Genomic DNA, 270,651 nt, shown 5'->3' on the forward strand with positions numbered 1-270,651 from the left:
AAACATCGAGATTACGACACCATCTACAAGGGTTTTACTAAAACATGAAATGCTGCATTGATATTACATCCCTCAACTGTAACAATTAGTAGCAGTAATGTAATGGCACTGTCATATTACTAATAATTATATCCAAGCCTGAAGGAGGACTTTGTTAAAGGTTTCATTTTGTTTTTTGTAGTTTTCTTTACAAAGAAATGTCAAAGTGGTGTTTGTTTTTGTTTTTTTAAAAACTGAAAGTGGAAGTGCACAGGTATACCTCTGCATATTTGTACAGATGTCAATAGGAAAGGACGAGAGGGAAATGATGGAGGCTAAAGAAATAACAGTTCAAGCAGACAGAAGACAAAGATGGTGCAGTCGTCCTGGAAAAGCTCTCTGCTGTTAATTCCTTAACGTAGCTTTTATTCAGCTACAAAAACATCTGGTTAACTTGCTTAAGTTGAGCACTGCAACTTTAAATCCAAAACTCTGTCAGCTTGACTATAATCAACTAAAAACATGCTGCAGCTGCTTAAATCGCAACTCTCAACTATGTTGTTGCTTAATGGAGGATTTCTTTGAATCTTCAAGTTAGTAACTGTAAAGCTGTAAAGTATATTTTACTGTAAATATCACCTCGGGGTCATTTTTACTCCTTTTGTAACTGCAACTGTGGGTTTAAAATATATAAATATATATTTCAAAAAGATTTAAAGATGTTCTACAGTAGTGCAGGTGTCTTAATCTGTGCTACATCACAACAATCCCATACTGAGTAACAGCAGAGGCTTTCAGAGTGCACCATCTGAGCCCAGGTGTCTTTGTCCGACACCAGTGGCTTTGGACACTTTGTGTTGTCGTCCAGTCTGCCTGCTTGAGCTTTCCAGGTGAGAATCAGAGCTCTGCAACAGCAGCAGCTCTGTTAGCTTGTAGCTCACGCCAGCCTTAGCCATGAACATCAGTGGCTCTGGACCGAGCTATCGAGCTACAGCAAGCTGCTGAAATGCAAAGGCACTCTCTGCCCCGGAGCCTTGTCATGGCTGTTGTCTGTTGCCAGGAAACCAAACCGCACAAAGCACAGCAGGGGACTGATATACAGGCACACTGTGGGGAGGAAGGCTGATCAACCAGTCCACCCCAGACAGAGGAATGGAAGAAGGCGCTGATGAATAGGTTGATGGATTTAAGGGGGGGGAAGGGAGTTCGATCGTTACTAAGGAATAACCTGATCTGAGGAATAACAGAAGAAATGGGTTTTGGCTCCTGTGAGAAAATTCAAGGACGAGACCCTAATTGTTTCAAGTAGAGCTCTAAGTAATTAGACCGGCCTGACTAGATCAGCAAGGTTTCAAGGGACGCAAAAGAAACCGAAGAGAACGTGTTAACATAACAGAAAGTGATGCTGTGTGACATGATTACCATGTACAGCACTGAGCCAAGCACAGTGCTGCTGGGATTCCAGGCGAAATAAGGAGACTATAGGCAACAGCTGGTTTCATCAGTCTCTTCCAACCTCAGTGAGCCTGCAGTGACAAGCTGGATTTTCTTGGTGTCAGTTTACTTTCAGTTCCCTTTCTGCCATTCCTTTGGAAGACGGCTGTAATATCACATCAGGATTACTATTATTTTCGTGGCTATTAACACTTTCTTGTATACTGACAACAACTGGAACACTGTATAGATGTAAAGATGGTATTTCTTGCATTATGATGATGATTGAAACAAGGATGTACATATATTGTATCAATTAAAAAGACGATGCATTAAGCTTTTACATGCTGCAACTGCTTTCCCTCTACTGCTCAGGAGAACCGAAGCATGAAGAAACACTACAAACAAATAATCTGAGGTCAATTTTAGACTTAAAGTGATGTCAGTGTTGGGAATTACAGCCATGATTTTAGCTGTTGAAGGGACTTGCACATCCTTAGGCAGCAACGGATTGCATATCTTGTTGCCCTTGACAACCAAGTCTTTAGAGCTAGACCCAGACCATCATTCTTTTTGGAGGCACTGGCGAATAAATTGAACGAAACAGGTGTACATGTAACCTCATGCACACCTTGTAAAAGACATGAACATAAAATTTGGTGTTTTTTTTCTGCATTTCAATTTTGTGAAACAGAAGACAACCCTACCTCCAAAAGTGCCCACTTGAATTAGCACATACCAGTCTCTCTCACACACACACACACACACACACACACACACACACACACACACACACCCCCGTTTCTTGCAAAAGAGGGGAGGCCTTGCTCTCTTAAACTGCCGAACAATGAAAGAATGGAGGGGCAGATTTCCATAACACTGTCTGGCTCTGAACGGCCAATACTGACCTGGTGAGAAAAGCTTCACTCCCATCAGATGGGTAGAGTATATTCCAGTGAGAGGAAGAGCAAAATCCATTCATCTGAAAAATGAAAGGAAACAACAGAAATGTAAGAGCGATTTGGGAATCTGATGGTTATTCCACACGCCACTTTTGTTCCGGTTTAAAAAGTGACAAGTCTAATAATTAGCAGGGCAACGTGACATGACATTTTAAATTTGTAACAGGGGTTTAGCCTTTGTTTAAAATGTCACAAGGCGTATAGTTCTGCCAGATTCACTCAGTATGTTTAAAGGGTCTTAATTGCAGGATGGTATGAAAAGGGGGGGGGGTCTTGCTGTGGCTGCCAGACAAGGAAACTCGGTCAGTGTGCCTGGAAGCTGGTGAATGTGTGTGTGTTTCTGAAGTGTGTATGAGCATTTGTGGAATGTGTGTGTGTGTGTGTGTGTGTAAATGCAGGAGGCACAAACAATAGAAAAGGGTGAGTGGGCAAGCGAGTGAGCAGATAAAGGATAAAGCAGAGTGAGGGAGGAGCTGGATGCGCACAGCCAAGCAGAATTTGATCATCTAACTTGTTTCATGTGAATGCAGTCAGCAAAAGGTGAAGTTCATTACAATCTGAAAATAAAGTTTCACAATTCCTTTCCTGCAAGATTTTCTCTCCAGTCATTAAGGTCTTCCAAATGACGATGGTGCTTCATGTGATGTTTACCTCTAGTTACAGCATCAGCTTTAAGGATGCTAAAATGTAGGATGCAAATCTGCTCAAGGAATGAATTCCAGGTAAAAAAAAAAAAAAAAGTAAGAAAAGTGAATGGTGGGCTCAGCACACTTAATGTAAAAGCTTTATTTAGCTTTAAAATGTAAAAACAACAAATATAGGAGCAAATTTTTGGTAAAACAGTGAGTTATTGCCATTTCAGGTATACAGAAGCAAAACTAACATCCCAACAACCAATTTTATAAACCAATGAGAAACAAGCCATTTCGAAAACATAAAACTTCACCTTCACATTTTTGATCCTTATAAGATATAAGAACGGATCAGAAGAATGTCTATTTTTCTTTACTTTACAGTATGTAGACAGAGAGGGAGGAAAAAAAAAAAAAAAAAAAAAAAAAAGAACCGGCGCAATCCAGTCTCGGGCTCCTGCCGTTGCCCCCGGATACAGATGAAGTGAAAGCAAGGGGAGCTGCAACTGCCTGGTTTCCATAGCGATATGGATGCAGGACAAGTGAACAGCAAAGGAGAAATGTAGAGAGGGACTATGAGAAATGAGACCCAGTGAGCTCTAAAGGACTGGATAGCAGGGGAAGAAAAAGAGTACATATATATATATATATATATATATATATATATATATATATATATATATATATATATATATATATATATATATATATATATATACACACACACACATATATTTATATATACATACACATATATTTATATATACATACACATATATTTATATATATAATTTTTTTTCAATGAAAAATAGGTGTAACATATATAATAATATTAATAATAATTCATAATAATTAGAAATAGTTGTGGTAGTGGAGGAGGTGGTGACAATGAAGATGTTTCCTTAAGGAGTAGAAGACAATGGAGGGATATTAAGTTCAGACATGGATCCCCAAGACTTTCCACTGGAGACCGCCACCTTCAGGGGGACCTAGGAAACACACAGACAAAAGAAAAGATGCTGTGTGGATCAACAGGGACAGTAACCCATTCAATCTTCACATTGCTTATGTTATTGCCTGGCAGAAGATCCGCCACAAAGTAACTCATAATATTGTAATCACAACACTAGTATTTAAAATGGTAAAATTTATCTGTCTCGTTTCTGTCTGTGCACATTTCCATTAGTCTTGGTGTCATGGCAACATGAAAATCTTCCAACTTTGCATACATTCACATAAAGCATTAAAGGATTTAAGAATTGAATTATTTTAACATTTCTCTCACTTTCAGATGAACTCCTAGATGGTCGATATGCTGAAGGGACTCCATGGTGCTTCTCATCAGAGCTGTATGTTTGCAGCCACACATGTTGATGGAAACACAACAGAAATGATGGAGACGCCATAAAACGGGATTCATCGCAGTGTCTTTCAAAGTATTTATAATAGTTTTATAAAAATCATATTGGTGTCAAGCCACCACCACACATTTCTTTAATTCAGAAAACATTGATTTGTTGAAAAATATGCAAATATTAATGAAAATACAGAAAATAAAATGAAAAGATTTGTACAAGTCTGACATTATCTTAGACAAACTTCTTGTGATTTCTTTAAGTAGTCTTCTGGAACAGGTCTCAAGACTTCTTGAAGGACTTCCCAATGCTTTAAAGACACACTGCAGTAATTTTGCCATTTTGCCTGTCAACCTATCGACGGCTAATTTGGCATCCATCTTGCATCCTACCTGACCTGTTAGCTCTCTCCAACAAGCAAAAGACAATCATACGATGACTCTTGTTTAGTATCTTCTTGTGTTTTTTTGTCAAATCAGCGACGTTGCATGTTCATGCCAGTTCCTGATTCTACCGTGAAGCATCACATCCCAGATGGAAAACTTGTACAGTGTTGGTTTCTCAGCCTCGGGTCGCTGCTGGGTTGCAGCGGCTCTAGATATGCACATGATAGATGCCACTGTGTCACTTAACAAGTCTGGGACGTGGCTTTTTAAGGTCAAGAAGTTACAGAATGCATCTTTAATGAGGAGTTTTCAGTCTTTTTTTTTTTTTTTTGTTCTGTCAAGATGACAGAGGCGGCTTCAATACTGTTGATGTCCAGGCTGTGAGGAGCGTTCATCAACCTAAAGATGCTCAGTTCAGCTCTTGTGTCATTTGGCATTAAATCAGTATTGTCTTACTATTTTGTTTCCTTAAGAATGGCTTCTCAAACATCACTCTTCCATGGGGAACATCTCTGAAAAGGCTTCTGACAACATTCTGGATATTTGCAGCACATCAGTTTTTTTTGGGTTTCCACTTCTTTTGTCCTCTACTTGTCCAGTTTTTTACATATTTAAATGACACTCCACACCATGCTAAGATATAAGGTATGGTGCAAAATACGATTTCATGTCTTCCAGACTGTATGATCCTTGGCATTTTATCACAGACATGAATGAAGAAATGTGAAAGTGATATCTTTGCATTAGGCTTCTGGTAAGGAAGTGCATTCAGATTCAGTTTCAAACTAACTCTTTGAACAACACTAATTAATCTCCTGAAGTAGGTGGCTTTTAAATGGTTGAGTGATTCACAAGTCAGTGTCTAATAGCTTAGCAAACAAACAGCAGCAACAAAAGAAAACTTAATTGAAAATAGGTGTGTGAAAAAAGCTGAGTCCAGAAAAATTCAGGCAAATTATGGATTAAGATTCTTTACAAGATTACATGAAAGTCTGGTTTCTTGAAAGAGAAATATAAAGAAAAGAGGGGCGACTACATGCATTTATGTATCTTTGACATAATGGATGAAGTAAATTTACCTGCAAACTGTTCAACTTGGGAGTCTTCCACTTCATAAAGCAGCTCATCATGAAGCTGGGCTAGAAGTCTGCAGGCACATTAAGATAAATGTAAAACAGTTTGCTTCCATTAAAGAGTCACTGTAAAAAAAGTGCAGCTTTGTTTTATCTTCATCAGTGGATCACAGCGAATGATTCATCTCAGTCCTGTTTACTCTGTGCACTGCTCTCCTGACATACACGGCTAATAATAGTATATTGTGGCTCTTGCTTCATGTGTTTACTCTAGCTGAGAGTTTGGCAGCTGAATTCAACAAATTTAGTTGGCTGGTAAACCAGTGTGTGCTGCGGATGTGTTCTGGTACGAAAGACTCATTTAACCCATCGCCAGTATAAATTCAGAGATAAATAGTGTAAAGAGTTTGGGATCCATGTTATTAAAGTGGCTTCGTAGGTGGAGAATAAAGACAGAACATGGAGGTCATGGTGTGCATCCAACATCAAGTATTAGTGTTGCTACCTGGCCGAGAGTGAGCTGGAGGAGGACACCAGGTTAAAGATCCTAATCATGGCCATTTTACAGAGATCAGCAGCAGAACCTGTACTCACACATAAAATACACAAACACACACATCTTTTTGATCACAAAATCTAATAAAGGAGCTCCCATTTCTGTAAGTTTTTTTTACATTATACACTACCAGTCAAAAGTTTGGACACACTTTCCTATTAAATCCAATAAGAAACGGTGTCCAAATTTTTGACTGCTGCTGCATATTTCATAAAAATACCTTTAGCATGAAAACATTGCAAAATAAACAAAGATATATCAGTTTTATCTGAAAAACAAAGAATTAAACCTAAACTTTCTTATCAAACAATGAATATGGAGACTTATCTGGTTTTAGTATTTATTTTATGAACTCTAAACTAAACTATAGACTGATTTTATTTTAGAATTATTTTCAGAAAACAATTAGAATTACTTATTAACATATTAAAAGATGAGATAATGCTCCCAAAGAAAAGAACATTCGACCAATACTAAGACACGATGGTGGTTCAGTCATGCTGTAGGGCTGATTTGCTCCTGGAGACATCTCATGTAAGGCAGGAGGAGGTTTATGTCTGACCCAGTGTTACAAATCAATGTTTCAGGCAAATATTCTGGATCTTTCATAAAAACAGTAAAGCTGGATTTATACTCGCTTGGCCTCTGCATATTGTATGGATGCCACAACAAACAGAAGGTTATAGCGTTGTGCTGAAGCTTTTCCTCTGTGTGTTGACTGCACAAACTCAGCGAGAAGCTCCAGACATCTGGAGAAATGTAACCCCAAACCGATACTTCCATGCTGCCAGCAGAGCCGCATGTCAGGTTTTGACAAGGTGCGTGTATTAAGCCAACACATAGAACACAGCTGTGATGCCGTATAAGTCCAGCTAAACCTGATATACAGAAAAGAAAAGCAAAGATAAACTAAAATATGGACTTTTAAAAGGAGTTCAGCAATAATATTTGGCTCAAACCCCACAGAAACGACTTGTCCTTCTGCACTTAACTCTCTCATTCAGATGTATCTAAAAAGGGGGGTTTGAGGTATCTTTTTATATGATGTGTCTGTCTGTGTGTTTCCTTTAAGCGCTTTGAGTTACATATTTTATGTTGGAAAAGCGCTCTGGTAAATAAAGTTTGATTTGATTAGAAAACCCTTGGAAGAAGCCAAAATTTGCCCATTTTACTGTTGAAGAGAATGAGCACACACAAGTGGAAGAATGATCTAAATGATCAGCAGACAGCAAAACCTTTTAGATGCTACATGTTAGGAAACCATCACAGTCACAGAATGACTTTCCTGGACACTATTTGGATTTTTCTTTTTTCAATTTACAAGAATAACGATATTTCAAATTGCTGCTGTTCATAAGAACGTTGAATTGTGTTTTTTAGCCAAATAAATTCTTAGCTTACAATTTAGGGATGCCATTATTTCTGATCAGCACTGAAAGTGTCATTGAGCCTACCCTGCACAACAAAGTTGACAGCCTGCCTCTCAGCCTGCATGCGGACGCCCCAGTCTGGAGAGTTGATGTTGGGGAGGGTCCTCCGTCGCCCCATGATAGACAGCACATAGCCTGAACCAGAATACAAAATACTTAGGACGTTGTGATTAATGGTAATTTTTCTCTGAGTACACGGATTGTCGGATATCAAATCTAACCAAATCCAATTTTATTTATAAATGACTTTATACATATTAAAAACATAGCACAAAGTGCTTCACACATTTAAAAACACCCCACCACATACACACATACAGGTACACATTCACAGACTTTGTGAACACAACCTATAAAAACATAAAATCTGTAGAGAAAACAAAGTGTTGCAGAAAACAGAGGACCCCGGGTCAGGAAACACCATCTTAAGGGGTCGCCTGCACAAGGCCCTGCCGACAGCCTGAGGCTGGAACACTTACACTCAGACGGCCACATCGTGACAGGTCAGCAGGGGCCCAGCGATACACTGCCACAGACCCCCCAGACCAAAGAGATGCCCCCCATGAGACAATCTAGCCAGAACTAATAGCAGCCCCCCAGTGCAGGCGCCCCCACTGATGAACACTGGAGATATAGTATTAAAAAAAAAAAAAATACACAGGCTGAGAACATAAAAAATAAAATAAAATAAAATAAAATAAAATAAAATAAAATAAAATAAACACTAACCAGAACTAATAACAACCCCCAGTGCAGGTTGAAGAACACTGGAGATATAGTACATAAAAAACTACATAGGCTAAGAACATAAATAAAATAAAATAAACACTTATTAAAAAGCCAAATTATTTATGTAGGTCTTGAGTCTGTCTTTAAAAATACAGTGATGTGATCTAAGATTAAGGCATATTTTACTTTCACCGCAGAACTCATTCAGAACGAGATCAAAAGCAACAACGATGTGCCAGTTTTTTAAGTTTCTTCTGAAACTTGATGAGACTTCAGCAAAAAATTTCTTACAAAAATGATTTAACATACTGTGAATCACTAACCAAAGTAAAACTTTTGACGGATAAATATATGTAGAAAAGTGGAAGAGTTTGACCTTGATGTGTGTTTTTCATGCATAAAAGGACACAAAGAAAAATAATTTACATTAAAAAAAAATAGTCGGAGTCATAAAACCTCGGTACTTTAAGATTGCTTTTCTGAAGGTTTGACCTTTAATTGCCTCCAGCACCAGTCTACACATGGAAACCCTTCCCTTTCAGTCATCCACATCACACTAAACAAGACAGAGAGTGTGTTTTCAGGAAAAAGCAACTAGTTGACACAGCATTCTAGCTGGTTGCTATAAATGCACACAACAGTAACATAGTTTGACACACAAAAGCAAAAAGAAACACGCTCATATTAACAGTGGAGTCCCAAAACCCGCAACACGAGAATGTCTATTTCCTGAAACACACTTCATCACATGCAGATATCCAACACACACAAAAACACACACGCGCATACTCTCACATGGTCGACCAGTACATTCCATCAATTGGACAATGGAGCAGGCTTTACCACTAAATCCCTCTAGTATCCCTTACTATGAACTAAGCCAGCCAGGGCATGAAACCTGAATGACCCTCTTCCCAGAACACACACACACACACACACACACACACACACACACACACACACACACACACACACACACACACACACACACACACACACACACACACACAAAATCACGTACTCAGGCATCAATGCATAAGAAATGAGTGGACAACAGTAACAAATACAAACCCTCCACTCTTTGTGAGTTGACCTGGGACACATACATGTGACCTTCTCTGCAGGAACGTGATCCTGTTATGGGGCCCGGTGACAGTTACGTGTCATGTACATTGTGTCAGTGATAACACATCACGCTAACAGTGATCCAGTGTGCGGACAGGTATGGCCTTATGTTGTACTGGAATGTGTGTGTTTTCCACATCCACTAGGCTCTTGTTTTTTGTTCCTCAGTCAGTGAAATAATAGTGTGTAAGCAGCTCTTTTTATTTTCCGCCTGTTTTCATGGTCAGTCATTTGGAGAAAGCCGTAGTACATCTGATTGGAAACAGCGCTAACAAACAGGACTTGTTAACAAAAGCAAACAAATAACTCATTAGCATTTTGTTGCATTTGCACTTCAACAAAATTGTGTTGACCTTTTCCCACCCTCTTTTACAATCAATTACTATCTTCCTTGACAAAAGCCTCAACGCACTTTAATGCACCAAACTGAGTTTTAGAAATAATTTAATCACAGTTTAATGGACATGTGGATGCCAGTCAAACGCAGATTAAACCCCACCCACAAAGTTTTTAATAACAACTTCTTCGTTATTGGACATTTCTTTCTTATAGACATGTTTTTCAGTTTAAATCAGCCTCAGCAGACTTAGTCTACATTGTTTTTACGAGGTGTCAAACTGATTATATAGGAGCAACACTCATCAGGAATCTATTTCTCAGACTTGTCCCTCAACAAAAATGCTATAACACATTCATTGTTAGTGTCTTAAGTATAAAATAATACTAATAATTAATTTGGTGAAATTACTTTTATGCTTTTCTTTCTCATACTTGATGTGAAGTCCTTTGAACTGTCTTTGCACACGGATGTGAAATGCTGTGAATGAAAATGCTTTGCCTTGTTGAAGCTGCACCGCTGAACTTTCGCAGTTCATAAGTTTTCTGAGATGCAATAAAATCTTAAATCTGTAACTTTAAACTCGCTTTCAAACTTATAGGTATATATAGTGTGTAAGAATGATATAAATCTAGTGGTAAAGATTACTTAAAATGTCAAGCTCAGTTCTGAATGGACGGTGGCCATCAGTGACCAAAATTCTTCCAAACATGAACATATTTTTCCATATAAATACATATTTTTCTTCTTCAGGTAGATCCAGGGACCTCATGTGCAGCAATGACTGCACTACAGGTGACTACTTAAAAACTGTGTACATGGATAATGTCTTTTATGTTCCTTTTGAGGTGTTTCTTATCCAAAACTGTCCTCTAGCACCTATTAAACAAAGCAGGTACTGCAGTTTTAAAGCTCAGAGGGTTCTCGCTTCACACACAGTTTGTAAATTCAGAGACACCGTTGTAAACATGGCGCGTGCCATGCATGCAGACCCACAGCATATAGATATAAATGCCGGCTCTTTCTAAGAGAATAAAAATATAAAGTTATTTTAATAAAGTGAATACACACTGATAGAAATAGTTTTATAATGAAATATCAACGTTTTCTATCACCGACCTTTGATTTTGTTACACCTTTAAACAGGCACAAAATGTTCGTGTCCTTACAGGAAAAAAAACTTGACAGTATTTATAAATAGAAATACATTAAAATGTAATGCACAACACACTTAGGAGACAGGCAAAGAAAGACAAGTACATAAAGAACACAACAGGTTCTGGACGACCCCATAATGAGCAGATTAATTGGTGAGGAAATGGGAACTGGGGGATAAAATGAGCATCAGGCAAGCAAGGACGAGCTACTGCTAAGCTACACCAGGGAATTGTTGATCAGCAAAAAAGAAAAAAACTGCACACTTCACAGTCTTTCACTGCATCCAGAACTGTAATCTAAAACCCCTTTACACAAGGAGGAAACTATATGCAGACATGCCACTGAGTCTCTGAACACAAGCTCCTCTCAGACCACCAGGAAAACAACGGTCATGTGTTTTCTTGTCAGACGAGAATCTGAGCAGCAGAACTTTCTGTATACATGAGAGCAGAAACCATGAATGTCAAGGTGAGTAATATTTAGTTGAAAAGAGATATATCCTGCTATCTTACGCTCTAAGGCTACGTTCAGACTGCAGGGCTTGCTGCTCATATCGGATGTTTTTGTGAAATCCGAATTTTTTTGAAAGTCCGTTCACATTTCCGATCAAATGTGACTTGTATGTGATCTCCTGGATGAACCTCATGCGCACCAGAAGCTTCCCGCATGCGTAGAAGACACGGCGAGTGCAGTGAGCGTGCGTGTGACGTCTTTGTGTTTGCAGAAGTAAATATGGACGGCAGCAGAGCATTTGCTATTTTAAAGGTTTTGTCCAACCGTAAAAGTTAAATAAAAGTTAAAAGTTTTGTCCAACCGTAGCCACAACATTGTGAATGGGTTCATTTTAAGGAGACGTTTACAGAAGAGGAAAGTAAAAGTTTTGGTCAAGGACTTTTGTGGAGCTGTGGCAGCAACAACTGTAGGGAGAAACGTTTGGGTACGGAGTCGCAGTCAGGATTGGTGGGAGTGTGATGTGAGCGCATTTACCGATAAAGAGTTCATAAACACTGTTTGTCGTGTGTCAATGATACGTCCGTCGGATTAATGCGACCTGACCGTTCAGACTGAAGTTGCATGGAAAAAGATCAGATACATATCGGATTTAGGACCACATATCCAAGCAGCCTGGGTCGCATTCGAAAATATCAGATCTGTGTCGTTCAGACTGTGAAGAAAAGATCGATTATATGTCGCATAGGAACAAAAACATCGGATTTAAGTCACTTCAGCCTGTAGTGTGAATGTAGCCTTAGTTATTTTTTGACAATATAATACTTTATTCTTACAGTAGGGTGGCTTCACAGACACAGCAGGTGTGTGTTTGACTGACCTGCCTGAGGTCCAGCAGTCTCCTATTGAAAATTAAGGATCATGATCAGAAGATTAAGACAGAAGACTACTGAGAAGCTGAAATGATGTACTCCGATAGACTGGACACAGATTCCTCCTCATAACTGTTAGTATCCTCAATACTAAACACTAATAAACAATTAATACTAATACAAAAAAATTAAAAAGTACCATTTTTAGGGGAAATGTAACACAGTGGTGAAAACATCTCTTACCTAACTTTTTTTTTTTTCCAGCTGTGAGTGAAACAGGCTGGAAATAATTCCAGTTTTATTTGATCCTATTAAAAACACATTATAACAAATCGGGATTACTATTATTAATTTTTAATACCTTATAGCTCCTAACTTTTCTGTAAATGGATTTGCATATTGATAAGTGTTGAAAAACTGCCTGCTGCAGCTTTCAGAAGACTTGACTTGTTTTTATCTGCGATTCTCTGTAATCTAATGAAAGAAAAATCCTCTTTTTTGTCTTTGTTTCTGACATCCCTAAAAATGATGGCATTCATCCCGAGAGCCCAGATTAAATCTGTGTGATGTGAAAAATAACAGTTTAGGCTTTCCCAGAGTGGCGTCTTCATCTCATTTTAATATCAAAGACTTGGGGTGTCAAAAAGAGTGTAAATCATTAAAAAAGCAGCTGTGTTAAGAACTATTAAAATATTTGGCATTTTATCCAAATTTCCTTTATTTCCTCCATAGCCTTTCTTGTCTTTTTAAAACTCTCCGTTGTTACATTGTTCCACCCACATTATGACACATTGTTCACCTTTACGTTGCCCTTTGCAATATATTTTCACTAAAATATGGCAAAAGCTGAGTTTGCACTGTTCACCTTGTCTCTGCCAGCATCCTAAATATCACCGTTTCAGACTCAGTGCAGACCAAAAACAGAAGCCAGCGCAGCTATTGATCTATGCTTGCGGAGTCACCGCATCGCACCTGAGACATTAATCAGGTGTGAAACTGTACATCTTACCCAGCCAGAGTTGATTAAACAGGATGGTGTTATTGATCAGTTTAATGTCTGCGTTGGAATGAAGAGTGGGAAAGAAAAGAAACAACAGGAACAAGACCAGTGACTAGACTATCTTTTTTATCTTTATTTTTGGGAGGAACATAAAGACTGCTGGACAGAGACATTAAATGGGGCAGATTAACCCAAGTGCAGCTTTTTAGATGGGAGCATCACCATGGCGATGTGCTATGAGTTAAAGCTGATCGTTTAGTGCATCGTCTCTTTGTCCCTGAGAGGTAGGAAGCCTCTGTGATCTGCACAGAGCATTTTATTACAGCGCTTCGATTAGGGGAGGGAGAATGGAGACGTGATGAGCAAGGAGTGGGGTGTGTCGCTGGTGATAGGTTGCTGCGGGTGATGTAGTAGCTGTCCGTGTGTAACTGCAGGTTGTTGTTTGTTGTTGCGGCTGGAATGACAAACATGTACTGCTGAAGTACTGCTTGATGTTTGCAGCAAAACAAGGTCATTTTTCAACATTTCCTAAACAAGATAAAGTGACTGACGCCTGCTTTCCAAGCAGCTTTAAGCTCTAGAAGTATCAGAAGTTGTTCAATTTAATTAATTAATTTTATGAAGATTTACTTGGTTTTACAGAGAATTCAACTGAATTTTTTACTGGAACTATGAGAGTAAGAGGAGATAGAATAATATCAAGGTAAAACTTTTTACTGCAGTTCTCAGTGAATATTTGGAGGCGCTGTTTTGGTGCAATCTGACCTCATCCTGCTGCCTGTCCACATTTGGCTCATATACTGTGTGAAGTGGGGGTTAAAGTGCAGACTTTACAGTATTTTGTGTGAGCGTGTTCAAGTCTCAGGTGTGCTGTGTTGGCAGTTCAGCCCGAATATAAATAGTGTCCCGTCTGAGCCATCAGACCCTTCACATCCCACCCCCTTCAAGTATTGACCCATGGCAGTTTATCTCATTCCTGCCAATGCAAGCACATCTTCTTCATCTTCAGCTAAACACACGCCCCTACAAAGATGTGTGCTTGTGTGGAAGAAATTCAAAGTGTACAGTAGATGTCAAAAGTGCAGACCTCAAAGTAAACCATATAATGAACTCCTAACGTCCCCAAAATGAACTTTGACTTGTATAATAGGTTGTAATCATATTTATAATTCTAATAGTTACGTTCTTATCGTGACAGGGTCTCTAGAATACTGATTCCTTTACATTAGGCGTCGGTATGCAGCATTTTTTAGGAGAACATCGTAGGAATGTGAAAACATGCCGACCTTGTTTGTGGCTGTGTTGAATGGTTCTCTGGATGAAGGCGTGGACCTCTCTGTAGGTCTGAAGGAAAGTGTCCTGGAATTGGCTGGCCTGCTCAGCGCTCATCCCCAAGATCCCAGACAGGCGCTCACGACCTGCAGGGAGTGACATTTAACAGAAAAGAGGGGGTGGTATTAATATGCCATAGAGATAAAAGCCAGGAATTTTTATATTCTGTGTAACTTTGACATTTATATTTGCATTTTCAGATCCATTTAAAGCTCAAATCAATGATAATGGCCACATTAGAAAAGTCCTGGAAACTGGTATACACCTTTAGAAACATACACACAGGCGTGTCCTTGAACTGGTGGGTTGCTGGATTGATTCCCAACTTTGATCTGTTCTTTTCCAGTTGACTATTTATTTGATCCAGCAGCCACTCTGGTGGATTATTCCAGCTGGTGTTTCGATTCCATCTCCCCCAGGTCCTCATGTTGGTGTCCTTTTGCAAATTATTGAACCCAATACTGTCCTCTGATAAAAACATCTGCTAAATGAATTAAATACAAGGACATCCCATATAATCCCATCTGCTCACCGTTGGGTGTCCATGTTAACTCATTTTCTCAATACTTCAGTTTTTTTTTACACTTTCCTGTCTTGTGAGTAGAGATATGTTTCCCTGCTGCAACACCTGACTCAGTTTAATGGCTCAATGGCAGACTTGTGAAGAACTTGTCACAGATCCATTTAATTTGAATCAGGTGTGTTGCAGCATCAGTCAATCAATCTTTACCTTTAAAGCCCTTTTCATACAAAATATGTCATGAAAAGGGCTTCAAATTAAAAACATAATGAACCGACAAAAAAGACAAAAAACATTTTTAACCATCAAATCCACCAGCTCACCCACCCACAATCACACATACACACAAGCTGAATAAAAACACAACACTTTAAAAATAAAGATATTGTAAAAACAATAAACTAAAATTTAAATAACACAGGATCAAAAAAAAAAAAAAAATAGTCCAAAAATAATTATTCAAACGCTTTAGGTCTTGAGCTTTGCTAGAAGGCTGTAGGTGAGGATCATAAACACTGAAAGATGCTTTTCCAATTTCCCAGAAATATCCAGTACCTGCTGGTTAGTGGGCCTCAAGTACCAGGGTTGGAGATCACTGCTATAAGATATGGCCCATCCATTATGCAACAACACGCTTTATTAAATTAAACAATATAAAAAGACAATTCCCACAGAATAAAAAAAGAGAAAAATGAAATTTATCAATACTGGCTAACATTAGACATAAAAGACTAGATGAAGACTAAATGAGGAGCATGAAGGTAAAAGGGGAATGGACAAAGGACAGCCAGGACTAGAAGGCAGAAAAAAATAAAGAGAAAAAGCACAAAGCCAACAGAAGGAAGAGATGGAAGAGGATTAGATAAAAAGAATAAAGTGAAAATAAAAGCACAAAGACTTAATATGAGAGCATGTGCTCTCCTAGTATGAAAACAGCCTGTGGCAGCAGAACTGGAGGGTTAGTAAGTAAGTAACATTTATTTACAAAGAACCTTTCAAGATAAAAATCACAAAGTGCTTCACAGTAAAACGCAGCAAACAAATCAATGGGGTATTTTAAAAGGTGCCACATCCAAGGAGAGTGTGTCGTTGTGGTTTAGAGCTGCGTGAGTTGATGATAAATGGCCATCATTCAAAAATTGCCAACATGACACAAACATTCTGCCTCTGTTCTAAAATGTGTTTTTCTTCTTGTTTTATGGTCCTGCGATGGACTGGCGACCTGTCCAGGGTGTACTTTGCCTCTCGCCCAGTGATTGCTGGGATAGACTCCAACTTCCCAATGACCCTTAAATGGACTAAGTGGTTAAGAAAATGGCTGACTTGTTGTTTTATCAGAATATTAAAAAAAACAGCTCATTTTGTAGGAATTCATTTTATGCTTTTACTACCAGTCAGGGAGCCTAACATAATTTATCATATAGCTCTGACAAATGGGATTTGGAAACGCCATTCATGGACAATACTATGTTACTGGGGATCATCTTATGTTAAACAAATAATTCCCTGCATCGTAAAAAGCATGTCTGGACGGTGTGTTTGAGGGATAGTTGGGAGCTACTGGCTATATCATCTGGGGGGAACTGAATTAAGAATTCTTTTTATTAAATTACAGTGAGTATGCCAAATTAGATTATTTAAGAATCAATATATAGTGTATATAATATGTTTGCATTATGGAAAATGTATTTTAAAAATGAAAAATACTGTATTTTTTCATGACAATAGGCTTTGTTTTTGGTTAGTAAACTTCAAAACTGAGACAGAAGACATTTGAATGAGGTTAAATTGGCACATCTATACCAGTGTCGCCTTAAAAGCTCTTTCAGAACGGAGACAGGCTGTGCTCAAATGCAGTCTGCTGAGATTTATATACAAAGACCATGAAAGCAACAGGAATAAAGGATCATTTGAGTGCAACCTGTAGGTTTCTGTGTAGATGTAACAGCGAGTACTCGCTCTGGATATGCTGTGTGTTTGCATGTGTGAAAGCCCACATTCCTGCTGAATGAGGTCAGCACATGGAGTGAACTTTAACCTTCGCCACAAGCGCTTGCTGTGCCGCTCCTTTCGTTTCGCTGTCAATCTTTTCTCCTTTCAGTTTGCCCTCTCTAATCTTTTCACTGCTGCCATGCTCTGTTTTCTTCTTCTTTTTTTTTTGTGGGGTGGTGGATATCTGACCTTTTTTTTTCAGCCTTTTGTCCTTTTCTAAAATCCTCCTTACAGCCGATTTTAAATAAAAAAAACTGTTCATTTCTGAAAAACTCTCATATTTATGCCAATTTAGGTATTTCTAAAAGTCACTGGCTGACATGTCTGTTGAGTCAGATGTTAAAAATAAATACATACAATTAACTCGAAGATCCAGCTCCTGAATAAAAAAAAACTAAAACAAGGCATTTTTTAAAATGTAAGGTATTTAATTGTCCTTTAAAAAATTTTAAAAGAAAAAAGGAAAAAGAAAAACAAATTGGGGGATTATTTATTATGACTTGATATGTCAAAATGACGACAATGTAATTCTCTGTTTTCTGGTTATTTCAGAAGAAAAGTATGAGATGTGTTCATTGGGATTTTGTGCAAAGTTTTACCAAATAGTGCCAAATGTCTCAGACACTGTGTGTATCATTTAAGTCACACCGGGCTGTTAGGGGTTAATATCAATTTATTCCATGTTATACACTACGCCCCTGTGTCTAATCTCCTCTATGCCCTTTTATTGTCTTTCCAGCATTATTGTTTGACCCTCCTATTCGTTGACCTATTTGTAAACATATGTATGTCTATGGCGGTGCCGTGCCCCTCCTCCCTGGCCTGGTTGTCTTGTTGAAAAAGCTTCCCTCCGTATCTGGTAACCATAGCAACACATCCTTCCACGAAGAGCTGCCTGTGTGCGCTGATGAGGAGCTTCTCACATTCTTCGCCTCGTTTCTCTCCCAGCCAAACCTGCTCTTTAACTCGTTCCCTTTCCCCTACATTACTGCGTGACTTCTCCCTGCATGCATCTCAAGCTACCCCTCCTACGTGAAGAATTTTTTTACATGTGCCGAATTATTTACTATATTTGAGCTCTTTCGAGTTTCTCAGAGTTGTGTCCTTCTGTGTTGTGTGTGAGTGCAGCTGCTGGCACAAAACCTTCATCATCAGGCAGAGACAGCCTGAAAACTCTGACAAGAAGGAATCACATAAAGACAGCAGCAAAGGTTTATGCAGTTCATGAACTTCATGTTTAGTTTTTTCTCTTTAATTAGTTTATTTTATTAGTTTGCTTTGTTATAAGGCAGTGTTTTTTAACCACTGTGCCGTGAGAGATTATCAGGTGTGCCCTGAGAAATTACCCACTTTCACCTAATTAGTCTAAAAAGCAGCTCTGTGTTCATCCAAACAGGCAAACAGTGAAAGATAATAAAATTCCATCTTCTTGTGTTTATCTGATTTCTATGCAAGAAGCTTTGACAAGATGGACTTTATATTAATAATATGGAATTAAAAAAAAAAAACATTTTGGTTTGTGGTGTGCCTTGTGATTTTTCAGTGAGAAAAAGTGTGCCTTGGCTCAAAAAAGGTTGAAAATCATCGTCAACATTTTCTCCAGCATCGTCTATGAGTGCAGAGAAACACAACACAACGGCGCAGGCATGAGAGGGTTAATGATTCATACCCACTAACACATTTGAATCAAGTTAAACTGAAGAGTGAAGTCTTATGACAATTATAGAAGAGTTTGATAAGTGTCTTTTTTTTTGTTTTCAGGGTGAGCTAATTTTAAACACTAACAGAGTAAGTACTTGCATGTCGTGTGGTGCAATAAAAAAGAAATTCTGTGTAAGTTGATGATGAGCTACAGGCTCCCGACAATCAACCACTCTTCTTGTTTGTTACTCTCTTCTAATTTGTGCTTATCTTGTTGATTTCTGTGGTATTTATTGAAATGAGCTTGATTTGGATAAGCAGAGTGTAAAGATGCCAGCTGCAGAACTGATTTCCTCCTTGGGAGGACTTGTGCCACTTTGGTCATGTGTTTCTATATGCATAAAAGCCATGACATGCATATGAAAAAATAAAATGGGTCACACAGACAAGCTTTAATCATTAAGGGGCCACATAGGTGTATTATACATTTATAGTCTTCTCGCTCTTCATATTCTTCTTTTTTAGGTATTGTGTTTTGTCTTCATCCCTGCACTCACAGGAATCAGGACAACATAGTAAAACAGGAGAAGAAACTGTCCCAGAGGAAACTGCTGGGCATTTTTACAGAAAAAAAACCCTAAAATAGCTGAGAAAAATACTTCTCTGATGTGATCTCTCCATTCTTTATCCTTCTGCTCTCAGTGAAGGACTCTCTCTCTGAAGCAATGGTAATTTTCCATATTTTGAAGCAATGCATAATAAAAAAACGTGTCTAAGCTACGTTTAGGAGGCATTTTTATTGAAGCTGATGTATGTTTTCACTTACCTGCTCCATAAACAACAGCATACACAATGCGCTTGGCATGTTCTCTGTCCTCTGAGGTCACCTCACCAATACTTATCCTTTTCCTAAGTGACAGAAATAGTGAAATATGAGCACTTACAAAAAATGGTACATGCAGTAATAGTCAGTTTCAAAGTTAAAATGGATAAGGTATGCTTGCAAAATGGTATGAATCCACTCTTGCACATACTCTTTTGCACAGATATTTTCACAGATATATATTTTTTCCACTAATATTTAGATTTATATATTTTTACTGCATCTTTTTACTCTATTATTCTTTAGTCCTTGTACTTATCCAGTCTGTTTTGTTATGGCCATAAGAAATGCATCGTAATCTTGTTCTACAGTGCATCTATGATGTTGTGTTAAATGACAATAAACAAATCTGAATCTGAATCTAACACAAGGATGAAAACATTGGAGAAATCCTGACAAAAACATGGAGATAAAAAGTGAAATTTAAGACACAGAGCTTCACCTGAATTGAAATTTAAAGAGAAGGCGTACTAAGAAGAGAGGCAGAAGTAGTAAGGAACATGGACAGACAGACAGTTATGTAATATGACGTGTAGACAGCTGTAGTTTTGGGATCAGACAGGGTGAGATGATTCGTCTGCAAAGTAGCATTTTTCTGGAGGAGCTTAGGGAAAGCTGCCACTGCTTATCAGTGCTGATGAACCCCCCCCAAACAGGATCTGAAGCCCTGCAGTGCTAAATAACACAAGTTTTGCTTTGACTTAACAAAATCAAATTGCTGCTCTGCTGGTATTTTTTACACACACATATTGAATTAAATAATTAGTGCGCTCCAGAATTTATTATGTAATCTGTAACTTGTCTTCAGTACAGACAACAAAGCTTTGGTTGTTTTCCAAATCCAGGAGGAGTCCACCAATGATCCCCTTGATGACCACTCCACAGAGAGATAAAATAGAGGTGCTTGACTCGTCATTATTTTGGAGTACTCATTGATGACTCCTTCACTTTTCAGCCGCATGTTGAGATCCTGGATGTGAAGGAGGAGGAGAAGTTAAAGTTAAGTAAAGTTTTTATTTTATTTTAAATCGGTTCAGTTTTTTGTTTTAATGCAAAAATGCTGCCTAATGTGTTGTTGGGGGAAACAAAAGGTGATTGTAAGGAAAAGGGACTCAAGGCAGACGATTCTGGTAATCTCTCTACATTAATCTGGTTTACAAGTAAAATCAGAAAACAGCTTTTATCTTTAGTGTCCGGGTTTAGCCTCTTCAACAGCTTCACTCCTGTCTCTAGAGCCTGACATTCCCTAAAACGAGGGCCAAATCTTGAGATTTTCCATATTAAGGTTGGTACACGCACCATGGTCAGCTGTTTTATGTTACCTGTATTAGCGTCATCCATGTGTCTTTTTGTCTCTGCAGTGATTGGCTGGAGTGGCACCCTGGGATGGATAAAATGCTGAGAGTGGGCAGTGCCCAGCGGAGATCACCACCAACCCCAGCACTTTGCTTTCTGGTGACATTTGAGTTGGGAGTCTTCTACAGTCCACTTTTCGGTTTTGGTTCTTTGATTTGATCTTTTTGATTCAGGAAGCAGTGCAGGTCCTACGACCCACTGCGTAGCTTCTTTGGGACAGCTCTCCTCATTTGCTTATTTCAGCCGGGGCTCCCCTCTCCTTTGTTTTATTTAATAAACATACTTTTAAACGTTGTTGTTTGGCGGTGGTCTCTCATATATTTTTCAGTTCCTTTCTTTTGAGCCTTGTTTTGTTCAGTAACAAAAGTATTGATAGAATAAAAATATATTTTATACCAACAAGTCATCCACCATATGGTTACCAGATTTAACTGACCATCGTAACTCATTGGCTGCGTACTGAGAGCAGCTGTACTGCCAGTGTTTTGGAGCATTTCGGCTCATCTTTCAGGACCCACAGGATGGTGACTTCTGGGATTACAGATATAGAGGGCTGATTTGGCTGAGAGTGTGCATTGGGGTGTCTTCGAGGTGCACACTTAGAGCACATTCACTACACTCAGAGTGCATATTTTGAGGACATTTGGGTGCATGAAACTGGCCAAACCGGCTTTCCATATGCAGCAGGGCCGGATTAAAAGTGCACAGGTACCTGGGCTCAGAGTGTTCCAGGGGCCCCCTACCCCACTGCAACATTGTGAAAATTCTGAATGATACACTGTGAAATGAAATTTCTAACATCTCTCAGACAATGGTACCAATAGAAACACACTGGAAACTGTGGTGTATCTATCTGGCTTTCATATACATTTTGTTTTATGTCCAAACTGCTTGTGTTTTCCCTACCTGGGCCCCACATGGGCCCCAAGTAGGCATGGGCCCTTGGGCCTGTGCCCATAATGCCCATTGGATAATCCGGCCTTGATATACAGATACTATAAAAGTGCTAAAGACGTCTTTGACAGTGACATTAAAATTAAAAAATGTTGCGAACTAAAAACAATTTTGGCAAATTTTTTCATGACAGAAAAGCAGATATTGTGAAAAAAGCAAAATTTTAAATATTTTTCCATTCATTTAAGACATTAAAATTTCTAAACATATTACATAATTGACATGAGCCAGATTACATCCATTACTGGTTCAGTTTCAATTAATTTTCAGTTACTAGCCCAGTACTATACCCAATAAAAACCTGAATTAATCTCAACAGTCGCTGCAACTTTTCAGACTGTGCTGCATTACAGAAACCTTCTGCATAGAAATACTTCTGATCAATGTCTTAAAATGATCACCACTGTAGCTGCGTCCAAATTCTGGGTCTGCACATTTTGAAGTGTGCAGCCTGAATTGGGACACAGCTTGTATATCATACTTCCATGAGGTTTAATACAAACTCAAAGCAGTCGATACAACAATGTGAGTTGTACCCTTGAGTGGGATGGCCTGCTATGACCGGCCCAAGGAAAGCTTGTTGGTATGCTTTAACACAATACTTGGTTTACTGCCTACCGATTCTGTTTAGAGATGAGGTTTCTTCTTTCTTTTTCTGCTCACAAAATTTTTTTTTTATCTTTAAATGCCCACATGATCCTGAGAAGAAAGCTTTTGTTCATTATGTCCTTTCTGCGTGGAATATGTTGCACAAAAATGGAGATTGACGGATCTGATTTCATTCAACACTGAGAGTTTGAGGTTGAAACCACTGAACATAGTTTTTTCTTCAAGTATCCTTGTAAATTTGATTTCTTTTGTTTATTATTTATCTTTTAACTGTGCACTTTTTTTACTACTGTATGTGCTGCTTCCTACTTTGACCATGACTCCTTTGGAAAGAAGTTTAATGGCCTCAATGGGATTTTCCTGCTTAAACTTTTGTTTTTTATTTTCAGTTATATTTGTAGAAAATATTGTGCTATAGTCAATAATCGGCAACCTTGACAAGCTCCAGAGATTTTCCTCCATCTGGGTGGGGGAAAATCCATACTGGATTTTCATTGCCCCCTGCTGGGCAGTGATCCACTGGGAACTTGAAAAAACACCAGTTATTTGACAGGTAAATGACACTCGTTGACCCATTTTACTCATTAGTAGTAATGTTTACCTGATATGAGCCTGATTTTACCACTAACGGAGGACAACAAAGCAGATAATGTCTGGAATCTTTATCTTACTATTATGATTATTTGGCCTATGCTCTTTTCTTACAATTTAGAAGCAGCTGCTCTAACTAAAGTGAAGGAGCGACTGATGGGAGCACTAATGGAAGAATGATAACATTTAGGATGATTTAAGGAAATCTGAGCGACAGAAGAGGAGAAAGACAGAAAAGGAAAAAGAAAAACTATAAAAGAATGCAGCTAAATAAATAAAAAGAAACCATTGTAAATTAAAGGGGAGGGATAAGAAGAAGAACTGAAGCGGTATCATTTAGAAATAAACACAGAGTTCAGATAAAGAAACAAAGATGGAGTAATCCCAGTAGACCTGCAGTGACACCAGTTAACTGGTTTAAAGGTGAGCGAGAGATCATTACAGAGATCAGGGGTATCATTATTATAATCCACTTAACCAGTCAACCAGTGCAGCTAACCTGACTGAGATGGATGCCAGTACTGTCGGTATGACGTACAATCCAGATGAGGGGTCAAAATGATGACAGACTTGTATGGAAACAAGAAGCACATTGATAGCAAGAGGATGGAAAACACACACTTCAAAAGGAGGTTATAAAATGTAATCACCAAGGTGACCAGCCCAGAGGTATCCTGGCCAGGGAGAAGAAGCAGAGAAAGAGTTAGCCTGGTAGCCATGGCAACAAGATTATTAGTGGTTGAAGCCGGCCATTAAAAGAGAGAAAAACATGGGAGAAGACAAGAGAGGCCATGTGGGGCATCAACATTCACCTTGACAAGGAGATGAGAGGAAGGCTTGTGTGTGTGTCTGTGTAGTAGACCCACCACTGCGAGGCCAGCATGGTAAAGACGTCAGCCTGTGGGTTGGTAAAAATGCGGAGGAGCTCAGGGTCAGAGGACAGGTGAGCCAGCAGACGCAGCTCCACCTGGCAAAAGTCTGAATTAAAGACAAATATGTCCATCACTTCAGGAGACATAACTTGTAGTCATAACTACAGCTGGCCGAACACCTACGTTAGTTATAAAAAAAACCAACACTGCAGACTCTCAGCATCAGCAGTCAGAAAAGCTGTCATTTCACAAATAAATGTCATAACGGTAGAAAAAAATAAGACTTTGTAGTTTAGTTAAAAGAAAAAATAGTTGGACATCTTAGGAAAAAAGGCTTCTTCTTTTTCTGGGACATGTGAAGATCAACATCACTTTCATGTAAAAGCTTTCAGCACAGAAAGAAAGGATATAAAAACTTTGCACCAAGACTGACATTGTTTCAGGGGATAAAAAGGGCACAAACTGCAGTTTGCTATGATTTACCTGGTCCAGCACAATCGCTTTTCTTAATATTGCAAAATCAGTTCAGTTCAGTGTTTTAAAGCGAATCAACAATCCATCCAAACCTCTTGTCAGGTCCAGCATTATGTTAATTCATCAATAGTGAAGTTTAAAAATAAAGAATAAAACTTGAATAATCAGGAGGGGCCTTTTATCCATAAAGCTCCTCCTGGCAAAGCAAAAGTGTTTGGCACAACGCAGCAGCCAGACCACCGCTGTGTTCGCTACGATGCTGGAGAGGACAAGTGGGGAAAAAAGCAGATCAGTGGACCTTAAGCCTGACAGGATTATCTTAGAACAAGTCAGAACTACATGAATGTCTCGTAAACATGAAGACACTGATAACAACAAGGTTGTTAAAGTTACTAGATAGCGGTTAACGAAAAGGAGCTTTTTGTCAGGATGTGATGTTTTGTGTTGTCTTTAGTTCTGGTTTACTGTTTTATGTTGTAGTTTTCCCTGTTTTGTTCCCTCATGTTTGGTTTCTATTCATAGTTTTCATCTGGACATAATTAGCTGATGCATTTGTGTCATGGTTTTGTTTGTGTGTATATATACGGCTTGGTTTCTGTTCCTAGTCGCTGGGTCATTGTGTTAGTTCAGTTTATCCTACTGTGTCCTCTGCCTTTCAGTTCATAGATTAAAACCTCTTAGTTCTGCATCTCAGGCTGCTGTCTCCTGCATTTGGGTCCACACCTCTACCACCATTTATTACACTTTATTTTGTTGACCTAGCAATCAGTTCATGGACATTTCAAAAACATACTGTAATTAAGATATAAATAAATTTCTTGGGATGTACCAAAGTTAGTCATCCATTTAGAGGTTGAGTATGTAAGATTTTCAATATTTAAAAAACAAAACAAAACAAAACTACAAAAATAACTACAATCATAATTAGTTTTTTAAAACATGTAGGTTCCAGTCTGTCCATATTTGATGCGTTATTAAATTACAAGTTTAATTAATGACAAAGACCCTTCTTAAATGTTTGCCTACCAGTAAAAAAAGTGCTTTTTGTAATTTGTCATTAATTAAACTTGTAATTTAATAACGCATCAAATATGGACATGTTCAAAAAACTATCTAATTGTGATTGTAGTTATTTTATTAGTTAAATTTTTTTTTTAAATATTGAAAATCTTACATACTCCACCTTTAACAGTGTTGTTTCGATGTTGTCACAGCAGTGTGCAATTACAACCTGAAAGATTGCTCATCACGGTGCAAACTCTACCATAAAAAGACTGACAGAATATTTTTTAACATTACAAAAAGTTCTTAACCTTTTGCCAAGTACTTTAAATATTATGAAATCGGGTCATTAAAACACTGCTACATTAGTTTTCAGGTCCATAAAACACCTTGCTTCTGTTACAAACCCCCAGCTCGCCAGTGAAAAGGGGGAGAGGTTTGTTAGCATTAAACCCACAAATAAGATTTTTTTTAAATAAAAAGGTGTTTATTTGCAGGCATGAATGTTGTTGCCCGTGACAACCAGGCAGGAATAAAAAACCAAAACAAAATTGTAACAAGATTCACCTGCTACACGTCACACCTAACAACAAAAGGGTGACAAACTATTCACAACAAAACCAGTTATTTAAGATAGGTTACAAACACCCCTGTTGGGCTCAAATCCGTACCACACCACAAAACCACTTTCCATGCTAACAACCAAGGCAAAGTGAGGCAAACTGAGCAATCAACACTCAGCTGCCCTGAATGGTTGCCAGCCTGCTCCTTAAACAGGGCTGACAAGCTGGCTTAGCTGAAGATGATCACGAGGCAGCGAATCCTGGAAGGAGCAGTGCAGCCAGTAGTAGGGTGGAAACAAGGCAGTCAACCAATGGTCAAGTCGAGATCACACAGATTCGCATAACAGGTAATGGGACGTAACACTTATGACTAGTTTTAATTGCAGATTGAGATTTATTAGGCACATCCCTGAAGTTGTCATTGAACTGCAGCAGAACCGTGTTATCATGCGTTAGACCGCGTTACACGCCAGCACCTGGATATCAACACACTTTTAGTTTTTAATGCACCCCAAAAGTGATTCAACAATTACACCTAAGTGGACAGTATTGCAAGATGGAAGGAATAAAAGCGACGTAAACAATAGACAGGACAAAAGTCAGCATCTGACTGACTTTTACTGGTTGGAGAGAGCTTAGAGAGGAAACAGGGTGCAACACAGATGCCAAAATAGCCTTCTTTTGAGTGCCAAGTGTGACAATCTACCGAGATTCAGCAGTGCAGCTTCAGTAGGTGGATTAGACACAAAGTCTCCAAGGTAGCAAGATACTGCATCATTCACTTCATGTTTTACGACACTAAACTTGTTTAATTTTCCAAATTTGTGCAAGACTAGCACTGTTTGAGCACCTGGATGAGGTCATCCAGTAATCTTTGTAAGCACAAAGTACTCTCTGTGAATAACCAAAGATAACATTACTAAAACAGTTAAGTCAGAGTTCATTTGCTGCCTTTAAAATGTGTAATAGAGAAGAGAGTTTTTTTTTTCTTTTTTAAAGTATAAGCACTTAAATTAGCCAGGAGTTGCACATCTGGACTGACCAGGAGTATATTTATAGAGAGGAGGGTTGGGTAATTGCACAACAGTAAGGCTGCAGGACAGAAATAAAACAACTCAACATAAAAGCCAGACCAAATAGATTGAGAAATTTGCCAAAAGGCCCAGCATAGACTGAGGGATACCGAGAAGGATATAGAGGTGACAGAAAAACAAATGCAGATAAAACAGACAGAAAGTAACACCTCACAAGAAATTTAACACCACAATACCCATCAATTTACAAATTCACACAACTAGACAAGTCTGTTAACATAAATACAGACAGACACAGAGTAGACACACTCATATCTTTGTGTCAGGTGGCAGGATGTTAGGGCGACATGTCCTTTACTGTCAGGTCTACAGCTCTCTGTCAGTTTGGCAGATCTGAAGTGAAACATCTCTGAAGATGCAGCTGCACATGCAAACACATGCACACAGAACAAGTCAACACACTTGCACATGCACATCTACAAGTAACCTCAATATACTGCATCACTGCTTTTCCGCAGTCACAGTTCTTCCTCTGTTAGCTTTGAAAATCAAATTACTACCCACCTAATAAACAGAAAATGGACAGATTTTCACTCGAGATGAATCAACCAGCTGATGAAGATTGATGAGTGGGTGCATTGGATTGTAATGATGCATGTATTACTTCATTACATATTATTGAGGTAAAACTGAGTTTTCTGTGTTACAGAAGTAAAAAAAAAAAAAAAAGGTTTAGTTATGAAAAGTGGAAAAAAAAAACTCCAAAAGCTGGTCAGTAAAGCTGTACAGAGAATATTAACAAAGAACTGACCGAAGGTGAAGACTCCGGCAGGATGGAGGAAGATGAGAAAAAAGAAGCAGCACTTTTGGTTGTGCTGAGATGAGCGAGGGAGTTTCTAAAGATATCATCCCATTAATATTTTATGAGCTGCATCACACTTCCTCCAAGCATGGCTGGCAGCCTCAGAAACATATTGCTGACCAGGATGTGTGCATGTGTGTGAAACAGAATTAAATGAGAGTGAGAACTTTGGGGCTGATATTTTAAGAAAGGATATGTATGTGTAGTATGACACAGAAAGAACATCATGCAATTCTGTAATTGAGAAAAAGATATGTATGAAATCTGCCAGACCTGCTTCTAACTGAGAGTGGCTGTGATCAAATCTGTGCATTGATCTGTACAGGAATAACTCTGTTTTCATGCACAGGCTATGTCATGAATGAAAATGTGTAACGATATTCAGACAAATATCAAAGAAAACAAGCTAAAACATTGGTTAAAGACTATTTCTTTGAGTAAATAAAAAGAAGAAGTGGCAAAAGTGCTCTGGGTGATAGAAGCATATCGTAAAAAAGTTATTTTTCTTGTATTACAACATGAAATAGCTAATTAAAATGATCATTAATAGACTCAGCTACAGGGAAAATAATTTACTGCAGCCTTAATGACAAATATAAGTTGTTTCTTGTCATCAAATATGTTTGCTGAACATGAGTATAGCAGATTTTACCAAGATCAATGTTACATAACAAGAACTCTGTGCAGATTCCAGAAGTACAATCATTTTCTTAAGTACAATCTTCAGTAGATCCTTATTAAGCACATAGAACTTTAAAGGCTGAGGTCTTGCTCAAACTTTTTAAATCATCCCATGTGGATGGTTTTAAGCCTAGCAGCCCCTGCTGATGTAGTATATACTACAGCATTAAAGCTATAAATAAAGGCTTAGACGCCCAACTACAGCATCCTCACTGACAATTTAAAATGTCCCCTGTGGGCTGTGGTTGGCATTGTAAGGCTTCCAGGAAGAATGCATTGACAAGCAAATCTATACATACGCATTGAAAAGGTTTAAGAAAGTTCAAGTCTACCATGTCCCGTAGAAATATTCTCTACTTCAAACTAGTGAGATGTACAAGCTGACCCGCACCAAAGTTCAAAATAAAGTCAGAAAATGTTACAGAAAAAAAGACAGTTTTTTCTCAACCTTCACTTAAACACAAGGTAATACCAGTGTGAGACCATGTTGAAGACCATAAAGTTTATTCCTTGTAGTTAGAATCTAAAAATGCCCTAATAGGTGGGCTGGACGGTTTTTATAGGGACGTAGTGCAATTGTGGAGATGGTTCTCCGCCCAAATACGACTCCACGGGACGTTTGCTTGTGCCAGCTGAAACAACCTAAAGTATAACTACGTTAAAGGAATGCAGCCCTCTAGTGGTTGTGAAAGCAACTACATGTGATGGGGAAAAATGGTATCCATGAGCGTGACGGTCATACCAAGAAACAAATTCTACTCTAATCATGCTTGTTTTACAACTCTTACCAAGTGAGCGATGTGATGATTTAAACACACAGTTAGAAATAAACAAATGAGTTTGTATTGTTTGTTTACTGGGATAAACACGTGCAGACCGATGCGTACTGGCTAATGCACAGTTGGTTTAAAATGAGAAGTATGGTATTTACCTGTCAAAGCTGGTGATGGGCTATTACACAGTTATTACAAACAGGACTAAATGGATTTGTTTACATTTGATCACAAGTGGAATTGATTATGTCTGTAAATTGGACTGGAATTTAGGTACTACAAAACATTAGTTCCTTATGTCTTTTCTTAAGCTATTTTCCTTGTTATAAAACATCCTGTAGTGCTTGAAACTTGTAAGAACGTGGAAAAAAAAGGATTGAAATGCTAATGGAATCGGGCCACTCTTAGCTGTGATGTGGGTCTGCAGCACTGACACCATAAATGGCGAATAAACTTCCTATATGAAGTTCTTTGAAGTGTCACCTGATCCATTCTCATCATGTTGTTTTAACATGTGTTGCATTAGCATAACAAGTTGAAATACAAAATTGTGCTTTATCATCAAAGTTGATGATAAAAGAAGGAAACAAAAGGCACAAATGTGAAAGATGCAGTTACACGGTACTCAGATTAACCGCTATATCAATATGTTTATCCACACAAATCCCAATTAAAAGTAGATAAAACACAAATAAACATTGATCTAAAAGTTATTTAGCTCTTTAGACTGTTGAAAGTGGAGTCCTATCTGCATTTTGTGTCCTCATCTCTTCACACCCCACCTCATGACATTTTCCATTGGAAAAATAACTTCTCTAAAATGACATGCTGTCGTGACAACAGAGCACTTCATGTAACTGTTTTTAACATCTTAATTTACCTTCAACTTCATCTCAAATCATCCTACTTTGAGGTCTTTTGTTTAAAGCAACGTGCGTTTCAAGTAGCATTTGTAACAGCTGAGTTTAGGACTATTTGCAGCAAAACCCTGCTGAGTAGAGACAATATTCTGAGACACGACTCCTTGTCCTCTCTGTGTGTAAAACCACTGAATGTGTTCCTACTCATCTTTTCTATAGACTTCACCAAATCCAACTTGACTGAGTGTTGTAAGAGGTTTTCACAAGGGACTGAATCTTGCCTTTGTTCTCATTTTGGCTAGCTTCTCTTGTCCTCCCTCAGGGGCTCCCACACATCAGCAGACGACAGAAAATAACTGAGTTAACATTTAAGAGGAATAAACAAACACACGGCAGACACAAGGAGGCTGAATCAGGACACTGAGGATTTTTCAAATGTGCTACGTACAAGAATTTGTTTTATCTTAAATAAAAACTGACTTGATAGCCCCGATGGAGATTCCTCTGATGTTGATATCAACAAAAACTCTCCCAAGATGAAATCTACGTCAGGAAGGATAATGAAACGCAGACATTTAACAGATTTTGAAGTGTCTCCTGGTTTAAATTTTTTAAAGGACACTAGAAAGCAGTAGCAGTCAAAACACACAAACACACATACACACAATAGCTGATTCCATTTTGGGAAGGACATGAGAGGACATGCAGGGGGTAACTCTGCAAGAGCTCCTCAGGAGGGGTTGTTTCCATGACAACTCTGTGTCTGTGGTTACGAGTGTGTGCTTGTGCGGTGCTGGTACGCACATGTAACTCGCAGCTCATTGTGTGCATGTGGTATCCTCGCTCTTAGCCTGCCGCTGTCCTCCTGCTAACCCTGGTTTATCCATCTGGTTATGTAAGTGTACAACTCTGTCAGACCCAGCAGACACCCTCCATTCCCCAAAAAGCCCTTCCAGACTGACAGCGTCGCGCCACTGCTCTCTCTGCCTGCACAGCACAGACAAGCGCTACATCCTAAAGTGACCCTTTGATGCCAACTGAGGCCAAGTCTACATAAGAACTTGTTTCATGTGAACACATGTAAATTTAAAGAGAATAATGCGGCTTTGGCAAAACAACTGGTACAAAGTCTGCACAAAAAAGGGGGAAAAACACTAAAGAGAGAAATCATAGAGGCTTACTTAACCAGTCTCAGGTTCGACTCACATACACACATTTAATCTGGACAGCTGTTAGAACAGATGTTTGCACACTTTTCCTGCAAGGCTGCAGCATAAAAGCAGAATTAATGTTGTTTGTAGCTGCAGTGCGCTCTCTTAACGTTAACAAGCAGCTGGGTCAAGTGACTGATCTGACGTACTCAAGCGGTTAATTGCTGCTGAATAAAAATTTAAGTACAATAAAAATTGTTTTAATTGTTTAACTATATTTGACAACCGTTTGAACAATACCACAAGCCAACAACATATTAAAATAGTGTGAAAAATTCCATAATAATCTGCAAACATCAGGAAAATAAAAATGCTGAGAGAATAATATCAAACAAGTGAATAAAATATAACTGAATGTAAAACTTACTAAAATAAAGAACCTTAATGTCTTTGGAATAGTAATGTTTAGTATTTATATTTTTATGCATGCATACATTAACACGATTATACCTTGTTATTATTCATCACCTTACCTGCAGCAAGAAAAGTCCATCCCTCCTGAGGAATGAACATGGCTCGAGGATGAACTGTCACCACTTCCTCCTCCTTTCCTGTGGAGAACAGGCACAGATCCTTTCATACTCAGCTCATCAGGGCTCTCTGCACAGTAAAAACTAATTCAAAATACAGTGAGATGCATTTGAAATACAACAAGAGTACGTTAGAAAGGTCTTTTTACAAGGTTAGAATGAAAATAGTTTATTGGGTAAAAGATGGCGATAGGCTGCTTTTCAGAATTTGCCTCCAGGATCTGATGGAGGTCTCAAGGTCGGAAACACATTTCAGTGACTAAAAATATTATTTCCAAACTGTTAAAACCCAGTTCTCACCATTAACTACTTGTCTGTAAATTTGCTTATTTGTTACAGTTTACTACACATAAAAGACTAAAACAAATTTGTATATTTGAATTATTTACTCCCTTAGAGTAAAACTAAAAACACTTTGTAAGGTGTTTTATGAGCTTAAATGTCACGTGTTACAATATAATATAAACTGAGCAAATTATTTGGCAATTGCAAATGTCCATAAATATGTCATGCTCCATCACTTCTCAGTCCTGTTTATGATCCCAGATTTGGACCGTGGTAGAGAGGATTTAAATCACTTTGACCTTCTTTAAATAAGCATGGCAGCTCAGTTTCTAACTTTAGGATGTCTATCACAGCATATTAATAACAAATATATTACCCACACACAGAACAACATGGTGAATTACATCTAATGTTACATATGTGAGTATGTAAACAGTCCCATTCAGCAGATGGGAGACTGAAATGAGAAACAAAAACATACAAACACAATATTATCCCACTTAATGAAGGACAAAGTAATGCATCTGCATCACACTGAGAGCGGATCAGCCAATCAGAGGTCCTGGTCTGAAATGCTGACCTCAGTGCAGGAGAAATGATAACACCCATCACATCCCACATCAGCATTGATGAAAAAGCCTCCAAAGTAACACACACACAAACACAGACACATTGATGCTGAAATGTGGCTTAGTGTCCACGTACACACTTATACAAACTGGGACACTGCAATCAGTCCTAATTAGTGTCCCCACAGCTCACATCAAGACACAGAGTGATAACTGATAGGAGGCTGGCAGAGGGGTTGAAGAAGGGATACTGATGGAAGCTGGGGTGATACAGGGGATGCAGCAGGGCTGAGGAGGATTTGATGACAAGGAGCTCTGAGTCAGTGAGGAGTGGAGCCGCTGATGTTAGCACCTATGAATCAGTGGAGCAAGGAAGGAGAGAAAGAAAAACAGCACTGAAACAAAACAGGAAAGAAACAAAAAGCTAAATGTGGCCCCACTGGTTTCTTAAGCTGTAGGTCTGCTCATGCCAGCAGATGCACGGATAGATGGACAGATGGACTGACACATAAAGATGTTTTTCCTCTTATATTTGGGACCTTGCAGCAGACAGTAAAAGTGAGCATTAAAGCGATGCCTCCAGATGACAGATGATCCCTTAAACTGTGGAAAATCATTCTTAATCAGGAACTGCTGATCTGTCGGGCAGATCTGTGAAAGTACAGCCGGCTGTTTAGATGGTTGGGTGTGATATGAACCAACTATCCCAATAGTCAGGGATTTACTGTATCTTGGCTCAAACTGATTCATTTGGGTCTGATAGTTTGTATTTCCTCATTGTCCTTATTCTTCCTTCTAGTTTAAATAATTTACAACTAAAAATAATCTCATTTCAAATGACATTTTAATTAAATTCATCTATAAGGATGTGAATATTTAGGTTAAAAAATGTAAGATACAAATATAAATCAACATAAACCTTAAATTTCATATTATTATCATTTCAAACGGCATTTCTTTTAGGAATTTAAACTCTATTTACCTCTATTTTATTATACAATTATAAGGGGGGGAAAGAAAACAAGTAACATACAGCAAGGTCAAGGTAAGAAAAGTTATTTATTTTTCAGTAACATCCTTCATAACATCTTTTGTTCTCTGGATATGTGCTTTGAAATTACAAAAGGAGTCACTAAAGGAGTCTGAAACGCAGCTAAATCTAGCAACAAACATGATTGTTAATCAGCAGTGAGGTGAACTGAGGTGTGAGGTTCATTGCTGTGAGTGACGGGCAGGTTAGGCACGCGATTCGAGATGCGTGTTTCTGTTGTCATGTAACAAAGATCCAGGCTGCAAAACAGAAAACCAAACACCTGCCCCCCAAAAGAAAATGTTAGATAACTAAAACTCTTCCAAAGCAGAGATGAAACTACATTTCAAAGATGAGAAATGAGCCTTAATACTGGGGAAAAAACATCCAATGTAATGCTGCAGGATTCCTATTTGGGTCCATGTGGATAATGCTGTGTCAGAACTGAATTACTGGAAAAATTCTTCACATTAAAGTGAATAAGGATGACACTTGCAGAACCAAACTATGTGTGATGTACTCAGTGTTGCACAGGGAATCTCATGCTTTTTGTTAAATGTTTACATGCATGTTGCTCTCATAAACTCACCGGAGCACTTCCGTTGTGAGACTGAATATGCAAAGTTTTTTGTTGCAGCTGTTTTCGTTCATGCAGCACTTTTCTGTATTCACAGTTCGTGTTTTTATATGCAGCAGGGTTTTTTTTCTCCATTATGTTTTTGGATTTGCAGCGCTCTTCTATACACGCAGCGTTTCCCGCTTGCATTTCTATTCCTATATGCATCTGTTTTTCTTATGAAGCGCGTTTGCACCCGTCGGCCACCGTACATAATGAATAATATAACTCCGTTTATTAATGTTTATTAACCACACTATGACGCACAAAACCATGGGAATAGTTTTCATGACCATTACAAGTTATTTACTTGATTCACAATCAAAAGTCAGCTTATTGTTGCTGCTCTTTAAATAATCAGACTGCCTGCTTGTTTTTTCTACCTTTTAAGCTTTTGAGTCAGTATAAAAAATCCATTTCCTCAATGTGTTGGCATGGGTGTGGGAAAACCGGGACACTTATCCATTTATTTCAGCACTGCCCATCAGTGAGGATGTTTACTGGAATCTACTTTAAATAGAAAAAAATGACTTGGATGTACTTGGTTTGTCTTTTGGGAATGAGAGTCAGGAGTTTATATTCAACAACGTGTCATTGCTTTAGCCTATCTATCTGTGAAATTAATTATAATGATAAATTGGAAAATACACAAGCCAAATTGTTTTAATATTGATACTGGGTTAAAAGAATTTCTGGATTTATTGATGATGGAATGATCTGCATCTGTTCTATTAGATATGGATAATGGAGATAATGGACCTTGGATTTTTATATTATATTCGAAATATGAGACTTCGCAGTGAATGTGCAATGACTTTAATGTGATATTTGTTTCTCTTTTTTTGTAGTAATCTGTATATTTTATTATGTTGTTAAAATTGTAAATAAAAAAAAAAAAAATCTTGTGCAGATGATCACTTTGAACAACAGCTATTAAATATGAAGTTCATTCATTCATTTTTATACTGCTTAGTCCAGTTAGGGGTCTTGGGGAAGCTGGAGCCTATCCCAGCAGGCGAGGTAGGTTACACCCTGGACAGGTTGCCAGTCCATCACAGGTAAATATAAAATTGATTTCTAAATTTTATCTGATTATTTTTTTTCCTGAAGAGCTCATATAGTAACCTGCTACCATGGAAAATGTTTAGTTTACTTGAGATCACATGATAAATACAAAAAAAAATCCTCCTTCAAGGCTAATTTTAAGACTCATGACATGACTACTGGAGCGGATCAATAAACAAAACGTCATGGCACAACCATGTCAATACAGTTACAGCACCAGATAATATCTTTATCCAGGAAGCAAAAATGAAGTTGTATTAGCAGAGAAAACTAACACTTGCATTAGTCTTTACTGCTGGCTCGGGTCCATCACTGCATGCATGGATGCATCAAACTCCTCATGTCAGATGATCATAATGAACACAGCGACACAAGCTTTGTTTTGCTGACACAGATTAACCCCTCGAGCTTCTCTCAGTGTAATTACATAATTAACTGTGTGGAGTAACGTATCGTTGTAATAAAACTTGAAGCAGCAAAAGTGCAGTTTCAGCTCTCGCAATGCCAAAAGCAAATGTACCCTGCAACAAATAATGTGTAAACAAACAAGTAAACTATCCACTCTGGGAGATACACACACCTGCTGTGGGAAACGCCTTTGACACTTTGCAGTGTGTAGCCCTTTGCAGCTGTAGGATTTTATCATCATCATAAACTCCCTTTACTGGCTCCCTGCTCATCAGTTTTTGTATGCCTCAGGAGAGCGCTCCCCCAGGCACACACTTCGACATTCATCACCGTCTCATTCTCTGCTACTGTTTTGTGTGTTATTAAGTGTGTGAACGCCTTACCTTGGATGTACTGCTTCTTTCTGATTCGAAGTGGCTGCCTTGGCAGGGCCTGGAAGTTCTGGTTTGGAGGAAAAACAGTGTTTTATTAGCTCTGCAGAGGTGTCTCATTACACTGAGGAAGAAGGTCTTTTTGTACAGAAAAAAAAATCATTCTTCACGGTGGAAACTAATCTTGCTTGACAAAAGTGAGAAAGGTCAGTTGTAGAGATGCAGATGTTCACAGTTTGCTCATTTTACGGTGAAAAAAGGGAGTTGGAGATTCAGAAATGAATCTCCAACTCCCTTTTCGGTACTAGTTGGAGTGGAGATGAAGCGGCCTCTGACTGAATGCACTCTTTATGTAGAAAATGTTCAGCAATTGTCTTTAATATTAAAAAGCTTGCGCAACAAATAACTTATTCAGTAAAATCCAGGAGTTGTTCCCTGCAGAGACGGCTTTCTCAGACTTTATTCAGTTTCTTTGAGTCACCGATTGTGCTTTCCTCACCTGACTTACAGATGGTGAGAAATATTTTGCTGCAAAACCACTGAAGAACTAAAGTTTCCTCAACAAATAGAGGAATTGTCTTGTTCCTGTGGGCAGCTTCAGTGTTACATGTCCAGATGTCTGTTGTTTACAACCTCAAATTAAATAAAGTTAGGATGTTGTGTTAAATATACCGTAAACAAAAATAGAAGATATTTTTTAACCGATATTCAACTGATTATACTACAGAGACGAGATATTTCATGTTCAAAATAATAAACTTCTTTTTTTTTTTTTTTGTTGCAAATATTCACTTGTTTTGAAGTTGATGCACATGTAAAAATTATGAGCAACTTCTACATTTCATCTGCTGCTTTGCTTCGAAACGGTTAAGAAAAGCCAAACAGCGAGCTGTTTTCACATTACAGTCAGTGCGATACATCTTTAAAGCCACATGTCTTAAAATAGGAACAGCCCGATGTTCACTGGGCTTTTAGCCCACCCTGAATCGACCAAATAGGTAATCTAAGACTTTGCTGATATACATATACACACAAAATTACACATATGCAGTTTTTTTTTTTTACCACACAAGGAAAAACAAGAAAGGCTCACGTACACACAGTTTTATAGAAAGAAGAAGAAAGCAGGATAAGACTCAGCAGTTTCATTTTAATCCTCCTGTTAATCCTACTATATCCACCCTTTCACATACACAAGCAAGCACACACACACACACACACACACACACACACACACACACACACACACACACACACACACACAAGGATGTGATGGTAAAATGTTAAAGGTTATTTTGAAGGACAGTTAGGACACATTAATCTATGTGCACTCAGAAACACACACAGATGCACACGATATATTTTAACATGGACAGAGGAAGGCAAGGAACAGCCTATAGTATGCAGCACACACACATAAAAGCAAAGATGTGTTTCCCATCACGTTCTCAGTCCACACACGAGGTCTGACCCTTTAGTGGGTGTGCGATTTGAAGAGAAAATATCTCCTTGCTTCTACCAGTGATTCATTATTTACTAGAGGTAGAGGCAGAAAGGGAAGGAGGCGGCTTTGTGTGTGTGTGTGTGTGTGTGTGTGTGTGTGTGTGTGTGTGTGTGTGTGTGTGTGTGTGTGTGTGTGTGTAAGAGCAAGACTGCAGTGGAAGTGTAGACGGTGGAAAGACTACCTCAGGTATCAGACAGCAGTGATAAGCTCAGTTAAACCACACACACACTCACAATCAGATACTGAACTCCTTCAACCGAACACGACATCTGTGAGCTGAAGTGTGCATTCGAGGCAGAGTAAATGGGAAAACGTGCAAGTGATTAGAAATGTGAGTCTGCGGCATGGATGTGTAGCCCTCTGATGTGACAGGTAATTCACTGTGTCAGATGTGAGTACTCAGCTTTCCTATCATGTGCAGTGTTGCACAGTGAAGGCAGTGACAATCGATACAAACACTCTCACAGCACAGAAAATCCCCCATGCTAGATACTCATTAGCATTCGCTAAGATCAGTTTTTTTCCTTCCTTAATGATCATATTAAGAAAAACTCACTAACCCACCACCTTCTCAATACAGACGTGACAAACAAAAGATTAAATACGGCCCTGCAAATGATAAGTCTTGCTGTGATAAGTGGAAAACACATTAAGAAAGCAATTACCTTATTATCACTGACAGCTTTTGTCGATAATCACAAAGAAAATGTAAACAGTGTTCTGCTGAACGGTGACACACATGTTCAAAGATAAGAGCATGTGAAAGAAAGGCTGAGAGAAGACCATAAGACAATTAAACATAGAGACAACCAAAATAGGTTGTGGGATAAAGAGAAGATGAAAGACAGAAAGAAAAGGGGAGATCAAAGACTTAAACAGCAGACTACACCACGTCATCTCACTTTAGAGAGGATGGATGTCAGGTAAAAAGTCTGGGTCAGTTTTCTCTGCCGAATACCCCTACAAGAACTATCATATAGAAAGACATGTATGTATCTACTCCATCACTCTTCTCATTGCTGATCAATCCATGCAGAGTCTTCCAAAGACACACTCTAATACTGATTATTTCTTCTAAAGCACTTTGCTTGTTTGCAAGAGAAATCAAGCACTGACCCAAAACTCTTTTCATCAATGTTTTTCCAACCATGACTGTTTCGAATATGGTTTCCCCACATGGACATTGTGTTCACATTGCAGTTGTTATTATATATTATTCTTCAAAAATGGACTCCTCCTCCTCTGGTTTTGCTCCTTGCATGATCCAAGGCTTTTTTCTTACCTCCGCCAAGGAGGTTATGGTTTTACCAGTGTTTATCTGTTTTTCTTCAAGATAACTCAAAAAGTTATGGACGGATTTTATTGAAATTTTCAGTAGTTGTTGGAAATGTGAAAAAGAAGAACTCATTAAATTTTTGTGGTGATCTGGATCACCGTTTGGATCCATAAAATTTTTCAAAGGCCATGACGGAGGTTTGCGCTCTCCGAGTGCTATTCTACTTTGCAGCTTTTTCCACCAACGATTTTTTCTTTCTCGGCTGTTTAGCGGGAGGAGGCATAAAACCGAGCCGGGCCAGGGAAATACTTCCTGCATTTTTTCAGCCATGTTTGTGTTCCAAGTTTTTTCTTCACTACTTTGTATTTTCATCCCAACACGCTATTTATATGCGGGTTGTGGCTATCAGGTATGCGCTGCGGGGGGGGGAGCCAGGAGAAGAAGCTTACGAAATACAGGAAATGAACAACTTCAATTCGGCCCAAACGTTTTGATTGGTCAGAGTTTTTCACAGATTTACAGTAAACTTAGGGGTCTAACTATATTTCTTATTGGTCATGATTACAAAATGTACAGACTATCAGGATGAGGAACCACTTCACCCAGAGCAAAAAAAAAATGTCTCTCAGAAAGATTATCTACCCCAGCTTTAAGTCCGCATGCACTACAGATAAAGTCTTCAGCCCTGTTTGCATGTTTATATGATATTTGTATTACGTGTTACGGACATATTGGGAGCTAAGTCTTCTATGAAAGCTATGGTTCAGGAATCTGCAATGCAACGCTACATTACTCAGGAAAGTGAGGTAAGACACATGTCTAACTTAGAAGATCGGTATATATTATGCTTTGGCGGGGGGGCATGTCATCAGTCAAAACTTCTAGGGAACACAAATGACTTTTGAGGGACATTACTGCTTGAGTGGGACTTCAAACTTCAAAACAGTGCAACAAATATCAGCACAAAGCCAAAAACACGAAATTTTTATAACCTGTAGCGCTGGTACGAGTCACAGGATTGGCGTTCACATTAAAATACAATGACACACACAAATAAGCAGATGGATGCAAATGGAACCACATGAGCACAACAGGATGTGCGCCATTAAAAATGTCTGTTGTACTTTCACCGTTATGTCAAAGTGTGTGAGTTATACATGACTGACAACAACAGCTGCCTATTATCCTGCTTCAGGGGACAAAATATTCCTCGTCTCTCAGAACATGTTTGCCTCTCAATTCAGCCAAACACACCATTGTAAATTCTCATTTCTCCAGAGCTCAATCCCTTTGAATGGACTCTTTATTATGCAAATATGTCTGAGGGTTTGCCACCTGTCTGGCACAATGAGAAATTTTTGCTCTTTCCTTTATAACATTCTTCAGTTTTCTTTTTGTCCTAACAATTGCTTATGATGTCTGGATAACAAGCTGCAGCTGGCCTCTGCTGGTCCTTCACTGCCTCTCCGTGGACCCTGAAGAGCCCTAATAATTGTTAATGCAGCCAAAACATCTGTGAAAACTGCTTTTGAATTAGTTTATGTTGAAACATTCATGGTGGCTCGGTAAAAGCTCCTTCATTTACTGGTAAAGATCATAAAACAGTAACAATATTAATTCAGGGAGGGCAGGCTTATTTCCAGTGCACCCATAAGAGTGCAGGTCAGGTGTATCATAATTTGTGGCCCCGCTTAACCCAACCATATTCAATTATCATAGTCAATATGAAGTGATAGTGCAAAGGATGCCTCTAATGCTGAAAATCTTGGGATGACCTTCATCAAGTATGGTGGCCATCATATATAGTTTGAAATCCTAGAATTTTATTACTGTATTTGAATGGAGCACTATCACATCACCATTTATCTAATTGTCTAATGGTTTCATGAACATCTAACTAAAAAAAAAGTCTTCTAAAAATGATGTGAATTAACTTATTTCCTCTTGTAGGCATGTCCTTACACTGAACGTGTGCCACAGTACATCTCTTTCACGACTGTTTGCATGAAGGTTTAATTATTAAAAGTAAAATGATCCACTCTTCCATAAGAGTTTGAGTCTTACCCAGAGTTTGAGTACAAACTATATTAAAGGTGCACTGTAAATTTGTCCTGATCTTCCACCAATAGAAATCATGTCCACAGAGAGACGTTCCTGGAGTCTCAGAAGAACTATGCTATGTTAAACAGATGGGGATGATGGAGCAGTGTGATGGTGTAGGGGTAATTTAATCACATAGCACCACTTTAATGACTCATCATGCAACAAGCACACATGCAGATTCATATACTGTACATCTGTATTCACACTCACAAGCATGCATCTTTGAGTGTAACACCGCTAAATGATCTCCACTCACAATGCAACCACAAACACACCCACTTAAACCCATCTACTTAACACCGACAGGAAGCTCAAGAGATGCAGCAGAGTGTTCAAAGATAGGGGGCTTAGTGGTTTAAATCTCTGCAAGGTTACAGGGTTCATGTAACCCTCAGACTGCCTGCAATATACATGTTCTCATTGTGTTGACTAAAAAGTGCTTTTGTGTGTGTGAATGTGTGAGAATGTGGTGTGTTATAATGAGTTCTCTGTGGCGAGTAAAACACTAAGTACTGTATATGTAACCTATTTACCAAAGCCCAAAATATAGCACATCTATCAGCTGCGGAGCTGGTTTACAGAAAGGTAAATAATGGTCTATATGTTTTTTCAAATCATTAATTTAAAAAGTAATTTCTGAAATTTCATGTTTGCCTTTAACATAATTTTTGGGAAAACATTCAGAATGAGTAAAAAAGCTCCATAAACTCACTAATTAGGGCCGGACTTACAGTGTTACCGAGATCTGCTTGTAAAACTTCAGCTGATCAGCGCGAAATCATTTATAGATTCAGTAGTCTGACTGAAATATCACTAATTCACACCCTTAAATGCATAGACTTAGAGACATTTTCTGAAAACAAATAAATCCTGGATACAATATCAAGTCCATTGCTGTTGAACAAAATATCCACATGGACTTGTCTGGACCAGACCCGACACTAACATTTGATTTGGAGAAAGTTTTAGATATGTCTGTACACACAGGGTCATCACTGAACCGCTTGATAAACAATCAAGATGGCTGCCATTGATGTTGAATGGACTTGTTGATTTGACATTCACTATTGTGTCAGGAAAACAGTCCTGCAGAGTGTTTTTTGATCTATCATCACTACATCCCACAGCGTTCCCCTCAGATACAAGCCCTGCCTTGTTTTGCTGGAACAAGTCTGAATCACATCCACATTGCCAGTACATGTGCGCCAGACATTTCACATCCAAAAGACACCTTGATGAAGACGACCTAAACTTCATCAGATAGTTTGTCTTATTGTTGTTGTATATAAGAATGAATGAAAATATGAGCATGTCCTGAGGCTCATCCCACCTGCTGGTTCTGTGTTCACCCTATTCATGTTATCATCCTTTCCTCCATGGTGCAATATGCCGTGCATGGTTTACAACAGCACCCCTGGACGCAAAGGCTGCACTTTGGTGTCTAAAATGATGTCTGTGTTCAACCATATATAAAAAAAAGGTCTTCCTGTCTGTGTGTTTGGCTTTGCATGTGCAAAATAATAATATGTTTGACACTTTTCAACAGAAGATCTGACACACACACCACAGTTAAGTGCTTAGAACAGCCTTGAAAATGCTTTATGCAGAACATTTTATGACTAAACACGCAGCAATGTTCCCAGCTAGTAGTTTTGGCAACATCATAACAGCTTAATATAGCACCAAATACATTACAAACCAAAAAAATTTTCTTTTAGCTTTTGAATCATCAGCGTACCAAAGTACCATAACCAATGCACTGCTTAGTTCATGATGGATAACATAAACAAGCAAAACTAAAGAGAAAACCCCCCATTTCAGTTATAGAGAGTCTGAATCCTAGACTGAGAAAAAAAATATGGAAAAAGCAGCGAAAGGAAAGAAATGAATGAAGAAACAATTCTTCAACATACACCCAGAAATGAAAGAGTAGCAGGAGCATGGTTTTGCCTGTTTTCTCTGTTTACATAAGTAAGTGAGAGAATATGAAGCACTTGTGAGTGGCTTGAATGTACAAATCTTTTAAAGACAAGAGAAAAAAGAATTTTATTCAAGATGGGACTGCTGCAACTGAAAAACCAGGGTGTGTTATTTCCTCTCGATGCACCAACTAGTCAGGATATAAGTTGCCTTCTTCAGCTTCACTAAGCTACAGGTAAAAATATAAGGGAATGGCTGTGCCAAGAAAAGAGCCGAAGATTTGACAAAATGTGAAAAGACAGGAGATTTAGGAGTGAGAAGAACAAGGTGAAAGAAGACAAGAACGAAGCAATGAAAGAGGACAAAGAAAAACAAAAGAAAGGAATAACAAGTGAAACAATGACAGAAAAGACAGCTCACAGGCTGCAAATCATTTTGCATTTAGTAGATAAAATAGGCAGCAAAGAACAGCCCCACTGGCTGGCATGCCATAATTCAGGCGCCCCGCTGGTACTGCAGTCTGGCTTCACATCAGCTGAACTCACAGCAGATAAAAACTACACCCTCACAACACACCTCCTTTAAATATACGTGTGTGTTAACTGTACGTGTGTACAGAAAATTGACTGGTCGCACACCTTTTTACTTCACCACCCAACTACAGGATGCAGATTTTTAGTGTGATTTCAGTTAAATGAAGAAAAAGAAAATTCCTGGATGCTTACATATGTTTCTCATATTTGCGATCTAGTCCTTGTACACAGGAGTAATATCAGACTTGATATGATCTATACAGCTACAGAGTTAATCCCAATGAGTACCATACTCAGATCACATACTCATGATATTTTATGTTTGATTGTTGGTGAACTTAATGAAATGATAGAAAGCTACAATTATTGTGACCTTTATCATTTGTATTAGGGGTGGGAAAATCAAATAAAAAAATTAAAAATCTGGATTTTTTTTTGCTTCACAATTTTAAAATTGATTTTTTTTGTTAAACTTTTTTTTTCAATTTCAAATACATAAAATGAATCCACTAAATCATTTTTGTCATTTTTATTGATCTTTCTACTTGTTTTCTTGGGCATTATAGCAGCGGAGTGGTGGTCTGGCTACTGTGTTTTTTCCTAATTGAAATCAAGAAAAATGACGAACAAAAAAGTTTTGTACATTTTCTTTTTTGTTTTTAATCTACAAAAATCAGCAATATCAAAGAATTGTGAGAATCGCGATTTAAATTGAAACGACACCCAAAAAATCAGAATCGAATCGAATCGGAACAAAAGCATATCGTTACAGTCCTATTATGTATATTGTCACAATAAAAATAAAAAAAATCAACTGTTAGTTAAGCTTGAAAGTCAAGAAATGGATAAGCAGAAACAGTCAAACGATAAGAAGGTTTTCCATTTCAAGTGATCAGATTTAAGGCTTTTAGTTAAATGAAGACCTGCACACATGCAGAAAAGCTCGCTCGCACTGTGTTCAACATTAATCGGGCTCTGCTAGATGTGCTTTTGGAGCTGCTGTGTGATGTGAGCTGATGACTTCCAATCTGTTAAACTATCAACAATTTCCCCCTGGAAAGAAAATGCCTTTTTTTAATGAATCTTTCAGTATGGTTTTTTTTTAATCCTACAGTGACAAAGCTTGTCAGCAGTGAAGCTGTGTCTGTTTACAGCTTAATACACCAATAAATAAATTAATGCAACAGTGCTTTGTATTTTGCTGACTAACAACAATTTGGTTATTAGCATGTGAGCAGTTTTCTTTATATTAAGTAAAGATTTCTATTTATATGCATTCCTCTAGATTATTGGGCAACTTTTTTTTTTTGCATTAGACATGAGTGAGGAGACCTGGGGACAACTCGAGTATAGCTAGACGGGAACAACACGTATCAATGGCTACCAATTGGTACCAAGCTGCATATTTTGCAGGACATGAATCTGGTCTTAATCATTAATCACAAAGCTATCCCACAATGTAACAAATCAAACAATGAGCAAACAGATTCCAATTAGAGTTCAATAAACACATTCAAGACCAAACTGGTACTCTTATACTAACACAGCTACACGCAAACACACCCATACAAGCATTCAAGCATGCAAGCTTAATGGAACACTCAATCAATTCCCAGATCTGTGTTTCAGAAGAGGGAACACAGAGTTGCTACACTGCAGCAACCAATCGGTCACATAAGTCATTTAGCAGCAGCACAGTCAATTTAACATATACCTCACATTGCTCGCAAATCGGTAAGAGAGATTAGAAAAGTAACACTGTCTCCAAGGCTACGCAGAAATACTGTTTGTGTGTGTTTCAGCCAGTGTGGTACTTAGTGACAGAACAAATGGACCATGACAGCCGGGTGATGTTGAAATAAGCTATCGACCAACCCGATACTGAACGGGGTGGAATGGTGGGATATTATGACCAAGGTGACAGCTAGAGAAGAGATAAAGCATTGCTTCATTGTTGTCTGTTGATAAATGTGGTTTCCAGCACATTGTGCCTGGACATGTAATATCCTGAAAGATTAAAAAAGAAGTAAAAGTAGGGACAGCAATACTATTGTGTGTGAGGAAATATATTTTTATTATTGATTTAATTCAATTTGAATGTTACTGGTACTTATGTATAAAAACACTGAACTTTATGGGGGGAAAAAAAGAGAATAACACTCTCTTTTGGTCTGTATTTGTCTACAGACCTCAGGAAACTGATTTTATAACCACTTATGGTCCAAATGGTTTCATGTCTGAATTTGAAAGACAGCATCAGTGGTTCTTTAGTTTTCTGTATTTTAAATATATTTCAAGTGTTCATGAATGTGTAAGTCGTGTGAGTTGCAGATTCCCTCACAGTCTGTCTCTAGTCCTCCATGTTGAATGCTGGCTCATCCTGCTGCACTGTTCCTCGTTTCATACGACCTCAGATTCGTTACGTCACAACTTATCCTCTCGTCATTGTTGTTGAAATATCATTGCAATTCTTCTTCCCAGCTGCCTTTCAAGCTGCCCTTTCTTTAACCCTCCCTCTCATCGTGCTTGTCAGTGGCATCTCATACAGGGTCTGCATGAGCCATGTGCAAACTCAGACATGTCACCAGCAGACTCCAGACTCTGTGGGATCATTTGGGAATCACATGATGCATTATGGTCTAATCATTAAATATCTTTACATCACATCTCTATGGACTACAATTGTTGGATACTTGGATACTTGTTCCAAATGATCAATTCTTCTTGTGATTTTGTTTTTATCTAAATATAGGCTTGCTGTTTAGTTGCACCACCAGTGTTAAAATAATATTTAATGGATTGCATCAATGTCTCTCTATGGCGTATGTAATGAAAATCAAGTTTCCAGTACCTGATTCTGGATTTTCATACTGCACAGACAAACCTTCTGGGAAAAAAGCCTGTAGTACAATTAATCACAAATATATTTTAAAAAATATTTACTTTCTGACATTGTGCCTCACGTTCTCTTTGTGTAAATCCATGTAGATGTATGTAAGCTTCTACTCATAGAACTGTGATTTTTTTTTTTTTCCCTCGTGTCTTGTCGAGTATTAAGTAAGCAGAATGATGGTCTGGATCTGTGAATATTTAAGCAAGCTTTTTCCTTCGCTGTATAAAATCACTTCAACTCTGCACCGATTCTTTCAACCAGATATAATCCCAATTAACCAATAAGATATCATGATTTCAAGCCTGGTCTGGTGTCTTTCAGCATCACAGTATAGTGTTTAACTACTATGTGGTCACTTTTGTCAAAAGGTCTCATTAAAAACAAAGGAGATTAAACAAAAGAGGAAAGGAGAGGCAGATGAAAAAAGAAGAAAACCAGAAAGAAAATTATGTTACTGGTACTTTTTTTTTTTTATTAGTATATTAAAGGTCTGATGAGAAAAAATAACTGCACGTGGAAAGCAAAAAGCGGATTCTAAATTTGTTATAATAAAAAAAAAAGCATGTTTCCATGATGGGGCTGAGTTGTTTGTATGCTCATCCAAATCCTAATGGGCCCATTATGCATCCATTTATAGAAGACCTTTTATGTCTATCTGTGCAAAACTCAGGACCATCCAACATTGAAAAATTAAAACAAAAAAACAGTCACGGTGTTTTTCCTTATTCATCCAATTTTGACTAATAACGGGACTTTTTTTTTTTTTTGTCTAAGTACAGAATTTAGAGTGCTGCTCTATGTGTGAGTGAAAATAAACCTGAGAAAAGGTATTTATATGCCTAATTCAAACTAATACACACACTCAAGCTTTTTCTGGGTCCATTAAGGGTTGCAGGAATATACACGGGCATAAAACCAGAATGCTGAATGCAGAAACACAAAATTACCATAATGCTCACTCTGCTTCAGCACCATGGATAACTCCACTCAGCAAGGCAACCGTTGCCTGCAGAGGTCTGTTAATTTATCGCACACAGAAATATCACCAGCAAGGAAGGTTTTGTGGATGGAAAGCATGCTGTACTTACTGGGTGTTTTGCAGAGATTCTCCCAGTCACAGCGCTGGTCTGGTACCAGGTAGAGGAAATGTAGTTCTTATGTTTACAAAGTTGCACAGATCGGAAAAAGTTAAGAAAGAAAGAAATTGCATAGTTAGAAACACATTATCACACTCAACACATCACAGAAACAATATTTAGAAGGAAACAATACTTGAGTAACATGTGCTACGCTGATTTCAGTCCAACTCAATCAAAAAACAACATCTGCGATCCTTACTGGCATCATCACTCTGATTATGTTTCTGGACTGATTAGCACCAACACTGCCCTACCCAGCTTGAACAAGCTGTTTCAGGACTGTGGTTCCAGTTTTGTTAAAAAATAAAAAACCATGTAACTGCATTGTGTTCAAGGCTGATGGTAAATGATGACAATAAAATGTCTGGTTGCATCTAAACTGATTATTTTCACATTTTAAAATAAGGTAACAAATAAAAGAAAATAAGGTAACAAAAGTCATTGATATCTGATGGCTACTGGGAGATTACTGAACGCAGGCAAAAGATTCCTTGATGTTAAAGTTGTCTAAATCTCCAATTATACATCATTATTTTATGGGTATTCAATGAAAAAAAAACTGCATATTGCAGTGAACATTTAAATATAAATATCAGATGTTAGTTTGCATGTGGAAACACTGAGTCAAAGTCTCTAAAGCATGCCGAGGTGAGCAATATTTTGCATGATAAACCTTAGATTTATGTTTTTCTAACTCTTACACCACACTTTTGTTTTTACTGAAAACAAATACACACGTCCTTTGGAGTTAATCTTGCACAAACTAAACATACAAAGGGTAATGAGTAGAGTTAGCTGGGACTGCTGCCTGCACTGGTCAAAGACCACCAAATGAATCACCATCATCAGGAGCCAAACAGCCCTACAAACAGCTTTTGACAGACTTTGCAGAGCTGAGTAAGCACAGACTGACAAACAAAAGCTGCCAGTCCCATATACAAGGCTCGTACAAAGAGATCTCCTCTACTAAATGAATACAGTTGTGGCAGTAATAACGAAGCACTGCTTCATGTTTCATAGCTGCTTTATTAGAAGAAACTGAATATGAATATCGTGATTTTTTTGCTTCACAATTTCAAAATCGATATTTTTTTTTGTTAAAACATCTTTTTTTTTTTTTTAGTAAAAAAAATTATCCAATATAATTTTTTTTGTCATTTTTATTGTTTTTATTGATCTTTCTACTTGTCTTCTTGGGCATTATAGCAGCAGAATGATGGTCTGGCTACTGTGTTGTTTTTTCCTATTGAAATCAAGAATAATGTCTGGCAAAAAAAAAGTTTTGTACATTTTCTTTTCTGTTTTTGGTCTACAAAAATCAGCAATATCGAGAAATAGTGAGAATCCCAATTTAAATCGAATCAGTACCCAAAAAAGTCGGAACTGAATCGACTCAGGACGAAAGCATATCATCACAGCCCTAAAAGAAACCCGTACTGGTATAACCACTCTAAGTGTTGGTGTAGTCCAACACCAAGTGACTTTGGTTTATCATCAACCTGTGCTACAGAATGGCTGCAGAAAATCTAGAGCATCATTCTGCGGTTTCACTGGTACTACAGAAAATGTCACTGTAGTGATGGTCACCCACTGGCAAAACCTTTCCAGGTTAGCAGAGATTTTGTCTTATTGCATACAAATGTATGCAAAGATAAACAAATAAATAAATAATTAAATGCCTGTCCTAAAAGTGAAAAGCAAAGAAAAATGTGCAACCAGCAACAAGACAAAATGGAGATTTGACAGATCTTGTTAAAACAACTATGAGACTTCATACAGATCAAAATGTGGCTGAAAACAAGTTTACATCTTATGGCCGTCGGTGGCATAACAAGCTAGCTGTAAGCTTACCTTGCTCCTCATGCACGACAGAATCCCATCAACAAAAGTAGATTTGATTTTGTGAATCTGAGGGCAACAAAATGGACATTCATATTATCGTAAAGGTCAATCCTTAATGTCCTACAGCTGCTTGTTTTATTCATAAACTTCATTTAAGCCCAGAAAAGACAGAACTAAGTAATGATCCTCTTAAAGGAGACTGTTTACCAAATGTTTGATCTTCTGCTTAAGGTTTAAAGAGACAAAATAAGCAGCTAGGAGCTAACTGACCTGTCTGTACTCGAGGATGATCTTTGGTAGAGGGTGCAGGTCCTGCAGCTGCAGCAACTACAACAGAAACAGTATTTACTATAGTATTTGCAGCTTTTTCAGTAATAAAATGTGGTATTAATGCATAAGAATGAGGCGGTTGTCTTCTTTTAGTGCAGACTATACATTCAGCTGACATAACATGTTTGTGTGTTGCCGTGTGTGCCGTACTGCAGCTTCTGATGTTGACTGTTGTTGTTTGTTGATGGTCTTTGGAAGCTTCTTGTTCTCGCAGCGCTCGTGGAGACGTAGCTTCTCAAACAAAACCTTCAAACATTGTTTTTTCACAAATTCCCAACATTAAACCACAATAAGTGCACGCAGAGAAAACATAATGTGCTTACCATTGATTTTTCACACATTTTCTTTAAACAAAATTGCTGAGATCTTGTTGAGAGAGGTGTAGGAGCATAGAAATGCAGGTCCAGGCACAGTGCAGGGTACATACTGTTCGTAGCTGAGTGCTACTGGTCACCAGGAATATTTCTCCAGCTGCTTGGTGGGCCTCCTGCTCCAGCTGTTTTATTTTAGTCTGTCAAAGACATAATTACAATTAGTTTGCTCTTTTTACCCTGGAAGAACTGTGAATTCTAGTTGTTTACAATTCAGTCAGACAATCAATATCCTCCACCTGTCAGTGTTGCTATTTGCTGTGGGTTGTAACAAACAGAAATCCCAGTTCTACCATGAATATGACCAGAACTCATCTATTCATTCACATATGGTTACATTAAATGAAACTAATTTAAAATTATTATAAAATGTCAGCCGTTTATTGCTTAGCTACATGACAATAAGAAAACCTAGCTCCTGTAATGGTAAAGGAAGCATAAACATTATATTAACATAAATAATTTACGTGTTGTGACATTTTACTTCACACTGATGGCCCTATTTTTTTAAATATGCAATTCAAATAAATATTATTCTATTCACAATATTTGACTAAATCCTTTCTTTTACTTAGTTGGTATTGGGTCTTATATTTACAATATATATGAAGATACAAAGAGAGGTGTATTTATCCGGACTGTGCATATTTCCCCAGACACCAGACTGGGAGGGAATCCTGTAGTAAAACTCTGGATGTTAGTTATAGAGAATATCTGAAGCATGTGCAAGACAAAATTACCTGAAGTTATGCCTCTTTCCATGAGCAAAATGACCATGTTAAACATCCTACAGTACAATTTACTCACAAATTATGTGTATTAAGATCATACAAACAAACAAGTAACAAATGGCTCACCTGTCCACACGAGAGGCATTAAATTGTTACATCCTCCCCATAAAAAACAACCACAGTGAGACATTTTTTTTGTCTTATAAAACCTAGAAAGCCTGAGATAAATAAATGACTACTGTAGCAATACACACATGTATACAGAATAAACTTTGCTTGAAAGAAGCACAAAAACAGAGAAAGTAACGGAAAAATGAACAGAAGAAGAGAAACGTGTTAAATCCAGCTGAAGCATCAAATAAGTTGAGAGCTAAACAGAAAGCAGAAACAATAACAAAAACAAGAGGAACAAAATGGAGTCACGCAGGTAAGATGGGGTGAGAAATGAAGCGAGTTGTAACTGGGTGACAGATTTATGAATGTGGGAAGAAGGAAATGTGGATACAAGACATGAGAACAGCTTAAATGTGACGCTTTTGAAATAAGAACAAGCTCAGGCAAGATGTGAGAGAGTGATGGAAGCAAAATGAAATAGCAGCAGAAAGAGCAATGAAAGAAGCAGGTGGCAAACATGAAAAAAACTGAGGATGAGACAAATAAAAGCATGGAGGGAAATTGAGGTTAGCTGGTAGACATACAACCAAATTCCAAAATAAGTACTTTTTTCACTGTCTCACGTATCGCCCAGAGCAGGCTCCAGACTGGCTCATCAATAATGGATAAAAGCCCCTCAGTACAGCGTTTGTGAGGAATCTGCAGGCAATCGTTTGAATAGCTGCATTTCACACCATGTAAGATCACCATGCTGACTTTTTATGTTTAATCCTCATGCGCTACATCTTAACAAAAGCATTTCTAACGTGATCGGAAGCACATAAACAAAAAGAATGGACCTAGCTGAAATTTACAAATACTGTCTGGGAAGACTAAAGAGCATGCAAGCATGTTTGTGAGATGGAGCTTGACAGGAGGGACTCTCTGTTTGGTGTTCAGACAGGTGAACTAGACAGCTCAGACAAAAAGAAATCCAACGCGACAGAGTGGGGACATGCGTGACTGCTCTCACAGATATATTACAACAACATACACACACAACTTTAAAGCAGAAATGTAGTGCCTCAGTGCGTGTCTGTGTATTCACAGAGGGAAATGCAATGCTCTTTCCTGCAGCAAAAGCCTCTTCGTGGAGAAAAAAATTAAATAAAACCAGACTATTAGACATATTTATAGTAGCACAGCAAGACCAATGCTGGTGCTTCCGGGTGATGTAAGCAAGTTTTAGGGTGTGTTTGAGTCTGGGCTTTTAAAACAAACTATAGATGCGTGTGTGCACAAACATGATCCCTCTAAAATATAGACTCCACTCCAGAGTTAGTTTTTTATCTGCAGGTAAACAGGACATGCCTCTGGGGGAAATCCCCACACTGCATCAAGTAAATCCACCCAGAAAAAAACAAGACAAATTAAATTTTTCTTTCCTTCATCATTTTTTCCCCCTTTTCCCAGCCTGCTTCCGGTTACCTAAAATCCACCTACTTAGATTTTCTGGGCTTTGTTTTTGTTATGCAGCAGCTGTTTATTCCACCTTTTTTCCAGTAGGTGGACTCAAATTCAGACAGGTAGAAAGGATGCATTGCAAGTCAGAGCTGAGCCTCAACGTCTCAGAGAACACACAAAAAGCTCAGAGGACACTTTTCTATTAACTTCCGTAAAGAGATCAATTTTGTTCCATAGGACAATAATACATGTTTGACTAAGTTTACACTATGAGCAGCTGGAAAAATCTATTCTAAAAATGAACAACACAAACTGGATTAAGACAAGCTGGTCTGGAATAAATTTTACACTGAATTACTTTAGATGGTATTTAATCATGCAACTGACCAGTACATATTTGTGTATACTTCTTTTGATTCATCGTTATGTTCTCACTAAAGAATATCATTAATAACGAAGTACACATCCATAACTTGTGTACAGAAATTTATCCGCGTCACTGTGCCAGCAGTCACATCAAAGCTCTTGTCCTTAAGACAAATTGTGCTGCTCTGTTGCCAGCTTACCCCAAGCAGGTCTGACGTCCTCTTTAGTGCCTCTTTGTCCACATGGATGCGGTGGCTCTCCATGGCTGAAATAATGCACAAATATCTGTATCCACAAGAGCTGATGCTGTGAATCTGGGTTTATATATGATTACGACAGGTGCAGAAATGTGTTTGTGAAAAGAGAAGAGATCTCTAAAGTGAATGCATATAAGTTCTGGTAAAACAATATCGTCTCCAAGTCAAAACCTAAAGACACTCAACATACGGTTCAGCTGGATACTTTCTGAGTATCATTAGTAGAAAGGTATTCACCTGCCAGAACTGGTATCATGTTCAGCTCCATATCTGAGTACAGCCCCCACAAGCCCTGGCTCTGAACACAGACAATCAGTCAGGCAATCTTTTGGAGAGAAAATTGACTCAATAACATTGTGTGTGTGTGTGTGTGTGTGTGTGTGTGTGTGTGTGTGTGTGTGTGTGTGTATGTGTGTGTGTGTGTGTGTGTGTGTGTGTGTGTGTGTGTGTGTTTGTGTGAAAAGCATGATTTTAAAACTGTTTAAACTAATTTACGTGTAACTTTTGGGTAGCTGTATGTGTAAGACGTGATTTATATTGAATGAATGAATGACTGAACGAACAAATGAATGAATGAACTTTATTAATTACACAGTGGAGAAATTCTGTATAAATTGTATAAACTATTTTTTGTGCAACTTTGAGTACTTCCAAATGTGTGTTCAAATGCACACACAAATATTCTATCTATCTATCTGTCTGTCTGTCTGGTGCAATTATGTAACTTGTGAATACCCAAAGTAACGCACAAAACGGCTTATAAAGTTTACAGACCATGTCTTACTCATAAAAGTTCCCAAAGTTACACACAAATTACTGTACAGGTTGAAAATCATGAAATACACGTACACAATGATATTGAATCGATTTCTCTCCATACATTCTGAGTCTATTGTACAAACAGGGCAGGTGTGTGTTGGTGTGTTGTGCTTCTGCCAACCTGTAGTTTAGAGCTTAGGTTCATGTTAAGCTTGTAGAGCCAGTTGAGACCTGAAATGATCTGGGAAACCTGAAAGAGAAAGACACAGCAGTGCATATAGTGAGAAAGCAGAGTGGAATATCATCAAGCTCTTAGGATATATTAGGTATAGATTTACCTCATGAGTTAATGATTCTCACACAGACATTATCAAAATTATTAGCATAACTCCTCTTAATGACAGTTTTCACATAAATAAGCTACAACTAGCACATATAATTAGAATATATATTCAAAATAAGAATAGGAGCCCTAAACTAATATTTTTGTAATCCTGTTATACAATGTAATCTTTGCAATAAAATATTTTTTGTGGTACTTAATAAGAATTACACACTAGCTGCTGATCTGGCCCTCAGGTCTTGTGCAAGCTGCTCGACTTCATTTATTTTGTTAGATTAACTCTTTCAGCTCATCTTATCAGTGTTTAGTACAATAAAGAACCGTTTTTTTTCTCTCATCCCGTCTTGCTGCAAAAGATTTCAGGTGTACATGCTGCATTGTCCTGTTAGATATGGAGCCTCTGGTATGTTTTATTGCTTTAATAATCCTGTTAATTCAATTCTGCTCTTTAAAGAGTCAAGGCAGACTGAACCAGAGGCAGTAAAATAACTGCTGTATATATTAAGACTTCCTCACCGTTTCGTATTTAAATTTAAACTCTAGGTTTGTCTTTCTGTGCAAAAATCTCATGTAACCTGTTAATATGTAGCAAACCTGTTTAGATACGTCACATATTGTCATTACACATTGTCAATGATTTTGGTGGTGAGTTTGTATGTTTTTTTTGTGTGGATATGTTGGTTACAGTCATATAAGCCTTAAAAATCCAAATAACATGAGTTGTTGTGGACATAAGACTATATATGTATACAATGGTGGGTTTATACATTCATGTATATACTTAACCAGGTGCTTTGTTGTGTTTTTTTGTCAAAATCTACCACAGATTTAAACAATGTTATGATTAGAAAACATAAAAAAATTATAAATGTTTGAATAAATAAACTGCTTTCATACTTTACTCACCTTTTGTGCACCAGCTGCAGGAGCTGTAAAGGGTCTTTTGCAGTGTTTGTTAAGAAGCTCGTTAAAGCAAGATGAAGGATCTGCAGGATCCAGCAGCCACCCAGACACCTGTGGGTCCTGGATCTGACAGCCTGCCACTGCAGAATGTAAAAAGCTCTTTATAATGATGAACACTCAATACTGCAAATTATTTCATGCTAATACAAGAGTCTTAGTGAGCTTAATGGAGTTTGGAGTCAATGAGTGTGGGAATGGAAGTGTCCTTGATGAAACTTGCCAGATCTTTATCTACTGTACAGTACACCCTTCAAACATCAGTCACCCACAACTTTAAACCAGCTGCCTGTCACAATGCATCTCTGCCAAGCTATTAACACTGCTCTGATCTGCTGAGATGCAAAGAGGATCTCTAAGAATCTAACTTGTGTTTGTTGGGGAGATTCTGTAGATACTTATTTTTGCTAAGTCCCTTCTTCCTTTATTGCACGGTATAGTCTGGCAAGAAACAATATCTTACTGGATGAAGCAAATGCCATTACATACACCATCCCAGTCACTGCTTTCTTTCCAAACATTATCCTATGCCTGTCTCACCCTTCAGCTGACAAAGCACACACATTCAGCTATCTACAGCTGGCCACTTTTTTCCACAGCTCTTTGGTTTAAGTTCAAGTTGAACTTGAACTTCAAATCTGGGGGCTGCAAGGTGGAAAAGAAGGTCCCTGGTTTGGGATTGGTTTGGCCCCTTGGCTGGGGCGAGGTTTGGACAGTGGCCTTTCTGTATGGAGTTTGCATGTTCTCCCTGTGTATACGTGGGTTCTCTCTGGGTACTCTGGCCTCCTCCCACCATCTAAAGACATACATGTTAGGTTAATTGGTCACTCTACAATTCCCAGTGGAGTGTGTGTGTGTGTGTGTGTGTGTGTGTGTGTGTGTGTTAGTGGTTGTTTGTCTCCGTGTGGCCCTGCAATGGACTGGTGAGTTGTCCAGGGTGTACCCAGCCTTTCGCCCAAAGACTGCTGGGATAGGCTCCAGCTTCCCCGTGAACCTTCATTGGACTAAGCGGATAGGAAAATGAATGAATGAATAAAGGTGAAATCTGCTGGGTCCATGCTGGCCAGATTGCCACGGGCGAAGAGGTTTTCTTTTCAGCACTGTTGGTTCGTCTGTCTGTTTTACCTCGACAGATAATGGGCAGAATCTTTAGTGAAAGATCTAATTCAAGGTGACATTATGGTAGATGTTAAATATATGAACAGCTAACCCAGATTAGCTGTTAGAAAAAATGCCAATTTCTTCAGTAACTTCAAGAATATTATAGTCATTTGCTTAGTTTTGTGTCAAAAGCTGATCTTTGAGAGCTGCATGTTTTGGATGTTTCCTGCAGCAGCTCACCTGAATCCAAGTGCTGGGTCAACATGGCAGTGGTGTACACTGTCACTACCAACATGCAGCGTGGCGTAGCGGTTAGCACTGTGGTGTATTGGTTAGCACTGTGGTGTACTGGTTAGCACTGTGGTGTAGCGGTTAGCACTGTGGTATATTGGTTAGCACTGCGGTGTACTGGTTAGCACTGTGGCGTAGCGGTTAGCACTGTGGTGTACTGGTCAGCACTGTGGCGTAGCGGTTAGCACTGTGGTGTACTGGTTAGCACTGTGGTGTGTTGGTTAGCACTGTGGTGTACTGGTTAGCACTGTGGCGTAGCGGTTAGCACTGTGGTGTATTGGTTAGCACTGTGGTGTACTGGTTAGCACTGTGGTGTACTGGTTAGCACTGTGGTGTATTGGTTAGGACTGTGGTGTACTGGTTAGCACTGTGGTGTACTGGTTAGGACTGTGGTGTATTGGTTAGGACTGTGGCATAGCGGTTAGCACTGTGGTGTATTGGTTAGGACTGTGGTGTACTGGTCAGCACTGTGGTGTATTGGTTAGCACTGTGGTGTAATGGTTAGGACTGTGGCATAGCGGTTAGCACTGTGGTGTATTGGTTAGCACTGTGGTGTACTGGTTAGCACTGTGGCGTAGCGGTTAGCACTGTGGTGTATTGGTTAGCACTGTGGTGTACTGGTTAGCACTGTGGTGTATTGGTTAGCACTGTGGTGTAATGGTTAGGACTGTGGCATAGCGGTTAGCACTGTGGTGTATTGGTTAGGACTGTGGTGTACTGGTTAGCACTGTCGTGTATTGGTTAGCACTGTGGTGTACTGGTTAGCACTGTGGTGTACTGGTTAGCACTGTGGTGTACTGGTTAGCACTGTGATGTATTGGTTAGGACTGTGGTGTACTGGTTAGCACTGTGGTGTACTGGTTAGCACTGTGGTGTATTGGTTAGGACTGTGGTGTATTGGTTAGCACTGTGGTGTATTGGTTAGCACTGTGGTGTAGCGGTTGGCAGCCTTGCTGGTTTTAGCCTCAGCTGAGAGAAGTTCACATCTCTTGAATTTGCATGCTCCCTGTGTATGTGTAGGTTCTCTCAAGGTACTCTGGTTTCCTCCCACCGTCCAAAGACATGCGTTTTAGGCTTTTAACTGCTATGATTAATAGCTCACTTTAAGGTATGTTGGAGCAGGGAGACATATAAAATTGTGGCCCTCAAAGACTGGAGCAGGACACCCCTGCTCTAATGGTATGTTTCCAGAGTAATAGATTCTGGGATCTATCCTTATGATAGAAAGAAAAAGTGATATTAGCTTGGAGTATACTTAGTAAGTGGGTGGGCCGTGAGGCGTTTGAGAGTTTTTTTCTCAGGTTTTCCCATGTCTTAGCAGAGGCCTGCGTTTTCTGAGTGCTTCTATTTTTTTCTAAATAGTTTAATCCTCCCAACCAATATTTTACTGTTAGCAATTTTTGAGGTCCATGAAGACCCTACCAGACTAAATGGCAAAATTAAAATCACAGACTTGAAAGGGAAACCATGAAGTCTCTATTGATGTGAATGTGAAGGGAAACAAAGTCAGGAGGTAAAAACTAACATGAGTGGACATATTTCTCACTCAACACTCAACAGAAGAAAGACACTGAGCTACAAAATAAAAGAATTACAAAAGCTTGTGGTTGTGATTTAGAATACTCTAAGTATTACATCAACATAGAAAATGACCCTTTCCTTGACAAATGCTGAATTCAGTCATTTTAATCTGAAACAGAACTAAAAAAGAAAAACAAAAGCAGGAACAAATGTGTATGACTCCATATAGTTCCTTGTAAATGTGAAAATGCATTTAGCTCTATGAACCCTACCTTGTTTCCAGCTGAGGTCTTGTGTGTTTAATTGTAGAGCTGTACAAAGCAACTCCTTGGCTTTAAAGCAAACCACCAGCTGAGATCTTGACAATATCAGCAGAAACATATCTCTGTGAGGCACAGAAAATAAAGATCCACAATTCACAATACTCCTTTATCAGCATGAAAACCTATCATAACTTTGTCCACTCTGGGCTGGTTGGCAGGCTCTTCGTCATATTCCCAAACACATGAAGAAACAGACCTTGTAAAGAGCTCCTGGGTGTGGTGTGTTTGCTGCTGAACCCATGGGGGTGTGTGCTCTAGTTTTAAGTAGATCAGACTGTCATTTGGCAGGAGCGAGTCCTCAGGTGTGCTGCAAGATGGATCGCCCTTCATCAGTATGAACAGGCCACACACTTGTGGAGTGAGCTTCTATATGGAAGACCAAAGAGGTCAAAGTTAGAGCAAAGGGGCCACATATTTATAAAACAGCCAGAGACAAGAGTCCAGAGTTATCACTATATCATGCTGATGTGTGATGCACATTTTTTCTTTTTTTTTTTTGTTCTAACAGATTTTAATATCGAACAGATATAATGCAAAAGCTTAGTATTGGAGGATTTCCTAATTATAATATTATTTAGTGATAAATCCATTGCAGATTTATATAGAAGATTCTTCCTTGTTAGATTCAACTTAGTGATTGCCTTTTCCATTTTTTTTCGACAAATGGCTGCAGTAGAACGGTCCAGGAAACAAATCAGGGACTATTTGTGGATAGAAAATGAACATGAATAAATAAAATGTCAACAAATAACAAGTATGAAACTACCAAAGCAAAAGGAAATAAATATAGAAGATAAAAAGAGTGGCATTCAATCATAAATAAAATAAGGGCACCATGGTGTTATTTACATTTTTCTTCAGATTTTTATTTTTAACTTTGCTTCTTGAAGCCTCAAATAAAAAGTTATTCTTTCCTCAAAAAAGATTTCAAACACTATTTTGTTCAACTCCTCTATAGTTGGTCTGGTTTAAGCCTTTTTTGTCATGGCTTTTTTTGCTGCAATGCTCAAAAGCCCACACAAATATTTTACCCTTTTTACATATAAGTTCCTCTCAGTTCCTGTAAGCAAAACATTGTTTTTTAGAGCATATATATTTGATAATTCCGCATAAAAAAGTGCCCAGAAAGTTTATATGTTTTGACAGACCCAAAATGAATGAAAATAATTGGCTTTCTGTGAGACACATTCTCCAGCAGTGGGGTTTATGGACTGGAAATATAATTTTAAAAAAGTCTTCTGCCCAAATGCTCTCCATGAAATTGAATTGAAGTCATTAATCTAAACCCTGAGTTTTAAATTAATGATAGTTTTTGTGATTTGTGGGATGTTTTGTAGAATATTGTGCAATATGATTGAATTTAATAATAGTAATTTCTAGAGTACAGCCCGCTACTTTTTTCATATGATTTGAATCCCGCAGCTTAAACAACCATGCAGCTAATGTATGTATGTTTTACTGGGTAACCAATGATTTTGTTCATGCACACACCCTCCTCATTGGCTGATGCCAATTTCCTCTACTCATTTTTAAAACAACTTTGCCTTTCAGGTTGAAGTATGTGACTCGTAACAAAGTACAATAGCACTAAACCCCGTGTGATAGAGCTCTGCTTACCTTTTCAAGGTCCAACTGTGTTGTTCCATCTCGGTATACCATAGTTAACAGCAGCACCTTGGCTTTACCAGCTTCCTCCAGCATTTGCATCCTCTCTGCTGGACTTAGCTTTCCAGAATCCTTCACCCTAGTGTCTGAAGTTAGAGCTCCAGGCAGCCAGACAGTTTTGGACTGAATCTTCAGGTCAGTGGTGTTAATCATCTGGAAACCTTCATGATCATTTGTGGCTGGATCAGTCCTACGTTTGGCTGACATGCATTCACGTGGCTGGCTTTCTGGGATCTCTTTAGAAGGATCCTTTCCTGTTGCGTTGCACTGTTTTTCCACTTTGTTCTGCCAAATATGTTGACTTTTACTTTCATGGGGATGGATGCAAGTCAGAGATTCTTGTGCTGTAAGTACAGCTCTTTTCAACTCAGTCATTACTGACTTCTCCCCAGTCAGACATGCTGCTCCCCATATAGTTTGATTGACTTGGGGAAGGGGGTTTGCACGTTGTTGCTGTAATACATCATGCTTCCCTTTTTGCAGAAATGTTGGAGTCAGACGAGGATGATGTGATTGATTTTGAGAAAAAAACAGGTTCCTGTTTGGAGCTGCAGCATCTGACATGAAGTGTTGTGTTGAGGAGTCCCGTCCAGCAGCAACAATGCTTGCTGGGAGCAGCATCATGCTGGACTTAGTCCCTCCGCTGCTTCTATTAGTGCTCTACACCACATAGATGTGAACAGAGAAGAGAAAGAAATAAAGGAACAAAGGTTTGAAACAAGAATAGACTTAGCATGACTCACTCTGAAAACTCTGAAGGCACTTAAAAATATATTGTCACAGCTCCTGATACTATTATAGAAACTGTAAACACAGTGCTGCAATTAAGTTTATAAGAAAGATGTATAGACAGGAGAAAATATACAGTAGCTGCATACTTAAACTGGAAAAAAGATGGTGACTTTATTTGAATATTCTTCTTTATGCTTTAAGTTCAAATATGCTATCATTTGTAAAGGGAAAAAAAAAGACAAAATGACAAAAAAAAAGAGAGGAAAATGTATCTGAAAGTGAGCGCTGAAAGTGCTTTGTGCCAGATGAGAAAATAGACAGTAAATCTGACCAGTCTGACTCTGGACAGGGTCACAGACACACAGACATAGACACACTCAACAGTAACGCACAAATAAATGTATTTTTCTTAAAATGAGAAAAACAAATATTTTTGTTAATAGGTGCTCTCAATTATTCTTTTGTGTTTATGTAACATTCGTTTATTATTATGATCATTTTTCTGTGAAGGGAATTTTGTGTTCTGATTTGTTGATTGGAGGCCTGCTGGCCCAGGTGTGTGTGACCAGACTAATAAAAGACACTTACTCACAGCTGATTTCTCTATTGTGATGTGACTTCAGTCAAAAAGCAGTTGTCTACTGTGTGTCTTTGGACAATATCAGTGTCCTTTAAACTTAAGTCTAAACTGAACGTGGAACTGCTGCGTAGTTTCAACCTGCTAACACAATCGTTATTTCTTTGGTTAAATGAAAATAATCATTTAATGCCAAGTGGTGTAGGGTTTAATGTGCTTGTTTTATGGATTGCTAGTAAATTGCATAATTAGACCTTTAAAGGGGTCCTATTATGGTATTTGGAGTCTTCTGAGCTTTCTACAGTGTGACAGTGTTGAATCCTCATCAGACATGTGAACGGCACTGTTTTTTATCACCTAAACGCATGTTTGAGTTTGAGTCTGAGTTTCAGCACTCTCTCTGTTCGGTTTCCATGGCGACGAAAAAAAGCGTCGTTTTAGAGAGTTTTTTCTACTTGGAAATCCTTGTGACGTCCCGGGGGATAAGGTTCGGTGATTGGTTACCTTCTACTGGTTAACAAGGGCATGTACAAATACATCAGGCGGGTGGAAAACGTCAGATAAAGTTATTTTGAATGATGGCTGGTGAGTTTACCAAACAGAGACATCCTGCTGCATTCGTTGCTGTGGGTTGCTGTTTTCCACTTTGTTTTCAGGGTCTGATTCAGGTTCCAACATGTAGGGCTGTATGCTATGTGTTGACATTGTATTTTGTTTTATTATTGAGTTCATATTAGCCTAATCCTTCTGTTTATGAGATGTTACAATGATGGCGAAAGCAGTTGTGGTGCGCGCTCCCGATGTAGTGCAGTGGCAGCTGACCAATCAGTGGCAACTTATGGCGGTAGGCGGGGCTTAATGCGGAAGAGTCTCAATCCACTCATTTTGTCCACAGGCTGATCTGACAGCCTACGGAGAGGGTCGGTCTGAAGTAAATCAAGCCATTTGTGGCAATAACTCGATGAATTCCAGCCCTTCTGGTCTCAGAAATAAAAATAAATTAGCCTGAAAATGCACAGAATAGTTCCACTTTAAAAAGTCCAAACAAACTGTGAATATAACTTTTTTAAAAAAACATGAGTATAGTTCATTACTTAACTAATTAAAGCTGTTCAGGCTGTCATAGTTATTATCTCATAGCCAGTGAAATTTGGGAAATGTGCGAGCCGATCATGCAGAAGTGAAATATCTCTCTGTTACCTGTTAAAAACATGTTCATGTCCTCATTCAAAAACAATTGTGTGTTATTTTAATTTTAGACAAGAGATGTGTAGATGAGTGTTGTGAGGACTTTCTAAGGCAAATGTATTTATGTGCATCACTCTATAGGGCTGTCAGCAGAGGCTTTGGCTACAAAGGAATTCCTATGATTCAGCTCCCTGTGGAGAGTCCTCCTCATTTCCCTGTAAACACAACCCCTTTTCCTGCTGACAAAGTCATGAACTTCCCCAGGGTGCTGTGCTACAGGATATAGATAGAAAACCAAGGCAGGCCATGGCCCGTAGCCCAACGCTGGGTGCATGAAAGTGTGGGAAAGAAAATGAGGGGAGAGAAAGTTTGCTGCTGGTAGTAGAAGTAACAGGAAGTCCTGCATCTCTTTCTCTTCCCCTCCATCTTTCAGCCTCATCCTCTTTATTCCTCAGCTTCCATCTATCCATTTACCCCACCGCATCCTTTCCTCCCTTTGTAACGCTCATTCCTTTTCTACCAACACACATCAAGGACAACTTCATAAGAGTTGTCACTTGTCTGTGTGCTTCTAACCTTCCCACATCTCCTCATTTCACAAAAGCAAGATTAATTTGTAAGTAAGTAGAGACACAGAAGTCTAATCCTCATTTGAAAGCAGCAATTTAAATTTCAGGGCTTTGGGGTTTGTTACCATGACAGTTCAAAGTGCCTCCAGAAAGGGAGCAGAGGGAGACAGATCAAAACAGGGTTAAATAAAGACACATCAATACATCCCCATAAGAAGATTTGGAAAGGAACAAGTGAACTCAGCCAGTAGAATTTTATACAAAGTTTCAAAGTAGATTTCTCACTAAATGTTTCATCTAACTTCAGATTTTTTCCCATTTTCTCCTCACAACTTTTAAGACATTACACACCATATCAATTGTTATTATTTAGGGTTATGACTTTGCAATAAATGTCAGCATACATTGTATGGCTTCACATATACTCACTTGAACGTTAGCATGGTGTAGCTGCTTGCCAGGGAGACAGGGAGCTCTGAACCCTGACCGTCTTTCCCCGCACCCTTGGGACAAAGCTGGCATGACATTGCGCTCTCCATCTGAGACCTCTGCGGAAGACAAGGTATGAGCTTTTTTTTTGTATCTGATCATCACTTTCATGCGCATCCTAAATCAATAAACCCATTCTGTTATGTAAGCATGTTTGAGTAAGCATGTACACAAAGTGTGATACATCAGCATTGTGTGACAGGAGTAAGGTCAGCCAGCACTGTAAATCCTGCCTGAACAACACAACTTGAAACTTGCTTTTATGCGTCAGATGAGTTGCCTTTGTCTCTGCAATTGAGACTTTTTTTTAAAGCCTCAAAGTGATCATGAGCAACAATATTTTAGTCATTTTGCTTCAACACTGCCTTGTCATCACTGCCAAAACGCTGATGTAGGACTGGGCTTGAAACGCTTTAGCACCCTCTACAGCTCCACTGATCTTTTGGCATTCTTGCAATTATTATAAAACAGGAAAGCACAGATATCCTATTGCTTTGTCTTAAATGTACGCTGAAACAAAACTATGTTAATCTCAATCTTTATAGCAGTTTTCAGGCAAATCAAAGAACCTCCTAATTTAAACCTCAAAAATAAAGGAACCACAATTAAGTCTGTAGTCTATGAGTAACTATAAGCTCTTTCATTTTAGAAGAAGCAACATCATTGGGGGGGGGGGGGGGGGGGGGGGGGGTTATATATGGTGAGGAGAATTTTTTAACTTTACCCAATTTGAGCCAGAAAAATAGGGGAAATGGGATCTCTCTATTCAGAACCACAACAGCAGCTTCATATCAGCTCAAATATATTTAGGAAAGTATTTGGACAACCAGGTAAAAAGACCCTGCAGTAGTCTGGCTCTACATGGCATTAACCAGTTTGCATAGACCAGTTTCACAGCATCCCTTTGAGAATGAATGCTTCTTATTTTAATAGTATCAATGAAAAAAGGCCACTTTAGATTCATATTTTATATGTAGCTTAAATATTAAGTCCTGGACAAAAACAAAAAGGTTCTTCACAGCGGAAGTGGAACAACTCAAATACAATTTATGGTAGCAGAATAATATCTATATCTGGCAAAAGAAGGAAGGAAGAAAGAAAGACATGTAGTTTACTGTCAGGATTGTGGTTTCCTCTTTGAGTTTGTGAGAACATGCTAATAGCGCTTTCTGGTGGTGGAAAGTGTTACTGCATGTAATTTAATGCAGATAAAAAGTTATATGTATAATGACATTTACACTGTTTAATCATAATGTTTTTTAAATTTAAATACGACATGTCTGAATAAATGTAACACTGACTCACATGTGTCACTTTGAATCACCCTGTTGTTGAATTATAAATAAACTTGCCTTTCCTCATGTCAAGACTGTCACAATATATAACTTACCAGCAGATTTGATATTTTCCTTGTAGCCCAAAGGTGGCACAGCTGGCACTTTTCTCTCTTCTCTTTTCTTTCCAGACTCTGACTCTTCCTTATAGTTTGTCTCACACAGTCGCTTTTGTGGCTGGATGTTATTCTGAATGCCTTCATCAGCACCCATCTTTGCCTTTTGCGTTTCAGCTTCCACTGTGTTTTCCATTAAGAACACTCCTTCCAGGTTAAGAGTGTTGTCTTCCAGCACAAAGCTGATGGGTTCAAACTGCACCACTGGGCCCTCTCTGTGCTCCCTTACCATCTCAGTCCCTGTATAATCATTTGGCCATAAGCCACTGGGAAAAACACATTGCCTTTTTGTTCTGACCGTTTCAGACTCTGACTGCTGATAAAGTTTCCCTCCATCTTCTGTTCCATTAGTGGTCTCTACAGCAGAGTTGGACAGATGTTGCCTCCACCTTAATTGACCACCAAAGTCTTCTAATTTGCTTCTGGAGGTAGTCCAAGTAATGTGATCTGTTTGTTCAGTGCAGGCTGACACCAGGTGAGAAACTGCAGCAGGTTCCTGCTTATGAGAATTGGGCTGTTCTGTTGCGGGAGTCAGCTTCATTTCAGGACTTTCCACATCTGGGAATTTCTCAACAAGGAAGGATGGTCTTTTTCTTCCAGCAGAACTTTAAAGGAAGAAAGAAACTGGGAATGAACATACCAAATCTTTCACTGTGGCAAGGACAGATGAGCATCAACATAGGCTTAATGTCTAACTACCAATACAACTTGATTTTAATAATTAATCTAATATCTGCTCCTTCTTTTAGAAGACAAAAAAAGGCCATTATAATTTTCTCTGCCTCTTACTTTCTGCAGGTTGTGGCTTGATGCTCAGCACGCCTGTCCAGTATTTGGAGGGAGAGGTCATGCTTGTCTCTATAACAGAGAGATGCTTCTATCTCAGGAACCTCTCGCTGAGAGGATAACACAGCCTGGCTGGATGGGGAGGCAGGGGGCTCTGAGCACCTTCTGTGGGAATATGTCTGCAAGCACTGAGAAAAGGGCACAGTCTGAGAGGTCTGCCTTTGGAGTGATGACTCCCAGCAGGAGGACTGGGATGACAGGGAACAATCTGTTGTCTGTGAGTACTTATAGGAGGTCCAGGTCTGAGAGTATTGCTGGTTGTTGAGGGAGTTATGGTCAGCGGTGGAAATGGAGGACACCTGGGGCCTGGATCACATCAGAGAACAACTTATGTTACACGTACAGTTACTACATTTAAGATCACCCAGGCCAATTTTCTTATGTATCAATGTGATCCAAGTAAAAAAATGTCAAACTATAACAAAAAGATTTAAAATGTAACCCAATACCACCTTAATGGTACAACTTCATCAATGGGAAAAGTTTGTCCTTATAATGCAAAGAACTGTTTAGATCTTTTACTAACAATAATTCCGCCTACGATTAAAAAACGTCTTTGCATTTAACATTTCTCTACTTATCAGAAACACTGAACACAGAATACGTTTAGAAATTTCTTACAGCTGAACTTTGGACTATGAGGGCAATTTATGGCTGTTACTAAATAATCAAATAACTTTCCGCACCTAATGTTTGCTAAATGCAGCCAAGTTCTGTACTGCTGAGTCATAACCAGGTTACCCAACGGCTTGCTAAAGAGAAAGGCTCAGCTGGCGTTGGCGAAATTAGTATAGTCTATTTGAGAAGATTACAAACCAAACAGGTCTCCAATCAACTATACATTAAACACTTGATTATAATTTAACATCACTGCTGGGTTTTTTTGTGTGTGTGAATAAATCCTCTAGTTCATCTGACTTACCAGTGTGCATCTCTGCCTTTCCCTTCCACCTGACTCCTGCTGCTCAAAGCCCAAAACTCCCTCTTGCTGTCATTACACCTCTCCACTACTACATAACATCAGAAGAGACTTAAATCCATAAAAGATTTTTTAAAAATGACAGAGCACATTTGTCATCTATAGCAATATGCTTCTGTGATTCACTGTTGTCTGCGATTATCAAACTCCATAAAAGCCTAAATATTAAAAATAAAAAATAAACTTCCATCAGAAAAGTAAAAAAATGCCTGACAGGAACTTGTGGACAAGCACTAATATTAAAGGGGTTTTGGAATAGAAACACAAAATCCATCAAGTCCCTCTTTTCTTAATTTTCTTAAAGAAAAAAACACGACTTTAAAATCAAGTTTTCAGTGCTTCAACACTGACTTTGCCTGTGTGTACTGGAGAGTTGCTGGTTTGATCTGGCCTTGTCAAGACTCTGGGCTTGCAAAGCAGCCAGGACCTTCTGCGCTGCCTGGGACAGGGGGCCTGCATACAGCCTGTTGCTGGACTGCTCCATCTCCCTAACAGAGCGACTGTCTCTTGTGGATCTTTGATTCTTTTGCTATTAAAGACCTAAAAACAAGACAAAACAAAACAAAACAGCTGCTTTCAGTGACATACACCTGATTAAAATCAGCTTATAAAAACATTTATACAATAGTGTAGGGGGGAAAAATGCACAAGATTCAATTTTACTTTATTCACCAAATGACAGAAATAATAAGGAAACAATATTTTAGAACATCAATAGACCAAACAAAACAATATGGTTTACATAGATTTTTTACATAAAATATAGACATTAATGACTAAGCAATCAAAAACACCACTGTTCCTTGTCTTCAGAAGACTGCGTATCAGAAGGGATGGGAAGCTGAGGCAGCACTGGCTGCAAGAGCTCTTCATGTGTACTGTCAGGATTTACTGCTGCCCTCTCTTGGCCATTTTGCTTTCCAGATCTTCCACCATTTTCTGCAGCAGCCGAGCATCCAAGTGGAAGTAGATATACAATTCCCTCTCCTGCCTTAGAAGAGGATTGCGCTCTAGCTGAGAGCGCTTGGCTTTGACTTCTCCAAGAATTTCATGCATTAGTTGTTGCAGCTTCTGCAGGTGAGACTCTGCCTCCACAAGCTTCTGTGTCAGCTCCTGTAAAAAAATGATAGAAAAACAAAGCAAATATGTTAAACTTGAACTGCCTAAAGGAGCACTCTGATCACTAATAAAACATTAGAAATAAACTTCTCTCATTTTTTTTAAACATAATACATAAAAGTATGACATCAATGGATGAAAAACTTTCATTTGTGGTTGATAGCAAATGAATGCAGCTTCACATACTACAGAAAAGTTTAACTATATACAGCTTTTTAAATGAAAAAATACTGCACCAAAAAAAAATAAATAAAAACACCACCAGATATGTCTTCTCTTTAAGAAGGTGGCCTGTAGACAACAGCTGTGACTCAGCAGAATAAAATCTGATAGCAGGCGAGTAATGTATGCCAACAGACGTGATCACTCACAATCCACAGGTCATAAAGTGTGTAGAAAAACTGATTCAAAGAAATCCATTATGTATACTGTGTACAGAGGTTATCGGAGTTTCAGAGGGACATATAAAGACTTGTTTAAAGAGTTGGTCAAGATAGTAAATATCAATCTATTATCTTCAAGCCAGATTTAAGGCTGTCTGAGTTTTTTTTTTTTGCCATTTTCTAAAGAAGTGTGAAACAGAAGAAAAGAGCTGAGGTCCTACAAGACTTAGGATTTTAGATGAAGATTGTTTGAGAATCTGTTTCTTTTAGAAATATAGAAAATAGTGCAAGATATGTTTCTGTGCTAATAGTACCCAACATGTGGCCCATTTAACTGCTTAACACAAGACGAACGTGCAAAAGACAAACATTGTGCTCCCAGCTTCCCTCGCCAACAGTGACCAGTAATAAATAATTTAACGTTGGCTGACTCACATTAAGACTTGAATATATTCTGTATGGTTGTTCAAGAAGACTAAAAAGAAACAAACCCACCTGTGCATTGGGGCAAAGGAGCTCCGGGTCAGTAATGGCCGTTGGACATACCTGCGGCCTTAAGACCAGCTGCTGGAGCTCTGTGTACATGGCTCTGTGGAGTGCCTCGCAGTCACTATAAAGTCGTGCTGCGGTGTAGTGCTGCTCCCGAGAGGCACCGGCTAGTGAATCCCGGGTGGACTGGAGGTTGTTCGCCAGATCGCAGGCAGCCTGATTCAGAGTTTCAAACGTTCGAAAAGGCTCTGATCTACCGTGGTCTGAGTCATGGTCAAGAATCTGGAGCAGTCTGAGGAGAGTTTTCAGTATAACAATAAGCAGGAGTTCAAAGTAAGACTGTCTTCATTTATTTGAATGTACAGCATGTAGAGAACAGGAAATAGTGAGCATCACAGTATTGCAGAGGCTCAGAAATAGCCTTGATCTTGTAAAAATTCACATATCAGATTTAATCAACTCTCATTAATTTAAGATTAAAAAAAAAAAAAAAAAAATGGCAATCATGTAAAATATGTCCCTCTAATGAGTCATTCTAGTAAAACTGCTGTTAAGTTATGTCATTGGTATATAGTGAAAAACTTCAAACCTGCTGAACGCAGCATCCTTGGAGGTGATAATGGGGTTGGGCCTCGGGTTGATTGCTAGGTCTGGGTGTGCCAGAGACTCAATTCTTAGAATTGCTGCTTCACCTTCCGTCACCAGTCTGCCACCAACTTCTCTCAGCTGCTTCTGGCACATTTTCCATCTCCTCAACTCCATCTCCTGAGCTAGAAAGACCAGCTCGAAGGATGCTTTCTGACGGAGTAAGTAGTCACGTACCTGTGTGGAAAGACTCAGATTTCAATTTAGTTCATTACAGATGGTTTCCATTTCTAGTGGTTTACAGTATATATATAACAGTCCCATGCTTTTGTTGTCTGTATAATTCCTAAAATAAACATCTACTGACACATAAGGGTAAAACAAAAATAAGGGTATTTCTTTTTATTTATTTCTTTTCTCATTAAGAACAGACTGATTAGTAAACAACATGCATCATATTTAATAACTTTAGAGCAAGAAATGTTAATACTCAGTCGCCTGTCCCTGACCATTTACAAGTCAGTGAGAAATACACATGAAAATAAGTTTTCACCACAAATTTCATAGAAAAGGTCTCAGAGTGAAATTAGTGGTGTCAGTTACTAACCTGGTCCTGTTTGGAGGTGTAGTAGTCTTGCCTGGCCAGTTGTAGAGCCAGGTCTCCCCTCACAACTGGAACATTAAGCAGCCTGGCTGACTCCCTGAGGGCTGCTGGTACTGGTCCATGAAGCAGGGCTTCCAGTTCAGCCTCCACAGCCTGCAACTCCTTTTTGGACACAACTTTGCGAACATGCAGTGAAGAGGAAGTAGAAATGCTCTAGTAGAATTAGATAACATATATAAATTAGAGACTTGAAAAGGGAGTTGAGGCAGTAAAACACACACACACACACACACACACACACACACACACACACACACACACACACACACACACACACACACACACACACAAAGTATATGTTCATGTTACCTTATTATGACAAGCTTTTTCTGAGAGCCAGTCCAGTGCAGCCTTAACACTCTTCTCCTCTGCCACAGCCTGCATCAGCTGATGTTGAGCCACAATGTGCGACCACTGAAGTCTAGCCATCTCTGTTCTCCTACGCTCAATTGCACTGTCCTCCCTTTGTGTGCCCGCATGCCCATTCTTTTCCTCCTCTTCATTTTCACAAGAACTGAGATCAAGAACCTGGAAATGCTCAGAGCAGGATGTTTCAACAATGTCTGAAATGCCCTGGAAAAAATGCTTCTGTGTGAAGGCTGCAAGTGTTTTAGTGTTGAGCTCCTCTTGATGCAGGTAGGGATCCAAGGACAGCTGAGAGAGGAGGATAGTAGACGTCTGGGAAGCAGGGAGTTTTGACTGATTCACAGAGTCTCCTTTTTGCTTATTTTCTGGTTGGGCAAGATATGACTCAAGCTTGCACACCTCATCAATGAGATTTTGAAGCATTGTGTTGGTGTCAGCATTCTCAGCACTGATAGAAGCACTGGCCTCATTTAGCCTAAATGCAGCGCTGTCCAGCTCAGCGGTCAGTTTCAGGTCAACATCTGAACGTGATGTGGCTAAAACCTGCAATTTGTTGTAGCGTTGTTGCTTTAGTTCTTTCTCTTTACACAGTGCCTGCAGCTCTGTCTCCAAATCATCTAAGGTCAGACCGCTCTCTGAGGATGAGGGAAAAAAGGGTTCCAAAATGTTTGCACTGCTCCCATCTGCAGGTCCGAGGGTTTTGAGGACCTCAGTTAAGGCTGCTTCGTCCAGAATTGGTTTCCCAGACTTTTTTAGCTCCTGAAACGCAAGGGCCTCTTCGGTAGTGAGGACGTTGCTCCGGTTGAGGGTCCGGCAGACAAAGCGCAAGAAGTGCAGGTTCTCCGGTGAGCAATCAAACAGCCAATCGAACTCTGAGGCCTTCAGTAAAGATGCGCCTGGATACCCCAAACGCTCCAGGGCCTCCACAAACTGGGCACCGTTTAACATGTTTAATCTCTGTTCCCACCTCACAATGAACTAGTCTGTCATCCAGCAGCACAGGATAGATTAAGGAAGATTAGACAGAAAGTAAAAACAGTGAGAAAAATATGAGAAAACATAAGTATGATCTTTTGAGATTAGTTACATAGTAAGTAGGTGTCATGTTTCTTTTCAACCAGCCCCTCTAAGTAAAACTTAATTATAAATGCTGCAGTTGCATTGGTCAATAAAAAAAAATCTCCAGAATTAACTAATAAAACACCAAAACTAGAGAAAATGTGGTTTTATATTATCACAGATTTACACAACTAAATATCTATCAGCAGCAGTCGGTAAAGTAAGAAAACATCCACAAATTGGTCGAATTTTTGGTTGTAACTTTTATCTTAGAAAAGAAAACGGCAAATGTGCAAAATCGATCACATTTCATTCTGGTAAATTTCATCACATTTCAGACTGCAATTCAAAGGGAAATCATCTACTAACTAACTCCTGTGTTTAAAATGGGGTAATAAAGGGCATTTTACTACCAAAAACCTTCCTGTGTACTGACAACCCAAAGCATAAAAACCACAGAGAAAACATAACAGAACTACACAAGAACTTCTGACAAGATCTCTGTATCATTAGTGTAATCGCGAATTATATCAGAGTTTTCTGGATACATCAAAGCTGTAGTTAATTATTGGTGAATAAAACCAGCAAAAAAAAACTTTGTTTTGCTCTGACGCTAAAGATGGAGTAAAATAGTAATTAACTACCTGGTTTATACGCCATATTGAGCTTTTTCTGATTATTTTATTCTATAAATCAACAGGATCTTTAGAAATCCAATTAACTCAAATAATTTATGGAGACAATACTGATTACTCATTACAAGACAACGTTGATTTATATTATTTCAGCTTCATTCAATTAAGGAAAACTTTTCTGTTAAAGTTCCTAAGTTTCTTTTAAAACTGTCGGTTTTGTTGTTGTTGTCGTTTTTAACCAAACCTGACAGATGAATTCTTAGAGAGATATACGACTAAAAGACAAGATAAGTGGGCAGACTGTTTGCGTTTGACAACGTTGAAGGAGTCCAAGTTAGCAGCAATAATGCAAACAAATCTCTCACAACTAGCTCATTAGCTTTAGCTAACAGTTGTTGTCCCGTTAGCGGCTTGTAAATAAGGCAGGTAGCACGGTTAGGGTGCGTTTTAGTCGAAATACTGTATTCAAACACCACAATACTTACAATTTTATGACAAATGTCTGACAATCTCTTGGTAGCAATCTGTCCCAACCGGATATTTGCCCGCGCCAAACTTCCAAAATGAGCCTGCGTCACCGCGCCGCCTCACAGTAACGCTCTTGCCCATTCGTCCATTGCTGAATTACTCCTCCAACCAATCATAGTTTAGTATACTGATTTGTGTCCTTCCCTTTCTTCTGCTCTTCCTACAATTTCATATAAATCCATGCACGTCAATTCGTGCTGTTAGTGTAAACGCCTACAGTGTTTTTGTAAAGGCAAAAAGAAAAGTACTCCGGTAGGTCTGACACCAATGACTTTTTACTTTTAAATGTAGTTTTTTTGGTTTGTAATAGCTTGCAAATGTTATCTTTGCTTTAGTCTATATTTATGTTTCCTAAATATGTATAGTCGTATAGGTATGGCAAAGACAGTAATATGTCACGTTGTATTTTTATGCCAAAGATACTTAATTTATTGATATAGCTGTATGATTATATACTATACCACACTATATTGTACTATACTAATTTTATACATATACATATATACACATATGTACACACACACACACACACACACACACACACACACACACATATATATATATATATATATATATATATATATATATATATATATATATATATATATATATATATATACACATATACATATACACACACATTGATTATATATATATCACCATAATATATACATACATTATATGTATATATTATATACATATATATATTATATATTATATTATATGTGTGTATATATATATATATATATATATATATATATATATATATATATATATATATATATATATATATATATATATATATACATATATATACATACACACACACACAGAGTTGTGCTCATATGTATTACCCTTATTACCCTTTCATTAAAGGCTGAATTTACAACAGTCACTCAAAAAACTGGAGACTTAAAAAAGTAACAATAACTAAAAGTTTGCAAAAATATAATTTATTAATATAAGACAGTTTTTTCCATTTAATATTGTTGAAAAAAGAAAGAGAAAAAAAAAACAATTTGTTCCTGAACAAATTAGATCACTTTTCTTTTGAATAGTGAGACAAAATACCTGTCAACAGGTGCAGAAGTCTGACTGAGAGGAACAGAAAACACCTGACTAGCAGAAACATTAAATGATTGTTCAACAAAATATTAGTTTATGAGTGATGGAATATGTAATAAATGACCTTATATGTTTGCTTTTTAAAAACAATATTTCTATTGAACCAGAATTATAAAATATTTATTATTACTAGTCATTCATTCATTCATTTTCCGAACTGCTTATTCCAATTCAGGGTCGTGGGGAAGCTGGAGCATATCCCCGCCGGCTTTGGGCAACAGGCAGGGTACAGCTTGCCAGTCCATCGCAGGGCCACACACAGAGAGATGAACAACCACACTCATGCTCACACTCACTCCTAGGGGCAATTTAGAGTGACCAATTAACCTATCATGCATGTGTTTTTGGAAGGTGGGAGGAAGCTGGAGTACCTGGAGAGAACCCATGCATACACGGGGAGAACATGCAAACTCCACACAGAAAGGCCACTAACCAAACCAGCCAAGGATTGAACCAGTGACCTTCTTGCTGTGAGGCCACAGTGCTAACCACTGCGCCACCGTGCAGCCCTATTACTAGTCATCTTATTTTACAGGCAACTGTTTTTTCCCTTCTTTAATGAAAGGGTATGAATAAATATGAGCACAACTGTACATACATACACACACACACACACACACACACGTTATAACTATATATGATTGTTTTTTCATGCGTAGCCAATACATAATTTGTTTCTACGTATTTCTGTTGTGATAGCTGTATAACAACTTGAAGGCATATAACAAGTGATTTTCATCCGTTATAATTATTATATTTATAATTTTTTTTATTATTAGTAGTAGTAGTAGTAATATTAGTCACAGTAGTAGTTGCTGGTGTTGTTCTTGTAGTAGTAGTAGTGTCCAAATGAAATATGTAACTGTTATTGTTCAGGATTTTTTCCTCTTTTGTACCACCTTAATTTTCTTCACAGCAGTTTTTCCATCCATGCTGATGTCAGTGCACAATTTTAATGATGTGTAGTAGCAGTAGTGCCCATCTCATATGCCAGTCAGTTTCTGATTTAAGTAATGAAGATATTTGAATAGTTTCATACTGTAATAATTATATCATAAACTCAGTATGTCTTCTCGTCTCTCAAGCAAACCTGAATGGTTGTGTGGTGGTTAGCACTGCCACCCTATAGGAAGAAGATTGCTGGTTTGAATCTTGGCATATGGAGTGTGTCCCCATGTGTGTGTATGTTCTGATGATTTCCTCTTACAGTCCAAAAACATGCATGTATGATAGGTGTTTTATCATTTTTACTAGACACAACTATTTTTTGTTACTTGTGTATTTTTTTCCCATTATTTTTTCTTTCATTTCTTTCTAGGAAGCGCTTCATAGGCATCACATTATTCACAGCTCTGGGTGTGACACTGCTGTACCGTGTGTTCCTATCTATTCATTTACAGTTAACAGCTCTGCACTTTACAGCTAAATAATCATGGTCAAAGCCAAGTCATGGATCCTGGCCAAACATTTTGTTGGTCCCCCAAAGAATGCAGACTTCAAGCTCCAGGAGGAGGAGCTCTCGAAGCCCAAAGATGGAGGCAAGATATAATTTTATCCATAAGTCTTTTTTGTTTTGTTTGTTCTCAACTGTTAATTAACATGTAAACATTGTTTTCTTTCAGAGGTGGTTTTGGAAGCAATCTTTCTCAGTGTGGATCCATATATGAGGTTGGTGAAGTGTTTATACACTACAAAATCATTTTATAAGCTAAAAGTATATAGTGTGTATTTACAGTATATATACACACATCTGTATGTGTCATTAGGCCATTCAGCCAGCTTTACATGAAGGAGGGAGATGCGATGATTGGAACCCAAGTGGCAAAGTAAGTAAAGCAAGTGCACTTACACTCACGCACAGAAAGCTCATTTATCCTTTCCAAGGTGTTGTTTTGTAGAGTGACTTGTGTCAGATATTTTAACTAGAAATTTCTGCAAAAAACACCATCTTCTAAGGCATCAGTGTACACACGTGTTAGCTAAACTGCATTTATCAGGACCGATTTAATTAATTTTTAATCAAGGTCATTTCAGTCAGTCTAAAATGTTTTCAGTCATCAATCTCAAATGAGAGCTGAGGCCGCATTTCAAGTCATGTCATGTTATCTTTGTTTTGAACTCTGCTGCTGCTCCATGAACAACCTGCACATGCTCATATGCCGTGCTCTGCCAGGACTGATGGCCCAAGAAGATGATGGGGAGGAGAGGGTGCCCTGTATTTCCTGGTAGATCAAATCAAATCAAACTTTATTTCTTGAGCACTTTTCATGCCACGGGCAACACAAAGTGCTTTACAAGATAAAATCAAGTCATATGGATTAAAACAAACAGTGGATAAAAAGGCATTTAAAAATAATAGACACAAGCTCTTTCCACACACTCACACACACACACACACACACACACACGGACATAGAGCAAAGAACCCACCCACACACACCCACACACACCCCCCCACCCACATTCCCCAAAAAAACCATCATTCCCTGAATACTGTCTCTGTATTACTGTAATACTCTGTAATACTGTATTTCCTGGTAGATGGTGGTTACTGGAGTCCTGACTGGGATGGAGACATACTTTGGAGACCTTTGGTGATGTAGAGCAGAGGGTTTGTGATGGAAGAGATCTGGAACATGTATAAGAGTGTTCAGTCTTACTCGGAGGAATATTTATCCGCAAAGCTAATAGACAACTACGTAAAAGAAATTATTTTAAACTCATGTGTTTAGGTTTGAATTTTAGAGAACATATAAAGCACAACACAAAATCTGAAAGTAAAGTAGAGATCCTATAATACAAGAGTCTAAATTCACAACATGGTGTAAGTAGGTAGAGCAAGAGGGCCTGTCATTGTTCAGTCATGTTTTAGGCCTTTACTTGTGAGCCAAGAATCAGAGCACTTGAATGCACCTTATGTAGCATTGTCTTGCATAGATATGCTACAGGGTTATTCCTATAACCTTTCAGCACATTTTTTTCAGCCCTTTCATAACCTAAAAGAGTTACATCAATCTTATATACTGCTTGACATGTATTTCTTTTCAGATTATTATTTGAAATAGAATATTGTGCCCTTTGATTGCGCTTTTTGGTGTAACCCCTTCACAATACCTCCAGAATAAACCCTAATAAAACATAAGACTTCTCTGCTGGCCATAAAACTGATCCATAAAACTGGAAGGACTCCCAGTCCCCAATATTTGGCCAGTAGATCAAAAATGTGATGAGTACCATTCAGTTAGAAAAGATCAAGTTTACCGTTAAAGGAAGTGTTGAAAAATCCCCCCCTTCCTGGCAATCATTTATAAACTTGGTTGAGAATATATTAGCTGGTGAAACTGATTCATAATTGTGTAGTTGTTCATGTTTATCATCAAGTAATGCATTGATCTAAATGTGTGTAGTGTGTACAGTGATAATTTCTTTCTTTCACTGTCAAGATTTATGTGAGATCTGGTACCAAGGGGTGGGATGGGGTGGGAGTATTGTTATATGTTTGCATGTTTAATTGTCACAAATATGAAAAAAAATACTTTGATCTAAAAAAGAAATAGAGTATTATAATGTTCATGTATATATAAAATATGTTGGTAGATTAAAGGCATTCCTGCGGTTTGTGAGAACATTTTGGGCATTCCTGCAGCATTGCAGGAATACCAGGGCTTAAAAAGAGGATAATTATGGGGTTTCTCAAAATGGTGTCTTTATGATGCAGCCGCGGGTGCATCATCAGCTCCACTCTCGTTCCATCTGTCAATAAACGTATAAAACATCTATTTTCAGGTTCTGTGTTTTGCTTCAGCATCATATCTTTTTAACGGTAGTTGTGCCGCACACATTTTAATCTTGTTCATGTCTGTGCATTGACACCTTGCAGGTGTAGCGCGCTTTAAATCATCTCTTTGACACTGCAGACTGATGCAACAGATGTTGGGAAATTTTGAATAACACATTTCTTCTGTTTTCTTGTCTTTTGTACAGAGTTATCCAGAGTAAAAACACAGCATTTCCTGTTGGAAGCCACGTTGTGAGTAACTCTGGTTGGAGAAGCCACAGTGTCTCTGATGGGACGGACCTCATTCCCATCATTTCTGATTGGCCTCAGGATGTATCATTGTCTCTGGCTCTGGGATCCATCGGCATGCCAGGGTAAGATTATGTTGCAACGGAAACATTTCCAAGTTGTTCACATCTGGACTGAAGACACTTCAATGAAACTATCAGGAAAAGTGTGTTTTTGAAACCTGTTCTTTATTTTTCTCCTTTTCTGCAGACTGACAGCTCTGTATGGGATTGAGGAAGTTTTGGGATTGCAGAAAGGTGAGACCCTGCTGGTGAATGCTGCAGCTGGAGCAGTGGGATCTGTGGTGGGACAGATTGCCAAGATCAAGGGCTGTAAGGTGGTGGGCTCAGCAGGGTCTGATGCGAAGGTGGCGTACCTCAAAGAGCTGGGATTTGATGAGGCCTTCAACTATAAAACTGTCAGTTCTCTGGAGGAGGCACTGAGGAAAGCATCTCCTGATGGATATGACTGCTTCTTTGAAAATGTAAGCAGTGCTGTTGCAGATTGTTTTTAATAATATTTTCTTTTATTATTTTAAAGTGTAACCAAATGAGTCTCTGTCTTGGTTTAGGTTGGAGGTGTTTTTTCAAGTGTTGCTGTACAACAGATGAAGAACTTTGGGAGAATTGCTGTGTGTGGAAGCATCTCCACATACAATGATGGTACACCCCAAACAGGTGTGTTCTTCCACAGTACACACTGTCCTTATCTGTACTGATAGTCTTCCAGCAGGTATCCGTTTAACTTGATGCTCACTATAGCAGAATTAATCTCAATGCTTTTAACTCATAGTACTACTATACTTTAAAGCTCTAGAAAGCAGCATGATCTTATCAATTTTTTTTTAAGGGTGTGTATTGTTTTGTCTTTTTAAACATTTCTTTCGCCTAATCTCTTTATCAGGGTCATACCCACTGATCACCATAAACCTGAAGCAGCTTAAGGTGGAGGGTTTCATGCAAAGCAGGTGGGAACACAAACATCCCGAAAGCCTAAAGAGACTTATGGCATGGCTGAAAGAGGTAATAATCTTATTCTGACACCAGATAACATTGAGACTTTTTAAATTATTTCAGTAAACAAGAAAACTTCAGTGTTTTTCAATCTCAGTGTTTTTAATCTGATTTTATAAATTCTGTCTCTGCAGGGGAAGCTGCAGTATCGGGAGCACGTCACAAAGGGCTTTGAAAACATGCCAGCTGCTTTTATTGGGATGCTGCAGGGGGAAAACATCGGCAAGGCCATTGTAGCAGCCTGAAATGTTGCTAATAAATTACACTTTTAAACAACTCTTAAATGATGAACAGAGCTTATAATCACTATAATACAATCAATACATGCTATTTTCCTATAAAGTATCTTATCAATATATAATATTTTTCTAATCATAGCCACAATGTATTTGAAATTGAAGTGCCTCAGGGGTCTTTATTCATTTAAGAACATTTTATATTCAGTTTAAAGAAAAACTTTATGACTTACTGTGAAATAATTAGATTTGACATAGCGCTGTCTCTTAAATGCTTGAAACAGATAATTTGCTGTCTGAAACACTCGGTTTATGTGTACTGCAACAACATTCCTTGAACAGTTATTAATATTTATTTCTTTCCGTCTGTGATTGAAAAACATTTCATCAATGACATTATTTTTTAATCAATAAAACTAAGGCAACATTAGAACGGTGCTGAAGTTGTATGTGAGTGTATATTTGAATGAATCCCATTGAACAGTTCGTCTTGGAATAAAGATGTAAATGAGGAAACAAATTGTGTTTTCTGCTTTTACTGCATAAAATTGAAAATTAATTGAAAGTTGATTGATAAAAATTGATTGATTGATTGATTAACACAATTTGATCCAATGCCAGTCCTTAATGTTAAGCCTATAATATGGATATTCATGTTTAAAACATAGTTTCTGAGACCATATGCATTATTTTATTGTAAAAACTTGTCTGAAAATGGCATACAAAATCTGACATTTGTCTTCTGACCCCCAATACAATATTAATTAAATAATGCACTACAATAAATTTGGCACGTCAAACAGAATTTAACAAAATATATCAATCAATTTTTTTTGCTCATAAATGTTTTAAATTTAGCTAAAGAAACAAATTGAAAAATTGTGGATGCATAAATGCAAAAGTCCAACAAAGTAGCCTGTTTTTTTTTTGTTTTTGTTTTTTTTTGTTTTGTTTAGACTAAAACAAAGAAGTGTAATATTTAAAAGAGAATGTCAGGCTGCACAATGTAAAACTCATCACAACTGACTTTGTAAAAACAATAAATAAAAGAAATAAAATAGAATAAAATAAATTCCCATTTAAAAGTCTTTGTACAGTTTTGATAGGTCAGTTCTTTCCATACCGATAATGTGTGTGTGTGTATATATATATATATATATATATATATATATATATATATATATATATATATATATATATATATATATATATATATATATGTGTGTGTGTGTGTGTGTGTGTGTGTGTGTGTGTGTGTGTATCTCGGTAACTGTTTTGATATATATATATTTATATCAAAACAGTCACTGTGACGCTTAGTCAGTGTTGTCATATCACTGAGTTTTGCGTGGGGCGAAGTGCCAGCATTTTGTGTGAGGTTTGCTGTTCCTGTCTCGACTTCATTCAGACCAAAACGTCCTACGTCACACGCTTTGCTAAACTTTCAACCAATCACATTTAAGAATAGGCGCTTATGCCCCGCCCTCTTTCTCACACTTTCGCAGCGCGGTTGCCTGCTGGTGCCTGCTTATCCTTTCTTTGTGAGGCGAGAGACGACAGGCAAGGTAAATAAAAGACATTACGCACGATTTTAGCAGCCAGTACGAAGGTAAAAGATTAAGGCTGGCCATTTCTTATTGGTTTTTAATTGTAGCTTTGCACATTTTCTTATAAACGTGGATATCGACATCAAGAACAGTAAGACTTTATTGACTTGCTTTGATTTAAGAGGGAAGTATAAAGGAAAATATCAAGCCTTTAGTCTAGTCCTAGCTGGAAAACAAACAAAATAGCTCTTTCTGTTTTGTATACTCTACTGATTTGGGTAGATTTACGGTTTTTTTTTACATGTTTACATTCATTTAAAATGACTGCTTATTACACCAAATGGACCCTAAGCGAATGATAATGAAGAAAGTGATGTATACTTTAGAGTTTTCTCGCTCCAGAAGTCTATTTCATATGGCTGATATTAGTTTTCAACAGTTTTGACACCTTTTCTGTTTCATGACTGAGTTGTCTATAAACGGGAAGTCTTTATCTGTTTCTTGGTAGAGCATCTAAGAAAGTTTTTCACTAAACTGGGTGTGACAGAGATGTTCCAGATGTTCCTGTCTGTTTGTTGATAGCTAACAAACATATATTACTCACAGCTGCTACACAGAAACAATCATGGTCCAGGCAAAGTCGTGGATCCTGGCAAAGCACTTTGATGGCTTCCCAAAGGACAGTGACTTTAAGCTTGTGGTGGAGGAGCTCCCCGAGCCCAAAGATGGAGGCAAGATCAATTTATTTATTGTCTGGACATGGAATTAAATGGTGCATATTGGATCTTTTCAGAACTTACATAATTATTAAGCATTAAGCTTTTTAAACAAGTGCACATGTAAATGTTTTCCTTACAGAGGTGGTTTTGGAAGCGGTTTTTCTCAGCGTGGATCCATACATGAGGTGGGTGGAGAGGATTTAAATAGCCACTGCATTAAATGATTGTTATGAATCATTGCTTGAGCTGAACAGGTTGAGATTATCTGTTGTCTTCGCCAGGCCGTTCAGCAGGATCCGGATGAAAGAAGGAGACATCATGATTGGAACTCAAGTGGCGAGGTAAGGAAAACAAATTGTCAACAAGCACAATAACACACAGGTCTTTTATCCATCGTGCTGTACTGTGCAGCATGTTTTCTGTAAGAAAACACAGTCTGCACCTGCTGTCAATTACCAAACGCTTTGATTCCCAATGACTAAAGATCAACGGCGGGTCAAAACATTCCTGACTGAGTATTCAGACATGGAAATCTGTTTTCACTGAGAATGTTTTCGTCAAGTAAATTACTCAATAAACATACTTTAGAAAAAAACCTTGAAAAAAAACTGTTTGAAACCCATATGTTGTGTATTTTCTGCAATTTGGAGGCCGTCACAGTGTCCTGAAAAGCATGATCTGCCACGCATTTGTATCAGTCTGGGATGCTAAGCAACACAAACAGAACTGAGTACATGTTAACAAATGCACGGTTAGTTTCCGCTTTGCATGCGTCTGCTGTCTTCTTTGAGGTTAAATTTTCTGAGTAGAGATGCAGATTATATTGCAAGAAAAAATGACGGTCTCTTTTCCATATTGTGAAATCCAGACTCATTGAATTTGCAAGAATATTTTTGTGGGGGAAAAAAAAGTAACCCTCTGACTTGAGATAACTTCACCGTCTATACAGGCTTATTCCAGTATAGGATCACAGGAGACCAGCTGCTGTTAGCCTAGAGGCAGGCTAAACTGGTTAGGTCACCAGTCCATCACTGGGATAACACTGAGACAAACATCCTCTCTTAGGGAAGATGTGAATGGCAGGTGGAGAATCAAACCAGGGACCTTTTTGCATCACACCATCCTGGTGGTGTGGTTAAGACATGTTGATACAGGATGTGGTTTGGTTTATCTTTTTTCTGAGAAAACTCACTCCCAATATATGTGCACCTTCACTTATCAGCAAATGAACCAGTCTGGCACACACACCGTGTTCAGAGTTATTAGTGAAACTGTGACGATCATAATCAGACTTAGTGCAGACGTGGTTTTAAAAAGAAACACTGTCTCTAAACGAGAATCGTATGTTTCGGATCATCAGAAATATTTAGTGACTTTAATGTTGTGTTATTATATTTCATTTCATTATCACTATATAAACAGCAAGCATGTTGATGGCTTGTATGGCTCAGACTTGCTGGGTTTAATGGGTCTGTTTGCTGAGAACAGAACCTCAGCTATGTGAAAGCAGTGCAGCTCAACACAACTCCTACCATCGCCTTTCTTTCTTTCCTTTTTATTTATTTATTTGTTTGTTGAAATGTGTATTTTCTCTGCACCGCCTCTCCGTTTACTCTCTTCGTTTCTGGCAGGTAGATGCATCCACAGACAAAAAGCCGTAAGGGCCCTACAGTATCTGATTGGTTCAGCCTGGTGTCAGTGAAGAACAGACCCAAAGTGCTTCAGATCAACATGTTTTATGTGCTGGTGGTCAGGGAAGAAAGTCGTGTGCTTACTGTTGGCACAGGGACCATGGTGGGAAGAGGTGTAGGTTGGGCTGCTGACCTACTGAGTTTTATTAAACACACAGATCAATAAATAAAGTGTCAACCCAAAAAAAATTCATCAACTCACCAGGTAAATGCTTGTTATGCCAGATGATTGACCCGTTATGCGTACGTTTTTTTTTTTTTACCTCGGTGACGTCCCTTATGCATTGAAATCTTGACCCTCAGCACGCTTAAGGCAGCTTTGTACATTTCTGTCCGTCAGACAAGTCCAGCTGTACACGGATGATCCTGATATTAACTGTAACTCTGTTTATTTTTCACTTCCATTTTTATACAAATGCACATTACCCTCAACATATAAAAATCACAGCTAACAGACTTTGTTTAGTTTTTATGTGTTTGTTTTGTTTCTCGTGTTTTGAACAGAGTTATTCAAAGCAAAAACGCAGCATTTCCTGTTGGAAGCCACGCTGTGAGTCGTTGTGGTTGGAGAAGCCACGCCGTCTCTGATGGGACGGACCTTATTCCCATTATGCCTGACTGGCCACAAGATGTGTCATTGTCACTGGCTCTGGGAACTGTCGGCATGCCAGGGTATGTCTGTACAATACACAGTAAAATGGATACTTTTCATTTTTGTTGAAAGAAGGAAATAGTTGTGGGTTTTTTTTTTTAATGTATATTGAAGATGCTGTTATGAAAATATGTTCACAGTGAAGAAAATGAACAGGTTATTTGTCTTGTTGGTAATGTTTGGACAGGGAAACAGTTACGAGGAGTTTATATTAATTTCCAAGCTAACTGACATGCTTATGTCACTGAAACAAAAAGTCAGCTGTCGGTGTAAAATGATAGAGGGATAAGAAACATTCTTTAATGATTGAACTTTTCTAAAGGATGGGACCCCCCTTTCACTGAGTACAAATAAAATCAGTAATACGGATGTTTGATTCTGGTGAAAAGAAGGAAATGGTTTTTCTGAAGTGTTTTTGATAGAAGAAACTGTAGAATTGTCTTTTTTTTTTTGTTTTTTTTTTGTTACATAAAACAAACTTTTAAGGCTTCAGATATTTTCTCTCGACTCACTTTCCGGACACTGACATGTTTGTGTTACGGAAACATTTCCAGAAAGTTTGCATCATGAAAACAGTGTTTGTCTTTATTTTTCTCCTCTTCTGCAGACTGACGGCTCTGTATGGGATTGAGGAAGTTCTGGGATTGCAGAAAGGTGAGACCCTGCTGGTGAATGCTGCAGCTGGAGCAGTGGGATCTGTGGTGGGACAGATTGCCAAGATCAAGGGCTGTAAGGTGGTGGGCTCAGCAGGGTCTGATGCGAAGGTGGCGTACCTCAAAGAGCTGGGATTTGATGAGGCCTTCAACTATAAAACTGTCAGTTCTCTGGAGGAGGCACTGAGGAAAGCATCTCCTGATGGATATGACTGCTTCTTTGAAAATGTAAGCAGTGCTGTTTTAGATTTCACACAATTTTCTTTTATTATTTTAAAGTGTAACCGAAGTCTCTGTCTTGGTTTAGGTTGGAGGTGTTTTTTCAAGTGTTGCTTTACAACAGATGAAGAACTTTGGGAGAATTGCTGTGTGTGGAAGCATCTCCACATACAATGATGCTGCACCCCAGACAGGTGTGTTCTTGTGCTGTACACACTGTCCTCTTCTACAGTAATAGTCCTTTAGATCCTATTTTAACTTGTTGCTTGATTAAAACAAAGTGAAATACAATTAAAACTTTAAGAGTATTGACTTTTCATGTAATGTACTTTTATGTTTGTCACTAGAGGGCGCCACTGTATTGCTGAAGCTTCATAAGAGCTGTGCGGTAGACCATCATTTTATCATAAATTGTTGCCTATTTTCTCAGGACCATATCCACACTTGACCATGATCTTTAAGCAGCTTAAGATGGAGGGTTTCATGCAAAGCAGGTGGGAACACAAACATCCGGAAAGCCTAAAGAGACTGATGGCATGGCTGAAAGAGGTAATCTTATTATTCTGACACCAGATAACATTGAGACTTTTTCAGTATTTCAGTAAACAAGAAAACTTTTATTGTTTTTCAGCCTCAGTGTTGATAATCTGATTTTCTAAATTCTGTCTCTGCAGGGGAAACTGCAATATCGGGAGCACGTCACAAAGGGCTTTGAAAACATGCCAGCTGCTTTTATGGGGATGCTGCAAGGAGAAAACATCGGCAAGGCCATTGTAGCAGCCTGATATGTTGCTAGTAAATTACACTTTTAAACAACTCTTAAATGATTAACAGAGCAACATACTTGTTACCACTGTAAAATAATCATTTCAACATATCAGTGTGTGTTTAATCGAGTTGTTAATGGTAAACCTGAAGTAGTATCTGCACTGAGTCTTTGATAGTTTGTTTAGAAAACTATATGTTTTTCATTTGATTTCTTTGTATCTACATACTTTTCTTGTAGCATATGTTGTTTATCAATTTTTATACAGAAACTCAATATACTCATTGTTAAGGTGTCAAAACACAAGACTGTTACTAAATTACATGGCCTGTACCTGGATTTACAAGTGTGCACTTGTAAAATAAAATAATGATGCTTTATTGTAACTGTAAGCCTTTGTATGGACAAGAAAGGTTTTTCCTGCATCTTTAACCTTAAGTAGTAGGCTCTTATATATTTTAAAGTTGATGCAAACTTGTATAAAGAGAACAGGGAAGAAGTGCAGGATGTGAACTCTCATATGTCCAGAAGTGAGTCAATTCATTCAGTTATTCATTAAATAACAATGAAAACACTGTTTGATCAAGAGACAGATACACATTTAAATTTACGACCATGTTGTGGGTTTGAAAGGCAGCTCCATGTATACGTGTATGTTACAGCCAGGTGTGAGCCATAGTAACTGCTTAGCTTTACCTCTATGCGAAGAAAAGTTTATTAAACATTGCTTTTTATATGTTAGATATAGTAGTATCCACCACTGCGTTGTGTCATTATACATTGCGAAAAGGCATTTCTTAGACATAAAGCACATGAAGCTCTGATGTAATGATAGAGGTACTTCCTTTTGCCTCGCGCATATTGGGCGTTTTCTCGCGATATTACAACATTCATGACACGCGCCGACTCGGTCATTTACGGTAAACGAAGAATTTGTCAAGTCATTATGACTTGAAACACTTCCTACTAATTCCCATTAGTTACTAATCACCCAATTTTAGCCATGTGCCTGTCTTTAGGCCTAAGTTGGAAATAGCATCCAACCACGGGGTTAGTTGCAATATTTTTGTAGCCAGTAAGAGATAAGCCGTGATATTTTAGATGTTTAAATACCAGTAGCCTATAAAAGTGTTACCGGTGGAGAATAAATTAAAGTTTCTGGTTAACCTAAAATAAAATATAAAACACTATACGGATTAAATCCATGTGGAATGATGCTGTTGTAGCTCTAAATCTCTAAAATGTCCATTTTGGCACATCTGTTCTCCACATCCTTCCCTCGGGACGTCAGGGTTTAAAAGGTTAAGTTACAAAATGTTAACTTCCTTTTAAAAGTCAAATAGTTTTCTGTTAAAGAGAACAACAACAGTTCATAAGTTAACTATATTGTTTGTTTTACTCACCAATTTATTTTTGCACCTTTTTCTGAAACAGTTTGAAAACTATAGAGACTGGATACTAATAATTTACATGCTATTTACCCAACATTACGGTAGACTAATACAATTCAATTCAACTTTATTTATATAGTGTCAAATCACGACAATGCCATCTCAAGACGCTTTACAGACAGAAAAAACATAATGAAAGCCAATTTATAATAGCCTATAAGGAAATCAACAGATTGAGTTGGAGGGTCCAACTCAATCTCCCATCCTGAGCAAGCAACTGTATGCAAAGAATACATTGACATTTGTGTTAAATATATAACACATTTGTGTTAAATATCATAGTGTTGGTCATTTTTGCTGTTGTTACCGTTAAGAATAAACTAAATTATAGGTGAAAAATGTGGAGTTGTCATGAATTTAGAAAACGACGCGTTAACCTCAAGAAAGCACATTTAAAGCTTTCAAAGAGACAATGTAGTGCCTTGAGTCTGTTTAAAACTATTTTCCGTTTGTTAAATAAGAAAAGAAATTAAAAGTAAAGGGGGGGGGGGGGGGGGGGGGGGGGAAACAAATAAACGTATTAATTGACGTTTATTTTGGACATCCAGCTGCTCAAACTTCCGCCGTGGGTTTGGCTAACTTGACTCCGCCTTCATAAGCTGGTCAAGCGGTTACTGGAAGTAGGACATTGCCGAACTTGTAGGCTCTCCGTTTGTTCGACGACCGCACTCCTAAAACAGACTTAACCATGGTTCGCCAGGTGGAAAGTTTGGTAAGTTGATTTATGCTTATTCTCCAGGTTTTACTGTTCTTACTTTCAGTGTTTGTAACACGATGGTTGAGGCTTTCGGCTTTTTACCGGAGCAGGCGCGCGCGCGCGCCACTGCTCCCTCCCGCTCGTGACTCCTTTTGCTCAAGCACATTTTCTAGGTGTTCCTGTCTAGCTATATTTGTCTAAAGCCTAAACTAACCTCATGCTAACAACGTATATCCAGAATAAATCTAATCCACATCGCGTTTTTCTTAAGCTTGCGAGCATCTGATGTAAAATGTTGGTCGATGACTGTAACCACTACCACGCACGAGGTTGTTGGACTTTGCCGTGTTGTGGTCGGGCTGGCATCTGGCCGATGTTGAAATGCTAAGGAAATAATCAGTCGAGTCTGCCTGAGTTTTTTTTTTTGTTGTTGTTGTTGTTGTAAACACGGCCGTGGGTTGATCCGTGTTGTCTGTGCATATCGCGGGAACCGAAGCGGACCACGGAGCTACGTAGCGTTGTATGGAGTTTCACTGGAGGCCGGAGCTGCACTCTGCAGGGCTGTACATGGAAAGGTGGAGCCACTGGCAGACCTTACACATCTGATAACACAGGCTTTGCATGACGCTGATTGCGTTTTCTCTTTTTTTTTTATTTTAAAAATGCCATAACGAGGCCCATGTTGGGCAAGCTGTAAGCTAAAGGACAGCAAAACCTAAAGCAACAGTGTAATATAATTAGACTTGACGTCAATTATTCTAGTAACAGGAAATGTAATGTTATAACCCCCCAACCCCTTTTTTTCCTTTTAAAACAGGATGATTTCAATAATATCCTGAAGGAAGCGGGAGACAAGCTGGTAGTGGTGGACTTCACAGCTACCTGGTGTGGCCCCTGCAAACAGATCGCACCGGAGTTTGTTGTGAGTAAATGATTATATCAGTCTTTTTTTTTTTTTTTTTTTTTGGTCAAAACCAACTAGATTAATTTTGAAATTGGCTTAGAAGTACGACACCTTTTACCATTTCAAATAGTGCCTGTGAGGTGCAGAAGCACACTGAATTCACACCTACGGTGAAGATAACATCAAGGAGAAATTTAACAGGATGATGAGGACAAAAGATGTTTTAACTTAAACCTTTAAAAAACTTGAAATGTTTGAACGCACAGCAGCTGATTCCTGCACTTCTTCCAGACAAACACATCAGTTTCAAGATGAGGCCTGTTACTAGGGCAACCATTGTTGTTTGGCTGGTCTTACAGGAAATGCCTGCTTCAGTGGAAAATATGATTGTTCCTTATCACTTACTAAGATATTAGTAGACTGGTTGTGGCTGTCTGCCTACAACTTTTTTTTTTTTTTTTAATAAGCAGGAGTAGCTCTTTTCCTACTAATGTCACATACATCATCTGAGTTAATGCTCAATTTGACTCTTGCAGAGATTGTCAGAAGATCCGGCAAACAAGAATGTAGTTTTCCTGAAGGTGGATGTGGATGAAGCTGATGTAAGTCTATTTAAACAAATTGATTTATTTCATCCTAAGTGTGTAGAGAGCAGTAAGTTTACCCCAACTGCTGACAGCACAGATATCTGTCCTCGTTACAGAAGTGTACTGCTTGTCGAGGGATGTAAATGAACCCTGTTTTATGAGAGGAGAATGAAAGGAGTGTTCCTATATTTAATTATTTATTGGTAGCCATGACAGTAATGCTCAAAGCAATGTGAAACATTAATAAAATCAACTTCACCAGACCACAGATCTGCACTTGGCTCATCTAATGAGAAGCTAAATGGTCTCTGCTACTTCACAGCACAACCAGAGGAAAGCTCTAAGCCCCTTTTTATTTTTTTATTTATTTATCTAGTTTCTCAAAAGGGCTACATCTTTTGACAGAATGTGTAGTCAGTGCGTTGTAAAGTGTGCAGGGCACACAAACTGGAAGTTTCATGACTATAAACTCAATAAGCAAACTGCAGATGATCCCAGTGGAAAGTTCCAGTAACACTGACATCAGTAAGTCAAACCCTTTATTAAAATGTGGTTTGTTTTTTTTTTGTTTGTTTGTTTTTCCTTCTCCCCAAGGATGTGAGCAGCCATTGCAAAATTTCCTGCATGCCTACATTCCACTTCTACAAGAATGGACAGAAGGTAAGACCAAAGATTCCTCCTTCATTCTCACATCCAGCAGAAAGAGTTGTTTAATTTTAGTTACATTTCCTCTTCACTCTAGTTTAGTTTGCTGCCTGAAAGCATCTTCATTTCTTTTACTTTAGAATGATTTTTAGGAAGGAAACCTCCACATAATGGGGGGGGGGGGGGGCAGCTTTTAGCAGCTGTTTTTAAATAGTTGATTCAGTTTAATTTTACAAGAGTGTACCTCATGAGAAGGTGAGCAAACAGAACGTTTTGACACGCAGAGTAAGCAAGAGATTTATTACATGAAATGTTTGCGGTACACTATGTAATGTGCTCTGTATTACGTTGTTAATGCTCTCTGTCTCTCTTTCAGGTGCATGAGTTCTCTGGTGCCAACTTGAAAACGCTGACAGAAAAGATCTGTGAACTCAGATAGACTGACCAGTCCACACACACCCCAAACTTAAACTGTTATGCTTTTTCAAGATGCCTGAGAAACAATTCTTTCATTTCTTATGATAACATCAAGTCTTCTGTCCAGCCTGGCAATAATTTATTCCACTCATCATGTGCCGGTGATATGGTCCTGTTATTCAGTGTGCATTGTCTTAAAGGCAGTTTAATTCCAATCTGATGACCACTTTGTATGCTGTCTTGAGTAATGGCTGTACCTCCTAACGCTGTCTAACCAGGTGGATGTAATAAAAAGAGTAACTCACACTTTGTGTCATTCATTTTAAGTGCAAGAAACAGCATAATTTTAATTGAAGGGTTTTAAAAACACTATTCATAGCTCTCACTGATATTTTATGCTTTAATAAAAATGTGAAATAGTTTACACATATACATTGGACCATCACAAATAGTTTTTACACATCGTACAAGTATATAGCAGCAAATGTTTAATACTGTTGAGTCTCTATATGAAAAAATACAGCTTTATTTTACAAAATGGTTCTTGCTTTGCAGAGATGAGTGAATGGTTTACAAGTGTGTCAAGTTAAATATACAAGAATTCCCTTCATAAGATGAATCACATGGAGGCGAGTGGAACCTTTAGAAGTGGTAGTAGACTGATTTCCTCTTCCTGGAAGAAGAAGAAAATAAGTTGTGGTAAAATAAATGTACTGCTCATGTACATGATTTCTCCAGGTTAGACCTAAAACACTGAAAACAAACCAGGTAGAAGCTCTACCTGACTTGTCTGAAAGATGTGTGCTATGTAAAATTAACATGACTGTCCTTAAATGTTTGGAATAATCAGGATTTAGCAGATGGAATATAATAAATTTTGCTGTTCAAGAGTTAAATTGCTGAAAAGCTTATCATTTAGCTTTGCACACCGGGATGGAACAAAGTGAAAGAAATTCTGTTCTGAATTTCCTGCACGTTCTTGCTAAAAGTGAATAAATGACGTGCAGAGACCTTCCCGCTTGTGGTAATACAGTGTGACAAACTGAAAGTAAAAATGTAAACCTTGAACTCTATGTTGCATCTTTTTGCGTCGTTGTTTTTCCATTTACATCAAATCAAAAGTAACTGAGACAGTTCCAAGAGGCTTTTAAACGTGTACCTAAACCAGATCACTAAAAAGTATAAGCTCAACTGCTTTTAAAGCTAAATGCATGTGGTTGCAGTCTGGTGCCGTACTTTGCAAGGTGGCTTCAGGGAGGAGCATCAGTGGCTCCACATGGAAACATTTTCATATATTATTCTTTCATTATTAAAGAGATTTAAACTAAGTTGCATTACTAACCAGTTTTAAGTCCATTTGTTCCATTATAACCATTGTCTTGTACTGCAGATGAGCTCCAGGTCACTAACAAGCCAAAAGAGTTAAAACCTTCCAGTTTTCTGACACACTTTGGGAACACCTTACTGTCTAATTATATTTTTCCAGCACCAGAGGTATAAAAGCAGACAGACAAGACCACCACTGTGTCTACCTGTAGGTTGGACATCTATCTTTTTACAATTAATCTTCATTCTGCTGCCTACTAAAACTGGTGAATCTATATTAGACAAGAAATATCTTTCAGTGGTTGAGCTTTGAGTCTGTAAAGCCACACTTGGGTTCATGAGTAGCAGAACTGTGGTATTTTCCCACAATCTCTGACAACCTTAACTTTGCACTGATTCCTAATGTCACATCTCAGACAAATAACATTACCTGTTAAAAAAAGAGGTTTTAGATTAATTGACTATAGCCACGTAGCCTTGGGTTACTTTCATGCCTTTCTGATGCTGAGACAGCTTGCTAGTCTTCTGTGAAAATGAAACTGAAAGCCATCAGCTTATCTTTATCGCCATTATCTGCCATAAAGATGAGCTGATGGCATCATTCGGGTCTTGTGGACATGACTACTCTACTTTTTCTATTTGAGGATTTATTTTAAATTGAACTCATATTGGGTTTGTATTTTTCCATTTCTTCCCATTCACCTTAAACATTTTGTATAACTTTATGATGAAAACTTTGCTCACAACTCTGTTATTACACAGTTATACTTGCATAACAGTATCCTTGTATAACAGTATGCCCTGTTATATTTGTCTTCGGACATCTAATGAATATAAGGAAGCACAAGACTACAATACAAAAATATTAACATGATAATATTAACAGTCATAGGAAAATATACAAGAAAATTAGTCATTTTTACATTTTGTTAAAGGGCCGAATGAAGAGTTCAAGTAAAGAAATGTAACCTTTTTCTAAAATTTTTTTATTGGGTTGAGCTTTTAATGGTTAATTTTTTTTTGTGTTATTCTATTAACAAAAAAAAATCCTTATGAATATTATATATTTAAAATTTGGTTTTCAAAGTTAAAAAAAATTATCTGAGCAGCTCTGTAAAGGCAGCTATAAGTTGAATCCTAATTCAAAAACATTTGGTCAAATTCTTGCAGTTTTTAGGCATTGAAATGATCATATTTAAGTTAAAATATCTTTCAGGTGTTTCGGCGTGAGTGTTTGTACCATCACCTGGAGCAGTCGTGTCCACTCCAGCCTGGACTGCAGCTACATTTGTTCGGCCTGATGCATCTGCCTCCATTCAGACAAGGTGACGAACACACAGCTGTGTACAAACAAAACACAGCACGATAATCACTGCCATGGCTACGTTTAGTTTTCTCGCTATGAGAAAACACAGATAAGCTTGCAGTTGTGTCATCATCAGGTGCTGCATGAAATTTAATCTAATAAAGTAAAACAGAAAACGATACACATAAGCATAAATAAAGTCGTCAAATGATGCTGCATGATGATATAAAAAGTCTATGATACACTAAATACTCGCACCAGCAAGGAAACATGGATGACGTGTTGCATGGAGATGATCAGATCACTGATCACCTAGATAATTGGAACTCTGCTCATTCCGACACTGACCTAAATACATGAACTCACCAGCGTGACAGCGTGTGCCAGTCCACCCAGTGGGACATTTGCACTGGTAGGGAGCCACGCAGTGGCCTCCGTTCAGGCACGGCAGGATGCAGATGGCTGTTGTTAAAGGAGAGACGAGCGGAAATAATTAACAGCAATGGTTATGTCACTTTGTTGAGATCAAAACCGTTTAGAAACTAAGATACTTGTGATTGTAGAGAAAAAGTTGTCGTAAAAGATTTGATTTTATTGTTGCTTCAATTGATTTAGATCAAAATTAGTAATTCAAACATATTAGATTTTTATGACACAGAGGAAATTCATGGGCAATTCTGAAGTACACGACAATTTCTGTCAAATTCCGCCTGCCTCACAACCCTCAAACCTTGGAAAGCCTTTATTAAAAAAAAAAAAAAAAAAAGGTGCTAAAAATACTGGATAAAAAACATAAAACCACCATCATTGTCATGTTTTGGAAAAATATAAACTCAAAACATGATCAATTTAAAAACAACCTGTTTTAGACTCCCTTGTTCCTTCAGTGTTGAAAGATTTTATCAAACGTAAAGAAAACCCTGAAAGAACAACACGAGCCACCATCAGAGGAGATCTGATAATAAGCCTTTGGTAAGACGGTCCTGTCTGTCTCAGGTGGGATCTATGGAACGACCTGCCATTAACACTCAGAGAATGTTAACATATAATCATTATAAGACTCAATTAAAAGACCAGCTATAGTAAAATCAACATTGCACACATTAGATATCATGTTGTAAATGTTAATCTATAAATATATTGTGTATGAATGGGAAAAGTTTTATGGAAGTGTAATGCTTCACTGCTTTGTGTGTTGTGTAAACTGCGTAGTGTGCCAATATGGCAGTGCCAGTGAATGGGCTTGGAAATATTCTACAGGATCTATTACTTGCTAATTTTAAAAGTTGTTATTTTTGTACTTCTGTGTGACGGGGTCAAAGGCATGGTTTTTAAATGGAATTGTTTTATTGCATGTGTTTTTAACTTATTGCTGTGCCACTACTAACTCCCCCTGATTTTTTTAAAAGAACCAAGGTGACTGGGAGGACGTTTTTACCTGTTTTTATTTTCTTTATTTATTTTGTTTTAACATGCCACGACCACCATTACATCTGTACATTATTTTATGGGGTTTTTTTTTTTTGGACTGTGTTGCGCCTCCTGTGTGACAATTAGACCTGCTTGAATGCATGTGTTTTATTCTGTCTGTTCATTAACATGCACTGTCCCAAACAAATAAAAATATTAATAAAAAAAAGTACATGATATAAAACAGTTGCAAATAGTTACAATACTCAATGTGTCCACCATCTTTGTTTGTGTCAGGATGCAAACGTTTTCTATGTATGTATGTATGCTAACATCTTCATCTTGTAAAGCATGAACATTTCTAAAGCTGATATTATAACTTCTACACACAACTGAATGGTAATGCATCAACTAGCTGATCGACAATAACTTGTGTAGGTTTGAGGTTTATTCACCTTAATTAAAGCGATATGAATCAAGAGAAATGATCTAATCCTTGTGAGATATATATATATATATATATATATATATATATATATATATATACAGACATATATATGCCCAACCTGCTCCGTAGACCGGTTGGGCTCCTGGATCATGTTCTGGGGTTTCATGTTGAGACTCTGTGTCAACAAAGGTGTTAAATGGTGAGAAATACTTACGCTCCTCACAGAGTCGGCCCATCCAGCCCTCTGGGCAGGCACAGGTGTTGGGCCGCTGACACACACCTCCGTTCTGACAATGAAGCCAGCACACTGCTACAGAAGCAGACACACACACATACACAAGTGTGCTGTGTTAACGTTGGTGTATTCCTACTGAGTGGGAGTTAATCAGTGAACTCCCTTTCCAGTAAAATAAGGACTCAACAGTCATGGGTTTCACCGTCCCCAGGACATCTGCTGCCGCTCTGGGCCGTGTAACCTCATGCACACAAAAACAAAAGCCGAATTCACATGCAGCACATTAACGTTCGCAGTAACACCCTGATGATGTAAGAGTGCAGACAGAAAGGCAAACAAACTCAGCAGTGTCTGAGGAAAGCCTGGACCCAGCCCTTGTTTTTTTCTCTTTTTTTTTTGCATAGAAGACATGTAAAGTGACAATTTGAATTTCATGCTGTAAGAGACTGCTGATGGCTTTTCGCTTTATTCTTCCAAAGACTTCATTATATGGTTTGTTGGCTGTCTGCTGGTTGGTCAAATAAACACAGATATCAATAAGGTTTAATAACATCACCCGAATATACAATGTTATGTGTTTATTTAGACATAATTAAAAAATTAATTAATTTTGTAATCATTTAATAAGTGACACTTTTCATTAGCGTTAGTGATCTCGGAGCAAAACTTTACCTTTGTTTTCAAACCAAATTTCCCTGCTCATGTATTTGATTCAAATAATTTTTAGAGTTAAGGTTTATTAAAGAGTGTCAGCTTTATAATTTAACCAGTCGGCTCAGTATCAACAGAATATCACCGTCACATCTTGCATTTGCTCACACGTTTTTCTTTGTTAAACTTCAGTGAATCATGACTTTCTGCAGCTTCACGTGTTATAATTTAAGCTTTAATAAAAAAATAAAAATAAGTAAATGGCCAACTTTTTTTTTTTCAATCATCCACAAGATAATAATGTTGATAATAAAGAAAAACACAGGAATAGTTTGTTTCTTACATGTTTAAAGGTGGTTTTTGCTGGATCCAGGCTACAGACAAATATTAAATCAGAATTTTATGGTGATAGTTCAGGACACAGAGTCCAAACAGCGAATGACATAAGAGATTGTGTGATAAAGTGGCTTCTTTTGATAACTAGCTAAACCATAAAACCACTGCCTGAACAGGAAATATGTTTATCCCCATAAGCAAATTTTTGGAAAATAACTTATTCTACATGTCATCCACATGCAGGCGGTGGTAATCCCACCCACCCATGATTTCAGGTCAAGAAGTATCCATGGCTTTGGAAAAAATAAAGCAAGTGTTGTAGGTAAGCAGCGGTTTGGAAAGGAGTTAAAAAGCAGAAAAGCGGCACGATGCTTTGTGCAGAAGAGACAGTCAGCTGAAGCAGGAAGTGTCCTCAGAGAGGGGGAGACTCCCTTCTACCTCTGCATGTGGGAGGCGGCGTCCAGGTGCCGTTTTCCTGACACCTGCTCCTTCCAACACCCTCCATGATGTAGCCGCTAAAACACGAATACACAGCCACGTCCCCGAACTGGAACACTGCCCCCCGCACCACCCCGTTGACCACGTGGAGGGGGGGGCCACAGGAAACCCCTGCACAACAGCCCAAATGGAGCAACCCACGAGTTACTCAATAAACCTTTTTCTTCTCCTCATTAAGTGACTGTCTACAAAAACTGCTGCAATTTTAAATAAAGTTTAAAAATTAAAATGATCATCTGTAATCTTAATTACATTGGAGGCAGTCAGAGATGTTATTTTGTTTAATGTTTATTTGGATTTATATATTTTCCACTCATCCATCAATTTGCAAGGAGGCAACTCTGACCTACACTCACAGAACTAAACAAAATAAACAGCATTAAACACTGACAGAGCTCCAATGCCTTGTTGTGGGTTCTGTTATTTGCACAGAAGTGTAAAAAATACGACAGCAAAACTGACAACAGACAAGTCTGTGATGATTATGTGACATCAAACATAATTTCTGCATCTCTCATTACGCTTAACAGTGATTTTCATGCAACATATACAAAATGGTACCAGATCAGTTGTGTGTCATGGTTTGAAGTGGCAGAAATTTCCCCGTAGATGACAAGGACACTAATAAACATGCATATAGGAGAGTTAATAACATGCAAACACATGCAGCAAAACATGGCAACATCAACACCATTGTGCTGAATATTCAGGACAACTGCGCTTAAGACACATCAAAGTACAGCAGACAAAGGTTGCCATAGCAGCTGCAGAGGTGCCGCTAATTATTTCAGCATACGGGACACAAGCGCTGTGTTTGATGCAGCATCTTTTGTCTTGATTAAAGCAGCAAAACAACAAAGAGAGATAATTCTCAAGCCAATAGGTACATTTAAGGTAACAGCCATGCAAGAGTGCAAAGCATCTGGTGCAAGAAGAGGGGAACATGCAGAAGTGTGCACAGTAGTTTACCTCATTTTCATGATTAAAGTCATTGGTTGGTAATTTAACATTCAAACTGACTGAGCTCTTCAAACATGAGTAAATCACATGACCTGGATCTCAACTCAATTAAAAAAAAAAAACACTCCTAATAATCATTTATAGTGAAAAATATCTAGTCTAGTATGTTATGGAAATATGATGAAACACTGGGGCAAAATGGTGTCATGGGTAGTTAAACGTTACCATTAAAAACCAGGAATAGGAAAGGAGAAATCATTTTCAGTCAATAGGAACTAAAAAGGAACACACTAAATATACAAAGGACATTATTGGTATTTGTATAATATATTCACTGTGTATTATATTTCCTTGGGAGTCAACAGCTCAACTATTAAAGTGTAAATATTAGTGACAGAGTGGTCAGGCTTTTTCAGTAATGGCTTTTTGAGTGAACATGTGTTTCTGTATGTAATACTACCAGGTGATGATTGTGTAATAATATGTAATACTACTACCACATCTGATTTAATGATGCCTCTTTATTTCCTGTTGTGTTTTTGCCATTTTAAACAGAGAATTAACTAAAAATAGCAAAAGATTGTAAAAATCTTCTGTCTCATAGATAGTTCATTAAAACGTAGGAACTACTGTATTTCAGCTTTTCTATAAAGTTAATGTGTAAAGATGGTACGTACTTTCACACACAGAGCTGAGTGGGCTCCAGGTCTGGTCGGGCCTGCAGGTGATGGTGCCGCTTCCTTTCATCTGCTGCCCTTTTGGGCAGGTGACACGGACTGACTGTCCAACGTGAAAATCCTGCTGGGATCTGCTCCCACTGCTGTCTACCCTCCAGCCTGGAGGAGGTGGGCAAGACTTTGCTGTGAGGGTAAAAAAAACGTGTATTAATTTCTCACAATCTTATCCTACTGACGCACTGCAACTCTGAACATCTGAAAGACTAAAGCTTGAAAACACTTGAACTTTGCTTGTGAAATTATTTAAACGAGTAGTTATTTCACAAAAGTTAGTTAATCTGTTTGAATAAACTTACTAATTAGCCACGGAAATAAATTAGTAATAAATACAATGATAAGTAAAAGACTTAATGATTTACAAATATAAATGTTCCCACAGCTGATGTTTTCTGTGTGTGTGTGTTGGGTAAGGATTTCTCACGTTGGCAGGTGGGGAAAGTAGAGCTCCAGGTGTTGCCTCCCATACACATTATCAGCTGATCTCCCACCAGTCTGTAGCCTTTATCACACTGAAACTCCAGAGCATGGCCAGTGTTCAGGTTGTGCTCCAGCACTTTACCATGCAGCAGCTGTTTCAGGCTGTCGCAGCCTCTGGCCACTGACAAGAAAGGTTACATTTGTGATGCAGAAAGAGTAAACCAACTACTATGTTTTATTCAAAGATAGCGGTTTGTCCTTCATACCTTCACATGTAGGTGCTGGCAGGCTCCATGTGCCATTAGCCAGGCAGATGACACTACTTGGGCCGACAAGCTGCAGACCGTCGTTGCACACATATCTGACAATGTTCATATGATTCTCTCCTGTTACTTGGAGCTGTGCATCTTTTACTGCAGGTGGAGGCCCGCAGGAGTTCGCAGAGGAGGCTGTGAGTAAACGTGTATGAAATCTCATGAAAATATCTGTGTATAGCCTACAACAAGTTGCAGTAAAAAAAACCTTTAGAATATCAGTCTTTTCCAAAATAAACAACAAAACAAAACAGAATTGAACCAAAGGGAGTGAAATAAGTTCCACAGTGATTGTGTTCCACTTTACTTTTTTATGAGGTTTGACATCTTTCCTTCTTTGCAGATTTTTCTTTGCTAAGTAGAAACCATAGACCGTATATGAAAGATGGACGGAGCCTCCAGTGGTTAAAAGTGAAGCCTATATGGAAGTGCATAAAACTGCAGTTCCCCCTTCATCCACTAGGGGCTGGCTGCAAAACAAAGCAAATCCCCAAAAGACTCCCATGTTAAAAAGACCAACTTTACAGCAGAAATAAACATGTTTACAGCCTGGTTCAAAAATCTATTTTTGGTTTAATAGGTCAGGTTTACCTTCATGACAACTGTGGGGGAAGTGGATTTTTTTCTAACTTGCCCTTTTAAAAGTAATTTAATCTTGAAATTTGGCATATTTATGGGCGTGTCCTTTTGATTGACAGGTACCCGATCTCCCGCTTCAAGTAAGAAGAACGTAGAACAACTGCAGTTTTTAGCCAGTTAACAATGTGACTTAGCTTTAGCCCGCTTACCTCAGTTAGCTGGTTAGCTCCTGTTATCTCCGGGTTAGCTCAATAAGCTCTTAGCTACAGGCAGCTCGGAGTTCGCTCGATGTCAATCACCATGACGCTCTCAGCCCCCCTTCAGCTCTACCTCTTTGCCCATATTTTTATTTTCCAGGCGAGATGACATGCATGCCCCTGCCAAGATGGCAACGGTAGGAACTGCCCACCGAGCTTCAATTCAGCTCTTCAGAAACCTATGGGTGACGTCACGGAGGCTCTGTCGATCTTTTATATACAGTCTATGGTTGAAACATATATAATATGTGCTCTTTTGTGATGGCCATGACGAAAATAAATGTTGACAAATCTTTCTGTGGTGGATGTCTTCATTCACTTCAGTAATCTCTGTGTTCCCCCCCCCCCCAGCCTTAAAAACGTGTTTTTTTTTTTCACAACATTGATAATATGCCAGTGTTATTGATGCTGTATTTGCCAATAGGACACAAACTTACCAACACACACTGGCTGTGGGCCACTCCATGTTTTGTCTCCCTGACAGGTCTGGACAGAGTCTCCCTGAGATAAAAAAAAACAAAAAAACAAAACAAGAAAATCAATAACAAGCTAAAAGCACATCCTGTATTGATCTGCACTGCAGCATGAAACAAGACACACATTATGTCTAAGAGATTTTTTTCACTGCATATTGGATCAAATTAACTTTTGCGTTTGTTTGATTTAAATTATGCAAAGTGTTATTAATACTTGCACCTTGTCCTATGTGTGCATTAAAATGGCTACATTGTAGCAAGAATATAAGCTGGCCGAGGACATTAGATACCAGTCTTTCAGCAAGAGTGACTCAGCTCCTTTTAATGGCTTTGTAACTGTACACGCCTATTCCTTACTGATGTGAAATCACGTGACTTCTGGTAACCTGCTTGTATGGTCTGCATACTGTTTAAAGGTACAGTGCAGGAAAGAATAGTTTCATTGGAAATATGGGACCAATCCTACATTTTTAGAGGCATTGTCCAACACAAGTTATATGTTTCTATAGTATAGTATACTTCAATAACTTCCAATCATGGCTTGGTGTTGCAATCTTTGAAATGTTATCTTCAAATATGTTGAGCTCATTTATTATATTGTATTGTTCCAGTGTAAGTAAATACACTAGTAAAAAAAAGCAGCACCTTCATTTCAAACCCAGGTAGGCAGGAGTACAGAACAAAGTCTCCGTAGTTGTAGCTGTCACCCTCAGTGATACCATGAAGAAGAGGAGGAGGCTTCTCACACACCACCATTTCGCAGGAAACTGTCGAAATGCTTGGAGCCCAGCTTCCACCCACCTTATCAACACACACAAAACACACTCCATTACTAATAGTCTTTCTGAAAGAAAAAAAAAAAGATTTTTTCACGGGTCATGATCAAAGGTGTATAAAGTAGAAGTGAAGTAAAAATATAGTAGAAGTCCTGCCATGTTTTTGGATCTACTGATGCATTTAGAATAGGTGTTTTCATTAACAGGTTAATCTACAATGCAGTAGAGTTAAGCTTAATAAATTCACCTGGTTTAGTGACTAATTGGAAAGAGCTGCCGGACAGGACTTTGATTTTCTACTTAATACACCTCTGGTCATGACAGAACCCAAAATAGTTCAATTATTTATTACAGTTATAAGGAATAGCGACCAAACTGCGCATCAAAGTCCACACTTCTATTAAATTTTCATCACAATGCACTGCTACATAAACTCAAATAATTTAAAGTTACCTGATAGAACTTACATTAAAATTCAGCACTTCCTATTTGATTTGATGACACACTAATGTTCATTATTCAGATTCTTGGCAGTGTTGTTGTCCTGCAGTAAGTCTGAGGTTGAAAAATTATTTCACGCCTGGAGCATCATTTTAACAGCTGTGTTTTCCTTTACAGCGCTGCATCGCACACCAATATCTAGATATTAATATTGACTGTTTTAACACACACTGTTCCTGATTCAGCAAAGGAACATTGGAGGACATTATTGGAGGAAGAAGGGGAAAAAGAGTGAAAGTGACAGAATAGATAAAACCAGAGTCAACCTCGAACTGACTTTTAGTAGCTGGTGGAGGTTCAGAGAAGAGACAGGATGCAAAACAGGTGCTACTGTATTACCGCTTTAAAGAAATAGTTTCCAACATGTTCTCAGTATGTATAAATTGACCAAAAATATCCATTGCAAAATTAGGTAGCTTTTCAGCAGTTAACCATTCAAGGTCTCAACAATCACATATTGTCACCCTCTAAAAATAAAGGCCTCAGTCATTTATTTCAAGGTTTTCTAAAAACACAAAACACTCAACCAAAAACCTACAAGAAATCAATCTTTTGTGTTTGTAGAAAAAACTTTGGCCATTATTTTAAGAGGGTAAGTTATATGCTCAAAATAGATATTGTTTTAAAAATGTTCGCAGTCTCTAAAGGACAAACTATTTACCATCATTTTGTCCTACCTGACACTCTGCTAGTGCTGATCCCTGCAGGTAAAATCCAGGAGGGCATGACATGGTGATGGTGCCCCCGACAGGAGTGAGCTCCCTGCCACTGATCACCAGATGGGGAATGGAGACGTTGGTGGGTAGCAGACAGGGACTTGGGCGGCACTGAATATTGTGTTTGGACCAGGTGCCGTCACTCTGGCAGGACAGAGAAGATGTCGGCGTGGCTAGTTTGTAACCATCATCACACCTGGGGAGCAGGAGCCATTCATTGCAAGCATATACTCTTTGATATCAATCATATAAGTAAAACATATTGAGAATTTGTGAGTTTTTAACTTTAAAATGTGTAATGTAACATGACTTTTATATGTATATTATATCTTACAATGAAAAAAAACAACATCAACAGAAGTAATCAAAGTATTTACCTGTATGTGATCTGGTTTGGAAAGGTGAAGATGTCCCCCACCACCTGAGCATGAGCTACTAAAGGTGGCTGTGCACAGTTCACAGGTTCGCAGTGCATCCTGGGTTCCTCCCACCTGCCATCTTTTCCACATGAGATGTGCGGTAACCCTTTTAACTTGTAGCCAGGACGACACCTGTACATAGCTGTGTCTAGGGAGGCGGTGAAGCTGCCTTGCAAGATGGCATTAGGAACCATAGGTGGGGCGACACTGCATCTGCCACGGCTACACACAGGCACCCCAGGGCTCCACACCCCTCCCTGCTCACATACTGCTTCAGAGGGCCCTAGCAGTTTGTAGCCCGCGTCACACTGGAAGTTCACGCGATCCCCACAGGCATGGTCATTGCCAAGAGTTATTCCAAATTTTACTTCAGGCGGGACGCAGACACATGGCTGGCACTGAGGCACGGAGCCGATCCAGACACCCTGAGCAGAGCACTGCAGGATGGGATTCCCAACCACCTCATAACCACTGAAGCATACGTACTCCACTGTATCACCATAGTTGAAGCTGGAGCCATTCAGGAAGCCATGATTGATGTCTTCAGGTGGGTCACAGCTGATGATGTCACACCGAGGTGGTAGTTTGTTCCAAAGTCCATCTGACTGACAAACTAGTGTAGGATCTCCATTAAGCTTGTATCCTTCATCACATTCATACTTGACTTTACTGCTGTAGCCAAACTCTGACCCTAGCACATGCCCATTGGATATTGGGGAAGGTTTCCCACAACGGGCTGGTACACAAGAAGGAGACTCATGGCTCCAGGTGCCATCAGCCTGGCAAACACCTGTAGACTTCCCTTTCAAGATGAAACCAGGCTTACAGCTCAGTTTGATCTCACTATTGTAGTTGTAGTTTTTGTCTTCAAAGGTAATGTCACTGGGGACTTTAGGAGGACCACAGGACACTGGCTCACAGTAGGGCTTCAGCCCATTCCACTTTCCATCAGCCTGGCACATGATGAAGTCATTACCCTTTAGAACAAATCCAAGATCACACTCAAAGTGCAAAACCTCAGGATAAACAAAATCACTTCCATGAGCAGTGCCATTTACAATAGTGCCTGGGTCACCGCAGGAAACAGGTCTACATACTGGGGGATTATTAGTCCACAGCTGGCCTGACACACAGTGCCTCAAAGGCTCCCCCTCCAGAACATATCCCTCCTCACAAGAATATCTGACCATACTGCCTAAAGAGGCATCGGTTACATTCACTGAGCCATGTTCCAGACTGGGTGGCGATTCACACTCTGCAGGTACACACGATGGGGCTGTTCCATTCCATCCACCATCCTCTTGACACACCAACCTGGTGTGGCTGGTAATGTCGTAACCTTTGTGGCAACGGTACTCAATCAGTGTCCCATGTAGGAAGTTCAAATCCATGGCTGCTGCTGATCGGGTATCTTCAGGTCTTCCATCTGCCACCCTGACATAATCTCCAAAGTCTATGTGAGGAGGCAGGCCACAGTCTGAGGGCACACACACAGGAACAGAACTAGACCAGCCGAACTCCTCACAGGTTAGATGGTCATGTCCTACGAGCTGGAAGCCTGGAAAGCAGCTGTAGAAAATAGTGACACCAAAGCTATGATCTTGACCCTCTACAAACCCGTTTTCAATTGGTTGGGGAGGAGTGCAAGATATCTGCACACAAGAAGGGGGTGCTGAGTCCCATTCCCCACTGGCTTGGCACTTCAGAGTCTCTTGACCTTGGATACGGAAACCACGACGACAGGAGTAGGTGGCACTGTGACCAAACTGGAGTTTTCTATAAACCACTTTCCCATTAGCAATCTGTTTAGGAATGGCACATTCAATTGGGCGGCAAGATGGCACCCCACCAATCCAAAGTCCCTTCTCTCCACACAGAACAGTAGAATTTCCCACTAAATTATGTCCAGTCTTACAACTATACAGAGCTTTACTGAGGTACATCAAACCCTGGACATCAACAATCCCATTTGAAATCTCGACAGGTTGAGGACATTCAACTGGGATGCATTCTGGGTAAGGTGTTGTCCACTGCCCACTGGCTAGACAGGACACAGAATCTTCTTTCCTAAAAGTAAAGCCATTCATGCATGTGTAGGTCACCACAGAGCTGAAAGTGAATTGGGGAGAGACCACTGAAGGGCTACCAAATGATAGTTGAGGTGGTGGTCCACAGAACACTTGTTTACACACTGGAAAAGTATCATTCCATTTCTGAGATGGAGTACAGCGAAGGATCTGAGCTCCTTCCAAGACATATCCATGCTCACAGGATAACTCCATTGTTCCAGACTCAGAGTCCAGGCCCTTCAGGACCAAATGGTTCTCTTCCAGTGGCGGCTCTGGACACTTGACAGGAGAGCATCGCGGAGTCCGTGTCTTATCCCACTTTCCGTTGTCAAGACAGGTCCATAAAGCATCCCCGGCTAGCTCGTAACCCTCATTGCAGACATATTGTACTCTACGGCCCACCTGGAAGTCAGAACCCTTGTAGTGTCCATAACTAATGTCAGGTGGAGCATCACAAGTCAAAAGGACACAGGCTGGAGGGTTATTATTGGACCACTGTCGGTTAGCTTGACAAACTCTGTCTGGTTGACCAACCAGCGTGTAGCCTTTATTACAGGCATATATCACCTTGTTGTTAAAAGTGAATCGACTTCTGACCTACAGAGGAACAAAAGAGGGATACATATAATATATAAAAGTACAAATAAAAAATGAAGTTCACATTTTGTCTTTGGGGCTAACCTTAATGTAGCCATTCTTGAGTGATGGAGGGGAGGAGCAGGTCACTGGTACACATGCTGGTAGAATTCCTCCCCACTCTCCATTAGCCTTGCAGATCCTCCTCTTCTCCCCTTGGATCATGAAGCCTGTCTCGCAGCTGTACGCGACCACAGCTCCAAAATTATAGTTTGTTCCTCTCACGTAGCCCCGATTAATGCTCTCAGGCTTGGAGCACCTGACTGGGATGCAGCCAATATCAAACGGTGAGGGTTCCCACGTCCCTCCCATCAGGCATCTAAGTGTGGCTGTGGTGTTGAGCATAAAGCCCTCTTCACATTTATAGCTTACTTCAGTGTTGCTGGCATATTTGGGTTTATTGATGGAATCTAAGATTGCATGTGGAAGGTCAGGCGGACGAAGGCAGAAGTTTGCTATGCAGCGAGGAACCTCCATGCCATCAGGGGGTACCCACACACCCTGAGCATTACAAACCATCTTGGAGTTGTTACTGGCTGTGTATCCATCTGTGCAGTAGTAGCTGGCGGTGTCTCCAAACAGCATGTGGGTCTCATGGGGCACAGCATGGTCGATGGTAGGCGGGGGTCCACAGGAGCGAGGGGCACACTGGAGAAAGCCTTCGCTCCACTGACCATTTGGTAGACACTCTCTGGTCTCTGGGCCAATAAGAGTGTAACTGCATGTGAAAATGAGCATGACATGAACACTCACTATTGTGTAATGACACAAATGTAAGTTTTAAATGAGTAGACTTGAATCAACAGTTACCCTTCTTTGCAGACATATTGCACCTTGTTTCCCACTTCATAGTTCTCCCCTACAATCACAGCATCTTTTAGTGGTGGTGGCTCGGTACAGAGGATGCTCACACAGCGGGGAACAGGTCGACTCCACTCCCCTGTCGCTTCACAAACCACTTCCATGGAGCCCTGTGGTCTTCACAACAAAACACTACTTAGTGTAGACATTCACACTGCTGTGGTGTCAAATTCACAAACTACTTGGCCAAAAGTATATTAGTGCAGTTGATTTAACTCAGAAGTCAGAAATATCTGTTTTTTCAGCAATAAATGAGAAACATTATTATTTCATTTATACAATAACAAAGCACAATTAAAAGGTAACAAAGCCATACCTGTATCCCTCCCTGCAGGTGTATTTAACAGTAGACAGATATGTGTTTGTTTCAAAGACGTAGTCTGCATGTTGCACAGTAAGAGGTCCACCACAGGTCACTGGGTAACAGACAGGTGGCATCCCGCTCCATCGCAGGCTGACAAGACACTTGAATTCATAGGGGATCTGAGGCAGGAATCCCTTCTTACAGCTGAGGAGAAACAAGCAAATATCTTGTAATTACTTTTTCAACCACTATTTTTAAACATATGTCTGTCATAATGACAACATGTTATTGCGGGGGATGCAAAGGATACCTGAAAGTCACCTTGCTTCCATAGGTGAAGTTGCTTCCCTTCATAATGGAGTTCTCTGGAACAGCTGGTGCCGGGCAGGAGAGAGCTATTGTGCCACAATTACAAGGTAATTAGCAGCTGCAGCGTGGTTTTTTTTTTTTTTCTTCAATAATTATCTCAAAGAATCCTTAATAGTACTTATTGCCACAGTAGATACACTTACAAAAAATTAACCTTAACAAATCCAAAGAATTTAGATAAAGTTTTGACAAATCTAAAGATTTCTTCATCCTTTTATGCCCCTTAATATTTTTAACTATTATAATAAAAGAACTGGATAAAAGGGGATGTAATAAAGTTATTAAGAGCCCTTCACTTTAGTCTCATATCTTGAGGTGATAGTTGAAATGGTCTTTCCTTTTGTGAAGCGTTTTTTAAAGTTAAACAGAAAATCATAAGGACGTCCCATGTCCGTCCAGTTTTAAATAGTTAGGACCTGATCGGTCACTCAGGAAATAGTTTGTTAGTATGACTGTTTTTCAGCATGGTGAAATAAAACAAGATGGCCAAAAAAAAAAAAAAAAAGTTGAGATTTTCCCCTTTGTGTACATAAAGGAAATTTCAGTGCTACAGCAACACAAGTGGAATGCCAAAAATGCTTTCACGTCAGTAATTGTTGCCTTTTATACAGAAAAACAGTCAAAGTGTGCTTTGGTTTATGACCCTCGACATGGATCAAGTGTTTATATACTTCTTATTACATACATTACACTGCACAGAACTTCCCTTCAACTATAATAATCTCACATACAGTACAACAACAAGCAGCCAACGTAGGAGGAATGCCACAGACTAGAAAGGACTGCAGTGTTGAGTAAATCAGTTGCTCTTCCTCTATTAGCAAATATGTGGCTTAAAGCCAAGATGGAAAAGCTGTGGTGGTCAGGCCTTTCAGTTCGCTGCAGAGTAGAAGACAAAAAGACAGCTGCACATGTACAACGCCGTTTGTCAGGCACAAGGCATAATGTGATGCTGTTTTTTACAGGGTACCTGTGTGTGTTTGCATCTGCATGTCTGTGTGTAGTATTTGCATTTGTTTGCACGTATAGAAAGACCATATGTTTTTGTATGTGTTTGCTGAAACCAATCCATAAAGTGCAGCTAACGTTATATTAAGTTAAACAAGAGCAAAACATATAAAAAATATGTCAGAAAATGTCTTCTTTTTGTTGTTTTATGTACAAAAAAGTGGCTGCAAATGTGAGCACTCTACATGTTTTGAATAAATTTGGTAAGATGTTGAAGCAACAAAAACAAATCACCTTCGTTTAAAACAATCTGAAAATAAAACCTATTTGACATTAAATACTTGGTGCTATACTTTGTGTCAGGTAGTGAGCAATTTTACTGGATATTTGCTGCAATGCAACAATGCCTTATCTTATAAAGCACCTTGGTGCCACAAATGAAGTGGCGCCGAGGTTGGTGGTTTCTTATAAACACATAGAAAAAAAACTCCTTAAATTCTAAGTTTGTGGATGAGAATAATCCATATTTCCTGTAATTGTAGTGCAGTTACTGGAAACACACAGCTGCATTCTCCACTCATTCAGAGATAAATGCTCCCCTCTTGTGGTATGAGTGTATAGAAATAAACTTAACTGTGGGAAAAAAAAGGTAAGTAAATTTGACTTTGTTTAATTATTTCCCACCTTTAATAAAACCAGATGGTGTGGTATTATATGTTGATGGAAAGCCTAACTTGTCCACTTTACAATGGGGTCAACCTTATAAAGATTGTGGTTCTGTGAACTGAGCGACACAGCAGAATGTATGGACAGTGCCTAAAATCTCCGGCAATTTTCTCCTGTTAGTTTTCAGATTCCCGTGCTGCCAGGTGTGTGCCTGTTAGAAAGATATGACTAATGGCTGATTGGCGTCTAATGCACAGAGATATCCAAATGACATTTTGGAGCTGGTGGTGATCCTTTATCTCCAGAATCTTGGATCTACACAACACAAGTTTAGATTGAAAAATGTAAACAAGTTGGGGTTTATTTCTTGTATTATTAAACAGAGTTAGAAAGTAATAAATATGATCTAAGAAAGGCAATCACTGTAACTTAGGTATAGTGAGAATATACCTGCATTTGAAACCCTCCTCCCAAGAAAAAAAGGCCAAATATATGCTAAGCTTAAAGCTGCTTAAAGAGCAGCAGTACATGAACCATTTCAAATGCTACTAAATGTTACAGAAATAGTTATATCTTTGTTCCTGCACTGTAACAACATGAATAATCAAACGTCTTGCCTCTGCAGTACGGGACAGAATCGTTCCAGGTTCCTGAATCCGAGCAGTGGAGTCGTGATGAGCCAATCAGCTCGTAGCCATCATCGCAGCCAAACACAACTTCACGGCCCATCAGGAAGTTGCTGCCATCTCTGTAACCGAACTCTGGAGACCCAGGGTTCTGGCACTTAACTGGCTCTGAACACACACATGTAAAAACACACAACAACCAGGCAGCAAGACTCAGTTGTCTCATCATCTGCTTTTACTGTTATGCATTTACTGATAATTTACTGATATTTATGGAAAAGAACTGGCACAGAGTCATGTTACCTGTGCAGTTTTTGCCGTCTCCAGTGTACGGGTGAATGCAGGTGCAGGTGTAGGAGCCGTCTGTGTTTTGACAGCTGGCGTGACTGTCACAGTCAGATCCCAGAGCACATTCGTCCACATCTGAGCACAGCAACAGTTAAAACACAACGCTGATATGCTGGAACTTTCCATTTATCCAATAATTACATTTCCGTTTTGTTTATCTACGTACCCAGACAAGCAGGTGGATGTCCTCCCCACTTGCCGCTGTTGCTGCAGTGCACCTTGGTGTCTCCCAGCAGGTAAAAACCAGCATTACACTGGTAGACCACAGAGGTGCCAGCATGGAAATCCGTCCCCTGAAACAAGCCATTCTCCAAGGGATGAGGAGGTCCGCATGACACTCCTGTAACACGCAGAGGAAATGTTTCTCATAAGCATTAAATACCTAAAACATGTAACATATATAAATGATAAAAAATCTACTTAGATGTAGAGAATTAGCACATTTCATAGCTGTGTTGTATGGGATGGCCTCACTTCAGGACTAATGAGACAATTAATGTCATAATGTGACTGTTTCCTATCCTCAGCCAGGTTTTCCCTCATCAGTTCAGGGCAATTTACAGAAACTCCTATCTTAGGAAGAGACGTGCATTTTTATATCTTTCCTTCTGAATAAACAAATGAAGAGCAGCATTCAGGATTAAACACATCAGAACAGACAAAAATGTCCAAAAAGTCCAAAAAAGTGAGACTTTGCACAACAAGTTTAAAGATGCTCAGATTATATAATTTTTCTGTATTGTGTTTGGGTAATGACAATTCACTAGGGCTGTGACGATATATGTGACTATGCTTTTGTCCCGATTCGATTACGATTTTCTGGGTGCCGATTCGATTTAAATTGCGATTCTCACAATTCTCCGATATTGCTGATTTTTGTAGATTAAAAACAAAAAAATGTAGAAAACTTTTTTTTTTTCTTCATTTCAATGAGGAAAAAACAACACGGTAGCCAGATCATCATTCTGCTGCCATAATGCACAATATTACAAGTAAAAAGATCAATAAAAACTATATAAATGACAAAAATTTTATAGTGCATTCATTTTATTTATTTGGGGGAAAAAAAAATCGATTTTAAAATTGTGAAGAAAAAAAATCCAGATTTCCAATTTTTCGATTCGATTTTCCCACCTCTACAATTCACTCAGGAACTATTTATCTTAGGTGGTCGTTTTCCTCAAATCAGGTGCTAGTTGCCTCCATTACCAATCAATTGCAAAAACAATTTGCAGATGTTTACGGACTACAGCTCAAGATTCCCAACGCCATTCTAGTTCATTTTTTCTTTCACATTTCCCTGATAAGTCACACTTACAGAACAAATCAACCAAAACAAGTGGAAAAAAAGAATATTAATTCTCTTGCAATGATAATCAGAACTTCACATGTGGGCCTTACGTTCACAGCTTGGTAGAGGGTGGCTCCACTCTCCTTTGTTTTGGCACTGCAGAACTGGCTCCCCTACAAGGTAGAAGCCAGGATCACAGGACAGCTGCACCTGTGCGCCAGGGCTCACCTCCACCGTGGAGATGTGCAGGTGAGGAACAGCATTCTCCAGCTTGGGGCAGTCTGAAAAAAGATATATAGTTGTATAAAACAGCAGAAGTCTGAGACGGTATGCTGCGGTTGCTGGTGGATGAGAACCAGAAAGCAAAGATTCCTGTATAAAACTACATCTGTGAAAAGCCAAAACAAGTGGAATATAGTTACTAAAATGCTAAAATGTCTTACCAGCACAGAAAATGCTGTTCAAGTTCACTTTTACTCGGCCTACCACCCTGCTGAGAAAGTCAGGCCAGGCGAGGACGTTCCCTCTGTGGGTCACATGTGAGGCTGGACAGCTGCTGGCCAGGACCTTCATCTATAGTATGACCAGAAAAAGTGGAGCTCAGCTAGTTGGATTAAAGAAATATGTACTTCTACATAAATGTTACAGCAGAAATATCAATGACTCAGTCTATAAATACCTCAACTTAAGAGTTAAAACTGAACTTCAGTGGCACAAACACAAGTGTCTGTTTTACCTGCTGCGGTGTGAGAACACGATCCCAGATGTTGAGCTGGCTGATGGAACCCACGAAGGATTCAACTGGGTTGAAGCCTTCCCCCCTCTGATCCTGGTCCTGACCTAGCACTAGCGCCCCTCCACCTACAGAAAATAGAGGGCACTCGGGTTAACAACTCATCAGTGAGAAAGCTACTGGGAGAACCCGTTAATCACAGCAATGACTAACTTCATTAGAAATCATAATAAATGGGGCATTATCTATATTCCAAGTTAATGTGTGAGGAAAAAGATCTTCTCGACAGGAAGGTGACCAGGCCGAGGATAGCACTACACCTGGGATAGTGGTGCCAACTGACAAGCCTTTGCCTCCATCTGAGGGCTTTCCATTAATGTAAATCCTCCAGTCGCCATCCCAGCTCCTCCACGACACACCGATGTGGTACCAGTGACCGGTGTTCACTGCAGGGCAGTCGGTGATTCGCTCCTTACCGTTCACATACATCACCCACCTTTAGGGCCAGTCAGACAACAAGAAGACAGAGGGGGTAGAAGTTATACAGCAAAAACGACAAGAATGATAGACTGGGTCTACTGGTTTCCAGATTTTGCCGCGCCGCTGACCCGTTGTAGTCTGTAAGAAGGAATGCGTTGTCGCTGCCTTCTACTGCGTACGAAACCGGCGTGCCATAATTAGTGGTGTCTGACGACTTCATCCAGAAGGTGCAGGTGATTTCAGTCAGCGCAGGCATCACTCCATCCATCATTACATAACCATGGATACCAGACACCTCAAAGTCCAGGTTGAAGGCAGAAGACATCTCTGAGTGGACACACACACACACACACACACACACACACACACACACACACACACACAAATCTGTGAGCTACAAGAGAGTCAAATATACAAGAAAAAAAAAAAACAACACATAGAGGACAGGCCAATGAATATATCCATCTCCAAGAAAAACACTACTTTTTTTTGTCTGTTTTCCACTTCTAGAGTTGCTATGGTGATGTGTTATCTGTCCTATACAGTAGTACCTGTCTCACACCTGGTTCCGTTGAACCCAGGAAGGCAGCGGCATGTGTAGGACCCCAGGCCATCAAAGCAGCTGGCTCCATTCACGCAGGGGTTTGGGTCGCACTCGTCCACATCCACCTCACACAGCCGGCCTCGGTAACCCTCCACACACTGACACCTGACACACAGTGGAAACAGGGGTAAACAAAAGCTTGTCATTTTCTGAAACATTGACATTAACCTTTCTTTGCCTTTTCATTTGTGTATATGTACAGCACACACACACACACTCACACAAACACTCGTACATTTATAGTCTTCTTTTCATAGTCTTTTTTTTATACCTAAAACTGTTTGCAGCATCCAAACAGGAGCCTCCATTTAGACACGGAGTGCTGTAACATTCGTCAACGTTGACCTCACAGCGTTCCCCTGAGAATCCAACAGCACAGTTACAGCTGAAACTCCCTGTCAGGTCGTCACAGACGCCGCCATTCAAACACGGGCTGGACAAGCACTCGTCTATTTCCAGCTCGCAACGGGATCCTGTTGAAACGTGATAATGAGGTTAGACATTTCCCCCAGAACTGATTTCTTTTTAAAGCTATGCATGAATTATGTTATGATGCATCATTAAACCTGTGAATCCAGCAGCACAACTGCAAGTGAACCTGTTGACTTCATCCAAACACACTCCTTCATTAAGACAAGGAGAGGAGGTGCACTCGTTTATCTCCGCCTCACAGAGAGAGCCTGACTCACAGACAGAGACGGATAACTGTTAATAACCAAGAAATAATCATTCAAACTGGCATTGATTTTTTTTTTTTTTTTTTTTTTTTTAACATCTGTCACCTAAAAAGCCAGGCTTGCATTGGCACCGGAAGTCCCCCATCCCATCCTTACACAGGCCTCCATTCTGGCAGGGAGCAGAGTCACACTCGTTGATATCGATCTCACACTTTGCACCTGAGGGAGAAATATCAAAGGTGGCATCTAATGTCCATGGTAAAGTCATACACAACATTAGTCTGGTGAAGATGGACATTTGCTGACAGAAGTGAAAACACACACATCAGTGTTACAGTCTGCTGTTGTCTCTGTAACAATGACAAGAAGCACAAAATGAAAAAAATAATGAGGAATTCATTCTTATTTTTACACATTTTACTGCATTTTCTTCAGTGTTTTTTCAGTTTAATTTCTTATAGATGGATTAATAGTCGTCTTACCTGTGAACCCAGGCGCACAGGTACAGACATATCCGGCTCCAACTTCCTCACATGTCCCCTTATTCTGACACGGATTCAGGAAACACTCATGGAAAACCTGCATGAACAGCAAGACTGCAACTTCACACTTTGTTCAGTAAAATCTCTCTCTATGTAATGTGCAACAGAGGAAACCTTTTGTGTTTAAAGGCTTTAAATGATGATTTTTAACACTTTACAAATAATTTAGGTTAAAAAAGTTCAAACATACCTGACTGCTGGCTTGGTAGTTCTCACTGACCTCCACTTCTGGAGCAGGAGTTACACTCTCCTCCTTTGGAAGAAAGCTGGAGCCAAAACCTGACAGCGACCCCCCCAAAGAAAATACAGACAATGTCAGCAAAGACAAGCTGGATCAATATTTGAGCCATCAGACTGGCAGACGAAAGGTCCAGCAGAACAAAAGCCTGCTTTCATATTTATTGCTGGCAGTGGGTTCAAACCACTGCTCAGTTCCACATTTCAGGCATTTAAGTACTTTTTTTCTTTCATTTCCATTTAGTTTCATCGTAATAAAAGCACATTTTTCCCCCCATTTCCCCCAATCCAATATGTTTATCTTGTTTTCAGTTGTGATGAGCTGCTACACCACACATGTGGAACAACAGCTGTTTTCACACAGATACAGAAGCGGTTCCTTTCCTCCTCCACTGACCAAACTTGGCATGTCCTGTAGACATGTAATATAAGTCAGATGCTAACTTAGCATCACAGATCGAGGTAAATGAATTAAAACTGGGTAAAATATTTATGCACCAAACTTTTGAGATTTTATGAGAGGTAAACAAAAGGAAAAAAAAAGGCTGCCTTTAACTAGAAAAAAATAAGTTTTATTTGACATGGCTCCATCTTTTTAACTTGCTTTTGTCATTTTTCCTTTTTTTGTTTTGTTGTTGTTTTCGTATGTTGAGTTGTTGGCTGTATGTCTCATTCTGTCATCTTGAAAAGCACTTCCTTAAAGGAAAGATCTTGCATCTAAATGGGAAGATCCTGGTTAAATAAAAGAGCCAATAAAACACTCCAGCAGGCACGAAAAAAACAGCTTATCAGTTTTATGACACACACACACCCCATTAAGGAAATGTTAATAATCTACAATGAAATAAAAATGGACAACTTAAGATCAATGTTTAATCTTCCAAAGGTTTTTACTTTACTTGTTTTATCTGTGTGATGTGGAGAAACGCAGGTTTGAGCAAACAGTGACAACTTTTTTCCTTTTTTTTAGAAAACCCTTGAGGTCGTTAGACTCATGAATGTTCTCTTTATACAATACCTTATGGCTTAATGAGTAAAAACAGACATTTAAGGTAGCAGTTTTATTTATATCACTGATAAACTTGCTATATACATAAGAAATGGTCCTTTTTATAAATTAGCCGTGAACTTTAGGTTTCACTGAACAAATCTGACATTTGAGACTTGAGCCCTGATCGCTTCGTCACATTGAATCCACTTTGTTTACATGTTGCAAAACATCAAAAGGAGAAGAAAGTCAGAAAACTGTTGAACCTCATCTTTATTCTCCAACATCCCTCTGCTGTTCTGAATTGCCACGGCAGACCACCCAGCTATATTTACAGCAAGCCATACATTTATGTAATTGTGGTGGCCGTCTACCGCTTTTTATTTAGGAAAGTCAGTCATGTCTAATTATGCAGCCTTGATCTGTCTAAGGTTTTCCTACCTGCTGTGGTTGTAGAAGTTCTCAGAGTCGTTCAGCTCTCTCTGCAGTCTCTCATCCAACACATGGTATATAACTATACAGTCCTGAACCAAGGCTCACAGCAACAGTCCACAGTGGAAAACTGTCTTTTGTGTTTTCACATAAAGCCCACTAAGACTGCAGGACAAGTACGACCAACACAAGCCATGGTACCAGATGGTGAAGTTGGTCGCCTGAGAAGTATCTGAATGTTTTTGCTCAAATGTAAATAAGTCAGAAGTTACTTGGCAAACAAAAATCTGTTGATGTAGCTCTTTCCATCAGTATAGACATATTCAGACGCATGGGAATTCCTTAAGCTAATTTGTGCATCCAAACGTTTATAATTCCCACTTTTCTCTTTCCATCAACTTTTATGTAAAAGATTAAATTTAAATCTCAAACATTGTCTTTAAAAACACATTTAAATGAAGCGGCAGTGTCAGAGTTTAAAGTGGAACTATTATGAGCATTTCAGGCTAATTTATTTTTAAAATCTGAGCCCAGAAGGGCTGGGATTGATCGAGTTATTGCCACAAAATGTTTTATTTACTTCAGACCGACTCTCTCCGTAGGCTGTCAGATCAGCCTGTGGGCAAAATGAGTGGATTGAGACTCTTCCGCATTAAGCCCCGCCTCCCGCCAGATATAAGTTGCCACTGATTGGTCAGCTGCCACTGCACTACATCGGGAGCGCGCACCGCAACTGCTTTCGCCGTCATTGTAACATCTCATAAACCCAAGGATTAGGCTAATATGAACTCAATAAAAAAAACCAAAATACAATGTCAACACATAGCATACAGCCCTACATGTTGGAACCTGAATCAGACCCTGAAAACAAAGTGGAAAACAGCAACCCACAGCAACGAATGCAGCAGGATGTCTCTCTTTGGTAAACTCACCAGCCATCGTTGGAAATAACTTTATCCCACATTTTCCACCCGCCTGATGTATTTGTACATGCCCTTGTTAACCAGTAGAAGGTAACCAATCACCGAACCTTATCCCCCGGGACGTCACAAGGATTTCCAAGTAGAAAAAACTCTCTAAAACTACGCATTTTTCGTCGCCATGGAAACCGAACGGAGAAAGTGCTGGAACTCAATCTCAAACATTCGTTTAGGTGATAAAAAATGGTGCCGTTCACATGTCTGATGAGGATTCAACACTGTAGAAAGCTCAGAAAACCCGAAATACCATAATAGCACCCCTTTAAGTGGGGACAGCAACATTGGTCTAAAGAGGTGCCAAAGAAAGTATAAATGCCTCAGCATGACAGGAAAAGTTTTATTTCCAGGAAAAGTAAAAGAAAATAAAACATAATCAAATAAAGGTTTATTATGATGTATTGTATCTTTTTTAGTGGGTTAGATTAAAAGTAAATAAATTTTGCTAGTCAGGTAAACTTACTGGAGCAGTGCTGAATGGTAGTCGCACCGATGACTGTTGTGGTTCCATAAAAAGGACACGAGAGGCAGTAAGAGCGGCCGTGTTCAGGTTGGTAGTAATCTCTAGGACAGGGATAACATGGAACCAGACCGGTGCGGGAGAAGTGACCTGCTGTGCAGGGTACTGTGGGAGACAAAAAGAAATGAAAGAAAATAAAGTGCCAAGATGAATCCAAAATATCATAAAAGTTATGCATCTAGTGTGTGGAAAAAATGTTGAAACAGTCAATTCGTGTATTCTAAATATATTACTTTTATCTTAAATGTATGTTTCCAGATCTATATAAAAAAAAATTCAAAGGTAAAGAAATACTTCCAGATAGAAATGTGTTGTATTTGAGCCTCACTGCCAAATAATAGTAGAAGTGCTTTTCTTAGAAGTCAGTAAAATGTTGGTTTTCTTCCCCACTTGCACTCTGAATCACTCAAGTATAATTAAGGTTTGCCAAAGTTTACATAATTGAAGTTGGTGAGACATCAAGGTTGTGAAGTGTGAACTGTTAAACTGGATCACCTCCACACTCTGTCTCATCCACGGCTCCTCTGGTGACTGTAGACGTCTCATCAGGACAGACCAAACACTCTCTAGCGCCAAAAGCAGGCTGGAAGTGACCCAGTGGGCATGACTCACAGATCTCCAAGCCGTTCAGAGAGTGACTGCCGGGTTTACACTGTCCTGCATCCACACACACACACCGATCACATGAATGGAAAACAAACACAAGAAATACATATTTAACATTAGTGCAAGTTTCAACAAACAGCACTTTATGTATGCATTTATATCTGAACACATGAATAAACCAAATGGCTATTCATCATTTAAAAAGTACAAAGACACACACCTTTGCACTCAGTGAGGCTGCGGGAGTGCAGGTAGGCTGTGGAAGTTCCCTCAGGGCAGGACTTGCACTCCAGCTGACCCTCCTGGTCTTGGTAGGACCCCAACCAGCAGCTCTCACACTCATTATATTCCAGAGAAAAGTACGTCCCCACTGGACACTGGACTGCAAGAGCACTTAGATTTAGTCATTTCCATAAATCTTATAGAGTATCATTAGTTTGTGGAATCTCGGTGGGTGTATTTTGTTTCATTTCCTCCCACTCACCACACATTCTGCCTTTGAGCACAGAGCCTGGCCTGCAGAAGAGAGAGGCCTTCCTGCTCTCCAGCGATTTGGGATCAGCTACGATCATCTCCGAGGACACGTGGAAACTGGACAGCGGCTGTTTGGCCAGCGTTCGTTTCAGGCGATTTGTAAGCAGCTCGAGGGTCCGCAGGAGTCTTTTCTGATTCGCCACTTCCACTGAGTCATTCCTCGACAGGGGGAGGGGGATGCTTGCTGGGAGAATGGTCACAGTTTAAAGGACTGAACCAGAGTGACATCCAACAGCAGAAACAATATGTTTTACGACTACGCTCATGGTTTAATTTTGTTATTTAAGTCTTAGCTTACGTCATCATCAGCATGCAGTGTTGACACTCTTCTGTCAAGTATAATGGTAACAACTCTCAGTGAAATCACAGCTGTTCTACCTGTGATGTTAAAATAGATCTGGATCTTCTGGTCTCTGGTGGGGCCAGTTATCTTTTTGTGCCTCTTGGTGCGGTGGTGAAGTTGCATGGTGCCGTCTCGCTGTCGGCTGGGAAGCTGGCGTGTGCCTGTGGCGAAGCCTGACTCAAAGTAGGCATAGTCCTGGCTGCCCTGAGGACCCCAGCTGTTACTCCAACCCCCTGGTGCTGATGAGTTTTAAGAGACAAAAAGACAGAAAAATAATCTGATAAAGATGATTTATTTTAAAAATGAGTGGCATGTTTGGTTCTTAGAGCAATGAAATCTAACCAATAGAAAATCCATTGTCGTAGTCGTAATTGTACTCCAGACAGTGACTCTGTGACATCACTTCCAGTTTACAGGTAACGTCATCACTGCCACAAATGTTGGGAAGCTAGGGACAGGAGAGAGAAAATAACACATATTAGGGCTGATTTACAGCTCAGCAGAATGTGTGTGTGTGTTTATAGCAGTCCTCACCATGCCTCCAAGTTTGGCGCTGAAGTTTCCTGAGAACGACTTGACCAGATCTTCATCGTCGCATCGAGATGCTTTAAACAGCATCTCAAAGGGCTTAAACCCGTTGTTTGCTACACGGTTCACTGAAAGAGAAATAAGAATGTGTGATAGTATTATAGTATTACACAGATCCCACACACGTCTTAATGAACAAAATAAGGTGCATATGCTAAGCATGTGGCATCAGATTAACAAGAGCTGCACTCACCTGAGCAGTCAGGTCTTTCTGGCGAGTAGGGCGGCTCCCACACACCATTGTAGGCGCAGAAGTAGCTGTGCACTGTATCCTGAGTGAAACTGTAGCCTTCTTTACAGTGAAGAGTACAATTAACGCCCTCCTCTTCTTCAGAGCAGATGAACTCTCCATTCACCGGGAGATATGGTTGGTCACAAGTTGTCCCTGGACAAGACAGAGCACAATGTTGACATTATTATTTTTGTAAATAGAATAAATACACACCAAGAAACATACAGTAATACACATGTAGAGCAAATACACATATTTACAAACGAAACCTTTAAGTATCACTACTGTAAATGTAAAGTTGTGCATCTGATTATTTTATGCATTTTGATTTACTGCTGTTTAATCTCATGGTTGTACCATAGCAAATCCTGTTTACTTATTAATCTTTAATGCTGATAAAAAAATATTAACATATTTTTTCCCTTTTTTTTTTTATTGCGTTATTTTCAATTCAACTCAACTTTATTTGTATAGCACCACTTCACAACAATATTGTCACAGGGGACTTTACATACACAAAACAACATACACATCATTTCAGGCCAATTCATACATATCCTATAATAGAAACCAACTGATTGCATTGAGTCATGACTTCGATCCAATCCTCCATCCTGAGCATGCACGAGGCGACAGTGGGAAGGAAAAAAACTCCCCTTAAACATTTTTTTTTCAACGTTATGAAAATTTTATCTATTTATTTTTTATGTTATGTTTTTTTTTTTTTTTTTTTTTTTGTTATGAAGACTGTGATGCATTTAGAGCTCTTTCCAGTATTTTCTATCCCAATCAGTCGAGGCAGATGGCTACCCTCCCTGAGCCGGGTTCTGCTGGAGTTTTGACTTCCTGTTAAAAGAGAGTTTTCCTTCCCACTGTCGCCCCATGCATGTTCAGGATGGGGGATTGGATTGAAGTCAAGATTTGATGCAATCTGTTGGTTTCTCTTAGCTAGGCCTTTTATTATGCATTGGCCTGAAAGGATTTGTCTGTAAAGTGCCCCAAGACAACATTGTTGCAAAGTGCTGCCATACAAATAAAGCTAAATTAAATTGACTAAAACAATCAGAAAAAAAACATGACAAAAAAAAGAGTGTATGTATGTAAATACTTAATACGAATTTTCACAACATTTAATATATAATGCCATAATAAACTTGCAAACAGCCAAGAAATTATAAGATGGACTAGAAAAATATCCTGGGATATTATTTTCTATCTGTATGACAGCTTCAGGTTTATTTGATTGCAAGTGATTTTTCTCTTGACTCATTTTTATGTATATTTTCTCAGGCCAGCGAAGCCTCATTTCTAGACCTCACTTTCTAGATACTTATATTCCACCATGAGTTGAGCCGAGTAATTTCAGACACAGTCATGATGTGTCACTACAATACCTTGCACAGTTATGGTAAGGTTGCAGATGCGGCTGTTTCCTGCTGCATCATTTGCAGTGTACTGAACCACTGTCTCTCCTACTGGGAACAGAGAGCCTGGAGTATGAGTACTGGTTACTGTGAGACGACCACCTGAGAGTGGCGGAGGGAGAGAAAGAGAGAGAAAAATCAATCAGTTTTGACCACAGTAACAAAGCCAATCACATAAAAACAAATCACTTACCGGTGTTCTTATTGTGAAATAGCTTCATTCTAATAACTGTATAACAGGTTGCTGCTTATGTAAAGTTATTTTCTTCAAATTATGCAAAACTAAACCATAGAAAACATTTTTGGAGTGCATGAAGTGTAACATTTCACAAAGCCAAAATCAGAAGTTAAGATAAATAGATGATTTCAAGACTTTATCACTAGGGTGTGCGTATAATAGTCTGGACTCTTTCTGGATTTCCCAAAGGTTTTTGATCACCTTGAGTAAAAAGTGTTGTCTAAAAATCCTGTAGAGGGCAGTCTTTGGCCTCACTTTGCTTTTAGGACCAATGAGTTGCTCTTTAGGGCAGCTGTAGCTCAGGAGGAAGAGCAGTCGGAAAAAGTTGGGAGTTCCATTCCAGGCTTCCCCTGACTATGTGCCGAAGTGTCCTTGGGCAAGACGCTGAACCCTGAGTTGCCCCCCGATGTGCGCCTATCGCAGGGTTTTTCAACCACTGTGCCGTGTCACACTAGTGTGCCATGAGAGATCATGAGGTGTGTCCTGAGAAATTATCCAATTTCACCCGACTGGTCTAAAAAGCAGCTTTGTGTTCATCCAGGGCCCAGGTGAAAGATAAGAAAATTCCTTTTTCTTGTGTCTATTTCTTTTGAAGGCCACTTTGACAAGATGGACTTTATATTTATAATATGGGTTTTTTTTCTTTCTTTTTTTTCTTTTTTAACAAAAAACAAACAAACCATTTTGGTTTGTGGTGTGTCCTGTGAGTTTTCAGTGGAAAAAAAGTGTGCCCTGGCTCAAAAAAGGTTGAAAAACACTGGCCTATCGGGCTATGAGTGTGTATGTAAGTTCCTTTGGATTAAAGCGTCTCCTAAATGACTGCAGAATAGAAGAATAGAATAGTAAACAACAGCATTTATATCAAGCAAAGACAGTTAAAAATCATCTGAATGTCTTCAAGAAAGTTAATCATAAGAAAGTGAAGGAAAATGAGATGGAACGGGCAGCTGTGATGAGAGGAGTGTGTTGCTGTGGGTTTTAAACTGAGAAAAATGGCAATTTCTACACAAGGGTGGAATTTTAAGGAGATTATGAGGAGAGATTGGCCTTTGGCTTAACGCTAGTCCAATTCCTCCATTAACAGTAGCAAAGTCGTTCCAAGACGGCTGACACATGTCTGGCCTGCTGGAGTCTCCCTTTATATTTAGCCTCAGTGTGTGTTTGTGTGTGTGTGCCTAACGAGTCATGACTATATATAGAGTTGGCATCAGGGTGTGGGCCTGGAAAAACAAAACACTGACGTCGAAACAGCCCTGGACTGACGTCGTGTGGACCTGAAGCAGCCGCAGCAGCCTGTTATTACAGCGCATGTGTGGGAGTGTGCGTGCTTGTGAGTGTGTTTGATGGGGGTGCACCTCTGTGCACTTCAGGTGGGAATGGTTGCTTAGACTTTTTAGTGAGTGAGAAGTTAAAATTGAGGTTCGTGCCTGCCTGAGTTAGTGAACCGACACAATATTTGTGTATGAACATGGAGTCAGAGTGAGTGAGTTGCATTCGCCTGGCTGTGGACTGGAAGCCTGAATAAATCTGGTGTGTTGTCTGTCACCCTCTGACTGTTTTGGTACAACCAGATCCCAAAGAGAAATCAGTCTAAATCAATAATATTTTGTCTGTTTGGTGGACTGGCCTTCATGTAAAAGGAAGATTGGTCTTAACTGGTCGTCAATAAAATCCTAATAACAGCAGGTGCACAACACAGCCGTATGACATAAGACATCTGCCTCATCCAGGTCAAGGTGCTTTGCGTCATGCTGACTTTGTGTTTCGATTCTAGTTTCTAAATACAGCTGGGACATAAAGCATGATTATAACGATCATGCAGCTCATTGTAATGGTTAAACTATATATTGCAGAAGGCTGGTTGTTGGAAAACCTGAACAATAACTCTATCCTATATACCTGCAAGTGTGCATTTATGATGTGAAACGAGTACATACAAATCACTATTAACTTACATAACTGTAAAAAGTTGTCCCCTAAACATTAATTTATAAATAACCTACATGTTTAACCAAAAACAGAGCAAACAAACAGTGACAAGTCAGCTGTGCTTTAGATCAGGGATGTCCAGCTCCAGACCTGAAGAGTCACCATTCTGCAGGTTTTTCATGCATGCCTGCTCAAACACACCTGGTTCAAATGAATGAGTCATCATGCAGAACTACATAGGTTGTTGGATCAATTTAATTTCAGTCTGTTGTGTGGAAGGAGGAATGCATTGAAAACCTGCAGGAAAGCGCCCCTTAAGGACCGACTTTGGACACTCCTGCTTTAGATTCACCTTCCCGTCAGTCTAAACATTTAAGTTACCAAATTATATTTCATGTAAACCATCCATGTTTCCAAAAACCTGACAAAAATACATCTTTTAACTCCCACAGCATGGGTTAATGTTTCCAAACTTTAAGTCTTCTTAGAGGGTCAGCTTTACACCATTTTACTGCGAGTGCACGTAGCTGGCTATAAGCATTCTTTTCCAGGTATTTTTTTTAATAGCTCTGTATTTCCTACACACATGGAAGTCCATAAAATATTTTTGGCCCCCAGGGACCAGATGCAAAAGCATTTGTGTAGATCTATGACTAAAGCTTTGCATGGACAAAGGCAGAACTATGCATTTCTTAACTAGATACTGTATGCATTACTAAGCATGTGCATGGTCAGTTTGTGGATGATAATTTCCATATAAAGACCCTGCATACTTCCCAATTTGTTAAAGATGAAAATAAAAAGAACAGCAAAGAACAAAATGCAGTTTTGATGAGAATAAGACAATGGAAACCAGTTCAAAGTCATCAGTTCTGGACTCACACAACAAAAAACAGTAGTAACAGTAGATAAGGCAACAGGGCTTCAAAACGCAACTATTTTGTTTTGCTTATGTATGTTATATGACTAAATTTTACAATTATGTGCATCTGTGTGACTTAAAAACATATCCTCCATTTGTTATCATCTTATAAAAAAACAAGGAAATAAGAAGTGTTGTACACACATATGCATGAATGGGTCTTGTAAAAGTAAACTCTTGGCTGACCTTTCCTACATTTATTAGAACAATAGGATGTGGAAATAGCAGGTGACACTGGAAAAAAAGAGAAAAAAGTTCTCCTGATACAAAGCATTTGCATAGATTATTGCAAAGAAAGGAAAGTCACAGCGTTTTGTACCGCTTCCACTGTGTCCAGACATTACATTGAAAAATAGTTTTCCAACGCCAGCAGGATGCTGTAGACAGATGGACTGACAGAACTGCAGTGTGTCGGCCAACAGAGATTTCAAGGCAGGAACCAACTAATCAATAAAAATTCAAGAAGAGCCGTCATTTGCTATATTCATGTGCCAAATTTTAATGTTAAAAGATGCACAAGCTCAGTAAAGCTGTCTGGTTTATTTAATGGTAAATTCTGCGTTGCCATATTCTGTATTTCCACGTCAAAAATGGACGTCTGGCTTTGTCAAACAATACGCGTGAATGCATGGTTTGTATGTGTTCAGGTATGTGAAATCTCATTGCAGTCTTTTATATCGACTATCTTCCAAAACGTACCAACCATGGTTTTGCACATGCAGCATACATCTTTTACTCATCTGCTCCAAAGTAACTGTAAAGTCTTTAGTTTGGTTGCTGGGTGTCTGTAATAGATCTGGTTTTCTATGGAGCACCTAAATACAATATATAATGTTAACTTAAAACTAAAATATTCAGCCCAGATTTTATTTTTAAAATTAAAAATAAAGGAAAAAGACTTTTGTTTTAAACCTCTAAATTAAAATAAAACGTTGCCATCTCCTCTAGGAAAATGATTAACACTCCAGTCTTGTGCAATACAATCAATATGACTTGAAAAGAAAATAAGTAATAAGTGAATACATACAGTGTGTTCAAGCACTGTATGTATTCACATGATTTTATAAATGACTGTGTGAAATATGGATGGAATGAGTGTACTTTCCCACAAAAGAATAGTTCTCATAGCAATAACACCTGTGGCTTCTACCGCCTGCATCTGTTTTAACATTGATGGCATTGGCAGATACTGTAACTGCTTCTTTGGTCTGCTAGCCTAGTTCTCTCTCTCTCTTTACAGATGCACTAATATCCAGCATCTCCCTGTCTTTCTCTTTTATTCACACAGACACACACACCTCCCTACTGATCCCATTTTTCCAATCATTCCTTGGATGGGATCCTGTTTTACCGTCATCAGTAGAGACTGAGGGTGGAGCAGAGTGGAAGAGAGACAAAGAATAAAGCATCTGCAGAGACGGCTACCAGAAATACCTGAATTGTCGGAAAACTGCGGCACGTCCCAAACAACTGCTGTCTCTGTGTTTGTTTTTGTGGCCTGGACTGTTGGCGGCGACCTGCACCTGTCAATCACTGGTGGCTCCGTATCTGGAAACAGAGAAAAGGGTTTTTCTTTAATGGTTAGGTGTGTAGCTTGATGATCAGACTGAAAAAAACACCAATCAATTCAGGACATTGTGTTATTAAACTTAATTATTAAAAGCACAACTGCTACTGAACAAAAACTGATGCAGACTCTGACAAAATAATAAAAAAAAAAGCACAGTTGGTAGCAGCATGCAAGGCAATGATCTGATTCTTTAAGTCAGAGGGCACAAGTTAAACACATGTCTCTAATAAAAAACCACAACGTTCCACCGCCATAATAACACATGGAAATGTTCACGGCTACCATGCTTGAGGTTTTTCCCCCTGACTGCAGTGGTTACTGGGCGGCTGACACAAGACACCCTCGTTTTTCACTATCTACAGCAACACTATTTTGGCACCTGCTGGGGCAGACATACTTCCTTACTGGTGACTATGGTGATGAAATCACAATTTACTCTTGCAAATGCAGAGAGAAGGGAGGTAGGGACGACAAACAGATGGTGTGTAATGATAGATGCAGCCAAAAAGCAAATGGTAACTAGCTTGTTTTTTGCACAGATATTCTTTTTGCTTCTTTTATTTTATTTTTTACCTCAACATAACACTTTGACTTTCTTTATTCCAGAAGAGACATAAACACTTCTCCAAACACAAAAGTGAAGTGAAATCTGTGGAACCTTGCATACATAGTGAGACCAAAACCTTCCCAGCATTTCACACAAAAATGTGCCGTTGGAGACATGCCACAGGCCACAGACACTATCCATTGCGAGCTTTGATGCAGTCTCCAGAAGCATGAGCTCACCGATGACAGTGACTGTAAAGGAGCAGTTGGCCTGGTTCCCGGAGCGGTCAGTTGCGATGTAGGTGATGGTTTCCTTTCCGATGGGGAACAGCTGAGGTGGACTGTAGATGGGCTTCACCTGCACAGCTACCTGTAGACACGAGTCATGCAAAATTTTCACACGTTAATTTCTTCCAGCTTCAAAAAAAAAAAAAAAAAAAAAAAAAAAAACAGTTTAAAATTTGCCCATTTTCTCACATTTCCCACCTCTTCTTTAGAGTTGTCGGTGGGAACAGGGATGTTCCAGCTGACGTTAGCAGTGCCACGTCGCTCGTCTGTCTCTGCAACGATGTCTTTCGGGCACTGGAGCCACGGTGGCTCAGTATCTAAACGAACCAACAGAAAGAAAATGACAGAATAGAGTAATATGTGAGACTCAAACAATTAATCACAAGCAAGCAATTTAAACTAGAATTCACATCAGGTCCAAATGTTGCAGATGTTCAGCCCAACACATCCTGAAAACACACTGACCTCAATCTGCTTCTTGTTATCAGTGATGGAGCAGCAGTGTGATGTCATCTGACCTCTAATCTCTTCAATCATGACATCACACTTACTCATTATTGACAATGATTCCTTCAAAGACAAAAAACCTCATAGTTCCAGCAAGAAGAGACCCCACAAATTGTGTGTGTGTTTTTTTTTTAATAGTTCATTAGTGCAATGTAGTGCATGACAAAGTTTAATAGAATAAATGTGGAAATGTGTGAGAACATACAATGACTAGCTGCCAAACAGGCGAGTTTAATCTTAATTGCATGAATGACTTTTTTAGGTGTTAGAAGTGAGAGAAATGATCTACTATGCATGAGTATGAGAAATATTATACATATATATGTAAATATATATATAATCTTAATTAGTTAGGGGTCTTATTACTGGTTATAATGGGTTTACTATGATACTTTCAGTAAATCAAATTTACGTTGATAAGATAGAAGATGAGAAATGAATTATATGTTTGCTGACTGACCTTCTCTCAGTCATTATACAGCAGTGGCAACTGTTGCTTTGCAGTTCACTAAAATGTGCAACAATGCAGTGAGGATTCAACCCACTAAGAGGTGGTTAGATGACTTAGAGGCTTTAAAACATAAGCAGCTTTTCTCTGGTTAGAAAAGCTACAGTAACATACTTGCTCTATGAAAGTAATTTGACACTGCTTTGCCTTTTTCGTCAGCTTTTGAGTTGTTTAGACCGCTCAACCAATTTGTGGGTTTTTTTTATTAGTGGGAAAAACAATTCCAGAGAAACTTCAGATCTCTCTGAACAAGTTGAGAGTTGTGTTGGGTTCACAAGTACCCACACAAATAGCAGTTTCAACAACCTAAATAGTTCCCTTTGAGCCAACTCAGATCCCCTCTGCATGGTTAGTTAGTAGAGATCACTGACATCAGACAAGTGCTGCTGGGCTTTGTTTGCTGAGGTTTAATACTAACATGTTTTAATATAAAAAGAACAATGCAAACTTCAATCCAGAAGGTCATATCATAACTTTTGTGTTATTATTTACAGCCAACATAACCCTTTGATGTAACATGTCGCTTCCTTTCATTCTCTATAAGACCACAGAAGTTTAATTCATTTCAAGTCTGTTTCAAAGAGCAGAATCTCCCATCGAGAGCGTTCATGCTTATTGAGTTGTGTAAGACAGCCTCTCATCTGGACCTGATGACCCATTCACTTTGGCATCCATCTCTGTTCAACTCTAAGTCTCTTAGATCTGATCAGGATCATCCATCTTTACAACAAAGGAAGCATATTTCACTTCGGGTGTCATCATAACGATAATGAGAGCACACACAGCTTTCTCACAACTTTTGTTCCCTTGCTTCCTTCTTAATGTGGTGCACATATTGCAGCGGTGACTATTCTTTACTTAATCTGCAAAACTTTTTTTAATTCTCCTCTTCTCAGCCTGTTTATTACTGACAGAATCAGAAAAAAACTCATTCCCTTTCTGCCAAACCATTACAAAACACCCATAGATGACTCATCCAGCCTTACCTCTGCATTCGTTTTCATGTTTATGGCACCTCTTCCTCTCCCTAACGACAGCAGTACCTTCATTAGCCAACTCTCTCCATGAGGAATTGAGGGGAATGAGGACATTTGAGGGGGGGGAAGCAAGCAGAACTACTCTGCACCACCTGTTTCACCTGCAAGGCATCTGGAGTGCTGCAGTCCATCATAATGATCTCCAGAGTCCTTTCCGAGTTGTGTGGGAGACGCCAGGGCTTGGACATAGTATGGTTTGAGTTAGTGGACCCAAAGTCTGTTTCAAAACGAGGTTTCCGCCATTTAAAAAGCAGAGAAGGTGGCAGAGAAAGGAATTGGGAAGAAAAAAATCTCCCTCCAAGTTCAATTCTGCGATGTGGGAATGAGCTAAAAACATGTGACATCAATTACTGGGCTTAAAATCCAATTTTTAAGTGTATTTTATAAATGTTTGGATGGCAATAGGAAAAAGCGCTTTTTACTGTTCCACTCTCATATTTTGAGAGATGATGCAAGATTGGCTGAACTCTTGGAGAGAAAGAAAACAGGAAGATTTCCCAAAATACATCACTATATCACCACGATATTAGTTGAAGAAACAAAGAATATGAAACCATGACCTAAACAACATCATCCAACTTCAGTCTACCAAAGAGGAGTGACTTGACCTCAGTGTATTTCACATCCACATTACAAGCCCACAGCTAGTTTACAGCCCAGACAGCCACGACCTCTGACCTCTGTGCAGCTTTAGAGAAGAAGTCATATTCCACCTTAGGGGAAAGCACAATGCGTTACCTGCACAGACAGCTTTATGGACATTAGCGGTCCAGTTTCCAGAGTTTAGGCACACTGCCTTCCTGTTTCCCTGGAGGCTGTAGCCTTGGCGACAAGTGAGCAGGCAAATGAAGCTGGGTGAAACAGCCCTTTTCCCACAGACAGGGGGCGACAGCATGATGTTCTTTAGGTTCCCGATCGGGGGACAACGGACCTCTGGGGAGACAAACGGGGATATAGAGATTAATCTGATGGAGCCAAGTTGTATTAAAAACTTTTGCAGATCAAACATTATTTCACAGGCTTTCCATTTGAGTGTGGTTGGTTCCTAGAAGCTAAAAGGTTGTTTTTCCATTTAGAAGATGAGGTAGGCAAGTCATTAAGTAATTTTAGTCAGTGTGTATAAACACCTGTCACTGAAACACAAAAAAAATAGTTCAGAAATCAAACTTTTTAAAGACTTTCAGACCTTTTCTATACTGGAAGAGTTTTAGAAAATGTTTAGGGCTGACAGCTTGTACATCTTAATGGCTACATTATCCCGATTTTTATCCCCTTTCCCGCTGAAGTTGAGTTTGTGGGCTCTAGCTGGAGGATATATAGGGAATACTCACTTAGAGGGACAATCAGAATGAGAGATTTCAGCTAGATTAAAATATTTCAGCATCCTCTGAGGGCAAATGACGAGTTTCTCTCCCACCACAGTGCAAACAAACCCTGAAACAAAACCACTCAGCTGCAACGGCAGCCCACAGAGAAGTAATGACAGTGTGGAGAAACCCTCAGATGGTCAAATAACACAAGCTTCAACCCATCTGGTACGGAGCAGCAGAGATGGCGTATATTGATAAGCGGAGAGCGTTTTCCGGAATCAGTCGACTCAGGCTTCTTAAATAGCACAACGAGCTGGTTGGTTGGCAGTGAGTACAGGCCTGCGCCATGAGGCCGGAGGCTTGTGGCTAAACACTCTCACACTGCTCCTTTTTTTGTGTGTTTGTGTGTCTGACCTGAGTGCTCTTTGTGGTGGGTGCGAATGGGTCCAACTATTTTAACTTAACGATCGGTTTCGAAGTATGCGAGTACTTTTGATTGCAAGTGTTGCATATTACTCTTGGCTTTCACTTTGCTGCTTTGTGAAAGCAGATGCCTCTTTCAATGAAAATGGGTGCAAATAAATACCATATGCTAAACCATATGCTAAACCACATTAATATGGTACAAAGAGTGCAAAAAGTCATTTTTAAGTTTTTTTTCCATTTAACAGACAAATGATCTTTCTGTGTTGTCAGGCAGACAAAATAACAAACATGAACTTACAGACACGTGTATTTTAGTGAAAACAAAAAGGATGTGCAGTATCTGTTTGGCATCTGAGTAAACTCAGGGCTGCATAGATTTATTGTGGAAATAATGCATATTCGATAACAGACAAAGACAGAAAAGAAATTTAATTTAACTCTGCAGATGGCGAAACTATGAAACCTGGAGTAAAGAGCGGAGATTTGGGAGAAAAGGCGAGCTAGATAGATTGCCTTGCAAATGACAGTGTTATTAACTTGGAGATGATTCATTTTTCATCAGCATATTAAAAAAATGCTAAACAAATAGGAGTTCTTTAAACATCCAGGAAAAACCCATTTAAAAAGTTACTGCCAAAATCAAGACAAATTATGTGAATATAATAAGACCAATTTGAAAAATAATTGATAAAGCAATACCACACTTTGTCTAAGCAAACAGTTAACATTTGATACTGTTTTCAGAGATGTATTTGGTTCATGTCAATTCATTTTAATCACAAATAAAAACAGTTTTGTTTTCTTTGCTGTATGTTTAGGTTGTTTTCTATTCCACTTTTGCTCAATCATGACAAAATGTGAAACTTAGAAAAGGTGTTCTGCTATTATAACTAATCTCCTTGACATTGATACTTGCCACATAATGCTGCATTGTGTATGATGGTGGGAAACCAGGTGATGCTTAGCTACTGCTTTCCTCCACACTTGGTACTGCGCATTGATGCCAATAAGGTCCATGTCTTTGCTTATCATTGAGTGAAAGTCCTTTGGGTGAATTTTACCAGGCAGTGGGGTGTAATATGCATTTTAAGTGGAATTGCTTGGCTCTAACCACTACCATTAACAGGTCTGAGGTCATTTTTTAGAGAAATATTCCACCAGACTGTAAAATTAGAGATTTGGTTCATTTGGAGGTTGCAACATTCAGCCAGTTTGCTTTCACACCCCACTTAGTCAACTGAACCTGTTAAACAACATAACCCCCTCCATCTGAGATGACGCTTTCAATGCTTACTGAAGGAGAGGACCAGACAAACAATGATGAAGAAAATTTCCTCATCCACCACAAACTATGGAGCTGCACCTAATCCTATTGGTTTCGTGCTTTTTGTTTGATCTAATTCAAACATATTACAGATGTTCCCTGCAACAATTGGCTCAGCAGGAAGAGCAGAAGAGACAGCAGACCATTGAGGGCAGAGATATCCGATATTATAGACCAATATAGACATTAAATGTAATAGAGAAATCACTGGTATTGGTTTTTGTTGTATCAGTTTTTACTTTTTTAACAACATAGCTTTTACACAACATGCACGTTATATATCAAACTCTTCAGCTAAGTCTCCTCTACCTCAAAATGACAAAATATAAGAGATGAAATGTATAGTCTTCCAGCTATTTTTGTTTGTTTCGCACAACTCACATAAAAAATATCAGTATCGATTGATATCAGTAAGAAAATTAAGAGTTGGACAGTTGGTATTTCAGATATCGGTAAATGGGGCTATATTAAACACCATTAACTGAGGGTAATATAGACACATTACCCTGCGTTATATACCCACACTGGCCTCTGTTTTACACCTCCTCCCACATTTGATTCACCCACAGTGAACCAGGACATTTGTCTTTAGGTGGGCCAGAGTTCAGCTGCACGTTCACACCTCCCTAAATAAAGTAAACTTTCCGAGCAAACAAACTAGGGTTGGATTAAGAAGGACTGGTGTGAGTGCACCCTCAGATTCTCCCATCAACCCAAAGCACTGTGAAACAATGCAGAATGTGAACTTAAAATGGTCTGAAAAGCTTCTGCCTGCTCTGTAGAAACAGCCCTGCTTCAGCAAAGCTTAAAGATCTTTTTCTTTCAGATTACTAATTTGGATAATTCTTATTTATTTATTTTTAAGCTTAATTTCATCAGGTAAAATCAATTAAGACCAACTTCTCATTTATTATGATGACCTGGCAACTTTTAATGGGTACCATGTAATTTAAATGTTTTATTATGTTTCATGCGATGAAGGTGTCTAAAATATTTTCTGATAGATAATATCATAATAATAATTACACAAAGCGTGAGATGGTAGTTAAAGTAAAGGGAGGGCTTACCCACACACCGAGGTTTGGGTCCACTCCACTGAGAGTTGTCCTGACAAATGAGTGTGGAGTCTCCTTCTAACCTGTAGCCTCGATCACAGCCCACCTGGCACTCCGCCTTGTAAGACACGCCGCCATTGCTGCACCGCAGGAAGCCATGCTGGGGCTGAGAGAGGGGTGGGCAGGAGCGTACTGACAAAGTCGGAAGACAATAAACATGAGGATCCAAACTAGCAAATGGAAAAACAAAAGCCGTAATATTTATTGTTACTTTGAATTGGATCCATGTATTGGTTTATTTGTCTACCTTCATTTATTTAATATGGTTCATTTCATACAAGCAGCCTGGAGGCAGAAAAACCTGTGGTTTATCATCTATAGTACTACATCACTGACAATATGCTTTTTTCCTGCTTGATAAGAAACCAGTCTTGGTTTAGATAGCATGATAAATCCCTTATGTGAGCTTCTCCAAGGTAACCAAACAAATAATTTTGCTCTTAAAAGAGTCGATAGTGTGGAACTGCTGAAAGCGAGATGTAACTGATAAACTCAGGTACTAAGTATAAATCATAAGATGGGGGGAAAGCAGCAATCAACAGCAGGAACGCAGGAATGAATCATCTTTAGCAATAACTCGGGTCCTATCATTTAACTCAAAGTGTGAAAGTCCCAATGAAATAAAAGAAAAAAAAATATTGCCGTGCATGCGTCTGTTCTGAGTTATGCTGGGGTTTAGGAGAGGGTGTGTGGTGTGTTATTTCTCATCACCACCCATAGGCAGACAGACATTTCAGGGGAGACCCCCTCCCTCAGGGCCTAACTAGCTGGGAGGTCCGACAGTATGTGGCAAAGACGAGACTTAGAGTAACCCGCAGGAGCAGGCATATGCACACACACACACTTCGAAAACATATACTGAAAGCCACATATAAATCTTCAACACACACCCTTAAATATTCAGCGTCTTGGTATTTCTGAGTCACTCCGCTGCAGCCTTTCTGCTAAAACCAGCAGTTTCCTCATTAATCTCTTGACCTCTCGAGCTCCCTCTTCTCTTCTTTCTTTCCATTCGGCTTTTTGAAATCTCTTGCATCATCGACTGTCCATCCTTTAGTTTTTTTCCTTTACGATGCTTCCTCTCAGTCTTCTCTACCTTTTTTCCTCTAAACATCTGGCCTGGCAAACAGCGTTATTTTCCCTCAGTAAATATTGACTTCTCGTTGAGTCTGAAGAACATATGATCGTAATCCATGCTCGAAATCTTTACATGCAGATTTTAATCGACTCCTGCATGTTTTGACTTGTAGGAAAATCAGCAAATCAGTACAAGGGATCAGCTCATATTCTTCAGCTTGACAACTGTGATTTAGCGCAGTGTAAATGTTTATGGTGGTTTGTAGACATCACAGAAGAGGTTTGCAATGTGCTGATAAAGCTCTGGTAGCTTAATCCAGATTTATACAGAACACAGTGAGGAGGAGACTGCTATTATTAAGAGGAAATACACCTCAGCTGGATCATAAAGTACAGCATTTTGCACTGAAAGGGATTGCAGGCTTTATTAAAGATAGAGTGGAAAATCTCATGCATGTTAAGAGCAACATACTCCCGATCAGAGAATCCACTTTATCTGGAAACCAGTATAACATACAGTTAGATCTTATCTTCTTTACTTTCTCAACTGTTGCAGCTTTGCTCCTGTGTTCATCTGATTTTCTTAAGTGTCTTTCTCAAAGTCAACAATTGTAACATGAATTCAAAGAAAACATAAATGTGACTGCAACTGGAAGCACTGGAAGCACTGTCTTTTATAATTCTATGTGTCTGATGTTTTGCATCTTTGATCATGAACATTTGAGTCTGATAATAAAGATGAAGATGATGATGATAACGTACTTATTTGCAAGCTTTAATAAAAAAATGAACATTTAAAACAAACTGCTACTCTAATGTATGTAAAAGGCCACAGAGTGAAAGCAGATCTCTAGCTGTCTCTATTGATCTTTAGTTGGTTAATTGATTACTTTAAATTGTCCCTAGGAGTGAGTGTGAGCATGAATGGTTGTTTGCCTCTCTATGTTGGCCCTGTCATGGACTGGCGACCTGTCCAGGGTGTACCCTGCCTCTCGCCCAGTCTGAAGCTGGGATAGGCTCCAGCTTCCCTGCAACCCTTAATTGGACTAAGCGGCTTGTAAATGAATGAATGAATGAATATATATATATATGTATATATAAACATTTCAGTAGAAAATATAAACACCAGACATATCCACCTCCATGCTGAGAATGGATGAAGTAGCATGATCACCGACCATGTTTACAATATGTTCTGTCCTTTCAGGATGCTTCTGCATTATTGTTCACTGATTCCACCAAATCAAGCAACCGCAGACATTGCTTTATATTGTGTCATCTTTGCTTTGTACTTAGATGGGTTTAAATAAGTTAAAACAAGCAAGCGGGCGTTCCCCGTGACACTGACCATGCTGTGTAGTTTGGTCTGACGATGCAGACTTATCAAACCTTAAAGGAGCAACATATTTCCTGCTGGTTTTAATTAAAATCATTCTATAAGAAGACATTTTGACATTACCAAAAGGAAACTTATAGCAACTGCCTTCACTGCAACATCAGTGGTAAGGTGTGTTTCTCACCTCTACAGCTGGCTGGTGTCCCGGACCAGGTGCCGTCAGCCTGGCACAGTCTAATACTGGTTCCCTGGAGCTCAAAACCTGGCTGGCACCGCATCCCACAGGCAGCATCAAAGTGGTTGTTGCAAACATTCTGTACAAAAAAGCCATTTTCTGGGGGAGACAATGCTGGACAGTACACCACTGGAAGAGGAGAGAGGAGGAGAGGAAAAATAAAGTTAATTCCAAATTACAGCATGGCTAATAAAGTAACACCATGTTAAACACATACAGAAAGTCTGCATGTGGGAAACTCTGACTCTGGAACATAATAAAAAAAAAAAAAGACTGTTCCAGGCAAAAAAACTGAGGAAGTGATAGCTTAAAAATGTCAAGCTTCACATTCTCATCTATACAGAGGGAGGCAGAGAAAACACAATGTAGAGTGCAAAATTGGTGATTAATGGATGTCGTTGCTTTCAGATGAATTGTTGAGTGGAAAAATCTCTGGCTCATGCTTCAAAGAACGAGAGGGGAAATGAAATTACTGGAAGCAGATTCATGATAGGCGATGCTCTAATCTCATACTTCTGTAGAAGCATCTGTGCGTATTCCAGCTACAATTACAAGCTTTCATGACAGTGTTCTTATTAACTTAAAATTCCTACTGCGTGAAAACATATTTTTACTCTCGGAACATGTTTCCACTGCACACGCATGCCCATCATTACGTACTCATAAGGCATGAAAAATCCCACCAGTTCAGAGGTTTATGAAACGAATGCACAGCTGAGGGACTTGTGTTGTGATGGATGAGATGAAGAGCCGAATGAGAAGCACACATGTTGAAAAAGCACAGGTATTACTTACTGGTAATCTATCTGCAAAATATATGAGTTTCCGCTCTAAAGTGTTGTGTATTGCTTTCTGACTGGCTGCCCTTATTAGCAGGAAAGTAAGGTCACAGAGAGGAAATCTGTCTCCTGTATGCAGCATAACGCCACATTGCAATATCTTACTATGCAGCTTTGAGGCAACAATCACAACTTTCATTTTTACTCCTTCAGGTTGAGTTTAAACTACATTAAATGGTTATCAAAACATGTAAGAAATAAAAGAAAAGTCTAATATGCTTATGTATATGGGAAATAAAATGGCAAAATAGTTTTTTCCTCAGCCATCCTCATATATAATGGTGAGCTGTTGGAGTAATTTGATAATCTATTAAAAGCAAGTTATGAGTTAAGATATGTATATATTCAGATTAAACTCTGCAATATTACAGCCAGAAAAGTTGAAGTTTTTCATTGGGAAAATCAACGGTCTTAGTTTAGAGTAGCATAACTATAACACCTCCTCAGGGTGTATTCAGGGTTCATTTGAATGATTTGTATCTGATGCTGTGCTAGACAGAGCGGTTCCTCTTACCCTGGCAGGTCATGCCTACAGGCTGATAGCCAGGCTTGCAGACACAGTCATCGAGGGAGGTGCTGCCAGGCTGGGAGGTGTGGTGTGCATCAGGGCATGGTAGGCAGGTGCTCAGACCTCCTGGTGTTCCCTCTGGTTTATAGGTGCCAGACGGACACGCTGTTTAGAAGAGAAACAGTGCAGTCAGCATATGCATGTAATGTTTGACATGAGAAAAGATACTGAGGCAGCAGAGCGGGAAAAAAAGTTAGTGATGAACACTAATGGTGTCTAACACCTATAGCAGACTACAAATATATCATCAATGTAGATTTTATGTGCAATGTAAACATCTCAAAGAAATGGTTTAACCCCTTGAAAAACCAACACCAACAGATTGTTTTCTGTGTAAACATCACAAAAGCAACCAGTCTTCTTACTAAGACTACATGAGGCTGCATGTCACATTCATAGGCTACATTAAGCATCATAAGAATGCATTGCTCTGGTGTTTCTGCTGTATAAACACTGAACCAGATTTAAATAAGCTTGATCAGGACTGACACATCAAACAGGCAAACAAAATCTGGAAATGTGTACATGCTGCATATGTAACTTTAAACCTGTAATGAAACACAAAATCCTGCAGGCATGCACTTTTTGGATGATGAAAAACCCACAGTAGGGCGACTTGACAAGAAGAGAGAGAGGAGTGTTTTTGAACAGCAAAAAGTTTTTTTTTTTTAAAGGTAGAGTATGTAAGATTTTCAATATTTTCCAAATAAATTAACTAAAATAATAACTACAATCATAATTAGATAGTTTTTTTAAACATGTAGGTTCCAGTCTATCCATATTTGATGCGTTATTAAATTACAAGTTTAATGACAAAGACCCATCTTGAATGTTTTCTGACCAGTAAAAAAAAAAGTACTTTTTTTCCCACCAGTAGGGTGAGTATAAGCCCATTTATTGCTGAGCAGCTCTGAGCTTCAGCTCACAAGCGATTCCTGCCCTCATTGGAGCTGGCAAGGAGGAGGGGTGAGGGGTGAGTTTTGCTCATTACTGCCAACCTGTGGTCGTTTGTGGAGGTAGCAGTTTTGTGGTTTTGCCCACGACGTGGTGTTTGCCACCTGGTGGTGGAAAGAATCTCCTTGAAATCTTACATACTTTGCCTTTAAGAGCAAACTATACATTTGTTGTGTTTTTGCAATTGAAAAAAAACAAAGCAAGGAAAGGGATCACAGGCTGTGGTCCCATCATGCTGGCTAATAGTTCAGCACTTTACAACTCAAGGTGTACAACTGCATCAGATTTATAAGGATTTTCTGAGTCTCTTCAAACATCTGTATCGGTCCCAGCAATGCTTCAGGAGAATCTGGCTGTTTGGGAATAAAATTAAGGCTGCAAGCTTACAAAAGAGATGGGTAAATGTTTTAGAGCAATGCTAGTGGAGCATTGGTCATGGCGGTGTGAATAAATTGCTTCATGAACTCATGTTAGTTTACTGGCTTTAGGGATATAGAATCAAGCAACGCTAATGCATATTTTGGAAGTATTCACTGACATTTTGGCACTATTTTCTACATATAATGACAGGTTTTCTCATTACAGCTTTAAACATGACTTAAATGAATCTATTAAAATAAAACTCATGTAGCTCCATCCCAATTGTGAGCACTAAAAGTTAATCTGTATGGTAGTTGTAATTTAATTTCCGGGAATTGCAGTGTTACTGGAGTCTTAATCTATACTGGGAAATCTAAAAGTTGTAATAAAAATTAAAACAAAAACCTAATCTTCCATACTAAATGCAGCTTTTTCCAAATGAAATAAGGCCTTAAAGGAAAGGGAAGCCATTTAATTTGGTGCCATGTGCTCAAAATGACAAAATAATAAGGTTCTCGATCCACACCCTCACACATCATTTAAACATTTTTGACAAATTTAAAAAAGAAATGTAATCACAGTCTTATGGGATTTAAAGTATTTAATTTCCAGCAGAAAACTGAAGTAATTAGGAGGCTGATGACTATTTTAGGACTAAAAGTCTAAAACGACAGAAAAATCCACGCAGGCTAAGTAAACGGTTTCAATTATAAGCAGTACTAAAGGTGCAGCAGAGCACCCACAGTACTAATATTGTTCACAAATCATGTATTTTTCTTTCATCCAAAGGCCAGGTGTGAATTTCCACTGCTAAGCCTGTGCCAGCTTGGCCTCTCCCCTCCTTTCCCCTCAGACGCCACAAGTCACAGAAGAGAAGTTGACCAACTGTAAAGCAGCTGCCGACTGCTGGCCGCGAAGCACTGCCAGTAACCCACATCAAATGCAAACACGCATATAAAAAAGGCAAAACATGAGGAATAACTGGAGTGATGCAGGTTACATCTCAGTCTCAATGAGAATATCACCTTGTCTTGCTGATATCCCTGCATGGATGAAGGCTCGCCACCTTCAGCTCAATCTGTCCAAGACAGAGCTCATTGTCTGTCCAGCCAATCCTCCCTTACATCCGCAATTAAGTGTGAAAATTGACTCTATCACACTTGTTTCTATATCTGCTGCCCAGAATCTTGGTGTCATGGTGGAAGACCACTTGACCTTTAAGGTCCATGTTGCCTCTGTTGCCCGTACTTGCCGATTTGTTCTCTTCAACATCATGAGAATCAGACCGTACCTGACAACACACGACTCAGCTTTTGGTTCAGGCTCTGCTCATTTCACGCATTGATTATTGCAATTCCCTTCTGGTAGGTCTGTCTGCATGCTCTGTTAAACCTCTGCAGATGATCCAGAATGCAGCAGCGTGTCTCGTCTTCAACCAGCCCAAAAGGGCTCATGTTACTCATGTCACTCTGCTGCTAATCACACTTCACTGGCTTCCGGTCGCAGCACGCATCAAATTTAAAGCTTTGCTTCTGGCTTATAAAACAATAACTCAAATGGCTCCCGTCTACCTTCACTCCTTAATCCAGACCTACACTCCCTCTAGACAGCTACGTTCCACCAGTGAAAGACATGTTACCACCACTACATGGGACTAAATCACTAGCTAGACTCTTTTAATCTGTTGTGCCACAATGGTGGAATGATCTCCCAAACTCTGTCCAATCTGCAGAGTCCCTGTCTTCTTTTAAGAGTAAGCTGAAGACTCAGCTCTGGGCAATTCATGTATGTAGCAATTCATGTATGGACCTGCGTCCAACTGGACAGTCCACTAGCACCTTTCAATTATAAGCAGTACTAAAGGTTACATCCTCTACTGTTTGATTGTGTGCTTGTGTTTTTCTTACTCATATGTAAGTCGCTTTGAATAAAAGTGTCTGCTAATTGACTGTAGAATAGAATAGAATGTAGAATAGAATAGGTTGAGTAACTTCAGACAAAAACCCTGTGCTGAAGATACTTGTCTTTGGATCCTTAGCTGGTCTGAATTATAGCTAAACATATTGTTTTGAACCCATGCACTTATTGCCTGTGGCTCTGAAGTTAACTCTAAAGAACTGTACCCTTCATTTAGGGAGGAAGTGAACTGTCTGCAGCCAGATGACCATAAAACTGAAGGACCCTGTTGTGTGTGAACAGGCTGTAGCCATGTGAATGGACTGCAGCTAGTCAAAAACAAATGGTCTCCCAAGACTTAGCATTCAGAAGTGTTTTATTTAACATTAAGACTAAGTTTTAGGTTCTAAAACTAATAATAAAGTTAAATGAGAGGTTTGGACATATATACTGAATGTTAGTTAGTCTGCTTTCTGAATCTCAAGTCTTCTTTAAGGTTTTTTCTCTGAAAGTCTGCAACATGAGAGAGAATCATTACTTTAATAAAGTGTGAAAGCCAAATGATTATCTCTGTGAGGAAATAGGGAGATAAGATAAGAAGAATTATCAAAATGGATGTTTGCTTTGGCAACAGGGTCGCTCTTCATCATCATTCCTGAAAAAGCAGCTGACTGATTGTCTGAAGGACCCACCTGGCCTGTCTGCACCCCTTTTCTTAAAGAGCAAGGTTGATGATAGTCTATATTTATACATATATTTCTTGTCAACAATATAAAGAGAAACCCACGGGAATGGTTTGATCCAACTACAACCAACTAGTGAGGCAGCAAAAACATAAATCCAAAGACATCCTTATTAGTGAAACAATTTTCCATCTGTAAATGTAGGATTCATAAAGATTAAAACGGCCCCAAAAGCTTATTAATTTTGAACACAGCCCCCCCACAAAAGCACCATCAGCATCTGGTTTCTGTAATGGTAATGTGTTTTTCTAGCTCTCATCACTCATGCAGAATTAAGTTCAAACCTCACGTCTGAAAACAAAGATTTACAGCTCATATGGGACTCAACTTTCTAAAGCTGTCACTAACATTGATAATGAGAAAAAATAAGAATATAATCTCTTAGGCTTATAAAAGGAAGTTAAAAAGGAAAGAAAATGACAAAACCAAGCACAGGCTAGTTCATCTGTTAAAGTCCTTTCTGCTAATATGAAGTAAGTCATTGAAACTGGCAGACACGTCGGGACCGGGAGCCAAAGTTACTATCACACGAGAAGCTCCTGCGTCTCAGGGGGGGAGACTGGGTTCGATTAGCCAGACCTAAAAACAGACCAGGACGGAAACGATGAAAGGAGATCCAGAGGGAGAGCAAGAACATCTGCCTCCTCGGCCACATGACAAACAGGCAGAGCGGGAGGAAGGCGAAGCGCGCATTTGCTTAGTCCAACAAAATCCACAAACATATGTTTCAAAACACACATCCAGCGCTCATACACACACCGCTTCCCACATCTTATTTTAAACGTAAATCATTGATGTTTTATAACAGGAAGAATTACTGCTCTAGTCACAATTTAATGTTGAAATATTTGCAAGTCAGCTTTTCCCCCCCAAAGTTCGACAAGAAACTCTTTTTCTTACTGGAGTGTATGAAACTGACACTGATTTAACCATTTTAAAGCACAGCTGTCATTATTTCAGACTAAATTCTGAAGTGATAGATAAAACTGTTACATTCATGTTAATTTCAAGTTTTTCAGGATAAGGATACATTCACATCAGGATAGTCCACTAGACTCAGTCCGACTGGGGACTTGGCTCAGTTGTCGGGTGTATCCATGCGGACCGAGATCGGGTTCATGCTACACATAACGAGCCAAGCCATTAGTATTGTATATCCCCATTCTCACCAAAGGTGGCGCTGCACTAGTATTTAAAAGAGAGGACAAATCCCATGAAGAAGAAAAATCCACTTGCGAGCTAAATATGAAGACGAAACTATTGCTGTTTTGGGTTTTGTTGTCTTATGCAAGTTTACTGCAGAAATACACTGCAACAATGGGTGCAGTATGAACAACAGACGAGGCAGAGGATTCTTATACCCTTTACTACGCCAAATGCAGGGAGTGACTTTTGTGGTTTGCTTCCTGTATTAGGTCCGCTTGAAACGGACTGAGACCTGCGTTTATAGGTGGACCGAGTCTTCTTCTTTGATCCAAATTAGTATACATTTGGTGCATTCACAGTACCCCAAAACGAAGCGAACTTCCCGAGGAAACAGATTAGGATTCGAATCAAAATGGCTGATATGAATGTACTATCAGTTGTTTGGAGGCATGAGGCGCCACCTAAGCTTTATGTTTACTGCTTGGATAGGAAGTTAAATAATGAGGACTTTGTCTATCTATGTCTTTATCTATTTATTTATTGTCATTACTTATAGTCAGAATATCAAATTCATTGAGAAATGTGCAGATTGTTTGTTTTTGATGATTATTCTGATTATAAATCATCATTTGATGGCAGCTGGAAAGTGGTCGAGACCTTGTGAAGCTTTAGATAAAGTGTGTATTTAACAGATGATGGTAGAAAGTCTGTCAGTTTAACTAAAAATTAACAGGAATATAACATCAATAGTTATAAAGCAAAATACTACATATACTTTTAATGTATGAGCAGATTGGCCTCACTTCTACTTCAGCAGATATCCAGCTCTTTGGCTGCAGCTGATCTACTGGCAGTAGTAAATATTTTTCTGTTTTTCTCCAGCTGTTTCAGATTCACTTTACCCTGAGCTTGATTAGATCCATTTCCATTTCAAGTCGTTCGAAAACAACACTTTTCTGAGCCATGAAAACACCAATTAGTCGCTTAGGCAGTAATGGGTAACAAGCTTGTTAAAAGCCTTTTGAAACACACACATTGAGTGAAAGAAATCTGGGAAAAAATGTATTTTGACTTCTGAAACATTTACAGTTATATTTGTCCATATACATTTCATTGTTTACCCATTGCTACAGGGAAAATAAAGGAAAAAATATATCTGTATCAGCCATTCACTAAATAATAGCTATGAAAAAATCTGACCAAAGATTCAAAAAGTTAAGTATTGTACATATTCCTTTTGGCTGGAGTTCATTGCAATGGATTGAATCATAAATCTTACCTGGTCTCTGCATTTTAAAATTCCTGTCAGAAATTACAAACGCAGTGTTATAAGGTCTAAAGAGGAGAAAGAAAATCTGGCTTAGTATCAGCAGACAGTTCAAAAGCTAACATCAGTAATGAAATAGTAGTGAAACTGGCATGTATGAGCTGCACATCTGTAATTATATTACAGCTGGATGACAATACAAAGCTATGGATTCCATTCATTCATATATTCATTTTCTTAACCACTTAGTCCAATTCAGGTTCCAATTCTGGAAGCTGGAGCCTATCCCAGCAATCATTGGGCGAGAGGCAGGGCGCACCCTGGACTAATCGCCTGTTCTATCGCAGACTATGGCTTTCATTTACATGGTAAATATTATCCTTTTTGTTTCTAAAATCTGGCATCTACTTAGTTTTGTACTGTTATAAAATGTAATGACTGAAAATATTTGCACTGCTGTATGTACTTTGGACAATAAATAAGATGTGAAAAAATGTCCACCTGTGAAGTAAGTTTCCACTCATAATTTCTTCTTTTACAAATGTTAAGTTCAAAAGCAGAAAATAAAAACACATCGTTAAATTGTAAAGTCTAAGCTACAAAAACATCTACATATATATTTACTGTAAAGCACAGGATATACGCATCTCACATTGAATTCAAATAGACCACCAAGGCAGCTGAGCAGTGTGAATACCACTTCAAGATTCAACTACAGGCCTGCTAATTATTTCTCTTATGGAGGCATGCGTTGACCGCAGTCTCATTTACATCTTTTCACATGGCTCAGTTTCCAACGCCTCATTACTCATCACTGAGTGAGGAAGATGAATCTGGGAGGTCGTAAAAAAAAAGTTCAACATCCCACCAGGAGGTCTTCACAGGAGAAATCTATGACCTGCTTCAGCTTCTGCTCTGTTTGGAGACGATTTTTTCTCATATGAGCAAAGCCACAAACCAAGATGTCCACTGTGTTTCTGTGTGAAACTGCTGATCACATGAGTTTTCCGACCCCAATGCAGGGGTCACCTGAAACAGGAAAAGCTTGGGAAGCCCATTCTTGTGGAATGTCAAGAGGCTGTAAATCCCATCCCCAGAGTTCCAGTTAAGTCTGGTGTGCTCTCCAGCTGAATCGCAGGGTGAAAAAGGCTGGTTTGAGATATGGCTGCTGCACAGCTGTTGACATGCACAGCCCCCATCTGGAGAGAGAAAAGACCTTCTGATTCGCAGAGAAAGGAAACTTCTACAATCTGCTGCACAGAAGCCTTTAGAAAGCAAAGAGCACGAGTCAACTGGCTGCTCGTTCGTTGTTTTCCTGCTCATCAATAAATCCTGTTGCTGAAGGACAATGACTTCACCATTGCTAAATATCTCTTATGGATTTCCAAAGCCCTCCCAAAAGACTGTCCCTCTTGTTTATTATGGACTCTAGGAACGCCGACAGTCACTGGAAGAACGAGGCAAACCGCTGAACAACTGTGCAAACACAGGTTGGTCTCCGGTCTGGTGTGCATGATTACAGATGTCAGTTTGCTGAGAGATGCTGCGATTGAAGGTCACAGTATGAGCTCAGTACACTTGGAACAACACGGCACGAGGAGGACTGCAGAAGACTGTTTTCATATCCTTTTCAACTGTTGTGTCACCATTTCATCATATTCCCCATCACTATCTGACCTGACATGAAAGCCGTGTTTTTGGATCTGCATGTAATCATGCAGTGTAACACGTGTGAAAAGAAACACAACACATATATAAGCTACACACTGAGCAAAAACTCCCATAGTAGCCAAGACGTTCGGACTCCCCGTTGGGGTTTGGAGCTCAGGGAGTGTTTTTGCTGAACACATTTGCTGACAGGCAGTTTATGTGGCATGTTTGGGGCTGTGTGTCTGAGTTCCTTGTGTGGGTATATGTGTGCACAAAGAAGAAGCTGATGCATCTGGCAGTAGCTCTTCAGCACAACATTCACAACATTTACAAAGAAAGTGTGTATAGTTTTTATATTTGTGGACACTGATAAGGAAAATGTTTGGGTGTGAACATAATGGTAATCTAAAAACAAAAAAAAGAAAAGCTGTCCAGTGGGTCTCATCAAGAAAGCAACAGACATGCTTCTTTATTTCACAAAGCTGACAGCAGCTGACTTCCTCCGTCATTAGCCTTTGACCCTTGACGTACTGTGTGTCCCTCTTCATCACCTCCTCCAAACTGGAGAGATTATAGTCAACAGATCACACACAAACCCACACATTATTCATCAGAAAGTGTAAGGAGGTAGTTGGGAGCTGAAAGAGCACTGAAGAGGGTTGGTGAAAAAAATCCAGAGACGGATGAGGGTCAGCGACACGGACAAACATGCTGGACTTGAAGGAGGGCAAAGGCCTTGAAAAATACACTCGAGAGAAGCACTTGAGATGCTAAAAGAGACATTCATTCCACCTTCAATCCTCTTGGAGACATTTTTCAGCTTAAATTATGTGTGAGTGATGTGAAAAGGAAGGACAAAGATGTTAAAATAGTTTCAGAGCAAAAAGTCAAGTTAAATCTTTTTTTCTTTTTGCCAACAAAAATGTGTCTGTCCTATTTAATATCAGATGAGAAAGATTATTTAGAATCACTTGAAAAGTGTTTCCTAATGGCTACTGCGTTAACATCTGGCAACAATATAAATGACATGTATCTCATACATCCTTGATCAACTTTGGTGTTTGCTGGAGTTCATGTTGAAGGTCATTTCTTACTTTTTTTAATCTTTCACCTGCAATACAAACTTTAAAAAAAAACAAAAAACTACAGAAAAAAACTGGACAATGTTAACAGAAGTCTAACAAACTCAAATATTTATGAAATCATAAATTATAATAATTCGTACATTGATTACTTTAATAAAGATTCATAAGAATTCTGAAGTTTGCTCGACTAAAACTAACTGAGTTTGTTGCATAACATGCTGATCTCGAACAAGAATATTAACAGCAAAAGAAACCAAAACTGAACCACGATTCGACCGCTAAATGCTCTGGTTGAGTGACAGCTAGTATTTAAACAGTCCTCTTCATCATACTGTTCACATTTTGACATCATAAGAGCAAGCCGACACCAAACGCATGATAAGTTATTTAGACATTGACATTTTTATGGTGCGGTATAGTCACCACTGTTGTTAGCTTTTGTTTCAATAAATTATTTGTGATGAAGGAATTACAACTGCATGATTCTACTTAAATGCACTTCATTCACCATATATTATCAGTGTAGCATGAGCTTTTTACATTTCTGTAAACATCACAAAGAGTTGAGTATCTATACCTTGTCGTAAGTGTATACTGATGTGTTAATATTCTGAAAACTGCAGAAAAAACCTGTCTGTATGGGTAAAATAATGAAGTAGGTATTTAGAAATTACCTCTATTTAGGAAAGTTATCACTGCTTCTATGTAAGTGTGACTGCATGTGCAGTTCTGGGTAATCACGATTTCAAGATGTTTAATATTCACATGCACACATAAAATACTGAATACACCTTTTAGGCTTTGACCTTGCAGGTCTGATCATGTTGGGTCTTGAAAAGCTACCTGTACAGAGCAACCAATGTTTTTAGATTTTTCTCTCTTCCTGCTCTTCACAGATCCACAAATGCTTGCTGAATTTGGTGGTGGTGGAAAGTTGGTCATCTGAAGAAATACATTTTCCTCTTGAGATGGAACCAGTCATCACCTCCATAGTTTGTTTCAGGAAAGATATTTACACTGACTCAAGTTTGTAAACCATAAAAATTTAAATCTAGACACTAAAATGCAAATCGGAAATGTTAACCAAAACATGATTTCCGTTTTTAAGAGTGGCTTATTTACATCTGCCACACCTGTTAACTTGGGGCAGTAATGTGAGAAAGTCCTGGCAAATGAAGATATAAATGGTGCAATGGTGGGGCACGGACAGGCATAGGCAGTCTCAGACTGAAGCAAAATAAAGCAGACTAGAAAAGCACTCTGAGAGTGCAGACCTCCACCAAGCAGTTTATTTCCACCCTTATATTGTCATTTACACGCTATGTTATTCATTTTATATGGATGCAATATTAGATTCCTACATTCACAGATGATATATCCATTGTGTCTTGACTATATTGTGGTGTTTGTTTCATGTTTATAATGTAATTTGTTCACTTACAGTAATGAAAATGCCAAAGATCCCTTATTTTTCCCATTCTGGACCAAAGTATCCATAATTTCTCAGGGAAGTTTTGATATATTGTAAAACCATTTGGGAACGTGTACTTTTTTTGACCATTTATTGTGGAGTTATATGCATTAATACTGATGCTTGTATATACATTTATACTATCTCGCAATGATAAAGAGTTCTTTTTAAATTTTTGAGATGGCGATTTGGATCACTCCTAAACTTTACTGGAATCTAAGTCTGAACGAGACAAATTCTCAGGAAAATAATCTATGTAAAATGTGTCAAGAAGATTTTGTGTTAAGTTGCTAACAGACAGACAGACAAATGCCGACAAAGACATAACCTTCTTGGTGGAGATAGATATTATAAAGAAATGAGCAGAAAGAAGGAGGGATGGACAGAAGAGGAGTGCGAATGACACGTTGAGGTTCGGCTACACACCACTGGCTGTTTCACGGCTCCTTGTTTTTCATGCTGTCCTGCTGAGGAAGGTCCTATTAAGGCCAGTTTATAGCTTCTATGCCTTCCCGCTCCATCATCTCTCTGTGTTTTTTTTTTTTACTACTCAGAGTAGCCTCTTTTTATAATATAAATCATGTTTGTCTTACAGCATCCTTGACCGACAAACATGGCAGGAGCAGTCATCAATTAAAGCTTTTTACAGACCTATATGTGTTGTTTAATGAGGGAAAAAAGGATGGAGCATCAGAGCTAAAACATGTGGCGTAGATGAAGGATCTACTCTGCACTTATAGACTGACGCACATTATCTGCAACAAAACAAAACCATCATCAGGTAAATACGATGTTGAAGTACTTTTCTTTAAAACTATGTTATTTCAAATTATTATTGAGCTCCTCAACACATTACCCCTGTTTATTTATCACTCTTCTGTCATTGTGCTATTTTTATTTAACCACAAAAGTTTAGGCAGGAACCGTCTCAAACTTCGCAAAGACGAATGCAGAAAGTCAAGAAACACTTCAGCAATCAAGTTAGTTTAAAAAAGGAAAAAGCCTGTTCTGACTTTAGTTTCTGTATAGCATAGTTATTTTATCTCAATCCTTCCAGCTTTTAAGATGGAAGCTTTTAAGCACACCCCCAAATGTCCATTTTAATGCAGTCTGACTGACTGGATGTCAGCTGCTGGTGTAAACTTCCAAATATTGCATTATCCTTCATGTCATCTATTTCCAATCATTAGGGGAGAGGCAGGGTACACCCTGGACAGGTTGCCAGTCCATCGCAGGGCCAACACAGAGAGACAAACAACCATTCACGCTCAGATTCACTCCTAAAGACAATTTAGAGTAACCAATTAGACATGAGTCTCTTTGGATGGTGAGAGGAAGCCGAAGTACGCACACATACACGGGGAGAACATGCAAACTCCACACAGAAAGGCCGCTGTTCAAACCTCCCCACAGTCGAAGTTTCAACTAGCAACCTTCTTGCTGTGAGACCACAGTGCTAACCACCGTGCTTCCCTTCATCATGTCATCATTTTCAATATTTCTTTTGCTTGGGAAAACAAAAGTGTAGTTGCTAGCGATGCTACATGTGCCACAATGCTAAATGTGCCACAATTCAGACTGTACACATAACATTCACCTTGTGAATCCTTAGGTTGTTTTCTTTTTTTTTTTTTTTTTTAAACATTACATCCTAACAGAGGGATATTTTCATGTATGCTTATCAGGAGACAGAACATTTATGCAATAAAAGACATAAAAATGACTAGCCTGGTAGCAGCTGTATTAAACATGTCGTATCTTTTCTGCAATGCATAAAATCCAATTTAAAAAAAAAAAAAAAGCCAGATGGGAATTATTCTACATCCTATATATCATGAAAATGTCACAGAGCCACAGTGACATTATTCAGACACTCAAAGCTCTCCATCCAAAAGACACATAGCTATGTGGTTAAGAATATCCCTCAGTTCTGTTTTCTTTCCACTCTCCTGTTAACAAAGAAAAACACGAGTCCAAACCTCCATCCAATCAGTTAAAGCAATAATTGGAAGTGGGAGAGTTGGAGGGCGAGTGGGCCTTGAGTCCTGAAAAACCCTCCTTATTCTGACATCAGGGAAATCCCAGGTGCTCGCTTCATGTGCATGAGTGGAACAAAATGAGCCAGAATTCATGTTGAACAACTAAAACTTTCAGTTTCACCACAAAAACACTGGGAAATAAGGTTCTGGACAGAAGCAGACAGTCTGCAGTGGTTATTGGTGCTGGGGGGTTTTGGGGTTTATACAAAAAGAGGAAATTGATTCTTTATGTAACATGTTGGACGAGTTGACCAAAGTAGCTTTTCTTTTTGGTTTCAATTTATTTTTATTTCAGTGCAAACAACTGAGCAACAAGTAGGCCAGCATCCAAAATATGCATACCAGGTTTTATTTATTGACTATTTCTATCACCAAAGTAGGTTTCTTTTAGTTGGAAATGGCCTTAACAAAACCAAAAGAAGTAAGACTTCATCATATGCAAATAATACATTATTATTTTTTGCCAGGTGAAACCATAACCATGGTAAAACTACTTTTTTCAGCTTTGATCCCCAAATATTTGTATTCAACAGTTCTCTTAACCCTGATCTTGAGTTACCTTCTAAGATTATTTGATAGCATTCAGATCAGGACAATCACATTGTCCTTTTTCAGGGATGCAGTGGGTGTATCCTGTAGCAGCTGTTACACAGACAGTGGTGGGGTACAGTCATAGGTCACCAGGTCATTACAGCACTAACATGATGAGGCAGACAACCAAACACTCTTATACCCTGAAGCGCTAATTAACATCATAGCATATATTTGGACTGTGGGAGGTAGTCAAAGCGTGGGCGTACAATAATGACCACCACAGCAGAGTGACCTCCAAGCCCACTCCACATTGTTCATATTGCTCTTTCCCAATGACTCTTCTCCACTTTGGCTGTATGTTCTGGATAATTATCTTGTTGGAAGCCCTGATGCTGCCCAATACCAAGTTTTTACTGAGACATGTTTATGTTTTCCCCTGGGATATAAATATAGTTCCCTGAATTTAGATTCCATAAGGACTAAACAACAAGGACATGTGCAATATCCACAGAGTGCAATAAAATCATATAAGGCACAGGTCTGAGTTGTTTAATTTGCTACCATTGTCCCACATAGTAAACATTTTATAACAAAACACTTGCTAAATATGCTTAAGTTTAGGAATAACTTTATGTTGGCCTCGATGTACTTTTTAAAAACTAAACCCCTGTTGTCAGGCTACGACAAGTTTTTCTCATTCACCTGTCAAAAGCCAGCTGATCTGAGCCAGTTGCTTAACACCCATAACAGAGTACTATAACAGTGACTTGCTGAACTATGTGTGTATATACAAAAATAATGCACTAAAGTTGGCATTTGAATTCTCACTGACCATGGTATAAAATACCAGAAACCCTCAGATTAACCTCTTCATCACAAGAACCTCCTCTACAGGGGATAGGGTGAGATGTGTGCAGTACAGAACATGCTTGGACACCCTGGACAGAATCAATCCTAACATGCTGAATGCAAAAATACTCTACCAAGCACTGGCATCCAAATGAAGCACAACAAACAATTGTATCGGCATTGAAAAAAATATTCACTTTTGTGCTTCTGCTAATTTTCTGCACTTCAAAGAAACCACACAAAATATGTGTCACATAAAAGAAAAGACTGATTCCAAAGATGTCTCTCTCATTACCATGTGACACGTTTAGAGTTAGCAGCCAAAGAGTAGCAAAGAAATAAAATCACAAAGCCTGACTTGTTTCATTTCACCTTAAGAAAAAAACTCTGCTCATGTTTCCTCTTAAAACTCTGCCTTTGTTTAAAAAGATTCATGACACTCCTGGTAAGTATCCTAAAGATGAAGTTGATTTTACAGTAAAGCATTCACTGGGGTTCACTTCTTTATGAAGTATAATATTTCTAAGGCAAATTTGAAACATTGCGATTGTACTTTCATATATGTAGACAGCCCTTTTAGTTGTGAAGATGTACTCATTTGTTTTGGGAATGTGGTTGTGGACGGGAGGCAGAAAAAACAAACCTTGTGAAGAGAAGGGTTAATAAAGTGATTTTTGCACTTTGATCAATTTTCAGAAAAAAAGACCACACTCAGGAAAACACTAGACAGCTTGAAGGAATAATGAAAAAAAGAAATGGTGTCCAGCCTTTAAACTGAACAAAATGTGGCTAAGAAATAAATTACAAAGAAGAGACATGAGTCCTATTGAGAGTCCAGCGAGAAATGTGGCAAGAAAGCCTTCCAACCTCAAAGACCCAGAGATCAATGCATGACATTAATCCAATCTCTCAGCTGAGACATTAAAATAAGTAAAGATTGTCTGATGTAATCGACATTCTGGTATTATTGGCCGATAAACGTTAAAATATCTGAAATTAAAAGTATTGGTTTTTACTTTTTTAGGACACAGCTTTTACACAATATGCACATACCACATATTAAATGCTTCAGCTGTGTGTCCTCTAACTCAAAATGAAAAAATACAAGAGATGTCATGTATAGCTTTCCAGATATTTTTGTTTGTTTGGCACAACTTGTTCCGAAAGTGTTGGTTTCGGTTCATATTGGGATCAGAAATTAAGAGTTGGGCAAAATCTGTATATCAGATATTGATAAAAGAGAAAAAAAAAAAAAAGCTAGTATCAAATATCCTGAGTAATAGGATTTAAAGACATTACCACTTTATAATAACTGAGAGTATTATAATGTTGGACATGACATATTTAACATAAATGTCCTCTATACTTGTACTATAACATCTTGGTTTCTATATCTGGTTTATATAATTCCCTGCTAAGGAGAGACCTTCAGGTCTGAACAGAAAAGTCATTATTGTTAAAAATTGGTCAAGAGGGTGATCAATTATAATGTATAGAAAATGTTTCATTTAATGTCAGAGGTCTACTTCCTAATATACAACAATGTTATACTTTTTCTCTCAAGTCACAAGTCTGATCCTTTACTGAGGCTGTTTTAATTGTTTACATGTAAACAAAAAACAATGTCTGCAGATATCTGTGTTGATGAGATGTCAGACAGATGAACAGCAGAGTTAAGAACTTTTGCAATGCCATCCATTGATGTGTCATGATCAGCTGCATGTCTTAGAGTTCACCAAAAGTATTTATCCTTAATAAATGTTCCTATTTTTATTTTGACTGGACACTGGAGACCTCTGCAAAGGGGCAAGCTGGAATAGACGTAAAGCAGAAAGGAAAAGAAATTATTGCGAAACCTTCTCGATTTCAACATTTTTACAATCCGCATTGTTTAATATTGTTCGGTTTATATGCACCTTGAGGCTTTCCTTCCTGGAGTTTCTTGGTCACTCACATTAAGACCACAAATATTTACAGACCTAATGAATGCTTGTCCCAGACAACAGGCAGTCCAGTCCGTCCACGCAAAGACGAACCCATTATATGCTGGGTCTGCTTGAGGCTGGCTGCTGCCACGCAAGGGATCAAGAGGCTTTTGTGAACTTTGTGTTGTAAACATTGTGCAATTCAATATTATCTCCAAATAATTGTTGTCACAGGATTCCATGCCTGAATATCCCAGTGAAACAGAAGCTGCTCAGATGAAGAAAGTATACAGTCACAGACTGAAAAAAACAATTGGGAAATAAATCCTTTCTCTAGGTCATGTTCTAGCTTCTCCTACTGTTTCAGTTTTTTTTTGTTTTTTTTTGTCTTGTCCAGCATTTAAGCAAGCAGACTGTGTTCTGCTGAGCAAATTTATTTTGCCAAGGGGAGCTTTTATAGATATAATGATCCCCTTGTATTTCTGGATTCTTATTTTATTTTTCTATTTGTTTTGGATAATTGTTCGTATTACAGAGTTTATGCCACTGGACCAGACCAGAGAGGACAGAAGAAGAACAGAAAGAGAACAGAAAAGAAGATAAAACAGAGAAAACAAGAGAAAGAGATAAATGCATATGTGTATACACATACATACCCACCTATATACATATGTACATACACACGTACACATATATACACCCACACAAACCAACTTTAGATTCATGGTCCCTGTGGAGATCAAAACCATGACTGTCAGGAGCATTTCAGTTTTTAATTGAATTTAAGCCAGGGGTGCTGAAGTCTGGTCATTGAGAACTACTATCCTGCAACTTTTAAATGCACGTCTTCTCCAACACGCCTAAATCGAATGATTGAATTCCCTCTTGCACATGTTATTCAGCTGTGCAGAGGCCTGGTAACGAGCCATTCATTTGATTTAGGTGTGTTGGAGATGGGTTGTATCTAAAAGTTGCAGATCTCAAGGATTGGACTTGAGCAACACTGCTTCAAGTATTTTTATTGTTGAGATACATTCTTATGCTTCGATGGGTTTTCAGCAGCAAATACATAACAATCAAATGAATTCTCTGTGTGTTTTTATACCTATTAAGCATTAATAAACTATATTCTTGTGACAATCAGCTTGCTTTCCCTCTGCCTCCCTTTATTCATGTCCCATAAAGCAAGCTATCGATACAATTAAAACCACCGTCAGAGGAAGTGAGCAATACTACTCATCTTTTGAATAAAACAAGACCCATATGTAATTCACTGCATTTTCTCTTGTATCTAAACATCTTTGCAGACCAGTAACACTCCACAGCATTTCATTTCATTAGAAGCCACCTCGAACAGCAGTAGGTCCAGCAAAACACTGCTGAAAGAAGATGACACAGAGTTGGATGTTCACCCAGCCTTCAAACTCCCCAGGCACCTATCTGATAAGATCAAATGGCATCTGTGGGAAGCAAGCCCGATCCACAAAAACTCCACCCAACAACCCACAGGGCCCAAAGGATCTATTACTAAAAATCCAAGTATCAGACACCCTTTGAAACCCACATATTTTTTAGTACACACCCTTACTGGTCATAGTTGTTTAGGCAGTATGAGGAGCACTCAATCAATATCAAGTTGGTTGTTGTAAAGTTATAGCTCATGTACGTGTCCATAGGCTCTGCAGAATCCTATAAAAGAGGCCATCAGGGTTTAGAAAATGTAATTTACCTAAGTTAGTTCAAATAAAATCAACATATTGTCACCTTAAACTATGAAATTGATGAACTGCTGATGTTCAGCGGTTAATAGGTAGTAACAGAATTAAAAGGCAGCTAAAGTTTTAAAAATCTGTCACAAAGTTTTACACTGTTTTGTTGGCAATCCACTACTTATTTAGCGGCAATTGTTTGGTTTCTTTCTCAATCCAGATACAGTAATAGTGTCTATGAGATATTTATTTCTATGCAGCTAAATCATCAGGTCTGAATGCATTTTAGAAACCAGGCAAACGTTTAAACGTATGATAAATGAATAGAAAGAAAAGATAAGATATATATATCTATATAAGGTAAGTGGTTCCAAAACCTTTTCTGCAGGACCCCCTTTTTAACGACACCAAAAATGTCAAGCCGCCCCCCCTCATGTCACATGAACCAAAGAAATATACAAAGAAATGTGTTATCAGTTATCGCTGTATTGTTGTTCACTATAGTTAAAACTCTGTCTGTTTCAGGGTTATTACCCATTCTTCTACTTTTGTGTGAAACTTTTAAAACCAGGAATCTCTGCAGACCACTTCAGGCGAGGCGAGTTTTCAGAGAGATGGATGCTGCTTTAGTAAAACAACTCTGCTATATATGATGTTTGCTGGCTTATTTACTTAAAGTGACCAACAGGCTTATCTTTGTGTTCAGGATGAAAAGTCTCCAGGTGGTGTTGAAACTTGTTTGGCTTCATACTTTATAATATTAGATTATAATATTTTAATACATGCAAAAGAGTGTGGTCTCTTCATTTCCCACCATTGATTATTACTATTAGTTTACCGTTACCTGGTCAGTCATCCATCATATTTTCTTCTTTTTTTTTTTTAAATCACTTGAACGCTCTTGTTGATTTATCATAATTTCTCATCAGTACAAATTTGTCCAATGCCAAAACTCCCAAGTTTTATGAAGCCTGTGTTAACTCTGGACCCCCCCGCCCCCCTCAGTTTGGGAACCGCTGCCATATACTAAGGGCAGTTACATCACAGAGACACAGAAATGTTTTTATTTTCAATAATATCTGAGACACACATCTGATGTATTATTTATTTTATTTCATTTTTAAAAAAAATTTCTTCCTTGCTTTGTTTACTTCATACTGTCCTTCTCCATCTCCTCTATTAGTCTCTGACAGCAGAACAAAGCCTGCTCCGACACCATGCTAACATAGTCCAGAGCTCCTGTCACTCTCTCGAGCTACAGAAAAGCCTGATAAGCCAGAATGTGTGACAGGAGGAAAACATGTTACCCTTCTGCGCCTCCTCTTACTCCATTTATCCGCTTCCCCATTCCTGCGCTGATCCTTCGTGAGACAGATATCAAGGACTTGAGTTTGGTATTCCAGCAGAGACAACAATGTCCAGTTTGGCCTGTCAGAGAAAGCCAAACTATTCGGGAACTGGGGTCATCATCCGTTTCTATCTGCTGGGATTCCAGTCATGTTTAGTGGAAAGAGGCTGTTTCCCTTGGCTGTCGACAGATTAATAAACAGCAGTGCTGTGCACTGTAGGGATTTGGATAGCGTTTCCAACAGAGCCCTTCAGCCAATGAAAATAACAATCCACTAAAGTTTTGTCTTATTATTTTCAGATGTGTCAAAGATGGCTGAATCTTCAAATGCAAAATACAAAGAGAATAAAAACTTGTGCAAACTTTGAGCCGAGACAACAAACTCACCTGAGGCTGACCTGTTCCTCGTGCTTTTATAAGTCAGAGAAGTTTCTAGCACTAGTAGCAAAACTGTTGGAGTATTTGTCTACAGTACCGCTCAAGCAACCTGGCATGGCTCATAAACATGGTGTACCCATAATTCATGCAACACCTACGGTTCAGCCAATCTCATAAAGGTTGGAGCAACAGCATATTAAAGAAAAATGTTGGATTTTTTTCTTTAACAAAGCAACTAAAAAGAGCAGGAACTTGTCAACTTTACTTGCATGTTTTTCTGAATACACACTCCCCTCACTGCACTGTAAATCTAATTGGTTTTGGAGCCACTATTTCTTCAAAAAAGCCTTTTAAGTTATTAGGGCCTCAATAAATTTAGCATTCAAAAACATATATGAGGGAGTTTCACACTAGTTAACTAAACCAAAGCTCTGATGTGTACTGCTAATAGTGCCTCATCTTGCCAGTGTCTCCACCGCAGCATCTGCAGCGACACATATTTCTGCCTTGGCCGGCGCTCTCTGAGCATGTCAGCTCCGTAATGTGAAAATAATGCTTCACAGATAATGAAGCGTCAACAACAAAATAACCCACTCCACTCCCATTATATCCTGCTGTATAAGTGAGTATGAAATAGCCAGGAGGAGCAGAGTGTAGTTGTGGTTAAAGCGCCTCACTGTGTCTTTCCTTCCTCATGCCAGCTTAGCTAACATTACAGTCTGCTCTCGATACAGTCTGCTATTAATTAAACTATTAAAACGGATTAATAAGCAAAGTGGGCTCCCAGTCTCGACAACATCTGATAACGATTAAGGGAGATGTTTGTTTTGGCATGATGACCCTGATGCCCTTTCATTTAGATTTAACTACAGGACTCCACCCCCTCTTCTTACTCTCGTTTTCACTTACTGACTTTTAAACATCAATCCTGAATAACTTTAACTTTGTTGCTGTTGCTGAAATGTTGTTCTTCCCTCCTTCTCTGACAACTAACTAACTCTGTGATGAAAATATACAGAGAAAGAAAAAAAAAAAAGAAAAAAAGAGTGTTTCAGATTACAAGTGCTGATTGTTGTCCAGAGCGCTCAAAATTGGTTGATTTCAAGTAAGTCTATACCTCTCACCTGTCTGCCCTGCAAGAAGGGGTGAGCTGTCTAAATGACTGAGGTTTAACACAGCAGTTAGTTTGTGTAAACACAGACACAAACCAGCCAGAGCATCTGTTAGCTGCTCTGCTCTCCAACAATCACAGACGGCTTTAATCCTCTGCGAGTTTGGCGATTGCACATTCAGTAAAAATAAGCTATTAACCCCTAACCTTACACTCACATGACAACAAACACCTGCGTCCCGCTGCGACATTTTCCAAAGTAAAAAACTGACATTTGGAAGAAAGTTATGCGTAATAAGCTAGCTGGAAAGTGCATGAATGTAACTGCAATGCTGGATTATTTCAGCTTAAGGAAGGCTTTCACCTTATAAAATTGAGGCGCTACGTTCCAGTTTCACCTCAACAAAGATACTTCCAGTATTTCTATCAGAAAATCATTAGAAAAACGCTTCCCATCTTATAATAGTATGATAAAAAAATATAATATTAGCGATTGAACGAGGGACCCCGCTAACTGATGGTCTGGAAAGCAGAAAGAATTGTTTTGACATATTCTTCAGACCTAATTAAAACCATGACAAGTCCATTAATTTCCTGTCATCGATTTGGAGATTAACATCGAGTTGATGGGATTGTTTAGACTGAAAACACTACATTAAGAGATCAGGAAGAGGTGCTGACAAAACTCAAGGAAAAATGACTTGAAAGGTAAATGTTTGTGTTTTAAAAGAAAAGCCTTCCAACATTGCATATTTCCATCCATCCATTATTCATTACTGTTACAGTTGTATCTTTTTCTTTCTTTTTGACAGATAAATTTAGAGTTCACTTACAGCTCATGGATCATTTTGATGAAACAAACCTCAAGACTTAATTCAGTTAGTGTCAACATTTAATTACTTGATGCCTGCACACCAGGTTATGACGACATACTAATTTTCCCACAAGCGAAATTGCCGCTGCCGCTCTTCTCTCTGTGAATGCAACCATGAAAGAATAATTCCCTAAAACTCAGTGCTGTAGGTAACACAATGGCCACAAGGCTAAAAGCTGGAGGACACTGGCAACTGATGAAGCAGATTTTTGGGTCCTCAAATGGATACCTACGGGACAGTGCTGTAGGGCTGGGCGATATATCGAATACACTCAAAAGTGTCGCCACAAAAGGTAGTAGTACCACAAATTCATTTCATCATTTGAAAAGTCACTCCCTAGAGCACCTATTTTCATACGTTGCATTTAATACATCATGCAAAGGCACTTTATTTTGTTTCAAAATGACATGTTTCTGCCACGGCTTTCACTGTTCAATAAATATGGTTTTGATCAATTTGCTTTGTTACCATTTCATCCTTTTGGCATGAATGTTTAAAATCAGCATATCTTAATGCAGTATGAACAATTATGTTTTAATGTAGACACAAAATCATCTTACTGATGTGATTGTATGCACCAAAGCATTAATTCAAGGCTAAGATAAGTATCAAGATATATACTGTATACCGTGACATGCCATAAAAATATGGGGATATTACTAAAAGGTCATATCGCCCAGCCCTACAGTGCTGGGATGTTAAGTAATAAGACCCACAGTACAAGGTTACTAGTTTTCAAATGACACCAGTATTTTCAGCACATGTAAGCTGCGATTTAAAGGGAGAACGTGAAAGTGAAGAACAGAATGTGATGCATCTTAATGGGAGTCGGAGAGTCAAAGGTGAGAAAAGGCAAATGTGGTCCTGAACACACACACACAAACACATAAATGTCCCACATCTCCCCCTTTACGGCAAATTACTGGGTTGTTGATAGTGATCTGTCCTCTGGTCACCTTATACTGATTTAAGTGGACAGGCAGCTTATTTAACCTCCGTACTTTGTGAGCTCAGCAAGAACCTGAGGCCATTAACCTGACGTGAAGCACAAGGGGATAAATAAGAGGTTCAAACATGTTTTAGTGCAGCAAAGCCATTGGGTAGAGACTGTTTCAGACAGTATAAAAAAGGAATGAGATGTTTGCTGCTTTACAAGTAAATCAGTCGGTGGGTAGCAAAGTATTTTTTGCAATAACTTTTACATTTTATATCTTGAACACTGTTAAATGACTCAGACTTGATATGATATGACATGATATGATATATGATATGATATCATTTGTATGTTGACAATTTTGTAACTGCGTCTGACAATGATTTGACTTCTTAGGTGGAGTCTGAAGCAGGTAAACATGCCTACCTGTGCACTCATGCTGCAGACCCTTGCCGTAGTATCCCTTCTCACAGATGCAGTCATACTGTCCGGTGTGAGTCCCGCACTTACAGCTAGCCATGATGTCACAGCAGTCCTTCCCAGCCTCACACAGAGAGGAGCAGCGTGACAGATCTTCCTGGATGTAACTGCCTGTAGGCAGGTCTGAAGGCAGGAAATAAACATTGATTTATAATAACACCACATTACACTGCCTGGAAGTAACACAATTTTAGGTGTCAACTTCACTGGAGTGTATGACACCATTTGGCAGAATTTCCCAGTGACTGGCCTTCGTTGTGCACAATTACTGCAAATGAGTTGTACAGGGCAAAAAAAAATCTGGCAACGCTGCTAATATTAACAGCAAGCCTACACATATCCCTTTGGCAGTAAAAAAAAAAAAATTCACCCATCGGGGACAGAAACCTTTTCTGCATAAATTGCAGACAAAAATAAACAGTATTTGTGAGATTTTAAAATGACAAACCTTTTTCTAAACAGGCAAACATAGCCCTAGAGCAAGCAATTCACAGAGGAAAGTCAGTGAATAAAATGGGTTCTAAGGCAGCACCACGGCTAACCATACTGGGACTGTAAAGTGGGTTTAAGCATGGGAGCAAAGACATCTGATGTTTTTACCATGGCTATGATATTATATTTTATTTCTAGAAATTAACTTACTCGTCTTATTCCTTTTTTTTCACTGCAACTGCAGGATAATTGAAAAGGTCACTATGTCTCTGCCATTATTTAAAAATGCATGTGGCGCCACAGCAATAAAAAAAAAAAACTGAGTCGGTAGAGGGGCTGAGAGAAGGCTAAGCTGACAGTATTGTATGTACAGGCTTTCATTTTCACAGGCTTTTCCTTGTCCTGTCTCGCTGACTTCTGCTACTGCACCTACGTCTAGAATTTCAGGCACTCTGTATGAGAACTTACACATTTAGTACCTGCAGACTATATGTTCATGATTTACAATCCACTATGCGCTTGGCACTGCACTCAACTGTGATGTTTTATGGTGATATTTAAAGTTTTAAAACCATGAATGAATTCCACTTTTAACCAAATTGTGGGAAGGTCCTTTCTAACTGTGGGAAAGAGGATTTGGTTTATTATGTATGGAAGGAAGGTCTAATGGCGGCTGGCAGGACAAAACAGAAAAGAGCATGTGAAATGTACGTTGTCAGATTCTACGTGAAATATTGTGTGCTTCCTTTCAAGTAAGTATTGAAATCTTAAGGTCAAAAGCCTTGAGAATAAAAGAAATACTGCTGCAGGTCAAAATGTGATTATGGGAGCACACGAGCTTCAAAGACCCACAGTAAATACATGGCAGCTCCAGCCTCTGTTTAACAAAACTAGACGCCACATTTCTACCAAAAGTTGCCATTTTACAAAAGCAGGTTTGCCTTTCAAGGAACTAAAATGTTCCCTCAAACCAGCTCAATGGGGAAAACAGGCAAAGTGATAAAAAAAAAAAAAAAAAATACTGAAAAATCAATGCAGTAAACTTAGTTTAAATTGCATGTTTATAAATACAAACATGTATGTGTCAGAAAAATAGCTTAAAAACACGTTAAAAGGTGAAGAATTGAAGTTTTCTGAACTGTGAAGTGAAATGTTTGCTCAGGACTTTCAGAGCAGGTTTAAATATCACAGTTTCATGAGTATATAAGGAAAGCTAAAGCCATCCCCTACCCTAACAAAGGAACATAAACCTGGAAACCAGCTTGCTACTTTTTCTGCCATAAGCTGGGAAATGCATCTTCTCTGGTTACAGGGAGTTTCAAAACTTGGACTTTAACATTAAATTATAGAGGAATAATAAGAACAAGAAAAAATGGATTAGTTTTGTGAAGAATAAAGCTAAAATAAAGCAGCATCTTAGATCTGGCAGCACAACAGCTCAAGAGTCAGATTTATGATCAGGGTATCAAAGGAGGAGTTGGCAATCGTACTGCAACTGCTTCGAGTAATACTTTGATAATGTTATGTATTTACAGGAGTTACTACGCAACTTGGATCCGGTCAGGAGTCAGCACAGAAGTTTAAGAGCTGAACACCTACTCAGATGACCAAGGTTTTAGGAGTAACTACTGTTAGGGGAGACCGTGAAGTGACTGTGGAGAATTGAGAGAGCGAGTTTAACATTACAGCTAAGACCACCTCATCTTTTACCAAGCAGACTGACTGAATGTTACCAGGGAAAGTTGAAATCAGTGGATACGCAGGTAAATAACTGCAGCTGCCACTCTCCTCATGCTCACACTGCATCAGTGTTTCTCAACCGAATCCTCAGCCAGACATGGCCACTATGAAACTTCCAGCTGCACGGTTTAACAATGTTGTTTACTCAGTCAAAAGCTGGAAGATGACTGAAATATTTAATATCAGATCTGTGTGATTTCATATCTAAGATTTTTGTTTGACAGCAGATCTGTTTGACTGTAATGGCGTGACTGATCTGAGATCTCTTCAAGTGGAAGCAGGAGTAGAAACCTATTCATTTTGAGAGTTTAGGAAAATGTGGCTCTGTTATACTGTGATGTAACTAACATAAAACAGATTTATTCCTGCTTACCTGTACTTATGCTTATGTACTTTATAGTAAAAATCAATCAGGCACAATCAGGCACTTCTTTTCTTTGAAAAGAAGCACCATCTAACAGAGATTGCCCCTTCATGCTAGAGTTGTTTTAGGGGCAAAATATTTCCCAATTATTCTATTTAGGTCCTAAATGCAGACCATTTAAGAGTCTTTAATGTTTTGGGAAAGTCGAAGAGCAGCAACAGGATCTGAAGTTGTGTAACACTGAAGTGTAAATAAAATGAGATATATGTTATCATTTCCGGAAGACTTGACCTTGTGTCTTTAAAAGTTGTAAAAAAATACATCAAAAACTACTAAACTGAGGAAATAAAAGCACATCAGGTTGCGTAACCTTCATTACTCGTTCTTACCTTCATGCAGCGCACGACGAGCCAGAGCCTCAAACTCTGCAAAGTTGTGCACCAGGTAGCAGTGTTGGTCTTTGGGCTGTGAGGCCATGTCATGGAGCTCCCTGATGTTTCCCTGCCAGATGCCCAGAGTAAAGATCTCAACACCTCGCTCTCTCAGAGCTGCCGCCACTGGCCGAGGGTCTCCGCCGTTAGAGTAGCCATCGGTGATGAGGAAAATGACCTTGGTTGCATTCCCACGGGATTGACGAAGTATTTGCTGTTAGAGAAGAAAAAAAAATAAGTGACTGTTTATATTTCTTAAAAAAATTTTTAAGTAATTTAGCATTTTTCAAACACTTTTGTTTCATATTGATGCTTGAAAAGGACTTTTCTTTTTTGTTTTACTTTTAGGTCACTTTGTCGTATGTTTTGCTTTGCTGATGTTATTCTTCTCATCCAACTCTGCAAGAAAGTCTTTTTCCCAGCAGGTGAAACTTGTAAGGGACACTGCAAAAACCCACACTAATCCCGTTTATTTCTGTGCATTGCTACCAACACAGCCCCAGCTGTAGTGATATAACTGTATGGAATAATGAAAAACGTCACGCAGGACCACCAAAAAACCACCATCAATCCTAGATTACCTAAAAATCCTACACCAGCAAGGCAGGCAATGACAACAGGGAGAGGAAGAGGGACAATAAAAATGAAAAAGCTCTACATTTGTAATTATTTCTTCTACAGACCATGCAGCTGCTTGCCAATTGTCTGAAACCACTAGAGAACACTAAGCACACAGGCGGAGCTGCTGTGTCCGCCCCAGACTCCAGCAATTTCTCAAACTAACTTTAGCCAACTGTTACGACCCAGACTCTGCTAGGGCAATTGAGCCGCACAAAAGAAAACCTGTGGCCAGGTGTACATGTGGACCAAGACAGATTTATTGTCCAAGGAGGAAGACAAGGCAAGAATAGGCCAGGAATGGCCTCAAAATAGCCAAACCAAAAGCAAAACAAGCCCGTAAAGTGGTTATCCAACAAAATACAGCATTGGTTTAACTATTCCAAAACAAAAACTAACAGACATAACAGGACTGGATTTTATACAAAGTCAAAAAGTCCTTCCAGAACTACAACACGTTAGAGCCACAACACAGGCTGAGGGCAGACCACGACTGAGCCAGTGGTAGCCGTTGAATGAAAGACTCCTGGTGTCTTTTAAGTCCTGGTGATTAGTGGAGTCAGCTGAGTCCGGAGTTCCAATTATCCAATGGGCAGGGTGCAGATGAGCAGGTGACATGAAGGACCAATCCCAGCCAGAAGGCAGCAATCAGAGTTGTGTTTGAGCAGGAATCCCAGCTGAAGGTTCAGAATTAGTAAACTGAAAAACAATACAGGCAGCCGTAACACCAACGTTTACAATCCAACACATACAATTAGAAAGGACGTTCAAGTCAAAGAAACATATCTTTTATTTTCTCTTGGATCGAGGAAAAGAAAATCCAACAGGACCATCTGGCAGTTTTTTTTAAATGTAAAGATCAACCTAAAGGGGTCTTTGTATGCTTTAAGAGTGCTTTAAATGAGAATAAAATGACTTATTGGGAGAAGGGGAAAACAAAGCTGATGCAACAGGCAGATGGACAAGCAGCGACTGAAAGTGTGAGGAAGCAAAATGAACCAAGATGAAGTCAGTAGGACCAGTATCCACTGACTTACTTAAAGCCAGAAAGGTCATGGCACAACATGAGAAAGTCTAGCAGAAACAAAGAAAGTGTGTCAGGGAGGAGTTTCTTTCTTTATTCTTAATCCAAGCAAGACATAATAGGTCCACATGACAGAATTTTAGAGGTGAAGAAAGAGGAGACATGAGAGGGTGTGACCACAGAGCGAGGGAAGCAGAGCAAGACAGAAAGCTCTGGTCTTTATTGTCTAATTGGCAAAACTTCAAGCAGCTTTGGCAGAAGCGGTGTAATTACAGAGCCCATGAAGCAAAAGAGTAAGTGAAGAAAAGGAGGATGGAGAGAGAATAGAAGAGGGGGGGAGACTAGTTTTTCTGATTCTCAAAGCTCCAGGGTGCCTGCTGCTCTGTTTCTCAGTATGAAGAGGTTGCATAAGCCCACTCCCAGCTGTCAGTACGCCCTGTCAGACTGCTACGCTCCCCGGTCTTCCTCCAATCTGAGTACCAGCTGTCAGCATGGTTATGTTTTTATTAAAGTATCAACTTTTTTTTTATATTTTAGCTGGAAGAACACAATAAAGCTCGACGTTAGCTGGCTGTTTCTTTAACATCGTTTATCAGGCGTCGACTCAAGGTTTTGTTGGGCCGCAGTGGTTTCTCTGTTAGCCTTGAGTCAGTGGCTGGTGTGAGACGCTGTGGATATGCCACCAAACAGAACATACGCATGTATACCCACTAATAATAGCCTCCCAAATAGCCTCCACATATTTTAGGTCAGAGTATTAACATAAAGGCGACCACAGGAGCCAGTGTGTGGGAAGGCGATGCCCTTTACAGAAACTCTCAGCATGCACCTTATCATTCATGGCACATAGAAGAGGGAGCCGTAAATCTCCTACGCCGCTAATGGTCACTCAAATTGATGTAAACTGCAGACATCTTGGAGGATTCAGATCATTCGCATTTAACTGCTACAGAAAGAGAAAAAAAATAATAACTTAGAAAGATAAATCAAATTTACAGTAAATGAAAAAAATTGGAAAATAGAACGAGATTTAAAAAAAACATTTAACTTTCAAATATTTAGCCCAGAAGTTGTAAAAGTTATGACAAATAAAAGTCATTTATTGTCTCACTGTAACTTTTAAATTGTTATTTCTTCCTAAACCATGTAAAACTCTACATAAAATGTGGTGAGATCACTTTGCTTGTCTTTTCTATAAATAACTGTCTTTGTAACCAGTACATTGAAATAATGTCAACTTTTGTATTAAAAAAATTTAACAAGAAAACCTCTGACTAGGATTACAAAATAAGACTTTTAGGACTCTTAGTTTGATGTAATTCATTGTATCGGCATTGTAAATAACTATATTTGAAAGCCAATGGCTACTGAAGCTACATACTTCATATTTACATGCTTTTCAGACACCCTGAATCTATCTAAAGCCTATGTTATGTTATACATTTCCCCAATCACATGTCGAACAGACCTTTGACTGTGCAGAATAGCTCCTAATGAAACACAATCAGTAAGCAGCAATGGGACAGTTAACGTATCTGGTTTCAGGTCCATGATATCTGTCAAAGCAGTGATGACGATGCAGGGGATCGTGGTAAAAGAATCTACCTCTGGTTCAAAATACCTTCATTTTTGGCAAGTGGTAACAGGAAGATGAGCAGCCCATTTGCAGAGTGATTTTTGTTTTATACAGGAAAATAACATTGTCTCAGATAACAGCTTGTGTAGATGCCTATGTCACAGGTAGGTAGGAAAGGAAAAGATTAAACATCCTGCCATGAGACGGTTAGTTTCTACATTGTGGGTTTCTGTTGGCTTCTGTTAGTATGTATCTGCTTAACAGACATTTTCACACAGAAGCAAAAATTATCATAGAAACTCCATTTCCTTTTAATAAAGTCAACTTTTCTAAGGGCATTGTGGTGTAGAGTAGATCCACTAGCTTGTTGCATTTTGATCCTTGCCTGAAAGTAATGTGTTCTCCCAGTTGCTGATTTAGAGACTGGGAGAACACATTCTCTAAATCTGTGTTCTCCCAGTCTTTGTTTGTTGCAACTTTTACTGCATCTTGTCCTAAAAATTCCCTCAGTTCAACAACAACATAAACAGGAATTTAGTTGTGGGTTTTTAAAATTACCATAATGTTTTTGGGAATAAGTGTGTGTACAAACTACTGATGTCAACATTATTTCAAAGTAGCCAAGACTATGAGGAGGAAAACCATCATGTATGTCTGAACAGTAGAAGACATTGGTTGACAACCATTTAGGCAGCGGACAATCAAAGTCACGCCATCAGCCTCATCAATGGTGTATCATCATAGTCACTGCAAAAAGCGTGACTGTCTGAAATATTAGGCCAACCCATCTGATAATTTGTGGGTAGTAGAGACAATCTAATCAATGGGAATCATAATTTCCAATAGCTACAACCAATACAAACAAATGTACACACCACCATACAATACCAATGTGTGGTTAAAGATCAAGAGCTTTTTCCCCTCAAAAATACAGCTTTTAGAAATATTCTGCTTGGTTTTCATTTAAATAAATCCATAAAATATACCCTGATAAAAACATGGATCCTTGCTCCGATCAAGTCCAACAGATGTTGGTCTGAACTTCAAAAGCAGGCATCTCATTGCATTTGGCAGAAGAAACTACTAAACCTTTCCACACTTTGAGGGTCTAATGATGGTGCCAAGGTAGCCCAGCTGTTAATCAAAGTCTTTTATATGCATGGCAGGTATATGAAGACCCTCACCCTTCAGCTGCTCCGGTAACTTTGAACCCTTCTGTGTCTGGCTGACAATTTAATTATTTCGCTATTTGCAACATGGAAAGATGTGACAAAAAAAGAGAACAATATATGTTTATATTAGAATTTAACATGTGTAATTGTTTTCTATCTGTTATTTCAGTACTTGCTGTCAAATGAGTTGCTTATAACCCGTGTAATACTAAATATAACAAAAAAATCTACTGTCCTCTTAATGTATAGATTTGCTGAAAATCTCAAATATTAAAATGGTTTTGGATGAATCTTCTTGGGAGTGAGGCCTGCGTGTTATAATCTTAAACCTGAGATCTACCTTGTCAAAACAAAAACTTAACTCCACATTCCACAGAGGATGAAAAAGCAATCCGACTGCATCCGTTCAGAAAGCTCTCTCCCCATCGGTCGGCAGTTAGACCGCTTGTTTTCACAGGCTATCTCTTCTTAGCTTGGGTGGTAAAAATAACAGCAGCAACTCTGCAGGGGGGCGAACAGAACTTCGACACACACATCCATACAGCGACACATGCAAGACATAGCTTGGTATGATGGACCAACGTCTTAGGGACACATACTTTGGATATTTGGGATAACCGAGGCCACAGTTACAGGTTCAGTCAGAGATTTGATACAATCTTTCATCCTGCAAAAATCTTCCTTCTTTTCCTCTCATTCTGCACGCCTCAAAGGCATATCAACTTTTCTGAGCTCTTCTAAGAGGATTAACTTTTCAGCTGTTGGTTGGATCCTGTTTTTATGGCAAATGAAGCTTGCAATGTTTTCATTTGAGACCACATGTACAGCACACATATTTCTGTTTTCTGGATCAAAATCTTCCCCTCCAAGCTGCAGCTCCAGTTGTTTCATGCTTTTGACATATGGCACATCATCTCTGTTTTACTGAGTTAATTTTCAAAAACTTTCCATGCTCTTGTTTTGCTCAGTATGTAGCCATGAAAATGACATGGTGACAGTAAGTGGATTATTTTCCACATGCAGCAGGCCACCCAGCTGGTAACGATCGTACAGGTGACTTTAAATTTACAGCAAATCAAGTGTACTTCATACCGAACCTTTCTTAAGAATGACCTTTGAATTAGTCTGCAAATAAACTTGCAGAGATATCAACCTTGTCTAGAGTAAAGCAATCTCACAAAGCCGACATTTTTTGGCATTGCTAGATATGATTACATTCAAGTTTTTCTCGTACTGATGCATTCATGGATAGACCCAAAAAGCCTCAGCTTAGAAGTACAGAAGTAATGCTATACTTGTGACACCAAGACAAGATATTGTTCTAACTTGTCAGAACAATTAAAGTGATAAATCGTTCCCCTGTTAAGCTGTCTAAATATTTATGGTTTGATTTGGAGGATGGTGTGCAGTTATGTATACGGAGATTGATATCAGCTTACTGATATGTGTAGAAGTGGATTTTTTTTTATAGCCATAGTAGAGGTATGAAGATAAACACTGTAATGACAGCCATAAAACCAGACTCTTTGCAATGACAGAAAACATAAACTATCCAGCTCTGCATCTGTGTGAACCACCTATCACTGTCCCACCGCAGACTGTTCATTCACCAGCAAGTGGTTGATATACATTCACAAGGTACTTTATTAGGTACACCTGCTCAATTGCTAGTTGACACAAATAGCTAATCGGTCAGTTATCTGACAGTTACTCAATGCATTTAGACACGTAGACATGGTCAAGATGACTTCATGGAGTTCACACTGAGGAGCAGAATGGGCTAGAAAATGGATTTAAGTGAGTGTGAAATGGTTGTAGATGCCAGATAGGCTGGTCTAAGCCACTCAGAAACTACTGATCTACTGAAATTTCCACACAATCATTTCTGGGGTTTACAGAAAATGGTCAGTAAAAGAGAAAATATCCAGTGAGTGACAGCTGTGTGGACAAAAAAACTCCTTATTGCCAGAGGTCAGAAGAGAATGGGCAGACTGGTTTAAGCTGAGAAAAACACCACAGTAATCCAATAACTAGTTACAACCAAGGTATGCAAAATAAAAACCTCTTAACACACAAGCTACAGCAACAGAAGAACATACTGGGTGCCACTTCTGTTAACCCAGAACAGGAAATGGGGTTACAGTTCACAAAGATTCACCAAAATTGCACAACAGAAGACGGGAAAGCATTGCCTTATCTGCCAATTCTCCATTTCAGCGGCAACATCCAGATTATTGGGTTAGAATGTGGCATGAAGATTAAAGCATGAATTCATCCTGCCTTGTATCAACAGTTCAGACTGCTAGTGGAGTTGTAACAGCATGGAGCAGGGGTCACCAGCTCCGGTCTTCCAGTGCTACCATCCTGCAGATTTTAACATTTCCCTGGTACAACACACTGGATCTGCCTGTTAATGAGCCATTTGTAAGGGTCAGGTGTTGCAACAAGGAAACACTAAAACCTGCAGAATGGTAGCTAATGAGGACTGTAGTTCATGACCCCTGATACTTTCTTGTACTAAGGGGTAAACTTTGCTCCTCTTCGTCCCAAATGAGCATAATTTAAACACCAAAAGGCTATGTGAGTATTAATTCTGTCTGCGTTCATCCCACTTAAGACCACAGTGTACCATTTTCTGATTGCTACTTCCAGCAGGATAATGCACCATGTCACAAAGCTCAAACCATCTCCAACTAGTCTCTTAAAGAAGATAAGGAGTTCTTTGTATTAAAATAGCCTTTCACAGCCACCACGTTTCTATCCAAAAAGCACCTTTGGCTTGAACTTAAGATTCTCATCATAAATGCGGAGCAGAAATCTGCAGCAGCTTTGTGATTCTATGGTATTAATATGGACGAACAACTTGTCAAACTTATGTCATGAAGAATTCAGGCAGTCCTGAAGGCACAAGAGGATTCAATCCAGTACTAGCATGTTGCATCGAATGAAGTGGCTTTTAATTGTACAGCAACTGGAAAATACTTTCAGACATCCAAGTAGTTAAATATATTATGTTGTCTGATTATTAAAACTGAGTTTAAAGTGAAATACATGTGAATCAGAGGGATGCACTACAGATAGTGTTATGGGCCATGACCCAGTTTTGGCTTGTAAAAGTGTCATGATCATACCAGCTTGTCAGTTTTTCAAGTGTAATATTTTATTCTATAACTGGGAGCATAAAGGAACCTTCACATGGTGATAAATTACTGCACTGCACTAGTAATCCTGTGTGCTTCTGACCTCTTTAATTGGGCTGAGTAAAATTCTTATACATGCCCCAACTCATTCTGAGGTATTCAGATATATATATAAATATATATTTATATATATATATCTATATCTATATAGATATCTATATCTATATAGATATATATATATATATATATATATATATATATATATATATATATACATATATATGTATATATATATATATATATATATATATATATATATATATATATATATATATGTATATATATATATATACACACACACATATGAGCATACAGATAAATATACATATATTCTGGTACTGGGACATAGTATTTCCTTGTGTAGTTCAAGTGCAAAACCTTAGCAAGGGTTTGAGGTTAGAAAGCATCTGGTTAAGAACAACAAAATTTAAAGCAGGAGGATGTACCACAGTGTTTCCAATTATGTAGAACTGAATTGAGAAGTATCATAAGGAAATGAGCTACACAGTGTAGAACAAGCCTGGTAGAGGTAGGATGAGAAAACTTTCATTTATGACAAATTACACCTGATCAAGATGAACCACATCTCATTGTTGTTGTGAGATTTGCTGTTATGTTTGTTGTTCCTGGGATTGCGTGACTTTAAGTTTATCTTCTGGGGAGGAACTTCGTAATTTTTAAGTTAAAAAAAAAGTCATTTTAAATATTGACTTTTGCATCAGGAGGAATATTTGGATTCTGTCTAGATCACAGGTGTCAAACTCCAGTCTTCGAGGGCCAGTATCCTGAAGGTTTTTGTTGTCTCCATGCTCCAACACACCTGACCAAAACTTGAAAACAGGTTGACAAGAAGCTGCTTTATGCATTTGATTCAAATCAGCTGCGTAGGTAGAGGGAAACAACAAAAACCTGCCGGATACCGGCCCTCGAGGACTGGAGTTTGACACCCCTGGTCTAGATCATGAACTGTGCTCTAACCAAAAGATCCCAACACTATTTTTTGAGGACTTTATCCCCAATCAATTTATTTTGAGTGATTCACTCAACACTACAAATGTATCTTTTGTAAAGTCTAGGATCCTAGTTTACAATCAGCTGAACTTACATTATTATCTTTCATTTTACCAGGGGTTTCTTTAATGGACCGAGTTGTCTCAGTACTTCTTTCTACTGTGAAACCAGCTTTTTTTTCCCCTTTAACCGAGTTTACCATAAACCACAAAATATATATTTGATGTGGCCTGCCTTTGTGGCAGTGGGTGGTTAGTTTGAGAGAAAGTCCACTTTATTGTTTTTTTCTGTTCTTAGCTGCCTACTCAGTCACGTCAAGCTCATACAATTTGGTTTGTTTAACAAAAAAGGAAAAGAAAAAGCATCAAGGTCATTCTCCTTCCAGTCCGTTCGAGGGATCTGTCAACGACCATGTTAAATAGACAGCAGCTAGTGTAAAGTATTAAACTCTAGAGTGGCGAGACACAAACCAGACTTGCCCTACAGTAGGTAGGCCTGCTTGAATTTTCCCTTTTTCCCCCTCTTTGAAATGTTTCTCGAAGCTGTCTCTACACTTTCTTTGTAAATTACAACACACATGATTTACACAGCAGATGTGTGCACTGCAGCAGACAAAAAACAGTTAATTTCAGTTTTAGAAAAGATCGCTCATCAATCACTCTGCTTAAAGTAGAGGCTCCCAAAAACCACAGAAGATGTTTTTGAAGTTACGTAGGAAATACATAGATAATTGTTAACCTGTCTGGGGTGTGTTTGGTCAAATTTTAGGAATAGAAAAACTCCAAGAACAAGAGAGCCATGCATGACGGGAATTTACTCCCAATTTGGCATCCACTGAGTTACTTTCTACTACCTAATAATTTAAAAGTATTCACCAAGGTTTGCTTTTACAATGTGACTTTGAAAAAAGGCTCAAAGTGAAGTAATGCGATGCCAAATCTAAAGTATTGGAAGTAGACAGCCAGTTAATTACCAGACGCAGAAGGCTGAACAGCTGTGTGCGTTACCTTGACGGCTTCTGTCACAACACCATTCATCACACTCAACAACTCAACAAGAAGCGACAAGAGAAGAACAGATGCCAAGAGAAGGAGAGAAGCTCATTCCGCAATGTGATGCCAAGGGTAAAGGCTATCTTGGCTGGCAAATGAGACGCTTATTCAATTATCTCCTTCGGTTCTGTGCAACCAGAGAGACTCACTCAGAGAAACATTTTCAGCAGTGACTGATTCAATCAAACTCAGCCTCCAGGGTTACTGGATGAGGAGAGCTGGTTTAACTGAATGGGTAAGAATAACAGCAGTGGTTATGGTCTGAATTCCAGCTGGACAATGGTGAGGTTACACAGACCCTGCCTCCTGTCATGTATCTTGGCTTTTAACATTTATTACACATTGTGTATGGCCATGTTCAATATATAACTGGTTCAAAGAACTACAATGCACATTTGAAAGTATTTGTATAACCAGTGATGCGATGATTCCATTTTTTTTCACAAATTTTCTACAAGTTGTCTCATCTTGTGTAATAATATCTGAACAATCATACAAAAATATCCCGCATAATATCTACTGGAAAAATGTGGATAAAGAAACTATAACGACTTGTGTGAACGATTTAATTTAGCTTATTGGTTGCCAAAGATGTCTTTTGACGCCTTCTGCACTTTCTGTATACAGAGAGCCAATTTGGCCAGGCACACTTGTCGAAATGTCCTCAAAATGAGCTCTCTAAGCGTTGCCCCCAGATTGCACCCAACGAGTTATGAATGTGCTCCGAATGCGCACTCCGAAGACGCCTTGACGCATGCACCCAGTAAAATAATTGCTCCACATCCACAGCATTTCACAGTCCTGAAAATTGACCCAAAGTTATTGAAAACGCCGGCAGCACAGGACTTCCTGCTATAGCTGGCAGCCCACGAGTTAATGACCAATAATTTCACACTAGACGCTTATGAGTCCATAAGAGACCATTAAAATCATTGTATCATTATTATTATCATTATTTAGTATTCATTGTATTAAAATCAGAAGTTTGTTTACAACCAAAATCTGTTGTCCAACAAAAAAGCAAATTCGGGTCCAGCTACAACAACACAAGTCTTGGTTTGCTTCCAGGCGAGACAAATGAAGACAAGTAACTATGGTGCAGAGATGAAAGTTACCTGCAATAACTAATAGATGTTTTCCTATCATTGTTTGAATTAGCTTCTCATCTGGAAATCTTGATGTAGCGCCACCTCAGGCAAGGAGGGGGAACATTCTGAAGATTAAGTCTGACTAAGTGCAGTGTGAATGCAAACTCAAGTCTGTCATTCTGCTGTGTAAGTCAGTGCAGGATCCATCTCAGCACGCAGAAAGTCAGAATAAAAATGTAATTTTTAGCAATGACCGAGTCAGTAGTGAGAGTTTCCCTCATAGCACTTTGTGTTTCTGGGATACTCTTCACTCCAAGTCTTCACAAACCATCTTTAAATATATTTACCACTAAACTCTATTGTGGCAATATTCATCAAACTATGTCTGAGGGAAGAAGAAACCCAGCAGTTGTTATATTTGCAACAGTAGGATCATTACCTCATTGCTCGTGCACACAGCAGCCACCACACCATCTCCAAGACTGAACTCTGATTTTCGTATAAACAAAGGCAACAGTGTGGTGAAGCATGATGCTTTTCTTGACTCCAGACTGGCGTGTTGAAAGTGCTTATGTGGAGGGAATGATTTGGGGACTGTTACTGGCTCTAAGCATCCATGAAAATGTATCCCATCTTATCCAGACTCGGCTCAGACCACAGTGCACAGACAGACACAGCGCTTTCCTCTATTATGCTGACTGTAGCTGCCGTAGTTGCATTTTTTTCCTCGTGTTTTCGTCTCTACGTGCCCTTCCATTTCTTTCTCTCCTGGGAGGTTTATTAGTCTTGGCACTAGTTGTAGGTGAAGATTTCCTCTTGACTGATGGCACCATTGAGAAATCATATGTATAAATGTAGCACCCATTTCTGGAAAGGTTTTACTTAATGATGCTGTTGTTTGTTCTGGATTCAAAACTTGTTGACAGAATTAATTATTCACAACCTCATAATATTACAAGCTGAGAGGTCACTTAAGAGGGCAGACACATTTAGGTCATCAGTGGTTTGAAATTACATGGATTTCTACCATGGAAAAGATTACCATTAATCATATAATGTTCCACAAATTTGTTCTCAAAGAGAAGGAATGAAAATACCAATACAAATATGCAGTTGCTGGGAAACACGAACATTTAGAGCTTAGTGAGTTGAAACTGATTATATTTATATGCTTTTCTGTTCTTTGAAAACTAATGGGCAGCATTTTTGGGGAGGACTGCTTTGAGTTCAGGTGGTTTTCTTGCCAGCACACAGCCTTTCATAATGAACTGATTAAAATAAAGCCCAGTGTCTTTGTTTGGACCAAAACCTGGAAAAAGACAAAGGAGTGTGGAAACTAATAGTCCCATAACCTGAAATATAATGCATTCAGACTGAACAAATGTCAAGAAATTGACATTTAAAACGCATTTATAAACGCTAAAACAGGAAGACAACTGGACACACATATGTTTAAACGGACTAGGCATAGGCTCACAACACATGTACCAGTCATCTACTTTTACTCATTTACACTCTGTAGACAAACAGAGACAAGCAGACAAACATGAACACACACTCATTCACCAAAGAAAACAACCCCAGTGGAATCTGGCACTCTCAAACTCTAACCTCAACATAGTGAGTGCTTTACTAATAGACCTACACGCCTTAGCTCATAAAAAACATGTTATTTAGTTTGCCACTACTGGTTCTTTGAAATAGTTATGGTTTCTTCAGGTGCCAGTGTATGACGCTTTTGGTAAATTCTAATCTCAAGATGCCAAAGTAAATCCATGTGTTTAAAGAATTTGAGAGATTTTTGCCTTTAATCACATAGCTGTGGACTGTATAAACACTGACAGACATGTCAGAGGTGGAAGGTTGATTTGTGGCAACAGGATGAAAAGTTCACAAATGAAAATGAAGGCCAGATTACTCAAAAAGCAGGCTGTACCTTAAAGGGGCTTCAGCCCAAGGCAAAGTACCTGATGAATACATGGTACAAATAAAACGTCTGAACAACACGCATTTTCAATGATTAGATGTGTCCACACATTCTATTTTAAAGACACTCTACAGAACTTTTGGCATTTTCCCTGCCAAGCACCCCCTATCGACAGCTAATTTGGCATCCATCTTGCATCCTATCTGACCTCTCTCCAGCCAGCAATAAATATGATCCTACAATGACTCTTGTTTTGTCCCTTTCTCTCTTTTAATCTTTTTGTGTTTCTTTGCTGAATCAGCAACGTTGTGTGTTCAAAACAGCCAGTGCGTTTTCTAGCCTGAATCGAGACAGTCCCGGATGAGAAAGTGCGGTTTCTGAGCCTCGGGACGCTGCTGGGCAGCAGTGGCTCCAGACATATAACGATAGATGTCACTGTGTCATCGAACAAGTCCTGAAAGCTGAGTTTTAAGGTCAGAAACTTACATAATGCGTCCTTCAAAGCAACTTAAAAAGTCCAACATGTGACTTTACTGCATTATTCCAGTTTGTAACAGCAGAGCCAAAGCTGAAAGTTGTGATGGCATCCTTAACTGTGCACTTACATAACATTCACACACTTTTACAAAATCAACTGTTAAGCCAACACAGCAGGACCATCCTTGTTACCTCTCTAATTGCTGACATTGTGATTAGAAGTCTGTGTTTGGCCGCACATTTCATCTCCGATTTCCTTCAGCCTGTCCAGCTCATTTGTCTGACTTCATCCTGGAAGAGGGCTTCCAGGAAATGATGGCTTGACTGGGCAGGATAATCATAAGCTTGTATCTACAGACAACGTGTCACACTGACTTAACTTTCAGAAGCACTTCCCTCAGCAGAGGAATATACGATGAGAAAACTGATAAACTGCAAAGACTGAGACATTTATTTAATAAGTGGTGTCAGACAGCTGGATTATAGATACACAAAGGGATGATTGTTGGGTTTCACCGCGTGTTGTGTGATGCGCTCATCTGCTTTTTACTTCCATTTAGATTTTATTGTACAAGCTGTTAGTTTATGGGGGTTGATCCACTTCTTGAGGTATGAAATCTTTTTTCAGCTAATTAATTTGGTTGTAACATGAAATAGTCAGGTCAAGACTCTGGCAGGAACCCTTTCCTATTAACCAGCAGTCTGTTACAAGGTAAATATTAAACTAAAGGGCCTTAAGGCCTCCTCTAGAGATAATTATTGCATCGTTGGAAAACTCCATGACAATGTAGATTCTGGTTTTATCGCGGTCTTTGTGGGAGGTAAACATGGTTTATAAATTGGAATGAAACTAGTAAATTTGCTTAATCTCACAGTACGACAGCAGCTAATGTTCACTAATATGCATGGGTGGCCAAATGCCTGACATGACACAGAACAAATGAGCATGGATTAGGAGATAAGGACACCGTTACGCTGCAATATCTTCACATAGCAAATTCAAACATTCTATACTGAACTGTAAAAGGGGTATTAATCCTAAATGTTCATTGGATATACTGTTTATTCCTTACATTGAGCTCCTAGCAGCTGTTTTATAATATACTGTAATTTTAGAAGCACAAAAAAATTTTGGTAATAGTAAATGAAGATGAATAGAGAACGTTTGGAGCTACTATGAGAGCATGCAACATTATAGCTAAGGCTTGTTCTGGAAGATAAAATACAAGTTTTACCAACATTTTCTTTCTATATCTCAAGAGGTATGCATCACTTTTAGGATTTAAAAGAAACCTTTGAATTTTGTCAACATAAATTAAATATTCAAAACTCTATGAGCTATGGGTAACACAGAAATGCAAATTAATTTGCTTTTAACAGCACAGTGAACCAGTGGAAACAATTTTACAGGAAAATCCTGAAACCAGTTTCTTTTATTGCTATTCAGTTGAATATGGCAGTGAACACAGAGCACCACAGCCGCTGACAGTCGATTCCTGTGCTTGCTAATGCCTCACTGACCTTTGACCCTGCCGGAGAACAAGTCTTCAAAGCCTCCACACCACTCCTCTTTGAAACACACCTTTTACCTTTTACCCTGAGCCTCTCCACCTAAACACCATCGCTGACTCAACTCCCTGGCCTGTCATATGTCGCTTTCACACGCACATGCACACAGAGTCTCGTAAAACTGTTGTCAGCAGCACTTATCAATCGCTGCACAGTATTTTAAGCAAGAGGGAATCTATGTCTATGCGTGTGTCCATTTATGTGACTAAGAGACTGTGCATGATGTTTTACGGAAATACTGTTCAGGAGAATTTGTGAACATCTAAGTGACAAAAGAGCATAAAGATTAAGAACTTCCTCATGCCGTAAACAACAAGGTAAGTCCTCATTAAAACATCTCATGTAATATGTCATGTTAAAAGTCACCCAATCCTTTAAAAAACAAAATAATGAACCCAGCAGAACTTACATTACTGACCTTTTCCTGGCAGACTTTTGCACATCATTGCTGCTAATTCAGTGTTCCAGTTCTTGTCATGGACCATGTTGACCCATTTTAACACTAACGGTGCACAGGCTTCATGTAATTGTGTTATGCATGTAAATGTAATGTAACTGAAAAGTCAATATGTCTGAACTGAAAAAGGAATTGTTCGGGTAAACATCATTTGGGGTCAGTTCTGGTATGGTTATAGGCCTACATAAAGAATAACATCAATGCAATACAAAAAAAAGGTCAACCAAGCATTTGAAAGGAAAATTTTGGAACACAGATAATTGCTTGTCACATTCAATGCAGAACAAAAGGGACTCGTGTCTGTGTGATTTATGTCTGTAAAACAGGTGGCTCCAATGGTGAAACCTACACTTAAAAGGTAACAGCATCTTCTGGACAATCCCCACTTGTAGATCTGATTTTTATGACTAAAGCCTTCTCTGTAGTCTGTTTTCTCATTGGGACCATAAAAAGGCTATACTGTAAAACAAGACAAAGTGATGGATTTGTGAGGCTGTTGTGGACATGTCTAAAATTACATTTGTGACTTACAAAAAGAGGACTTACTGGCAACTTTGTTTATAGAGCCAGGAAGTGTAAAGGACATAGTTTCAGGGTTAATTGCTTGGTTCAATGTAACTTTTTAAGTAAAATGGGCATGTGGAAGTTCCTCTCCCTCCCTCTGTTTTTAAACAGTTTTGGTGTAAGTCTTACATTCAGATGTGTAAAGAATAACACTGGTTATTCATCTGCGCATCCAGATTCCCAATAATCCTTTTTTAATTCTTTCTCTAAATGAAGTCGCCGGTTTTGCCCAAAGCAAAATGAAGTTATGTGACTACAGACAACTTCGCCCAAATGCCTAATGGGGCTCCTGCTAAAACGTCCGAACCAGCGCATGCTGTGTGCACAGATGTCAGCGAAAGAGTGCTGGTGTATAACCTCAGGGTAGAAAAATGAGCCATGCTGAACAATGATAAAACTGTAAGGGATAAAACAGAGAGAGACAGAGAAAGACAGGGAAAGAAATATTTTCAGGCTTTTGCATTACATTTTGTTTGCCACCAAATTATTATATAATTGATTCAAATAATAATAAATAATATTTAATTAAGATTCAACTTGTAAACATACTATCAAGAAACAATAATCGTGGTTTCATAATAAAATCTTGTGAAACCTTTTCTGTTACCCAGCCAGATTCTGGCCCTGAACTTGGTGAATCACCTGCAACTTTTATGTTGAGAAAAACTACATAAGAGATTTAAATTTTTCATTTTTACAATAATAAAAAAAAAAAAAAAAAAAAAGACAAATTGTGTTTCTGCATTGTTGTTGGAAAATTGATGTTTTATATTGCAAATAACTAGGTGTTTGGGAAAATGAAAACAAAGGTGTAAATAGGCAACTACTAAAACTATTTTTCCAGTATTTCCTTTACAATAGACTGAGAACAGCAGACAAGACTCCTTGTTCAGCTGATAATAATACAGCGTTTGTCCCAAACTATCCATGATACAGGTCAGCAGAAGAGTGTGTAGCAGTAACTCTTACCAGGAAGTACATGTGTTCGCTAGTAGTACGTGCTTCCGATGATTTGCTGCTACATTCAGAAAGTCAGTAGCCATGAATAGTTATTTGTCTTACTTGCAGCAGTCAGAGTACACTCAGTCTGATAAATCTGATAGCTTCCTGATGGGTGAGTCAAAACTAAAAGAGGTTTTTTTTTTCCATCTAACAACCAAACCTCTGAAGGTTTTCTACTGATTTGAGGTAAAGATTTCATTGTGTATTATTCCACTGAGTCACATCTGCATCTGCATGGACTGTGGCTGCGTAATGCGATCCGAGATGCCAAATGTTCTGCGACAGGACGTGAATAACAACATTAAAAAAAAAATGTCTGATGATCAAGGACATACACATGATAAAAATGAACAACACTGTCCTAGTTTTAACTGCTATGAAACATGTTGGCGTTGGTGAAGAAATGGTCTCCCCAGCTCCAACAATGACCCCACTCTAAATCAGCTTTTTGCTTTAGCTCTGAGTCTGTTTTTACTTCTGCGTTCTCCAAGTACTATAACAGTGATTAATCTTAAGTACTACTGTACATACAACCTTACTTCGTGAGGAACAGAACATCCCTGAAAGGAAAGAAGACCAAGAAAACATCATGGAATTCACCTGAATGAGCTGGAAGAAGTGGCCAGGAAAAAAGAGAGAGAGGGAGGGAGGGGGAGGGGATGGCTGGATGGATGGATGGATGGAAGGACGGATGGATGGATGGATGGATGATAAAAGGATGGACGGATGAATGAATGGATGGATGGATGGATGGATAGATAGAGGAATGAATGAATGGATGGATGGATGGATGGATGGATGGGTGGGTGGATGGATGGATGGATAGATGAATGGATGGATGGATGGATGGATGATGGAGGGATGAATGAATGGATGGATGGATGGATGGATAGATAGAGGAATGACTGAATGGATGGATGGATGGATGGATGGACAGATTGATGGAGGGATGGATGGATGGATGGATAGATGGATGGATGGACAGATGGATGGATGGCTGGAAGGATGGATGGATGGAGGAATGAATGAATGAATGAATGAATGGAAGGATGGATGGAGGAATGAATGAATGAATACATGGATGGAGGGATGGATGGATGGATGGATGGAAGGACGGATGGATGGATGATAAAAGGATGAATGGATGGATGGATGGACGGATGGAGGGATGAATGAATGGATGGATGGATGGATGGATAGATAGAGGAATGACTGAATGGATGGATGGATGGATGGATGGATGGATTGATGGAGGGATGGATGGATGGATGGATAGATGGATGGATGGACAGATGAATGAATGAATGAATGAATGGAAGGATGGATGGAGGAATGAATGAATGAATACATGGATGGACGGATGGATGGATGGAAGGATGGATGGATGGATGGATGATAGAGGGATGAATGAATGGGTGGATGGATGGATGGATGGATGGATGGATGGATGGATGATGGATAGAGGAATGAATGAATGAATGAATGGATGGATGGATTGAAGGATGGAGGGATGGAGGAATGGATGGAGGGATGAATGGATGGATGGATGGATGGGTGGATGGAGGGATGAATGAATGGATGGATGGATGGATGGATGGATGGATGGAGGGATTGATGGAGGGATGGATGGATGGATGGATAGATGGATGAATGGACAGATGGATGGATGGAAGGATGGATGGATGGATGGAGGAATGAATGAATGAATGACTGAAAGGATGGATGGAGGAATGAATGAATGAATGGATGGATGGATGGATGGATGGACGGACGGATGGATGGATGGATAGATGAATGGATGGACAGAAGGATGGATGGATGGAAGGACGGATGGATGGATGGATGGATGATAGAGGGATGAATGGATGGATGGATGGATGATGGATAGAGGAATGAATGAATGAATGAATGGATGGATGGATTGAAGGATGGAGGGATGGAGGAATGGATGGATGGATGGATGGATGGGTGGATGGAGGGATGAATGGATGGATGGATGGATGGGTGGATGGAGGGATGAATGAATGGATGGATGGATGGATGGATAGACAGAGGAATGACTGAATGGATGGATGAATGGATGGATGGATGGATGGAGGGATTGATGGAGGGATGGATGGATGGATGGATAGATGGATGAATGGACAGATGGATGGATGGAAGGATGGATGGATGGATGGATGGAGGAATGAATGAATGAATGACTGAAAGGATGGATGGAGGAATGAATGAATGAATGGATGGATGGATGGATGGACGGATGGATGGATGGATAGATGAATGGATGGACAGAAGGATGGATGGATGGAAGGACGGATGGATGGATGATAGAGGGATGAATGGATGGATGGACGGATGGATGATGGATAGAAGAATGAATGAATGAATGAATGAATGAATGGATTGAAGGATGGAGGGATGGAGGAATGGATGGACGGATGGATCGATGGATGAATGGAGGAATGAATGAATGAATGAATGGATGGATTGAAGGATGGATGGATGGAGGAATGGATGGATGGATGGATGGAAGGATGGATGGATGGAGGAATGGATGGATGGATGGCATACTACTAAACAAAGTCTGTAATAATGCTATAAATATAGAATAGACCAGGAAGCTAAGAGAACTGATGGAGGACTGAGCAACAAAAAGTCTTTGGCTGTGTCTCAATCAGCGCACTAACACTACTTCGCGCACTATATTTCAGTGTGTAGTGCATTTACACTGACTTTTGTGCAAAAATCTCAGTGCACTGAAAGTACCCGGATGCTGCCCTAACCCCGCCCATAATGCAGTGTGGAACGATGGACACTTCGCGCACTAAATCGACGCCATTTTGCTGACGTAGCGGAAGAGGATGGACTTTCCATCAGTTTACCAGGTAAATAATGGCGGAGTTTAACGCCGGTCCAGGCGGGGATTCATTTGTATAAATGTAAGTATTAAATTATTCCGTTATGATTGTGATGTATACTGCAACCTGCTAATCTATCCCTGACGACAGTTATGGATAGGTTAGCACACTGTTAGCAGTTTTTATCCGCTGTAGTGGACGTATACAGGTTATATGTGTTATAAATGATGAATGTTATAGGTTCTTTATGTTCATTGATCCTTGTTGAACGTCCAGATGAAGCATTGTGGTGTTTATAACGTAAACTATTAATACCGATATAGCGCCAGTTTTTAGAGAGCGGTCCGTTACTATGGTTACCACTGATGCCATAAATCTGCATCGTATGGTCAGATCTGAACTGCTGAGACTGAACGAGAAAATATAGATATAAAATAAATATAGTAGTGAATTTAGTTGGTATGATTATTAGAGTGCAAAGTGTGAGGTGTGTAACTTTCTTCTGCATGGCTCCACCTCGTCTGTCCCTGATTGAAAATCGATCGTGTGTGTGTGTGTGTGTGTTAATTTAGTTTACGTTGTAGTTGGTGTCATGTAATATTTACTGAATGTTTCATGTGTTTTGTGTATGGTAATAAATTAATCATTACAAAATATTTAATTATATTAGAAAAATGTAAAGAGAAGTTCATTGTACATCTTCATTATATAGAGACACAATTTGTTTCCCATTCGCCAAATTATTTATTGTTTAGATATAAATGCAATCATGATCTGGGGAGTAACACATCATTGCCATCCTCTGCCTCTCATCAGTCTCACAGATGGTTCCTGGAGATGCTGCTGGTTGTTCCCCAGCTGCCCACCTGACATTTTCATCATCATCTGGCTCCAGAAGGTCACCGCTGCTCATGCAGATGTTGTGGAGGACGGTGGATGTACTTCACCTCCTTCCAGAGCCTTTAGGAAGACGGACCTCCACCTGGTCTCTAGGATCCTGAAAGACCTCTCCACACACACCTGGCTTCTGACAGGTAGCATATGAAGCGAGCTTGCAGGTGGATTCAGACAGGCTGCCTGAGGAGCGTCATGAGGAAGATGGACCGCTACAAGCAGGGGAGATTCAATAAAGGATTCAATAAAATGTTTCTGTAACAACTTTGCTGCGTCCCTGTGTCTGAGCAACTTCTTTACAGCATTACATTCCCTACATTATCATTTATAATCCTAATCCTAATCCTAATGTGCACAGCATCAGAGTAAACACCAGTTAAAACAGATGTGCTTAATGTAAAGGACATTTTTTCCACTGACAATATCTTTGCATATTTAAAAGCTGTTTTATTAGTGTTTTGATTTGCACTTTATTATATTAATAAGCCTGTGGGAGACATGCAAAGACACATGACAGTCTGATGTTGCTTTGTACAGTTAACAACTGAGATAGATCACTCTAGTGTAGGCCATAATATATGATGACATGATACATAAAGTTATGTTTGCTGGATTTGTTCATTTCTTTATTACAACTTCTTATAAAGAATTTAGTGGGACGAAACGTCTCTGAAACGATGAGCCAACAATGATGCGAGACTGGCAACAGGTACGCACTCTGGGCACGTATGCAGGCGGGTCATACATGTTAGAAATAAATAAATATACGTACCAACTCATGTTCAGCCAATCGGAGGAGGATCCTTTGTCATCTTTAATGCGATGTAGTTTCATGAGAGAAGCAAATTCATTCTCCTAATTTAGCGCTTTGTTTTACTTTTGGCGGCAGAATAATTGTGGTCAAATGCGAGTTTGTCACTACCGGTTAGTGCACTACGTCCAGTGTTCCATTTGGGACAACACTTACCCACCGTAGTGCGCACTACAGAGAAAAGTGCGTAGTGCACACTATGCACTATACACTATGCACTAACGAATTGAGACACAGCCTTTGTCTTTCAACCATCCAGAATCTGCTAAATCTATCACGCAGTGTGAAAAAAGGTTCCAAAAAAATAATACACCAGTTCTGTTTGACTTGAAATATTGGATGCTGAAATGATAATCCTAAAGAAAAGACTTCCAAAATTATTTTAAGAGTAAAGAGTGCCCCTATCAAAAAATAAACAGGAGGGACATGCCAAAGGACTATATCTGTTTCAAAGTGAGTGTCAAGAGCATCCAGTGCAACAGAACACATATTTGGGTCATGTTCAGTCTTTCATGAGCCTTTCTGCACTTCACTGAGCAGCAGATAAACTCAATGCCATGACTGATGAACCCAGCTAACCTCCCTTTGCATGTATCTGTGCTACATGACTGTCAGTCAACACCTCTCTACAGATATGCGAAAAAGAATTTAAGGAGTTGTATGTCATCAATTCGAGGCGACAGCTGCAGGAGAATTAAGGGATGTGTTGGACCACATCTGTTGACCGTGTCTTTTGAAGCAAATTTAGTCGACGTTACGTTTATGCAATGGTTGTAACAAAAACCATGAAATCAAGCCATAAGGGTTTTGTATTTTCCCTACTGGCTGGAATTACAACACATTATGTAATACCACACAGTGTAAACACACAAAGCTAACTGAGGGTTTTTCTTAGTTTGAGTTTTGCTTTTTATTGTTTTTCCCTTGAAGTCTTGAATGAGGCCAATATGCATGTTATGTTCTGTGTCTGCGTATGTGCGAAATACAATAACTGTGGACGAGGAGGCCTCTAGACATCCAGGGGTTGGAAAGTAGGCTTCTGCTCCTGGAAAATATTTGGTTTCCATTTCATGGAGGAGGACAGGGGTAAGAGGGGTGGGACGAGTGAGCAGCATGCAGGCCGCTATTAAGTCACATAGTTACAATCAGGTATAAGAAGAAAGTGCAGTTTAAGCAACGAGGGAGGCAAACTGCTATGAAGTAATGAAGAATAACTAAAGGAAGTATTTAACCCTTTAATTAATGCTGTAAAACAAAATGCGTCACATGTGAAAACAAACCACTGTCAGCAGAGCTTAACCCAGTTGTGTGATTTATGTCATAGATGGAGCTGTCATGCAGTTATTCAGTAAATACAAAACACAATACAAAGATAAATCATAACACTTGTTGAATCTTGGCCCTGTTGATGACGATACGGGCTCATTTGCAGTATGTAGTACAAGCTTACAGCGAGCTTGTCTTTGCAGAAAAAAGGGAAAGGAAAAATTGATATTCTGTTAGAGACGGCAAAACAGGACCTTCCTTTGCAGAGGTCCATGTTAGCCAGAGAGCACCTTTTGGCTGGGTTGTCTAATACCGTGATATAATAGTTAGAAGTGGGCCCAGTAAGACCCATTGTAGGGTTGTGGTGGGAATTTCAGAATTCAGCAGTGCAAACTGGGTCTTAGTATGTGAAATGTCTCCTTACCCAATCGCTCCCCACTGAAAGAGATGCCCCCCAATGTGGGCAGTACATGGGGTACTCATGACGCTTCAGCTGGCCTCTGAAGGTTGGAGTTTATAAAGTAGATGAGGTTTCCTCTTGGTAACTTTTGGGCTACGGACATGAAACCTGCTGTTGTCTACGTCTGTTTGGGAGCAGCTGTTCAAAGAGTGGTCATCAATCAATAGGAAGATCGTTTCTATGCCCAGCTCACCCAGTCTACCTGTCACACCATCCTCTGGCAGGAAACTGAAACCTAATTACCCAAAATGTAGTTCTTACTTGTAAGCTGCTTTAAATAAGACCATCAGGAAACAATTACACAGAAAAAACTACAATACCCTTGTTGACATTTTTGGGAAACCCCCTCCCTGTTTTCAATGCCAGTAGTTCATGAATGAATTTAGTAATAATACAATCTAATTCATAATGTCAGTGATTGATTTCTATGAATATTTGATCAAATCTTGGGCCATATGTTGGGTTTCTTGGGCAAAGAACGAGTAGAGCTGATAACCATCTGCTGCTTAATTGGACCAGATGGCCGGGGAGACTTCCAGTCAAACTAGTTCGACCAAAACGGGTAGCTGGAGTCTGCTGAGGAGGACTCTGTTCAAAGTTATGTTGATTTCTACCTCTGAGCTTGGCTTTCTTGTCTTCCTTCTTACACATCTCAGAGAATGACGTGGACGGGACCCAGTTCATGATTTTAATGTAGAAACAGCTTTGTTGAGCTGTGCTCATACCTACTTGTCTCAGATCTGAACTCTGATCTGACCAAATAGTCAGATGTGTGTGGTTGTAAAAGTTTGGAGAAGCCAATAAGAGAGTTGAATAGCCTCAAATATGCTCACAGTATTGTTAACCTGTCAAAAATTAAGTGTAATAAAGAGAAATCTTTACCTAAAATTAGACTTTGATGATTTCTTTATTATTATTTTTTTTCAGATTTTGAGCTTTTTCTCATGCTTCCACGTCTTTTCTTTTTTTTTTTTAGATCATGTAAAGAACATGTCCAAACTACAGGCATAAATATTCAACGCTTGGTTACACTTCATTAGGCAATATCTAAAGTGTACAATTAAAGTGTATTATGACCCAAAAACCTATTAATACATTAAAGTTGCATTGTTATTACCAATTGCAAATACGTTTTAAATGTTCCATTAACCTTGTTTCTTCTCAAAATTCATAAACTATTTACTACGTATGTTTTTTCTCTACTCAGTATCATTCTGAATGGTCAGCTGATAACACAAGTGATTCAGTTGTCACTTGAGACCCAACAAAATTTACTGCTATATGGCTTTTATTAGAGAGTAAATGCAATTTATGTAATTATTACTTACAAAAATACTTGATAGAAAAAGACTGAACCCAAATTTAAGAAGCTCTTATGAAGATAAATATGAATTATGAAATATTGAGTTAATTCTGCTGCAAATTACCTAAAAAGTCAACAAAAGGTTAAAAAAAAAAAAAAACCTTCTAGAGTCTTCCTCAAACTTTAGCAAGATGACAACACTGAAACAGTAGCTCAGAAAACTTTCTCAGCAGAACATATTTGGGGGTGACAAACTAAGTTATGAAAGAAGAGAACGGAGGCAGTTTCTGCCACTGTGATTCAGCATGAAGAGGCCCAGCAGAGCAAAACCTGAGACTAATGCATTTCTTCCTCCTGAACCCAAAACAGACACAAAAGCACACACAGTCGTGTTGAGTCTACAAAATCGATCACCATGACAGTGTCTGAGTTTCTTTCCAACTACACCCTGAGCACAAGTGCCAGGTATGCACCAATTTCAGTGTGTGTGGTTGTATGTGTGTGTATGGGGCACACATTTGTAAATGGAATAACTTGAACTTGATCATTTTTAGACAAAATGTCACCCTTGATGATTTAAGGCAAGAGATGTAAACTGTTAAGTCTGTAGTAGGAGTAATAAAACACATGAACCTCCACTCCACATTATGTATCATTTGCTTTCCAAAACCAATACAATTAGTCTTTGGATAATAAAGAATCTGTATCATTTTTAAACCCACATTTCAAAGAGATTTAACTTTTAAAGGTTTGGAAAACTATAATTTAGCTAATCATTAGTAAAAGGCTGGTGCTACAAGATAATCTGCCCATCTAAAAGATTAATTATTGTTAGTGATGCTACATTAGCAATAAGATTTATTTTTCCTATGTTTACAAAAACACTCAAACAAAATAAAACAAGGGCTTAACAAGCTGAAGTTTCATTTTACCTTCCTAAATTATTATTGCACTGAATTATGGGATGCCACATACAGTAATTCGCATTTATCTGCATGCTCCGCTTAATTCAGTCTTGAATGAAGTCTTATTGTTTTTGGCTTGCTTCTATCAGTCTTTTTCTTTTTTCATTGTCTCGTAGGTGTTCTCTATCTCACCCATTCTTCCTGGAGAACCTCTGATACTGATGAGGACACAGAAGGGATGAAAAGAGGGAAGAAACAGACACACTGTGAGGGAGGAAATGATTAATCATGAGATGGCGGGACGTGGTAGCTCTACAGACAGGAAACAGCCTTTTCTTATCATGTTATGGTGGTTGAGTCCAGTCAGAGGGACATGATCAAAGAGATGCACCTTGCTTTCATTCATTGCAATGGGCACATTTTTACCCTTTTTTTGCAACAACTTTGTCACTGAAATAAAAGCACTTTATTCCTTCTTCTCTTTCTTCACAGCTGGATATTTCAGCAGATATTTCACAAATGCGACAGATAAAAGCTAGAAATTTCACAAATTGCGACAAAAACTAGAAATTTCACAAATACGACAGATAAAAACTAGAATTTTCACAAATGTGACAAATGCAAAATTTCACAAATGCTATAGATAAAAATTCACTAAAATGTCCACAAATTGACTGGTTTTTCAGTTGGGAGGACTGGAACAAGAAAAGATACAACACTGCATCATCATGGAAAAATATCTTTTAAGAAACTAAAACAATGTGTGCTCTACATTAAGATTTTGAACAGCAGAAAGTGTCACAATTCCAAATATCAGCTATGTGACAGTGCCTGTATGTGTGTTTCTAACAAGCCAAGAATCTACAGGAACCCAGCAGATCATCTCCACAGGCCAAACATAAGCAGCTTGCCTCATTTAATCTAATAGACAATGTTTTGAAAAACAATTCTGCATAACTTGCGTCAAAGCCGATAAATATGACGTTTCCCTCACTGACAGTCTGTTGGGGAGGTCAGTGCCTGGGGAGGTGATGGAGAGGAGTAGAAACAGGAGAAACAGGATGAAACCACTGGGATTCTTGTGACCTCCAAAAAACTAATTGTAAAATATTTCTGGATCCCAGTGTGTTCTGGTAGAGCCCAAAAACAGTGAAGGCAGAGCTGTGCATATGATCTATCCTGTCCTCTTTCTTTATTTCATTTCTATTTTAACTACTGAAATAAAAGTACTACTTAGTACTTTTAGACAGTAAACACAGATTTCAGATAAAAACTCACTATTTAGATTAAAAAAAAACCAAAAAAAACCCACTCAGGTCTCCTGACTAGATTAACTTTCATAATACTGGTTTATGTTTGTGAAAGTTAAACCCAGCAGAAAAACAGAGGCGTAAGTTGACCTTGCACATCTCAAACTCAAAGTATGTCTTTAAATTTGAGTATATACATCCTCATGCATGAACAGGTTACAATCCATAATATGAGCTCTTTAACTTACATATGATGACAAGCATGTAAAGACATGCAGCTGCTCTATAAACTCTGCATATGTGAAGATCTGTGTGAACAAAGAGCAAAGTGTTTTCATGGTCAGGTTGAGAATTTACAAGTCAATGGAAGCTGCCTGCCCATGTCCACCTTATACAGGTTTTTGTCCTAGAAACACACAGAGAAGCAAAGAGCTTCTTTTATTTACACTGATAGACCACTATGTCTGCTTTGACTGAGACTGAGGAAGTGTCATAGCTTATCATCAGTGTGGTCAAAACATTACGATTTCTTTTTCCCAATCACTCTGCCATCCTCTCTTTCCATGTTTGTCTTCTGCAGCTGTGAAGGCAGAATGACACGGAGGTGTCCAGGTAATGGGGATCTATTTTCCTTTGACAAAGTCAGCTTTGCCTGTGGAAACCAATACTGGCAACTCATGGCAAGCCAGAGGTGTGTAAACAAATACAAGTAGTAAAGGTGACATTTAACATGCTAGAACAGATGTGGTTATTCTATACACTAGATATATATTATGTAACATCTGTCCAACAAGTTAATAAAAGCTAGAAGGAAAAGCCATGATTCATGGATCGATAAGATTGTTGAAATGAGGGAAATACACTGAGGCTCTCGAACCTTTTTGCATTCAAGATATTTCATCATGTATAAGGCAAAATAATGGATAATTTACAATAAAAGCATCAAAAGCAGGAAAACAGATTACTTTTTAGAGCAATAATTTAAATAACTTGACAAAGTGATTTATTTATAACAACCTATAGGGATTAACCCTTTGTTATAATTGAAAAAGTTATCATAGCACAAGTATTCCTGTGGCCGGACTGCCTCATGTTGTGTGTAAGTAAATGTAAATGTAAAAACTGTATGGATTAGACAAGTACAGAGATAATGCTACACCTTGATCATATGATTGGCTGAAAATAAGCTTCAGCTACAAGAGCCACACAACAACCACTTCCATAGTAAAGACAAAGTACCAAAATGAGCAAAAGTGAAAGGCATTGATAAAAACCTGACCATATAGTCCGTATCAAACAGCTTCACTCCATCACAAAGACTGTGGATAAGACGAAGACTTCTGTCTTATGAACAACACAGCTAAAACACCAACAAGACACAGCAGAGACACAACCAATCTAAAATGTCAACTAATTCATTCTTTCATTCAGTCATTTTCTAAACCGCTTAATCCAATTCAGGGTTGCGGGGAAGCTGGAGCCTATCCCAGCTGGCTTTGGGCGACAGGCAGGGTACACCCTGGACAGCTCGCCAGTCCATCGCAGGGCGTCATCTAATTGTAAACTGCCAATATATCTGATACCAGCAGACAGCACCAGAAAGTATGCTCAAAGCTCAGATAGCGACCTGTAGCAACAACCTACCTGCTCTTTAACACACAACTTTCAGATTCAACTTCACCTAACGACACAAAAAGAAGACTAATGAATGTTGAAGGCTTCTTTTGTAAAAGCAAAAAGATTTGGGGGATAGAAACTGAAAATAATTTAGTTATCCCTGAGGAAAATTGCTATTATGAGACTTTAAAATTACTTTTAGATATTTATCTATATATACAGTATATGACCTTTAAAGATGCACCACGAGCACCAGAGATTGTATCAAAACTCCCAGATAAGAAGAATCCAGATCTACAGAAACTAATCTGACAATAAATAACCCAGCATGATACCAACTAAAAGATACTGCCAAAAATCACAAGAGTTTCTAAAGGAGGAAAAAAAAAAAGGTCAAAACTCTGACCCTGCAAAGTATGCTGCCTTATCTGAAGCCAAGAAAACACCTTTGGAACAATCTGGAGAAAAAGTTAGAGCAACACAACCCATTAAGCAGTGAGCTACATAAAAACCTGCAAGAAAAGGCAGTGTGACGCCAGAAACTCCTTAACGAAGAGAACTGAGCCTCTTTTATACCTAAAGTAGCCAGAAATGAAAAGATTTTCATCTTAGTCTTATTCTAAAAAGTTCCTTCTTTGGGGTCTATATTGTTAATAAGGTCAGTCTAAACTGCTATTTATTATATTTTAATCATACATACATACAAGCAAATATCACTCTGTTGTGACAGAACTGTCAGACATCATGTTATGAAGTGATATTACACAGAGTTGTACTCATTATTCTACACTGTATGCTACTGTTTACACTACAGAAAACTTGCCATAAACTAAGCCCCCCCCCTCCCTAAAAGAACTGAAACACCTGAACCCATCAGAGATCCTTTCGGTGCCTTGATGCTTTAAACCCGACTGGATGATGTAGTTGGTGTGAAAAGAGAGGAGCAGCCAGACAGACACGGCTGAGACGGAGTGAGACAGAGATGAAGAGTGCTGGGGGAGAGCCCTGTCTCTACATGCACGGCTGGTGGAAAAATGTCTTTCTTAATGGATCCCAGCTTTCAACAGCAGTTAGAACAGCCAAGAGCTGCCAAGGGAATAAAATATAGCATAATTATTAATATGCTGCAATTATCAATTATCCTCTCTCTCAGACTTTGGCTATTTCTTTCTACAAAGACACACACACGTCACATAGATTTATATAGACATGCTCACACATCCCTGATTTTCCTTGAGGTGGAAGTGTAATGGAGGCACATGCTCGGAAAAATACAGATAATTGATGACATACGCTCAGAAATGTAAAAGAAAAAATCTCAACTTCAGCACAATCCTATACTGTTTTACAAATGTTTAGTTAATGTGCATTGTTGCTGACCGGTCTATTGTGCGGTTAAATGAAAGGACAACTAACCTTATTGTTTTTCCATTTAGTCAGAAAGGCTATCAAAAGCAAAAATATTCACTCCAGAAATTGAGTAATAAATCACAGGCAAGCCTTATCTCATTTTACTTCACTTCCTTGATCATGTGAAGACATGCAGTAAATGTCAGACTGAATCCATCAGGTGTGTGTGGAGGAGGGGAGGGGGGGGGGTTCTGCAGCACCAGCTGAAGTGATGCATCTCGGTCTGTATCTGCTAAGCTCATCTATCTTTTAAAAAGAAAAAAAACAGCTCAGTGTAAAGCAGTGCCTCTAAAGACCCACACTATGCAGATGCGAAACTGGAAAGAATGAGCGTGAGTTGGCTAAGATGACAGGAATAACTGTTAAACTCAGTATATTATCTTAATAAGACCTTTAAGTAGTCACAGCCAACTTCAGCACCACAACACACTCTTTGTTTTAACGAGATATCTTTAGACCACTACAATCACTTGATAAATCACCTAAAATATTTTGTGTTTTTGGATCATGATAAGGAACTAAAGTTTGCCCAAAATGCCTTTTCTTGTTATTGTTGTGGTCTTTAGTGGCTGGGACATGTCCAGCACTCTGCTTATCAGCACTTAGCTCAGGACTTTTCAGGGAAAACCTGTCCTGAGGGCCAAGCTTTCAGCAGCAAGCCAGAGGATTCGGTCCAGAGCCATCAGCTTTAAACAGAAACCTGCCAAATCTCAGCTCACCTTATGTTTTAGACTTAGAAAAAATGTAATGTTTGGGGATGCAAGCGTTGTTTGACAGTTTCATAGTTATTGGCTTTGCATTTTATGTGTGACTGTGTTTGAGTCTGTGAGGTTTGAGACTATTATCAGAGCACATCTGTTTTCAGATACAAGTTTGTTGGGTTTTTTTTTTTTTTATCAGATTTCAGCCTGATTGCAAAAGAGCAGCAACAAGTTTGCAGATTCTTCTAAAATCACCTGTCCTGCATGAATTGGAAATAATAATCCAACTAACTGAAAGCAGATCCCAGGCATGGCTGAAGTGTGTGTGTGTGTGTGTGTGTTTATAGAGGACCAGCCCCTATACCACCAACACGGCTTTTACAGCTGGGCTGTTCGGACGTGACAGATGAACTTTGCCATATGTCCAGCTTGCATGACTGTTTCAACATTTGTGCGTACCGCTGACTGGCAGGCAGCCCAAATCAAAACAAGATAAATAAGCTCATATTTTGACCCCACATGAACCCAAAAACCCTGCCTGTACCACAAATCCAACCGTACAACCTTTAACACTTCTATTTAAAGAACAAAAAAAGGACGTGAATGAAAACGTCACAAGTTATGCAGAAACTTTAACTCATGTTAAACTAAACTGCGTTGTGTTTCAGCAGCTGTTCCCCTTCTCTGAGTATAATTATCCCTGTTTATCAGTTTTGCATCTATGCATGGTTTTTAGGAGGGGGTGGGGGGGAGGGGAGGGGAGGGGAGGGGGTCTGCAGTTCTGTGCATTCACCATCTCACCCTTTCTGGTATTTTCATCACTGGAAACCCCAGAACAATTACCCAGCAAGGAGCTTCCCCTTACTGTCTGCTGGTGTGTAATTTAGAGGAAGCAGCAACAGCAAAGCCATGCAGGGCCTCATTAACGTCAACCTTTCGAAGCCACAATCGCTCCCTCCATGCACACACACGCACACACACAACCTGCAGCTTATACCTGCAGTGTGTACCTCTGTAAACCTTTTCAACACACACTGCAGTCACAAACTGACTCACATTCCTCCTTAACAACATCGTCAAATGAATCCATCAGTCTGACTCACTGCTGCCCTCTGGAAAGCTCCTCTGGTGTAGGTGCCTCCTCCTCTGTAGTTAATGGCTGGGATCTCCTGGTTGAACAAGGAGCACTTGTGCTGGTGCGACTTGGGCGCTGATATGTGGTCCACCCTGGTCACCACATGCGTCTTGGATGAGAAGGTCACCAGCGCCACTCGTGTATCCTCAGGCGCGACAGGGAAGTCAGACAGCATCTTGCGCACAAACCTCAGCTCGCTCTGGAAGTTGTTGGCTCCCACGCTGGACGACTCGTCCACCAGGAAGACCAAGTCCAAACATGAGCTTTTCTCTCGCAGTTCGCGGACATTTCGCTTGAACGCCTGACCGAGGCGCTCCACTTTGCTCTCGGCGCTTTCCGACAGGTTCCCGGCCGATGACGAGGAAGACGGCGGCGATCTCAGTCTGGACCTGCGAGGCTGCAGCTGTGTTTGGGATTGCTGACCAGCTGGCCAGGCTGTGGTCCACACATTCAGGATGCACAGAACCAGAAGACAAGTAGTCCATGATGCTGGTAAGGAGAACCTCAGATGAAGCATCGTGACAGTCAGCGCAGCACCTCTGCTGAGGGACTGAAGGGAAAAACAAGAGAAAGAGAAGACGTGGATCCACTCCTCTGGAGGACTTCAATGACAATTCAAGTATCCTAAGCTTTCATCAGTGTCCTCAGCATAACTCAGAGCGGAGTTCCTCAAAAGCATCGCTAAGACGAGGAGTGTGTCACTAAGAGAGTGCTTCGGTCCATCTGCTGCTTCTTCTTCTCTGGTGCCAGAAAATATCTTTCTCACCTGCCTGACTCTTTTTTTTGCAAAAAATAAAACACGATATCTCACGTTGTCCCTGCTCTCTGAACATGTAAATACACTATTTTCAGTCTCTACAGTCTGTACGTCTCTATCTGTCCTTGTGCCTGCCTGTCAGTCACACATCCAGTCAGTGTATCAGACCCCCAAAAACCCCCCAAAGCCTCTTCAGTCTTCTTGGATCCCAGTGTGCAGCCCCTCCGGCTCCTATTTGCCTATCTGACGCTCCTGCCTGCACCGTCAGCCAAGCTCCGAATGCTTGTTTCCCCTCTTCTCCCCAAATCATAAAAAAAAAAAAGACCAAAAAAAAAAAAAAACACAGAGAGGAGGAGGGAGGAAAAAGTTGAGACAGAGAGAGGTTGAGGGGAAAAAGGGGGCAGTCCAGTCGTGGCGTGAAGTCATTTCTTTTCCCTTCATCTCTCCTCCTCTTTTCCTCTCACCTCCCCCTCTATCCCTATCTCTTTCTGCGTCTGCCCCCCCTCCTCCTTCCTCCTACGTCTCTCTCTCCCTGCATTTGTCAATCTCTCCCATCCAGACAGTGGAGTGAGGCTCCGTGTCAGCGCTGCGCCTCGCCTGTCGAGGAGTCGGCATTCCCGCAGAAAATATCAGCAACGGCCGCTGTGATCACCTCCATATGTCCACGCGTCAGAACAAGGAAGCTCGGTGACATCAGGCTGAGATCAAACAAGCTGAGGTGGGAGAAAGGGAGGAGAGGACAAAAAGAAAAGTCTGATTCACTCTTAGACCACATTAAAGACAGCTTATTCCAGACTTTGGCAAAGTGCATTAGGAAACAGTAATGTTTGCTCTGCTCCATCACTCTTTTATAATTTCCTCTTCCTCCTGCTCTCTCCGTCTCTATGTGTATCTTATCAAACATATAAAACAAAAAAAAAAAAAGAAGTGGATAAACCTTCTTAAGGTTTGCGTCTGTCCATCATTTCCTGCACCACAAGGATTCACACAAACACGCTTTAATTTCTGCAATTTTGCTCCATCTCTTCAACCCATGCCTGTTTCTCTGTCTCACTCTGCCGTTCTGTTTTCCTTCAGTGATTTTTATCTGTAACCAAAACAAAGGCAGCCGGTGTTAAAGAGGCACACTGTGCCTATTAAAGCTTAAGCCGGAGATTTACAGCAAAGAGCTGACTTTACATGGAGCTGCCGAGGCTGGTGAAGAAGAAATAATAGGAATAAAGCAGGAGACATTGAGACAATGTCACGCAAAGAAAAAATAAAAAAGAAGTGGAAACCAGGCGCAATAAAGGGGAAACACAAGAAGAAAGGGAGGGACAGACAAAGTCTATGGCCTCCCAAACATTACGTTTAATTGTGACTGTGGAAGATTTCATTGCAAAGCTCGGTCAAATGTTCAGTGAAATAATCAGAGAGCTTCTCCCGTTCATCCATAAAAGCACAAGTGATGTCATGAATGGGAAACTAGAAGATAAGAAATGACTCACTATTGGGAGTTTTAGGCTAGATGGCATTGAGGTCTGGACTTTCTGCAGACTGGACAACTTCTTCCACACTTAAGAGGGAAAATTCTTAATGGAGCCGACTCCGACGGCACAGAAGGCAAGCTTCTTTATATAATGTACATGCATACACATATATATGTATCCTGCAGCATAAAGAGATCTTTTGATCATAGCTTGAGTTGCAACTAATGGTGCATTTCAGAATTTCCAAGTTTCCGGGAGGAAAAATTGACTGGAACACCCCTGAGGTTGGATTTCCAACTTGGAAAGTCAAGAAGAACTTCATCAGCCCTCAACCTCCAAATGCAACATGGCTTCCCTGCACAGAAAAAGTGCTGTTAGCTGAACAAATAAGCTGCTTATTAGCACCTGTACAGGCCATTTACAGCACCTATGGCAGTTTTTGTCTTCAAAAATAAGCTGCACACAAAGCACCGTCCATCATTTAACAGAAAACAAGCAGAAACAACATTTATAGATACAAAATAACGCATAACAGGCTGTTTTCAACTTCGTCGTATTGGTTTAATTTGTAAATGAAATGCAGCCTGTTTGGGTTTGATGTTGTTTCCTAATTTGAATCGTGACTATCGAGCCGAATTGGACGCAGGAGAAAGAAAGGGCTGCTCATACTCCCCACATTGATCATTTCACACGAGAACTTTGACGTCAGCACTGCTTATCCTGGTGCTTCTTTATCCTGGACTTGCATCAGTTTTCATCCTCATGACACAGCTACACTCACAATCCTACGCAAACAACATAGTTCCAGCTTCTCTGTTTTACTTTTTTCAGTAGTATTAGTTGTTTCTGTCCAACAGAGACTCGTAGAGATGAGCTAGGTCTTCCAAACAGGGTTTGTAAAACAAAAACAATTAAAGAAACTGGAAAGTGATCGACCAGCAAAATGGACACCAAAGTACTCATTTTATTGTCTGAAAATGTGTTTTTTTTCTCCAAACATACACCTAATCAGTTACAGTATTTTAATGAGGCAATATACTAAACTAAGTCTGTTAGAGCCATGTAAAAGTTATGTTTGTTATGTATGTTTTTGTACATAACATTATAATGGAACCATTTTTTTTATTATTATAAGTAATGTATTATTTATTCTGCCATGGAAAATTTTGCCAGGTTTTGTATATTTTTTATAATATTTTTGTCTTTATATGTTACAGTTAAATTGACTATTTTAAGCTCCTTTTGACGTCCTGCATTAGGACCATGAAGAGACAGTGCGCTGCGGAGTGCGCAGTGGTTTTGTAAATGGTGCAGGACGAAGAGTTACAGTTTTTCTAACCGTAAATAGAGGAAAACATTTTTGTCATATTTTGTTTGTTAAAGTAGTTGCTGTAGTTTTGTGGACGCAACACGAATTTTTTTTTTTTTTACTGCTTGTTTAATAAACGGAGATTATTTGCTTTGTTTTTTTCATGAGTCAGAAACTTCACGTCCTGCAAGAGTGGCCAGAACAGGTTCCATTATGTTTAAGTTACGTTGCCACTACAAAGTCTATAACAAGCCCTGAAAAGCCCAATAAGAGCCAAAATACATATGATCATGTGGGGATGCATTTACACTGTTGTCCATGTTTGGTATACAAGACATAAAGAAAATAACAGATTGCATTAATTAAAAACAAAGCAAAGAAAAGCAAAAGTAAAGGATGATAATAAAACTAAAGAGTATAAAGTCAGACAGTGTGCACGGTTCCACCAGACTAGTCCAGTTCAGTGCGATCTTGCACTATTAGCCACAATGACACACAGCTCAGGCGCAGAGTGTTTATTAGGCTGTAGAAGTTTAGCTTTAACTTCACTGGAAAACTCTACAGACAAGCAGCGGGGAAGAGAAAGTAGCATCATACCAGTCAGATAAACTGGATAGGAGAGCGACCGAGACACAAACACAGACATGCAGAGACTAAAACACACGCTCTGACCTAAATCCACACACAGATGCCAATACAGACACAAAAACACACTCCAAGTCTCAAACAGCAGAAAGGGGGAAGAGCACAGCTGTGATTTCCTGCGTTTTGCCATTGGAGACCCCTCACCAGACTTTTGTGAGGGTCCCAAGAGAGATGGGGCGGGGGGGGGTGAAGAGGAAGTTTGTGAGAGTGTGTGATGATGGGGGAGTTGCACATATATATGCAAACAAGTAGAATAATCTGCCAGTGGAGATTAAACTTTCACCAAATGTAGAAACTTTTACATCCAGGTTAAAAACATTTCTTTTCTCATGACATCTGCACAGTAACTTTTACTTAATTCTGCTTTTAATTATTTTATTATAATTTATGATTTTAACATGACTTTGTTATTTGTATTTTCTTTTATGCTTTTTTTTTCTGTAATGCTTTTAATGTTTCATGTAAAGCACTTTGAATTGTCTTGTACATGAAAGGTGATATACAAAATAAACTTGCCTTGCCCATATATATATATATATATATATATATATATATATATATATATATATATATATATATATATATACACATACATTGCAAGTCCAGCATTATATATTATATATTACATATAATATTTACAGTTTGAAGCTGAATGTTTCTCACACTGCCTCACAATTCAGATTTTATTCTTTTTCTAGTTTTAACATGAAAAGCTAAAAAATAAAATAAAAAATCCTCTTATTGTTCCCAGACTTGACACGGAACAAAGTACAAAAAAGGCAGAACAAACAAGCAATCATATGCTCATCAAGTCTGCCACAGATCTCACATAATGTTTACTCTCCTTAAATTTCTGACAATTTCAGGAACTAAATCAGACTTCCAAAAACAAAACTGGAGACGGCTTGGAGATGTGTGGAGGCACGTGAGGACAGGATGTGCACAAAGTTACACACAATAGATTAACAAAAACAGACAGAACCTGAGTAGTGTTTCAAAGGTTCAGTGGTTACGGATGCTGATGCTGCCTTGGTCAAAATTTCAAACTGGCCACCGGCAAAGTGGCCACGATCCTTTGGTCCACATGAGACTTTAACAAGATTAAAACATGCTGCAGAACTCAGGACAAAGACTGGAAAAAATGTACTTTTGACATCATGGAAATTCCCAGGAGGAAGTCTAGAAACCTCAGTCCATTTAATCTGAAAGGTACATATACGAATGGAAATACTACAGAAGTCTGCGGAAGTAGTTAAGACGACAGCAGAAGAGATGGGTGAGGTGAATTAAGATGGTTTTACAGAGAAGCTCACACTGGTCTGCAGCAAAAGTCCTAATGTCATCAAAACCGTATTTTTGTGTTTCTGTCTTGTATTCTTTATATAAGTTGAAATATAAATGAAACCCTGAATTTTGTGAGAAAATTTGAAAAGATGATAAAAAGGCAGAGAAAGTGTTCACACTAACACAGATCTTTAAAAAAAAAAAAAATCATTCCTACTGCTGAAAGTAAATCCCCTCATTTATATTCTTTACTTTCTGACTTACACACCTGTGTCTGCCATGAGCTTCAGGCAGGCTGAAGCATCAGATGGTACAGGTGACGACTCATTCCTCATACTTCTCACCATCTGTAGCCTGAAGGATCAAACACACCACTTAGTGGAAGTGTTGCCTTTCCAAAAACATTCCTCCAATCCCCAGTTTGACTGAACACTTTTCTGTGGGGTGACAGAGAAAAAAAACAGGCTCATCACATAGATTTATAATAAATGTGGATGTCCTCACTAGTATGGTGAGTTTTTTTTAGTGGTTTGCTTGTTTCTACCCAACATATTTTCAGATTGTGGCAGAAAGAGGTAGGTGATTAATAAGATAGTTAACATGTCCATCACTGACATTTATGCAGTAAAAGCAAACTTCTTCTCCTCACAACTTCAATGTGAACATTTAGTTTTTGCATCTGTCTCATCCTGACGCAAATTCAAATTCCTTTGGTGTATGATCACACACTTACTAGGAAATTAACCCCTTAAGACACATAAAACCATAAAAGAAAATGGTTGGAAGTCTTTTCTTTTTTATTTTACTTGTTAGTTTACCAAAATATGTATGAAAATAAACTGTTTTTGGACCAATCTATTGACATATGATATGTCAAAAGTGTAATCTTCTGCTTTTCTATGTCCATTAAGGGGCAGAAGACAGAAATCTGATCGTTCAACAGGACTTTTGAGAAAAGTTTTACCATAAAGAGACGCCAAATGTCTCAGAAACTGTGTATCATAAGTGTCACGATGGTTTCTTTTGGGTTAAGACAGCTGTTCAACAAACTTTCATGTCAAAAGGGATTTCACATTAAGAAACAAATGTTTATTTTCCTTACTCCAATTGAAATCCGATACAACTTTTTGCATTTTACATTAGTAAATACTCCATACATGAATTTGAACATGTTTAATATTTACACAACCCTGTAGGACAACATATAAACCGTAAAACAGCCTATTTTTCTGTAACATAAGACTCGCTGTTGCTACTGTCAGTGAACACAAAGCAGAACTTTTGTTAGCTTTCATAAAACTACAGCAGCCTTTGAAGACTTTAAACTGGGGTAAGAGCTATTTAAGCCTAATGTCATCAATTAAAAACGTTACAAAACTCTTAAAATATTAAAAGAAACCAGTACAGACCATTTACAACGGAACTTTTACCAATAAAACAAGCTTATTAACCGAAATTAGCTGGCTTTACAGTCTTAATTGGTTAATTAGCAGCGTCAGGCTGATGTAAAGCCAACAAAAAACTTTGCTCGCGGTAACTAAAAGTGAGGTTTGAAAGAGAGACCGCAAGTTGTTCTAGTTTAATCTAAATTAAGTGTATTCAAAAAATAAAAAAGCCTCCAAACCTCTTACAGACCAGCTGTTTCCATTGCCTCAAACTGTCATGTACTTGTGCAACACTACCTCCTGCTGGTGGCTCGGTGTTAGTACACCACAGAGGGGGCAATGACACAATGTGGCCGCGAGATGGCGTAGTTCAAACACAAACCGCTGACGTAGTTTTTGTTTGGGGAGTGACGATAATGCCACAGATCAACTAACTCTATCCAAAGAAATACAATATAAATTGTTATCTCAACATAGCATCAGTAAAATTACAAATATTGAGCAGTGAAGAGATGTTAGGTGCATTCAGAGACGCGCATTTGCCAGAAAAATATTAAAATCTTTGCCATGATGCACTGTGGGAAGGGTGGATGTAATTTTCTGAAGCTAAATTTTCTTTCTTTCTTTTAAAAATGGTTTTTTTGACTTGCTTTATTACTATTCATTTTTTATTTTTATTTTTTAAAAAAACAAACAAACAAAAAACTGTGTCAATGTTCTTGCCTGTAAATGCCGGTACAGCATTTTCACAGATAATGCATAGTTAAATTGGGTAAGAAAGGAAGGAAGTCAGACTAAGTTCAAAATAAATGATGACTTCAAGTCTGTTGGATTTCACAGTTCAATATGGTTGGTAGTTTTAAAAAAATCAACCCAAAAGTTGTCAAAGCACTTTGTGAGACATAGATGTCAAACTTGTGGCTTCAGTTTTGTACAAACTATCTGTATTTAGGTAGCCCAAGTATGACACAATATCAGACAATTTTTTAGAAGTATTAATAAATCTGTAACACAATAATACTCCACCATTACCTTTCAGATTTCCACAGGCACAAGCAGACTCTTTCACATCAACGTGAAACTTTAACCACTAGATGTCAGAATGAGTCAGAAACTCAATAAAGAGCAAAACCTCACCTGGATCTTCTCAATCAGCTGGTTGATCTCTCTATGATTCTGGTTTTCTTAACTGAAACAAAAGGATTTTATTTAGAAGAGGAAAATACTACTAACTCATGTCAAAGGAGGTTGGATTTCTACACATGTAAAAACAGAGTGACTTTCTCTGATATGTGTTCAGTTTGGGTACTGTCTTTTATGACACCAAATATTTATTAAATGGTATTTCAATGGATAGAATGTTGAAGATAAAATCTTTAATCCATACAAAATAAACCAGATGGTATAACTTTGTTTTTTGTGTGTTTTTTCTTTACCAGTAGGTCAAGACTCATATTTTAATAGTTTCTTTGGGAGTGTTTTGTCTCTTTTTGGGTGCCTGATAAGGCTTATGACTTATTCTGTTATTTTATTTTTAATATTGCATTTTCAGATGTTTGTGACTTTGAGTCAGTGACATACAAATTCACAGATTTCTTTTAAAACAACAGGTTGCTTCAAAACCTTTGGCATCACATAGTTTAAAATGAGCTTGTTAGCTTCCATTTCTAGCGCTCCAAATCTCAGAAAAACAGACAAATAAGCAGCTTTTTCAACCAGTCTTTGTTTTTTCCTGCAGTCTCTTTGATTTATTACTATTTTTATCAATTATATGCTCATGCTTAATTCATTTTTTATCCATCCAGTGACAAAATCTTCATGCACACATGCTGGAAAATAGGGTTTAACATGGATTGCATGCTGTGAGTTCTGCACAGTCATCCAAAACATCTGTGTGTCTGTATGATCAGAATGCAGGGTGCATCTAAGACTGCAGATGGATGTCTGAGCTTGTCAGTAAGAAATAAAGCCATGTAAGATGGCAGAAGTTAAACTAATGGCTTTATGTTTAGCTAGAGCTATTTATAGTCTGGGCTGCAGTTACACAGGGCTTTAATATTTTATGACCAACCAGCTTGCAAGAAAACTCTGTCCTTGAGGTGAAAAACTGACACAAAACACAGATTTATTCTTCGTTTTTTTTCTTAACGGCGTAATTAATCAGTGACAATAAATGTGTTCCTGTGTCATATTGTCACATGACTCCTAAAGACTGAGCCAAGCATAAAAACAGCTAAGCAAGGAAAAAAAAAAAAAAAAAGGTCTTCAACCGAAGCAAAGTCTGAAAGTTGATTAAAAAAAACACACATGCACACATAATGCACATGAAAACCTGTTTTCTAAATGTTAATTCTGAGTCTTTCTGCCTCGTCTTTAAATTTCTTCTGCAAAAGTGAAAATACAAAATGTGCTTTGTCTAGTGGTTCTTCATTGGCAGTGACTTGTCTTTTAGATACTGTGTATTTATGCAGGCCATGAACACCCCCCCCCCCCCCCCCCCCCCCCCTTCCTATGTGCGAAGCACTCAGACCAAGAGAGAACAAAATAATTGCAATCATAACAGATGACGTTTGTGTCTCTTTGTATGCTTTTGTGTATCTTTTTGAGCCTGTTAATTTTAATTTAGCATCTCTGAATCAATGGTTTAGTCTGTTTATAGTGCAGTATAAGCTTTTTTTTCTTCAAGCTCTTGCTGTACATTTTACTTTAAGGCTGCTTTGTATCTCTTTGCAATTATTATTCATGTTCCTTTCAGTCTTGTCCAGACTCCCTGCCCAAAAGTGGTTTGGGATATATCTAGATAACATCCGAGTTGATCTTATCAAATACTCAGACAAAAAAAAAAAAAGGCAGAAAAGAGAAAAAAAAAAGGGGGAAAGGACTGATCTAAATGGGTGGTTAAGAATATTTGGAGGTGTTAGATATACGATTTACAGTCTATAAGCTCTGTGAAGTTTGTTGCACAGGACAGTTAAAGAGCTGCACATGGCAAAGGTAATGTAGACTAGTGCTGTGTGATCTGCTGGTTACCTTTCTAGTTCTATACCTAGTAATATTGGTATTTGCTGTACTAAATCATAATACAAAGGTTCCTTTGCTTCAAAAAAGCAATTTATTTTAAAATAAAACTACACAACAATGCTACATGTGACCTCTTTGTCTGGATAGTCGTTACTTTCCCACTGCACTAAATATCATCTGTCTTATTCTAACAGAACCGATCCCTCCACTGGCCTCATCATAACCGCATCATATTCTCATTCTCAGATATTTAATGAAGTTTTCAGTGTTGCCACAGTAACTAAGAAACACAACCATTTGGGAAACAGAAATAGCTTCACATATGAATGTATTTGCATTCAGCCATTGTTTTTAACTGGCTCTGCGGCTACAATCCTTTTACCGTGCTGCAGTTCGCTGTGACTTCAACAGACAAAGCAGATCCCAACCACCTGATTAAGATAAGATCCAGATAGAAAAGTTGTTTTCTGTTGTGTTTCTCTTCATTATAAATTACATATCTACTCCAAAAAGATATGTATAACATGCAAATTGATTCTTTAACATAAATATCTAGAATCTAGTTTCAATTTCAATCCGTCTACCAATGTAGGCCAGAAAAACAAGTATCAGGATTGATTTTTTTGGAGGATTCAAGTCATAAATACACACGTTTTTTGTTTTTTGTTTTTTTTTACCTTAAAACTCTGAACATTTAATTAGTTTTGATGGCAAATTGACATTTGTGGAGAACATTCCTGTTCTAAGGCTGAGAAACTGGAATCCTCGATATTATGTTGTAACCTTGAGCATCATATGACATTTTGCTTTATGGCTCCATGTCATGCCAACGCCTTTAGTATCAATATTTTGGATATGCAACGTGGCCGATTCAACAGATAAATGCAAGAAGGCTTTAAAGGTAGAGTATGTAAGATTTTCAATATTTTCAAAATAAATTAACTAATAAAATAACTACAATCATAAGTTTTTTTTAAACATGTAGGTTCCAGTCTGTCCATATTTGATGTGTTATTAAATTACAACTTTAATTAATGACGAAGACCCTTTTAAATGTTTGCCTACCAGTAAAAAAAAAAAAGTGCTTTTTGTCATTTGTCATTAATTAAACTTGTAATTTAATAACGCATCAAATATGGACAGACTGGAACCTACATGTTAAAAAAAACTATCTAGTTATGATTGTAGTTATTTTATTAGTTCATTTATTTTGAAAATATTGAAAATCTTACGTACTCCACCTTTAAAGGAAATTACAATAATAGAGGTGGAGTGACAGAGTAATTATAAATCTCAGATTTTAATGGCTGGAGAGAGCTCAGAGCCAAGCAAGATGGAAGGTGGATGCTGAATTAACCTTTGTTAGGAGGTGCTAAAGTTGGAAAATCTGTCAAACCTCTGTAGTGTGACCAAGGACTGATGGCCACCAAGCAGAAGCACTTCAACCCTGACACTTTCCACAGCAATGACAAACTACCAAAATTGTTACAGACATTCCTCTTCCATCTCAACGGCACAAAATGAAGTTCATGTCATATTTAATCTCTGTATTTCACCTCATAGAGGGGATGTGGAGTGATAACTGTTGCTGCTTCTCATGTTGATATCATAAAATGATATCAAATAAACATGATTATTGGCACTGTCGGTGAGGAAGGCGGCAGCAAAGTTTTGTTTTCAGGATGGCAAGCAGTTCGATAACGTCTTGTTATTCATGGGGGCATGTTTTTGGGTTATCAGAAAAGACTGGCATTAGACAGTGGTGTACTACTGGAGTGGGAATATCAGTTTAAAAGAAAATATACAAAAAAATTATTATAGAAATTAATCTCCAAGTCTACAGGTTTTGTTAAATTAAGTCAAGAATCTATAAAACCTCATGTAAAAACAACATCAGTTTTGTGATCTGATCATAAGTACGCCATCCCTGATGCCATGTGGTTGGTGCATCACCCAGTCTAGATATACTGGGGATGTCTGGATGTGGTAACCCTAAACTAACAAGGACTTTCCAATACTTTATGTTAACAGTGACTTCAAACAGATGGTCCTGCTTAGGGTGCCCCTCCTGACCCTTTGCACCTCAGAGCTCGCACCCATTGAGTCCGTTCAGTAATCCTCTCATGACAAAGGTTGATAAATGCACACAGAATACACAGAGTCATGCAGCAGAGTAGAAAGAAGCAAGGCAAGCATCGTCGTGGGAAAGATCCACAAAGAAGTAGGGTGTTAGATTCTGCACATTTACTAGAGCAATAGATCATACAGTACACACACACACACACACACACAGATGCAGAATGCTAAACGCAGGATCTTCTTTTTGTAAAAACTGTGGTTTCCATTTTGTTGTCAGTCATGTCAAATGTTTTCCTGCAGGCACCCAGCTTGGTTTGAGCTGTTTGCTGAATCTGTCATAGCAGGAAAAACAAAGCATGAAAATATAGAAATTCACCAAAATGATAAAAAAAAACATGATGAGACACGAACTTTTATGTTGTTGCTGCCTTTCCCTCCAAATGAGCTTGAGCAAAAACCCAGAATAGCTCTACCGTATCATTATTAAATGCTGAATATATATTTATGGTGTTTCATTGTGCCTTAGAGACTACGGACGTAAAATATCTATATTATCCCAGGCTCTCTGTTAACTTGGTGCATTTACAGTATAATCAAGTTGTGTTATAGTGGTGTATTTTCTTTTTCACACACCTGATCATAACTGGAATTAACAGACACATGTTCAAAAGGTCGCCAACTTTGGGACCATTAGTGCACCTGCTCTGTCAACACACACTAATATTACCAACAACTTGGTTTTTTTTTAAATATTTGCCTTTATTCTTCATTTTTTACACATATCTATCTATCTATCTATCTATCTATCTATCTATCTATCTATCTATCTATCTATCTATCTATCTATCTATCTATCTATCTAGCTATCTGTCTATCTATCTATTATTGTCAGCATACCAATTATTGACTAACATCAACCTTAATATGCAATGTCAGAAGTTATCAGTACTGGTTTTTACCTTTATAATGACCTTTAACACAATATGCACGTATTATATATCAAACTCTTCAGCTCCATTTCCTCTAACTTATTATTTTAAAATATAATAGATGTCATGTATACTTTCCAGATATTTTTTGTTTGTTTGGCACAGCTTGCTCCAAAAATATTGGTATCAGTTGATATTGGTGTCAGAAAGTTAAGAGTTGGTTGAAATTGGTTTATTGGATATCGGTAAAAAAACGTAGTGAGGGTATCTGCTTTACACAGTGTCAGTGTCAGGTTTTGCTCTTTATAGTTTATCATTCTTTTCTTACGCTCAACGTTCAGATCAAGTTGCTGCAGAAAAGAATTGAGCATTCTTTGCATGAACACAATGTGTATTCATGCAGAGAATACATCTAAAAATATGTGCAAGGTTTACAAAAAGTTTCAATTTCCTTCTTTTATTTCTCTTTTTTTTTAACCCTTCACATTTCTTTTCTTGCAAGCACCAAAGCTGATGGCAACAGTTAAGGAGGGCTAAGAACAAAGATATGAGAACTGAAGAGAGGGGAAAGGAGGGAAAGAACTATAAAAAGAGATGACAAACAAATGGAAACACACTGCAGAAAGAAAAAGAGTATGGGGGTGAAGGGATAAACCATAGTTAAGCAAAGAGCCACCATCCTTAGCATGAAGAAGTGGTTATTAATATGACCAAAAGGAGAAATATTCCATGAAGTGGGGGAAGGAGGGTAAGATGAGGAGGTCATGTCTTCAGGCAGTGCAAACTGGATTCAGCCAGACTGCATGAAAACAGCCTCGTGCAGGCGGTGCCGACTGCCGGTAGGGATAGGAGGGAACTAATATGAGCCTCACACACACACAGAAGACGCTCTTGCTGCTGCACGTGAAAAACAAACCAATCTTTGTTTTTAACCTGAGCAAGTCATTCTTTGACCCAAGCTGTGAACCAGGAAGTTTTGCTCTTGAAGGCTTCTTCTGATGGTGTTTGTAGGGAACAAAACAGCTTGTGCCAGAAACTCAGCAGCTGACTCAGTGGATCAGGATTACTTCCACTTATCAAGTCATTCTTAAGGGATGTCTGCTTGTAGTTTTGAATGGTGACTAATGAGCATCTTGTGAAAAACAAGGCAATAAGAAAAAAAAAGTCCTGTTTGACTTGACATCTGTATCAGTTTTTAAATTGTTTTAGACTATAGACGGTTAAAGATTTCCTTAGCTTTTTTTTACTTCCCATCATGAAAATATTGAATTTTAAAGTTTGCTTTCAAACACAAAGCTGGATCAGCAGTCACACAGTTTGGTGCTGTTTAGCTCTCTGCTGGATGAGCAACAACATGAAAGACAGACGTGTTAAGACCTGCTCAAGTTTAACTCAGAGAAATACAGTTAAAATGAACAGGATGTCACACCACACATAAGGAGATAAGATACTGTACAGGTCTCTCCAGAACCCCTCTGCTAGAAGACCTGAGGTTGAAAGAAGGGCAACTTCATAGAGATGAGTGTAAAAAGTGATTTTTGCATCAATTAAATTAAATCAATTTTTTTTTTTTTTTAAAAAGAAAAAAAAAAAGGAAATTTGATGTCAGTTTTCAGTGACATGAAATTAACTCAAGGCATTTGTTGCGTAATCCATCACAGTGAACATCAAGTTAGCTTTTAGGAGGCCCCCTCTTTTTTTTATCCCCCCTTCTTTCCTTTAACATGTTATGTAAGATGTCGTGCAAATGAAAAAAATCTGAAAAACAGACTTATTCCTAAGCTCCATTAGAAGATCCTAAACTACCTGAAATGCCTCTCTGGACTTAACACAAGAACAACATGAGAATCTACCTGAAGTTATTTTTGACTGATCAGAGGGGAGATGACCTTTCAAGTCACGTTTCAGCTGGACAATGATATGGAAATAGAAATACATCAAGATTGTTCTTTTTATGTTATGTATTATGTGATGTATGTGTTCAGAGAAAATAGAGAGGAAATGGGTTATCATTTGTATCACCTGCTGCAGTCACCGTCTGAATCTGAAGTGTTCATTTAAACAGGACAGGTTCCATTTTTCTAAGTAGATAAAATCCAAACCACATTTTTAAAACACTCATGTTTCCATCCAAAACTACCTGGTGGTGAAAATGAAGTTGGTTTTTTTTTTTCATTATTTGTACTGAAAACTGAATCCTCTTGTTTGCATCAAGATTTTCAGGATGCGTTTTTGAACACGCTGTCCAGGAACTCATGTGTTTCTGAGGACATGGTAAACACATGGCTCAAGTTTCCATCTCCCCTCCCATACTCACACACCTCCTTCACCACTCCCCCGCCCCTCCTCCTTTCCCAGCCACTCACTCACATCTTTCTCTTCTGTTTTCTTCCTTCATCTTTTACCCAAATCTCACTGTAAAGTAACACATTCCACTCTTTCCCGCAGAGGTCAAAAAGCTTCCTCACTTCTAAACATTTTCCTCACCCCGACCTCCTCAAATGTCCCCCTCTGTCTCTCCCTCCTATCCCAACCCACACCTCCGTTCTGTTGTGCAACTCTTATGTTTTATGTTTCAGAAAATGTGTTTACGACATATGGGTATGAGTTAGCTCTATGTCACATTACTAACCCACATGGCCCTGAATGAACATGTGCTCCTGTGGCTCCTCGATGGGAAGTCTTGGGGGTTTCTAGGAAAACAGACGGGTGTGAGGTCAATGCCAAAACTGTTTTTGAGTTCTTATGCAAGGCCAATGAGCCACTGCTAGGAAGTATCAAAACAAGCTGGACCAAGTATTTGTATTTTTAGTATGTTTACACTGACTTATATCTGTTCTCATATTAACAGAATAGTCCCACAGGCTGTAAAAGAGAAGCCAAATAAGAAGGGGCATCCTTAAATTCATTAAGATAACTTGTTTTCAGATAAAAAATACGGAAGTATAAAAAAGTATGTTGGAATATTTGCTTTCATAAATAAATAAAAATATTGTTTATTTTTAGTTATGACATATAAACAATGCTCCATCATCATCATCCTCCTCCTGATTGTGTTCTTAAATGCAAAGTGGAGCTGGATGCGTCTTGTCGCTCAGCCTGATCAGCTAAAGTCATCACCCGGGACTTTGTGCAGTACCTTTGTTCGCCTGCCATCACTTAATCAAAACCAGTCACAAGGCAAGATAATTTTACCTTGCTTGTTTGCAAACCTGTTTTTGTTAGGAAATCATTTAAGTGGAAAGTTGAATTTCATGTTAACAAGAGAGGCCTTGATTAGTTCACTTATAAAAAAAAAGAAAGGAGCAAGAAAAACATGTCATAAGAGGAAACCTTAACCAGATGCTATTAAAAATAGGTGTGAAATGACCCAGTTAAATAATCTCAGCCCATTAAAATAATTAGTGTGTGAAAAGCTCTCGGTCCTTCATCACCTGTAATGATGAACATGCAACATGATGAAGCTGTTCACACTATTGTGTGAGTTTCTTCATTACAGATACAAATCATTTCTTCATACTGTACACAAATGAGTGGAAAGTTAGCAAAAAAAAAAAATAGGACTGCATTCTTTAATAAAATAATTAAACAGCTTAAAAGCAAATAAAAAATTAAATTCAATATAATACTAAAAGAATTACATTTTGGAAGTAAATTGGATATTCAGAGACAATTCCCCACACAAAAACACCAGGAGTGGCAGCACTGTCAAAGCATACTACCCAAACAAGTTGCATGAATTCTTTTAATATTAAAGCAAAACACAGAAAACATATTAGAAAAAGGAATAAAACCAAAAAGTTTAAAAAAAAAAATTAAAAAAAAATAAAAAAGGAAAAAAGATCCCAATTCTTCAGCTTTTTGAGATGAACATGTCATTGGGAAAGCATTTCTTTAAAACAACCTGGGAGCTGAAATTAAATTATCTGTTCATTTGAAAAGAGAAAATGCTGGGTTAAAAAAATGCTTTTTTGAACTGAGTATCTTTCAGAAATCAATACAAGTGGCTCAGGTGGTAGAGCTGCTTGTCATGTGGCCAGGTGGTCGGCGGTTTGATTCCTGCTCCCTGTGCTGTTGCATCCCTGAGGAGGTTTGTTCTCTGTGGGCTGATTGAAAGCTGATTGAAGTTGTGTCAGGAAGGGGGTGTGGTGTAAATGTAAGTATGATTTGCTGTGGTGAACTGGTCAATAAGGGACAAACTCAAAGGCCGACAACATCTTTCAGTGTCAATTCAGCTTTTTCCAGAAGCAGGTGTATCTAAACATTTGCATGTATAAAGGCTGATTCTGACAGTTCTGAAAGTTAAATCACGACTTGCTGATAAATCTCCAGATGTACTGTGTTTAATACGGCACATTTAAGCATTAATGATCAAGGTTTGTTGTACAATTTCTCTGCATTTATTTATGTCCCATCCAGTGCAAAAACACCTCATTGGACTTAATGCCTAATTCTAATGGTCTTCTGTATTTGGGGGTAAAACAGAACACTAATGCACAGACAGACAGGAAAAAATGCCCTGTTGAAGAGCGTAAGCTCCCTTCAGCTTGGTGCATTACTCTGATTAACCATAATGGCTCTGGCTCCTATCCAGACGCTACACTTACAGCCTAACAGGATGAGAATCAAGCATTATTTCTGCTGTAGGTTTTCCTCTGACAGAACCTACTATTATAGCATATTTTTGGCCTTAAGCAGCAGTCAATTAGCTATTTTCATTTTAGCATATTAGCTTTCACGTCATCTTACTGGAGCAAAACTCTGACAGCTCAGAGTCGGGAAAAATGTTTCTGATGTCATTTCAGGTCTCATCTCATGATCAAAGTGATAAACTATCAGTAAGCAACCAGCAGCAGTCTCACCTTAGGCACAACAGAATCTGAGCAGACTTGAACCTTAGAGAGAAGCTCAAATCCCTGAGATATTTATTCAGTTCTCCAAAACTTCAGGCACGGCATGAGGTTTTAGAAAGCTGCCGCTACAACCTGCACGGCCAGTCCCTCAGTGCAAAACAGCTGCTTTGGAGATGATTTTGCAGTCTGTTGATGCACTCTCATGAACTCCATAATTCATCATTTACTTTGCACCCCAACACAGAATAAAGGAGCTTTTATAAGTTAAAATGGCCAATTGTGAGAAAAATCTCGTCCACTGCAAGATCCAGGACACTTTGATACTTCTATCTTTCTTATCACCTCTCAGTAATCCATGCCATATAGTTCTTACTCTGTGTTATGATTATGTCCTCAATGGAGACAAGCATCTTTGTAGTCTGCCTGCCTGGCACCACAGCCATTACCTCCATGTTTGCATGTTATTGTTCCAGTTTTCCAGCCACTGAGCAGCAAACAACCTGAAAGAGCAGAGTTAATCATTAATGATCCTATCTGGAGAATCTCTGTGCCTTTCACTATCCAACCTGTCACCTTTAATGCACACAGGCTAAACGTGCCAACATGCATGTGCAGCAGACGATTATGTCAGTTTGTGCTGCGTAGAGAGTCAGAAGATGAGCGCGAAGACCTGAAGATCAACCGTGGAAGTACAGGAAAAGATTTTACTGTAATTATTTCAATGCAAACTTAGAAAAATACTCCGTAGCTCAGGCAACTCCGGTCCTGGAGGGCCGCAGTCCTAGAAGTGTTGGGAGTTTTCCTGCTGCAACACAACTGACTCACATCAGACTGCTGCAGAGCTTGACATCCAACTGCACTAGTCTGCTAATTACCCACTGATTTGCAGCAGGGAAACTCCCAACACTTCTAGGATTGCGGCCCTCCAGGACCGGAGTTGCCCACCCACTTGTTATAGTGTCAGAAACATTGACGTTGATCCTTCAGATACATTTGGATTTTCTTTCTTAAAATCTTAAAATTGCAAAGGGTGGACTTCTGGGTTCATGTAGACTGATACTGCTTACGTCCTGTGCGACTGCCTTGAGCACACAGCTATGCATGACTATGTTGCATAACCTAACCCTGCCCAAGGCCCAGGGTCAGCTTTACAACAGTGATAAACTCCCACTAACAGCTGACTCAGGACATACTACCAGAGTTAAAAACCGTACCGCCACTCCTCTGTTGTCGCTTCCTTACCAGCTTATACTTCTTATAGTTTTCCAAATCTTATATATATATATTGTCAAAGTGCATCCCCCTTTTTAGAGTCTTTGCCAGTTTTTGATTTGCTCTCATAAAGTAAAGCAATGATTTTCCCTCAGTTAGACCTTTTTAAGCACAGCCACACAATTTTTCATGTTGCATCATGAGCAGTGATCAAGCCCACTTCAAACATACAGAATGGCAGCTTTCTGAGGTAAAGAAAAACAAGTTTTCCTGTCCAGTTACACCAGTCACATGATATCAGTCCAGCTCAGCTTGAGTTAAGCTTACAACAGCAGAAGTTGGAGGACATGCAAGAGGCTAAAAGCATAAAAAAACATAAGTTTCTGCACATTGTGCACACGTTTCAAATATTTGCCAGGACATTTTAACAGAACCCACTAATGCCAACCTCGTGGAGGATAAGTGGTTATCTTCTTTCTCTTCTAGACAGGTCATTACTCTCCTCATAACATACATGAGAAGTGAAGCATAACCACTATGCTTTTACGCTCTCACCGCAGTGTACACACCGTAAAGACAACTAATAAAATCATTCATGTTTGTTGGCTTTGCTCTCAGTTTTTTCTACGTCTCAGCAGGGCTTCTCTGTTTTTGTTCAAAATATTCAATAAGTTAATAAAAAACAACCGTGTTTAATAGTTAGATTACTCCACATGTTGCAGTTTTATAAAAGTGGCTCAGTCAGTTCCTAACAAGCAGGTTGTGTGTGTCAGTCTATCTTGGTACAGGGTAACATTCACGCTTCACATCGTTATACATACATATCATTTCCACTTCACATGCATTGCTACATGTTTGAAACTCTTGATGTGTCCACGTTTGCCTGTTGGAATGAGGAAGGAGTGGTGGAAAGTGCTGATATGTGGATTTTCACACAGTTCTGTCGCTTTTCTGCTTCTCTCTCACTTATAAATTGTAAGGGTTACATACAATATGTTGTTTAGGTGTAAAAGTTGACAAAAACATTGTTAGGTTTTACACATTTTACCAGAAACAGATGATGACTAGGAGTTACATAGATGCTGCCCTGCATACATAGATGCTGCCCTGCAGTCCCGATCCTTTACAGCCAAGGATCGGGATCGGGTCATTCATGTTTCTGATGTATCTATGACACCTTTTCTGGTAAGACTTAGTTGAAAATGCACAAAAAATAAACATTAGCTATATAGGCTGGTAAGAATACATCTGATTTATGTAAACAACTTCTGACACCTATAAGCTATATGAGCCAAAGTCATAATGAGTAAAATCAGTGGAGAGTTCACTTCTATATGAGCCTATCTTGAACATTATGACATCACAGTCACAAATGAGCCAATTAAAGTTGCACAATGAGTTTTATTTGCATGTTAACACTTGAAACCAACTGATTCACAACTATGTTTATTGCCTTTTTAAGTGTAATAATGACAAATTAAAAAAAAATCTAAATCACGATAGATGTTAATATAATAAAAACAAAAAAAGTATTTGAAAATCTTTATCCACCTAATTTTTCGACTATAGTTTTTTTTTGTTTGTTTCAGTCACAGATTTCTGCTAATTTCTTTTAACTATCCCACCTCATAAGATCTTTAAGAAGGCTAAAAAAAAAATAAAAGCACAACATAATTCATATCTGGATTTAATAAGTGGCATTGAGGAGGTTTATTTGAAACAGGATTCATGCCTTATTTTTCCTAAATTAAATAAATAAGATGGTGGGAAATAAATCCCAACATTTACTAGACTAAACTGGATTATTGTTGTGAAAACACAGACTTACAACTTACTACTTATTTCTAAAATCATTCCTTTGTATTGGGCAGACCTAATTACATAATTTCCCCTCCCAGTCTCACCTCTTCATGCTCAAACAGTAACTCTGTTGGCCGTTTCCCAAACCGATTATCTCAGAACAATTTTATCAAATCTCTTTGACCTGTTGCAACTAGAGTGATGTAATTAGAAACGGTCTTAAGAAGTAAACAACAGCGAGTGAAGGCTGTTTAGTTTCACTCACTGAAAGAAGATGATCAAGGATGTCCGCAAGCAAAACCATTAACACTTAGCAAACTGAACAACAAGGGTCAATTCATAGCGGTGTAGTGATCAGCATAGAGCACTGATAATTTACTGACAACAGATTAAAAGAACAAAAAGTACTCCTGTTTTTACAATGCTTGACTTAAAGATTAAAGAACAGTTTAGATAGTCTAATCAGATTTTTTAGATGATATTGTGTTGCAGAAATTCCTGTTGTTCACAGGCGCACGCTGTTGACAATGTTAATTTTGAGTAAATGCATATAAAATATATCATGGAAAACAATGACGCTCTGATGTCTTACATTTCTTGAATATGTATTGTAGAGATATTTAGTATAGATGTGTATGTTTTTGGAATGTCGCAATAATTTTACATTATTGTTCTGAGTATTTTGGTCCTGTTTGATCGTTTGCATCTCATTTAGTTTTATTAACACTGCTTTGCTACATTCTTGTGCAGCTGCGTTATGTTTTTGCTTGATTTGCACCATATTTTGGTAAATTTTGATCTGGTCAGGTTTGTTTAGTATCTCATATTAGACCGTTTTGGATGTCTGTGACCATTTTTTTTAAAAAAATACTTTCGAAATTTTACACAATTTCGTTGGTTTTGTGTCTCCTTTAGACCACATTCCATTTATCTCTTGTCACAGTATGTTGTCTGTTTGTGGTCATTTTGTGTGTCTTTGTGATTGTTATCGCAGATAAATTCCTGACATACATACTGAGAACTTTTTTGTTCCATCTGAGTCATTAAAGAGCAAAACCTCCAAATATCAGTAATAAGGCACACCATGACTTAGCTTTTTCTTTCAAAACATCACTTAAACCATCTAATGAAGCTATGATTGAGAGAATCCAGTGGTGAGATTAGATATATAGTTTATTGTAGAGCACAAAGACTACTAAATGTATTAAGAAAACAGGCATTTGGGAAGTTTTGGCCCTCAAATTAACCACAACAAGCAAACACGGGAGTTCTTGCTGATCCCACTAATCCTCATCAGGAAAGGTGTTGTGTGCCAGCAGAATGTCAACAAACTGGCCACTGACCTGTTTCCTAATAGCTAAGCATATGTACTGTGAGTGACCAGTATCAACACAACAATGTGCGCTTTCCTGCTTCACTGGTTCAATACACAGCACCAGTGAACTGGGAGCAACTGCATCTGTTGGAGAAGCCTGGTCTGCAGGACTGCCATGACAATTGTACCGTGTATGCGTGGTGATTCAGGTGACCCCTGTTGTGTTTCTCCATCTTTCAGAAAGCCTTCCCCAGATTGGCTGGTCCAGTTGCTGGTTATGTAACTCCTGCCTCTTGTTTTTCACAAGCATTGTGTGTCAACATTTATTCAGGAAGTGTTGCAGTTGCTCATGTTAACCTGAGATTTCCTATGAAATCACAGGAGATACTACAAAGCAAAATGTGGTGGACACTAACGGATTTGTCGCAGCCTCTGTACTGCCGGAATACTCTTGATCAAAACAATAAATCCCTTCCAGCCTGAGTGGCAGAGGAGTGCAACGAAAAGAGAGACATTCCTAGCAGCTATAGAAGGGAGTGAGATAAAAATTAGGACAAACTTGACAAACATGATGGAGATACTTTTTTTTTTTTACACAAATTTGCAGTATAATTTTGGGTTTTACTGCAACTAAAATCAGAAAATGTGATCATCATAATAATAGAATAACCTTTTACAAGACATCCCGATGAGTGCATAAACCCTCCAACAGCAAAACCATTTATGTCAGCACAAGTGTGTGTCTGATCCCCTGCAATGTGAATGTACAGGATGGGACCAGTCAGGCAGTCATGGAGCATGTTCAGTGACGTTTCTGTGAAAGGGCTAAATTTAGACACAGGCTTCAGCCTCTTGAATAATAAGTGTGAATGAGAAACCCTGAGCATGAGTTGGAAAGGCTGGGAAAGCATACAGTCACAAGAGAAATTGTTAGATAGGAAGGTTTTTTTGTTTGTTTGTCTGTCTTTTTGTTCCCCTCTGCCATCTAATAGAGTCAGCTTGTGTAATTTTGCGTATAAAGGTTTACAGTAAAGCAGCTGCAGGAGGGACTGGAGAAACCGCTGATGGGTGGGTCTTAGACAGGAACAGGAAAAAAAAACAAGCAAGGGGAGGCATAAATGGGGCGGTGCTATAATGTACTGAAAGAGAGTATGTATATCAGCCAAAATACAACTCGTGTCTAAGCTGAACAGGTTGGATATTTAAGAAAAAGACCTGACTTATGTGCATTTCTTCTCCTACTGGAGCACCTTTAAGTTGCGTGCGGAGGATGCTTTTGTCTGCTCCCCTCATACCTGGAGCAAGGAAAGTCTGAGCGTTTATCTTTCTGTGTATATATATATATACATCTATATATATGAAGAGAGAGATACAGTTTAAGAACTGTTTTGGTTCAGTTTTTCACACCACAAGCACGAAGAAATTCTCTTATTTGCCATAAGAGACCACCTTTGGATTTTACGCTTGTCTGCTCAATAAGTGGACGCACCACCTGTGCCATCAAGAGACAATTTGGTGCAGCCTGGAACTGTTACTGTGCCTTTGTTTACTGGGCTTTTTGGTCTGATTTGCTGTCTCCTTCTATCCTAAACTCAATCCTTATCAGAAGTTGCTGACAGCGCAACAACATCCAATCTTCCTCATCAGATAAGTGCGGAACGTTTTTAGTTTTGCGCGCAGAAAGGACACTTGAGCGTAAGGTGAGACGAGCGCACGAACACCAGGGCCCGTGAAGTCGACATTAAATACAAAAAAAGAAAAGAAAAGAAGAGATTAATCCGGTTATCAATATGACGGAGGGTCCCAGACAACGGAGCAGCACGGCGGGCTCTGCCAAGGATGCTGCCGGTGAAAAGGAGTCTGGAGGAGTTGCGCTCAAGAAGGAGATCGGGCTTGTGAGCGCCTGCGGTATTATTGTGGGTAAGTGAGTCATATTTTATTTCACCCTTTCTTTATGCAGTGCATCTATATTACAAGGTGTTCTTTAGCAACAAAGTTGGCAAGGAAGGTAATCTTTTATCACATTATCTTATGTAGGAATCCTTCGATAAGGCTGTAATGATATGAAATAATCCCCACATTAAATAAAGCACTCATAGTTATTGAGCTTATGTTGTCTGTTTCCTTGCTTTACAATTTTGATTAGGCTATATCAAAACAAGGATTAAAAGCCAACATGTCATAATAACTTAGTACAAACACATTTGTAAGAATAACTTTTAGAAACAAAGTCAGCTGCTTCTCAGGTTGTCCTGCAAGAATCTGCTGCCCTCTGCCCCTTTAAAAGTTGATTATCAGCTAAGCTTTCATCATCTTTCTGCAGTCTGGTCATTAATGAGGATGTCGTCACACTCACTCATCTCTGATGCTGAGAGGATTAGTCCATTCAGAGCCCACATGACTTAAACACAGTGAGATGTGTTGGATGGCAAGCTTCCAGTATGTGAGAAGTCACAAATTGTTCCACAGCTATCATGTTTACTGGGATTTTATTGATTATGACAAATACAGCTTCAACCAGGTGTTAACAGTGCACTTATTTATCTTGTGCACACTTTGCTGGATTGATAGCTCAGGATTCTGCTTCTAAAGGTGGAAACAAGGAAGAGATAGTCATGTCATTCAGTAGCAGATTCATTTCCATTTTGGTAAATGTGGGTTTCAGTGTTTACCTATAAATATATAGTTGCCAAACACTTATTGACACACAAACACGATTTCTCCGATATCCTAACTCTATGAGGATGGAGGGGTGACACAGACACAATAACAGGGATTACGGCCTGTCAGTGTGGTCGAGCAGATGGCAAAGAAACAACTCCATCAGATGTCCTAATCAATGCAGAGTCAGGGATAAAACATGGCACAGGTTGTCCAGTGTGGACCCAAGGTTGACTTTCACAAGTAAAAGAAAAGGGAGGTGGTGACTCATTTGTCTGTTTTCATAGTAACAGGAGGGAGGCTGGGAGGGGTGGGTGACGATGCATGTGCATGAGGTATTCCCAAGATATTTGATACACGGAAAAGACAGAGAGTTGAGAAAAAAAAAGAGGAAAAACAGGCAAACGATGAGAAGCAGACATTTCAGCTTGTAGATCACTTTTATTTTTCTTCATTGTCAACCTTTTCTGAAAAAATACTAAATTTCTTTTAAGATACTGGCTAAATCAATCCGTTGCTCTCTTTCACTACAAGTGAATTGTTTCCATGTGCCAACTATGACTAACCCCAAGCTAGCATGCTTTAAAGTTGGAGAGGTGCTCTCTTCATTAAATCTTGCACACTTTCTTCAAACACACTTTGTGCAATATGTTTACAATGTTTTTATATCTCTTCATTTGTCAGCACGTTTTATTAATCTGCATCAGACTTGTTTAGATCTTTATTTGCAGACTTATGAAGACATTTGCCGTCTAGACAAATGACCACTTGTCCTTTGATGACTCTTCCATGAAGGTCAAGCATGTGCTGATGTGGCTGCATGGATAAGGATCAGAAAACATGGCAGTTTAACCACATTTTTACTTACAAACAAAATGTTTCTTCCATTGTCATAGTAACAGAAGCATCTCTCTATGTCTATGTATATATATATATATACATATGTATTTACACATTGTTTTGTACTCAAATACAAAAAATAATGGCTAAAAATTATGGCTAAATATGCAGTAAAAGAGATTTTCTCAGAAGGGGTTCCCAAACTTTTCCACTTCTCATAACTTATTAACTCTAATTCCCTAAATCCTTTATGTGGGACTGTAAGGATCTTACTTTTGCTGTGTGCATAGCAACGTTACAGAAGCTTAAAGCAAATCAACGCAGTTTACAGTTAGAAAAGAGTTTTTCATACCTTTCCAAGACAAAGATAAACTCAACTGCAAAAGTCTGAGTGCAAACAAGAGAAGCATGCTGACCAGATCTTTTCTCCATAGCCACACCTTGATTGCACCAGTGAATGGCCATTTAGATAGGGAATCATCTAATCTATCTCTTTACATTCATCAACTGATTATTAAGAAACAGGTTGGCAGTACTGACCCTTTCATTCCATCTGAAAGCATTTTTATAGCCGTTCAGAGTCCCCCAGTAAGTCACTAGACTGTTCTTGGCTAGGGCTCCTGTCCTTGACCAAGTAACTCATTCATGCTCGTTCAGCTCACGTTGCCATGTGTAAGAGAAGCATGAGCTCAGGTGACATCTCTGATCCCTGTGCTACGAACATGCCCTGCTGGGCTTCCGTGAGCAGGGCCGAGTGAACGAGGACTTCAGACGCTTTTATGGCCTGGTGCATGTAGTACACGCAGAAACTGAAGAACGTGCAAAGCCATTCATTTGGATTAGAAGTGACCTTTTGGCCACTTGGAAGAAAGTTTCTGACTGATAATGCTGTTTTATTAGCTTGCCTGACTTAATTGAATCTGGGCTATACTCCATTACTCCATATGTGTGTGTGTGTGTGTTTTAATGAAACAACTTTTTAACCCTCATCTTGGTTAGATATTGTTCTCCAATTTAAACATTCATGGCAGCATCTTGTCTTTTTAGAGTGAATTTATCCAGCAGAGTCTAAATCCTCTGTTAACTATTGTAATGATGACACCAAACACACTGTAAATTTCCAACCCTTCCTCTAATTACTATCCTAAATACTAAGACTACTAATATATTTCACCAGTGCAATAATAACTCTGATGCACAGAGCTGCAGCTCCAGCATCCGTCAGGTTCGGCTGAGGCCCAGCAACAGCTTGGTGGCTGTTTGAACGGGGACTGATGTGAGGGAGACTGCAAGAAATACACATGCAAGGTTTTATACATGCTGATAAGGGTTAGATACAGCATAATGTTGCACAAACACACAGATGCTTGTTAATATTTGTAGAGTGTGGCTGCTGTCAGTGATGTGTGACTAAACAGCCATGTGTCACAAGGCCTCAATAGCACTGGCGTTTTTTCTTACATGAAACATATAAACAAAAAAGTTTTGTTTTGCTTCATAAAAAAATTTCAGCATAAAAATGTCTACTTTATATTAATGTGATTTCAAACATTTATAAAAGAATTGTTCTATAAGATAAATGATAAATTAATTGAGTGAAATAATGATCAACTGGAAAAACTATATTCATGAATGACATTAATATCAATCATTTTGTAAAACTCATTCTAAGACTAGTATAGAGATTAACTTAACACTTGTCTAAATACATGACATTACAATTTGTGAAGATTAAAACAGTGGAAAAGGCTTTAGTTGTCAGAAAACATCAAAGTTTGAGAGTAATAATGATTTCACGGAGCCTGTCTCTGACTGAGACACTTCCTTTTTAAAACAGCAGACCATTAACAATAGAGGATATGAAAATATCCTGTGTGAAACCTGACCTTAGGAAACCTTAGAGGACACGTCTCATGTTTGCTCGAACCTTTTTGTTTTATTTAGTTATCTACTTATTATTGATATGGATGCAGCACTCAGCTTGTGATCAAGACTCACAAACAGTTTGGCAGCAGCCTTTTTGTTTTTTTAAATTCTAATCACATCCAAGAGTCAAAAGGATGTAAAAATGCAAGAAGAGGAAACCTGAAGATTCCACATGAGTCAGCAGTATCAGTGCAGGGATGCACATGACCTGAACACACACACATGCATTTTCTGATTATCTTTAAAAGAAGCCCTGCTCTTAAAAAAAAAAAAAAAAAAAAAAAAAAAAGCTTAATTCTTTGTTGCAGACATTGTGTAGAAGCAAGAAGTTTATTCTGAGTCAGCACATGCTTTTTCTTTTTTTTTTAAGTTTCCAAGATGTCAAAGTTTAAGCGCTGTAGACCCCCTCTGCTATAAAGATGTCAATGCAATCAGAGAGGTTTGTTTGTCTCACTTTTTTTTTAAACCTTTTACTTGCAACAGGAGTTACATAAGCAAGCAGCTGTCCTCATCGCTCATACGTTACATATGGTGACTGCATGCTGATAGTTGAGTAAACACACATGAAAGACCAGCAATGTGGGTTTTTTTTTTCTTCATCATTTTATTTTCAAAAAGTTGTTGAGTTGCTTCTTAGAGCACTGGTATTGGTTTAAAAGACAAAATGAGTCAGATAATCCAGTATTACACAAGAGAAAGTCAGTCCCAGACACTTATAGTTCTAGACAGAGTTCATCATCTTGTCCAGCAGTTTGGGAATCGTCTCGACGATATCATATAATCAGGATCAAAATCAAACACTGTGTTCTGAAATGTGTTGTTGATTTTAGTAACTCAAAATGTAAAACTGCAGCTCACGCAGCAAGAGTAGCAGGAACTTCTGGACTTTGTCTCACTGGGACAGACAATAGCTGGATACGACTGTCACTACACCGTGTTGGTTGTAAAAGAAGATCCAGACATGGCTGGTGTGAGTGTGTACGCACAATGTGACAGTATCATTCACACCTTTGACTTTTGTACTGAAAGGTGCCAGCCCGCCTATCATTCAACTGTTATGATTTGAAGCCTGTAATCTTTAACCCTGGTGCCTTTTTTACTGGTTCCACCACAGTTAAACCACAGTCGACCCTGAACGTGACTGGTCTGACCTCTGACCACGGCCATATCAGAGGAGGAACAGGAACTCAGTCGCCCATCTTTCCATCTTTCAGATCCTGCCGTAAACTGCCTTCTGATGTTCATCGAGTGTGTCAGGACATTATTCTTCCCACCTTTTGCATCCACCTATCATCCCTTCTCCCCTTTCTCGTCATTTGAACCCTTTCACCTGGTTTTCCGTCTTGATCCATTGCATCATAGCCATGCTAAGTCAGCATGTCAGCATCTTTGTCCCCTTTCCCTCCCTTTCGATTCTTCTAATTACTTTTTTCCTGCTGAGTTTGTTTAATTCAGTTCATTTTATCTTTTTTGCTCACCAGGCAATCACACAATAACCATATGCAAGTGAACAAAGATCAGTTTGAAACTTCTACTCAGCCTTTAATGCAGGGATCCTCCATCCTGGTCCTCGAGAGCCGGTGTTCTGCAGGTTTTCCATGTTTCCCTGCTGGAACACACCTGACTCAAAAGCTCTGCAAATGTCTGCTAAATACACACTGATTTGAATCAGGTGTGTTGCAGCAGGGACACTTGGAAAACCAGCAGGACACCAATCCTGGAAGACCAGGACTGAGGATCCTTGCTTCAATGGCTCATTGTAGACAAACAAGTCCAAGGGACCACAGTATCAGGATGCAGGAAATGTACCCAAGTTATAGCCTCACTTTAAACTAGAACTGCACCAAAACCTAACAGATCTCTTCATTTCTTCCCACGCCCAGGTAATATTATTGGTTCGGGTATCTTCGTCAGTCCGAAGGGAGTGATGGAGAATGCCAGCTCTGTGGGCGTGGCGCTGATCGTCTGGATCATCACAGGCATCATCACTGCCATCGGGGCGCTGTGCTACGCAGAGCTCGGCGTCACCATCCCAAAATCAGGAGGAGACTATTCCTACGTGAAAGACATCTTCGGCGGACTGGCTGGGTGAGTGTCGGGAACAACCCATTGTATCTTCTGTCACATCTGCAGTTAATCATTCACAGTGGGACATCTTGTTACGTTAGAAGACACTGATATTTCATGTTTGAGTGAATTTTTGTTATCACTTTAAAATAGTTGGGGTTATTTTGCTGACCATGATTTTGAGACAAGACAGATTATCCAAAGGTCAAATTTGATTAAACTTAGTGGAGGAAAGGAAGAACACATCGTTCAATATTTTTTTGTTAAAAAAAAAAAAAAAAAAAAAAAAAAAAAAGTACATCGGCCTCGATGGATGACCTGCTCTCCAAATATACAGAAGAGCTGAAGTCAGATGACAATTACTAAACATTTCAGCTTCATGTATAAGTGAATTCCCTGTGATAGGATTTCCCCCTCTCTTTGTAGTCCAGTTTTTGTTGCCTCCTCCTGTTCATACATACATGTTCGGCGTTGAGGCTCTGAGTCTTGGGAACAAGTAAAATTCCTTGCAAAACAATATCGATTGTTTGTCTACATTTCACACACAGTGTGTCTTTAAGCAGACTGTAAACACAGATTTATTTTAATCAACTATCACAAGGATGCATACTATCAGGTATTTCTTTGGAGAGGAATTCTACTAGACATAACAGCCAAAGACTGTTTAGGTCTCTTTGTTGAGCAGCTTTCTGAACTTTTTTTACCTCCGCAGACTTTGTAGTTTGTGGCCTCAGATGCTCAGTTTGAAGTGTTTCCCTGTGCCCTCTGTCTAGCATACATAAACTATGTTCAAGGGCTGTTTATTTTTGTTGTTCTGCTCCTTTTGTCTCCTTTTATATATGTGTGTGTTTGTGTATGGGGGAGTGGAAGGCGGAGGGAGGGGGGGTGTCTGTTTTATGTTCTTATAAGTCAATTACCGCAATGGCGGAAATATTTCCATCACTTTGTCCCAGCAGCCGGGCAAAGTTGGGCTTGCAAAAGAGTATGCCTGAATAATAAGTGTTTCAAGTACAAAAGTACAAAGGGCCATTGTTATTTCAGACTGATGAGGGTTAGGTAACGCCGTTTAAGTGCTCTGTAAAGACACTAGGACACGTTCAGACAAAATGATTTGTTAAATAATTATTCTGTTCATCTTTGACTATTCTGGATAGAAAATAAATAATTAATAATCATAAGCTAAAAAAATATGCTCCTTTTCATCGGTTGATCAATTTTTTCACGAGCTCCTAATTATTTGAGACTTTGCTTTTGTCAAAATGTCATAAATATGCAGCCTTGTTTTAATACATCTATATGTAAACTGGATCAATTCTGCTGGTTTTTGCTGTTGGCTTGTGGGAATTGACCAGGATTATTCTGCTTTTTGGGAAACTTTATGTCCAAAATTAGCTTTTTTATGGGTAATGATGCACTAAAGCATACAAGTTTGAATATGTCATGTCAAACTAATCTTGTGCTAGGAGTTGCGGATGATGCTGGACTTGATGGCAAATAAGAATTTATAGTCTATTAACAACATGGTAATAATAAAAAACAAACAAATAAACAAAGAACTACTTGGAAATTGAACAAGAAATTCTATTTCCAAGTCGCATTTGCTTGAAATGCGACCTACCAGTTAATTTAGTGAATCATAAAGCATTATTAGCTCATTTCTCTCACAAATTTAAAAAAGTTCTATAAACACTGATGAAGGATTTGTCAAAAGCAAAAACCTTCATCCCTCCCTCTTCAGACATACCGGGTACAGAAGATCACAAAGGTTCTCTGATTGGGATATTTTCAGGTCAAAGACAAAAAGTGCATGATTGAGTCAAACCCACATATACCACCCTGTCACCATGTGACATTCCTTCATGAAACATATTCCAGTGGGTTACAGTCCCTTTAATGCAGTCAGCTGTTATGATCCTTTGTAAGCTTTCAGAGAATTCCGTGGAAATGCCACGTCTGCTGAACAGCCAACAACTAAACCCGGCTAAACCCCACACTGCTCCTCCTGTCTTTCATCACATCACAGCCCTGCAGTTTTAATCAGTTTATGTGTCCTACAACTCTGAGTCCGCTGGTTACTTAGTGTTTCTTTCTTTTGTGTTGTTGCCTGGATTTAGATGATTTGTCTTATCTGGTCATGTATTGATATTCTGATTCGATCAATATTCAGCCTCATCTATTGAACTTGAGTGTCAGCTGTTGTGTTGTTTTTCAGAAAGCTGCTGAAGGTTGTCATGTTTACTGACAGTTGTGTTTTATTTCATTCATGCAGTTTCTAGTTTTTTATTTGTTTCGTTCTCAGTGCTGGAAGGAATTATTATTTAGAATAATTTGATCTTTTTCTGATCAGTTATTTTGTCAGTTTTTTTTCAGCTTTAAGTATTTTTACACGGTCAAATCCCAATTTAGCTGAACTCATTCATGATTGCATATAATCCATGACTCTTTTAAATACCCTGACCCTACCGGGTATTTTGGACTTAAATAAATTATACAGATAAAAAAAAATAATCCATGAATACTTTTTTAATCTAGCAAAGTAGTAAAAGTAGATGTAAACTTCTCTTATGGTCAGGTGATAATGGATTGGAATGAATACGACAGGAAGTCAAACATAGTAAGAATTAGAGGTTTCATAATCCATAATAACACACCTTGGGAACATTTTTGCAGCATATAAATCTGTCTATAACTTTGCTAATTTTCAAAAATTTGTTTCAGGTTCCTACGACTGTGGATCGCCGTGTTGGTCATCTACCCAACCAATCAGGCTGTAATTGCCTTGACTTTCTCCAACTACGTCCTCCAGCCTCTGTTTCCCACCTGCTTTCCACCAGAGAATGGCCTCCGGCTGCTCGCCGCCGTCTGTCTCTGTGAGTAGCACAATTAATCTGCTTACCTAACACCCCTGGGGTCACACGCATATTTCACTTAAAGGATAATTTACAATGATTTAAAATGCATATCTACAAATTACATATCATTTAAAAATTCACTTAGCTGTGTTATCGGAAAAGCTAAAAAAAAAAACAAACAAAAGCTTACAAAAATCCTGCATGCAGGCATGGATATTTTAAAGAAAAACCTAGAAACATGTAGAGGAGATATACTGATATTTATGCATTTATTTAGCAGGTAATAACAAAAAGGAGAGAAATGCATCTTCCTAAATGAGTTTGTATCCAGAAAAACAGCATTGTGCCCAGTAAGAATCACTGGAAAGCAATACATAAAACAGATTACACTCAATGCTAAACAGATTAAAGTCGACTAAAAGCTATATTTCCCTGCAGCAGCCTTTGCCAGACTGAAATGTTGTTTCTCTCCTTTTTGTTCTTGGACACTGTTCGCGTTATTTAACTCTCAGATGAATGTAAATTAAGAGAGAAACTGCTTGTCTTGCAAAAAGGAGAAGAAATGAATGTAGTGTGTGGTGAATGTGTGAAGACAAAAGGAGAAATTAGTTGGTGCTGACATGACAGTGGTCAGTTTAATCCCTTAAGGGTTCACACACATGGGCCAAATACTGCAGGCAGCCTCCAGACACAAAGTGAGACAGACGCAGAAACTGGAGAAGGCATGTGCGTTGTGTGTGTGTGTGTGTGTGTGTGTGTGTGTGTGTGTGTGTGTGTGTGTGTGTGTGTGTGTGTGTGTGTGTGTATGTGTGTGTGTGTGTGTGTGTGGTGATTACAAAACAGTTGCCTGTTAGTAGCTTGACCTGACAAACGTCCTGCTGTAAGATTTCCAAATGTGTTCTATAAACACAGGTTTTAGCAGGAGCTCCGCTCCAACTCCTGCAGCTCTAATGAGGTTTAGGGGGAATAATGAGTGTTGATTTTTCTTAAAAAACAATGACGAGTGGGTTTTTGGGTGTGTGTTTGTGTGTGTGTGTGTATGTATCTGCCTGTCTTTAATATATCTGCATGTTTGCAAGTAAACTTATTCCAAAACTATCCCACTGAGATTACCTGGAATCTGGTTCTAGTGTGTTCCTTTAAAGGTTCAGGGAGTATAACGCAAAGATTAAACAAGAGCTAAGCAACCTGAATAACTGGAGCTGTTCTACTTATACTGGCACAACTCCAATTTCACCTGTATCTCAGCAGTCAAATGAAAACTTTGAAGTCATTGTAATGATGTCTATAGATTTTTTTTCTCCTGAGTTGGCTCTACTGAGTGCGTTCTAGCTCTAGGAACACTGCTCACCGATAGGTAGATAAAGTCAGCTGACTGGTTTCAAAACTTCAAAACATCACTTTTCAACAGATTTCACAACATGCCCAAACACATTTAAACTAGGCAAACAAAATACTATCTGCTTTATTACCTCTCTATATTGACAGCACTATGAAATTTACATCATTTTCAGCTTTCTTTACAACTAATATTGGGCGTTATAAGAGCAACTGATGTTGAATGATTATTTTAGCACAATAAACATGCTGTCAAAGAGAGCCTGCCACTTTCACAACTGACGTAATTCTGCTCTTGTGTGATTTTTAAATGGAATATTGATGTATTTCAGCCAATTCGTGGATCAAACTGACCACACTTACTTACAAAACTGCACAATCCAGCTTGACGCTTGATTTTTCACATATTCTTGTCAAAAGTCGCCTCAAAGAAACGCAGCACAGACTGAGAACAAATCCTCTTTGGGAGGAGTAACAACAAATATCCAGATTGAAGAGGTGTGCGCTGTCTGAACACTTTGTACTGTTTGTATTTGTGACACGCTGACCTAAATTAACCTAAATGTTGTTCTATTTCCATAAACACTTTGGATAAAAATGTGCTTTATTTTGAAAATACCTGTGGGCAGAAATTTTGCAGCCCAACCAGTTGGTTAATAACTTCACTTGAGTCATTTTGACAGGTGTTGTCGAGACGCTGTCAGCAGAAAAAAGCTGAGTCTTACTCATTATTCATTCCTGTTTGTCTGCTGTTGCTTTTAAGAACAAAAGTAGGTGAAAGGTTCGGAGCATCCTCTCAGCTATGATGTCATTCTTGTTTATGAGGCAGAATGTTCTCCATGTGTTTTTATCTGTGTCTGCCTTTGGCATAACTAGGATTTCCTTAAAGAAAACCTCACATATTTATGCAATTATCAGGCTACAAATAAATGTAGTTGCAGGTGAATCAGTTGCCACAAGCTGTTGACCATTTTTGGTTTAAAGAGCACATAGTTTTTAAGCTGTACTGTTTCAAAGAACCTGCAAGCAGATTCCACTTTGGGTCAGACAGATGGGAGAAGTCATAACTGCTGTGCTTTTCCAACACAATCATAGTTAACTCAGCAAGTTTCCACACACACATACACTGTTACTTAACTTTCATGCAGCTCAGTGATTTATTCTGCCATCCGGTTTTTATCCATCGCCTGCCAGTTAAAGAATAGGAAGTACATGTCTGTGCTGCTGCTCTAATCACCAGCATTACGGGGGAAAAAAAGTCAGTAAATCTGTTTACAATTTGACAGATTAAGGAGTTTAACATGTATTTGCTGAGGATTGCTTAAACTTTACTTTACTTATTGTTTATGTCTGTGTTTGCAAAACATAAATCAAGTCACAGACTAAACTGCTTTCACACTGTGGCATTTATGACCCTTTTCATAGCCACACCAATTTAATGTAGGCAGAAAAAGACCCACTCAGCCTAAATCCTAACCCTCCCACTCTCAGCCACCTGTAAACTTCACCACCACAGCTAAAAATCACGTCCCTCTCTGTGCGTGTGGGTGTTTTACATCCAACAGTATGTTCACATGGGTGCAGATCCCTGTCATGTGCATCTGTCTTTGTTCCCTGCAGTGGCAGCTCAGAGTTATTTAACATGATGAACCTAATCCCCAGGCCTCTTATTTGACGGCACCCTATCGTCCTGAACCGAGTGGCCCGTTGTACTCGGCAGTACAGTTCAAACCTGACGTAACCTGAATGACACGTTCCATGTCAGCTTCTCGTTTAAGTCATTTAAAAAGTTTTTGTAGATATTTTTAGAGTTTAGTCCTGCTAGTTACCTGTGACCATCAGGAAGTGATTTTAGTGTTGGAACTTGTCCCATAAAGCCTATAAAACATTTCATAACCTTCTTCTCCCTTTGCTACTTAAATTCCATCAGTAAAGTTTGTTTTTATTGTTGCAACTTATAAATAAATGTACTTCTACCCATAGTGTCATAAACCAAGTTAAAACTGAGATGCAAAATAATTTGCATCTGAATTTCCTTTCAAATTCTGTTTAGATGCAAAAGGTTGCAAACATCAAACTTTCAGGCAAGTTCCTTCAGAAAACTGGCATGATGAGGCATCTGATATGCACAGTAAATATATTATGCTGTCATGTTATTGCCACTGGATTGGAGCATTTCACAGTGTAAAACTCAGACATATTCGTTAATAACAAACTTCTTCAAAAATATCAATTTGATCGTTCCAGCAGGATGAAGTTAAATCCATTCAGTCAGACAAGGGAAGTAGACGATGTTGGAAAATAAGTTTTAAGTCTGTGTATTTCTTTGTTCGTTTAGTACTTCTGACGTGGGTGAACTGCTCCAGCGTGAGGTGGGCTACCAGAGTGCAGGACATCTTCACTGCTGGCAAGCTGCTGGCCCTCGCCCTCATCATCATCATGGGCATTGTGCAGATCTGCATGGGTAAGCTTACTGGTGCCATTTGTACTTCCAGGAGAGCACATGTCCTCAGCATATTTCAACTAATGGCTTCTGTGTGTGTGAGAAGGGAAGCCTCAAACACAAACACAGATTTGCGGTCAGTGGGGACATCTCTAGTGATTCGGGACAGTATAGACTCCATATGGCTGCCACACGGGTCAGCAAGTTGCTGGGGCCGTTTGGGTTAAAACTCACATTGATAATGTCAGCATGGCTGCGGGGACTTACAGTCCAAACATGGCTTAGGGACAGTTATAATAGGGGCCACAAAGAACAGACTCCCTGACACAACAAAAAGGGAACATGAATACTTCAAGTCTTTGAAGATTATGAAGAATTCAGCAGCTGATCTGATGAAAGATTTTAAGCTACTACATGCATGATGAACGATTATTCTCACAAAAAAGGCCAAACTTAATGCAAAACCAATCTGTTCAGTCTCTTTGCAAAATAGGCTTATTTAACCAGTTAAGTGAGAAATTATAAGTTCATATGAATGTCAGCAAAAAACACAAAGAAAGATACGTTTTACTAAAAGCAAAACAAAAATGTTCTGAAAGTGCAAGTCTGAGTTAAAGATGTTGCTTCTTCTTTTGAACTTTTCGCCCCTCCGCTTGCAGGAGAATACTACTGGTTGGAGCCCGCCAATGCCTTTGAGCCCTTCCAGGAATATGATGTGGGTTTGATAGCCTTAGCTTTCCTCCAAGGCTCCTTCGCCTACGGAGGCTGGAACTTCCTCAATTACGTCACAGAGGAGCTGGTGGATCCCTACGTGTAAGATACTTTACTACATGTCATTTACCTGCAGGTATTGGTTCGGTGTGTTCAGAAAACGTCCGTCACTCTGCACTAATCCTCACAGGAATATGGCTGATTTGAAAGCTGCTCGTTCCTATTTCAGTAATTAGCGGTCACATTCCAACAAGGCTTCCCAGTTTAATCCTTGATCCTTTCCATTAAAGCTCTCTGATGTTTATTGAATTTAACATGGGAGAAATTTTCACTGCTGACATTTCTCTGCTCAACTTGACTTTCCGATGCCAATATTTTTAAACAACCATGTGTTTCGATAAGCTTTTTGTTCGTTATAATCCTTGCTGTAAGCCAATGACTTTTATTTTCCTGTTTAATTCCATCTGAACTTCCTTTCCTTGTCTGAGCTCTAAATAGTGTCTTGTATCGTCTTCAGGAACCTTCCACGTGCCATCTTCATCTCCATCCCCCTCGTGACCTTCGTTTACGTCTTTGCCAACATCGCCTACGTCACAGCCATGAGCCCCCAGGAGCTGCTTGCCTCAAACGCTGTCGCCGTGGTAAGTCCTATGACTTCACTGACTGCACACTTTGTAATTTTCAGTGACTGTTGCCCTCTAGTTGTCCCTTTTGGTAAACGCACAGTCAGGGCGCTGTTGGACCTTAGTACCTTGCTCTTGCATGCAACTTCTAACCCTCATCCTTTCATCCCTCCATCCCAGACGTTTGGTGAGAAGCTGCTAGGTGTCATGGCATGGATCATGCCCATCTCTGTGGCTCTCTCCACCTTCGGTGGAGTGAATGGTTCCCTCTTTACCTCTTCACGGTTAGTGGGCATGATGTTGTGAAGAGCTGTTGCTCACTTTCTTGAACAATTTATGTGCTCCTCATAAATATGGATAAAGAGATTTAGCATAGCAGAAATACGGAGTGATATGTTTAGTATATTGTGTTTAATTAGGAATACATTACAAGCTTAAGTCTAAAGAATTTTCCACTAATAAATTTTGCATTTCATTCAGATTTTTTTTTAAATGTTCATCTTCAGTATAATATATAATAGTATATAATATATTAGTATATATATTACAATACATATAAATGTACTGTTGAACTAACTTGCATTTTTGTGTTATTTGTATGATGTGTTAATTTGCAGATTGTTCTTTGCTGGAGCCAGAGAGGGCCACCTCCCCAGTCTGCTAGCTATGATTCATGTGAAACGCTGCACTCCCATCCCTGCTCTGCTCTTCACTGTAAGCACTGCTCTCACCACCACTGCTCTAACTCAACACTTTAACGCAGCAAATCCATTTGCAGGAGTAAAAAGTAAACTATACCTCTCTTATTACACAGTGCCTTTCAACCCTACTTATGCTGTGCACCAGTGACATGTATACTCTTATCAACTACGTGGGCTTCATCAACTACCTCTTTTATGGAGTCACTGTGGCCGGGCAGATCGTCCTGCGGGTTAAACAGCCTGACATGCACCGACCTATCAAGGTGTGTACATGTTGTTCCTGTGTGTTTATGGCTACTGAGCAACTTCAAAACACAGCAAAATGAATGAAATGAAATGAAAAATACTTTATTAATCCCCAAAAGGGAAAGTCAACATAAAATATAAAAATAATAATATAAGTATATTAAAAATTATATATTAATAATATTATAATAATTTAATAATAATAATATAATGATAATTTAATATTTATATTATATTATATAATATTTATATTAATATTATATTATATTACAATATTTATATTTAATATTAATATTTAATATTTATCTTAAATTGTGTTTAATAATTTTTTAATAATAATAATTTAATAATAATATAATAAAAATTATAAATAATAAAAATAATAATATAATAATAATGTAAGATATAAAATAAGCAGAACTCTGGAAGGACGTATTTTTTGTACATTATATCTGTGATATTTTTTTTTAAAAAGTCATCAGATAATGTCAAAAGCTAAATAAATAAATAAAGCTGAGGACATTCATTATTAACAGGTACCTTTTGTTTGGCAATCATTGTGAAAATAGTCGGCAGCATTACCTGTTAGAACAGATTCACACCTCTGCCAATGCAAAGCACTCCTCTCAACATTACTGTCTTTGTCTTCTTTTGCAGGTCAGCTTGATATGGCCCGTCATTTACCTCATCTTCTGGGCCTTCCTCCTCATCTTCTCCCTTTACTCAGAGCCCGTGGTGTGTGGCATCGGCCTCGCCATCATGCTGACTGGTGTCCCAGTCTATTTTCTGGGAGTCTACTGGGAAAACAAGCCAAAGTGCATTGATACTTTTGTTGGTAAGTGAGGTTGTTCAAGGCACAATCTCTGACAGATTTAGTGTTTCTCACAAGCCTATCTCAGACTAGCGAGAGGCCTCCTTTGTGTGTGTGTGTGTTTGTGTACTTTAATATTTTACTTTCTATAAAGACTAATGCAAATCTCATGTTTGTGCCTTCATTGTAAAGTTGATGCAGTTTAGCTTGCTTTAGCCTGGATGCAACATGACTGTTACTATGGAGATGAAAAAATTGGATAAGGTTACTCAGCTCTGACTCAGCATCTTTTTTTCCTTATTCAGTAAATGGAAATCTAGCAATATGCTAGTCAGGCCATGCCCATTACTACTCACCATGTATCAACAAACTAGAGCAAACTGAACAATTAAATTGCTTACTGGATCACATCCCAGCCGCTAGCAGCTTTAGCTTCAGCCATTTTTTTTCCAGGAACAACAGCCTTGTAGTCTAGTTTGTTTTTGAAGATATAATGTGAAGTAAAACCTTTATTTGTCTTTTTTCATCATGTGATTTTCACAGCCTGATGAATATGTGCTCAAAGTCTTTGTCCCTCTCTTCTTCCAGATAAAATGACATACTTAGGCCAGAAGATGTGTGTGGTTGTTTATCCAGCTGAAGGCAATGGCAGCAGTGGGAGTGGAGAAGAAGGAGAAGAGCTGAAGGAGGCCAGATCTCCTCTGTCAAAGGCAGAGGGAGATAACCACAAGTCAGAAGACTGTTGAAATTTACAGTTTCTTTTTTTTCTTTCTTTTTTTTTTCAAAATTTCCACCTGCCTTCAAAAAATAAAAACAACAAAAATGGGGGGGGGGGGGGGGGGGGGGGGGGGAATAAAACATGCACACACACTGACTTGTGGGCATTCAAACCCACATGTTCAGCCACAACTCATAGTTTGTTTACAGATCAACACCTTACTCTTAAGATGTTGTTTTGGCTCAAGTGTCATACCAATCAATCCTTTTCTGTGCCATATATTTAGTGTTAAGATAATATTTCTTCACACTGATAAGTTCAGAGTCCGTTGCAATAAAGACAGGTTAGCACCTTCCAGCTCTTCAGTCCGAGCATCAGCAGACTCATTTAAGCTTTATGTCAGCAGCTTGGCTCTTCCACATCTACTTACTCCATCAGCAAGAGTGACTTTTTCATATTTTTATAGTCGTCAAAAGATTCCTAATGAACTGTGATGGCCACATAAACACATCTTTTCCTTATGACATAAAAGTTGTTCGTTTGGCTTTGTTTTTATTCAACACACCAAATCTGCTTAAGATCTTTTTTTTTTTTTTTTTTTTTTTTTTTAATACACTGTTTGTACTTTGTTAGTTTTTAAAGTGACTTTAATTCTACAATGTTTCTTTTTTTTGTAATGTTGACAACTGATTATACACAATTTCCCGTTTTTTCCCCTCTTAGATTTTATATATTAATTTTAGTGTTGGTAATTTTTTTTTCTAACATTTTTATTTTGATTTTTTTTTTCTCTTTAAACTGCGGATGTGCAACATGTTAATGTGAAATCTGAACTTTGTTTTGATAAATGTGCCGGTAAATGATACACATTTCTGTGTGTGTGTATGGGTATTTTGTCTTTTTTTTTAAATTGCCTTAATTATAATTACAGTGTTCTGGCCGTTCGTGACGTTGTAGCTGTGCTGTGACAGATTTAATAAGTTGGTTTAAACTTTGTACCAAAACAGCAACCAAAAAAAAAGTCTCGCTTCCCAAATAATTACAGTTTTGTCAGCAGAGAAGCTCTGATTATTTCCACCTTACTTCCTTTACTAATGTGCACATCACACGACACGTGAATGCCTTTGTGAAAACAGTTTTTAAATTGGCATTGATTGTCTTTTACGTCTTAAACTATTTTTGTAGCTTGCATCTATGTCTGAATCATTTCTGTGCTTATTGTGGGTGAACAAATGAGAACTAAAGGTAATGAAAACACATTTTTATGTCATACAATTTGTCAGAAGACATTTTATTGCAATATTGCTACAGGCACCGGCAATATCTCAGCTTGCACCCCATGAAGGTTTGTGGATTGTATGATTTTCTGCATATTTTCTTGCAACCCAGCTGCACATACACCAATTTCTCTTCGGTTTTCAGACAGTCTTTACATCTCAGGGCATCCCCACTGCCTCTTCCTTACACACACTGCCTAAAACCTCCGGAACATGAAAGTTAATGCATCTGAATGATCTACATCTTGTTTTATAGTGCTAAATTGGTGCTTTTAGGTATTTCTCAGGAGTCTGAATCTTACAATAGGATGGCAAGTGTTAAGTGACAAAATTATCTTAGTTTTGGCCAGTAATGTATGAACTGCTCTTGTTAAACTGCTGAGAAATAAGGTGGCCTGGATATTTGGGGAATTTTGTTGTTTGTTTTTTTCTTTTGTAGTTTTTGCAAGTATTATGTGTTTTGTGTCTGTACAGTTATTGTGCATTTACACTTTATAAAGATGTCACAACAGTCTGTATATCATCCCTTAGTTAATAAAAACCACTGACTAATGTCTGAATTTCTAATTTGAAGGCCTACTAATGCATTTATATCAGAGAATGTGATTTAAACTTTTTTTCACACATGGTTTTCTATTATTAAAGTGCAACATCAACTACATCCACACCACAATGCACATAAATGAGGCCTAAAAACTTTGTTTCTGCCTTAATAACTGAGGGCTGCAACTTAATCTGAATAAACAATGTCTTTAAAGTAACACAACCATAAAATGTATGTGAATAAATCTCTACAATGTTGATTTTTTTTTTTTTCATCTGTGCTTCACACTGCCCAGTGTTCCCACTAAACTGCAATCTTTACTTTTTGTCTGACTTGAGATAAAAACAGGCTTTCAGTGTTGTGGAATTATCCAGCTTTATGGATTGACCGTGTGTACTGACAAGCAAATCTACTTTTAGCGATACAATATTACACTGTAATAAAAATACTTCTAAAACATGCTGTTTAGAAAAAGGTTTTTTTTTTTAAAGTTACCTTTTCCTGTTTGCAGTCTACCTTACCATTTTTAAACATGTCTTTCGGTCTCTATGTCTATGTTTAAAATATACATATTGGTGGGGAATGTGAGGAAAATAATAAAGAAAAAAGAAATATACACAAGTGGATGAGAATTTCAGTTCCATGGTAAATTTTAACAAACAACAATGGTCATGAGGACTTGAAAGCATCAGATTTATTCCAACAAACAGATTCCAAAAAGCATAAATCAGTCTTCTTTGGATCACACCGTCAGGAAACTTGCATTAACTGGCTGAAAATACAAAAGCAAATGTCACATCTCTAAACAAACTTAGAAGCGAAACAACACTGATGTAAACTGAAGCCACTGTTGAGCAGCCCAGCGGCAGCACACACACTTTGCAGCAGTAAAATGTGAATCAGAATAAAAAACAAATTGAGAAAGTTAAATAACCTATGAACATAACAAATCTCCCGACAAAGCAAGTCCAAGTATGTGGTCTTGACTCAGCACAAGCAGTAGGCAGGAGAAACTGAACTGTCTTCATTTTTGCATTGAGGCTAAAGCACTAAAACTGGATACAACTAGCTTAGCATCTGGTGTGATGGGTATAAAACAAAGGGCAGAATTCTAGGCTTAAAGGACCAAATACATGTTTATGAGTCAGCCTTGAAAAGTTCAAGCAGCTCAGCTAAGCTAATTGTTTCCAGTCTCTCTGCTAGCTCATTTGCAAATAACTGTGACATTTTAATGAACAAGTAAACATGACAATTGTATTAATATTCTCATGTGAACTGAGTCCATTTTTAATATGTGTTTATCCTTTCCCTTGCTAGGCTACATCAGCACTTCACAAAAAAAAACAAAAACCATGCTAGCTGGGGCTTTTCTTTAAGAGAAAATGACGTCTGAAGGGAAAAAAAAAAAGAAAAACGACAACTTAGTGTGTTTTCTAAATGACTGGTTTCCATGAAGCACTCTCTCAATTTCCAGTAATCTCTGTTTCACCTAAAGTTTACCAAAGACCATATTTATGTCTCAAGTGACTTGAGCTTTGCCTGGTATCGAGAAAAGCTTGGACAGTGGTTTTCTACAGCTGCCAAAGCTTTCTTAAATTCTGCACAACTTTCCTGGAAATTTGATTTTTTTTTCCAACGTGAGACATTTTTACAGGCAAAAGACACTAAAGGCTATCAGGAGGTGGATACCAAAGGAGAACCTGAAACTAATATTTCAACTAATAATTCTGTGTTGTCTTCAATGTCGCCAGGAGACTCTGTGATTGGTGGCTGTCTTTACTGCTTTGTGAAGGCATAACTTCAGTTTAGGCAGATTTCGTATTGGCGGCTTTAATGGCTAGCAGAACAAGTGTCCTCCTCTCAAGGCAAGAACCAGATGAAGAACAGAACCTCCCTGAATCTTGTAGTCTGCTGCTGTCTTCTCATCATTCCTGAAAATACGACAGGGACAAAACATTTAGGACTGTGGTATAGTTATAAAGCAAAACATTTATCTAAATACAAAATGTTATGAAGGAGAAATGTTCGTGATGCTTATCTCCAAAGCATGAACTAGCTTTAGGAGAAGGTTGTTAGATATAAAATAACATTTTCTGATTCAAATTAATCTTCATTTAAAGACCTGACACTGATTAATAAAATCCAGGGAATGACCTTGCATAAAATGGCTTTATCCCCAATAGTTTTTATTTTACAAAGCACGCCTTTTTTCTACTTTTACATCAAACCAAAATATTCTAAACCAAATATGTAATAAATTTAATTTTAACTTTATCTAAACAGTTGTATTCTTTCTTTGGGTTAGAATAGGGGGCTTAGTCTGTAAACAGTATGAGTCTGCAACTTTTTCCACTAATGTCTCATTACAGCAGTTTAATCACAATATATATATATATATATATTATTTTATTTTATTTTATTTTTTTTTTTAAAAAACCTAAAACTGAACTTTTTCTTCCTTTTTTTAAATAGTAATTTCTATTGGCTGATGGTAACCATATTAAAACAAAATGTTCTCAGTCAAAGTGTACCATTTGGACCTGTGTGTTATCCCATACACAATTATCCCATAATCCAATGATAAATGTTGTGTTTTATGCCATCAACCTGCCAAAGATCGCAGATGAAAAATCAGGGACTTTTACGCAATGAACCAAACCACTTGCGTCGATTAATGTAAACTCTAGTCTAGAAAATTTAAATGAATAACAGGTCATGATCACCTCAAGCGAAATTATTTGTGTTAAAGCTATAATTCACAGGTCGCCAGTCAGCAATGAAGTGTTTCACTAAACATCTGTATGCACCAAGTACAACAACATGACGGAGATTTTGAATGTCTTTCAATCAACAAGCCTTACTTGATGCTTAAGGTATCTTAACTATTGTATTTCCTTTGAGGATAACATAATATTTCTCCAACAACATTCATATTCAGTGAAGTACAAATTGATCTCACATCTGTTTTCCACTGTAGATTAACCTCTGTTGTTGGGGAGGGATCCCCTCCTTCTCCTCCACCCTTTCTTTGATTCGCTCCACCTGGATGGACATGTATTGCAGTAAAATCACAATATTTAGGACTGTGTTCAAATATAATTAAGGCATTATTGTGTGCATACAGCAAAAAACGTGGAGCAACAATACAAACATTTACCTTATCTGTGGGCTCTATGTCAATCTCTATCTCCTTGCCAGTGAGCGTCTGTGATAAAGATACCCAGCAGTTATTGATAAGCACATTTTGATAATAGTGATGCTATTCAAAACAATTTGCTGATAAACCGGATAGGCGTTATATTGGAAATGACTTACCTTCACTTTAATCAGCATTTTTGGTGAGTTGTTTTAATAAATCTTTGCTTAAGTGGGATAAGTAATATTAGCGGAAGGTATTGTTTAACCTTCTACAAAGTGAAAATGTATTTTAAGGTTCGTGTTTTGGTGAAGAAACTCGATATTCCTCCAGTTTCACCAATTCAATGAGTGTTTCCTGTGTTTCTTGGCGGATCCTACTGCTTCCTTGTCTGTGCTAGCAAGTGTTCCGCTTAACTTAGTTTCAATCTTACTTGCTGCATTTATCCTCGAAAGAGCTCATATTTTAAGCTTTTAAAAAACCTTCAAACATTACAACTGGCAGCGTGTCTGCAAAAGCTACATACGTTTAAAATCTTTAAAACAATCTTTACGACATCAGTGCAACGTGACGTAAAGCAACGTGCTAGGATTTGTAGTTTTTACCAGATTGGCGCCCACAAGCTAGCAGCCTTTAAAAACTACAAAGGGTCCCTCCTCGTAAAATTTCCCGCGCATACAGCCGAGAAGGGAAGCCGAGGAAGTAGCGTACCACAGACCAAATCAATCATACTTTCCCAGCGGTAATTATTTTGTCTTCTAAATATTTCAGGTAACTCTGTCGTTCTTTATTTATTACCTCATATTTGCGAAAACCTTTCCAGTTTTTATAAAGTAGATTCAATCATTACACTGTCAGATAATGTAACCTTGAATTTTGACTTAGCGGTTGAAGAAGCAACGCTATTTCTTTTCCCTGTACAGTACGACATGTGCCCGGGTAGCAAGCTAGAGATGCACTTGTTACATTTCAGCAGCAAAATAACAAATTTTATCATCTTTGAATGCTTTCATTGTATTGTTATTTCTGACGTTCTCTTCTTTTTCGGTCGTATAAACTTTCACACTGTCATCTTCAGTCGTCGTTTGATGACATGTCTGTGTGAATGTACAGCTCAAAGAAAGGAGACGAAGGGCCAGAAATGAGAGCAAAGAAACAATAAAACACGGCACAAAGGATCCATCTTGACCTCTGTTTCCTTTGCAGATTGAAAACCCAGGACCTGCTTTACTTTTTATTTGCTGTTACATCCTGTTTCCAAAATGCCCCGCATTGAAAATGACATCAAGTTGGACTTCAAGGATGTGCTCCTGCGCCCAAAGCGGAGCACACTCAAGTCTAGAAGTGAGGTGAGAAATCCAGCTGTGGATTCTTTCCACATGAATCCTGACTGACCCAAATGCAGATATTTCCATTTGCTAGCCTTCCATTTTCACATCTACATAAACACTCTCCAGAAAGAAGAGCACATTAGCTCCTATTTACATTGTGAAAGAGAAGTAAAGTTAAAAAAAAAAAAAAAATCTACTTCTACGTAATCTCCCTGCTTTGTTATTCTAGGTACACACAATGGACTTTGAAGAGTGTTTTGTTAAAGATTAATACGTGCTTTACAAGTTAGATATTGTATTGTTAACAAAATAAACTACCTGTGAAGACAAGCGTAACTAGATAAATAAATAAATCACTGGCTTTATTTGGGAAAAAGATTAGATCAAAGTGACGTCCACATTACCAAGTAGTGTGTGTAAAAGCTGAACTTAAAGTCCAAAAGCCCTCCAGGTCCACCCAAAACATTGCTCTTATGCAATAGCATTGTTCACCAGCTGCTGCCAAATATCAGCAAGGCGCCTCAGAGGGTTTCTTAACACCATCCAGAGAAAGATCGAGACTTCTTGGGCCAGGTTTCTAGATGTTTCCCTGCTGCAACACATCAAATTTAAAGGACATGGTTATTCAATAGCTTGTGGTCAAATTCTTCACAAGTCTCTTAATGACCTATTAATGTGAGTCGGGTGTGTTGCTGCAGGGAAACATCTAAAACCTTCAGGACACCAGCTCAAGAGGTCTGCATTTGGGGATTCCTGATCCAGAACATCATCCACTGTCCATCTTTATTACTGCCTTATTAGACTCATGAACATCCTTAAAACTTATGTCACCTGTAGCTCTATGGAGGATGTTACAGATATACCAAATTGTGGTCAGTCATTTATTCCAAAGTCTTTATTTCATTTCTTGGTGTTTTCTATGAATAGAATAAATCTGTTAAAAGTATGTATTTTAAGGTGTTGTTATTGTCGTCTGCTTCAGGTAGACCTGATGAGGAGCTTCACTTTCAGGACCTCCAAGGGCAGCTATAAAGGCATTCCCATCATTGCTGCCAACATGGACACAGTGGGGACCTTTGATATGGCCGTGGCTCTGCACCAGGTAGGCTGTGTGTAATATTTTCATATCAGGTTACATATAACCTTATTTTCTGTGATTTTTTTTTTTTTTTTAACTCTGACAAGCATAGTGTGGTGGCAGAATCTACAAACTGCTCTGTTACCAGTTTTCTCCTGCACGTCTAACTTCTGTTGGCTTCTCCGCACAAACAACTCCATGTGGTTTTCTTTGCTTCACTGCCAGTTCACGCTCTTCACTACAATCCACAAACACTACTCTGTAGATGACTGGACGGAGTTTGCTGAAAAGCATCCTGAATGCCTGGAGGTACCTGTTCATTATCGTATGATTTTACATTATGTGGAGTTCATCAGCTGTGCAACTTGTTATAACACTTTCCTCTGTCTTTTGTTTTGTTTTGTTTAGAGTGTAGCCGTCAGCACAGGAACCGGAGACGGTGATTTTGAGAGGATCTCAGCCATCTTGGCAGCAGTGCCGCAGCTAAAGTACATCTGCGTAGACGTAGCGAACGGCTACTCCGAACACTTTGTCCACTTTGTCAAAGATGTGAGGGAGAAGTTCCCCTCTCATACTATAATGGTGAGCAAATGATATCTTTATGTGGGATTAAAAACTAACGTGTTTTGGATAAGTGAGTAAAAACAAATCCTTTAAAATCTGTTCAGGCAGGAAATGTAGTGACAGGAGAAATGGTGGAAGAGCTGATCCTGGCTGGTGCTGACATCATCAAAGTAGGCATCGGACCAGGTGATGATCAAATATTTTGACTTATGATAGGTATTCTGCACACAAAAATCCTGCTGTTTCACCTTATTGTATCTGTTTCAGACCATGGTGGACCGTATGACACGTTCTTGTTTTATATCATTAACTAGACCACTTTTTTAAATTGTTATAACAACTGCCATTAATATTTAATGATCATCCCTTGATTGTTTATGACATATGAATGAAATAAAACAGAAAGCAGCTGTTTGAACTAAAAGTAAATTAAGTTCAAAGTCACCTCTTGACTCTGTCTTCTCCTTCAGGCTCAGTGTGCACCACCCGCAAGAAGACTGGGGTTGGCTACCCTCAGCTCAGTGCAGTGATCGAGTGTGCAGATGCAGCCCACGGCCTCGGGGGTCACATCATCTCAGTGAGTCTAATTCAGTGCAGTGTTTGGATGAAATTTTCTAGACTTGTAGAACTCATGTTATCGTGCAGCAAGGAGGTTCTGGGTTGTCTTTGCACGTCTTCCATGTTGGGATTTCTTTCTCTGCCTTAAGCTGAACTGGCTTTTGATGCATGCCGAGTTTGTCAAATGTTGTGCTCCATGGACAATGCATGAACATTTGGTATGTTTTTAACTGTAAGATAGCAGATGTAGAAGTGTATTTATAAAAAAAATAACTCAAGCGTTAAAATTGAACATCACATTTGTCATTTTTTCTGCAGCTCTGGTCCCAGATGAAATTTGAAGTGCTTCATTTGTGGTACAAATGTGATTCGGTCTTATTCTATCAAGTAAATATCTCAGGACGTTGAAGCTGAACAGATTTTCTTATTATGTCTACAGTTAGCTTGTTGAAAGACATTATTATTATTTTTCCAAATTGTTGATTAGTATATTTTCAGCAAAAATAAAATAAAATACTGCTCCTGCTACAGATTTGCTGGTAACCAGAGCAAAATCCAACGTTTCTGGTGCTCCAGGTTAAAAGGAATGATGGACTTGGAGCAGCCTACAGGATGTTCTTGCTGTTACTCTCTGACTCTGGTCTCCACATTATTTTCTCCGTGCTTGGATTTTCTTCTTTTTATAAAAAAATTAAACGGAAACAGGAGATTAATGCTTCAGTTTCACAAACTCATCTGACTTGGAACAAAGCAAATAAAAAGCCACCAGGTTGTCCCCGCCTCTCCCGGATGCTCTTATGCAGATTAAATTTACAACATAACATTTAGTTTTGACTTTTCTCCTCTCCTTTCTTTCACACAGGATGGTGGATGTACTTGCCCAGGAGATGTCTCAAAGGCTTTTGGTAAACCCATGTGTTTTCAGATTGCAATTTGATTCCCAACGCTGTAAGAGTGGTCCCTGATTGTGGACTGTGTGACTTTCAGGTGCAGGGGCGGACTTTGTGATGCTGGGTGGTATGCTGGCTGGCCACTCAGAGAGCAGTGGGGAGATCATCGAGAAAAATGGCAAGAAATTCAAGCTGTTTTATGGAATGAGCTCAGACACAGCCATGAAGAAGCATGCAGGAGGCGTGGCTGAATACAGGTTAGCCTCATCACGTCATTTTGGAGTGTTTTGAGAAAGGTGAGAGCAAATTCAATTCAATTCAACTTTATTTATATAGCGTCAAATCACGGCAATGCCATCTCAAGACGCTTTACAGACAGAGGGGAAAACATAATGAAGGCCAATTCATAACAGCCTATATAAGGAAACCAACAGATTGAGTTGAGTCCAACTCAATCTCCCATCCTGAGCAAGCACACTGGCAACAGTGGGAAGGAAAAAACTCCCTTTTAACAGGAAGGAAACCTCCGGCAGAACCCGGCTCAGGACAGGCAGCCATCTGCCTCTGCTGTGTGGGGGGAAGAGGACAGAAAGACAACAGACAACAGGAACTGCTACTCCCGGCCAGGGAGACCTGCTGAGACAGGAGACATACATGTTAATGATGCAACACTGTTATGGGGGGGGGGGGTAAAAGAAAGAGATAAAGAGAAAAAGAAAGAAGCTCAGTGTATCAGGAAATGTCCCTCAGCAGTCTAAACCTATAGCAGCATAACTAAGGGATGCTAACCATCCCTAGCTATAGGACTTATCAAAAAGATAAGTCTTCAGCCTAGTCTTAAAGGTGGGGAGGGTGTCTGCTTCCCTAACACTAACTGGGAGCTTATTCCATAAGAGAGGGGCCTGATAACCAAAGGCTCTGCCTCCTGCTCGGCTCTTTGAGACTCTAGGAACCACAAGTAAGCCTGCAGTCTGCGAACGAAGTACTCTACTTGGTATATAAGGAACAATGAGGTCTTTGATATATAGTGGTGCCTGGTTGTGGAGGGCTTTATATGTAAGGAGAAGGATTTTAAATTCTATTCTTTTAAATTCACACGCGGTATATTTCTGCCTGCAGAGCATCAGAGGGTAAAACAGTGGAGGTTCCTTATAAAGGTCCAGTAGATCTCACAGTCCGAGACATCCTGGGAGGGGTCCGCTCCACCTGCACCTACGTTGGAGCCGCCAAGCTGAAGGAGCTGAGCCGCAGGACGACTTTCATCAGAGTCACTCAGCAGCTCAACACCGTCTTTGGCAACGACAGCTGAACGCCCACCTCGCTCCTGCCTCAGATTGTCTCCAACACTGGCTGCCTGACTTCCAGTTGCTGCATGTGTACTGATCATGTGAAAACCCAAGTGAGCTGACAAATACAGTAATTCCTATATATATTTAACTTTAGCCTTTTTAAGTGCAGTTTTGCACGATTAGCCATGAAGTCCCTTTTAGACATGAAAAAATCCACAAAGTATTCCAGGAGTTATTCCTAAATGTAATGTAGCTTCAACGCCCTCAGTTTCATGAAGGTCTTTAATTCTCCCTCTCGTCATTCCAATGAAAGGTACTTTTTAGTATTTATTTATGCACATTTGCGGCTGTTTTAAACAGCGTCTACTGCATGTCTGTACTGTGTGCAAAGATTGTGCAGGAAGCATTCGTCCCCAGCTAAGAAGATTATAGAAAATATTTTAAATTATTTAAAAATGAGCTCATTAGAAAAGGTATATTTTTGCAAAAAAAAAATAACCTATTGTTCCCTCGCCCATGTTTTGCACTTTAATGATGTTTAATTTGAATCTAATAATAGTCTCAGACTAAGTCTTTAGGAATAGTTTAGAGACTATAGTGTCATAGTTTTATATGCTTAATGCGAATACAATCTGAGACTACAAAACCCTGTATTGTACTGAAGAGATTAATTATTAGAGGAGGTGTTACTCAATATGAGTATATTTGCGGGTTTTTTTTTGTCTTCTCTGGTCCAAGCTGCTCATGATTATTACCAAAGTTTGTAGGGTTTTAAGTTGTTCATGCACTTGTTCAAATGAGTTTATGATTCCCTGTCGCCTTTAAGGTTAGTAATGTGTCTTTGGAATTTGCTTCTTTAGATTTTTGCCATCAGCACTGGAAACATTTTAATGTCAAACCCTTGATTTCATTACTTTTTAAAACTGTTTTCACCTTGCTTCTGTTACACATTATTGTGAGTTTTAAAAAAGTTTTATGTTGCAACTTGCCAAAACATAAGATCAATAAAACATTCCACACTTTCACTTTTGACTGGTTTTATTATTGATTTAGTCGTTTATGTGAAAGAAAATGCTTACGGTACATGTCATTGTTGCTACACAACAGTTCTCGTTGTTGAGATGTTGTACATGTGCTGTAGATACAAATAAACACTGGATAAACCAGACAAATACAAAATCATGACAAAAAGGAAGTGTTTCTAAACTTGACTAAGGTGTAATATGTATATTTTGAATTATCTCATCCTGATTTTATCACAATGCATTAACTTGACACCAACCTAACAATCAGTTATATTTATGTAATACAGTTTAGTTCATATTACTGGAGTTCTACTAAAAGCATTCCTGGACATTTATCCAGAGTGTTAATATAAATTAAGAAAACAGTTTAAATATATGCTACAATTATTTTTTTTCATAGTTGATCTGTTTAGAGTGTTTGGTGTCAAAATAAATGAATAAAAAAACATAATAGCTATCACTACAGACTGGCAACCTGTCTAAAGGTATAACCTGCTTTTTTTCTGATTGCAGATGGAATAATTTTTTTTTTTTCAATTCACATTTTATGAAGTCAGTAAAACATTTCACAGCTCAGCATTTTTCTGCTTTTATTGCAACTGCAAACCATTACATCATTTACAGTGCTCCAGTGAAACAAGAAGATGGTTTTCCCTCTCTCTAGAGTAAGATGTAGAATACAAATACCATTGAGCTTCCAGGTAAAGAGTGATGTGTCATAACTTAACTGGGACACATTCACTACCAGCAGACGAGGACATGCACATTAAATACATGGGCAGAATAAGACAACTCAGTAAAAAGAAAAACTAGTTAGACGAATCTCTAAACAAATGAAAATTCAGTTTAATACACATGACCTATTTATAGGGTGTGTATTTTGCAGTTAATACAGTTGCAAATTTATTTATTCATTTATTTATTTTAATAAAGAAATTGCAAGTTGCAAGTTTATTATTTATGATGTATCACAATGTAGTAATTTAACGGTTACATAACAGCAGTAAAGTACTTAATGAATAACAGCAAATGACAAATCACCAGAATCTGACCTACTACAAAAGTTCACAAACCACCTCTGTGACACCTGGGTCACCAACAACTTCTCCACAGGAACAATTGGATACATAGCTGGGGAAATGCTTTCTGTGGTACTTATTTGTACCAGGGTACAGCATGAACCCATGTGCATCTCTAAAGTAAACCTGCCCACATAAGCAGTGCCATTGCTGCTGAGGTATGGATTGGACATTTTCCCCTCCCAGTCGGATAAACGGGGCCAGGGCCAGGCTCCAGTCAACGTGACTTATCTCCATTGTGATGATTTCTTCTCTCTGATACTGTCCAGTTGTTCTGAAGAAGGACAGTGTGGAACCACTGACGTTCCAAAGCACCTCCACTTTTTCAGGTCTTGGTATAGCCTGATCTCCATCTTCCCCCTGATATGTGAGTGATGCAGAAGAAACACTCATTCGGTTCCCAGTTGTCATGACACCATCTTCTTCTTCTAATGAATAGGAATCATAGTTTGTTGTAAGACAATTGAGTTGGTTTTCTTCACAGCACAGGCCATAAACAGACCCCTTCTTCAAGTTCTTTATGGACTGTTTGTCACACAGCCCAACCATCCAGTCAGACTCTTTGGGGAGACCGACCACCCACCTCTGAAAGTTGGGAGCTGACTGGGTACTACTGATCTGCAGAGTAGCAGAACATGGTCCCAGCCAGCTGTTGTAGAAAACCTTGCGCTTGTCTTTCGACAGAGACATGCTGGGAGCAAAACTCTGTGCTTCAAAGATCAGGTCTGAACCAGTGGCAAAGAGCTCCTGGTGGTTTTCAGGGTCAACCAGAATCAACAACGATCCCAAGAACTGGGACGCTTGCCTCATCATCTTTTCACCATTCTGCCTTATTTCCTGCACCAGCTTATCACGATCCTTTCCAGGCTCCAGACCTTTCCTCAGATCCACAGCTTTGGCTTTCTCCACATCCTGATGCACCTGAGAATACATCTGCAGGAATCTGAAATCGTCCTTCTCGTTCTGGGCTGCCTGCATGCTGCTCTTGCTGGTTCTGATGGACACCATACGAGCAGAGACTGAACTCTGGACACTGGTCAGAGAAATGTCACGCAGGTTGGTTACTGCTTCGATGAGACGCGCACTGCAACGACCCAGCTTCTCTCTTTCACTCTTCTCCCACTTCTCCAGACTCATGTTGTCATCATCAGTTTTCTCCTTCAATGCCTGCTGCTCAGCTTGGAGTTTCTCTTTCAGCTCCTTGTGTGCTACTGGGAAGGTCTTCATGTTGTGTAAGCGGTGCCGGTCTTCAATGGCACAGGAAACACACACACAGGTCTTATCATCCAAGCAGTAGTACTCCAGGAGTTTGCCATGGTGAGGACATTTAATGTTGCCATCCAACGCCATGGGTTCAGTCAGTGGGTGAGTCTGCAGCAACACAGGCGTGGTCAGGTGGGCCTGTAGGTGCTGGACACACATGGAGATCTCACATTTCATGCAGGTCTTCCGTGCAGGTTTCCTGTCGTCCTCTGGGCACATTTCACAGAGAATCCTTTGTGGATCCTTTGGTACATTGTCAGACATGTTTTCAAAAGCAAGAAGTTCCTGGTTTCACTTGTTGGAATGATATTCAGCGTTAAATAAATTCCTTAAAGTCTTCCTTGATCCTCTTCTCTTGATTCTTTTATGGAAACACTGAGCATAAATTCCAGATTCCTAAAGTGTTATTTAAGTTTTGTATGTTGTGATAAAAAAAAATTGTTTCTGTATCTTGCCCGCTACAGCGGCACGAATCAACAGACTTGATTTCCTGGTAAACACTTTCAGAACCAAACAGTAATGGGGTGGAGTCAGAGAGACTGTTGGCTTACTGGCTTTTATGATAAGTTTCATTTCTTGGAAAATGAAAAAAAACAAAACAAAACAAAACAACAACTAGTGAGTGAGTTGATCTATGGGTTGCAAGGACATGCGTTCCTGAATTTCTCCATGTGCAAAGGACATTGGATTTTCAGAGTTAATTCATGGACAATTGTGAAGTTAGGAGAATAATTTTTAATAACTTAATATGGAACATAATTAACACAAATTTGAACAAAACTGAAATCATTGAAGAAAGCAAATGGCAAATGCAAGTTGACGGCCAACTTTATGCAGCAAATAATTGAGAATAAATGTGAGTTAATAAAAATATTTTAGGATATTGTGTATGTAACATTGAATATTAACAGATAAATAGATTCTTGCAGATTTGACCAGAAAAGAACTGTGCATTTACTTATTACAGTGAGTCTGTTTAAGTATATTATCACTATATATCATTCATATTTTAGAGGTTCTATTATCTATTATCTATTATGATTTGCAGTAATTATAATGCATGTAACACATACTGGTTTTTTGCATTCATAGTTTAATTAGCCTGTCAATGTGTATTAGATAAATACTTCATACGATAAAACTAGGGGGTGTCAGCAGCTTGTCTAGAGCCACTTGTCTTGTGATCTGATGGTCTGCGGTTCAAGTCCTGCTCTCCTTTGCTGCTGCATGAATCACAATCGTTCTCTGAGGGCTCAATGTAGAGAGTTGCATCAGGAAAGGCATCCATCATGAAAAAGAAAAAGTTTGTGCCAATTCTCCTGTGCAATGATCTGGTGTGGCGGTCCCTTCAGAGGGACAATAGTTGCACTCTCAACCAATAGATGGAGGCAAACACTTTGAAGCAGCAGGTAGAAGGAATTAGAAAGATGAGAACTGGAGAAGAAATGGCTATTTCTAGAGCAAGTCCCAAAACTAAATATATAATTTCAATGATTTTCGCTGAAGATTTTACATTACTTATATCAGCATGTGTAAATGTACTCTTAAAACTACCATCTGACCAGTTGATCATGTATGATGTATTACATTGCAGTCATTTGGCAGCAGCTTTGGTCCTTACATGCACTAAATGACACTAAAGCAGATTATCACCATTTAGCAAAGTTTACATACTATGTCTGAGATTCTTGGACCTCCCAGAACCATCTCACAGTGCCAGTTTCACTGAAAAGAGAACTGGTGCGTTCCCCCGCTATGACCACAGACAGTTTTGTTGTAAACCAACCAACAAGCACTGCCCATCCCTCTGAGGGTATTATAGTATTTTCTTAGCTGAGACTACAAACAATATATAGTGCTGGAGAGCTTAATCAATCAAGGAGATGTTTATCAGAAAGAGTTTATTTGTGGTTCTTTCTTTTCTGGTCTTAGCAGCAGATGATTATTATCAAAATTTGTGGAGGTAATTGTTGAAGCAAATTTATAACTCCCTGCAGCCTTCAAGGTAAGTGATATTTCTTTGGAATTAGTTTTATTAGATTTTTCTCATCAGCACAGGGATTTTATTTAATGTTAAACATGTGATTTTTAATATTTTTTTCAGGCTGTTTTCATGATATCTCTGTTACACATTGTTAGCATTTTTAAAATGGTTTTAAGTTGGCAAAACATTAAAAATGCTGTTTTAATAAACTCAGTGAAACATTCATCATCTTTATACTTGACTGTGTTTTATTGATTAGATCAAGTTAATTGTTTTTGTTAAACAAAATGCTTTAGTTTCGTTACTGCTATGAAAATTAAATGTACATTATTGTTGCATGAAGCAAAAGCAGAGATATTCTGGCACAAACAGATTCAGATAAAAACTCAAAAATGTGTCAAATCAAACAAATCCCACATAAAATACGATTAAATTGTTGCTACAATCAAATTACATCTCAAAATAATTAATATTAATAAAAATACATTTAAAAGAGAATATAAAGATCCAATAACCCCATCATTTTATTTCTCATTATTTATAACATATTAATTTGACACCAAGCTAACAGCAACACGAATGCTCACTGATCAGCAGAATTTCAACAATTAGCAAAGCTCACACACCACATCTGAGATGTACGGCCCCAACAAATTCCCACAATAGCTACAATTTGACTGGTAAGACGAAGAAACCCTGTTACAGCTGGAGCAATTACACTGCTGCTGGCCACCAGTTTGCTCGTTTTGCTTCCCCAGCTGAACAAAGGGGATCAGATCCCAGTTGTTCAGGCTCATCTCAATTGTAGTTATTTCTTCTCTCTGGTACTGCCCAGTTCTCATGAAAAAGGTCAGTGTTGATGCAACAAAATTCCAAAACACTTCCACTTTTTCAGGTCGTGGTGGGTGTTCCTCTCTGCCCTCTGTCTCATATGCTAGAAAGGCTACAGAAACCCTGAATGGCTTCCCTGTGTTTGTCTGCGTGGTTTTCTGGACTTTTTCAGATCTCAAGCCTCGTAAATCAGATGGTGCATCAGGAGAATCATCATGTTCTGTTGTAAGACAGCCAAGCTTGTTTTCTTCACAGCACAGGCCATAAATGGGCCCATTCTTCAAGTTCTTTATGGACTGTTTGTCACACAGCCCAACCATCCAGTCAGACTCTTTGGGGAGACCGACCACCCACCTCTGAAAGTTGGGAGCTGACTGGGTACTACTGATCAGCAGAGTAGCAGAACATGGTCCCAGCCAGCTGTTGTAGAAAACCTTGCGCTTGTCTTTCGACAGAGACATGCTGGGAGCAAAACTCTGTGCTTCAAAGATCAGATCTGAACCAGTGGCAAAGAGCTCCTGGTGGTTTTCAGGGTCAACCAGAATCAACAACGATCCCAAGAACTGGGACGCTTGCCTCATCATCTTTTCACCATTCTGCCTTATTTCCTGCACCAGCTTATCACGATCCTTTCCAGGCTCCAGACCTTTCCTCAGATCCACAGCTTTGGCTTTCTCCACATCCTGATGCACCTGAGAATACATCTGCAGGAATCTGAAATCGTCCTTCTCGTTCTGGGCTGCCTGCATGCTGCTCTTGCTGGTTCTGATGGACACCATTCGAGCAGAGACTGAACTCTGGACACTGGTCAGAGAAATGTCACGCAGGTGAGTTACTGCTTCGATGAGACGCGCACTGCAACGACCCAGCTTCTCTCTTTCCCTCTTCTCCCACTTCTCCAGACTCATGTTGTCATCATCAGTTTTCTCCTTCAATGCCTGCTGCTCAGCTTGGAGTTTCTCTTTCAGCTCCTTGTGTGCTACTGGGAAGGTCTTCATGTTGTGTAAGCGGTGCCGGTCTTCAATGGCACAGGAAACACACACACAGGTCTTATCATCCAAGCAGTAGTACTCCAGGAGTTTGCCATGGTGAGGACATTTAATGTTGCCATCCAACGCCATGGGTTCAGTCAGTGGGTGAGTCTGCAGCAACACAGGCGTGGTCAGGTGGGCCTGTAGGTGCTGGACACACATGGAGATCTCACATTTCATGCAGGTCTTCCGTGCAGGTTTCCTGTCGTCCTCTGGGCACATTTCACAGAGAATCCTTTGTGGATCCTTTGGTACGTTGTCAGACATGTTTTCAAAAGCAAGAAGTTCCTGGTTTCACTTGTTGGAATGATATTCAGCGTTAAATAAATTCCTTAAAGTCTTCCTTGATCCTCTTCTCTTGATTCTTTTATGGAAACACTGAGCATAAATTCCAGATTCCTAAAGTGTTATTTAAGTTTTGTATGTTGTGATAAAAAAAAATTGTTTCTGTATCTTGCCCGCTACAGCGGCACGAATCAACAGACTTGATTTCCTGGTAAACACTTTCAGAACCAAACAGTAATGGGGTGGAGTCAGAGAGACTGTTGGCTTACTGGCTTTTATGATAAGTTTCATTTCTTGGAAAATGAAAAAAAACAAAACAAAACAAAACAACAACTAGTGAGTGAGTTGATCTATGGGTTGCAAGGACATGCGTTCCTGAATTTCTCCATGTGCAAAGGACATTGGATTTTCAGAGTTAATTCATGGACAATTGTGAAGTTAGGAGAATAATTTTTAATAACTTAATATGGAACATAATTAACACAAATTTGAACAAAACTGAAATCATTGAAGAAAGCAAATGGCAAATGCAAGTTGACGGCCAACTTTATGCAGCAAATAATTGAGAATAAATGTGAGTTAATAAAAATATTTTAGGATATTGTGTATGTAACATTGAATATTAACAGATAAATAGATTCTTGCAGATTTGACCAGAAAAGAACTGTGCATTTACTTATTACAGTGAGTCTGTTTAAGTATATTATCACTATATATCATTCATATTTTAGAGGTTCTATTATCTATTATCTATTATGATTTGCAGTAATTATAATGCATGTAACACATACTGGTTTTTTGCATTCATAGTTTAATTAGCCTGTCAATGTGTATTAGATAAATACTTCATACGATAAAACTAGGGGGTGTCAGCAGCTTGTCTAGAGCCACTTGTCTTGTGATCTGATGGTCTGCGGTTCAAGTCCTGCTCTCCTTTGCTGCTGCATGAATCACAATCGTTCTCTGAGGGCTCAATGTAGAGAGTTGCATCAGGAAAGGCATCCATCATGAAAAAGAAAAAGTTTGTGCCAATTCTCCTGTGCAATGATCTGGTGTGGCGGTCCCTTCAGAGGGACAATAGTTGCACTCTCAACCAATAGATGGAGGCAAACACTTTGAAGCAGCAGGTAGAAGGAATTAGAAAGATGAGAACTGGAGAAGAAATGGCTATTTCTAGAGCAAGTCCCAAAACTAAATATATAATTTCAATGATTTTCGCTGAAGATTTTACATTACTTATATCAGCATGTGTAAATGTACTCTTAAAACTACCATCTGACCAGTTGATCATGTATGATGTATTACATTGCAGTCATTTGGCAGCAGCTTTGGTCCTTACATGCACTAAATGACACTAAAGCAGATTATCACCATTTAGCAAAGTTTACATACTATGTCTGAGATTCTTGGACCTCCCAGAACCATCTCACAGTGCCAGTTTCACTGAAAAGAGAACTGGTGCGTTCCCCCGCTATGACCACAGACAGTTTTGTTGTAAACCAACCAACAAGCACTGCCCATCCCTCTGAGGGTATTATAGTATTTTCTTAGCTGAGACTACAAACAATATATAGTGCTGGAGAGCTTAATCAATCAAGGAGATGTTTATCAGAAAGAGTTTATTTGTGGTTCTTTCTTTTCTGGTCTTAGCAGCAGATGATTATTATCAAAATTTGTGGAGGTAATTGTTGAAGCAAATTTATAACTCCCTGCAGCCTTCAAGGTAAGTGATATTTCTTTGGAATTAGTTTTATTAGATTTTTCTCATCAGCACAGGGATTTTATTTAATGTTAAACATGTGATTTTTAATATTTTTTTCAGGCTGTTTTCATGATATCTCTGTTACACATTGTTAGCATTTTTAAAATGGTTTTAAGTTGGCAAAACATTAAAAATGCTGTTTTAATAAACTCAGTGAAACATTCATCATCTTTATACTTGACTGTGTTTTATTGATTAGATCAAGTTAATTGTTTTTGTTAAACAAAATGCTTTAGTTTCGTTACTGCTATGAAAATTAAATGTACATTATTGTTGCATGAAGCAAAAGCAGAGATATTCTGGCACAAACAGATTCAGATAAAAACTCAAAAATGTGTCAAATCAAACAAATCCCACATAAAATACGATTAAATTGTTGCTACAATCAAATTACATCTCAAAATAATTAATATTAATAAAAATACATTTAAAAGAGAATATAAAGATCCAATAACCCCATCATTTTATTTCTCATTATTTATAACATATTAATTTGACACCAAGCTAACAGCAACACGAATGCTCACTGATCAGCAGAATTTCAACAATTAGCAAAGCTCACACACCACATCTGAGATGTACGGCCCCAACAAATTCCCACAATAGCTACAATTTGACTGGTAAGACGAAGAAACCCTGTTACAGCTGGAGCAATTACACTGCTGCTGGCCACCAGTTTGCTCGTTTTGCTTCCCCAGCTGAACAAAGGGGATCAGATCCCAGTTGTTCAGGCTCATCTCAATTGTAGTTATTTCTTCTCTCTGGTACTGCCCAGTTCTCATGAAAAAGGTCAGTGTTGATGCAACAAAATTCCAAAACACTTCCACTTTTTCAGGTCGTGGTGGGTGTTCCTCTCTGCCCTCTGTCTCATATGCTAGAAAGGCTACAGAAACCCTGAATGGCTTCCCTGTGTTTGTCTGCGTGGTTTTCTGGACTTTTTCAGATCTCAAGCCTCGTAAATCAGATGGTGCATCAGGAGAATCATCATGTTCTGTTGTAAGACAGCCAAGCTTGTTTTCTTCACAGCACAGGCCATAAATGGGCCCATTCTTCAAGTTCTTTATGGACTGTTTGTCACACAGCCCAACCATCCAGTCAGACTCTTTGGGGAGACCGACCACCCACCTCTGAAAGTTGGGAGCTGACTGGGTACTACTGATCAGCAGAGTAGCAGAACATGGTCCCAGCCAGCTGTTGTAGAAAACCTTGCGCTTGTCTTTCGACAGAGACATGCTGGGAGCAAAACTCTGTGCTTCAAAGATCAGATCTGAACCAGTGGCAAAGAGCTCCTGGTGGTTTTCAGGGTCAACCAGAATCAACAACGATCCCAAGAACTGGGACGCTTGCCTCATCATCTTTTCACCATTCTGCCTTATTTCCTGCACCAGCTTATCACGATCCTTTCCAGGCTCCAGACCTTTCCTCAGATCCACAGCTTTGGCTTTCTCCACATCCTGATGCACCTGAGAATACATCTGCAGGAATCTGAAATCGTCCTTCTCGTTCTGGGCTGCCTGCATGCTGCTCTTGCTGGTTCTGATGGACACCATTCGAGCAGAGACTGAACTCTGGACACTGGTCAGAGAAATGTCACGCAGGTGAGTTACTGCTTCGATGAGACGCGCACTGCAACGACCCAGCTTCTCTCTTTCCCTCTTCTCCCACTTCTCCAGACTCATGTTGTCATCATCAGTTTTCTCCTTCAATGCCTGCTGCTCAGCTTGGAGTTTCTCTTTCAGCTCCTTGTGTGCTACTGGGAAGGTCTTCATGTTGTGTAAGCGGTGCCGGTCTTCAATGGCACAGGAAACACACACACAGGTCTTATCATCCAAGCAGTAGTACTCCAGGAGTTTGCCATGGTGAGGACATTTAATGTTGCCATCCAACGCCATGGGTTCAGTCAGTGGGTGAGTCTGCAGCAACACAGGCGTGGTCAGGTGGGCCTGTAGGTGCTGGACACACATGGAGATCTCACATTTCATGCAGGTCTTCCGCGCAGGTTTCCTGTCGTCCTCTGGGCACATTTCACAGAGAATCCTTTGTGGATCCTTTGGCACGTTGTCAGACATGTTTTCAAAAGCAAGAAGTTCCTGGTTTGACTTGTTGGAATGATATTCAGCGTTAAATAAATTCCTTAAAGTCTTCCTTGATCCTCTTCTCTTGATTCCTTTGTAGAAACTCTGAGCATAAAGTCCAGATTGCTAAAGTGTTGTTCAAATTTTGTCTTTAGTTTGACAATGTTTTAGTCTGTATGTCTTGCCTGCTACAGCAGCACGGAGCAACAGTTTTGATTTCCTGGTAAACACTTTCATAACCAGTGATGGGGTGGAGTCAGGAGTCAGGTTTAATTGGCTTTCATGATAAGTTTCATTTCTTGTAAAATGAAAAAAAAACCAAGCTGCGAGTGAGTTGATCTATGGGTTGCAAGGACATGCGTTCCTGAATGTTTCCATGTGAAAAGGATATTGGATTTTCATATTTAATTTATGGACAACTGTAAAGTTAGGAAAATAATTTTTGATAATTTAATATGGAACATTATTAACACAAATCTCTCAACAAAAACTGAAATCATTGAAGAAAGCAAATGGCAAATGCAAGTTGACGGCCAACTTCATGCAGCAAATAATGGAGAATAAATATGAGTTAATAAAAGTATTTTAGGATATTGTGTTTGTACCATTGAATATTACCAGATAAATAGATTCTTGCAGATTTGACCAGAAAAGAATTGAACTTCTAGTGGATTTACTTATTACAGTGAGTCTGTTTAAGTATATTATCACTATATATCATTCATATTTTAGAGGTTCTATTATTTATTATCTTTTATGATTTGCAGTAATAATATGACATGTAACACATACTGGTTTTTTGCATTCGTAATTTAATTAGCCTGTCAATGTGTATTAGATAAATACTTCATACGATAAAACTAGGGGGTGTCAGCAGCTTGTCTAGAGCCGCTTGTCTTGTGATCTGATGGTCTGCGGTTCAAGTCCTGCTCTCCTTTGCTGCTACATGAATCACAATCGTTCTCTGAGGGCTCAATGTAGAGAGTTGCATCAGGAAAGGCATCCGTCATGAAAAGGAAAAAGTTTGTGCCAATTCTCCTGTGCAATGATCTGGTGTGGCGGTCCCTTCAGAGGGACAATAGTTGCACTCTCAACCAGTAGATGGAGGCAAACACTTTGAAGCAGCAGGTAGAAGGAATTAGAAAGATGAGAACTGGAGAAGAAATGGCTATTTCTAGAGCAAGTCCCAAAACTAAATATATAATTTCAATGATTTTCAGCTGAAGATTTTACATTACTTATATCAGCATGTGTAAATGTACTCTTAAAACTACCATCTGACCAGTTGATCATGTATGATGAATTACATTGCAGTCATTTGGCAGCAGCTTTGGTCCTTACATGACTGTTTTCATGTTATCTCTGTTACACATTGTTAGCATTTTTAAAAATGGTTTTAAGTTGGCAAAACATTAAAAATGCTGTTTTAATAAACTCAGTGAAACATTCATCATCTTTATACTTGACTGTGTTTTATTGATTAGATCAAGTTAATTGTTTTTGTTAAACAAAATGCTTTAGTTTCGTTACTGCTATGAAAATTAAATGTACATTATTGTTGCATGAAGCAAAAGCAGAGATATTCTGGCACAAACAGATTCAGATAAAAACTCAAAAATGTGTCAAATCAAACAAATCCCACATAAAATACGATTAAATTGTTGCTACAATCAAATTACATCTCAAAATAATTAATATTAATAAAAATACATTTAAAAGAGAATATAAAGATCCAATAACCCCATCATTTTATTTCTCATTATTTATAACATATTAATTTGACACCAAGCTAACAGCAACACGAATGCTCACTGATCAGCAGAATTTCAACAATTAGCAAAGCTCACACACCACATCTGAGATGTACGGCCCCAACAAATTCCCACAATAGCTACAATTTGACTGGTAAGACGAAGAAACCCTGTTACAGCTGGAGCAATTACACTGCTGCTGGCCACCAGTTTGCTCGTTTTGCTTCCCCAGCTGAACAAAGGGGATCAGATCCCAGTTGTTCAGGCTCATCTCAATTGTAGTTATTTCTTCTCTCTGGTACTGCCCAGTTCTCATGAAAAAGGTCAGTGTTGATGCAACAAAATTCCAAAACACTTCCACTTTTTCAGGTCGTGGTGGGTGTTCCTCTCTGCCCTCTGTCTCATATGCTAGAAAGGCTACAGAAACCCTGAATGGCTTCCCTGTGTTTGTCTGCGTGGTTTTCTGGACTTTTTCAGATCTCAAGCCTCGTAAATCAGATGGTGCATCAGGAGAATCATCATGTTCTGTTGTAAGACAGCCAAGCTTGTTTTCTTCACAGCACAGGCCATAAATGGGCCCATTCTTCAAGTTCTTTATGGACTGTTTGTCACACAGCCCAACCATCCAGTCAGACTCTTTGGGGAGACCGACCACCCACCTCTGAAAGTTGGGAGCTGACTGGGTACTACTGATCAGCAGAGTAGCAGAACATGGTCCCAGCCAGCTGTTGTAGAAAACCTTACGCTTGTCTTTCGACAGAGACATGCTGGGAGCAAAACTCTGTGCTTCAAAGATCAGATCTGAACCAGTGGCAAAGAGCTCCTGGTGGTTTTCAGGGTCAACCAGAATCAACAACGATCCCAAGAACTGGGACGCTTGCCTCATCATCTTTTCACCATTCTGCCTTATTTCCTGCACCAGCTTATCACGATCCTTTCCAGGCTCCAGACCTTTCCTCAGATCCACAGCTTTGGCTTTCTCCACATCCTGATGCACCTGAGAATACATCTGCAGGAATCTGAAATCGTCCTTCTCGTTCTGGGCTGCCTGCATGCTGCTCTTGCTGGTTCTGATGGACACCATACGAGCAGAGACTGAACTCTGGACACTGGTCAGAGAAATGTCACGCAGGTTGGTTACTGCTTCGATGAGACGCGCACTGCAACGACCCAGCTTCTCTCTTTCCCTCTTCTCCCACTTCTCCAGACTCATGTTGTCATCATCAGTTTTCTCCTTCAATGCCTGCTGCTCAGCTTGGAGTTTCTCTTTCAGCTCCTTGTGTGCTACTGGGAAGGTCTTCATGTTGTGTAAGCGGTGCCGGTCTTCAATGGCACAGGAAACACACACACAGGTCTTATCATCCAAGCAGTAGTACTCCAGGAGTTTGCCATGGTGAGGACATTTAATGTTGCCATCCAACGCCATGGGTTCAGTCAGTGGGTGAGTCTGCAGCAACACAGGCGTGGTCAGGTGGGCCTGTAGGTGCTGGACACACATGGAGATCTCACATTTCATGCAGGTCTTCCGTGCAGGTTTCCTGTCGTCCTCTGGGCACATTTCACAGAGAATCCTTTGTGGATCCTTTGGTACGTTGTCAGACATGTTTTCAAAAGCAAGAAGTTCCTGGTTTCACTTGTTGGAATGATATTCAGCGTTAAATAAAGTCCTTAAAGTCTTCCTTGATCCTCTTCTCTTGATTCCTTTGTAGAAACTCTGAGCATAAAGTCCAGATTGCTAAAGTGTTGTTCAAATTTTGTCTTTAGTTTGACAATGTTTTAGTCTGTATGTCTTGCCTGCTACAGCAGCACGGAGCAACAGTTTTGATTTCCTGGTAAACACTTTCATAACCAGTGATGAGGTGGAGTCAGGAGTCAGTTTTATTGGCTTTCATGATAAGTTTCATTTCTTGTAAAATGATGAAAAAAAAACCAAGCTGCGAGTGAGTTGATCTATGGGTTGCAAGGACATGCGTTCCTGAATGTTTCCATGTGAAAAGGATATTGGATTTTCATATTTAATTTATGGACAACTGTAAAGTTAGGAAAATAATTTTTGATAATTTAATATGGAACATTATTAACACAAATCTCTCAACAAAAACTGAAATCATTGAAGAAAGCAAATGGCAAATGCAAGTTGACGGCCAACTTCATGCAGCAAATAATGGAGAATAAATATGAGTTAATAAAAGTATTTTAGGATATTGTGTTTGTACCATTGAATATTACCAGATAAATAGATTCTTGCAGATTTGACCAGAAAAGAATTGAACTTCTAGTGGATTTACTTATTACAGTGAGTCTGTTTAAGTATATTATCACTATATATCATTCATATTTTAGAGGTTCTATTATTTATTATCTTTTATGATTTGCAGTAATAATATGACATGTAACACATACTGGTTTTTTGCATTCGTAATTTAATTAGCCTGTCAATGTGTATTAGATAAATACTTCATACGATAAAACTAGGGGGTGTCAGCAGCTTGTCTAGAGCCGCTTGTCTTGTGATCTGATGGTCTGCGGTTCAAGTCCTGCTCTCCTTTGCTGCTACATGAATCACAATCGTTCTCTGAGGGCTCAATGTAGAGAGTTGCATCAGGAAAGGCATCCGTCATGAAAAGGAAAAAGTTTGTGCCAATTCTCCTGTGCAATGATCTGGTGTGGCGGTCCCTTCAGAGGGACAATAGTTGCACTCTCAACCAGTAGATGGAGGCAAACACTTTGAAGCAGCAGGTAGAAGGAATTAGAAAGATGAGAACTGGAGAAGAAATGGCTATTTCTAGAGCAAGTCCCAAAACTAAATATATAATTTCAATGATTTTCAGCTGAAGATTTTACATTACTTATATCAGCATGTGTAAATGTACTCTTAAAACTACCATCTGACCAGTTGATCATGTATGATGAATTACATTGCAGTCATTTGGCAGCAGCTTTGGTCCTTACATGACTGTTTTCATGTTATCTCTGTTACACATTGTTAGCATTTTTAAAAATGGTTTTAAGTTGGCAAAACATTAAAAATGCTGTTTTAATAAACTCAGTGAAACATTCATCATCTTTATACTTGACTGTGTTTTATTGATTAGATCAAGTTAATTGTTTTTGTTAAACAAAATGCTTTAGTTTCGTTACTGCTATGAAAATTAAATGTACATTATTGTTGCATGAAGCAAAAGCAGAGATATTCTGGCACAAACAGATTCAGATAAAAACTCAAAAATGTGTCAAATCAAACAAATCCCACATAAAATACGATTAAATTGTTGCTACAATCAAATTACATCTCAAAATAATTAATATTAATAAAAATACATTTAAAAGAGAATATAAAGATCCAATAACCCCATCATTTTATTTCTCATTATTTATAACATATTAATTTGACACCAAGCTAACAGCAACACGAATGCTCACTGATCAGCAGAATTTCAACAATTAGCAAAGCTCACACACCACATCTGAGATGTACGGCCCCAACAAATTCCCACAATAGCTACAATTTGACTGGTAAGACGAAGAAACCCTGTTACAGCTGGAGCAATTACACTGCTGCTGGCCACCAGTTTGCTCGTTTTGCTTCCCCAGCTGAACAAAGGGGATCAGATCCCAGTTGTTCAGGCTCATCTCAATTGTAGTTATTTCTTCTCTCTGGTACTGCCCAGTTCTCATGAAAAAGGTCAGTGTTGATGCAACAAAATTCCAAAACACTTCCACTTTTTCAGGTCGTGGTGGGTGTTCCTCTCTGCCCTCTGTCTCATATGCTAGAAAGGCTACAGAAACCCTGAATGGCTTCCCTGTGTTTGTCTGCGTGGTTTTCTGGACTTTTTCAGATCTCAAGCCTCGTAAATCAGATGGTGCATCAGGAGAATCATCATGTTCTGTTGTAAGACAGCCAAGCTTGTTTTCTTCACAGCACAGGCCATAAATGGGCCCATTCTTCAAGTTCTTTATGGACTGTTTGTCACACAGCCCAACCATCCAGTCAGACTCTTTGGGGAGACCGACCACCCACCTCTGAAAGTTGGGAGCTGACTGGGTACTACTGATCTGCAGAGTAGCAGAACATGGTCCCAGCCAGCTGTTGTAGAAAACCTTGCGCTTGTCTTTCGACAGAGACATGCTGGGAGCAAAACTCTGTGCTTCAAAGATCAGGTCTGAACCAGTGGCAAAGAGCTCCTGGTGGTTTTCAGGGTCAACCAGAATCAACAACGATCCCAAGAACTGGGACGCTTGCCTCATCATCTTTTCACCATTCTGCCTTATTTCCTGCACCAGCTTATCACGATCCTTTCCAGGCTCCAGACCTTTCCTCAGATCCACAGCTTTGGCTTTCTCCACATCCTGATGCACCTGAGAATACATCTGCAGGAATCTGAAATCGTCCTTCTCGTTCTGGGCTGCCTGCATGCTGCTCTTGCTGGTTCTGATGGACACCATACGAGCAGAGACTGAACTCTGGACACTGGTCAGAGAAATGTCACGCAGGTTGGTTACTGCTTCGATGAGACGCGCACTGCAACGACCCAGCTTCTCTCTTTCCCTCTTCTCCCACTTCTCCAGACTCATGTTGTCATCATCAGTTTTCTCCTTCAATGCCTGCTGCTCAGCTTGGAGTTTCTCTTTCAGCTCCTTGTGTGCTACTGGGAAGGTCTTCATGTTGTGTAAGCAGTGCTGGTCTTCAATGGCACAGGAAACACACACACAGGTCTTATCATCCAAGCAGTAGTACTCCAGGAGTTTGCCATGTTGAGGACATTTAATGTTGCCATCCAACGCCATGGGTTCAGTCAGTGGGTGAGTCTGCAGCAACACAGGCGTGGTCAGGTGGGCCTGTAGGTGCTGGACACACATGGAGATCTCACATTTCATGCAGGTCTTCCGTGCAGGTTTCCTGTCGTCCTCTGGGCACATTTCACAGAGAATCCTTTGTGGATCCTTTGGCACGTTGTCAGACATCTTTACAAGAGCAAGAAGTTCCTGGTTTGACTTGTTGGAATGATATTCAGCGTTAAATAAAGTCCTTAAAGTCTTCCTTGATCCTCTTCTCTTGATTCTTTTGTAGAAACTCTGAGCATAAAGTCCAGATTGCTAAAGTGTTGTTTAAATTTTGTCTTTAGTTTGACAATGTTTTAGTCTCTATGTCTTGCCTGCTACAGCAGCACGAAGCAACAGACTTGATTTCCTGGTAAACACTGCCTTTAATCAAACAGTGATGGGGTGGAGTCACAGTGTTTGTTTAGTGGCATTTCGTTCCATTTCTAACACAATGAAAAAAGACCAACTAGAGAGAATTAATCCGTGGATCGCAATGACATGTGCTCCCGAAGTCCTCTAGTTGCAAAGTATATTTAGAGTATTAATACAGGTTCTATATCAATTGATGAACTACGGAATTGTATTGCATTTACTTGGGGGTAAAACAGGTCTTTTTTTTTTTAATTTATGAGGTAAGATTTCCCCCCAAAAAATAAAAATCTTTGTTTTTCTGAATTTCTGGGATATGTTTTACTAAAACTAAAGCAGCCTGGTAGTAAAGTACTAAGAGAAGAGCAAGATAAACACTGGCTTTGTTCATTCATTTCGCCTGGCAGTTATGCCATTAAAAAAAAAAAAAAAAACTGCGTCACAGTGGTCAGATGACACTTCTGAGGAAACCTGCAGACAAAATAATCAAAGGAATATTTTATGCATTAGGCTTTTATGATGTTGGCTTATCTTTGACCCAACTGCGGTCTTCATTCTCAATTACAAACAATACATACATAAAAATGAACAGAATATACATTTTTTAATACATCATCAGTAACTCATATTAGTTGTTCTTTTCAATCCGAGCACCACCAGCCACAACAGTAAATCAGCAACATACTGGATGTCTTTTCTGATTACAGCAAACCTCTTCATCTTGTAATGAATCCATTAAACACGGCAACACACTTCCTCTGTTAACATGGACATAATGTCAAGTGTGTGCGTGGGTGTGTGCACGTGTGTGTGTGTCATGCTGACCTGATAGTAAGAGGTAAAAATGCAGACCAGAAACATATACAGAAACAGAGCAAAATGGCTTGAAGGTGTGTGTGCTCTCATAGACGGGTGTCTTTCAGGAAGATCCCTTATTGCAGGAGTGGGCAACAAGGGATCTGTCAGACTGAATTAGCAGACTTATTGCTGTAGCAATAAGGCAGGGGGGGACAACACTGGTCAGTAATGACAAAGGAAAAAATGTCCCTTGTCTACCTGTGTTTTTATGTGAATACAATAAGCTTCGGTAAGGAACAACTGCGAAATAATAAGAATAACTTCATTTGTACTATAATTAACAAGCCAAGGCAAGTTTATTTATATAGCAAAATTGAACAACATAGTGATTCAAACTGCTTTACATTAAAACATTTTTTAAAAAACAAGCATTGTTTAACATTAAAACAAGAGAGAAAGGAAATGGAAATAACATTAAAGGAATACTATTAAATACATGATCAATTTCAGCTTAAAGAAACGTGCAGATGTGGACTTAAAAATAAACTGTAGAAACTTAAGTTGAAAACCTACAGAAATGCAGGTTAAACAGGTGAGTCTTTAACCTCGATTTAAATAAACCAGGTGTATCGGCTGATCTGAGGCATTCTGGGAGTTTGTTCCAGACATGTGGAGCATAGAAGCTGAATGCAGCTTCTCTGTGTTTCGTTTTGACTCTGGGAACTGATGAAAGAGCTGATCCTGATGACCTGAGGGGTCTGGTTGGTCTCTGATGTACTTTGGTCCAAAACAATTCAGAGCCTTATAGACCAGCAACAGAACTTTCAAGTCTATCCTCTGATGAACCGGCAGCCAGTGTAACAGATCTAGACTGATGTGGTCCACCTTCTTGGTTTTAGTGAGCACTCGAGCAGCAGAGTTCTGAATTTGCAGCTGAACTTTTTTTTAGCAAGACCCATAAAGAAACTTTTACAGTATTCAAGCTGATGAAAGATGAAAGCATGGACTAGGTTTTCCTGGTGTTGCTGTGACATCAGATATTTTACCCTTTATATATTCTTCAGGTTTTTATTCCCTTGATGAGTTTTTCAAAATTGCAGTCTGAGTCCATTGCTACACCCTGATTTCTGGCCTGGTTGGTGGTTTTTAGATGTATAGAAGAGTTAAGCTATGTGCTGACCTTTAATCGTTTCTCTTTGGCTCTTGGCCTCATGTAAATCTTTTAACAAGAAGTGATATCAAATCTTTTAGTAAAACAGACAGCATATGCAAATTGACAGTCAAGTTTTTACAGCAAAAAACTGAAATTAATTAGTCAATAAAAAATATTTTTCATACTGTTGGGTTGATTGCATAAAACCAGATAAATAAATTCCTGTGGATTTAACTAGAAAAAGTGTAGCTTCTAGTGCATTTACAAGCGAGTCTGTTAACTCACATTATCACTATATATTATTAATATTTTACAGGAAGTATTGTCAGTTAGGTCATTTGTAGTAATTATAAGACAAGTAGTCTTTTTCATTTATTTATTTGGTTTGTCTGTCAGAGTGTATTAGAAAAAAAAATAAAACGTTATACCACAGTAACCTGTGACCAGTAAATTAAGGCAAACACTTTCAAAGAGCAGGTAGAAGGAATTAGATACATGAAAGCTAGAGAAAAAAATGGCCATTTCTACATTAGGAACAAGTCCCAAAACAAAATATATAACATTAATTAGAAAAAAAAAAACAATCAGCTAAAGATAGTACATTCGCTAGATAAACGTTGTACTCTGAAAACTACCATCTCACTTGATGAACATGTATCATGTATGATCTATTACATTGCAGTCATTTGGCAGCAACTTAAGTCCAAAATATTTTTATCCACTAAATGACCCTAAAAGCAGATTATCACCATTTAGCAAAGTTCACAAACAACCTGTGGGATGCATGGACCTCCAAGAATCTTCCCACAACTGCAATTTGCCTGAAAAGAGAACTGCTGTTGTCCCCTGCTATAACCAAAGATAGATTTGTTGTAAATCAACCCACATGAGCACTGCCATTCCTTCTGGTGGCATTTTTTATTATTTTCTTTCCCCAGTCTGACAAAGGGAACCAGGTTTCTGTGACTGAGGCTCATCTGAAGAGTGATTATTTCTTCTCTCTGGTATGGTCCAGTTCTGCTGAAGAAGGATAAAGTAGAAGAATTTAAGTTCCTAAACACCTCCACCCTCTCAGGTGGGGGTACGGACTCATTGCCAATCTTGTTTGGAAGTCTGATTAATGAAGAATAAACCCTGTCATATGTAGATTCATAACCAGAAGATGAGTCAACGCACTCAGAGGTGACAAGTTGGTGAAGGCTGTTATCTTTCCATTGCAATCCATAAGTAGGGTTATTTCTCATATAGCAGTTATTCCATACTCCAACCATCCAGTCAGATCCTTTGGGAAGACTGACCATCCAGCTCTGAAAGTTAGAGGCTGTGTCTTTACTACGAATAAGAAAAGTGCCAGAACATGGCCCCAGGGAAGGATTGTAGAAAACCTTTCTATTGTCTTTGGAGAAAAACATGCTGGGTTCCAACATCTGTGCTTCAAAGATCAGATCTGAACGAGTAGCAAGGAGCTCCTGGTGGTTTTCAGGGTCAACCAGTGCTAACATTGATCCTAAGAACTGGGACGCTTGCTGCAACATCTTTTCACCATTCTGCCTTATTTCCTGCACCAGCTTATCACGATCCTTTCCAGGCTCCAGACCTTTCCTCAGATCCACAGCTTTGGCTTTCTCCACATCCTGATGCACCTGAGAATACATCTGCAGGAATCTGAAATCGTCCTTCTCGTTCTGGGCTGCCTGCATGCTGCTCTTGCTGGTTCTGATGGACACCATACGAGCAGAGACTGAACTCTGGACACTGGTCAGAGAAATGTCACGCAGATGAGTTACTGCTCCGATGAGACGCGCACTGCAACGACCCAGCTTCTCTCTTTCACTCTTCTCCCACTTCTCCAGAATCCCAGTTTTATCATCAGTTTTCTCCTTCAATGCCTGCTGCTCAGCTTGGAGTTTCTCTTTCAGCTCTTTGTGTGCTACTGGGAAGGTCTTCATGTTGTGTAAGCGGTGCTGGTCTTCAATGGCACAGGAAACACACACACAGGTCTTATCATCCAAGCAGTAATACTCCAGGAGTTTGCCATGGTGAGGACATTTACCGTCGCTTTCTATATCCATGGGTTCGGTCAGAGGATGAGTCTGCAGCAACAAAGGTTTAGTCAGGTGGGCCTGCAGGTGCTGGACGCACATAGATGTCTCACATTTCAAGCAAGTCTTCCGTGCAGGTTTCCTGTCGTCCTCTGGGCACATATCACAGAGAATCCTTTTGGGTCCCTTTGCAACCTTATCCACGTTGTCAGACATGTTTTCAAAAGATATAAAGTCTTGGAAATACCGTCCTCTAGGTATTCAACTGATGAATTAGAAAATTGTCTTGAATTACTACCTAATGTTAGCTGTGACAACTTGTGCTCTGTTACTCTGTACAAACATTTCTTTAAATACACTTTCCACAGGGACAGCTATAAATCTTTATGGCTGCTAAATAGCATCACATGTTTTCCCTGAAAAACTTTTACAGCACCTTATCTTTTAACCTTTAAAACTGTTTTTAAAAAAAAAAAAAAAAAATCAACATTGAAAAGCAATGTACCATTGAAAGTAGGCCATACATACAGTACACATATATCATTAAAAATGTACAACTGTATGAATGAAAGTAACTTCTCATAATTGTTGAGTATATTAAGAGAGATGATCTAAAAGAATACAACTTTGTTGTGGCAGCCAGCCATTAAGGCGTTCACATTTGTTTGAAAACGAGGTGGCGTATGAGTACATGCAGACAGATAGGTGTGCCCTCCACCACAGGAGTGTTTGATTAAGACATTCTGAACAATTTCTGTTGTTGCAGTGTTTAATTGTCTATTGTCAATGAAATTGGCTGGGACTGAACTCTGTCCACCAAGAAATTTATGTTATTCAGACACCATCTCCAGACTTTGGGAGTGGAGGGGACTGAATGGTCTGCCTGCAGTACTTGCCTCAACACCACTGACCTCTCTGACTACAAGCATCAGTCTTGTTTGTTTGTTTGTTTCTTCAGACTTTAATAACCCACTCTAATCCAAATAAATGACACCAAGCAAGAGTTCAAAGCAGAATAAACTGTTTGGCATTGGCAGAGAAAATTTTTCATGGGTGAAACCCTCATACACAACTCTACCACTCATCCTACAAATGCATTTTCTGTGCAAATGGGGATAAACAGGCGTCCTAACTGCAGATTTATTGGGGGAAAAAAAAAAAAAAAGCATGGTTACAAAAAAAAAAAAAAAAGAAATAATAATAATGATAATAAAAAATAAACCAAATATAAATGTCATTACTTGCTCTAAGGTTACATTTGTTGTCAACCGAGTTGACATTTTTCAGAAAATAAGGAAAATACAGGTGCATCTGCACAAACTAACTACAACTGCCTGTTAAGGGGCAATCTAAAATGACCAGTAACTAAACCACATTTAACAATGAAAACTCTAGATATCCTATTCTATACAGTACGGTCATATTATAAAATAATAATAAAGTGGGTTGGCCAAAAAAGTCACAAGTTTTAGATTAGTTTCCCTGTGAAACTAAACCGGTTTTTACGTGGACCGTTAACCACCAGTAGAAGACCAGGCTGAAACTATCAAGCTAATTGTCAGCCGTAAGCTAACTGAAGCTATTATGCATTAATGACGTTGCTAAACTGGCATTAGCGTTTGTGCTAATGCTAACAAATTAGCATAAGTGAAAGAAAACGACTAATTCCTCCAGGAAGGTAATTAATAATTGGTAGTGTGTAAGTACTAAAGGCTATAATATTTACGATGTTTTCAGTTTGATATGTAAGGTTATAAAAAAAGGTAAGAAGTCATATAAAGCTAACGTCGAAGTTTGTTGAGAATTCATGCGACAAAATTACTTTTAGCCCGAATATGCGATTATTTCTTTATTCATTATTCATTACAGTGATTTGATTTTGATTTGATTTGTCTCTTTGGGTTTATTAAATTAAAAAGCATTTTATATTTTGCTTTAATCAGTAATCATCATGCACTAATAGTAAATTATTCATGCCCACCTCCCAAAAATATTGAAGTTGCTTTCAGGAGGTATTGCAAGTTGGAGCTCTTTCATGCAAAGACAAAGAAATACTATTCTTGCAGGACTAATCTAAACTGCAATACTTTACAAGTATTACAAGTATTATATTGGCAGTATATTATACTTTTTCCTACCTGAAAACCTTTGTTGCATAGTGAAACACAAGTATGTTAAAGAAGATTAAGGACTGCTGATCAAGTTTATCTTTTGCTGCCATCAAATTATTACATTTCTCATTGATTTGTCAAATCTGATCCAGTTATTGATAAGTTTTCTATGTTCCAATATGAATTGTTTTTTCAGGTTTACACATCTCTGCAGTCAGTGTTATAGCAACTCTTTTTTTGGTGTTGGGGTACAGGTTTTCCTAAAATACTACACCTAACTACAACATGCCAGTGAATATTTTATGTAAACTTTTCTGTTTGTCATCTCTTTCAGAAACTGTTCCCACAAATAACTAAAATGTGGCAGATCACCAACAGTAACCTCACCAGGCCCAGACAAATAACACCCGATGCTCCTTATGGGGCTCAAGCTTTACCAGAGGTTGGAACTGAGTCCATGACTGCAAGGCCCCATGTAAACAGCCCAGTGTGTCTCCCCCTGCTGTCAGAGAGTAAGAAGCTTATATGGGTGGACTCGCATCAGATCGACCTACAGCTGGATGGAGCAGCAGAGCTGAACAAAGCCTTTGACAGGTTTCCGTACCTGTCTGACAAACAAACTGCTGCACTGGCGCAACGCTGCTCACTGCATCCAGATCAGGTGAAGGTGTGGTTCATGACACAAAGGCTCCGATACGGTATCAGCTGGGACTATAACGACATCCGTGAGGTGTGGAATAAGTTCAAATTCATTCAGGGAGGTGCTGAGTTAACCAAAGAGCAACACACAGAGAGAAAGGAAGGCTTCAATGAGGACAGAGGAAACAAAAAACAGCATAAGGAAAAGATTAAAGAGTGTGGAGGGACGAAGACAGGACAGGAACTGAGTGTGAAGGAGAAAGAAACAGTTGAACAAAATGAAACCACCATGAAGCAGCTGGAGAGAAATACAAATCAGAAACAGCCAATGAAGCAAGAGAAGAACAAACAAGTCGAAAAAGACAAAACCAACACAACAAAACAACGGAAGAGGGCAGCCGTATTGGGCAAGAGAAAGGGGCATGATAATGAGGATATCATAGAAAGAGCAGCGCAAGTAGAGGAGGAGAGTGAGAAAGTTGAGCACAGAGAGCAAAAATGTAGTAAAATGCAAAAGGCAGTAGAAGCACCCCACGCCAAGAAGAGAAAGAGGACAAAGAAAAGACGAAATATCATCCCAGAGAGTTCTGTCCAAAGTAGCCCATTTGTCATCGATGTCCCAATAGATATTGACTCTTTGTTCATACTAAAGCCTCAAAGCCAGATATTTTGCACCTTTCCACAGAATGACAACCAGATTGACCTGCTGGACAGACCTGATCGTCCTCACGACACCCAAGATGTTCCTATGATCCCCATAAACAGCAACTTTGAGTGGAAAGGTGAACTGGACACGGGGCTGGGAAAAGATCCACAGACCAGTCTTGTAGTCACAGACATGGACAATCTAAACGGGCTCACCGGAGTTGACAAGAGCCTCGCTGTTTCCGACGAAACTCCCACCTTGACCCAAATACCCAATGATCATGATGCACTTTGGTCTAGCTGCAAATCAAAGACGCAGGCTCAGTTAAACATTTTGAAGATGGCTTTCTTGAAATGCCAGTATCCCAGCAGAGAGTACTACACGCATCTGGAAGAGCAGACTGGAATCTCACGGACTGTTTTGGTTCAGTGGTTTCGGGACATGCGCTATTACATCAAGAAGTCAAAACCTCGCTGGATGAGTGTGGAGCAACGAAAGCAGGCTCTGTCCACTGTCATCCATTATCAGTGCATGAAAATGCTGAGAAAAGGGCATCAAAGTACAAAGGGTGACTGCACAACCGAGGTGATGATATTTGAGCAGGATGGAAGACATGAGGAAGGAGAAAATGGGAAGAAGTAGAGTAAATGGGACACCACTGCTTCTGGGAAAGTCTTACTGTAGCCAG

General features: G+C 38.9%; 9 protein-coding genes across 10 annotated transcripts; 5 read left to right on the forward strand and 4 right to left on the reverse strand.

The window, feature by feature from the left end:
- Nucleotides 1-3,909: 3,909 nt before the first annotated feature.
- Nucleotides 3,910-66,202, reverse strand: poln (polymerase (DNA directed) nu; the record flags this gene model as incomplete). The annotated part of the gene is made up of 24 exons (XM_079257772.1): nt 3,910-3,996; nt 4,293-4,354; nt 5,828-5,895; nt 6,327-6,405; nt 7,832-7,942; nt 14,765-14,896; nt 19,790-19,872; nt 24,223-24,334; nt 32,162-32,239; nt 36,575-36,632; nt 47,880-47,945; nt 49,782-49,838; nt 50,043-50,099; nt 50,253-50,348; nt 50,530-50,613; nt 53,328-53,392; nt 53,622-53,682; nt 54,325-54,393; nt 55,393-55,529; nt 58,632-58,744; nt 58,879-59,048; nt 63,843-63,961; nt 65,293-65,592; nt 66,142-66,202. 24 exons carry the CDS (start codon nt 66,200-66,202, stop codon nt 3,910-3,912), a joined length of 2,325 nt encoding a protein of 774 aa, XP_079113898.1.
- Nucleotides 66,203-68,065: 1,863 nt separating this feature from the next.
- haus3 (HAUS augmin-like complex, subunit 3) lies at nt 68,066-73,004 on the reverse strand (the record flags this gene model as incomplete). Its single annotated transcript, XM_079258008.1, has 6 exons — nt 72,963-73,004; nt 70,727-71,766; nt 70,361-70,570; nt 69,758-69,990; nt 69,175-69,460; nt 68,066-68,290 (listed from the first exon to the last, which is right to left on the reverse strand). Exons 2-6 carry the CDS (start codon nt 71,729-71,731, stop codon nt 68,066-68,068), a joined length of 1,959 nt encoding a protein of 652 aa, XP_079114134.1. The 5' UTR covers nt 71,732-71,766; nt 72,963-73,004.
- Nucleotides 73,005-75,562: 2,558 nt separating this feature from the next.
- Nucleotides 75,563-79,454, forward strand: LOC306769515 (prostaglandin reductase 1-like; the record flags this gene model as incomplete). Its single annotated transcript, XM_079258142.1, has 8 exons — nt 75,563-75,668; nt 75,753-75,798; nt 75,897-75,956; nt 78,115-78,282; nt 78,407-78,680; nt 78,768-78,873; nt 79,100-79,218; nt 79,344-79,454. The coding sequence occupies 8 exons, from the start codon at nt 75,563-75,565 to the stop codon at nt 79,452-79,454; spliced, it is 990 nt and encodes a 329-aa protein (XP_079114268.1).
- Nucleotides 79,455-80,959: 1,505 nt separating this feature from the next.
- On the forward strand, nt 80,960-86,015 carry LOC306768885 (prostaglandin reductase 1-like). The gene is made up of 9 exons (XM_079257352.1): nt 80,960-81,010; nt 81,599-81,723; nt 81,851-81,896; nt 81,993-82,052; nt 83,907-84,074; nt 84,662-84,935; nt 85,015-85,120; nt 85,357-85,475; nt 85,601-86,015. Exons 2-9 carry the CDS (start codon nt 81,618-81,620, stop codon nt 85,709-85,711), a joined length of 990 nt encoding a protein of 329 aa, XP_079113478.1. The 5' UTR covers nt 80,960-81,010; nt 81,599-81,617; the 3' UTR covers nt 85,712-86,015.
- A 1,702-nt stretch (nt 86,016-87,717) lies between these two features.
- txnb (thioredoxin b) lies at nt 87,718-90,677 on the forward strand. Its single transcript, XM_079257336.1, has 5 exons — nt 87,718-87,855; nt 88,658-88,762; nt 89,281-89,346; nt 89,926-89,991; nt 90,353-90,677. Exons 1-5 carry the CDS (start codon nt 87,832-87,834, stop codon nt 90,413-90,415), a joined length of 324 nt encoding a protein of 107 aa, XP_079113462.1. The 5' UTR covers nt 87,718-87,831; the 3' UTR covers nt 90,416-90,677.
- A 215-nt stretch (nt 90,678-90,892) lies between these two features.
- svep1 (sushi, von Willebrand factor type A, EGF and pentraxin domain containing 1) lies at nt 90,893-194,156 on the reverse strand. The gene is made up of 49 exons (XM_079257337.1): nt 193,602-194,156; nt 162,245-162,500; nt 159,266-159,442; nt 136,512-136,670; nt 135,108-135,287; nt 132,463-132,642; nt 129,074-129,268; nt 126,482-126,600; nt 126,236-126,365; nt 125,314-125,427; nt 120,761-120,892; nt 119,328-119,519; nt 119,081-119,202; nt 118,889-118,994; nt 118,582-118,785; nt 118,154-118,387; nt 117,890-118,051; nt 117,559-117,720; nt 117,007-117,168; nt 114,100-114,188; nt 113,850-113,946; nt 113,473-113,586; nt 113,257-113,370; nt 112,962-113,163; nt 112,638-112,795; nt 112,215-112,413; nt 111,927-112,102; nt 111,610-111,734; nt 111,317-111,446; nt 110,984-111,154; nt 109,749-109,922; nt 109,538-109,657; nt 109,226-109,402; nt 106,936-107,020; nt 106,638-106,829; nt 106,271-106,438; nt 105,506-106,178; nt 102,714-105,421; nt 102,298-102,532; nt 100,989-101,144; nt 100,305-100,368; nt 98,984-99,166; nt 98,722-98,898; nt 98,241-98,423; nt 96,544-96,714; nt 95,098-95,193; nt 93,392-93,487; nt 92,966-93,059; nt 90,893-91,066 (listed from the first exon to the last, which is right to left on the reverse strand). The coding sequence occupies exons 1-49, from the start codon at nt 194,148-194,150 to the stop codon at nt 91,036-91,038; spliced, it is 10,893 nt and encodes a 3,630-aa protein (XP_079113463.1). The 5' UTR covers nt 194,151-194,156; the 3' UTR covers nt 90,893-91,035.
- Nucleotides 194,157-217,481: 23,325 nt separating this feature from the next.
- On the forward strand, nt 217,482-233,656 carry slc7a8a (solute carrier family 7 member 8a; the record flags this gene model as incomplete). The annotated part of the gene is made up of 11 exons (XM_079257648.1): nt 217,482-217,611; nt 223,002-223,206; nt 225,904-226,055; nt 229,714-229,839; nt 230,478-230,631; nt 231,047-231,170; nt 231,333-231,436; nt 231,770-231,866; nt 231,967-232,116; nt 232,757-232,934; nt 233,499-233,656. The coding sequence occupies 11 exons, from the start codon at nt 217,482-217,484 to the stop codon at nt 233,654-233,656; spliced, it is 1,578 nt and encodes a 525-aa protein (XP_079113774.1).
- Nucleotides 233,657-236,190: 2,534 nt separating this feature from the next.
- nedd8 (NEDD8 ubiquitin like modifier) lies at nt 236,191-238,939 on the reverse strand. Its single transcript, XM_079257359.1, has 4 exons — nt 238,765-238,939; nt 238,607-238,654; nt 238,409-238,491; nt 236,191-237,380 (listed from the first exon to the last, which is right to left on the reverse strand). The coding sequence occupies exons 1-4, from the start codon at nt 238,780-238,782 to the stop codon at nt 237,287-237,289; spliced, it is 243 nt and encodes an 80-aa protein (XP_079113485.1). The 5' UTR covers nt 238,783-238,939; the 3' UTR covers nt 236,191-237,286.
- A 330-nt stretch (nt 238,940-239,269) lies between these two features.
- On the forward strand, nt 239,270-245,274 carry gmpr2 (guanosine monophosphate reductase 2). Of its 2 annotated transcripts, none has more exons than XM_079258080.1 (10): nt 239,270-239,356; nt 239,792-239,934; nt 240,899-241,018; nt 241,220-241,303; nt 241,403-241,576; nt 241,663-241,744; nt 242,029-242,135; nt 242,979-243,021; nt 243,104-243,263; nt 244,126-245,274. In XM_079258080.1, exons 2-10 carry the CDS (start codon nt 239,848-239,850, stop codon nt 244,313-244,315), a joined length of 1,047 nt encoding a protein of 348 aa, XP_079114206.1. In that variant the 5' UTR covers nt 239,270-239,356; nt 239,792-239,847; the 3' UTR covers nt 244,316-245,274. The 2 variants fall into 2 exon arrangements, with proteins under 2 accessions (XP_079114206.1, XP_079114207.1); XM_079258081.1 differs by having other exon boundaries at nt 239,271-239,327.
- The last annotated feature ends 25,377 nt before the right edge of the window (nt 245,275-270,651 follow it).

This window comes from Telmatherina bonti (genome assembly GCF_933228915.1).
Source record: "Telmatherina bonti genome assembly, chromosome: 18".
Lineage (NCBI taxonomy): Eukaryota > Metazoa > Chordata > Actinopteri > Atheriniformes > Telmatherinidae > Telmatherina > Telmatherina bonti.

What these genes read in the sequence shown, in the direction of transcription:
- svep1 (XM_079257337.1), bottom strand. Translation starts at nt 194,150, where the DNA reads ATGCTTCATCTGAGGTTCTCCTTACCAGCATCATGGACTACTTGTCTT. An exon ending in GATCTATTTTAACATCACAG is followed by an intron (nt 118,388 to 118,581) that starts GTAGAACAGCTG and finishes CCATTCTCCCAG; the next exon opens with CAAGCATCCCCCTCCCCCTG. An exon ending in GGGCCGACTCTGTGAGGAGC is followed by an intron (nt 93,488 to 95,097) that starts GTAAGTATTTCT and finishes CTTTAACAACAG; the next exon opens with CCATCTGCATCCTGCCGTGC.
- txnb (XM_079257336.1), top strand. Translation starts at nt 87,832, where the DNA reads ATGGTTCGCCAGGTGGAAAGTTTG. An exon ending in TTCGCCAGGTGGAAAGTTTG is followed by an intron (nt 87,856 to 88,657) that starts GTAAGTTGATTT and finishes CTTTTAAAACAG; the next exon opens with GATGATTTCAATAATATCCT. An exon ending in AGATCGCACCGGAGTTTGTT is followed by an intron (nt 88,763 to 89,280) that starts GTGAGTAAATGA and finishes TGACTCTTGCAG; the next exon opens with AGATTGTCAGAAGATCCGGC.
- gmpr2 (XM_079258080.1), top strand. Translation starts at nt 239,848, where the DNA reads ATGCCCCGCATTGAAAATGACATCAAGTTGGACTTCAAGGATGTGCTC. An exon ending in CACTCAAGTCTAGAAGTGAG is followed by an intron (nt 239,935 to 240,898) that starts GTGAGAAATCCA and finishes CGTCTGCTTCAG; the next exon opens with GTAGACCTGATGAGGAGCTT. An exon ending in TCCCCTCTCATACTATAATG is followed by an intron (nt 241,577 to 241,662) that starts GTGAGCAAATGA and finishes AAATCTGTTCAG; the next exon opens with GCAGGAAATGTAGTGACAGG.
- LOC306768885 (XM_079257352.1), top strand. Translation starts at nt 81,618, where the DNA reads ATGGTCCAGGCAAAGTCGTGGATCCTGGCAAAGCACTTTGATGGCTTC. An exon ending in AGCGTGGATCCATACATGAG is followed by an intron (nt 81,897 to 81,992) that starts GTGGGTGGAGAG and finishes TGTCTTCGCCAG; the next exon opens with GCCGTTCAGCAGGATCCGGA. An exon ending in ATGACTGCTTCTTTGAAAAT is followed by an intron (nt 84,936 to 85,014) that starts GTAAGCAGTGCT and finishes GTCTTGGTTTAG; the next exon opens with GTTGGAGGTGTTTTTTCAAG.
- nedd8 (XM_079257359.1), bottom strand. An exon ending in ACATAGAGCCCACAGATAAG is followed by an intron (nt 238,492 to 238,606) that starts GTAAATGTTTGT and finishes ATGTCCATCCAG; the next exon opens with GTGGAGCGAATCAAAGAAAG. An exon ending in ATCTACAGTGGAAAACAGAT is followed by an intron (nt 237,381 to 238,408) that starts GTGAGATCAATT and finishes TCGTATTTTCAG; the next exon opens with GAATGATGAGAAGACAGCAG.